A 288,358-nucleotide genomic window follows, 5' to 3' on the forward strand; every position below is an offset into this window, starting at 1 on the left:
TGCATTGTAAAGTCTATAAATAGGAACACCTTGATGCGAAGCGTACTCATTCGGAGTGAGCTGCGAAAGGGGAAAGATGTATGTACGCAGTAAAAACAATCGTCGGTAAGGTTTTAATTGTTTTAAAAGATTCCCGTCTTGTATCAACATAGCTATCTACAAACCGTCCTTATTAGGACGAATGTAAAATGGAAAAAGAATTTAATTAGAAAGTTTCTTTTATTAACTAGTATTAAGTTTGCGCTTGGTAATTCTGTACTTTTACCAGTGAATCATGAGAAAATGTTTTTCTAATCTACAAACTCGAAGGTTTTTGCAAATCCTTCCAAGAAAATCAGTGAATGTCGCAACTCTGACACTAAGCGAAAGCTACACCAAAACGAATGATGAAAAGATGGGTTGGTGATGTATATGACATAACAGGGGTGTCGTGACCACACTTCGAAGTTATTTCAAATCTTGCAAAGCATAAATTGACATAATTTCAATGATTGTTCCTTTATGAATGAAATGACAAATTTTCAGGTCAACGCGGCAATAACTTTGCAATTTATAGAACAATTTTATATTTTTAGTTATCATATATTAACTGTCATCTCTTCCAAACAACTTAACCCTCTGCTGCCAACCCCGTGGTTTTGCAGGGTTAAGGAGAATCATTGTAAAATGTCCAATACATGATTTTATGTTGTTACCTCCACTAAAAACACTTCAGAACACTCCCACCTGTCATACATGCACATTGTCTGCTTGTTGAAATCATTATATGAAATTATTGACCTGTATTCAATGCGGAGAACTCGTTAATAAAATTGTTTTGCTGAATATACTAACGAACGGGATCCCCAGGAAAATTTCGCTGAGCCCGGTGAATCGAACTTAATGCGTAAAATTTAGCCATTTGAAAGAGATACAAGCAGAATTTTAAGAATATGATCATCGCGGTTATGTCCCGGACATTACCCGCTCCTAGGTTTTTGCTAAGTGTGTTCATTTTTGTACGAAAAAGATTCCGATGGTTGTTTCGAGAGATTTTAACATTGATATTTCAAAGGAAGAAAATTGTTCATTTCATGAATGAATGTCTCAACCAGCTTAGAATCCAGCGCATCCCCTATCAACGCAGACGCCAACAATAAAGGTTCTTTTCAAAACCACCATAATTATTATAAAGAATAACTTGAAACAATCCCACATATTTCATTGAGTATCATTCGATTTGAATTACAAGTCAAACGAGTAGTCACGACACTCCGGTTATGTCCTAGACATTACCCACCCATCTTTTTTTTTTATTCTGACCAATGTAAAACAAATTTTGATCGTTTCGCAAGAAACGAAGACCCAAGTATCAATTTTAGTTTTATTAAATTCTATTAGCGGTTTTCACGACTTATTTTGGAAAACTAGCATTAAAACTTTCAATTCCATGAAAACCTTATAAACGCTTCAAGATCATATTCTAACTAGTCTACATAAAGTTTTGAAAGCTTCTTTAAGAATACGCATAAACCTGCTTTAAAACTCTTCCAAAGCAGCATACATATTTTCTAAAAGGCTTTAAAAACTGCTTTAAGAACAACATCAAATTCGTTTAGAATCAGCGATTCCGTTTTAAATAAGCTTTAAATCTTTTCTGATTTATGGTTGCTTTTGGAGGTAGCTTAAATGTAAACAAATAATATAAACGTCATCTTTGCATCTGTAAGTGAAAATCACTAGAGTGTGCATGCTAAATATTTTGATAATCAGGTTAGTAAAATCTAAAAGTTAATTTGCGAATTATAACAACTTTCTCAATCATGAAGAACATTCGCTTCAAATTTTGTCGTGAATATAGCGATAAAATTGATAATCGTATAGCTTCGCTCTCATAATAATGCTGTTCTAGCAAAAAAAGAGCCAATAGCTAAATAAATAAAAACTAATTCATCACAATTTATGTACCAAATAATTCCATCATGTTCTATACTAATCTCATAGTGTATAGATAACAGTGAGCATTGGAAATTTATTGTATGTTTCTTTGTTTAGAATAGTTTCTATAATTCGTATTTCACGACAAAAAATGTTTACAAATGGCGACTCAATATCAATCACAGCGAGCTACTCTTCACCAGTACTAGTAGACCGAATTGCTCACAATAAATTCGCTATAAAACTGCAAGTATTTGGAACTGCATTGGGGAAGGCTTGACACTCTTATAACGTATGCGGAATGAAATTTGGACAACGCTTCCCGCATTAAAACAAAAATGCCACCCTGCGCAAGGCAGGGTTGATATTTAATCCAAACATGATATACATTTTTGGAATGGGTACATCAACACCTGTCGAAAGGTGAGTCAATTGTGGTAATCGGAAGATTTGTTCCTGAGATATTGATCAATAACTGTAAAAAGTGCTCAAAAACACGAAAAATCTCAAAAATGATTCTTTAAAAAAGAAAATGAATATGATTTTCGTGTTCAGCGGACCAAAATTGACTTACACTTTTTTTCTAACATGTTTATGTTTATGTTTATATTTATTACATTCACCAACAGGCCCCTTGGCCCCAATGGTGGTTGCTTGAACTAATTACATTTTAAAATTGACAGCATTTTCACTTTTATCGTATTCCGCGTCCTGTTGAAGTCAAAGGCCGTCGCCACACTGTTAAAAATTCGTTGGAGTCCGGTAACAGCGCTCTGGCAACCATAGTTGGTTCTCCTGAACGGAACTCGCAGAAGGGAGTTATTGCGTAGAGCTCGAACGCGGGCTTGAAGATCCAGACGTCCGAGGATTGTAGGGCAATCCACTCTGGCAGAGAGTAAGTCCGAGACGAACAGGGCTCGAGAGCAGTCCCTCCGAATGCTGAGTGTATCGAGGTGCATTAGCTGGCAACGGTTTTCATAGCTCGGCAGCTGAAATCTGTTTCGCCATGGGAGATGACGAAGGGCGAAGCGTATGAACCTGCGTTGGACAGCCTCGATTCTGTCAATCCCGTTCTGGTAGTACGTATTCCAAACAGCTGAACAATATTCTAACGGACCAACGCGCAGTAAAGCGATTTAAGACAATATACGTCCCTGAAGTTTTTCGCTATTCGGAAGATGAACCCAAGCTGTCGTGATGCCTTATCCACGATGTATGACGTATGTGGCTTGAATGTTAATGCCGAATCTATGGTGACTCCGAGATCTTTGATGTGAGAGTGTCTTGGAATGCCATAGCCGAAGAAATGGTAGTTAAACTGAGTCGGTTGGCGTTTCCGCGTGAACGTAACGATTGAGCATTTGCTCGGGTTTAAAACCATTCTGTTTAGATCACACCACGTACTAAAGATGTTCAGTTCCCTCTGAAGAAGTTCGGCATCGGTTTTATCCCGTATTTGTTGAAAAATTTTCATGACGTCGGCGAACGAAAGGCGGGGTCCTTGTAATGTGAAATTGACGTCATTAAAGTAGAGGAGGAATATTACTGGACCGAGATGGCTTCCTTGTGGTATGCAACATCATGCAATAACCCCAAAATTTGTATACTAGCTTAATTTAAAAATCGTTTAAAGAAAAGTGTGGATATCTCCTTAATAATGCCAAAATCAATTTCTTTGCGCTTTTACGTAATTGGTTGGTTTTTCATTTACGACATATTTTACTGCGTGTGAAAACAGAAAAAGAATGGAAACGCTAGAAAGCACATTGTCTATTAATTACCAATTCAATACTTCTCAAATTCGTTTAATTCGTTTTATTCATTTACTTTATTGAAATCATCATTTCATCCATTTATTTAACTTGCGTTTTCCATCCTAGAACGTTGCACTGGGGTATAAATGTACCGCACGCTTTGATCGCAATTGTCGCAGGTAAAAATAAAAACAAAAGAAAAGTATAGTGCATCATTTCCTTCGTTTTTTAATTGCGTTCGCGACTTTTTTCACAAAAATTACTATAACTTTGCGACTTTTCATCCGATTTGAAAAAATGAAATGATTCTAAAAGTTGAAAAAATGGTCTAGAAACGGTATAGAATGGAATTTTGATATTTTTGTAATTATTTGGAATAGTGAAAGTTAAAAAATCGGGCTTTGGAAAATACCACAAAATGGGGTGGAAATTGAAATGCAAAAAACATTTCTGACCAGTAATACATTGGTAACACGCAACATTACTGTTGCAGCAGTTACTGTGCACAAATTATACTTGCGAGCCATTGTTTTGAAAAACTATAAAACATAAACAATACAACAATAAAAATCATTCGAATTCGAAGCGGGGTCAATGGAAAACACTTCATATATCCGAAATATATAAATAAAAATACGGTTCTTTGAACAAAATTTTGTGGTTTGAACAGTACCAAAACTTTGCGGAAGATACTAAATCAACAGCAAAAAAAGTTTTTTTTGCGGTTTTTACCCGGATTTTTAAAATAACGCGATTAAAAAACCTGAGTGTACGCTAATTTCACTCAACTTAATTTGTTTTATGAACTATATTTCAATGTTTTCTATTTCTTCATTTAATGAGCTGAACTAATTTGATTTATTTGAAGAATAGTTGAATTATTATTTCATTTTATGTTTACTCGAAGCTTTTTTGAGCGACCGAAAATAAAAATCACAAGGATAGATTATGCTTCGCAAAACCCGCTTCAAATATATTAGAATATAAAATTTCAACTATCAAAGGATATAAATTTCAAGTATAAAAATCAGACAGGGACTCTTCTATTTAAGAGTCGAATAAAAAACTTTCAGCCTAAAACCGAAAAAAAAACATTTCCAATTCTTATAAAGTAGTTTTATAGTCGACTTTTAATCTTGAACATCACGATATACGGATGCTTCTACGAACGAGTTTTTTTATTTTTAACCGGATTTTATATTGGTGGATCAACCTTGCCGAGTTTTGCGGGTGAGAACTTTTCAAGCGATTCTTATGCTGAAGGATTTCTATCCCATTTTTACGCTTGAAGTTTATTTCCGATTTTTATATTCTAATAAGCTTGAAACGGGTTTTACGAAGCATGTTCTGTCCTTGCGGCTTTCATTTTCGGTCGCTCATTTTTCCGTTTGTATGTTTAGCAAATGCCACAATAATGCCAATTATCTTGAGGGTGAAATACAAAATAAACTTATCTATTGCAAAACCCAATTTAATCCACCTAGTGAGATGTATCGTCTCTTATGTCAGTATTGTCAGATCTTTCCCTTTAATTATGCGTGTATGTAAAAAAATGATTTTTGATATTTCCCTTATTTTTCTATTGAATAGGAAACAAAAAATTGGGCGTGACTCGTTCGCTTCATTCCTTATGTCCGATGAATAAAAGAAGTTAATTTTACAAGAAATGCCAATTCATCTGTTAGCTGTCGTGTAATTCTAGCACTTTTATTGCCGTCCAACTCGCATAGTTGTCACTCGCTTCTCCTGTAACTCGTGTTAAACTATGGATGAGAATTAAAAAGAAAAAGTGAACTCTTATCATTTCAAACATAGCTTCAAATACCTCTAAAATCCAATAAATGTTCAATAAATTCCTCTGCATCAACTTAAGCAGCTTGCCAACGACGAGCACATGGAATTCCAACATACATGTACGAATATCCAACTGATCGCCTATATAGTTGACTAAGGCGAAATGTGATGACATCGATGGAAAAAAAGAATTGGAAAAGTTTTCCTCACCCTGCACACGAAAAGCACTTCGCGAGACACGCTAACGAAACCAGCTGCATCCAATGCGACTACGTCGGGGTAAAAGATTCCGGAATGCCTGCTGGAGTGTCAAGCTCGGCATCAACGAAAGAAGAAAAAAATTCAAGTGATATCAAAAATACTATTCCACTTTCCAAATAAGAGCAAGGAAAACTTTTGCTACGATAGGGCGAGATGGAAATCAAATCGAATTTGAAATTCCGATTGAAGAAACACTTGGTGATGACGATTGCGAAAAGGTGCCTTCAGATAAGTTTCCCGATCAGTTACTGAGTAATTTGAGAATACTTCTATAACATGTGTTTGCGCCTATGTCCAATTTCTTATCAACACAGTAATAGAGTTTCACTGTACCCACAACATAAGTGCCATCGGCATGCACTTTAGATCAGATTGATTCAGCGTAGTGGTAGTGAGGATATTTTGCCTTTCTGTCAGTCATATATCGTCGTCAGTATGTGTTTCCGGTCAGAAAAGGGTTTCCGGTTGAACTAATCTACAGTCATCAAAGGGTACAGCAGGACTATAAAAGCCTAGCTCACAGCAGTTCAGGCACGTTCTTACGTTTACACTTTATCGTTATTTAGTCAATACTGTTTGTTCATCAGACGTTTTCACGTTTTCACGTTCTTTACGTTTTATAGTTCTTTTCGTTTATACGTTTATACGCTTGTAAGTTACAATGTGAATACAGTTTAGTTAGTACAGTCATTCGTTATTCCGTTTGCGTTAGTCCGTCTATACATGTTACATTACAGTCTAAGTTCGGTCGCTAACCGTCCTCCGTGTCTGCCCGTCTGATATAATCCGGTACAATAAACAGTAAAAGAGTAAAACAGTAAGTCCCAGAGTTTTACTAGGCAGATAAAGAATCTTCACCGACAAACCATACAGACGCTTTGATGTGCGAAAACATTTTGGTCCTTTGAGCCGGATCGTCGGTGTAAGATTTCGAACATGTATTGGTTCCCCGCGGTCACGACGCGAAAGAAAAGAGGAGAAAAAATCGGTTTGTGCAAAAGTGATAAATCGGCCTTCATTGCCGTTCACAATCGGTTGGCGAAAAGAAGCCAGTGTTGGTGACGACGCGCGTCACTGTAAATTCCTCTGTGTATGAAAATCTGTCTCGGTGTGTTAGCTGCAGTAATCAGAAAGGCGGCGAAAAAACTATCTACGGTACACAGAAAAAACAGATCGGTGAAAAGTGACTCGAAAATGCCACCTTGAAAACTGCTGAAAAACAGTATGGCGCCGACGCCATTACATTCAAATCCTCGGCAAAGTCAAACGGTGTTCGGTTAATGCAATATTGAATCGGAACTGACAAGTGTTACTGCGAAAAAGTTTATAAATTCAGCAGCTTGTGAACCTCCACGAAAAATTGTGCCCACCTTTCTATCTAAATCAATCGTCTTGGCTACATACACAGAATCTATCTCCGCCGTACATTGAAACGTCAGTGCGGCGAACGAACGTCGGTACTGTCAAATAGTTTTTTTCTGTACCAGACACAACCAAAATTCCGCCATCGTGATAAGGCCGCGTGTGTGTTCGGACGTACCTTTTAGCAAAATCGCGATGTCGTCGGGCTACACAATTCCTGTGCGCAACGTTCTCATCGACAAGTCAATACTATACGGTGGATTACTTCGAGCTGCCCCTAAGATGGCATCAATCAGTTTTCAGCCCGAACTTGCGGCACCGTCAAATCAGCCAAGTGTCGAAATTGTACCAGCAGCTCCAGAAGGTAAGCAGAATCAGTCAGTTTCTGCTAACTCAGTAGTATCTGACACAACGCAGAAAAAACAATTGTCGGTGAATCCAGTGAAGCCGACAATATGCCACCTGTGTGATGACAGGTGCTGTCTCTACCGTTATGAGATCTTTCAGCAGCAGTCCCCGAGACAGCGACTGGAGTTTGTGAAGCAGAAGATGCTCTGTTTCAACTGCTTGAGTGGACAATACGTTACGGCAAACTGCGATCATCCACCACGATGTATCTACTGTGCTACGGCTTACCACAGCAGGCTTCATTTGGCCATCAAGCAGTAGCAGTAACTAGCAGCAGAAGTTGCGGAATCATTTTTTATTGGATTTGGAGGTAAACCGGCACTATATTATTATGGATTACTTTGCACAAGGTGTGCATTTGATTACAATAAATTCAAACTGCATAGCCTATTTTGTTCATCACACTTATGAGCCCTGTACTGCAAGTTGCTTTGAATATTTCCCTGTTGGCACCATCGATGCACTGATAGTGCAACATAAATTCAGCCTTCAGTTTCGGCTCTTGTTGAGTTTTGGTCCTGGATCACCATCAGTGTTGTTGGAACATTTCTCTTACGCAAATTTCTACTGTCGAGTGCAGTCTGACAGTCAGAATCTGTTAGCTATAATCATACACAATATTGCGCCAATGTTGTTCGGTAATCCTGCTGATTATTTTGTAAGCACAATGTTAGCAAGATGCGCATCTCAATAACGGCACATCTCAGTAACAGAAACAAATACTGCTGGAAAAACTTGAGAAGGGTAGCGACCCTTCAACGGCAACGAATTTCGGTCGTCGGTTCGTTGCTGCTTCATGACATCAAGCCTGCTCACAATAAGTCAGGCGCTCCTATGGCATTAGGGGTTACATCAAGGTCCATTCAGCGGAATGGCAATGACATTACTGCGGTGCGCGCCAGTAAGTCATTCGGGCTTGTTCACATAACAAGCACAATCTTTTCCGGACGTTCGCGGGAATGATTGCTCGGCTGTCTGCCCATCTTTGGGAGACAATTCTTCGCCGCATGCGAAGACGGATCAGGTAGCACCTTAATCCATGCACGGTGGATGAGGATTCAGTTCATTTCGTCGGCTACTCTGAAACACAGCGCACAAAGTCGTCATGAAGCACAAGTCAAAAGGTTCGCAGTAGCCAATACAATCCAGCAGTGATTTCAATGTACACATTCCAACAAATTAGGAAGTACTACAGCTTTGGTGGTATTCGTCCTCGTATATCTCGGGTGCATTTCATCGGGTTGAATTGAGCGCAATTCAACCAGGTTCGGCGTCGAACCATCACGGCTAAGAGAGCCCCTGCAGTTCGTTGCACACCAAGTGTAGCGGAGCTGGATTGAGATCCAGTATGGAAATGCACCCCCATATCACCATCGCTTACATCGCATCAACAAGTCTATTGTTGATGATTCCAACGCTGAGGAAACGTTGGAATTGAGTTCGGGGGTCGAGACCCGCCGAAGCTCGTTCGGAAGGTCACACAGCAACAGTCCAGTGAACACATTCACTGGAGCCTTCGCGAAAACAAATGTAGTACCACCAATCACAATACTATCGCACACAGCAAACCAGTCCGAGGGACAAGGCCCATCGAAATCATCGTATAAAAGTATAGCAGCAGTCCAGTGAACAATTTTGCTGGAGCATTCGCAAAAGCAATCGCAGTGCAGCAGCATATCGGAACAGCAGCATGCAATTCTTCATTGGAATCCAACTCAGCAATACAGAAATCGGCACATATCGAAGCACCGCTCTTCAACAAGAAGCACAATTCTCAGTATGCCCTGAGCGGCAATTTGAAATCAGCAATTCATCAGCAGAAGAACAACATTAGGAACGTTTTGCAGAGGCCAACTGGTCACCGTTCCGAAAATATCCAGCAAGTCGTTGCAGCAGTCAACGTCGCAGTGGGCGACCGCGGAGGCCACAAGGCCTCCGTTCCAGGGAAGTCCTTTTGTTATAACCTTTTGCCTTTAAAAAGCACCCTTTCATATATTCCAGCGTACATCAGTACGTCATCAGCTCATAGGCGGCACAAGCCCATCGAACACGTCGTCATCCAGTCGGCTGAACAGGATAACCAGAACATCGAATACAAAGCCAGTTGGCGGCTTAGAGCCGCTGATCAGATGAATGAACCATCTTCCACCATTCAGTACATCGTCAGCCAGTTGGCGGCATTAGCCCGTTAAATCATCGTTACCAACGTCAGCCTGTCAGCACCACAAGCATCTCATCAAGTTACCAATCCACCTAACACACCTGAAAATTAGAAATAACGTAATGCTGCCACTCCACCCCTCCTCCTCGTCCACTCGATGGCCACGGGCCAGTCAACATTCAGCATCAAGCACAGCATAAGGTTCATGAAATTACAGCCACACACTACAAGTGGCTTCGAGGTGCCAGCAACAAAGCAACTGGGGATGGCGCGGTTCTGGTTGAAGTGACTAGAACTGCCATCCCAACATAATCCCAAGTTAAGTATTTTTAATCGGTACCAATGCAACAGAAATTTATCCGCCTTCCCATATAGGTACTGATGCAGATTACGACACATCAGCCTACAAGAGCAAACAGCAGAACTACGTAATCACTGTCGATTTAGTACATGGAACTTCACTGCGAGGGGTGGAGGAGGCCAACGAAAGGAATCAACTGCGAGTGGATTCTTGAATCATCAAATCATCCAGATCCGTCCAGTATGAAATTCAGCGGAGTTCAACATATAGCATGCGAGGTCGTCAGCTCGCTACCGTGTGGATACGATAGGCGTCACAGCTAACATCGGCAACGTGGTCCAATGATTACAGCGTCCAGCATATAACCATCAAAATCATCAGAATCAACATAAGCAGCCACGAGTGGTGAGACCAGTGGAGTCGCTCGGGTCTTGTCTTATCGACGCCGGCTGCATAGCAGTTGACGGAGTCGAATTCAAGTCTCCCGTCCTCGACGCCCATGGTACACCACTGAACATCGAGCACCAGATCACAAGGCAGGCAACTTTAGTGTGACTTCGGTCAATTGATCACATGATCAGCATATAGAAAATAAGTACAGCATTCACATAGAAATATATTAGCAGTAAGGTTAATCGTACAAGTCAGGTTAGCAATATGTAGTGTTGAAAGTAACGTCTTTCAAGGCGGGCGGTATGTTTGCGCCTATGTCCAATTTCTTATCAACACAGTAATAGAGTTTCACTGTACCCACAACATAAGTGCCATCGGCATGCACTTTAGATCAGATTGATTCAGCGTAGTGGTAGTGAGGATATTTTGCCTTTCTGTCAGTCATATATCGTCGTCAGTATGTGTTTCCGGTCAGAAAAGGGTTTCCGGTTGAACTAATCTACAGTCATCAAAGGGTACAGCAGGACTATAAAAGCCTAGCTCACAGCAGTTCAGGCACGTTCTTACGTTTACACTTTATCGTTATTTAGTCAATACTGTTTGTTCATCAGACGTTTTCACGTTTTCACGTTCTTTACGTTTTATAGTTCTTTTCGTTTATACGTTTATACGCTTGTAAGTTACAATGTGAATACAGTTTAGTTAGTACAGTCATTCGTTATTCCGTTTGCGTTAGTCCGTCTATACATGTTACATTACAGTCTAAGTTCGGTCGCTAACCGTCCTCCGTGTCTGCCCGTCTGATATAATCCGGTACAATAAACAGTAAAAGAGTAAAACAGTAAGTCCCAGAGTTTTACTAGGCAGATAAAGAATCTTCACCGACAAACCATACAGACGCTTTGATGTGCGAAAACAACATGCATCTGATTACTGGAATTCAACTTCTATACCCAACGTCTACAGTAATCAGTTTAATTCTGCCGAGATATTATGGACAAACAAGACAGCTGTCTATTTTTCGTTTCACGAAAAATTGCCCAACTGAAAATTTCGAAGACACAGCGATAAGTGTCTAGATGTTTTCGTAAGAATTTTTAATACTATGCTTTTTACTATAAATTAGATTTTAATTATTTCATAATTAGATAGAAAAACTTTGTATCTGTTCGTTTAATCAGATTTCAGCTTAATTCAAACCATTAGGCTTATTAAGCTTCAGTTTGTCTAAATTAATAGAAATTAAAATGTGACGCGGAGATTCCGTAGCACGTAGTGGCAAGTATTAGTGAAAAATATCAAATAGTATTAGGAAAAATCAAATAGAAGTACAATTGATTCAGTAGTCCCAACAGAACGTGACACTTACGTTATCTTCCCTCGAAAGCACAGTGGCTCAAAACAGCGTTTTGAGGTACTTAATTCACTGGAGTCAAAACTGTCCATATTAGCGATTTCACATATTCTACAATGTTTGTGTGTGTAAAAGCGCCATCTTTTGGTGATATTTTTTTTTTTAAATTGATCATAGTAGCCTACAGAAAATTTAACTTTTGAACCGAAAGAGATAGCGCTTGGCTGTCTTCGACAAAGTTGTAGAGAAGAGTATTTCTATAAATTTTGCAGAAGACATGTTGTCTCTGTCACTCATAGTAATCGAGTTATGAGAAGTTCTCTATGGTGAACTCCTTCATTTCCTATTTTTACTCATAACTCATTTACATTTACTCATACACTTTTGAAAACTTTATGTTTGGCCCTCCTGAAGTCGCGTAAATGGCTCACTGAACGAGTAGGCGCTGGTGTTCAAAGATGCTTACGCTTGATTTCCTGAGTGACGCGCACTCTGTGTACTAGTGCGTCTACCGGAAGGTTAACACTGATATTGAATGATTTTCCAATGGATGATATACAATTTCATCTCGGTCCGGTTTATACCGTATGAACTTTAGTTTCAGGATATGGATAAGGAAGTAAAAGATACACATTTTCCATATAATTGCTGCATTAACCGGCTGGATATTTTCAAATATTTCAGACTGTGGTGAAGGCAGTAATTTTATGCATCATCTTTTTTGTCCTGAAGCTAACATTCATACAATAATCTGGACCGAGATGAAATTGTATGTCACCCATTGGAAAATCATTCAATATCAGTGTTAACCTTCCGGTAGACGCACTAGTACACAGAGTGCGCGTCATTCAGGAAATCAAGCGAAAGCGTCTTTGAACACCAGCGCCTACTCGTTCAGTGAGCCATTTACGCGACTTCAGGAGGGCCAGACATAAAGTTTTCAAAAGTGTATAACTTTTGAACGGGTGCTTATGGACAAACAATTTTACCTTCGTTTTGTAGGTGAAACCTTGTCCTTTTAGAATAATTGATAGTATAATTACAATTTTTGCCGATAGTGAGGTCACACGGGTTCAAAAACAGGCCAAAATTAAATCAAAATCAGCTATAAGTCTTTACACAGCATTCACAGCTATCTGGTGTCTTCGGAAAAGTTATGTGTTTTATGATGATAAAAAATACCTTAGAACATTGTTAAGGCGAAAAATCATAAATAAAAAAGCTATGAGTAAAAATAGGAGATGAAGGAGTTCACCATAGAGAACTTCTCATAACTCGATTACTATGAGTGACAGAGACAACATGTCTTCTGTAAAATTTATAGAAATACTCTTCTCTACAACTTTGTCGAAGACAGCCAAGCGCTATCTCGTTCGGTTCAAAAGTTAAATTTTCTGTAGCCTACTATGATCAATTTTAAAAAAATATCACCAAAAGATGGCGCTTTTTACACACACACACACACACACACAAACATTGTAGAATATGTGAAATTGCTAATATGGGCAGTTTTGACTCCAGTGAATAAAGTACCTCAAAACGCTGTTTTGAGCCACTGTGGAAAGCCGTGTATTGTGTTGTAACAATAATTCGTTTTCAGTTCATGATTGTTGGTCGCCAGGGCACAAAAATTCCAGTAGGCACGATTACCTGCAGCAATCAGCATACATCTTTAATTACTCTGCTGGTATTATCAGATTTGTTTCAGTACCAGGAAAAACTGAAAGTACTCCGGAGAAAATCGTTCCAGTACTTTCTTCTTCTCTTTTTTCTTCTTCTGGTAGCAAACCAGAGTAAAAAGGAGCAAGTATTTTTTGCTCCTGTTTGCTCCGGAGTAACTTCCGTGTACTGGAACAAACCTATTCTTGGCAAACACCATCATCCTTCTACCTGGAGTTGGGAGTACGGTAAAACCGGCCAAACATCCAATACCGAAAAAAAGCATAAAAATTTTTTGGTAGGAAGAACTTTTTAAAACCTAAAGCTTTCGAAACACTTTAAATCCTTTTTACTTGGTAATGTTCTTAAATAAGGTTCCATTTACAGTAAGCTCGCCTGTTTTGGAACACTTTATAAGCGGTGGAATAGAGCTCGATATAACAACCCAAAACACCAATTTTACCTGGATAACCCGACCTATAGCGAATCTAGAACTTTGATGTGCTGGAATCTTTTACTTATGTTCAACATCATCTCTATATTGGAAAAGCTGTAAATCTAAACTTCAGATCCGAAGCACTTGTTTGTCAAATCTCGAAACGCCGGTTGGATCTAGCTAGCCTGTAAGCGAGTTGGACATTCCCACTTTTCAGGCTACGATACAAAAACAAGTTGCCGAAATATATCATGGATACTGAACTAACATGTGTTAGACGATTATTTCGTTAGTAAAGTACGAATTGGCACCAAACCAAGGTGAAAATGACTGCATCGTAAATACCACTCGTTATTCTTATTTTCTTTCTAGTTACTGGTTTTATCGGTTTTTTCATTTCCAATACCGAAAGTACCGGTTTTGTAATATTCCTCGCTTTTGCAACCCTAGTCAGCATGTTTGTGCAAAAAAAATCTTCCGATGTCAGCATGTTTGTGCAAAGGCAAACAGAGATGACCAGTATTTATTCATTGATACTGTGAATAGTGACAGGTTTCTAGTGGTGATCTCACGTGACTTCTCTTTTGTCGGTTCTCATGATGAAGAGGGACAAGTCTGTCTTTGCCGAGAGATATGTTGGTAGACTTGAGCCCTTCGTAGTAACTGTGCCTAATCTCGACTCCTGCCAGCAGAAGACAAAAGATTAGTCCGTTAGATTTTAGGGAGAGGTTCTCATTTAAAATTTTCATAAATTTGATTTTTTCTTTGCGTTTTTTGAAAGGCAGAAGTATCTGTATTTAACGAGTTTATTGATCTGCGCATCAACAATGTTTCTACAGGTCATTGTTCGAAGCGACGTCCTGGCCCACATGAGACGCTCTTCGCTTGAGACGCGCGATTCAGGTAGAAACCTTTTCAGGGCATTATGCATGGTCCTAGAATGCTTCGCGTTGCACTGTACATGTGTACAGGTTTCGAGAACATATTTTACGGCTTGATCTGTAGAGGCATCGCAGACTAAGCGTGAGTTATTAAACAACCACAGAAAGCGCTGAAAGACGGTGGTCAAAATTGTTAAATTTATATTTAGTCCGCCATATTGGAATCACCATTTTTTATTTTTTTTTTATTTTGATGAATATTAATTCAAATTCGTGTTTATAAATCACGATTCTCGATTTTGGCTGATATATCACTTATTTTTTTTACTTCAGATTCGTAATCAACGATGTTCAAAACACATAATTCCATACAATTGTTACAACATCTACTAAAACTTTAAACGTTTTTATCTCAAAACAAGTTTTTTTTTAAACTGCGTGTATTCTCATTTGAAAACGGTGCAATTTAAAAACTTCATCTTTTGACCTCTCGAAAGAAATCCTTTTTAATTGGAGGAATAACCTATAAAATCTACAAATTATTTGTATTCACTATTTTAAATGAAGTCTTTAAGTCTAAAAAGGGCTAAACCGATCTCAAAGTTTGAGATCGCACCCTTACGTCAAATTTTTACCCGTTGTTAGGTCATTCATCCAATAAATTAGTTTTACCTTAGAGCCTTATCAATTGTTTTGTCTTTTAGATCGATCCTGAGGTAGCTGGCTGTACACAGTCATGAAATTCAACGACTACGTACCCTTAGACAGAACGTAACCACGGGCGCCATTTTGTTTTTTTTTTCGTGCTGAAAAAAATTGTATAAGAAGACGAAAATAAAAGGTTTTTGCACCTTAAAACTGTTTCTTTCTATGTTTGTTCATTGGCCCACAAACAATCTCAAATTTTGCTTTCCCAGAGGCCCGAGTTTCATATATCAATCGACTTAGCTCGATAAATTGGTACAATGTCTATTAATGTTATCTCAGGAATGGCTGAATCGATCTTATCAAAACTAGTTTCAAACAAAAGGGCTAACGTGACTATTCGACGCTAATATTTTGGTTTGGCAACTCACATATATCCTGCAATTTCTCTGTGAATTTCAAAGTTGTGCCATAAGATCTAGTAATTTATAATATTTGTTAATGTCCACGCCAATTTTGAGTTTTATGTAACTTTTGAGAGGACAAAACTATGTTTGGTTGCTGTTTCTCTATAAATAGTTGTTGCAGTTTAGTGTAGAGCAGAGTCACTCACGGAATCAAATCTTATATTACTTGTTACTTGGGAAAGAAATTATATGCAGTCCTGAGGAAATTTGCAAAATTTATGTATTATGAGTAAACTATAACTAATGTATGTTCAAACTCTGCTTTCCACGTGCACTTTTCGTATCTCTATTGAACTTTAAATGAAGCATATGTTCGAATATGACATTTGAAAACAAAAAATACCTGTTTTTTGATGCTATCACTGAAAATGCATATTGATTGTATTTCTATGAACTTTCATGAAAAATAACAGATCAAAGTCCAAAAATACCCACAATTTAGAATCGCGAAAAAAACTTATGGCGAAGGATTAAGTTGTCCATGTTTGGCCTATGCTGAGAACGCTTCAATTGAAGTTTCAATGGCAGTCACATTTAGTAGAGAGGCAGTGGATAATTCAGTACACGTTTCGTTTAAGTGCTCCGTGTTCTACAACTAAATTAGCGAGAAACAAATGACACTGATTTGTGCAGAAATCTCAATTTTTCATGAATAATGTGATTAAAACATATTTATTTGCAACAAATAAAGACTTCTAGTTTCATGAATGTCCATGTCTTGAAAGCAGTTTACATGTCCAGGGATACTTTCAATGGCCACTTGCTTTTCCAAGGCTTCAAATACTTATTCTGATAGCTCGAAACATTTTTTTTCCTTCTAGATATTGGTTTGTATAGGACTAACTAATACATATCTCTGGAAACGGGGCTCCGTACGAAACAATTTGCAACCTATAAGGAAGACCTAAAAGTGACCGCATTGTTATCAACTGAATGCACGGCTGCTGTGATGTCGATAATAAAATATCGCCAACATTGCCTAGACAATTCACGCTCTTTTCTATTTATTTATTTCAATGGAAATAAATACTTAGAAACATCTATCTATCTCATTCACGAATCGCATTCTCTCTCTCTGTTCAAGAGGATTGAAGGCACATGTGACTTTATTAGGGTTGCCACCTCTGGAGAGGCTTTGACCCGGTGATTTTCACTGACCTGATGGTGGATTTTCAGTGGAACTAGACAGAAATTGAAATCAAAACGATTGCTCGGCATTTTAGAGCACTTTAATCGTTTTTTATTACTACGTTAAAGTAAAGCTATAATTTAATTTGGTGTAGTATTTAACTTCCCCGACTAAGTGCCACGAATACAAAAGCATCTGCTACTCTCGCTGTGAAGGACAAATTGAACGAGCATTGCTCTCCTCCACAACTAACAAGAAAAGGCGAGCAAAGGAGGCAGGGCAGCAGCATCACATAGGAAGCACTGTGTGGCGTCGGTTATTCCGCACCAGAAGTCACAACAAAGGGGTCATCTCCCTAGCCAACAGTTACGGATCGCTGCAGGAGTAACAACACCGGAAGAAATCGTTTGATGTTGACCTAGCTACAATACCTTAATGTAGCTATCACCAGCTCCACTAACAGTGAATTGATTGGCAAAATTGCAGCAAAATAACTTTCTTACACCATTTTGAGCGATTTAGTGGGATGCAACATTTCAATTGAAGCATATAGTGAAATATTACTTTCCTTAATTTGTAGTAAATTTGAATTGTTTTTCATTTTAATTTCTTTGTGAAAGAAATCAGACATATTTGGTAAACTTATCTTCGCCTTCTTGAATCGAAGGATTAGTCGGGCAAAATAATTCTAAACCAGAGTAATAGTTAACTTAGACTTTTTAAATATTTTGTAAAGAATAAAAATTGATATTATGCGTCTTCCCACCAAACCCGGAGAAATTGATGTAAAACCCGGAGGCCCGGAGATCGTTCCCGAAAACCGGAGTCTCCGGGTCAAACCCGGAGGGGTGGCAACCCTAGACTTTATTTCAGTTTTCCATTTCCAATTACGCGTTAGAATACTAGACCAGAAAATTTTATTCTGCGCAAATATCTTTTTTTTTTTCAGAAATCGGTAACCGAACAACTTCTCTCGATTTCAAAAAAATGAAAGTTCCAGCTTTCTAATAACTAATGGAGGTCCACCAATAAAGTAGAAAAACCAGAAAAAGGGCAGCACTGCCTAATCACTCGAAAAGGATTTTGTATTCGTCCAATAGTTTTCAAAATTTTGCAGTGACATATAGTATATTTAAAAGGAAATCGAAGTTAATCGCTCAGTATGTCGTTTCTCCTGTTGGATTATGTGTTAGTAGACACAAATATCGCGAGAATACTGTAAATTGACATAGTGATTTTATCGTCACATACTAATGTATTTGCGCGAATCAAGCAACCAAAAAATACGCCCACTTAGCATCCACAGCGCCATCTGAGCTTGGCTAGTTGATGCAACGATCTTACTGATTGTGGATGGAGGAGAATTTTTCGCGGAAATGCCATGTAAATTCATACCAGAATCAAAAATATTATTTTTCATTCTGGAAGTGCGAATATATTGCACATATCCAGTTGATACGTGGATGTATTCGCGCGGGGTTATTGTATATGAATACGTGTATGATCAGACATTCTTGAAATGGATGTACAGCAGAGCTATCGCTTTTCATCTCCGGGGCTAAACATTTGTATATTTATGGATAATACAACATTTATTAATAAATTGATGCAGACAAGTTTCTTCCACATGAAAACGAAAAAATCATAACAAAAAGAATGAAAATATAGAAAGTGCATTGTATATTAATTAACAATTTTCATATAATGGGATTTTTACAAATATTTCAGAACTTTCTGAAACAATGGTTCTCAAACTCGTACAATTTGTTTTATTTTACTTTCATGTATTTTATTCTTGTTTTCCATTTTATTGTACTTAGTTTCTTTATTTCAATAATCTGACTTTTTTCAGTCTGAATGACTGAATTCATCCACTTTATTCTTTTCATTAATTTTATCCATTTCATATTTTTCATTCATTTTATTCATTTTATTCGTTTTGTTTTTCATTTTATATATTTTATCGAATATAGTCATTTTATTTTAATCTTTGTATACCTTTTATTTTTTTATTCCTTTTTATTATTGTATTCATTTTATTTATTATACTACTTACTTAGTTACTTATATATTTCATTATATTATTTGCATATATATTTCAATTTATAAATTTTATTGTTTCTTCACTTTATGAATTTTATTTGTTATGTTTAATCATTATTTTTATTTGTTTAATCCAATTTTGTAGCTTAAATCAATTTAATTAGCCGAACTAATTTGATTATGGTATTTAATTAATGTGATTTAAGAGGTTACATACCTTTTTATGCGAAAAACATCAAGAAAGTTTGAATTTACGTAAAGGCATAACGCAATGATTTCATTGCATCAAAGTTATAGTATTTTGGTAGTACATTTTCCAGTAAAATAAACAAGCACAAGACTAAAAAAATATATTATATTGTTGGCGGAGTTATAGCTTTTTCGTAGAAACTATTTTTAATTTAAGAGGTTGATGGCGATCACGATTGAAGATCAATAGATCAACTAAAATCCCAAAACTCGGAAAATTTCATTTGTAGATAATTATTCCTCGTACCTTAACGATTAGTTGAATAAAAAAATTTCCTGCATTCGGGAACCTTTTCTAAAAATCGCTGTTTATACAATTTTTAGAGTCTAAAATTGTATTAAAAATTTCTCATTCACAAAACAAAAATTTATGTGTTAAAAAAGAATCGTTAAGGTACGAGAAAAAATAATTACGATCAATGGAAAAAAATGGAAGAAAATCGGTTGAGTGGTTTTTTGGCAATCGTGATCACGGAAAAACCATTTATGGGAAAACGATATTTCGAGAAAATCAAGTTTAACATTTGAAGCTAACACTGCTCTTGGTAGGCGAAGCGCGCTTGGATGCGCTGTAATGTGCGATCTATTTCTCGGATATCTATAAAAATTTGCGAAAAAATTCCCAAAGAGTTGTAGGGGAGAGAGGGTAACAATGAAACATATTTTTTCTACAATTTAATTTTCATGATAATACATGTTATTTGTGTAATCAAAAGTGATACATAGTGCCACTATGTTGTTAACTAATACATATGTTTTTTCCAGCTGGTAAAATTCACGGGAAATAACATTTTTTGGATAATAAACAGTTGGTGATAAAATGTATCAGTGTGCCCCATGGGTAGGAACTATGAAACACGATGTCGTCTATAGCGAAATATTCTACTTATAAATTTTATTCTTTTGCTTTGACGAAGAATGATCCTAACGCTTTGAATTAAAGTTATATTGAGGCGAAAATCGTTTGTTTACGAAAGAATCCACTATATCATCGCGTAACATCGAACTACCATATATGCATATTAGCTGCAATCCTGAAACAAAAATTTGCCCAAATTTACTAATTTTGCACTATATGAGTAGTATTACTGTGGATAATCGGAACCCATTGATATTTTGAGACAGACCACAAAAACAAAAAAAAAATCACTGTTCCCCATACGCCATCGTTTCACAGTTACCCAATGAGTCTATTCAAGAAAATTGTGAAATTACACAGAACCATGAGTAGTTACCAAAAAACTGTGTTCGCGGCAAATGTTGAGCATAAAATTAGCTATAAATAGCAATAGACTAAACATTTATTCAATGAATGGTAATTCATAAAGATGGAATAATGTTTATCATTGCAAATTTACTCTGGCTATCACAAAACAAACAAATATCCATTAAAAGAGATAGAGTTATCAGATCTCTTCCAAAATATAGCAACACGTGTAAAGAATTAGAAATTGTGGAATATGAGGGAATGAGACGATTCCGATCATGCATTATGATTTTATTGCGAATGTTTCATAGTTCCTGCTGATCCACTGTTACCCTCTCTCCCCTACTTTCAGATAAAGCAGTAAAAAATTTCGAGTTTATGGAAAATAAAAAGGTATGTAACCCCTTAAGTCAATCCTAGTACACATATCATGAATTTGTTATTTTTACATTTTTTGCATCATTAATTTTATAATTTCGTTTGTTTTATTGATTCTTTTAATTTGTTCAGTTTTTTAGAGGTTTGATTCGTACAGGACCCGTAACCTACTTCGCATGAGTTCTGCAAGCTAATGAATGATCCAACAGTAATATGTGTATGAAATGTCTCATCTCACTGCTAGGTGGATTAAGTCGTTTTTTCAATTTCCGAACACTATGGGCTATACTGAATTTTATTTTCTTATTATATTTTTGATTATGATGGGCAAGCAAAACAATTGCATACATTGTTGACTACAGAATTGCATTAGAGCATGATGAATTGAAAACCGACATCGCCCAAAACTTCGAAAAAAAATTGTAATGCGTCATAAATACACTGAATAACTTATTTGATATAACTTGGTGTATACAATACGAAACATCACCACATGTTTAATACAAAGAAAGAAAGAAATCCTGCGAACTTAACCCTACCTTCAACTATCCCTGGGCTCCCCTATTATTAACTTCACCGCAGAATATTGCTACAACGCGCGGTGTGCGCCGTCGTAAAATTGAATTCGATAAAACAATTCCCTTCGAGCAAACAACCAGTCGCCTATCATGTGTTTCACTTCATCCCAACTATAATCAGTCAGTCTCTAGAAGGGAAAACTCGAGAAAAGTCCTGGTTGATATCAAAGAAGAACTCGCTAACTTTTCGAAAATGTGTAACGATCGAAAGTTAATCAACTACCATCCAAACCTATTCCTCGTTGGGAAATCTCTGCAGGAACCGATCATGGGTGAACATTTTAAAAACTCACAACAGCCCAGACCACATGAGCATCTAGTGTTTGACACTACCCTGGTTTGTGTAAGTTACTACCAATGATGATACCAACTGGTGGAATAAACTTTAACGACATTTATTGATTTTTTTTAGATTCCGATATACTGTCACATGGTGCTACATCCACCATCGGATATTGTACGCCCGAATACGCCAGAGCTGTTGGTCCGGGCAAGATTGGAGAAAGTCATGGGTGCATGGATAAACTAAATATTTGACCAATCTGTGAGAAATTTTATACTAATTTTATACTCATAGGTTATTTTCATGTCATTTGTACAGTGCATTACGTGATGTGTGATTGTCGTTATATCGTTGAAATTAGTTATCTAGTTGGGAAATATTCAAAAACACCATATTGATTTCGACCATTTCATTTCGCTTTTGGGATCATTAATATAGTCAAAATAAAAAAAAGTTTGCATCTGTTTTTTCGGCAAATAAGTTCGTATTAAAGATGCTATCATCATGCAAAGGCTTGTCTCTACACTTTGCAAACAACAGTCGCTACATTCGAATTATCAACGAAACGTTACTCGTTGCAGATACCTTCCACCGTTCTCTTTGCAACAACGGGTGTGTGTGTGGTTTCGTCACGTGGGGGTCCTCGATCTGTCCGGCACGTACATCTCTCGACTGTAGCAGTAAATTATTTTCATTGGAGAGGCAAAATTTTCCTTTTGTTATCCTTCATTAGCACCGATGATGCTTGACGTGCGTACGTGATTGTGATGCCTGAGCTTCGATGGATAATTCATTTACAGCAATATTTACTACTCGTAGCCAACGTTAGTACGAGAATGTAATACTACAAGTGCACTTGTAGATGTTTACAAACGCTCCTTACAAATGGCTAGCGAGGTAACTAGTCCTCGAAAAGATGCTTGATAACTGAGGGCAAAGGCCGACAGGTGATAATACATACACCCAAAATCTAGTGAAAAACTTTTTATTATTTTTATCGAAACTTTTCCCTTTTCATTCACGCTTTGAAAACGGCAAAACTACACACTAAATATTGAAACAAACTGTTGTTCAGCATGCGTTTTATTTGGTCGACCCATATGCTGCAAAAGATTGAACCTACGGTCTAGTCAGTGCAAGTGCTGCATTGCTCTAAAACATGGGAAATATCGAAGATACAACCGTAACATTCATCAAATCACTATCGAGAAAAGCAGAGGCATCTATGTTCAAGAATCAAAATAAATATTAGAGTTTGAAAATCTGAATGAGATGAGAAAGACTTGGCCATCAGTAATCCAAGCAATTTAATACCCCTTAGATAGGTTCCCAATCGTTTGAACAGGGTTCTAATTTTAGCAAGATTTAAAATTGAACTTTTTAACGGTTCCAGATAGAGCTTGACTGTCCTCGATGAAGTTGTAGCAGAATACATTTTAGAAAAATGCTTTATACTTTTCCTTATACGACAAATCCAAATGTAAGCTTTAGGGTGTACCACAAAAACGGTTCTATTTCTATAACTTTTGTAGCCTTTATTTTACACTAAAGTACCCTTTGGACAACTTGAATATTATTTTAAGGCGCAAAAATTTGGTTTTATACACCAACTACTAAACTTTTATCTCTTCAAAGTTATGAGGACTTTAGCACAAAAATACTTTTTCAAACAGCATTATCTTCGATTAAGGCACTTAACATTAAAGACAGTTGCTGTCATATGAAACATCATGATTTGTAGCATAAGTCGACAAAAAATGGCAAATACGATATGCGATTTTGTGATCGATCTGGTAAAATTGATCTTATTTCAAAATGCCGATCACCATTGAGTACTAGAATCCTTGTGGAATTTTTTGCTAGTGACAATTTATGGAAAATGTTTAGGAAAGTTAGATGCTCTTTCGTAGAGGCTAATTTTTTGTAAATAAATATTGTAGGGACTCTTTGGCAAAAACCGTTGATAAAGAAAATTTCCTTTGTTTATGACACATATAATTCATTAATAGTAAGACTTGTTTGATAAAATTCACGTAAAACTTTAGAAAAATAATAGATTTCGCCACATCGATACTTTAATACACGGAAGAAAAAAATCGGTTTGTCGATGTATGAAGAAAGGCAATTAAAATGAATTCTGTGAGTTGCCAATGAATCTACTTCGTTAATAGAATGAATATTATTACGAAAATTGAAGCTCTTAGCTGTTTTACATTTCATACAACTTTGAAAACATTTTTCCGAGGCCCGGAGGGCCGGGTCTCATATACCAATTGACTCAGCTCGAAAAATTGGGACAATATCTGTATGTATATGTGTGTATGTATGTACACTAATTTCATTTAATTATCTCAGCAATGGCTGAACCGATTTTAACATCTAGGTATGTGATTCAAGGAATTCGATTCTGAAAACATTTTGCGAATTATCTCAATAATAAACAAACTATTTTTCAAAAATTGACTTCATAGTGAAATTTTTTGTATAGTTCATGTATTTATTCCGTGGATTAGGCGTTGCGTTCAACCGTGAGGTAGATGTTGGAGAGTATATTAATTCACAGATCATCAAGTAATCCCCCTAGTAGTGAGATGAAAGATTTCTCATATAATTATACTCCCAGCTTTATCGAGAGCAACTGTATTTTTTAATTCCAAAATTATAGCGAAAATATAGCCTCTTTTGCAAGATTTAGATTATACAGGTTATAGCGCAAAAATTACTAGTAGCATTATTTATAATAAGGGTGTAAAGAAATAAATATATCGCATAATATACCTATAAATATAAGGTCACGGAACTAACCTTTAATTTCTTACATGCACTCCTTCCTCTCTATCACTCTCACTCACTCTCTCATTCTCTCTGTGTCTCTTTCTTCCTTCGTGTTCGTGGCAACTGCCATGACCAGAGCTGCCAGATAATTGTTTAGAAAATCGGTATCCTCGTAATAAAAAATCTGCATTTGTCCGTATTCAATGAAGAAAAGGAATTTTAGTAATTGATTTACATTTTAAAATTGAAGTATTGTGTCCTATAAATTCAAACATTAAAAAAACGAATTTTAAATGAGTACTTTAAAGTAATTTGTACATTTTTCTACTAATCAGTTTTTTATATTATTGAGCCTGAGCATGAGCATGATGACCGTACAATTCGTAGTTGCTACTCCGTGATTGAGCAGAACAAGCGAAATTGCACAGAGAATCTACGAATGGGGCCTGGGAGTAGCTATCCATTCTCAATGTGCACGTTTCGAAAGTTCTATGCTTTGCAATGTCAATAACGGCACCGGCCACGTCCTTACAGTCATCGGGGAAGGAAAGGAATGTTAGTGCAGCCAACGTTGTTATGGAGACCGTGTATACCTTTGCATCTCCACAAATCTGGATTCACCTTGATAACACTAGTTTACAAGAAAAATGAAGCTTCAAGAAAAAGTATTTTTTAGACTAAATTTGGGTCGCTGAACACGAAAACAATATTCATTTTTTTGTTCAAAGAAGCAATTTTGTGATTTTCTCAAAAAACTCGTTTTTGAGCACTTTTTGTAGTTTTTAGTCAATATTTCGTGTCAAAATCATTCAATTATTTTAGTCAATATGCAGGTTGAAAGATGCCGAGATGCCCTTTCCAAAAACATAATATGTGACGATCATATGTAAAATTTTTAGTGTTGCAAGCGACCAAAGTTTAAAAAAAGTGCATTTTTGATCATTTTTAAAAGTTACTCATTTTTAAATGATTTTTTTTTACCGAAAAAGAAATTTTTCTTTCGAACCTTTTAGAATCTAATATGACAGATTATATGTTTACGTTAATTTTAAGCTTAATATCACTAACATCGGATGGAAAATGTTGATGCTATGGCACATTGAGCGAAATGAAAATTTTATGATTTTAGCGGACCCTGCCCTGGTGCGGCGGTTTAGAGGGTGTAGCGCTGGTCTCACAAGCCAGTCGTCAAATATTCGAATCCCTATCGGGAAGGAGTCTCAGTGGGATCGTAGCACTAGCCACGTAATATTCTGTGAACTGAGAATCTGCTGTGAAGCCTGTTGAAGCAGAAGGCGAAAATTCCTTTAATTCGTAAAATATGTACTCACCACAAACAAAACAAAACTTTTCCAACGATATTTTCACATTTTAAAAAGAGCACCTATTTGTACAATTAAAAATCCAAAACCATTCCAATGCCGCAGGATGGATGGATGCAAGCTCGAGAAAACAGTACCCAACACAAACAATGACTATTAAGTATAGAAGATTATTTCAGCCGAAAGTATGATTGTGCGAAAAATAAAAAGCTACAATTTTCACTCAGTGCTTCATACCATCTACATGTTCATCCGATTTTTGTGACCATTGGCTTAAAATTTATGCAAAAAGAATATTTATTTCATTAGATTCTAAAAGAATTTTCTTCTGTCCTTCATTTATTATAAAAAAATAACTAGAAATATGCATTTTTTTAAAAAAGGTCGAACATTAGACTTTTTTTGCTTTGGTAATTGGTAATGATTGTAATCATAATAAATGTACATTTCTCGACAAACATACGATTACGGCTTAAAAGCCAAATGTCAAAATTCTCTTTGAAAGGAAATTCCGGACAAACCGTTACTGGCTAAACGCAGTTCATAGCAGTTAATGCAAGAGAAAACTTTTTTCTTTTGTTTACTATAAACATCTGTGATTGGCGGGTAACAGTTTGTCTGAAATTTACTTTCAAAGAGAATTTTGACAGTTGGCTTTTATGCCGTAATCATATGTTTGTCGAGATTTGATCTACTCATATTATCATTTTCGGAAAGGGCACATCAATACCTTTCGAACTGTTTCGATAGGATCCTATTTGAACAAGATAATTGACAAATAACTAAAATAGTGCCCAAAAACACCTTTTTGAAAGAAATGCTTCTTGAAAAAAATGGACTTGGTTTTCGTATTCAGCGATCCAAAATTAACTGAGGAAATACCTTTCTTCTTAGCTTATCGCGATAACCTTAAAATTGTTAAAATCTGTCACATTAGATTCTGAAAACATGAAAAATTATTTTTCTGTAATAAAAAATAGAGCAAAAACAAAAAAGCGGAAGCAAAAGAAAAACTTTTTTTTAAACTCGAACTTCTTTGAAAGAGAAATAGAGTATAATTTTCGTATTCAGCGACCTAAAATTAATCTAGAAAACACTTTTTCTCGTAACTTCATTTTTCTTGTAAACTAGTGTAATCTTATTTAAGACCAAAAGAGATATGTGAAAAACAGAGCAATTTTCACTCGGTGCTTAATAACATCACCAGTTTTTGTCAGATTTTCGTGATCTTTGGTTTAAAATTCACGTGAGAAGTTTGTCTGTCACATAAGATTTTAAAAGATTTTTTTTGCTGATTTATTTTTTTATGAAAAATCAACTAAAAATTAGTAATTTTACCAAACACTACTTTTTTTGACTTTGGTTGATCTTAGCCATAAATTGTTGATATTTTATCCTAACATGTTATACAATTTTGGAATGGGCACATCAATACCTTTCGAATGGTTTGTCGTTTGTGTTAATCGGAAGATTTGTTTCTGAGATATTGACCAAAAAGTGCTCAAAAACACCTTTTTCAAAAAATAACTAAAACGGTTCTTTGAAAAAGAAAATGGATATCATTTTCGTGCTCAGCGACCCAAAATTGACTTAGAAAGCACCTTTTTCTTAACTTCATGCAATTAACCCAAAATTTGTAAACTAGTGTAAGTGATACAATCTATGCAACTCTCAGAAGTGTTATCATGTGTTTATTGCTCTGGGCAGCCGGCTGCCGAAAATTTATGATGGATTTATATATTGATTTCCTTTCTCCGCGAACAATTGAATAAGGTGCCGATTTTTATGTTATCATTATTCCGCGCGTTGTTAAGCAAACTGAAGCGCATTTTAAACGGTATAAAACAAGCACTACCGAAACACCTGAAACGACTAGCTTTGTATATCTAACATGCAACCAATGACGCTAATTTTTACACTAATTACTAGAACAAGTTTGGGAGACAATAAGAACGAAAAGAAAATAACCTGTCACCTTTTACGTGAATAATCAAGCTAAAATATTTTTATACTCATGAAGAAATATAGTTAACATGACAAGTTGAAAGCATTCGATACAATGAGAGCAATTAATTCATTTGATTTCATTTAATTAATTAATGAGACTAAAAGCAAGTCAATGAATATGACAATAAAACACATGGTCGGTGTTAAGTCAGACTGGACTAGGCGACATTGCATTGATTTCGAGAAAATCGAGTTTAAAGCTTGAAGCGCAGCATCCTTAACATTATTATTTGAAATTAACTTTTGCTATAATTCTTGCTTATTGTAACATATTTCAAATCAGCTAAAAGTCGAATGTAGCTGAAGAAATTCTTTATCCAGTGCTATGATTATCTCATTTTTAAGGTTTTGCGACTTAGTCCGGTCCGACCCAACACCGACCGTATATTTTTCGTGATGATATAGCAGCTGCAAATTGGTAAATAGCTTCTGATTTTTCTCACCAAATGCCAATTCTCAACCCCTAGTATATGAATCCACAGTCATTATTTCACTCAGACAAGACCATGCGTATTCACCACGCACATTAAATGCCCCGTGGATGAGTTTCCTAGTTAGTCAAATAAACACTAAACAAACAAAGAAATTAGTTTGATCAGTCCACAGACATGTCAGCTCGATTAGCATCAACCGGCGGATACATGTTCCCTTACAATGCCATCAAATCATAGAACATTTAAAATTACATATGACAGCACATATTTATGTGCAATTCTGAGTATAATAAAATAAAACCTACTTAATTATTTGAAATAAAATAAGATATGGGAAATTAGTTGCATAACCAAGATAGTTCATTTTCAAAGATAGCACTGTTGATGAATCACCTTATAAAATAGATGATAAGGGACGCGGACGAAAATAACTGACCACCGCCTAATCAGTTTTTAGTATTATTGAATGTAAAAAGTGTTATGGATCACCTAACAACAATCAATTGATAAATAGGTTATTCTTAATGAACAGGGCTCCAGGGAGGGTCCGCCAAAACTTTTTCAATTTAAATTTAAAAAAAAATCTGTTTAAATGTGTATCGTGTGTTGAAAATTTGTATTCTGTATCAGGTCTGTAACTGCGCTTAAAAATCTGTATAATACAGATAAATCTGTATAAATGGCAGCTCTGGTCATGACTCACATATTTCTTACTATTTCTCTATCCATTTCTAAGTTGTGTGATAAGATCTTCTGCTAATCTGAAATAATTATTTATGTCCAATCATTTGTGCGATGAAATCGTGGAGGTTTGAGGGGATAAAAACTATTTTTCGTTTGCCGTTACCCTGTAAATAGTTTTTTGCATTTTAGTGTAGAAGAGATCCACTTGTGAAACCAAGTTTAATATTACATCCTACTCGGCAATATTTGCAGTCCTGAGAAAATTTGCAAAATGTTTGTATTATGAGAAAAATATAACTATTTTCAAATGTTACCTCAAGATGAAAGGGAATCCCTCCGAAACGTTGAGCATTCAATTTTGTTCGTTTGAGTCAATTAAATTCTGTTGTGTGCCTACTTCGCATGAGTTTTCCAAACTAATAAATGAATGTGTAAGAAATGTCTCATCTCACTGCTAGATGGATTTGGTTGGTTTTTATTTTCATTGGTGGTAGGTCGTGAATGGTACAAAATAAATTACGACAAAGCGAATTCGTACACTCAGGTTTTTTTTTACGCGGGGAAATGAAAACCGCTTAAATGAAAACCGCATAAATTTCAAAATCCGCGTAAATATCAAAATCCGCGTAAATGAAAACCGCGTAAATTTCGAAATCCGCGTAAATATCAAAATCCGCGTAAATGAAAACCGCGTAAATTTCAAAATCCGCGTAAATGAAATCCTCGTAAATTTCAAAATCCGCGTAAAAGAAAACCGCGTAAATTTTAAAATCCGCGTAAATTTTAAAATCCGTGTAAATGAAGACCACTTAAATTTAAGAATCCGCGTTAAAGGGAACCTCATTGATGGATACCGCGTAAATTCCAAAAACCGCGGAAATTTCAAAATCCACGTAAATGAAAACCGCCTAAATTTCAAAATCCGCGTAAATGAAAACCGCGTAAATTTCAAAATCCGCGTAAAAAACGCGTAAAAAAATACCGCGCAAAAAAAACTGCGTAAAAAAACTTGAGTGTATATTGTATGAATTGTTTGATGAAATAATCGTGAAAAAAATTTGTTATATTTGCGAACATTATTCGTATGTATTTCGAACGATTTTCGAAAACAAGCTCCTAATTTAAATAAAATCTTCATCTGAATACATGCGAACAATTTGTATATTTTACAAAAGCTGATTTTCTGAAAGGTTTTCGTAGCTGATTTATGAGTAAATTCGTTTAGTGAGTTTTTGTGCATAAATATTTTGGGGATTCTTCGAAAAGTTCGTTCATATTGCGAAAGATCCTGGTTAATCATAGAAAGACTTTCATATATTTTCAGCTACTCGTTCGAATAATGAAACCGATTTGTATTAAGCCTACGAAAGTCATTTCGTGGTTTTTACGATAAACTCGTAATCAAAATAAGAATGGAACTACGAATGATTCACCATATGTACGAATTTTAGGAAAGTTTTCTGTACGAATGCTATTCGGACAGATTTACGAATATATTCCTTATATTATTTTAAAAAATAATTAGGGGCCGTACACAAATGACGTAGCTTTTTTTCGACGATTTTTAACCCCTCCCTCCCCCTCGTAGTATTTGGTCACAAAATTCTAACCTGCCCCTCGTAAATAACGTAGCATTTATCTACCCCCTCCCCCTCGTCCCATGCAAAGCGGCCGGGGGATGAAAAAAAATTACATATGTTTTTCAATTATTTTAAATACATGTCCTTTCAAAATGTTTGACGACTTCTATCAACATTTTCATTATAACAGAAATTAGCGTGCAGAATAAGCCTGTTTCATGAAAAATATATTGTTGATAGTTTTGTTTTGAAGCAGTTCTCAGTTCACAAACCTGCAGCTGCCAATGATTCTAAGAAGCATACGTTCATCTAAATTACTAAATTTCGTTTGGTTGAATCCGAAGTAAAAATTCAGCTTCCAAACTAAGTCTACTAGTTAGCAACATTAGCTAACTAATGCAGCAAGTTAAATCCGCATACAAAATCTTTTCATATTTTTGCGAACTTGTAATTCCGCAAATCATAAAATTTACCTCATGAAAAACCGCATCAAAAGTAACTTTTTTGAGTTTAAATTTATTTCTCTTGGGAATGGAGGATCATTAAATTGTTTTCTCTAAACAATGGGTTTTAAACTTAATGCTACGTCGCACAACTTCTGGTAGGTATTTTTAAAGTAGAATGTGTATGCAAAATTTGAAAGAAATCGGTTTAGTTGTTTTTGAATGGCAGGTAACACTGCAAATCATGTTTTTTTCCAGAGACGTTGTACAAAAAGCTTCGTCACCGAGTCGTTTGTCGATATTTTTGCATAGAAAAATTACATCATGTTGTTGAAATGATTCACTATAATATATACGTAAGTTTTGATAAATTTGCTTCACGCAAAGTTCTAAAAAAAATCGCAAAAAGTGTTTTTTTAACGCTGAAACCTTAACTCCCCCCACTCTTAAGCTTCTGCACTGGGCGGGATGGGGAGGTAGTAACCAATAAAATTATTGCAAATAAAATACTTAGATCGTAAAAGAGTGTGTGTTAAAAGTAAATATTGTATTCGCGTTACTAAAAAAGTGTTCATTAGAATTAAGCTATCCTCCTAGAAGCAGCAAATTCCATTCACCAGACGTTGCTCTACCTTGCACTGATTGGAGGTGCTCTTATATTCGGTGCTGGCATATTTAAGATCCTTCATCAGTTCAGAACTCTGCTCACACCGGAAATCGTTTCCATCTAATACGAGGCGAACTAGCACCGGAAATTTATCACTTAAGCGTTTTGCTGTCAGCTCTGTAAGTTTGTTGTAACCGAGGTCTAGCTTAATGATTCGTGGTACAGTCCTTAGAACGTCCATGTCCAAATGAGTCAGTCGATTGTGGGCCAGATGAACATACTTCAAATAGGTTACGTCGCTCGTCAGCGTATTGGATATGGTTGACAGTTGATTCCCATCCAATTTCAGTAGAATTAGGTTTTTGAATTTTGTAACCGAATTGAAATCAAAATCTTGTAACTGATTGTAGGACATATCCAGAGTGATTAGTTTGTTCAAACTTGGAATTTGGTCAACACTTGTTAGTTTGTTGTGCGACAGTCTGAGAAAAATTAGTGCTGGATCCTTTCCGATTGCTTCAACTGATCGAATTTGATTGTTGGAGGCGACAAGTTTTCGCAGATTTTTTGGAATGCGAATGGTTTTAAGTCGGTTGAAACTAACATCGATGGCATCTACCGACCAATCCCTTAGAAATTGACGGAGGTCAAATTTTTGCAGTGCATTGTGGGAAACATTCAACGTTATTAAAGATGTACAGCGCGTAAACATATCGTCATCGATTTTGGAGAGCAAGTTATTTTGTAGCTCTACGACCTCCAAAGAGGATAAAGCGTTGAACAATCTAGATGGTAGGGTGGCAAGTCGGTTATTCCCCAGACTTAGAATTTTCAGCTCAGTCAATCCATCGAATACATTTTCCTGTATTTCACTGATGTCATTTTGAGTGAGGTCCAAGTTACTGATTTTTGGTGCTCCATCGAAAGCGAAGTTTCGTAATATTGCAATTTTATTCCCGGTAAGATTCACTTCTCTGATATTCCTGGCATCGGAGAACGAATCACTTTGAAGATTTTTTAGTCCACAAAAACTTGCATCCAGCACTTCAATATTGGGGAACTTTTGGAAGATCGCTGGCGGAAGCTGAACTATTGATGATGATTCGAATTTTAATACCTTCGGTGAATTCACGTCCGATGAAAATGTGGTTTTCGTGAGTGAATCAGTAGATTTCAGTTGAACATCACGAAATATACACTGATTTTCTTCTTGCACACACTTGTAGTCCCTTGCTGTTGAGAGTTTGATCATGTAGAGCAAACTAGAAAAAAATTGTAAGAAAACAGTAATTTCTTTGGAAAAATTATGTAATGAGTGCAAAAATATTTACCACAGCAAAAAAGCTACACTTTTCGTTGCTACCATTTCGTTATTTCTCCGCCGATGATGAGCTTGAACTGTTTGCGATTATCACTACTTCAACTTTTATAGGAAAGTCCGAGTAATCTGTTGCGACAATTTATGATTGTGTATTTCTAACGAACTGATGTGTTATGGGTTTGTATTGTGATGCTCTTTACTGGACTTCGGTAGAAGTTTCTGAGAATACATAGCTGTTCACTGGAAATGAAGATTTGTAAAAATAGCAACAGTTTTTCAAGAGAAGTTTATGTCTTGATTTTATTGAATTTGGATTCATACATATTATGCACTATCGAAAGTTAACATATGGCTTTGCTGTGATCATAGTGAAACATATAATAGTGCCACTATAGTTTGTGCAACAATTTCGATGTAGGGCATTGAGCTCGTTTTAATCCACCATGTAACTATTATAATAAACTATTTAAAATAAAATTTAATATTGTTTTTTAACAAAATATCTGAACACAACATTTGCAAGCTATGTCAATGATTTGCATGTTCGTTGCAGCCCAATAGAGAATCTTGTGTTTTATCCAACTAGTCAACTGAGGAAAAACTGGTTCTGGATCAACGAGGTAAGTGACAGCGCCAGGGCTTAAAATTCTCATATCCTTTTATTGAACGACGAAACTCACTGGATCCACATTCGTCTTTTTGCTGCCTCCTTCATTACTAAATACATACAACGTCGCTGTTGTGCTATCTTATGACAAACGCCATTTTGGGGTAAACTGAGTTAGATATGCCACATTACTTGTTTGAAAAATCTCTACAAAGTGGCGTTTTCAGAATTTTGAAATTCTACTTGGTTACTTAGATATAGCTAGAAACATGATAAGAAATTGTGAGTTTTTTGCTTCAAATCACTATATCTAGGGATTGGCTCAAGTTATATTGAAGTTTTAGACGGTTTTATGTGTGAAAATGTCTGAGGAACACAATGGCATAAACATTTTCGAAAGAAAATTATACGAGTTGTGAGAAAAACACAGTTTTAGTTTTGAACTGGAAATAAAATATATTTGGCAACACTGTAATCAAGAATAACTATTTTTTCTAGATTCCCTGACTCATTTCCTTTAAAATGCATTTCACCGAATGTTTATAGACCATATGAACCCAAAGATATGAATAAAAGTTAAAAAGTGATGATTTTTTTCTATGGAAAATTTTCCATGCACGATTATGACACGTCATACAAATTTTGTCATCAATACACGCCTATGACACGTGTGAGTGCGACTTTTGTTTACATTCATAGTAAAAACTCGCAACATAGTCAACCGATCTTCGTAATATTTGAGAGATTAATGCAGAACAGATAGAAGCATCAATTGTCTTCTTTGGATTGTTTATACCATTTATAAGTTTCAAGATATTCAATCTCAAACTTTAAAAATCGTTTTTCTCGAAATGTGCTAAATGGCGCTTGTCATAAGATAGCACAACAGCGACGACAAAGCAAAACAAAAAATACAGTCGGCTTCTTCTTTCGATTCTATGAAAGCGAGTAGCAGAAGCAGCGACTTTCGTTTTCCTATGACAATACGAAAATTCAATCTCGTTTTAATTTTAAATCAGCAATGAATATCAAATTTTAATTTTCATTAAATGAAATTAAAGCAATTTACATCATAGAACTGCAACTAGAATGCGGAAACAACAGAAAATATGCACACCAATAGTGCTCCAGTCGTCCAATATCATCGCTAGCTTCTAATTCCACGAAATAGAACAACGACAAGTAAATATCGTTAATGGTGTATTTTCGTTCGCCCAGCACTACGTTCAATATCGAAGGGAATAATGTCGCTCTCAATCTCAAAGCGAAAACGAGTGTGCGTAGGAAATAATGAAATTGATCTTACTCGTATGCTTTGTCCTAGGCCGTTGTCTCATTTTTGTTTTCGCAAAGTTCCGATGCTTTAGAAAGTAGCGTCGCTGTCTCGTCATTTTCGCCTGATTTTGGTAAATGAAAAAAACATTTTTCGACTCTGGACAACGCCTGAGTTGGGCGTGCAATTACTAATTTCGATCTCTTCTGCCGAACTAAATGCTTTTAGGGTAACCGTAAATTTTTTGTCCCGATTGTACGCTATACATAATAGCGAAGTTATCCGCTTGGAATACGGTGCAGTATCTACCAAGCGAATAGGATAGGTTTAATCTCATTTCGTGACAGCAAATTCTCGGCCCTCTTACAAAGAGCTGTTGTATAACAAAATAGGTATACCTCAAGTTGTGGCGCCATGCAGTCAGAACGCCATTCTTCGCAAAGAGGAATTCTCCCATGGAAGTTTTGAATGAAAAACTACAAGGTGCAGCCCTATGGGGTTGCACGAACTGTAGACGTAGGACTATACTACTTACGTTATCAGGTTATTTCATTTGTGGTAGGTGATCAAATCCGAATAAACTTATTTGAGAAGATCTGAAGAAAGAAGACAGAAAACCGTGGCCGAACTAATTTCTGGAACTAAACCTTTATAGCACAAGATCAGCTTTTAAAAATTGTAAAAACTTTTCGATTGTGTGTGGTAAAAAACCCAGACCTGTGAAGAAAAATCAAATTTTAGACAATATAATCACATTTCATGTATAGACCAAGCTTTCTAGTTTTATTTTGCCATCATTGTAACTTTCCTAAAGTACGCATACAAATGTAGCGAATGCAGTGGTCTTAATCATTTCGATATATGATTAAGACCGCTGCATTCGCTACATTTGTAAGCGTACTATAAATATACAAGAATCGAAAACAATTTTATATATGGACTGCGTTTTTGCAACAGTTTTTCGAGTGGCAGTGTATTGATTCATAAATAGGCTTTGTAGTATGTACCTATTAGCAGAATCAAAATAGGATAGGCTGAGTGGAAATGAATCACGTAAAGTGGCAATGAATCAATGAATTGATCGAACGTAAATAATAAACTTTCGTTGTGCTTTCCATCGGTCCGCATAAATTTGTTGCTAAGAAAGTTTTAGTCTTTGCGCAACGAAAGCACAGATTGCTATCATGCAGGTTACGCATGCAACCGCTAACAATTTGGTAACAAATTAGATATACCTAACTACACATTCGCCTTAAACATGGAACCCAAGCGCACAAAGCAAAATGAGTCAATGCTGATGTTGATGGGTAGAGCGAAAGAGAGAATTAGTACCACGACACTATGTTAACCGTGTTTGCAAATGGAGCTCGAATGTACAAGCGATTTTGTGTACGAATAATTGTGTTCGAGATTGTACATAAAAGTGGTAGCGAGCACAACGCAAAAGAAAGCATCGTGTTTGAACAGACAAGCTCAGTCGCGTGTTAGACGGCACTGGGTAGCGTACTTCCACAGCCAGTGTAACGGACTGGTTGGCTGTGTAAACACCCAGCGCTGTGATTTGCTCCGCCTGCCTGAGCTTGTCCGGCCAAATCCGTTCTTTAAATAGTCGAAGATGACATTATTCATAGAAGCGTAGCGGACTAGGTACACAAATCTGTCGTGCCGGACTTAGGAAGCACTAACTTCTGTGTTTAGATGCGCGATATTATGACTAGGTTGTACATTATTTAAATTTTTAATGCCATGATATAAAAAATCTTTAGGTTTATCTATTGGAATCTATTTTTGGAAGTATTTCAGAATTCAATTTGAAAATTTATCATGAGATGGCTGAATGATATGCGTTTGAAATTGGACCACTTTTCGTTACATACCATTTTTGCAGAATTTGCAAAATGCACCCCCATAATGAAATCAAAGACGTAGTCCTACGTCAAAACTACATGAGAGTGTATGATCACTGTAAACATTTACAGTGATCATACACTCTCTTGTGTTACTAGTTGCATGATCTGTAACGTTACTGTTCCAGAACCCAGTAACATTAAGACATCATGCAGAAGAAAGCACTTCTTGTTTCGGATACAAATAGAGTGGTTTAATGTTCAAGAGTGTCTCTAGAGCAGCATTAGATGGTGTCGTGAATGCATCAGTCATGGCCAACAGAAACAACCAGTCCGTTAAAAATATGTGTGAGGGAGTGACAGGCTCTGTGAGGCATAATTTAAAATAAACCGAAAGTAAAGGAAAAGAAAACATCTATCCGCGAGCTCCGTCCCAGTTGGGTACCATTGATTAACCCGTCTCCCTTGTTGTGTACTTCTTTGTCAGAGTAAACAAACAAAAGATTGTGGTACAACTGAATATGTTTATTTTGCTTGTTTCGGTTGCAGTAGATAATCAATTCCAGCCAGCGTGAATTTTATTTTATTCATTTATTTGATACGACACAGTTTTTCGATGCAAATTTCTTTGTTTTACATTTAAAAGTTGTAAAACTAGGAGACTACTAGTTTGAAACTATATTAACCCTTCAGAAGTCGCTTATGACCCACTGAACGAGCAACCGCTGGTGCCCTAAGACGATTTCGCTAGATTTTCAGAGCAGCGTGCACTCAGTCGCGCTACTGCCGGAAGGTTAAATTTGAAATTATTTCTCATATTGAAACTAAGAGGTACAATTTTTACACTAACTTAAATCTAGGAATACAGTTCAATATACAGGATAAATTAATTTAATTAAGGGGGAAATAGAGAATTGAACGATTAGGAATACGAGCTAACATTTTTAGTAATACAAAAAATTGATTTGAACAATTAAAACCAAGGAAAACGCAATCAATTCGCTTTTTGGCATGAGAGGAAGACATTAAAATGGGGACTAATTTTAATAACGGATAAGCAGCAACCGTATCAGGGACAGTGCAGAGAAGGCGGGCAACGACAGAGAACAGAAGAACATAAACTTGGGCTTTCATGGCACATGAAAGATCAACATCAATTACAGCATTGGACTGCTAAGATATCATGCACAGGGTCACTGAGCAATCCTCCTCGAGCACGAACGAGCCAGATCTCCAGACGCACTTAGCATCCAATTGTCAGTTTGGACACCGTAGATTTCCAGACGCTCTCGTAGTGTGATAAAGTAAAATTTGGACCATGGTTTTTAAGAAGAGATAGATAATGGAGATCGCGCCTCAGGATGTCACGAACTGGAACTAAGAATATCCCGGATAAAAGAGAATTTATTAACTATACGCTGCAAATGCGCATCCAACGTGTAGTGTTCGAAAATAAGTTAGGACATTTCTCAAATTTAATCCCGCAATCAACACTACTACCAACAGAATATAGCCATAGTCCACGCTCTTCATTGCCAACTGTCAAACGACCTCTGACGAGAAATACTGAAAAATAAGTTAAAGCAAAAACTTGGACATTCGTAAATGTCACTTTCTAATGCATCTTTAAGAGTCTGCCTCTTAGTTACCCGGGATGGAGTAATAAGAAGAGACCCTAATTAAGGTAATCTGGTAAAATTTTTCCGATGTAGTACGCAAAGACTTCCGTTTTCAGCCAGAAGGTACAGGAATCACGACCAAACGAAAAACCTACAATATTTCTATTATTTATTTTATTTATGTGATTTTACATCAATTAATTTGATATAATCTGAACAACGATCCTTCTCCATAAAACTGGGTTCGCGGATCCCGTTCTCCAGCCACGGTTGCGTCCGATGCCTTCCAGATCTTACTGCACCTGATCAGTCCACCTAGCTTGCTGTGCTCCGACTCATCTTGTACCTGCTAGATTTGAGCAGAACACAATTTTGGCAGGGTTGTTGTCCGGCATTCTCCAAAGTATACTTCCGATTTTGGCCACCTTCTGGATACTTGGTTGACTGTAGAGCATGGCGAGCTAGTGGTTCATCCTTCGCCTCCACACACCGTTCTTCTCCACGCTACCAAAGCACACGGCGCTCGAAGACTCCGAGTGCCTGCAGGTCCTCCTAGAGCTTGGTCCAGATTTCGTGCCCGTAGAGGACAACCGGTCTTATCAGCGTTCTGTATATGGTACATTTATTGCGTGGGTGAATGTTTTTTTGGTCGCAATTTATTTTGGAGCCCATAGTAGGCTCGACTTCCATTGATGATGCGTCTTCGAATTTCTCGACTGTTATTATTATCAGCCGTTAGCCGAGGTATATGAATTCCTCCACTACCTCGAATACATCCCCGTCGATCGTAACACTGCTTCCTAGGCGGGATCTTTCCTGTTCGGTTCCTCCTATCTGAATGTACTTTGTTTTAGACGCGTTCACCACCAATCCAACTTTTGCTGCTTCTCGTTTCAGTCGGGCGTATAGCTCAGTCATCGTTTCAAATGTTCTCCCAATAAGGTCCATGTCATCCGCAAAGCATACAAATTGGCTGGATCGTGTAAAATTCGTACCTCAGTTGTTGAACCCGGCTCTCCGCATAACACCTTCTAGTGCAATGTTAAACAACAGGCACAAAAGACCATCACCATGAGTTCACCCGATATCCTCACACAGTTTCGCACCCCCTCTATCGTAGCTTTAATTGGACTTATGAGCTGTCCGACGAAGCCGTGCTCGTCCTGAAATCGACGAACAGGTGGTGTCATTTTGATGAGTTCAGCTCCAATATCATCCTTACCAACTGCTCAATTGTTCTTGAGCTGTTGAATGGAATCTTTAACTTCCCCCAGTGTGAGAATAGGCTGGTTTCCATCGTCATCCGTACTGACTTAGTATTCTCCTCCGCTGCCTTGATCTTCTGCATCCATTTCTTCATTGCCTTTAAAGTATTCAAAGTAGTGTTATTTCCATCTTTCAGTCACTTCTCGTCGATCCGTCAGAATGCTTCCATCCTTATCCCTACACATTTCAGCTCGCGGCACGATTGCCAATTGTTCCATTTCCTTACACTCTGCTTCTTCCAGACGACGTTTTGTCTTTCTCATATAGAAAGGTTATGCAATCACTCTGAATATTGTCAACCTAATCCTGGCCCGGAGGGCCGAGTGTTATATCCCATTCGACTCAGTTCTTCGACCATTTGTGTGGTGTACATTCGAGACAAGACATTTACGATATAAAAATCAATCTACCCTAAAAGCATTTAGTTCGCGCAGATTGGAGAACGAAATTAGTAATCGTTCATCCAACTCAAACTGATTTGTGGGTTTAGGTATTATGAGGTAAAGGTATATGAAAAATTCCTAAGTGACCGGAACAACCTGTAAATCCGGAACTTGAAAATCAGATCGAGATGAAATTCAGCCAATTGAAGCATTGCATCAATCATTTTAAATTTTGAAGATGGTAGAATTTTGTGAGGAATAGGTGTTAAATTAACTCTGAACATTGGCAAGTTCTCCGGGACATCAAGACCACCCTAGGTGACCAGCGTGATCAAAGCGACTACGGGCCTGCAAATCTAAGTAATTTAATAGCAATTTTCATAAGTTTTGCATCATCTACAAATAATGGTTGGAACAGTTTATATGGGGATTTACTGTATTTCTCGTCCAGTCATTCCGGAATCAGATGTTGGATCAGAATTAAATTCAATATAAACCTATGCCTATAATTTGAGGCTAAGTTTGAGAAAATCGGTTCGGTCATCTTCGAGTAACCAATGTGCGATTGTTGATCACAAACATTAATTCGACGAAATGAGTCGAAAGGTATTAAGCTTTCGGCCCTCCGGGCCTCTGTTGCCACGTCGATTTTCACGCAGAAAGGCAAAATGGTTTATATCGGAAACTCACGTATAATCCAATTCATTTAATAATAACTCCGGAACCAATACTTCGTTCAAATAAATTCGGTAGCAATCAATATTATACTCTTTATATAAGACTATGACTGTGAGAATCGAGTCGGCAATATATGAGAAACAGGTGTGAATCTAATTTCGGAATTTGGCCATTTCCTCGAATCTTCCGGAATCCTCAACGGTTTTCAATGTGGTCAAAAAGACCATGATTTGCAAAAATCGATTCGCAGAGTAATTTCATAGCCTTTCTATACGAGAAAAGCAAAACACTTTTCTTAAAAGGACTAAAACTTTCAGTACCTTCAGAACACGTACAAATTTGCCATTTTGGACGTTTGACACTACGGCAGCTGAACAAAGGAGCATTATTGACCATGTTATATGTCTGGAGTTTCATGAAATTATTGAGCAAACTAGTATCAAATATAGAATACTATAATAAGATGTTCAAGCTCCTAACCCTCCAACAAACGCATACAATATAATGAAACTTTTACTTATAAGATGATTAAATTGATAATTGCTAGTTTATTACACTAACGCGAAAAATTGGCGTTCCCATGTTTACTTTAAGATTTACTTTCACGGCAAACAAATAAACTAGTATATTTACTGAATTTCTTATATAATACTTATATAACTCTTTTTCGAAGCCTCTTTTGGTAAGCTTGTTATTTGCCTGTAGCGTATTCTTCAATCGGTAGGCAGAAATTGAGTTTCCACCTCCGTCCGCAGCTCAGCATTCTCCATGATCAGCTGTTTAATCATTTTTCGAGATTTGTAGATCTCTTTGGTGAGACGAACGATTTTCTCCCTTAGATGATGATCCATCGAAGTGCAGCAGATAAACTTGTGCTGTTCAGGTTTGGTGCAGTTGCGATTTCCGGCGGACCACTTTACGTAAGCCCGCTCCAGCGTGGTAACGATGTTCATCAAATTGATACAGTCCCAGTCGTTGTTGTCGGTGGAAACAAGCGACAGGTAGGGGAAGTTTTGCTCCACATCCTCGATACGCATATCGATTAGCTCGTTCCCATGGAGATAGATGTTTTCCAGTGCCGGAAATGTATCGAAAACTGCTAAATCAATGAACAAAAATTTGTTGTGAGCGAGATTCAGGTTTCGAAGGGATTTTGCTGGTGCCGGAATGCCATTATCTATAATCCACAGGTGATTGTTGTTCAGTTTTATTTCCTTGAGGTTTTTCATGAAGGCGAATATTACAAAATCGATTGTTATGAGCTCATTGTATGACACATCCAGTTCAATCAAATTACGGAATTTGAAAATATTGTTAATGTTGGCTATATTATTACGTGATAGATTTAGGTGAGTCAGTTGAAAGAAGTCACCCTGATCCATTAGTATTCTGCTGACTTGATTTTCCTGTGCATTTAAAGTACGAAGATATTTGGTCACAAGAACTTCGTCCAAATAGTTTTTACCTATATCCAATATTTCCAATTTGTTTAATCCAACGAGCTGCGTCATATTGAATGTATTGATCATGTTTGTGGAAAGATTAAGTTCTCTTAACATCGAGCAAAGAATGAATTGATCATCGTTAATTTCTTTAATTTTGTTGTTCTGTAATTCCAGTACTTGAAGTTCTTCCAATCCGGAAAATAAACTCTCCGGTAACTTTTCAATCAAATTATCGTCCATGTATAGCTGCCGCAAATGACCTAGTCCGTCAAACGCATGTTCCTCCAGATATTTGATGGTATTGTTGTAAAGCGATAAAATCTCCAGTTGCAGTGCTCCATTGAAAACAAAGTTATTCAGTTTGGAAATTTTGTTGTTATACAAATGCAGCTCCTGCAGTCGTTGTGCGTTTGCAAAGGTGCCACCAAGGAGCTTCTGGATATTGCAAGCATCACTCGAAAGATACTGAATCGCAGGAAATGTTTCGAATATTTTCTTCGGTAGAACCACCATCGAACAATCGCGGAATGCAATGCTTGTATCGTTGAAATTCTGCTCACCGAAGAAGATACTGTCGGCTTCTGACTCGCTTCGAATGATCACATCGCGAAACAGACAGTCGTAGTAGTTTGCCGTCAAAGTACAGTTGAACTTTATTTCCCGCCGGCTGTCGACAATTTGTGCCAGGATACACAGTCCTATTAAGCTGCAAGTGCATGGCATGCGATAAAGGATATTTTTTCGGTTAATTATATAGTTTTACTTACACGAAATACCAAAATGATGGCGCCATTTCTCTTTCAACCGTTCTGAACAAGCACAACTTTGTTGCTCTGTTCTTAAGATTGCGGACTCGATGATGCTTTCTTATCAGTTCACTGTCATGAACATATGTTTCCACGATGATCAGTTTGAAACTGTTCGAGTGCGCTACATGTACTACAGTAACTTGGGAGTCGTTACTACTGTGCGAATTCCTTATTCCGCAATCTGCTTTATAGTATATGTTAATATAGTTTCTGGTATTCAATTTACGAATGTTAAATGGCTAAATGGATTGTCGAAGAGTGGAATAATTTGTAGGACATTATTAAAAAAAATATTTATTCGATAATAATTTATTATTAGCTAGATATAATATATATCATACAAAGATGGATACAATTAAGTCTTTCTGTGGAAAACATCATAATTGTCTAAACACTGATACAGCAATTATAAGTTACTAGCGTTTCAGAAACGTACACTACATGCTGGTATTCTCTAATCGAATCATGATAACCGTAATATGGCCAGAGGTGTCAAGCGTATGGTAGGTAATCTGGAACGAAAAATAGTAAACAATGTCAATGAGCGCATATAAATCATTATAAATTAAAACCCTATAATAAATTTGAGTAGACAATAGCGGGATATGATTGATTGAGGACAGCAAGCAAACAGCATGGATGTTCACTATTTTCGCAACACAACACAATCGAATTATTACGGACTTTTCATTGATGTTATCAAATACTAGGCTGCTTTTGTTACCCCTCATGTTGCAAGTGGATTAAAAGTAACGAAAACTGCTAGATTTGAAAAGTGTGAAGCTTTCAATTCCACTATACTATTGATAGAGGAATTATTAGGTTAGTAAAAATCATTTAAATAAACTCACGGCACTTCTGGCAGAACAATATTTTCACAAAAATCAGTATCGCTGAGGTACTCACTAATCGAATTCTTGGATGCTCCCCTTTCATTTGAGGCTAAATTTGAAATGGCCTATCGGGGGACCTATAAAATTATTTTATTTACATTATGTTGATCATTTTTGAAAATTTCTTTTCAATGAATCGTTCTGCCTCGTTTAGAGATAGGAATTAGTTAGAATTAGGAATGGCTTGTTGCGTTGATCATACTAGTTCATAAAAGATGAGAAAACCATCCGTCTAATACAATTAACAAACAGTTCAAAATGCAAGATTCTAAAAATATTTAACATATGTGGATTTTTGTAAATTGTAAACGTAATTTCAAATTTTAATTTTGAAGTATATTTTTGCTCGGGGCTTTTCGTCTCTGGTAGAACCACATTATTATAAATAATTCAATATCCTTCAAGAGTCAGTTTTTCAGCTTCTGATTTTGATGAACATTTTAGGGTTTATTTGTACATATGTGGGATAGACTTAGGTCAAATATTAGATTCCTACTTTGAGGGGAAGTGGGGTGAAAAGGGTATTGCAAATTGGAACGGAGTAGTAGGGCGATATTTTTATATTTCTCGATCTCTAGTTTAACCCATTGTAACCCAAAGTTCTCTGAATTGAGTCGGAATATGTGATAACTTCAATTCTATCAAAAACTATAATCCCATAATCTTTGATATATGGGAAACACAAAATCACCGCTTGAAATGATGTTGAAAGTGAAATATTGCATTTATAAAATTCCATGCGCTCAAACAAAAACCGATTTAATCAACCTAACAGATTGAAGTTAGCTCCCAATTAGAGGTGAGATGCACATATTTTGATTCATGTACGAATAAAGCCTCGAATAAACTGAATAAATTATAAAAAGTCAAGAAAACAAATAAAATATAAAAAATGCAAAAAATGTTATTTAATTCATGAAATGAATCACTAGAATCACTAATATAAATTAAATCAATAAAACAAATAAATCAAATTCGTTCAGCTCAAACGAAAATTGCACATTATTAAAAGTTTTAAAATGAATAGAATAAATTAAATAGTTTCATGCTAACATATTGGATGAAATGAATAAAAAGAATGATAGAAGAAAATGAATTAAATTAATAAGGTGAAGAAAGTGAATAAAATACATATATGAACTGGAAAAATAAGACAATAATAAAAAGAATCAAATAAATGAAATCAATAATATGAAAGAAATTAATAATATGAATGAAACAAAAAAAATTAAAATAATACAAAGACCAAAATAAATAATATGGTTGAAATTAACTCTATATTGTTCGAATTTTTTCTAGTGCACATAGGGTTCCAAAACCGTTTTTCCTTAAAAGTGCTGGAGTAACGGAATACGAAAACCCTGTACTAGAAACTGCTCAATTTTTACGTTCTGATCGTCAATACACATCTTCTGCAAAGTTTTCAATAGTTCATTTGGTAGTAGAAGATAGTCTAAATTGATAGGAATTATCAGTTTTTAAAAATATTTAAGGACAACGAATATATATATATATATATATATATATATATATATATATATATATATATATATATATATATATATATATATATATATATATATATATATATATATATATATATATATATATATATATATATATATATATATATATATATATATATATATATATATATATATATATATATATATATATATATATATATATATATATATATATATATATATATATATATGTTGACGATAGTCAACGGGGTAGTTTCCGATAATATAATCTCGAATAAAACGACCGTAGAGTAGGATTTCAATGTGCGAGATTATAATATTCCTGCAAATGTACATAACAGTATAAGTATTGAAAGTAATAGAGATAGGGCACGTGTGTATAAATTTAGGTTATGTGTAACTTACGTTTAGTCCCTTAGCTATTATTAATGCTTTAATTTGCACCGCGCCAACTAGTTTAGTTCATATAATTCCTGTAGTTATTAAGTAATTTAATTATATAATAAGAGGGTAATTTAGATTTAATACAATGCTTACCAATTTCCATTGGCATATTAATTTGGAATAGAAACTCGTTGTAAGACAACGTAGAGCAAATCCACTAATTGCAGAAAGGTTCTATTAGCATAATAAATTTTAATAAAAAGCAATCAACTTTACCTATAATTTCAGCACACTCACTTTTAGGCAGATTAGGTATAAGATTTTAGATGTAAGCTAAGTATACGATTTTAGATATAAGCTAGGATAAGATTTTAGATATATGCAAGATTTTAGACGACTGCTACGATCAGAACTTATTCTTTTTTTATCTAACTCACCCAAGTGACAAGTGTAAGTACCTGTCACTCCCAGTTGCCCAACGATCTCGTTTGTTAGGGTTGACTTTTGGTATGTGGACCAAGGTGCTTCATGTAGGGTGTCTTCATCAATGGTGCTAGGGTGAGTTGAGGTAAGGCGCGCGCACTTGCGTCTAGTTCAAGTGACAATATATATATATATATATATATATATATATATATATATATATATATATATATATATATATATATATATATATATATATATATATATATATATATATATATATATATATATATATATATATATATATATATATATATATATATATATATATATATATATATATATATATATATATATATATATATATATATATATAAATATATATTATATATAAATATAAAATTTTTCACCGATAACTGAAAATGTCTCGTGTAGAACTGCTCCAGTGGAATTAAATCAGAACAATTGCAATGACTTCAGTTCTACGAATGGCTCTTGTAGCTGGTAGCGCTCAAATAAAAGGTTATAGTGACAATAATTAATTTGTCTTACTTATTATATGAGAAAATAAAAAATAATAATAAACAAATAATAATAATAATAAAATTAATAAAAAGAATAAAATAAACAAAATGAAAAATAAATGATCAAATGAATAAAAAGAAAAATATGAACAGAATAAAATGAGAAAATCAAACAGAATTAAAACAGTTATAAAATTAGAATAAATTAACCTATTTTGATCAGAACAGGCTTTTCGTATTTCGTAACTCCAACACTTTTAAGAAAAAGCGGGTTTGGAAATTCACATGCGATAGAAAAAAATTGGGTATGCAAGAATTAATTTCATCCATGGTATTCATTTTGTTTTGTTTTATTATTTTATTATATCAATTTCTTTTTGGTTTTACTCCTATTATTTATTTCCATTTTTATTTCGACTAATATGTAGTCATATTTTCTTTTTTACTTTTTAACGACATTCAATTAAATAGAGATTGCTGGGAAGGGAAAGTTATGAAAATTTGGAGCCATAATACTCAAGTGAGTGAAAGGAGTCGGTTCTCACGGTAAAAAGGAACAAGTCTGTCTTTACCAGGGGGCATGTTGGTAGACTTGAGTGATTCGTAGTTATGCTGCCTGAGCTCGACTCCTGCCAACAGACGACAAAAGACAAGCCTATATGATTTTAAGACTGTTTCTAATGACTCTGCCACTTCTAGTTTTCCTGATCTGTATACTTCACATCTGCTCTCATTTGAGTACTATGGCTCTAAAGTTTCATAACTCCCTACCCAGTAATCTGCAGCTAATTAAATTAAAAAATACTTCAATAAAATGTAAAAAACATTCATTTTATTCATTTAACTTATTTGGTTCATATTTTTTTTCAATTAATAGGTATTAATAAAAATTGGTCTGATTATTAGAATGAAGAAAGTAAATAAAATGTATGAACCGAAGAAAATAATTAAAATGCACAACATGATTAATGAATAAAATAAGTTAAATGAATGATACAAATAAATGCAAATGCAAATAAACTGATCGGAATGAATCCAAGGAATGAAATGAAATGAATGAACTGCACAAAATGAGTACATAGAAGAAATTTTGGAAAAAAAATAAAAGGTTGTGTACAGGACACGACCACCGTGACATTGAAAATGTAACTTTTGTAAGAGCGTTCGTGTCTTCAGCGAAAACAAGCTACAAAGCATGCTAGGTTACTCCCAGATTCCATATGCTACAATTTCTTATACACCCTCCCCTAAACATAATTTATTATTTTCTCCCCAACAATAGCAAAATTATAGAACCTTGTACAACACCATGCTTTCTGCTATGCTTTTAAACTAACTGATTATTTCAATTCATCAATTATCTCTTGGCATTAATCGATTATAATTAGTAATTTTGCGAAAATAATCGATAAACTCAGCTTTATAATGGGGGTAGGCCCACGTCCTCCAAATGAAAAAGCTGGTTTTGCACAAAATTTGAAATTCATTTTCCAATTAAATTATCTATATTTTAATTATATACTAATTAATTTAGGTAAACGATCTGCAGGTTGAGTGTTAATTAATCGATAAATGGCAAATTTAATAAAACTAATTAATAGATTACAAAGTTTTTACCCCGCATTTAAATTTTGCCTATATTAGAATGAAACCGCGTCCAATTTAAAACTAAAACAATAAACTTAGTGCATGTTTTGCAACGTTTTATTTTATATTAGCATCACAGAGTAGAACAGGAACTAATTACATTCCTAGTACAGCGTTTTATTTCGAACAGCTTGGTTTTAAAATTCCGAACAAGTATACAGCGCCGTTCTTTTTGTTGCTTAATTTAAAACACGTTTAGAACTATGTTTTGGACGTATTGAGAGTATTCAGCACAGACACACATGAAAAATAATGTTCAGTCCAGTAACGCGTTAAAGACACGAGGTGACATTTTAAACTAAATCTAGAACTGTACCACAGTTCTGTAATCTGTGACCTACATAAAATATTACGCTGCTTAGTATGCTTCAAGGAATTTGAACGATATAGTATACTAATGCTTGCAAACCAGTGATAAAACAAATCGTTGTTTTCTCTTAGGTAGATGGCATTACTTTTAGGTTGACTACTAAAGATCGCTTTAGTTTAACCTTTCCAAAACAAAAATCAATTCTGAAACTGCTCTAACATAATTTAAAATCCCACCCACCCACAGATACCTTTAACTCACTTCCGCATTTCAGTAGACGCAAGCCCAATCAAATTTTCCCGTGCTTTAGACATACAGAAACTTGCCAGATGCTTTAGTGCTAAAAACGCTCCACGTATGTCCGAAACATAAAATGTGTGTGTGTCAATAGGATCATTACTCTACGTACATACAAACCACCAAAGATATTTGGCGTCGCATTACCCGAACGCGCACACGAACATTAAAATAAATTATTTTGTCCCAGTTCCAAAGCAAACTCAAAAGCAGCACACACACGTCGCAAGCTGCAGTATTCAAACAATAAGCCACCCTACCCGCCCACTTTGCAAATTATTGTTTATACACAACTTGAACTTATCCGTATCCTTACTGTGTGCGAACGAGTTCATTCATGCAAAGTTTGCCATGCAAAAAATTCCGTGTCCCAACTTATCGCACCGTCTAAACATAACTGTCCAGGTGCTACACGTGCGAAAAGCGAGCAACAACCAATGCAAACGGATACACGGTACGTTTTCCGAGACCTATTCATTTTTGTTTGTTTTTCAATAGTGTGCTATTGAAAAACAAAAACAATGTTCTAATAATTTTAGTTTATTCCGAATTGTTTGGTGGTAAAAAGGAAATCCGTACATAAAAAAATTTAGTTATTAGCGTTTAAAATAGTGACGCAAAAAATGTCACGTTTGATTTTAGATTTTAGAATGACACTCTGCTCCAGATAGTGCAGTAAAACATTTTCAATGTCAAAAAATCGAAGCTCATCCCATTTGGAACATGGATGAACCGGGCCGCCCAACCGTACCTATTAAGGCAGTTAAAGTCATCACACGTGAAAAGTAAGGGGGTTATAAAGGTTTCAACGCGAAATAAATTACACTTATTTACGTTTTTTTAAGACTTTGTGTGAAACGAAGTGACTAAAACTTTTATGCTTTATAATGTATCATTTCAATAACATTCTGACTTGGTGACAAAGCTTTTTGTGGAACATCTCTGGAAAAACACGATTTGTGGTGTTAACTGCTATTTAAAAACTACTTAACCGATTTATTTCAAACTTTGCATACACTTTCAACGTTTAAAATACCTAACTCCTACGTTGAGGTTTCGAAAGAAAATTTCGATTAAGGTGGTACCGTAAACATGGTATCTTTTGATGGCTATTTTCGTTTTGAGTAGTATCGTAATGTAATGTGGCTTTTTTAAAAATTTCCTTCACCGCGATATAGCGAGAAACGTGCTGCGAAATTGGGAGTTTTTTTCTTCAAATGTCTTTGTCGGAAGATTGACTCAAGTTATTCAAGTTAGTTTTTCTGTGTAAAATTATTTGAGAAACACAATGGCATAATAATTTTCAAAATAAAAATACACGAATTGTAAGAAAAATGCAGTTTAAGTTTGAAATTGAAATTATTGCATATTTGGCAATACTGTAACCAAAAATTATTCTATTTTTCTTGATTCCCTGACTCATTTTCTTCAAAATGCATCTAACCGATTGTTTCTAGACCAAATTAAGCCAAAGATACGAATGTTAATAATTGCTGATTTATTTGTATGAACAATTTTCCATGCACGATTATGACATGCCATACAAAGTTTGTACACACTTATGACACGTGTAAGTGTGACTTTGGTTTACATTTTTAGTAAAAACTCGCAATATAGTCAACCGATCTTCGTAATATTTAAGAGTTTAATACAGAATAGATAGAAGCATCAATTGTTTTCTCTGAACTGTTTAACTACCATTTAAAAGCTTCAAGATATTAAATGGCAAACTTTAAAAGTTAAATATAGGGAATTTCCGTGGACAAAATATCCCAAAATTGCGGGAAGGGATTTTTCAAGAATCGAATACTTCCATTCTAAAACTAAGGTTGTTTCCTTTAAAAACTTAAAAAATGGCAATGACAAAAACTTCATGTGGTTGAGGTCACAAATTGTCCAAATGATGCGAAAGTTCACCTCTGGGATTTTCATTATTATGAATTTACATAATAATTTGAGAAACAAGTGAAATTTCTATGAATTTCAACATTTTATTGAGAATTTTATGACAATGAAAAAAAAAACTCTGGAAATTATAGCCTACAATAATTGTTCTTGATTAGTGTATAAATATGCACAGGTTTTCACTTTTAATTCATCGTTATTTGCTAAATTATTGAAAGTTTTTAAGTGTTACGCTTTGCAGTGACCTTTTATCATAATTTTCAACTTGAAAAAAAAAATAGTTTAAATTTTGAGTCCTATAATAATTAAAATCGGTTAGTCGATAGAAATATATAGGCAATCGCTTTGAATTCCAGGATGATTGGTAATCACATCAAATTTCTGAAATTCTATATTTTTTATTGATTTTGTTGAGAAGTTTAAGCGGATTTGTTAATAAATTCTTCCAAATGTTGGCGCCTATAATAGTTGCAATCGATTGATGTGTACTATCAAATAGGCCATCACTTTGGACTCAAAATAATTTAATGAATAAGTGAAATTTCTGGAGTTTTGCGCTTTTGAATGATTTGTTTGAGAATTTTGAACGAACTTGAAAAAAGTCTTCTAAATGTTGTAGGGTTAATGTACCAATAGTCATATACTTTTGTTTAAAAATGGTGAATGGATCTATATGTTAATATTTTAAAAGAAAGCTTTCAATCCTTATTCCATAGAAAAAAGATTAAGACTGTAATTTTTACAAGTATTTTTTGCGCGAATTTCGCAAAAATATTCGAAGTCCTCTTGAATTTGACTTCGATTTTCTTCTGAAAAGTACTTTTAAATGCAAAGAACTTGGCAAGAATTTTGGCAGTTTTTTTTGGGCGCATTTCGCAATTATCACGGTTTTCATAAAATATTGCAACACGGTTTTTGCAAAAATATTGACCTACTAGTTAAGTCCATTCCGAAAATACCCATGTTGTTGAGGTGCGAGCCATAAGAAGTCTTCCCGACTCTTCTCTTCCATCTTTTGCATTTAAAAGAACTTTTTTCATTTTTGCGAAATCCGTGCAAAAAAACCTTCCAAAAATAAGTCCAAAAGTCTTTGGCTGATGGTTTTTTACGTAGCATTTGGTCACAAAATTCTAACCTCCCCCTCGTAAATAACGTAGCATTTACCTACCCCCCCCCCTCGTACCATGCAAAGCGGCCGGGCGATAAAAATATACATATGTTTTTCAATTATTTTAAATACATGTCCTTTTGAAATGTTTGACGACTTTTATCGACATTTTCATTATAACAGAAAATTGCGTGCATGACAAATATAGTGTTGGTAGTTTTGTTTTGAATTTTATATGTCAAGGGAAACATGACGAGAAGTTCTCTCAGTTCACAATCCTACAGCTGCCAATGATTCTAAGAAGCATACGTTCATTTAAATTACTAAATTTTGTTTGGTTGAATCCGAAGTGAAAATTTAATTCAGCTCCCAAACTAAGTCTACTAGTTAACAACATTAGCTAACTAATGTAGCAAGTTGAATCCGCATACAAAATCTTTTCGTATTTTTTCGAACTTGTAATTCCGCGAATCGTAAAATTTACCTCATGAAAAACCGCATCAAAAGTAACTTGTTTGAATTTAAATTTATTTCTCTTGGGAATGGAGGATCATTAAATTGTTTTCTCTAAACAATGGGTTTTAAACATAATGCTACGTCGCACAACTTCTGACCCTACCCTCCCCCTTTTTTACGCGAATTTTCCAATTACGACGTTTTTTTCGCGGATTTTCCAATCAACGCGTTTTTTTACGCGCTACGTATCCCCCGCGTAAAAAACCTGGGTGGTGCAATCGCTAATTTCAGTTCCATTGATGTCTTATGGGACTTGCAACTATAGGTACATTAGATCAACTATAGCTGCAAGGGAGCTCAAACTTAAAAGAAAATACATTTTTTCAATAGTAATGTCAAATGTCAAGGATAACAGTTTTATTATCGCATGATTTTAGTGTGATCAACCAATAAAAAATATTTGGTTATGGTTGATATCTTATATAGGAATAAATAATCCACTACTATTGGTACACCTCAACTATAGGAGCACTTTCAATTGATTGGTGTATAAAAACATAGAGGTAATAAATAAAGTCATGGTTCGTCTCCTCAGAAACCGATGCTAACTTATTGCCGGAATCGATTAGCGCCGGTTTAACGCTAAATCCCAAAACGGAAATACAATTTGTGTTTCGATTCAAAAGATTGGTCAAACGTGATTCCCCGTTTAAGCAGAAGCTCTGTTATGCCGATGAGACACAGCGAAGTCGAAACTTGTTTTCGCTTAGCAGGCCATTGCGAAAGTACTATGCTAAAGTCACGTTTTCAAATTTTTTAACCAATAACTCTAGCAAAGAGATAGTTAATCGTAGGCTTTGATCTCGTAAGCAACTTTACCTAGAGTAAGTTGAACAAATGGTATGGTCAGAGTCCCGAATTATTTGATGAACCACTTCGAATGCTTTAATCTCCTGAGAGGCTTTGTGATTGTATTTTCGTTCATTTGTCGTACCACCTCTTAGGATTTGATCTCATGAGTAACTTTGCCGAAGACACCGGCCTATTTATTGAGAAATCAGGAACTTGAAATACATTAGTTCATGAAACGATACGCTTATTATCACTGTTTAGCGGCATAATACCGCACTATTCGCTATACAACTGCGTAGGTTTTGATCTACTGAACAACTTTGCCGAAGACACAAATATACTAACAAATCAGAAACTTGAGATACATAAGGTAAAAAAAACACACGTTCACTACCGTCGCCTAGTGGCAGAATTCCAACATATTCATTCACTCTTCCAAAAACCATAATCTACTGCTCTAGTTTTGCAGAAGAGAGCAGTGTTCTAAATGATTAGGATCAAGAAATATACTGAAGGGAATCGATAACACTGTCTGTGTTGTAGAAAAAATGTCACGCGAGTGCCGGAGGGTTGAATTTTATACAAGATTGGCAAGTCGTAATCAATATATATCAATATCACCAATATTAATATCTACAAACCATTAATTACCGTACTGATGTCTGAGTATGCTGACGTTTGCACTGTTTTTTCGTAACGATTACATTTATATCACTAACCGTTATATTCAATATTCCGTGAACTTCTTCCATTTACCGTTCACTGTAGTATGTTTTAAATTTAGTACACTCTACAATTATTCGTTCACACATTTCGCGGTTTCCTTTTAAACAAGGTCTCACAGTTTGCTCACTTCAGTATCAGTATCAGCATTCGTGCATCACTCATAACTGCTTGGTTCACTTTGAACAAGATTATCTGCAGTGCTTTGTTCCTCACTAGTTTCTTCGGTGGTGGCATCTTGTTCAGACGCCGAATCACTGTGCCGTTCCTGTTCGTCACTTTCGTACGAATAATCCTCCACTGATTCGGACAAGGCTGGCGTAGGATCGGCCTGGAATGCCTGAATTGGGGTATCTCTCATTTCCGCCATCATGATGGTGTAGTTGAGGATCAAACTGTTCAGCTGTTTCCGCATATTCTCAACAAGTTGTCGCAGCTGGGAGTTGTCCTCCTCCAAGGCCGTAATTTCGCTATCGAGTCTGTTTTCGGTTTTGATGTTCATTTCGATAATGTAGCGATTGTCGACCAGATCGGTGGTATCAGAACAACATACTTTATGAACCGCTCGGGACTTGCATTCACCAGTACGGATGATCACTCCGTTTTCCAGTAGGTAGTTGCTGACGATCGATAGATGTTGACAGCCCCAGTAATTGTCATCGATTACAATGCTTCTGATATCAGGAACAATGGTGCGAATCGGCTCCATCTCCATGAAGTAAATTTTGTTTCCATTGAGCCATAAATGTTCCAGTTTGGGAAACGTCTGGAATAACTGCATGTCGATGTAGGTTAACTGGTTGTGGGATAAATCGAGGCGTACCAGTTCGTTTAGATTTAATTTTAGACTGTTTGTAATTTTGGTCATCCCAGTATTTTCGAGATCCAGCTTCCAGAGTTTAACCATTCGTGAGAATGTTGCGAAATCAATATTCCCAATGCGTGGATTATTTTCTAACACAAGTACTTGCAAACTCGGGAGGTTGGTTATGTTCGCAATATCACTGATTAAGTTTGTCTCCAAATAAAGTTCCTTTAAGTTATTCGATCCATTTCCGTCCACCAAAATAGATTTGATTTGATTGTTTCCGGCGTACATTTTCTCGATCAGCCTGGTTATTCGAAGCGATTCGACCATACTTCTGCGCACATAAAGCTCGCGAATATCATCGAAATTTCGATACAGCGAAGGTGGAACGACGGGAAACTTTGAATTTGTGAATGCAATTTTTTTGTAATCCAAACTGTTGGCCATAAAGTCCACAAATCGCACGTCAGATGTCAGAAACACGTCTTTGAACACACAGAAATCGTCCGTTTTCTTCTGATAGTTACTGTCGTATAGATCGAATCTTTCGTAGTTACAGATCATGACGTCACACGTAAACTGCGCAACAAGGACCGCGAGAACAGCCACTTGAAGGCCCTTGGCTGCCATCATCCGATGAATCGATTCCGATTTCATCCTCATCGCACTGCCGTTACAAACTAAACTGTGGTCAGTGGTGCGCTTCAACTTCGGGAATGGTCCATAGCGAGAGCTCGAAAGCTCACTTTTACTTTTATTAGGTGTAGCAACTGCCGCTAGCTAATGGGGTTCCGCGCGAGGCTTTGTTTCCTCTCCGCCCCTCATCAATACCGTGTACATGATTTGTATGGGTATGAGGTGGGACCATCATCATCATCATCATCAATTAATAGGTCCAAACAAGCTGAACCGGAGGCTCTCGTAGATATATTGTTCCCGTTGATTGGCACGTATTGTTTTGAAAAGTTGATGCTTCTCATAGGTATGCGAGCTGCTGGCTGTTTAACTATCCAAACGATTGGCTTTCGATTGATTCAGTAACTTGACTGAGCAGCGATGAGAGCATTGAGTTATGAAATTGGTTGAAGCCCGTTGAAGCTGATGATGTAAATTAGGTGCTGTACTATCACTGTGGGACAAGCGTTCAATGAAAAATGGGGATAATAAGCGGATTGGTTGGTACTAGTTTTGCTCAGTCCGACATATGGTTCATTCGTAAAACATACACGAAGTCTAAGGAGTCGAATCAACTAAAAATTTAATAGGAAGCGATGCGAAACTAAATTTGTGTAAATTGGTTCAGCCATCTCTAAAAAAGTTGTGTGATTTTAAATGACACACATACACACATACATACATACATATTCCGATCTCGACGAACTAAATCGAATGGTATATTACTTTTGGCCCTCCGGGCCTCGATTAAAACATGATTTTCATAGTGATTGTATAGCCTTTCTTTATATGAGAAAGACAAAAAAAGTTCTAAAAATTCGATTTTTCCCAATTTTATTTTTTACATTTGCCATAAAATCTTGGCGTTTTATGCATTTGGAGTCAAAAATACGATTTCGATTTTTGAAATTTTTTGGGGATATTTTAGTATTAGCTTGAATGTGAATTTCATAATTGACTGGACGGTTCAGTCTATGTTTCCGGAACCATATAACCGATCCGTACGTAATTTTATAGACGTCGACATTGCTGACTAATGGACTCAACCGTCTCCGATAAACTAATATTAGTTTGTTAATTTTGATTAGTGGCCTATTGTCCGGGCACATCCGGAACCGTATATGGTGGTCATTCTGGTCAATGAGACTTCGGTTGGCTGTCAGTGGCCTAGAAGTGCAAATGCAAGTTGTTTGACACACACTTTAGCGATTTTCTTTTCATCATCGCGTTGTCGGTTTGAATCTTTGGGGATCAATTTATAACTAACTTTAGTTATGTACAGGGCCGTCGAGAGCCGCGTCAAAGTCAAAGCCATCTAGTTCAGTATGAGTTAGTTCCTCTTCAGCCATGGGAAACTCGTGAGGCCGTGGTTTCTATTAGTCTCCGGTTGACTCATATTGCATCATCCAGGGGCGGCGAAACACTTTACGCCCGAGTGGGTAGAAAGCATAGGGTGAGGGGTCCATTAGTAAGGATTGTTTCCCTTTTCGCAATGCACACGCTTACATTACCTTCACATTAAATCACGTTCGTTTATGCAAATGGAATTGTGGTAGATCGATGTTTTCAAATGTGTGTAGTGTGAGATACATGCGTTGCGCATCTAAATTTTTTGAAATGGTTCAAAACTTCAAGTGGGTAATTACCCACTCGATTTTTTTCGAGTGGGTAGTACTACCCATACTACCCACCCTTTCCGCCGGCCCTGGCCACATTCACAGATAGCGTGCCAGACAGGTGAATTTCGACAGTTTCTTATTCCGTGGTATCCAAATCGGGTAAAATTGCCACAGCTACGAGTTTTTCAATTTTGCGTGTACTCAGGAATCAGGAAGCAGTAGCGTCTAGCTCCAATGGCACGTTCCCCACGTTGATCGGAGAATTGTTCCTTGCCATGACCCACCCCACCCACCCTTCCTCTCTTCTTTTGTTTGACAAACCGACTGTTTAAATTGACGAGTTAGTGCCTATAGAAATGGGATTCGAGCCACAGTCGAAAACCTCGTCTCAATTTCGTATACGCGTTTGATCACTGATCTGTGAGAAGATTTGTATGTATACTTGGTTTAATCCAAATTCTACCCAGATGTTGGTTGATATTACGCAAACGTCTTTTGTGGATTATATTTGCAATTGTATTTTTTTTCGAAAAATCGTGCAGAATTTGCATTTTGATTATAAATTTATTGCATCATCATTTATTACATGAAGGCAATGGAAATGCTAACTTATAGCTTATCTAGAATTTTAAATTAGTGCTTATGTTTACTACACAAAGCAATTAAAGCAGAGCATTCTGCGCCTCTGAACAATCTGCGGGTGTTACAATAGCAGGGAATAATACTTCCAACCCACGGAGGAATTTTTATTTAAATAGTGAACGGATATATTTCATTTCGCGAAACAAACACTTCTGCTTGATTGATGGTCTGGAATATAATCAGCACGCTATATCTTACATGGTGAAATTGTAGGGTGTAAACATTGGCCATAGTGGTTTGGAACACGACATTTGGCTTCTACTGTGCAGACAAAGCGAAACACGGAATGATTTATTTGCTGGTTGTAATTGAGCAGTTTTTAGCTTTTATTGTAAGCAAAATAAAAAGGTAGAAGATGCAGTTCAAAATTCTCGTTTAAAATTATTACATCAAAAATATTTCAAAAGTTCATCTCATATTGAATCTAAGAAATTCTTTTCTAATCGTAGATTTTATGTACGTTCAAATAACAAACAATGTAGGAGCCGGTTTTGATATGCTGTGAGAATATGTAGGACCCGATAACAATATAGACACAGAAAGAAATAAGAAGACGCAAATTAAACAACTGCGAGTACAGTGGGAAACCGAGTACTGCTGCTGATGGATGAACTGAACTTAACGTGCTTTAAAAATACAAAAAGGTTATCCATTTTTATTACTTGTTAATTAAGATCAGTCTACCTTCTCATCTCGCCCAGAGTAGAAACTAAAAATCGTTCCGCTGTAGACACACGGAAAAAACGACTGCAGGCGAATTGTGTTGCTATTTATTTTTGGAAATGTCCTATAAGACCAGCTACTCGGGAAGTGAAATATTTGATAAATGTGTAGATTGTGCTCAACCCGGGAGAAGTTAACGCCATGCAAATGCACCATATTGAACATTGAGAAACATTCGCGGAACAAGATGCAGCGCACCAACAAAAGCTGCCACGTTAACAACATCATCCCCGTATACACAGGCAAGGGCTCTAGAGAGATGTGCTTACACGAATTATCTCCACACGCCTCTGACATCGTGATTAACAAATTTATGTCAAGATACGGAGCAGTGGCTTTCATAAGAGCTGTAACTTCGCGTTTTCCCGGGTATCCTTTGTTCTTGTGGTGAGAATGCTTCCGTACAAACCAAATGGTACGTTTTATCAGACAATTCTGGTTATGCAACCATGGAATATTCATGCGCGAATTCTACAAAAAAACACTGCACCACGGACAGTGGCGGCGCGAGATGATTTGCCGCTAGGGGCCAAAAATTAAATTTGCCGCCCCTTGTATAATGAATTTTCAAAAGAGTGTAATTTTTTACCATCTGTTCGATTTTTTTTGAAAATTTTATATGAAACCGTCCCCTTGAAAGTTCATGCGAGCAAGTTTCTAATTTAGAGAAAAAATTAGTAATACTGCCATTTATTAACCGATTGTTATGAAAAATAGCGCATATTACTTTTAACAAAAGAACATAACAAATGACCGCGCTACTAATTTTTTAGACCCGAGAAATAGTTCTATGCTCTAAATCAGTGTCTTAAGGGTCTATTAATTTAATCGAACGTGGGTTTGTATTGTATTTGACCACACCTGCAACCTTTTCTGGATCACTTGAAAAGTACATTCTTTTTTAGTTTGCGGCACTTTGTAATTATTTATTATACTAATAACAAGGTCGCCGAATGGTGAATACTTCCCAGTGTTCGCCAGCTTCCAGCTCGTGCCTCAGCTTTGTATGTAATTGCTTGTCAAACGTCCCTAGGTGAAAGGGCGGCCAAGTGCATCTATCATAATATCAAATTTGCCTTAACAAACTATCAATCGGCATCATTGTCTTAGTGACCTAGTGACCGGATAATTCAAATCATATCTGAATGTATTTTAGATTTCCAGGTTACTCGATCTTGGACCGCCGGTTCCATAGACGTTCACCGCATGCGCATCTTCCTCAATTGTGCACAGCCAGCGAGAGTGGTGTTTGCCTCGAAATTGACGACTTCTTCCAGGTTATCTGATAAGGTTGTCATAACTTTAATTGGTATCTCTTTCGTCTTTCGGCACTACAAGCCCAGCTCACTGTAGTCTGCCGTGTTTTATCAGCCTTTCAATGTCAGCATGGTTGTATACTTGGTACTGTCTGCGCCATTCTCCATTTTCTACTGTGCTGCCGAGTATTGAACGCAGAATTCTTCCCCAAACAAGCCGAGCAGTCAATACCCTGCTTCCTTCAACATCCATGGCCGTCCAGAGCAACAAGGAGTATCAGCGATTTGAATAGAGAAAGTTTTGCGCGCATCCTCAGGCTGTGGGACTCTAGCTGACTACGTAAACCAAATTCGCAGCAGCAACATGCATTTTTCCTTCGCGGCTAACATCGTTATCATTTGTCACTAGTGTTCTAAGATATATAAATTGGTTTACCGTACCCCATCGTTTTCCACCTCAAACCCAACACAACTGTTACGTTCTCTGCCAGCCACCACGTACTTTGTCTTGTCCGCAAGTTATATTTCCTTAATATATCCAGAATTTGTCGCATTTGGTCCGTCGTCGATCGTGCTTCTCGAAGCTCGCTTTGATATTCATCAACAAAGGATTCAGCCAACAGACGCAGTCTCCTCAAAAGAACACGAGAGACTATCTTGTAGGCGGCATTGATGGTCGTTATGTCTCGGAAGACATTATGTTCGAGTTTTTAGTCCTTCTTGAAGATAGGACATATGAGGCCATTCAACCAATCCGAAGGCATTCTTTATACCACGCAGATCATCCCGATCACTTCTCACAGCTGGTCACTTTTTAGACTTTTAGAAGTTCACCCGTGATTCAGCCCTTCTCAACGGCCTTATTGTTTTTAAACTCTCGGATCCACTCATTCCTAAAAAACAATCGGTCAAATAACATACGCTACCGCACGAAACAAACCTTCGATAGAACACTTATTAGACCGGTTGTCTTATAGCCTATGCTGGACCAACGCAGCCGTTACACGTAACAGGAAAAGAAACACCTTTCCAATGGAATTAAAAGATTGAAAACACACTACCTATATACTTTTTGCGGTAGAGACATTTAAAGACAAACAAATTGTTTACAAAAAAAAGTTCAATAACTTTGTAACAGTTGATTTGATACACCCTGTGTATGGTAGGGCTGCCTGGTTTAATTCCAGTAAATTAGTCTGCATACTCACTAGACCGGCAACAATTTTGAAATTTTTCGGAACACTGCTAAGTCGAACGGTAATTGATAATGGTAATCATATGCAAAATATAATCTTTTTATGATAGCTCTAGTTCACCCACAAGAGGTTTCAAGTTTCTATAGTAATATATATGGAAATTCGGAAATAACAACTTAAATTCCAATAAAAAAAATTCACAGCAGCTCTGCATACCTCAAAACTTGCGGTCGCGTAGCTTATAACGAACTGCTTTGTTAAAGATCGCATATTGATTGGCGGTTCGCTTAAAAAGTTTTTTAACTTTGAAGACCAACCAATTTTTTTTTCGAAATTTCCTATTCTAAGCTTGTGCGAGAAAGAGAGGCACCACATAACTTTACATGATAATATCTTTTTACTGAAAAATCGTATCAATTTGCAGTCTTCGGTAATGTTACACCTTAAGCTGTATATCTGCAGATTTTAGGATGCACAAATTGATGCTGGCATTTTGTACTGAACTTATTGTTTCGATTGCCCATTTTTCATATATTTTCACATACAAACTTGAAAATTCTTGTGAGTGAACTAGAGTTTTCGAAAAAAGCTCATATTTGACAAATTGTATGTAAAGCCAATTACCGTTTGATTTAACAGTGTTTCGAAAAAAGTTAAAATTGTTGCGGGTCTAATACTCACACTACTACAAGGATATTCGGAAACTCATAGTTTTGTTCGATCACATCCGTCGTCCCGATTTCCTACCTTTTCAATTGTCAACAGATGCGAAATTAATATAAATTCAAGCTTTTCCTCCGCACTTGATTTTTATCGTGATTAATGAAACTTGAAAACTTGAACAATTACTAAAAATGAAATAGAAATTTGTTGAGTAGGAAATGCCGCCCCCTGATTTTGCCGCTAGGGGCGGTTGCCCCCTTCGCCCCCCCCCTTAGCGCCGCCACTGACCACGGAAAACTTTGTGCAACACCAGCTAAGAAAAGGACACCAACTATAATCGTAAACAGCTCACTGTTATCTTATGCCAAACCACAAACGGCTACAAAACCAATATCTACGGATCTGACAGGAACAAATATTCTCAACAACAATCACGCCCAGTGCATGTGCATGCTCCATGCCAACAACCGGCACTACCAGCATAAAAGCGAACGTGGGAGAGGACGGATGCGTTTGTCTGTGCGCTCGCATTTCTGTTTGACGCTCTATTGCTTTCTTCGAAAATACTTTAAATTGGCTTCTCACAATTTTATAGTTTATTCCGTCGTTTCAAGCAATAAAACACGTTTTTGCCTTTCTCATATAGAAAGGTTATGCAATCACTCTAAAAATCGGTAACCTAATACCGGCCCGAAGGGCCGGGAGTCATGTACCATTCGACTCAGCTCGTCGAGATCGGAAAATGTCTGTGTGTATGTATGTGTGTATGTGGAAAAAAAATGTCACCTCTGTTTCCCAGAGATGGCTGAACCGATTTGCACAAATCTGGTCTCAAATGAAAGGTGCAACCTTCCCATCAGCTGCTATTGAATTTATTGTTGATTGGACTTCTGGTTCCAGAATAACGGGTTGAAGAGTGCGACCACACAGCAAATTCCCATATAAACTGAAATGAAAAATTCTCAAAGGGGAAAATTTCCAAATCGAATTTGTACTTTTGATGCCAAATGTCTTTAAAATGCATGGAACGTCGAGATTTGATGTGGGCTCGAAAATTTTTTTTTGGTGAAAATTGACTTTTTTGGACTTTGGCACCTTTTTGCCTTTCTCATATAGAAAGGTTAGGTTTTTAGGCGTAGGTGAGAGTATCCAGTGAGGGGTTGCTACTTGAAAATTGAAACTAGTTTAAAATTTCTTAACAAGTTGAAAATTTTCGGCAAGGTTCGGACCCCCCGGATCTTCTTCCTTGATCCGACGCTGGTTTTAAGCGATGTTTGCTTGTCGACACATAGCATCTCAAGATAGTGGCTGTCGGTCCATTGTATGTATGTGCAAATCGTACTGAATATGTAATATACATTTCCACCGTTGTATTGAACATAACCAGCCATGGAATCGTAGTTTGGACAAATGAGAAAGGCACAATTGCACCACTAGGTGGATTAAAACAGGTTTTTCAATTTGTACACAAAGTAGACAACTCCCTTAAGAACGTTTGTTTTAACAAGTGTCAACTATCAAATAAAGTTTTCATTTTTATACGATTTCATCATATAACAATTTATTAAGGCGAATGATTACAAAAAAATTACTATTGCTATTTTTTGATCTTCTATGAATACCGGACGTGTTCGCCAATCTTTCGGGTAAGATCGCGGGCCCCCAAATATCATCCGGGCTCCAGGGCAATTGCCTTGGCTGCCTCCCCCTCTCATCGGGCCTGGTTATGTACAGATTATTATTTCCAGAACAGTACCTGGTGGTTTCACTATTACGTGGTGTGAATGTGTGCATGCTTGATACCTATCTACCGGGTGATTGGCCTTTTGTAGCTTTGTGAGGGTTCCCCCGAGATCGGGTAGTTAGGAATGTGATGTAATTCTAGAAGTGAGATTTAGAGTCAGATCGAGATGAAATTTATTGGCCATTTGTGGGAATGAAACATTTTTTACATTTGAGACTAAGTTTGGTCAAATCGGTCTAGCCATCTCAGAGAAACCGATGTGACAGCTATTCTGAATTTGGATACTTCCGCCGGGGCTTCCGGAACCGATGATGGTGGCCAATGTCGCCAAAGAGATTTGAATCCCAGACAAATGGAATAGGCGTGGCGAATCCGTTCGCTAAAGGTGGTTTGATGCGGTCATCACCACCAGCAGCAGCAGCTGAAGTTATTCAGCGAAAGAATGAAGAGGAGAAGTAGTAGCAACATCCGAGGCAGCAGTCAGAGCAGAGCGGGGTGAACAATACCCCGCAGAAGCCGAAAATAGTACTAAATTAGTTTCGCAAGTTTGTGAATGCGAAAAACAATGTCCATGAGAACAATGGTATGGTACAATGATATGGTTCTCGGAATTCGAAAGGCGCTAGTATCTACTGTGAAGGAGTATGACATTAGGAGGGCTGATATAGCTGAGCAAGCATTGGTGTCGGGTCAGGCAACTAACTTCCTAGCCCCCTCCGTGGCGTTGAGAACACGCCAGTTTCCGTGACTCCAAAGGGGCCAAGAACCTTGCCAGGAGCTGGCGAACCAGGTGGGCCCCAGAAGCAGACGCGCAAGGACGCTCTTACTGCCGAAGAGTAGCACGTCACTCAACAGGGAGAAAGCTGTAGTACCGTTGTAGGTCGGAAGGAGGAACACGGGAAACAGCAAAAGCGAAAGCAGGAAAGAAAAATTGAAGGAAAACCTTCGGCTCGTCAGAAGGCGTCAAAAGCCGTGCTCGTCAAAGCCAATGACGCGAAGACGTATGCAGCGCTCCTCAAAAAGGTCAGAGAGGATCCGGAGCTGAGGAGTTTGGGGGAAAACGTGGAACGAACTAGACGTACTCAAAAAGGTGAGATACTTTTCGAATTAAAGGTAGATCCCACGATTAATAACTTGACTATGCAGGAGATTATTGCCAAATCAATGGGTGAAGAGGCAAAAGTCATAGCCTTATGCCAGAAGGCGATGGTTGTGTGCAAGGACCTGGATGAGATCACGACGGAAGACGAGCTGCGAGCTGCACTAAAGCAGCAGTGCAACCTGAGCGAGGTTGAAGAAAGGGTACGGAGGACCAAACAACGATTATTCGTTTACCAGTAATCGCTGCAAACTGGAGATGGTCAAAGTTACGGTTTGATGGTCGAGATGCCCATTGAGAGCCGCCCCTCGAGTGAATGAACAACCAGAGAAATGCTTTAAATGTTTGGGCTTTGGACGTTTGGCAGGGGCTTGCATATATCCGCGTATGCTGGAAATGCGGGAAAACGGGCCATCTTGCGAGCGATGCTTTGCACTTCAGCGGACGAAAGCGACATTCAGACGAGTGGCTTAAATTCCCTGCCTTCAAGAGGGCGACTGAAGGCCAACGGTAATGCAGATAACCCACAGCACAGGAACTGTTGTGGCATTCTACAAGAGGGGCTATGTGTGACATCGCATTGATTGCAGCTCCGCATCAAGTTCCCCCTTGGTAACGGTAACTGGGTGGCGGATAGATCGGGAACAGCTGCGATACAAGTTATGAGCAGATTCCTCATTCAAGAAGTAGTAGAACGCTCATACGAACAATGAACAGTGGAGCAGTTCAGCCTAATGCTGGAGCAGTTGATCAACCGAAAGCCGGGAGTCATTGGTGGTGACTTCAACGCCTGAGCCATAGAGTGGGTGAGTAGAGTAACCAACACAAGAGGATATATTCTGCTAAAAGCTCTAGCGAAGTAAGACGTACGATTGTGCAATGAATGTTCCATTAGCACATTTTGGAGGGACCCTTCACCGACGCCGATCATGGATTGAAGAGTATGAGATAAGTACCACCAGCTGATGTGCCACTGTATCGGCCAACGGAGCCCAGCGGCAGCACGGAGAAGGATGACCAGCAAGCGAAAGTGGAAGACGAGAACTGTCAACAATGGCCTTTCCGTTGAGGCATTTCAGCAGAACGGCGGGACCGAGAACGTGGATGCGGCTGATCTAACAAGGAGGATTGTGACGGTTTGTGACGCTACAATCAGGCACGTAGCCAGAGGGGGGGCTAGGGGGCCCCCCGAAATTTTTCAAAAATGAATTTAAGAAGCAACATGTTTTTCGGTAACTCGTAAAAAAATTGTGTCTTGTTTGGTTTCAACAAATTAATGGGAGAATGGTGAGGAAGATTGCTATTTCGAACCACCGAAGACATCGATATCTACTCAGTATGCCGAGTCTGATAACACACTTCCTGTCATATTGTGTGACTCGTCGGAAAAACAAAAGAAACTGTTACTTTAATTCTTGCTGGGGTGATCCGTCGGATGATTGAATCGCAGAAGCAAGAAGTGGTGCTCCAGCCAAACGTGGAGGCTATTGACTTCCGGAATTTTTGCATAACCGAATTTCATGATGGGAAATATTTACTGAAGGTGAAAATAGAGGTTATGCTTACGAACTTCGCCTTTAACGAGTTCTACCTTGTCAGGCATTCAGTACTTATGTTATTCAACAAATTATCCCAGGAGAAACCAGTCATTTTGCAACTTGTAACACGTGGTTGATTCTCATATATATGGATGATGAGAAAATCAATGTTCGGCTACAAGATCTGATACCACTTACTTGAACCGCGGGCGAACGACCAGGAAGTTAAAGCCCCAATAAACAAACTTAACTTATTTGAACCGTGGCCATTAAAAGATTCCTGTCACATTTGGGAAAAGTGGAATTTATTATAAAGGACACATCTAGATACTAGACGGCAGGATCAGCTAGGATTTCGTCCTAGCTGACCCTGCACGTACAGAACGCCATGCGATAGTATCATTATACACGTTACATCTTTGCACATCCATAGTCTCCAATACGATTACCTGAAAAACAAACAATTGCCAAATTTGTGGCTACTGTTCATATAATATTGACGGCAAAAACTGCGTCTAGTATCTCAAAATTAACAGTCAGCATCATCATTGAGGAAGTCGATACTGGTGGCCCGTAAGGGGACAAAACAAAAATGAAATCAGATATTCACGAACATGGACATGGCAGTTACCACGATAATAATACGGAAGTGTACAAGATAGATATGAACGACCACCAAGACGTGGTTGGTTATGAAAAATATTTCTCAGTCAGTAAACAGGTCAATCGCACGAGATCTGTTGGACAACCATTAGCGTTTTATCATTTTCATTGTTTACATCGTGGAAATATATTAAAGGCTCAAGGCTTCATTTAGCTAATGCATTGAACCGACTCAAATAAATGAATTATATAATAAAATGTTAGAAGTTTCATAGAAAACTGAGTACAAAAACTGTCCCAAAATTAACATTTATCGCTAGTGATGTCATCTAACAAAACTCATTTTGTGCTAGATATTGGCCTTAATCAAGAAAGTTAGTTAAATCATACGCAAATTGTATTTCTGTAAAAGATTAGAGTACTGTACGATTAATATAAACGTCAGGCCTCTCACTCAAGCGTGCTAAACAAAAACATTTCAATTTGCTGATGAAATAGTTGTAGCCGAGACGACAGTTTTTTTTATTTTCGCATCATTTTAATGCAATAGTATTTCTATTGACACTCAATTTCATTTTATGTTGGGAATGCGGGCCGTATTGAAACACTGTTAGTCTGGAAAATCGAACAATAAGCAAGAAAAAACGTGAAAAAGTAAACAAGCCAAAAAGTGGTAAACCAGCGTTTTTCATGAGGTGTTCATCAACCCACGAAATCGTACATTACTAATTTTGTTGATATACAGAAACGTACACAGTAGCGGTAGGACTAACTGACGTGATTTTACACTTACTTTCCTTCGGATGTCAATTGATCGATTGATTCTAAACCACATATTAGTCAATCAACCATAATAAACTAAATGTTGCAACCACCAGCAGCATTTTAGTCGCTTTCGATGGTTTCTAATTAATGCTTATGTAAGTTTTAAAACGACGTGTCGATAGATTGATCAGACATCAGTAGGTTATCACGGAGAGCGACTAAAATGTTGTAACTAGTTGAGTCTATAAGTCAATAAGTTGGAATTATTGTTTCGATTTCATGTTTTCATTATATTACAGTCTAAAAAAAAATTATTGAGCTTGTTCACATTTATAGTTTCTAGTTATGTTGTCAGCAATGATGCATTTAGTAAAATTTTACGTAAATTAGATGATAGTAGTAACAGTGTTAAGTGATTTTCATTCGATTTGTGGACAATTTTCTTGAATAGATTAAATTCCGGGCAGTTACCTTTAGTTGATTAAATCATTGAAATACATAAGTCATTCCACGTCAGTTTTACAACCAAAATTTCAATTCCTTCCAAAATGTTTTCTTACATTCTTTAGCTAAAAATAATTGACACGTATTTTTTGGTTTGGCTAAATATTATATTTTTTTTCAAGTTATTAGCTTTTGAACTTTTGAAGTCTATAAAATTGAACATTTTTCAATCACTGATAACTCGGAAACGACTCGATATATGAAAAAAAATTAAATAAAAAGTTGCGTTTTCACATAAGCTTACCAAAAAAAATCACAATTTTTTTTTGTTATATAGCTTATGAAATTTGCAATTACTTGAAACAAATTGAATTTTTTTAAGGTTGGACCAAATTTTTTATTTATTATTTTCCTTAAGTATTAAAAATCATGTTAAAAAGATTGTGTAAAAATTTGGCAGTGGAATTCTTTGCGAGATATTACAATTATAAACATAAAACAAGGCAATTTTACACTAAACGCCCAGTGAAAGGCCTGTTATAACTAAAATATCTCGTAAAACACTTCGAGTTCCATTCTGAAATTTTCACATAATCTTCTTAATATAGTTATGTAATCAAAATAAATTTGATTTCGGGGGACTTTAAAAAAATATTTGCTTTTAACATTAGAATACCCCCAAAAAATCCTAAATTTGCAGAATGCGAGTCATTCCACGATTTACAACTATAATTTTAGTTCCCTCCATTTTTTTGCATTCTTTAGCTGAACATTATAGACACGATTTTTTTTACTTTGGCTGAATTTGATATTTTTTTTCAAGTTATGAGTTTTTGAACTTTATAAAATACTAGCTAATACCCATCGCGCGTTGATGCGACTTTCAACGAAATAGGAGGAAAACACAATTTGTTCCGAAGCGCCATCTTGTAGGCAAATAATCCCCACCAATAGCTCCATAAAAAATTCCTACAATGCATAAATTTTTACGGCAATTGGTTAAGCCGTTTCGGAGTCCATAAATCATATACATACAAATATCGACTTTTAATAATATAGTGATTTTTTAAAGTTTTATAAATTTAATAGAATTGGACATTTTTCATTCCCTGATAACTGAGAAACTATTTCTGGAAAAAAGCATTAAATAATAAAAGCTGCGTTTTTGGATGATCTCGGCGGATTTTTTTTTGTAATATTTGTTTTTGTTAAATAATGTATGCATTATGCAAATATTAGTAACAAACAATTTTTTTTCAGGGTAGAGCCAAAAAATCTTTTTAGCTTTTTCAAATAATTTATAATAAAATAAATAATAATTTATATTATACAAATTTCAGAAAGAAATTCGAAGTATTTTACGAGATATTTCAATTACAATAGGCCTATCACTAGGCGTTTGGTATAAAATTGCCTTGTTTTAAGTTTATAATTATAATATCTCGCAAAGTATTTTGATATCCACTCCCAAATTTTTGCACAATCATTTTAACATGATTCTTAATATTTAAAGAAAATAATAAGTAAAAAAATTGGTTCAACTTAAAAAAATTCAATTTGTTTCAAACAATTGCAAATTTCATAAGTTATATAACAAAAAGAAATTGAACTTTTTTTCAGTAAGCTCATTGAGTACACAACTTTTTTATTTAATATTTTTTTCCATATATCGAATCGTTTCCGAGTTATAAGTGATTGAAAAATGATCAATGTTATAAACTTCAAAAGTTCAAAAACTAATAATTTGAAAAAAAATCATATTCAGCTAAAATAAAAAATACGAGTCAATTATTTTTAGCTAATGAATGCAAGAAACAAAATTGGAAGGAATTCAAATTTTGGTTGTAAATCAGACGTGGAATGACCCATATATTTTGATTCTATTGATCACCAAAGATCCTCCTTCCTAACTGGGGTATGCCAAAAAATTATGTTAGCATGATGCATTAGAACTGGTAATAGTTACAGAACGCCAGATCAAGAAAATAGAAGTTGAACCATCTACAATTCGTTCGCTAAATCAGAAGATTTTGTGCAAATTTCGACATTCTCTTCGATCGAACATTTTATGGATATTTTTCTACTCATTTCGATTTAGCGTCTTCTACACCTTTTAAACGTGTAGCTTAGAACACCTTGCGTTTTCCAGCACCGTCAAGGATTGTCATATTCGGTTAGCGCATAAATACTGAGAACTCTAGAATATCCATTGTTGCAACGAGAGTAAATTGTAACTTGTAAATAAAAATAAATAATAAAAATCAAATTAAACATCAATAATTCGTTGATGTACTATAGCCTTTTTTGTGACAAAGAACATGGATTGTCTTAGATTTGGCTTTGTTTTCATCAAGAACTTTTCAAAATTTCGTTTAGTTTCTAGTGACAATATGAAGTAATTAGAACTAAAAGCTTTATACATGGGCGGGTAAAGCGTAGTTGGTAAATCGATTGCCTTGTACGCAGCTCATCATGGTTCGTTCATCAATCCCGCACATATAGGGTTAGAAATTTTTCTAAAGAAATTTTCTAACCCAAAAAGAGGCCATAACCATAAGGTTAAAACCTCTATAATCGAAATAAAAAAAGCTTTATGCAATAATTTTTAAGCCCCTCCCGAAATAAACTCCTGGCTACGGGCCTGGCTACAATGCCGCCAAAAATGGAGCCACGAAATAGATGGCGTCTAGCTTACTTGGAAGAAGACGCTTAATGCGCTACGCGCTGCTTGTCCCGTAGCCAGAAGGCGGGCTCAGGGAACAATGTCAGAGCCAGATAGAGAAAAGCGCAAGGCAGCGTTTCAGGAAGCTAGGGCATCTGTAAAACGGGAAATCAAGCATAGCAAATCAGATTGCCACAAGGTGTTGTGCCGAGAAGTAGACACAAATCCCTGGGGTGTACCAAGTCATGATGGCGAAAATTAAGGGCCCGTCCACGCCCGCCGACATGTGTCCGCGTAAGCTGAAGATAATCGTTGGGGGTCTTCTCGAAGTACGACCCATCTACCTGACCACCGACATCGTACGGCGAAGAAGAAGGAGCAAATACGGACGATTGGAAAGTAACTAACGATGAGCTCTCAGAAGCACCGAAGAGAATGAAATCACAGTAAGCCCTCGGTGCTGATGGAATACCAAATGTGGAATGAGAAGTGTCTATATGAATGCACTTCCTCGGGATGTAGAAGGTACAGAAGCAGGTGTTGATGCCATTGAAGCCACCAGGTGATTTGTCCTCGTATAGGCCTATATATTTACAGGATGCACTCAGAGAACTCTTTGAAATAATCGTTCTTAACGGGTTTACAAAATTTACGGAGGGCGAGCGCGGACTGTCAAAGATGCAGTTCGGATTCAGCAAAGGATCATCGATAGTGGATGCAATATGGACAGTGCTGGAGAGTGCAGAAAAAGGCATCTAAACGGAAGCGAAGAGGAGATCGATATTGCGCTGTGGTAATGATAGATGTGAAAAATGTATTTAACAGCGCCAGCTGGGGAGCCATCTCTGCAGCGCTGCACAGAATAACAATATATGCTGGATCCTGAAGAGCTACTTCCAGTGCAGAGCGCTGCTGTACGAGACGAACGAGAACTCCATTCTCGGTTCAACTCTTTGAAATGGGATGCACGATGGGGTCTTGACACTGCGGCTGCTCAGGAAAGTTAAAACCGTAGGTGTCACGGACGACGTGTCACTAACGTGACGTAATGGGTGAAACACTTGATGAAGTAAAGGTGTCTGTGACAGAGGCAATGGACGCGATCGATTGTATGAACGGGGTCAAGCTGCAAATAGCCCACCACAAGACGGAGGTGTTGTTGGTCAGCAACCGCAAAGCGGTTCAGCGGATGCAACGAACGCTAAAAGCGAGGCTCATGCGGCCAGAGAAGCAGCACGAGACGTCTGCTATCCGGTGTCTTGTCATAGATTCTGCGATATGGATTTCCAGCCTGGCCGTACGAGTCACGATGATCCCCATTTGCATCATCCTGGCGGAGGATATCAAGTACTACAATCGGAGAAACACTAGAAAGGTGAGGAAGATGATAAGAATCGATTCAATGGTAAGGTTACAGCATGAATCGGAGAAGGGAAAGAAAACCGATTGGCTCATACCAAACCTATGGACGTGAGTCAATAGAAAGCACGGAAAGGTGAAGACAGCTTCTGTCGGGCCACGACTAAATTCTCAAAGCGAACGCGTAGGAAGATGCTTAAAACGGGAGGACCGGTCATCAATCCGGATAATGTCATCTATAGAAGGATAAGAGACGTAAACGCGTGGAACGCGGTCAAGAGAGTAGTGACGCTTCTTACGGCGGAAATGGCGTGATGAATAGCGAGAAACGGTTTGGGGAGAGCACCGGAAAACTCTCCACCAGAGTAGGCTTGACTCATCGCTGGGGACTAGTCGAGTAAACCGCGACAAAGCACCGGGCATGGGTCGCCAGCGAATCGGACGCCATGCTCCATCCGAAGTCGTCGGACCGACCACGGCACCCTACTGGTTTAAATATAACTAAAATCACTTCCTTCCTGATACAGGTGCAGCAAATGCAATCAAATGGCGTGTTGATAGATCTGAAAGTTATGTGATAAAGGAAAACAGATCACCCACGAAAGGTTCATAGTGAAGCTCCGGCAACAAGTAGACCAACCATGCTGGTGTGGAATCGGTCCCTCCATGCATAGCGTTAGCATCATCCACAATTTCTCCGTCCCGATTCACCAATTGTCCTAGGAAACATTAAAATCCCGAGATAATGACGAGTCAGAGTGGGAAATTCAAGAAAAAATTCGAGAATCGCAACGGATGCAGACTCCTTTTATCTCTTATTGGAGTCATCGAATCCCTTGGTTACAAGCAAGCGGCATATGAATCATAAATCAAAACGACGATTAGATCCACATTCATGGTGTTTGGATTTAAGGGACTCGGACGAAGATTCAGATTCAGATGAATGTAATGGCGATAGTGGAATAAACCAATTATTATAACACCATTACCTTATTTTTCATTTAACAATGTAAATTCATCCGTCAATTCGTTTTTAGTAAACACGAACAATCAAATCTATATTGATGGCCCAGGCCCTAGCATTTCTTTCCATTGTGGAACTTGACCTTCTGTATCGACAGACTTTGGAACCAATTTCAGGGCTTATGTGCCGCTTACTTAAACTAAAAATCATTCCTGATTAGGACTCGACCATACGACGACTGGCTTATAAACTAGCCTATTACTCTCTGTAGTGTCGAACAATTCACTATACATAAAAATCAGTTCAGCTAGAAAGTCGGTGTCTTCAACGAGGTCTCTTGTCAGAGCATTTTACGATACTTTGTTGAAGATCCTAATCGAATGGATGTTTAATTCATACTGAATTACACCATGGTTATTTTTGCTGTTACATAGAGTCGGGATAAACAAGGGGTACACTTTTGGATATATTCGACATTCGACATTTGTTCGTTCAGCTCTGTGAAAAATGATACCCTTCAACTCAAAATATTGAATAGAAGTTCCCATCTTCAGTTCATTGTCACACAATTTCATAGAATACTAACCCGATAATCAATGGATTGTACTGAAATTAGTATCAATATCTATTGTTTCGGTGCTAAGGAGCAACACAGTGAAAAACGGACTGTTAAATGCAACAAACTTGTTAATATTTGATTCAGAGATCTCCTACTATTTGAGCTAATGCAGTGAATTTAGATAGCGGACGCGGTTGTAACTAAAGGAACAAAAAGGGGTAGGATGAGAAGAAGCACTGAGATGAATAATGGAACGACTACTCTAACTACCCATCAGCGGTTCTGGTTACGTAGGCACTCGTTAGGTACAGACGGCACAATTTTCATCATCAACGAGACAACAAACAAACAAACAAACATTAATTACAGTGCTGTTTTGTGTGTGATCTATGGCTCCCGGGGGAGTGCTGCAGAAAAACAGTAAAATGTTGCACCTAAATGTCGTCGGTTGCTTCTAACCTAGCGGCGTATGACATGTCATTCAGAGAAACAACATAGCGCCCGGAAACGGAGATGACCCACCAGCAGTGCCCCGGGCGATTCGGACAAGCAAAGTTAGACAAGTGAAGAAAACACGGCTCGATTCATTTTTGTAACAGGAACGTACGTTTATTTTTTCTTAAATTTAGTATGCACATAGCAGAATTTTAAGCTATAACTTTCATTCATTTCACTTCGGTTCAATGTAATATTAAATTGTGATTAAAACCAATAAGAGAACCTCGTCGTCATATTCGGAGCCTATATCATACCACTGCGTATCAGTCAGCTGTTCCAAGTGTAAATCCAACCGTTTAAAGATGGGTTTGCAACTGATCATAAATTTACAATTGTCTGCTCTCGTTTTCTAGCTTTGAAGTCGAGCGTACGTCGCACTCGGTTTGCTGCGTGCGAATAATTATCAAGCTTCCGTTTCAGTAGATAAATTGTAATAAGCGGTGTTTTGATTTAAAGTTATATCATGTACTTAACGTTTCAATTCTATATTAAATATATCTTGCACAACGAAAGCCTTGCTTCCTTTTTTCATTTTTTTACTTCGTCACTCTTTTTTTTCAAATGTTTAATAAATATATCTCTTACTGGAACCAGCAGCAGAAAAGCTAGCAAATATACGGTGTTTACAGTGTCACTGATTTCTTATACTTCTGGTGATGGTTTCATAAAAAGCTAGAACATTAAGATGCAAACAATTATTATTTTACGTGATGCCAAAACATTTAGTAATTTGTTTGTTTGATATAAAGATTTATTTATGTTTTCTTATACATTTTGAATAAGTCTAAAAAAGTAACTTAGACTGATTTCAAAGGAATAATTTGATAGAACTTTTCTTATTAACAATTATGAGAATTTTGATTCAGAGTAGGACTCCATTTGAGGGGCTATCTTTCTTTCCATTTTTTTGCTAAATAAACCAAATCACGTACTCATCATCTGCAGTCCAAATAAATTTTTGGGAAATAGTATACTAGTTAGCTCTTTCCACTGTATCCGGTTTCGTTAAAAACGCTTTTTTACTCCGACCGTTCTCAGACTCACTCTCGCCTCTAATAATACAGTTACAGTTATAAATTTTCATAAAAATAGCTTTTCTCTCATCTGGTATCACGTTCTCTCTTGCGCTTTCCCTTATCGACTAATTATTTTCGTTCAAAAACTACTGAAAAATATCACTTAATTACTTATAATTACTTATTTGCTTCTTTTTTGTTATCTTATATACACGTGTCATTGTTTTTTGTAAACATTTGCTTTTGCATCCGTTCGTGGGCTCTCTACAGTGATAATCAATCATTGTTGAATCAGTTTGCATTTTTTTTTCAATCATTGTTGCATTAGTTTGCATTTCGCGTGTAAAGCATAACATCTCAAACTTAGTTTGTGTTATTTATACAGAACTCAACACAAACGAATCTTAGCTCCGATATGGCGACGAGTCTATCGGTTTCTAATCCGGTTTGACCAAAGAAATCGGGTCTCTTCCATACTAAAAGGGTTGCAAAATACAAAAGGGACTTAAATTTACTACACAGTTTGTCTTAAAGAAAAATCAAACGTCGATTAGCTAAACTAGCGCCTGTCAAAGAAATGACGTTCATCTTTAATTACATACCTTAATTATAACAAATTACATGAATGGTAATCAATTATGTTTCTTCTTACGTCCATTGATCATTAATTTAGATCCATACTTGCTTTTAAAAATGCATCTCTGTTTTACAAGGTGTTCGTTCGGCTTTTTTCTAGGGCTTTGATAATCTTTGCATGTCTGTGACGTTCGCAAAGCAGACTCAACCTGAAGAGAAGACAGCGTATAATTGAGTAAAAGAAAACGAATGATCATCGAAATCGGGGTCTATCTCTGTTGTTAGTTTTAGTTCCTTCTAACATCGCTTTTGATTTTTCTACACTCATTGAAACAACAAAAACAGCTTATTAACAGCAAAAATACATAGAATTTGGCTAGCGGCGTACTCTATCTGATCTTTCTATCCTGGTTGCTTCAAAAATGGCACCTGGTAAATCTGGTTTGTTATATGGTAAATTGAATCAAATCTGTAGAATTCAGTCTAGAGATTGTAGTCTTTAAATCTGCTATTTTGCAATGTGAGTTCTAAAACTATACTTAATATTGTAGCCTTCGAAGACAACTTCAATTTCAACGATCTTTCTAACCCACACCACACTGTAAATATTCATTCAGGATATAAAAAATTATCCAAAATAATGTAAGGCATAGAATACCTTTAATGAAACTAAAAGCATACTCTTTATTAGATGTATTAGCGAATGATGAAACTAGTCGTTAATAAATGATGTACCAGATTAAACTGCATCAGTCTGATCCCTTATCTCGTACAGATCAACAATAGAAAAACGAACCGCTCGCAAACGACACGCAAACAAAAAATACTACCCGCGCCACTCTGCTATAGCTTGTATGAGTATACTATAGAACATCTAAGTCCCGTTACCCCCAACTCCGAGTGAAATGAGTGAAACACAAAATAAATTTCTCCCATTCCAGGAGAATACAATCGCCAAGCCAGTCTAAGACCAGATCAAGATTAAAATGGAACTTGTGATTACAGAAGTGTCACAATACAACTACACCATACGAGATAAGTAGTACAAATAAGCTTCATCTCCTTAGCAGATACACAAAGTTTCGTAGCGAAGAACGACGTGTAAGATGTCCAATATGAAAACGTCAAAACAATATCACCGTGTGTGTGAGGGCAGATCATATCAAGGAGTTAATTACAGTCGAGGAACCTTATGCGCATACCCTGGGTAGACATCCGCGTATCAGTTCTGTAACCAGACAGCACAAAACGATAAGTCGACTAAAGGAAACTCATCGTCCACAACCAACACCACCAAACAGCCTTCGATATCTGCTGATACACCACAGACAGCCGGCCAAACAATACAATCCGGACAAACAATATTCCCCTGTATCCCCAAGCCAATGTTTAACATACCTAGGGAAAAATAAACAAGAAAGAAGACAACTACACAATAGCCACTCGAAAACACAAAAAGCACCAAACATCTAACAGTGAAAATCAGAGCTACTCTAGCGATGACAACATGGACGCAAACAGTAGCGAGGGAGAAGGCGGATGGAATGATCAGCAAACGGCAGGGGAAAAACCTGACCATTGTTCACCACCATGAAAGAAAATTAATACACTCAGGTTTATTCACGCGGTTTTTGCGAGGTTTTTACGCGGATTTTTCAATTGACGCGGTATTTTTTACGCGGATTTGCTAATTAACACGGTTTTTTACGCGGATTTTTCAATTAACGCGGTTTTTGCGAACATATTCTATGTCCTTTTGGATGCAAAATACTTAGACTTTTTTCTCAAAAGTCCTTTTAAATGCAAAGAACTCAGAAGAATTCTGGCAGTTTTATTTTGCGCGGATTTCGCAATTAACACGGTTTTTGTAAAAAAAGATCATTCCGAAAACACTCATATTGACTGGGTTATAGCGAATATGGTTAGCCCGGAAGTCGCCATCTTGGGATTCAAAATGTTGTCAAACATCGACCTTTGTCTCCTACTCGTTAAGACCATTCCGAAAATATCCATATCGCATGGGTTATTGCGAATTTCGCTAAACCGGAAGTCGCCATCTTGGATTTCAACATGGCATCAAACATGAATTTTTGGCACCTACTCGTCAAAAGACCATTCCGAAAATATCCATATTGATTGGGTTATAGCGAATTTTGCTAAAACAGAAGTTGCCATCTTGGATTTTAAAATGGCGTCAATCATATATTTCTGGCACCTACTCGTCAAGACCATTCCGAAAACATCCATATTGCGGGCCATAAGGAGTCTTCCAGACCCGTCTCTCCCATCTTTCCCAAAATCTTCTAACTCTTTTGCATTCAAAAGGACTTAGAATATTTTTAGCAAAACCGTATTAATTGCGAAATACGTGTAAAAAAAAACTTCAAAAAGTCTTTTGCTGAGAGTTTTTTTACGCGGATTTTCAATTATTGCGATTTTTTACGCGTTTTTTACGCGGATTTTCCAATTAACGCGGTTTTTTTTACGCGGTACGTATCCCCCGCGTTAAAAAAAAACCTGGGTGTACAACTAGCAGAAAACAGTGTACCCAGAATAGACGACAGCAATAATATTAAATTTTTTAGTCTATTAGCTTTACCATAATTGGCATCTCGGAATAAAGTATTCTGGTTACCCGATCACCAAGAGTTTGCTGGTTTTGCATGTTTATTATGAGCATTTATTAGCACATCTTCTGTGCAATTAAACTAGAACTTTCAGCCAGGAGAACAGACCAAGTTCTAAATGATCGACGCAACGTAGTAGGTTCTCGAAAAGCTACGAAATTCATCTTTCTAGATACAGCTCGGAACTTAGTCCCTGCTCTTATCCTCAATTATTTTATCCCAGAAAGAGGCTCAGCCGTAATACCGTTAAGAAAATCCAACTGGGAGCAAGATACTCCAATTAACCAAACAGGACGATGAAACAGAATCTATTGGCTAGAATACGCAACGAAAGTTGCACAACCGGGTGCTAACGAAGCATACTTTTTCATGGTTCACAAAACCTATGTCAAATTATTTTTTAGGTCAGGGATGCGACAAAAATTGTATCTGTCCACAGCAGAAGTAATGAGAACTTTACTCCTACTGTGGCCAGAGAGTTTGTTTGCGCCAATAAATTCGCTCAGAAACGGATGATCTTAGCAGCAATATGCAGCTGTGAAAACGATGGACTGTATAAGCAAGTGTGCCTGGAGACTTTACTTTCATCTAATCTCACAAAAGTCTACTAAAGCTCTGGCGATATTGGGTAAGCTTTCACTACAATTGGGAGGTGCTACAGTGGAGCCATATGGTAAATTTTGTCGGCTAGGATATTATGATTGCTCAATTGAGAGTTGGAAAATTATCAAATTAATGTCGAAGAAAATTGAAAAAAAAAAACACTACACAGAGGGTTCAATACTTCATTCGAACACCGTTGGAGTAAGGGACATAAAATACCTTCAACACCTGGATCTACGTGTCCGGTTTCTAAGTAGACCAGCTTCTATTTTCGCGCACTTGATAACTTTACCTTTTGTTCTATACATCATACTTATTTTACAAAAAAACGTACACTGAATTTACCTCACATCACTTTGTCGTGGAGGTTGATCAAAACGCATATGATGCCTTGGTGGAAGATGGTTGGGTAAATATTATTTGGGAAAGATGCAGGATTGTGAAATGTTACAAGTGCTGTAATGATGGCCACAAAAGCACTGAATATAATAAGGATCTGATATATGTAGGTAACCACAGAGCATATCCATATGAATATGATTTTGTTGTTATGTGCTGTATCAACTGCAACAGAAAGAACAAGACTCGTGGGTTAAGCCTTGATGCCTTGTGCCTGTATTGCAGCGAGTACACAGTATATAAACAAATGGTAGGATACGGCAACATCAAGGTCAATAGCAATTACATGGGTCGGATCAGGAATTTCCGACAATCGCGTTCAATTATTTTGCGAATTTACTTGAATCAATCGATGGACCACACAGCTCCAGCTTAGATACCGCCACTCGTCTAGCGATAAGCAATTCAAACCCTGATGATGGCTTATCTCAACTGCTACGAATATACTTCCAGAATGTGTGGGGACTGCGCTCGAAGATCGACGAGCAGTGTGTGGCTACATCTGATGCAGATCAGGACATCATTGTGCTGATAGAAACATGGCTGAACAATATAAACTCGCTGTAGTTATTCGGACATACGGATGTGATATGGCTTTTCAGTCGATAATGCGATTGCGTCGATTACTGTGTGATCTTCGCCTACGTTTCGATCCCACTATTGGATCATCATCAGGGCCTGAGAAAATTTTATTTATTTAGCTAATTAATTTTTTCAACATCTCAGACTTAACGAGGGGAGTGGGCGTAGCGTATTGGTAAATCGATTGCCTTGTACGCAGCGCACCTGGGTTCGGGTCCCGACCCCGCACATAGGGTTAGAAATTTTTCCTAAGAGATTTTTCTAACCCGAAGAGGCGAATGACCTTAAGGTTAAAACCTCTATAATTGAAATAAAAAAAAAAAAAAAAAAAAAAAACTTAACGACTATCCAAAACATCTGATCAATCGGTTACTTCACCAAACATCACCTCCACAGCTATCACAGGCAACTGTAGAACCAGCTGAACAAACACTATATCGCTCTCTGCCATTCATTAATGAATTAACACCATCCATACGCAAAATACTACGTAAGAACGTGCCGAATATAAAGATATCCACCAGCAACAGCAACACGGTTAAAAGATTATACGGTAATCCAAAGGACCCTGTTCACGAAATGCAAAAGAGCAAGGTGATTTACCGAATATCTTGCTTGGACTGCCCAAGCAAATATGTGGGAATGACCGTCAACCAACTCCAAACAAGAATGTATGGCCACCAGACACAGATCAACCAACTTGAGCAGAAACTAGCAGCTGGTTACCAATACACAGACCCGGAAATACAAGAGTTAAAGGAAAAAACATGAGAGCCCCCGAGCACTGCATCACCCACCAACACCGCTTCAATCTGAAAAAACCATCTATTATAGACCACAGCTTCAAAACTTCCAATCTCCCGATCCTCGAAATGTGTCATATCACAACAACTCAACACACCGTCAACCGCCGCACAGATACCGAGGGACTGAACTCTACTTATGCCAATATACTATCGCATGTGAAAAAGTTGAGGGAAAAAAGCTCTCTCCGGACCGATCAAACTATCACTCCAACCCAAAATTCTCAAAAACAATCAGATAGGAGTACAGTCCAAACGTAGTAGTCTCATATAGGTGAACAACTGCCATTACCGTCAAATAAGTTTTAGTGATATATTCGACAAAACTGCCACTTTTTGGTACAGAAAAACCCGATTTCACACGATCTGAATGTATATTTTTCGTAAGTGCTAATATTCCACGACATCCATCCCAATCATAACATATATACACAATAACCACAGGCTATAAGCAGTTCTTCAACCCTTTCGAACCTGACATTCTCTCGTATGAAATACGAATTAGCACTTCGTCGATGTAGTCAAGTAAGATATGCTTTGAACGATGTTTAATATTTCGTATTTCTGTTTTGTTTAATGTCAACTGGTGTAAAAGTCCTTAATTAGCTAAATAAATAAAATTTTCTCAGGCCCTGATGATGATCCAATAGTGGGATCGAAACGTAGGCGAAGATCACACAGTAATCGACGCAATCGCATTATCGACTGAAAAGCCATATCACATCCGTATATTTCCAACAGTCGCTACGCACCTCTACGTTATTCGGACAAGTATACGGTATATCGCAACGATCGTGATCAAATTACTTTCGGCAACGCAATGAGTGGTGGTGTTCTGATCGCTGTCCCAAATATGAAATAAAAATTTGAAATTTGAAGTAAAAAGAATCCTACAGTTTGTCTACTGAGTGGAGTAGTTACGGCGGTCGTGTATTGGCCTACTACTTTACACGAGTCTAACTTTTCGTAGTATAGATTGTCAGATACCATTGCATCGGTTGCGCACCAGTAAGTCGAACGATGTCTAGTTACAAACATTCGTGAAATTCGCTAAGCATCATTACAACTGTCATACCACGAAAAACAGCACAGATTTACCAGTATGCCACCAATCCTGCCATATCTAACCTTGCACTAGAACTAAACAAGTAATTTATTCTGTGTATCGCTTCGCCAATAACGGATTATTCTTAGCAGCATTTGTTTGCTCCTAAATCAAATGGAATTCTGTTACAAAACCTCTACAGCTTACAGAGTAGATTGCCTTAACTTACGTAACATAGAGTCTCTTTTTATTTCATTTTTCTTTCTTTTTTTTACGATTTCCTTCTTAAATTATCTTAAATATAGCTTGTATAAAATTCGTTTCTTTATTTTATTGTTTTAATTTTATCTTTAATCGTATTGGATTTTTTTTAGTTATTAATTTATATTCCTTCCGTTGTTCTCTGTTTGCTTGGTGGTCAACTGGTTTAGTTCACCATCTCCATGTGCACAACCAAGCGGCGTGGAAAGCGGATAAAATTAATCAACAAAACTAAACTTATCTCGGTCGTACGACAAAACAAGCAACAATTCAAATTATTTCCATTTCTTTTTTTTTGGTATCATTCGATTGGGAGGGAAATATGAACTTCTTAAACCTAGGGTTGTGTCTTAGAGGCTACATATTCGAAAGTAGTGTAAGCATGCAGCTTGGAAGCCGAAACGTCCGATTTGGAACAATGTGCTAAAGTAAAGTGCGAATGAGTACCGTTGTTGCGTTTGAATATTTTGATAGATTTGTCTACGAATGTGGAAACGAAACGCGAATAATTGATAGTGCCTTCTCGTGCGATCATGCTCTCCTTTTTTTCTTGCTCTTGTTTTGTTAGACGATTTTTTCTTTGTCTCAAAAAAAAAAGTTCGTAAAAAATATATTTGTCTAAACTACGGTTTTTGCTAGTTATTTGCCTAATATTTTCACCAATTTATTTTCCCATTTCTCTACGGTAGTGCTAAATATTACACTTTCTTCTTTACAGTTTTGCTTTACTACTTGTGGTAAACCCCACGCTTTGCATTGCACTGGACTGTACATAGGTGTTTGTGTGTTTGTCTTTATTCTGCACGGCAGCGTGCCAATTCACACTAAAATAAAACGACCACTTCGACTGCGTGTGTGTGTATCTCATTCCGTTCTTAACCTCCTTTGAATATGAAAGAAATTAAATAGTTTTGTTTTCGTTCGAGTGTTTTATAGTGCTCTTGGTATATTTCTGTTTTGTCCTGTTGGTAAGCTTTGTTTACTGGTTGTGGTTTGTTTTGTCTCATTTATTGCATTCCTGTTTGTTTTGTTGAACTTTTTTTGTTTATTGCGTTGTAAGTTTTTGGAAATGAGTGCGAGAAAATAGTTGGCGCTTGGGCAGTAGGGTTCCGGGAAGCCGAGTAAAAACTTAAGCATGTAGGTTATGGGAATCTTGCAACCAATTTTTAAATCATTCCCGAATGATTTCAGTTACAGACTAATTACATCAATTGAACGAAATATAATCAAGTCCTTATTCGTGGGTTTCACTCTGAATTCTAGTTATTTTAGTGTTTTTTTCAATTTTTATATAGTTATGTATTTTAGATTCATCTAGTTTTCTTTAAAATACGTAAAAAATTACCCAGTCTTTGAATAATACTATTTTGACACATTTTTTCACTGTTCATTTTCAATCAGTTTTTTATTCCACGTTTCTAAGCTAAATTTGATCTAAAATGGTTGCCAACGTGTGGTGACTGAATATGGGAAGTGAGTGTATGCGTGATTATTGCATTTTATTTTCTCTGATGCAAATGACGGAAAAAGAATCGGGGAAAAACGTCGCAATAATTGTCTCTGGTATATTGAACGGATATCCATGGTTTTGTGAAATGATTTGTTGCTCTTAAAGTTGGATTAATGTGCATATTTTCGATGTATGTGTGTAAATGTGATCAGGTACACCTGATCAAAAGTTTCTATATAGGTGCCTGATTGAATCAAATACAAAAATAAAAAATATTCGCTGCAATTTTTTGGGCGTGAAAATGGGGCTATTTTGGCATCAATAGTTCTAGCCGAGATTCTAGTGCCATAAATGTTCATAACTATAGCTTTCAAATGCCCTTCCTAAGCATTAGAGCATCAAAACTGTCTCAATTACTTAGATTGAAGGTGGAAAATATTATGGAGCTCGTGCCCCAGTTCTGAATGAATCAGAATAGAAAATAGTGTGGCATACTCAGATTGAAAAATTGTCACGCGGAATGTCAACAAGCGAACTTGGTTGCGATTTTCATCGATTCAGATTTGTTTGCAACTTAAAAATAGGTTACCATGTAAGCTTGTCTTCTGTACACATGATCGTGCATCGAAACCATGGATTACTATCAGGTTTGATTTGGTGATGACTGTTAATTTTGATGAAAATTGCTTTCACTGATTCGTTTAGTACTTGGAAAGCTTCCCAAGTAACCATAAGCACTATTTCAAAACTCTGAACTATAAGTTAGCATTTTCACTGCTAACTAGCTGCATAAAAGTATTTTTTTAATGCTTTAGAGCAGCTGAAATGTGAAGCACTAGCACTAAATCCACATACAGAACACAGACAACATGCTAAAAAGCTTTTGATGATAAGGGCTATGAAGCTTTCATATAAAACTTTTAGTGCTAATGTAAAATGTTCTTATCGTGCTTTAAGACACCGAACAATAACAAATATACGTACGCGTTCCGGCAGTCACTAAAAATCATGTCATCCTTATAATAAGTGGCGAGGCAATACATCTAGAACCAAAATGCAAATTCTGACCGACTCTTAAAAAAATATAATCCACAATTGACGTTTACGTAATTTCAACCAAACATTTAGACTTTCAATCAAATCAGGCGTACATGTAAATCTTCTCACAAATCTGTCAGCAAATGCGTACACGCAATAGTGACGAGCTTCCAACTATTCGACTGCGGATAGAGCTCCATTTCTATAGACATGAATTCGTCATTTGAAGGGGAGGTTCTCATCCAAAATTTAAAAAAAAACATTTTTTGAAAGGTATAAGCACATAGAACAGACAAATATGCTAGAACAAACTTTCCCGAAAAACCTGTGTAAATATTTAAATGAACATACGTTGAAAATCACCATCGCATACAAGTTCGCATGCGTGAGTCACCATTCTATTCAAGTTTGCATACAAGTCCCGTATAGCGATTGCTGGCCGATCGAAGTGCCGACCAGTGGCAAGTTGCTACTTGCTGTTGTCATTTCACAGCGACAGTTTAATTTCTTACACAAGTTGAAAACTTTAATTGTATGTCAGTTTTCAGTGGTATAAGTGTCTACTATATCGGATCTTTCGATCCACGCAAGTTTCTACAGGTTCAAAGCGGCGTCCTAGCCATCATGCAACGCTCTCGGCTCGAGACGCACGCCACAGGTAGAAGCCTTGTTGCACTGTACATAGGTTTCGCGAACTTGTTTCACGGCTTGATCTGTAGAGTGTACCACTGCTGCCTCGGCTAAAATGCGTCTGCTTGTAGCGTATCTGAATAGTTAGTATTCCGGTGCTTTCCATGCAAGCCTGTCACATGCGCGTGTTTTGTGTCTTGCAAACGTGCCGAATTTGTTGAAAAAGGACGCTCTTGACAGCAAATTGATACATTTTAAATCAAATTCATGTTTATAAATCACAGAAACTTTTTTACTCGATTTTTGCTGAAATACCATTTTTTAGTGGGTCATTTTGAATTTCAAAAAACTGCCTTCAGATTCGTAATCAGTGATGTCCAAAACCCATAATTCCATTAACATTCTTCCACGAATAAATAGATTTTTCAAAATTGCGTACAATCTCATTTGAAAACACGTCAATTGGGTCATGAAGTCATCTAGCTAAATACACTGTCAAGGCAGACCGACAGTGCCAACCGAGGACGCGTTTCTATTTTCGCAAAAAAAAAAAAACAATTAAAAAATATATTGATGTTTTAAGGGTTGAACTGCCCATGATCGCATATCAGTCCCATAAAGATAGGAAATCCCATAGAAAACGGGACAACTATGCGATCATGGGCAGTGAACTTATATATTACTACCTGCAGAAAGTTTAACTTTATCGGTTTATATAATAAAAGAAGAATTTTATTCTTCATTTAATCACCTAATTTAAAAACTTTATCTTTTGTCATTTCGAAAGAAAACCTTTTTCGTTGAAGGAATGACCTACAAAATTTACAAATTCTTTGTGTTCACTATTTTCAGTGACGTTATAAAGTCGAAAAAAAGGCTCAAAAATCGATCTCAAAGTTTGAGATCGCACCATTACGTTAAATTTGAAGTTTTGTGCCCGGTCTTAGGTCATCCCTCCAATAAATATAGATTACTTTAGAGACTTATCAATAGTTTTATGTTTCAGATCGATCATGAGGCAGCAGGCTGTACGTTGTTTTGAAATTCCACGCTTACCTAAACTTAGAAAAAACATCACCACGGGCGCCATTTTGTTTTTCGTCTCGATTTTGTAAATGAAGACGAAAAAATTGAATGAGAACCTTCTCGTTAGGCGAAATTTTTATTGGCCTAAAACATGCTTAAGAACCTTAAAAATGATTTGCAAAACATGGAAGGCGACAACAATATGTAAATATTCAAATTCAAAATCAGCCGCAACGCCTTCTATGTACACGATGAGTGTACTGACAACTTTAACCGCAATTTTCTCGAAACCATAATTATGAGCAGGCCATGGAAATGTAACTCGAACAAATGATTTCTGATCGTCTTGAATTTTTCACAGCATATTTAAAATTACTTTCTCCAGCGACGTCCGCAGGATTTTATTTTTCCTCGCGTAATTTTTTTAATAAGAAATTTTGTGTCGATGTTCAACACATTCTAATTGAAATAAATTAAACTTATTAAAAGTATGCAATTTCTCCTCAAATCAAAATATCGAAAAAAATTACACGCGTCGCTTGGTATCGTTCTAAGGAATAGAAGAAATTTTGGTTTTTGGCTCTTGGTTGAAAATTACGTCCTTCCAAAAAGAACTCTCCGGTTGGAAAACGCTGCACAGCCGCCATCTTGTGATGAAATTATTTGAAAATATTATTTTCTATATATCACATTTGGTATTGTAAATCCCTTTTTAAAGGATCTTGATTCATCTCTTCTTTGCGTCAAGGGAAAAATTGCCTATTTGTTCGTGCTCTACAATAATGCAACCCCTCAAGAAGTTGGTATCAAACGAAAAAGAGAGAAAACGTGGGGTACGTTTCTGAAAGTTTATTGTTTATGCCCCTTGCTGTTTCTGTATCGACAATGAAAGGTCATTTTCAAGCACATGGCTCTATATTAACATTTGTGACAACCATAAAGGTGCTTAGTTCGATTGAGGCACATTATTTCGACTTTTTCTGCACTAAGGGGATGTACACCAATAACGTAAGGGAGTGGGGTAGGAGTTTTTTTTTTCTTACGTAACATCATAGAATGCGTACGAAAAATTGAATTATGTAAAAATATAATCTTCACCTATGAAAAAAACACATTTTTCAAACATCAAAATCACATTTCATGGTTTGCGTCACCTCCATTTTGTATGTCATTGAATCCAAACGGCAGACGCGACCGGTACAGTAGGCGTACACGCTCATGCAATACTACTCAAAATTTGAGTTCGGGGCATTCAATTTCAAAAGTAATAGAAATATGTGAAAAATTGAGTTTTAATTTGAATAGAACTAACTCATCCCTTGGGTTAAATTTTCAAAGATTTGAGTGAAAAAAAATACTCTCAAAAAATAAGCGGAGCCAGGCATCCACCTAAACTTAAAAAGGAGATTTCAAATCTAACTTCCAGTTGTGTATTTATAGTTTCTGAAATTTCTCCAAGATGCCGATCGGCATGAAATAAATGTACAGAAAGACGCTCGGAATAAATTTCCGGACATCGGAAACGCCTGGACAACGGCCTTGAGGATCAGGTTAATGGCATTTGAAATACCAAGGAATATCTTTGTAGTTTTATTAAAAACGAATAATTATTTTCTGTATTTGCCGTTTGATTAAAATGTACTCAAATTTGACATTGTTATCCCAAACTCAAAACTGAGTAAACGAGGATATCTCCAATTTTTGACTACGTGCACTTTTTATGAAATTGAGTGGTTGGCAACTCAAATTTGGGTTGTGATGAGTGAGCGTGTAGTGCATACTATTCATATATAGAAGTCAGCAAAGAGAATATGGAAAGAGATGAATAGTGTGAAGCCAGGAATACCTTGAGCAGACCAATCGTGCAATGTAAATGAACATTACTCATGCATGAGTTGGAGGAGATAAGTATTGTATATCCATCAAAAAAAATTTAAATTTTCGTCAGAATTTAGTCCAATCGTGATTGTAAGGTGCATTTTAGAGCATATGTATTAGTAAAAACAAGCTTCAGCATTATTTCATCTCTTTGTTTCGAAATGCACATCATTTGATAAACAAATTCAACGATCTTCATACTGTATGTTTTCAAAATATAATAGGAGTCATTTAAAGTGCTGTCTGTGGAAGCGGTTGCCAAAATTCTAGTGTTGAAATCATCATAAAGGGAGTGTTGCCGTTTTGACTGATTTTCACTCTTCGTCTCTCTCCCTATAGAGTTCTATGCAAATCACTTCACACACACTATCTGGGGGGTTTGTTTTCCTCCAGGTGTCATATGTAAAACTGTCAACCAATTTAAACGTTTGAAAAAGCTCGTTTTAATGGTGTTAAAATGCTCTACGTCGCTGAAAAACTTGTTCCGAACGCGTACATTACCGATTGGTCGGGTTCCATCGTGAAAATAATCCGACCGAAAAGTTATTACCGATTTGTTTTCCTCTACCTGTGACAGGTGGAGGAAAACAAATCGTTGAACACACTAATACAGTTACAGATTGTCATGTACTCTATTCTCTCTGGAAGTCAGCATGACACTCACACACGGCCATTTTTTTATTTTGCTCAAACTTTCAGTTGTGTTTTATTTGTGCGTGGTAATTGATTTGCTCTCCCGTGTAGTGTTTTGAATTGTTCAGATATGTCTAGACAAGGAGATTTGCATATGAAGTGACCACGTGCTTACGGAGATGCTCATTCATAAGAGTCTGCTAGTGACGCTCAGCGAAAAGCCAATGCAATTTGGAATGAATGCAAATCCAAATTAGAATCGTCCCAGGATTTGCAAATCATCATCACCCGAAAAATAAATGACTGTGAAGCCTTAATACTTCGGAAGCGTAGCAGATACAACTTATTTTTCAGCAATGTACGATTTTCATGCATTTGTTTCATTAAAGATTTTATCTGTACAAAATTTCCAGATTTCCAAAAAAAGGATAACAATTTGAGCTAAAAACTGTAGCATCGACCGATATGACCAATCCGTCCCGGGACGTCGTAGCCCTCGATTCTTCAGCACGATGCTCTGGTTAAACGAAACACCACAGTGCGCCAGTTTTGACACCGGTTTTCTGCAGAAGTTTCGAAAAGACGAGCTCAAAAAGTTGCCGTAATAACTACCAGAGATGCTGGGATGGATAATGCAAATGAAAAAGTAACAAAAGCATCTCAAAATTACCGCTGAATCTTAGAAGAAATTCAGAAAAAACGAAACAATGCTATTAGACAACGTTCAACCCTGCATCCCGAGAATGCTCGAACATATAGGTACAATTAAAGGAGTAGAAGGATAAAATGCTTAATGCAACGATTGATTTGGTTTTACTGACGGAGAACAGAACTGATCCAACCATATTGCACGTTGGACGATCTGTATTTGATAAGCGTTGTGAAATTTCAGGAACTAGACTATATTCACGGTTACTACCGAGAAGTTATACTACAATTGAAGGCAAACGACACGTCATAACCGCTCCAGTCAGTACTACGTGCAACAAATACAACGAATATGACCATTGAATTCACTTTTCTGTTCTATTCAGGTCAAGTTATGCAAATCATAAATAATATACTGATGGAAAAAGCATTATTTATGACTTTGGATATGTTCTATATTCCCATACACATCATACCTTTTGCGGCCACTTATTATACGCAGAATTGATTTTTGGTGACTGTTGGAACACGTACGTATATTTGTTATTGGCATATTTTGGCAAATGTTGGGTAATTTTCCAAATTGATCTGAATGCCAAACAAACAAACGGGTTTTGTGCAAAATACGCCTATATTGTGTATATATCCTGCTAAAACATGTTTGTTTGCACTTGTCTCAAGATCTTCTGAAGAATGACCCTACAAATATGGAAACTTTCGATCCGATTTTCCCCCGCACTTGAGTATCGTCAAATCCTCAAACCGGCACTTCAAGAGCAACTTACCGTATCACGGATACTCAAAAATCGCAAAAATATCATCAAAGACAATGTGTGCGCTCGAGCGAATGATGATGGGAGTTCAGTTACATTGGTAAAAACTTTTAAAATAGTGTACAAATTTGTTCTTAACATACAATTTCGCCTGACTCCTAACGTTCACGTATTCATCCCACTTCTACACATACTGCTACAAAACATTACGGTGTATCGTACACAAGAACATTGTTTTATCCGCTACTACAACTCTACACAGCATCGATCGGTGAATATACTCAGCTAGGCTTTACTCACTCACAAGAGCGTTCGCGACAGTTTTTTGGGGTTAGATATTTCCGTGGATCGCTACTCTCTCGATTGTGATTCCATTGTTTAATATATTTTGTTACTATGGTACCACGTTGGGTGACTTCTTGTTATAGTATAAATCTGACCTCGGACCGGTCGCTCGAAAAAATGCAGATCACAGAAATTGCATCACGCAAACGATAGGGTGTGTTCATTTTGTTTTATTTGCCTTCCTCCTTGGGATGTTTCGTAGTACCTATTAATCGCAGTGTCTCCTGTGTCGATGTGTTCTTGTATGTTGTTGCTTGGGTTACGCATAATCACGCATGGGTAGATGCTTTTCTTTGTGGATATTTTCTCCTACTCTAATAAATTAGCAAGCTGAATACTGCATGACGTACCTATGTAAGTCACCACCAATTAAACAGGTGAAACAAATATTTTTGAGCCGCCAAGTGACACTGCTTTACGTGCTATATGATACAATCTTCTACTATAACATTAAGAATGATACAATTCAAAGGCAGGATATGTTTTCGTGTTTCTATATAGACATGAACAACAAACACAAGATAATGGGGAGTTAAGAACAGAAATTTCTAAAGCAGAAATAGCAAAGCTGAATACCTTCCTTTTAATCCTAATCAAATAGTCACTAGTATTTATGTTTTGGCAGTGATGGTTTTCCTTTTGTTTTGTGTGATCTTTTCTGCTTTCCATTCGCTTTGCTTATGTCCTGAAAATAAGAACTAATCGATTTCGTGATAACATATCAATTAAAATACCTTAACGAACAAAAACAAATCAATGAACTACAGTCTAAAATGGCCACATTCGGTAAAACTTTGTGTATTTTACCCTGACAATAGTCTAATTTCCGACATTAACAAAATAAAATATTTAAAACAACATGATTCCTAAATCTATCGGAGAACTCTCCCCATGAATGCTGATGTGGTAAACGTGTGGTAATAAAGCCACGGGGGTGAGGTGAGATGATTCTTACAAACTAAGCAAAATACAATGAGAAATTACTGCTTATATAACAATTTTCTCTTACCGATACTAATGCCAAATACTTAAATTTTGGTTGTTCGAAAACGTTTGGAATTCATAAATGTGCAACTTTATAATCGTTAATTTATGCTGTTAAACTGGATTGCACTCTGCTCCCGTCATGGTCTCACTCGCATTCCTATATCAACTTACGTCCTGGTGTAAAATACATAGCTTTAATAGCCTAATGAGAAAACTTTTCTAGATAATGATGTGTTTATTCGGGGACGATTGCGAGACTGCGGGGGAGAGGATATTGTTGTCGATGATGATTATGATAATGATGATGATGATGATGTTGGTGGTGGTGGTGGCGGATGTCTATTCTGACCTCTTTAGTAGTGCATTTAAATGTTTGCTAGTTTAGCAAAAATCCATTCTCTATCGTAATCATCTCAACGAGATGATAGCTTTTTTCTTCCAATGCGCGCGCGTGTGTGTTTCCATGGGCGTGTTTGTGTCTGTGCGTTGAGTGTGTGACATTGCGCGATGGTACAAGCTCATTCAATCAGACGCCGATGGCATATCCCAGTTCCCTTCGGTTTATGCATGACGTTTCATATGCAGCGCCAAATGGTCCGAACGGGAAAAGCAACGATCGCAGTGCCGGCATTTGAATGGTTTCGCCCCGGTGTGCTTCCGGTAGTGGCGAGTTAGTTCATCGCTGCGGGCAAATCGCCATTCGCATCCTTCCCAGGAGCATTTGTAGGGTTTCTCGCCTGGAAAGAGAACAGAAACGAAGTGGTTTTTAGTTTTGCTGCTTTTTCAAACGTGTATTAGAGTGGGGCGAAGTGAGTAAAAAATGGCGACACGATTTTTTTAAGTTTCACGAAACTTATTTCAAAAAAACAATTTTTGATGTAAGGTTTTATATATTTTTTAATAATTAAAGCAGGAATTTTTTATGTAGTGTATTATGTTAATATTCGCCTTCACAAACTCTGAAAATCGTCTGAAGGATATGTAAGCAAATACAGTAAAGACCAGTTTTTATTAGCTCCTTGTTGAATTTTAGGCCGATAAAACGGGGAAACTTACACATATTTTTCTTTCTTTTTAATAAACCGAAGCTCTTAAAATATTCTTCTTTAGTCCCTAGATATAACCCCTCATAACCCTTTCAGATTATTTAGTTTAAGTTTCCCTTAAGGGGGTCTGACAGTGCAACGTTTAAAAAATCAAAAAAAAATATTTTTACATATTTCGAAACTCTAAAATAAGAAAAAAATGTTTCTAATGATTCTCGAATTTACTCGAATTCAACATGGTTCGTCTGCAAGAGCCCATCAAACTACCAACTATTAGTTTTCATACGAGGCTCACAAAATCGGAGGCTCACAAAATCGGAGGCTCACAAAAAGCTGGCAAAATCGGAGGTAGATAAAATCGGAGGCTGATAAAATCGGGTCTTCACTGTAATGAAAGCTGCAAGTTAGTTAAAAAAGATGGCTTTTCATGAATTGATCCTTGGTAGTAGCGGAGACCGGAGCTAGTTGGCGGTGTTGTCAGTTTTCATTTTTACCGCTCGATTTTGGTAGATCTTGCAAAGTAGAACACGGCACATGAAAGGGCAGACTGTTGGCAACATCTCTGAATTTTATGAAAATGATTGATACGTTGTCTTCATTTCTAGAGACAAAAATATGTGACGCGGGAAAGCCGCCAACTTACCCCAGCCCTGGGGAGTAAGTTGGCGGAATGGCAGAAAATAAGCAATCAAATGGAAATCAGATTGCATCAGTGGTCCTTATGGAATGTGACGATTGTCATTTCAATAAAACTGTGTATTATTCGATACTTTTTTATTGTATTTTAGTCTCAATACCCCGTCATTTTGACTTCGACGCGTACCCACTTGCCCCGTGTGCGTCACCGCCAACTTAGCCCAGCAGCATATTTAATGAAAAAGGATTTAAAAAATTACTTTTGTGTATAGATAGGTGTAATATCTATACGGAAATTGAAAGCTCTTTTCACGCACTATCGTAAAATATAATCATTCGAGGAATAGATTGAAAACCACCTTAAATAACACAAAATGTTTAAAATTATGAAAATTTACAAAGTATGCTCAAAAACACAATATCGTCCACAGATTCTACTAAACGAAATGGTTTGCAACAAAAACACATTGGATAATGCGTTTCACATTACTTGAGGTTCACGAGAGACAGTGCTTTATGTCTATTAGAAACGGAGAAAAGGGGATTCCGCCAATTTACCCCAACCGCCAACTAGCTCCGGGCTCCCCTATGTTTAGTTTGCTTTTACGGTGAACAATATAAAAGATATACCTAGTTTCGTTCTGACAATAAAATTTTGTACTTTACAAAACTTTTCTATTATTTTAAATAGTGGGTAGGGTGGTTGTAATTTATGGAAATGTGTGAGGATGGAATATATCGGTATCGGCGGCGTTGCTGTAATTTTGACCGGCGGCGGCGGTGTATCGGTGTGACGACGTTCGCTAAAATTGGTGGCTGCGTGGCGTGGGATATTTTTCGATTAGGATTGGAAGTAGAAACGACTTCCTATTCATTCATGTCAAGTTGGTTGTTGTGTTTGCGTGTTTTAAACTAATCCTAAGGATTGATGACGTAGCGGTGTCATCATCTTTCAGTATAACAAAGTAGTACAAATATTTTTAACAGACTCCAAATTGCGATTGCCAAGATAACTCAAATCACAGTTCCTAATGTTTGGAAAGCTGACCTTTAAGACTACAGACACTTTATACACTGACTTGCGGAGACAAAAACAGAAAAAAACATGCAACCATGAATGTAAACTGGAAAAACGGATGCTCCCATAAGCTTTGCATGGGCTTCCTCTTGTACTCCTCCTCTCAAACCAGCATAATCAAAGCAGCTTTGACCACATTGGCACCTATGACGGTTCATGATGCCTCCGGGGTACTCGCCAAGTTCCTAAGCAAATATCACACCTATTACCCAGCGAATTCTCTACCGATTTGACGATTTGATTTGATTTCAAATGAAAGATACAGTAATGCCATTGACTGCTGCTGAATTTCATTCGGTTCTGACTCTTAGTTCTGAAGTTATAGGTTGGTTAGTAAGCTTACACTGGAATTTCCCATATAAATCGGTACAATCGTAACACCGCAGAGGCTAAAAACTATTGAAATGGTCACCAAATTACTTCGATTCGCACATCTAGTTCACTGATTGCCAATCAAACATTCTTTGGATATATTGTCCACTATCGACGATTCCGGAACTCCCGGATTCCGGGCATATTCCACAATTTAAGTCACATCAGTTCTTCGGTGATGACTGAACCGACGTTCTCAAACCAAGTCTCAAATGAAAGGCAACATTTGCGGTTGAGTATTGTGTCGCCACTCAGCACACCCCCCCACCCTTGCCCTCACACCTCGCTCCTTCATCACACCTTGCCCTTTGGACTAGAGATGGTCGGGTTCGGGTTTTTGGACCCGAAACCCTGACCCGACCCGAACCCGACGGGTTTCGGGTCGGGTTCGGGTTCTGTAAATTTAAGCTTCTCGGGTTCGGGTCGGGTTCCGGGTTTTCAAATTTTAAATTCTCGGGTTCTGGTCGGGTCCGGGTTTATGAAATTTTGGACTTTCGGGCTCGGGTCGGGTTCGGGTTTTTCAAATTAGGAATTATCGGGGTCGGGTCGGGTTCGGGTTTTGAACAAAACAACTCATCCATTTCATGACACTGTTTGCGTCTATACACAAAACGCAGTCTTTTTTGTAGTAATGAATTATACTTCGTAATACGAATGGATGACACATATAACCGCACCAAATGTTAGCACCTCTGAATCGCTAGAATTCGTCGTATTTTCTGGTGCTCAAATATTGTATTTTTTCATTCTTGCATAAAATTCCGTCTCTTCAGATTCGCAAACTGACTGAATTATTTAATTTTTTAAACGAACATTCATGACAGATCATTCGACAATACGTGTTTAACATCTAAAATCTCTTTGCGTATTATTTTTCATGATAATTAGTAATAAACCAAGTCAACAGGAATTTATCGGAAAATATCGGTTCAACTTTCTATAATGGAATATAAATTTCGACAAGTACTTTAAAACCGATACTTAGGCCGCGGCGACTTTTTCTCTACGTAAACGGTTTTGTGGGGGTACATTCGTACCCCAGAACGAAAATCGCTCTAGTCGGGTTCGGGTTTTTCAAATCTTATAATTTCGGGCTCGGGTCGGGTTTGGGTTTTTAAATTTTCATGCGCTCGGGTTCGGGTTCGAAAAAATTGAAACCCGACCATCTCTACTTTGGACCACCCTCACATCCGCATTTCCTTCATCCACATCCGTATACCTAAATAAGATGAAGGATTTCTGACAAATCCTCCACTCACACTCTACTAGACCCCCACTCGCTCCACTTCCAAACCCATTTCACCAACATTTCAAACTATAATCATATGAAGATAACATTGAACTCATATTGATTACGTTAATTAAATTTTAGGGGAGCCCGGGGCTAGTTGGTGGTTAGGGTAAGTTGGCGGAATCCCTTTGTCTTCGTTTCTATTAGACATATAGCGCTGCCTCTCATTGTGTAGCTCAAGTTATGTCAAACCCATTATCCAATGTGTTTTCGTTAAAAAAAATATTGTTTTGTAAAAGTTGTGGGCGATATTGTGTTTTCGAGCAAACCAAGTAAATTTTTTAAATTTTAAACACTTTCTCAATTGATTTTATTTTTCGATAGTGCGTAAAAAAAGCTTTCAATATCCGTATAGATATTAAATCTATCGATGAATTAAAGTTATTTTTTAAATTGTTTTTTGTAAAATTGCGGTTAGGGTAAGTTGGCGATGACGCAAGCGGGGCAAGTTGGCGCTACTATTTACAGTGCAAATATAGTTATCAAATATTTTTATTTTTGGAATTCACTCCAAAGTAAAACTTTGTGTATCTCGTCAATGCAGGGGATATTTACTTCGGCCAATCGTCTGAAGAATTTCAAAAATATGCTTTTGAATATGGAATACGCTCCAAGGCAAAATGCCGGGGTATTGAGACTGAAATATATTGGAAATTAGCGGTTAATATACAATTTTATTCAAAAGACATTCAGCACGAACCTTTGATATAATTGAATCTTCATTTTCTGGCGTATTTATACATACCGCCCTGGCCGGGGTAAATTGGCGGGATATCCGCGTCACACATTTTTGTCTATAAAAACAAAGACAATGTAACAAACACTGTGCTAAAACTCAGGGATGGTGGCTACATCCGCATGTGCTATTTTGCAAGATCTATCTACATCTAAGCGGTAAAAAATTGAAACTGAAAACACCGCAAACTAGCCCCGGTCTCCCCTATACTTTTTTGTTTAAAGTGAGTCTGCGTCTACTTTCGTGGTAGTCGTGGGATACGTGCTGAGTGAAATAAGAATGTTATAGATATGCTATTGAACGAAACCAGCTAATGAATCATAGTTTGGATAAATAAGAAAGGCGCAATTGCACCACTAGGTGGATTAAAACAGGTTTTTTTTGCCTTTCTCATATAAAGAAAGGCTATGCAATCACTGTAAAAATCGACTTTTTAACCGAAGCCCGGAGGGCCGAGTGTCATACACCATCCGATTCAGTTCGTCGAGATCGGCAAATGTCTGTGTGTGTATGTATGTGTGTGTTATTTAAACTCACACAATTTTCTCAGAGATGGCTGAACCGATTTTCGCAAACTTAGTTTCATCTGAAAGGTATAACACTCCCATAAGCTGCTATTGAATTTTTAGTTGATCCGACTTCCGGTTCCGGAGTTACGGGTTGAAGAGTGCGGTCACACAGCAAATTCCCATTCCCCCCCCACTGGTACCACCATTATGTTCAAATGATGTAAAACATATTAAAATGTATGTGACATTACTTTAGTTTGCGGGTCTGGATCACTAATGATCAATCAAAGTTGCTTTGACCACATTGGCCACCTATGACGGTTCATGACACCCCCGGGGAACCCGCCAAGTTCCTAAGCTAATATCACTCCCATTCCCCAACGAATTCTCTACCGATTTTTACAAACTTGATTTCAAATGAAAGATACAGTAATACCATTGACTGCTGCTGAATTTTATTCGGTTCTGACTCTTGCTTCCGGAGTTACAGGGGTGTTAGTAAGGATACACTGGAATTTCCCATATAAATCGGTACAATCGTAATATCTCTGAGGCTAAAAACTATTGAAATGGTCACCAAATTACTTCTAATCGCAGATCTAGATCACTGATTGCCAATCAAACATTCTTTGAATATATTGTCCACTATCGACGATTCCGGAAGTCCGGAGTTCCGGGCATATTCTACAATTAAAGTCACATCGGTTCTTCGGTGATGACTGAACCGATTTTCTCAAACCAAGTCTCAAATGGAAGGCAAAATATGCAGTTGAGTATTCCGTCGTCGCGACTCCCCCCCCCCCCGCCTTGCCCTTACACCTCCTTCCTTCATCACTCCCTTCCCCTTGGACCACCCTCACGCCCGCATTTTCTTCATCCACCCTGTATACCGAAATAAGATGAAGGATTTCTGACGCATCTTCCACTCCCACTCTACTAACCCCCCATTCCCTCCAATTTCGCACCCATTCCACCAACATTTCAAAATATAATCACATGAAGATAACATTGAACTTATGCTGATTAAGCTAATTAAATATTATTCTTTTGCCTTTCTCGTATAGATTAGGGGCCGTTCATAAACCACGTAGACTCATAGGGGGGACGGGGTGGTCTGGCAAAAGTCTACGTTTGTCTACGAGGGGGGAGGGGGGGTCTTTTAAAATGTCTACGTAGACTTTTATTTTTTGTTATTCTCGTATTACTAATTGTAAATGATATTTAAAGAGAGTTGTATTCAAAGTATCGGTCTATTCAGTTAGGATTAAGTGGATTAATTTTTTTATTTTTTTATTTATTGATACCGGTGGTTAAAGCAGTAGTGTAATTAAAATTCTACAACAAAGAGTTTACTCGAGTTAATCAGTTTCTCTTGCAATCATTTACACTGATTTCAAAATAATTAAAGACCCGTTACATTTTACGACTTGACCCTACGCAACTCCGTGCAGACCGGTTCTACTATATTTATCTTCGAAAATATGCGGAGTTAAACTTTGATACTTTACGATAATATTCTCAGGTGATACGGCTATTTATTACATAAGAAAAATAAATATATTTTTGGGAAGATTTAAATAGCTTCGTTCCCTTAATCACATAAGGCAATTTATATTGTCTTATTATCTAAGAAATATTAAAATTTGTGCACGAAAATTGAAATTTGTGTGCATGTTTAGTTTATTATTTTAGTCTAGATGATAGTACACACCTACAGTATTATTTTGTAATTGTTTCTCATAATTTAACAATTTTGAATGCACTAATAAGGCTCAAAAAGTGTTTATCAATTCAGCCTTGTTGGTGTAGGTAGCGCTTCGGTCAAAATTTGAACTAGTTATAGCAATATATCTTTTTACACATACTTGAGTTACTAATCTTGAAAAGAAGTATTCCGCTACACAAACGTTGGAAAGCACCTTGAATTGGTATTAATTGATATGATCAATCATAGACAAAAACCAATGTAAAAACCTTTCTTTAATATTTAGAAAGCTTGAAATAAATTTGAACACTAATTTTTAATTGAACATTATAATGTGCTTCTTGCTAATTTCACATTTCCCGCGAATAAAAAAAATTAAAAGTCTACGTAGACTTTTGGCATGGGGGTGGGGGGGTTTGTAAAAGTCTACTAAGGTCTACTAGGGGGGAGGGGGGGGTTTAAAATTCTCAAATTTCAGTCTACGTGGTTTATGAACGGTCCCTTATGCAATTGCTCCAAAAACCGACCTTATAACCGAGGCCCGGAGGGCCGAGTCTCATATAACATTCGACTCAGTTCGCTGAGATCGCAAAATATCTGTGTGTATGTATGTGTGTATGTGTGTATGTATGTATGTATGTATGTATGTATGTATGTATGTATGTATGTATGTATGTATGTATGTATGTATGTATGTATGTATGTATGTATGTATGTATGTATGTATGTATGTATGTATGTATGTATGTATGTATGTATGTATGTATGTATGTATGTATGTATGTATGTATGTATGTGTGTGTATGTGCGCATTTGTTAACAAAATGTCCACATCGGTTTCTCGGAGATGGCTGAACCGATTTTTACAAACTAAGATTCAAATGAAAGGTATAATATTCTCATAGGTTGCTATTGAATTTCATTTTCAACCGACATCTTGTTCCGGATTACGAGTTGAAGAGTATGGTTACAAAACCAAAATTTGTTGATTTGTCCACATCGGTTTCTCGGAATTTTCTGAACCGATTTTGACAAACTTGACAAACCTGAATTACAGGGTGATACGTACGATCACGCAGCAAATCCCGATTCTAACGAATTCTGCGATGAATGTAAGGGACCATTCATAAATTACGTAACGTTTTTAGGGGGGGAGGGGGTACGACAAGTTGTGACATAGGGGGGAGGGGGTGTTAACTAGATCGTTACGTAACATGTTTTCATCGAAGAAAAATTTTTTTTTCTTGGAATTAGTTACGTAACAGGGGAGGGGGGGATGGAAAAATTTGTGACAATTTGTTACATAGGGGGAGGGGGGAGTCAATTTTGGGCAATTTTTGCGTTACGTAATTTATGGATGGTCCCTAAAAAGGTGAATTTTTTTCCAAAATGTAAACACAACTGTTGAATTTGTCGATCTAGGTCACCAACAGTCATTCAAAGTCTCTTTGGCCACACTGGTCACCATCGACGGATCCGGAAGCATCCAAATTCAGAATAATGGTTATATTGGTTTTTCGAAAATGGTTTGACCGATTTAATCAACTTAGTCTCAAATGAAAGGTGTTGCGTCCCCGGAAACTGATATTAAATTCCATCTCCATCCGACTTCCGGCTCCGGAGTTACGAGTTGTGGAGTGCGATCACATAGAAAACTCCGATTCAAACCGATACCGCGATGAATGCAAAAAGGTGCTCTTATATATACTTACCAAGTGTAATAAGAATGAAAGACATTTGCATAATGTTATATTGTACGAACCAGCTATTACAATATAGTTTCACAAAAAGTTTGATTACAGGTGATAAGAAAATACTCTTACTTTCGTTTGACACAAAAATATTCAGTTGAATTCGATATTTTATTGCGAATTATTGAGATCCGGAATTATTTTTGTATTGTTGAGGTTAGGTTAGTTGTTTTAGATACGGAAAATGTTTACCTAGAAATTGGATTGATCAGTGAATAACCTCGACTTTCAATACCTGCATTCTTTAATCCAGTGATTTTCGCCCACTATCGTGTTTTTTTTATCGAGATTTCAATCTTTGAATTTCATTTGAGTGTTAACTGAAACCGGAAGAACGAATTCTTAGTGCGGTATCAAGAAATTTACCAACTAGATATTTTTCAGAGGTAGACAACATATTTTCTTCATCAATATTACTTTTCATTAGAAGAAATAACATTTAATTATAATATTGGTTGAGTTTATAACATTATTTTCTTTTACATGCGTTTTGACACATGAAAATAAAAACATCATCATTGCCTTTTCGTGCCATCTTGCGGTCTACACCCAGCTTTAGATCGCAAATAGGACGGAGTTTTCGTGAAGTGGAGGGGGTGAAATGCAGCCTAGCCTTACGGAAAACGCCTATCTTCAATACCTGCACAATGCAGTGGTGATTTTATTCAACGCGTTCGGTCAAGCAGAAAAATTCGTTTTGCAGGACAGGGATTAAAATTCCCGTCTATATGAAAACTCACAATATAGAGGTAAGGCTACATGACCTATCACCACGAATCCCTTGGCATAGCGAAAAAATACTCATTTTTGAAATCTCAAAGCCAAATAAATCTCAAAGAAATAAGAACATTTTTATTGCAATGTTAAGAATGACGATGGGTTTACGTTGCTCACCCGTAAGTGAAAGAAATAAGAACGAACATCTCATTGCATGCACCAAGACAGCTTTAACGATAAATACGCTGACCTGAATAACATGAGAGAAGTAAATGATACCGAAGATGCAGTAGGCAAGTAGACAACTGTTTCCATGCCGTGAAAGAAGGTTTTTGCATGCAATAGAAATTAAGGTTCACGAGATTCAGGGGGTAATTAATAAAAAAAATTATTTATATTTTTATATCATGCAAATATATCAAAGACCCACGGTCCCGACTGCTATGAGCCATGTCAAATAAACGAATTGGAAAAAGATTTCGATTTGAATTTTGCTGAAAAATTTCAACAGAAAATAACATTTCTTGGTATATTCTTCTCGTTTGATACACAGAACGCAATATTTTGCCCACCGCAAAAAAGGAACATAGTATGACAAAATTACATAATGGCGCGGTTTTATTTAATACAGGTTAAACATTGAATCGGTTTCGAACAATAGGTTACTACGTTACTAGGTTTCAATTACGCAGTGCTCTACTTCTATAGATTTTGAAAGGGTCCGGGTATTTTAGAATGAATCGATTGAGACCAACACCTCACCGTCTGAACCGCCAAGCGGTGTGTTTGATAGAACAATTTTATTCGAAAAAAATCGGCATGTCTAAAACTTAATTATGTGATAGAACTGACTTTGTCCTTCCATTTGCAACCAAAAGTCAAATATTCTGTCAGGGGTCCAGAACAACTTTTTATTTTAAAATACTTTCTTGTGAAAACTTAGGTGCGGGTTTACATTTTTGCCACTATGTGGTACTATAGACATTCAAATATTATCAAAAGTGAGAATCCGGTGGAAATTTAATTGTCTAAAATTTTGTAGAAAACTACAAATCGATCTAAAATTGTCTGAGAAAGTTATAAAAGTTTTATCAATATTTCTAGATTCGTACGGGGCTTACTGGTTAAGAAGCCGATGGCCAAAAATATTTTCATTTGTAAAAAAAATATTTGCCTTATTTTAACAGTGTGTTCAGAAGAGCATGAGTGCCAACAAGATCCTACCTTTAAGCGGAAACCACATAATTCCAGATTCTACCATTTTATGTGTTCCAATCATATTTTATGAACAAGAAGATACACAGAAGTGTAAATAAAATTTGTACGAAATTGGTACTCTTTGCCAAGATACTTGATAATATAGCAAAGAGGAACAGGTTTTTTTCGGTTACAAATATGTCCGTTTCTTAATTTCAATTTCTTCACCCATTCTTAAGTATGATTGATGTGATATTGAATCAATCTCCTTTTCATTCAGCATCTTGTAAGATACATTTGGCTTAAAATTAAACTTTTATATTTGACGAAGCTTGATTAGATAGGGTGAAGTGCCTATTTTAGAATTTATTTATTTATTTATTCATTAAATTTTTTCGACAAGAGGAAAAGCCAAGATGGAAACATTTCATAACTTTTATATGTTTCAATCTCAGGCGTAAAAACCCCTTTAAAACATGTACAATATTCATTACAATTTATTATAATTCTTGAATTTTCCCTTAGTTTTTTTTTCAATACAACGTAAATAGTTTTGATAAACCTCAGACAGTCCGAAAACTGATTGGGAGGTCTTTTTTCGATAGGAAATGGTGCAAATGAGAGTATTGAACACGTTCTAGTAAATTTTTAAGTTAAGTTTCCTACAACGTATTTTCGTAGTGCTTTTTAAATGTATAAATCGAATTAAGACTTTTTAAATTAAACGGCAGATTATTGAAATTTTCGATAGCAGGGTATATACAACCATGTCTAATGTAATTGGTTCTTGGTGTCATTATCCTTAGATTCCTAACGTTTCGTTTATTGAAACGGTGTAGTTCACTCAACGATTGAAGATTTAGATTTTGTTTAATTAAATTGTTTTTTACTTTGAAAATAAACAAAACCGATTCATAATATTTGATCTGGTTAAAGTTCATTATGCTATTGGTAGTGTACAGATCAGTGGTTCTAACATTGGGGTCTAGGTACTGTTCCCAGAAAATAGTCCTCATAAATTTGTTTAATGTTATAGAGATTTTACTAATAACGTAATTAGGTGCATTTTCCCATATAATGCTCAAGTAACATGTGGACGTGTGCGTAAAACAGGTTCTTTTTTTCTTTAATAGGTAACATGTAACTACTCTGTCGAAGTATACCGAGAAATTTGGTTATTTTTCTGTGAATCTGCTCAATGTGCAAATTCCACTTAAGGTTTTGTTGAAGTATCAGTCCTAGGTAAGGCAGAAAGGCAACTCTTTCTAATTTCGTTTCTCCTAGCCACAAGTCAAAATCCTGAGTGGTCAGACGATCGTACTAGAGAATATAATATACTTCGTTTTTGATGCGTTGACAGTAAGTCCGTTGTCAAAGAACCACCTATGAATTAAATTCAAATCATGCTGCATATCTTGATACAAGGTTTCTACGTTATTTGAGTTGTAAACTAAGGCAGCATCATCAGCATATAGTTGAAGTTTGCCCTTCAGGGGTAGATCAAATATATCATTGATAAAAATATTGAAAAGAAGTGGTCCTAATATTGAGCCCTGTGGCACACCAAAACCGACAGCGATTTCAGAACTTATGTGGTTATCTAAGGCTACACATTGTAGTCTATTGTTTAAATAAGATTCAATCAGCATTAACGCCTTATTTCTTATGCCGTAGTTTTGCAGTTTGTTTAATAGTATTGTATGAGGAACGCAATCAAATGCTTTTGACACGTCAATAAAGATTGTAGAATAAATTTTACGTCGGTCTAGGTTCAGTTGGATTTCGTTTACTAGATTAACTGTAGCACTAGTAGTATTCGAGTTCGGCTGGAATCTGTATTGATTTTTATGGATTATGTCATGCCGACTTAAGAAGCTACATAGCCTTTGTTGAACAAGCTTTTCGAATGGTTTTGACAAAGTTGGCAGAATTGAAATGGGCTTATAGTTACCTATAAATGATTTATGACCAGTTTTGAAAATCGGAACTACTCTTGCTGATTTTAAACAATTAGGAAAGACACCATTTTCAAGTGATTGATTAATTAGACATGTTAATTTAGGAACAATCAATGTTGCAATATTTTTTAAGATTTTTGATGGAATGCCATCAAGTCCTACTGCACTTGAATTACTAAGCTCACGAACGTAGTTACTTATTTCATTAGTCGAAGCTGGTAACATTATAATGGAGCTTTGAGTTGATCTATTCAGTGTAAACTTCTGTGTTTCATTGTTAAACATCTGTTTCAAATTGTTAAACAACTCAAAAGGTATATTAGCGAAATAACTGTTAAAGGCATTGCATATTTCTGTTTTTTCGTTAAGAGTTCTTTCATTTACTGCAATTGTTGATATAGTTTTGCGAGCTACATTAGTGTTTTTACGGAATACAATTTCATTCAAAATGCTCCACACCTTCCTACTATTGCTTCGATTCTGTGCTATTTGATTTTGGTAGTAATATTTTTGCTTTTGCTTGATAAGTCTGGTTACATAGTTTTTTTGCTTTCTGCAGTTTTGACGGATTAAAGGATTATCTGGCCATTGATACATTCTTTGGTATAACTGATCCCTAAATCGGATTTCTCTTATAACTGTTTCTTCAACCCACGGTGCTTTAGAGCGATATCTGCCATGAAGACGACCTTGAAACGAGTTTTTGCCATAGTTTCTTTTATGAGTTGAACTAAACTTTTCAGGCAGACGACTGAATCTATCGATTGGGCTAAGTCAGTTGAGATATGGTTAAAATTATATTTCCTGGTATTTGAAATTTCAAAATTACTCGATGAGCGGTTATTTGAACCGAAACTGATCAACAGTGATTTGTGATCTGTAAAACTGACGTTGTCTAAACACATGCAAAATGTTTGAGAATTGATTGGTAAAAGCATGATCAATTATTGTTCCTGACGATCCAGTGCTTCGTGTAGCATAGTCATTGTTGATTTTGTTCAAGAACGTGAACCCGTTGGAATCCACCATCGACGCATATTGCCTTGAGGTTCCATTAAATAAATTGATGTTAAAATCACCTACACACAGCATATTTCCTGTACATTCCAATAGAGAGTCCAGATAATCTAAGCTGTCCTTTACACTTGCATGCGGAGGCCTATAAATTACTGCGACGCTCATTTTTGCCTCTTTCAAAAATACAACGATGGAACTACCTTCCAAAAATTCTTCATTTTTCGTCACGTCGTACTGCATTGTCTGGTGAATAAACATACAGGCGCCCCCACCTGATCTATTCGATCGTGGACAACAAACTACGTCATAGCAAGGCAATCTACACATATAAACTTCATATGGATTTAGTCGTATTTCAGTTATGCAGATGATATGAACGATAGTTTCAAACTTGGCTATATAAACCAGCAGATCTTCTAGCTTGTTTCGTATAGAGTTAATGTTTACATACAACAAGTTTATTCTAGTATTACTAAATGTATCACTTAAATGTGGATAATATATATTCAAGTTATCGCCTAACAGTACATTGCTGATAAAATCATTGCAGTCGATTGTTCCTATTGCGATTATTGAAAGTGTATAGAAAACACCGCACGGGGGGGTTTTGGGGGTTAAACCCCCCCCCCCCCAAACCAAAATTAATTGCATTGAAAAAAAAAATTGATACTGACGAATTTAATTTAATATTCCACAAAATATTTTTGGAAAAATATTCTCTGATCACTACATTGAGAACTGTGTGTAAAGCGTCACTTTCAAGCTTTTGGAAAATTGTGGGAAGGGGATCTTGTAACTTATTCCTTAGCCAAAATCCCATAGTTGTCAAATTACTTCAATGTAAAATAAAATAACTGTCTGAATTATTATGAGCTCATTTTTGGAAAGATGCTTCAAAATATAGATTATAGACAATTTTTCGAATGGGAATCTAAATTTGAATAGGTTGATTGCATATAAAACATAAGCTTGTTTACCGAAAACTTGCATACTTTTCAACATTTGCTGAAAATGTATTTTTTTAGATTGTGTTTAGACAACAATTCAATATGGTTAACAACAAGAATAACATTTCAGAAACTAGTTGAAAGCTGATGTAATTTTGTCTCTAGCAGGTCAGGATCGGTTTTATGAGCATTGGATTTTTGTTGTATTATCAACTTTATGAATAGCCTCTTAGCAGGATGCAATGAATGGCGTACTAAAATTTTGTGTGCTACGTACTGCAAGTTGTGAGGTTGACTAATGAAGAAAAGTAAAATTAATGCTCGATAGATTTTTAATGCTCACGATCACATTCATTCGAAACTGCCAAATTTCGATGTTAAGTAACATTGAAGAATTTCAAAACGTAAAACTGTTCATCTGCTGATAGAATAATTTTGACGGTTAATCCTCCTAGAAGTAATTATAAAGAAGAATTACTCTTCAAGCAAATTTGGGTCTAGACTTAATGTCTCCAGCAAAGTTTTCGAAAGTGCTATTTCAAACAACTTTGTCAAAGACATAAACATCCCACATATTCAGAGTATCGATATATAGTAGTAGAAAACCGTTACAATAAGCTATTCTGAAATTACTGTATTTGATAAATCTCTTCTGCGGTAATTAAATAATAAATTCACATTGCGTTCAAGTTGCCTTTGAAGCTTACAAAAAAATAAGGGAACTGGATTTAAAACAAATAATTCCCAGATATTAAAAGGACTCAAAAACACAAAGAGTGATTCCATTTTCAGGAGCTAGCATCAATTCGGCGCTAGCTTAGTCCGCCCACCAAGTTAGTGTCGGATTCTGATGAGATGAAGTCGAAACGCAAGTTTCAGTTCCATCCATCCATAATTTAGTTATAGGTTTTGTGTTCTCAACTCGCAATGATTGTTTCAAACAATTTTATCCGTAGCGCAGAAAAAAATAGTTTTCACCTAAATTTTTCTTCACTAAGGAGAAATATAGCATGCCCAGTCCATTTAAATCCCTATATGTTGAATTCATGTAGCCTTCACATTTTCAACAAAATTGTTTGAAATGACATTATCAAAAACTCAAAAAATCAAAAAAGGCACCATGTCTCTTAATATTTTTGAAAAATTAATTCACCATAATTACCTCTATGAGAATTAATCACTAAAATTTCTATATCAAAGCAGGCGCTGTTTTATGTTGATAACTTCCCGAAGTTGTCAAACCTTCAAAGTCAAGGATTATTATATTAGGTGATCTTGAACGTTGAAATTTTTTTAGATCATTTATCCCACTTTAAAAGATCGCAATTTTTGACTTCATTGACATATTATACAAGAAAATAATCTATAGAGGTTTGAAAACTGTTCCATGTTGATCCTTCTTGTTTGTAGACTGGAATGACGTCTGTTAGACTACTTATGTTTTTGAGTTTTCAATAATTTATCAAATCATATTAAATTTTAAGATTTTTTCAAAAAATTTGCGATTTTCATCAAAACCCCCTCCAAACCAAATTTCTGGCTACGCCACTGGCACCCAGCAGCAGCAACAGCGACAACGGAAGGTACTCGTCAGGCCTTTTTGGGAGATGAGCGCAATTTGTTGAGGTCATCAATAGAATCAATAACGTAGACATTAGCAGATTCGTTTCGCTTGCAGTAGATATTTCCATTATTGCACCACACATACTTATAACCGTGGGATCCTCGAAGGGACTTCGCTTCACGAAAGATAGATCTAGTTTCACTGGTAAGGTTCTCATTTATGAACACTTTAGTATGATTTCGTCTGTTATTTGGAGAGGACTTTGAGGCCCCGGGTAGCACCGCATTGCCAAAATCGATTTCATCAATATATATCGATTTACCCTTACGAGCACGAAGGATGTCATTTCGCACTTTGGTGTTGCTAAATTCCACTTGGATCATACCATTTCTAGCATGATGAGTTTTTTCAATGTCTGTAGCAAACAGTTGCACCCCGATGGCAGCAGCAACTTTTGTAACGATGATAGAATCCCCAAGGGATAGTTCCTTAGGTATGCCATTTACGATGATTTCGTTTTTCAAAACGCTCTGCTCCGCCAAACGTAGTCGTTTTTTCATCTCGATGATAGTGTTGTTGAGGGCCAGAATCTGACCGTCATGCTCACTAACTTTAGTCAGGTTGTCTGCTATGCTATACCCATTTTCACCATACTAAGGAGGGCGCCTCACTGATTCATTAATTACTTGGCCTACAAACAATGGAATGCGTACAAATTAGCATCAACAGCTTTGCTTCGTTATTAAGTACCAAGATAATAACATACATGCGCTGAAAACAGTGAAATTCTCGTGTTTGAGCGCAACGAAAACACGAATCGAGTGCCCCTATTGTTGCACTACCATTTGACTCAATGCGTTAAACAAAAATGGCAGACACTGCTCTAACCAACGGCTTCAAATGGGTAACGTGATAATAGAAACATAGCGATAATGGGCTCATCACCCTATTTAGTTATTTGATTTGATTTAGATTGAGATTCCTCATTGATATACAGATGAATGTTTGTTTCTTTTCTCTTTAGGTTTATATTGACAAAATGTTAAAAATAAAAAAATGGACTTTTTCCAATTTAAATTTTTAAATTTTTTTGTGAAAAATGACGCATAATTTTTTCAGTGTATATATTTTTCGAGCAGAAGTATTCATTAGCTTTGTTGAATAAAATACAGTGATCGAACAATTTTTTTTTCGAAAACGCTGCAGGTAAAAACATTCACGCCCTTTTAAAAAAAATATTCTTGAGCCAAAATAATCTTATTGACTGTGGAAAATATTTAGTCTTTCTTGCCGCTGAAACGTGCAAAGTTTCATCGGAATCTAAGAATATTAGACACGATTTTAAAGATTTTTGGAACTTTGTGGAATTCCCAGGTGTAAAAGCCGATGTTTTCAAAACGCTTACAACTTTAGTGCGAAATGAGCGTACGGAGCTATTAAGACCGCCAATTCCATCAACCCCCATTCAGCGGCTTGTGTCTGTGCAGAAGATTGCCACGCCATAGCGAAGAAAATACATGATGCGCCAATTGACAGCTATGGCTACCCATATTAATTTTCTTTAAAACAATTTTTTTTTTGCTTCTTGATCAGTTTCTTCAATAATTTCATAGGTAAGTAAAATTCCATTGTAAATTTTTAATCAACATGTAAAATTATATCTAGATTCGTTGAATAAAGCAAAAAGCAAAGGAAAAATATGATTCAACATCTATTTTCATATTCCCATTATGTGTATAAAACTAAAAGTAAAATCAAAAAACATTTTTTCCTGCGTTAATGCAAACGAAAGTCTAAGAATTATATAATTTTGATAAGTTTGCAAGAAAACCATGGCCGCATTATGTGCTGTTTTCTTTAGGCAGCAGGATGCAACCATGCATCCATAACCATATATCTTAAAACGCATTAAAAGTAGGCTTAAAATGAAGTATAATATTATGTGGGGGAGTTAACTTGATTTGAGCTTACCGCAATAAAAATCGGCGGAGAAGGCTGCCAGAATGGAGTGCGAAGCTCCGCAACGGGACGCAGCACCAACGACCGTCAGAACAAGTCCAACTTAACTCATATATGTACTGTAATTGTGCGGAGGCAGAACACTGCATTACCGTATGAAATGTTAGGTGAAAGACATTCGCGGCACGTTCTGGTCTCCCCAGCCAGCAAATACTGTCTGACAGTTTCCTAGATAAAAGTGCTTGATTCCTGTACTCATACTCGTTTCTGTACCTCAAATACCAACAAAATAGGTAGACCCTCACTGTTCTGCATTCACTTTCGGTATTATTTTCTAGCCATATTTGTGGACGGAACATGACCTAAACCAGTCAGCCCCGTGACTTACCTTACCGGAGGCCCGTGTGTTCTTACGGGGTGTTGAAGATTCTCTGACGATTTTCGGTAATAAAAGCTTCTACCCCACGGGACGAGTCTGTTGTCGCAAAATGCCTGCGAGCGTTTAGCTAACAGTTCGAGCATGCATATACAAATACGAGAAAATTTTACCCTAACTAAAGGACACGATGTGGCTGCAGATTTTTTCTTCCACCGCCGTCACCGGACGGAATGTTCCTCGGTTTTACATAACTTTCCTGGCGCTCTGCTTCTGGGAAAATGGCAAAACCCAACACGAAGAGCAAACAGTGTGCATATTTGCACAGAGTTTTTGGGGCGAAAGATGCGCGTACATACACACTTACATGCAGATTTCGATTTAGGCAGGCGGAACAAACTGAGTCCGAAAGCGAAGCGAAAACAGGAAGGAAGCAGAGAAATCAGGAAAAACCACAGCTACAGCTTCCGTTTCCTCTAATTGCCGGCGGGGCTTTGCTGCCTTTTGCTGTGTTTTGGCTGTTTGTTTTAAAGTTTTAATTGTATCATGCGAGCAAATATACATGGCACTATCTTTCAGTTCAGCTGGGGCGTGCATTCAGCCGAGCGGAGATAGCGTCAAACTTTGAACTGGATGCAAAAGTTTTACATTTGACGGCGACAAATTCTCACCACCCGAAACCACAATAATTTGATAAATATTTCAATTTGAATAACTTCCATTCGCAGCGTTCTTTGCTTCAGATAAATTTAGCTCATTTACAAATCGGTTCGCTAGTTGGGAGCTATTTGCATTCACATCAGAAACTGGAAGCGCATTTTTCAAACAGTGACTGAACCGGACAAAAGGAAGAATCATCCACTTGTGCTACCGCCAAGGCTGCAGGACCACCACATAATAAAGTTCGTTTTTCTTTCGAGGCTCCATTGAATGGCTGAGGAAGTAGCACATCCTTTCCGCACATCGCATGTGGCTGTGAGCGAGCACGGAAAACCGTAAAGTACTACTGCGAGTTCACATTACAACTCATGGGAAGTTACGGCAGTTTAGTCTTCCCAAGCGTGGAACACTAGGAAACGCTTTGGCCCCGACACCATCCCAGTGGCGATGCGAGACAAGGAAAAATGATTATAATTTATTAGAATTAAGCAAAAGCATCCCTTAAATTTGTTTGCATTAATATCAGAAGAAAAAGGAACGACAGGACACAAGATACGTCTGGGTAAAATTGATTTTGCCTTACGGATTATAACAAAGTTATAAGTTTAAAAACTATATTAAAGTTACTTAATGTGACATTATCATATCATCCGTATAGGTGGTTATGATCTACTATGACAATGCGTTGCTGTTGAGCTATCTTATGACAAACGTCATTTCGAGGTAAACTGATTTAGATCTACCACGATATGTCGTCGCTGTTGTGCTATATTATGACAAGCGCCATTTTGCACATTTCGAGAAAAACGATTTTTAAAGTTTGAGATTGAATATCTTGAAACTTATAAATACTATAAACAATTCAAAGAAAACAAATGATGCTTCTATCTATTCTGCATTAATCTCTCAAATATTTCGAAGATCGGTTGACTATGTTGTGAGTTTTTACTATAAATGTTAAAAAAAAGTCGCTCTCACACGTGCCATAGGTGTGTATTGATGACAAAATTTGTATGGCGTGTCATATTCGTGCATGGAAAATTTTCCATAGAAAAAAATCATCAATTATTAACTTTTATTCATATCTTTGGCTTCATTTGGTCTATAAGCAAACGGTGAGGTGCATTTTGAAAGAAATGAGTCAGGGAATCTAGAAAAAATAGTTATTTTTGGTTACAGTGTTGCCAAATATGCTATATTTCCAGTTTAAAATTAAGATTGCATTTTTCTCACAATTCGAGCATTTTTGTTTTGAAAATGATTATGCCATTGTGTTTCTCAGATAATTTTACATATAAAAACATCTTATACATCAAGATAATTTGAGCCAATCCTCAGACACAGTCATTTGAAGCAAAAAATTAAAAATTTCTCAGCACTTTTCTCGCTATATCTCAGTAACCAAACAGAATGTCAAAATTCTGTAAACGCCACTTTGTAGAGATTTTTTAGACAAGTAATGTGGCATATCTAACTCAGTTTACCCAAAAATGGCGTTTGTCATAAGATAGCACAACAGCGACGTCGTGATTAAAAAATTACTACAAAATAGCTTTCACACTGCTTCGGTATTGAAATATAGTGAAACACAATATTGTATTCTTTTCCTATATAAATTTGTCAAGCCCCCGCAGTGATCAGGAGTTCTCAACCTTAACTTCAAAGTTGTTTCCACCAGTAAGCTCATGCCCGAGTGCGCATTATTGTCAGGAAATTTCATGAGATCGAAATGAAAATATCGTTCTAAATAGGTGCCGGCAAAAACATCTTCGGATAATACCTTGCACTAATAGTGCATAATTCATTTTAATTGCTTGATGAAGACATAAACAGACATTTGTAACGAGAGGATTTCGTTGAGGGATTAGCGTTCATTTCAGCAATATCACTGCGCGGGATTCCGTCGGAATCCCTCGACTGACGGTGCCGGTTGGTCTTTGGTCATGGCCATTCTGGAGACAGACGCAAGAAGCGGAAGAGTAATGGAGGTTATTCGCCCGTATCAGGGCTGTCTGTTCTTCTGTCTATCGGGTCATAAATTGGTCATGCCTATCCGTGGAGTGAAGTACTGCGGGGAAGAAAAATGGTTATTTTTAATAATGAAGTTCGTAATGATGAAGGAAAAATCTCTCGATGCGGATGGTTTGCACGAGGGTGCATAGCAAGTCCTTATTTATGGTTGGACTTGAGCTTCGAAATTGGTGTACTATGTGCATTTTTAATGTTGATTATATTGATGTTACGGATTAAGAACAGTGGGCTTGGATCTGTTGTGTCTACGGTTTTTCTCAGGAGCTCTAATGTGGCAATAAAACATTAGTTGCCTACGAAGTGTAATGTAATAAGGTTATCTTTGGCCCACAGAATAAGCATTTCAGTTGTTTGTTGCTTGTAGGAAATGTAAAATCGTTCACAAAAAAACTTTTAAAGCTTTTGAAAAGGGAAATTTAAAATTTTGCAAAAAATCATGAATACGCACAGTACTGTTGCACATTACATTTTGATGATTTTTGAAGGATGGAAAACGTTTTTTTTTTTTTTTTATTCATTTCGTTTATTTGATAGGCACAAATGCGTTAGCTTGGCGGTGCCAAATGCTTTTGTTTTTACATTTTGGATATCTTAAAACTAGGAGGTTACAATGTTGAAATATTTTTTTACAAAGGAAAAGAAAGTTTACAGCTATCTTAAGACTAGAAATAAGATTCAATATACAAAAGAGGGCCAAAAGATTTTTTATGAAAAAAATTAAAACAAGGGATTCACTTTGATATACAAGAGGGGGAGTAATAGTATTTTACGAAATATTTTACGGTTATCTTAAAACTAACAATATAGTTTAGTACACAAAAGGGGGAACAAATATTTATGAGAAATTTCACAGAAATCTTAAAACTAGGGATTCAATTCTATTTACAAGATGGAGGACAAGAGTTTCAATAAAGAGTAAAAATTATAGCTATCTTAAAACTAGGAATACAGAATATTAATTTGATTTTTTTTAACTAAAACTTATGCTTGGTCAAGATATTCAGAGGGTGGCTTATTTCCGCATCAGTGTAGCAGCAGTTGTATCAAGGACAGGGGAGAGACAGGGAAAGAAGAGCAAAACTTGCAACTTTCGCTCGAACGGCGGGGGGGGGGGGAGGGGGATCAGCGTATCAAATTTGCGCCTCAGTATAGTAAGTCGTCGAGTACCGGATTGGCGGATGGTATTCTTCGGACCCGCGGGGAATCTTTCAAAAGTCATCGGACCTAGAGTCGCTCTCGCTTCAGTTTCCTTCTATGCAGGCGTAGTGGTAAGGGCGATGGCGGTTACATAGTGGCACTCTGGAGCTGATCGGTTCCATAAGGCAGGAGGAAACTCTAAAAACGAGAAATAAAAGAGAGGGGCTAAATTGGGATATTTATCGTTTTTATGAAGGTATAAATAAGGGACATATAGGGAAAATCACGAGTTGCCAGCATATCTCGGACTGGTACATTGGGTGCTCTACCTCGGGCCCGAAGGGATTCCTTTAACTGAGACCTGGCGTCACAATACCCGGCGCACACCCAGACAACGTGTTCGATGTCGTGATAGCCCTCGTCACAAGCGCACAGACTACTCTCCGCAAGCCCAATACGCCGCAAATGCGCATCCATGGTGTAGTGATTGGACATAAGTCGGGACATTACACGAATAAAATCCCGACCCACATCCATCCCCCCGAACCAAGGCTTCGTTGATACCTTTGGGATAATCGAATGTAGCCATCGTCCAAGTTCCCCATTGCTCCACGAGGTTTGCCAACTGTTGAGCGTCCTCTGACGACAAATACTAAAAAAATCGTTGAAGCAGATTGGTCTTTCGTATATGTCACCATTTAATGCGCCCACCTTTGCTAATGAGTCGGCCTTTTCATTGCCCGGGATAGAACAATGAGAGGGGACCCAAACAAAGGTAATCTGATAAGATTTTTCAGATAACGTACACAAGGACTCCTGTATCATCCCCAGAAAATACGGGAGTTGCTTTTTAGGCTTCACCGCACGAAGAGCCTCGATAGAGCTGAGGCTGTCCGAAACGATGAAGTAGTGATCTGTGGGCAGAGTGTCGATGATCCCAAGGGTGTACTGAATTGCAGCTAACTCTGCGACGTAAACTGAAGCGGGATCATTGAGCTTGAATGAAGCGGTGATAGTATTGTTGAAGATACCGAAGCCAGTGGACCCATCGAGATTTGATCCGTCAGTGTAAAACATTTTGTCGCAGTCGACTTCTCGGAATTTATTATAAAATATATTGGGGATCACCTGCGGGCGTATATGGTCCGGGATTCCACGAATCTCTTCCTTCATGGATGTGTCGAAGAATACAGTAGAATCAGAAGTATCTAGGAAACGGACACGGTTGGGATTGTACGAAGAAGGATTGATGCTCTGTGCCATGTAGTCGAAGTACAAGGACATAAAACGGGTTTGAGAATTAAGCTCGACGAGCCTCTCGAAGTTTTCAATTACCAACGGGTTCAGAATGTCGCATCGGATGAGCAATCGATATGAGAGTTCCCAAAATCGATTTTTTAGCGGAAGAACGCCCGCCAGCACTTCGAGACTCATCGTATGGGTCGAGTGCATGCAACCCAAGGCAATGCGCAAACAACGATACTGGATTCTCTCCAGTTTGATGAAGTGTATGTTCGCAGCGGAGCGGAAACAGAAACACCCGTACTCCATCACCGACAATATCGTTGTTTGGTACAACCTGATCAGGTCTCCTGGGTGAGCACCCCACCATGTTCCAGTTATTGTTCGGAGAAAATTGATCCTTTGTTGGCATTTCTGTTTCAGATACCTAATGTGACATCCCCAGGTACCTTTAGAGTCGAACCAGACCCCGAGATATTTAAATGTGAAAACCTGGTTGATCGTTGCACCCATTAATAAAAGCTGGAGTTGCGCCGGCTCACGCTTCCTAGAAAAAACAACCAACTCAGTTTTCTCCGTGGAGAACTCAATACCCAGCTGAAGAGCCCAAGCAGACAAATTGTCCAAGGTATTTTGCAATGGTCCTTGCAAGTCGGCAGCTTTGGGCCCTGTAACAGAGACCACCCCGTCGTCTGCAAGTTGCCTTAGCGTGCATGAATTGGCAAGACAATCGTCAATGTCATTCACGTAAAAATTGTAGAGCAGGGGACTTAGACATGAGCCCTGGGGAAGACCCATGTAGCTAAATCGCGATGTTGTTAAATCGCCATGCGAAAAATGCATGTGCTTTTCAGACAACAGATTTAGCAAAAAGTTATTTAAAATTGGTGAAAGACCATGCTGGTGCAGCTTCTCTGACAGAATGTTGATAGAAACTGAGTCAAAAGCCCCCTTAATATCCAAGAAGACTGATGCCATCTGCTCTTTGTTAGCATAGGCCATTTGGATTTCTGTAGAAAGCAACGCAAGGCAATCGTTCGTCCCTTTGCCTTTGCGGAAGCCAAATTGTGTATCTGACAGTAAGCCATTTGCTTCAACCCAATTGTCGAGGCGAAACATGATCATTTTCTCGAACAACTTCCGAATACAGGACAGCATTGCAATCGGCCGATACGAGTTGTGGTCGGAGGCTGGTTTTCCTGGTTTTTGGATGGCGATGACCTTCACTTGCCTCCATTCATAAGGGACAATGTTACCCTCAAGAAACTTGTTAAATAAATTCAACAAGCGCCTTTTTGCAGTGTCAGGTAGATTCTTCAGCAAGTTGAATTTGATTCTGTCTAACCCTGGGGCGTTATTGTTGCACGATAAGAGAGCAAGTGAGAACTCCACCATCGAAAACGGTGTTTCGTTCGCGGTATCGTGAGAAGACGCGGCGCGGTACGTTTTCTGTACCGGGACAGAGTCCGGACAGATCTTCTTGGCGAAAGCGAATATCCAACGGTTTGAATATTCCACGTTCTCGTTGGTACTATTATGATTACGCATACGTCGAGCCGTACCCCAAAGAGTGCTCATCGCTGTTTCTCTCGTTAACCCGTCGACGAACCGGCGCCAATAACTGCGTTTTTTGGCTTTCATTAGACTCTTCATTCGCCTTTCTAACGACGCGTACTGTTGATAGCTAGCGGGTAACCCGTCTTCCCGGAAGGCCTTATATGCAGTGGACTTTTCCGCGTACAGCTCTGAGCACTCTTTATCCCACCACAGGGTGGGAGACCGTCCATGGGTATTCGCGCTGGGTACTGGTTTAGTCTGAGCTTGATTCGCACTGTCGAGAATCAAGCCAGCCAAAAACCTGTACTCTTCCTCCGGAGGAAATTCTTGAGTGGATTCGATTTTAACGGATATCGCGGTCGCGTAACTCTTCCAATCAATGTTCCGTGTGAGGTCATACGATACATTGATTGTTTCCGATGGTCTTGAACCGTTAGCAATTGAAATCACGATAGGCAAATGATCGCTACCGTGGGGATCAGGGATCACCTTCCACATGCAATCTAACTGTAGCGATGTCGAGCAAAGCGATAAATCCAACGCGCTTGCGCGTGCTGGTGGTGTAGGAATCCGCGTCATTTCTCCCGTGTTTAAGATGGTCATGTTAAAATTATCGCAAAGATCTTGGATTAATGTTGATCTATTATCATCATGAAGACAGCCCCATACCGTACCGTGCGAGTTAAAGTCTCCCAGAACTAGCCGCGGTGCCGGTAAGGATTCCGTGATATTACAAAGCGTTCGGTGCCCTACCGAGGCTCTAGGAGGAATGTAGATGGAAGCAATGCAAAGGTCTTTACCTTTGATTAAAACTTGACAAGCGACAATTTCAATGCCTGGTGTCGAAGGGAGGTTAATTCGGTTGAAAGAATAGCACTTTTTGATCCCCAAAAGTACTCCTCCATAGGGGTTTTCTCGATCCAGACGAATTATATTAAAGTCGTGGAAGTTGAGATTTATATCGGAAGTTAACCAAGTTTCACATAATGCGAAAGCATCACATTTTAAACTATTTAGTAAAAATTTAAAGGAATCGATTTTCGGGAGGATACTTCTGCTATTCCACTGTAGAACAGTGATCGAATCGGTGACCTCGTTCGATGACTTAGCCATCGAAGGATACGATCGCTGCAAGGAGGGGCCATTTAGTAGTCAACTGCTTCAAAAATGTTTGCACTATAGGGAGAAAACGTATCAGAAGGCTTTTAAGAGGATCAGTAACATTGAAAGCTGTGAAAATTAAGTCCACTATGTCAGAAAATTTCATTAGTCCGCTACTGGACTGAGTATCTGTTTGAAAAAAGGGGACACTTGGGGTTTTGGATGTCCCTGGAAGTGGTGGGTACTCCTTGTTAGAATTAATATTTCCAAGTCCTGGAGCAAATTGCTTCGGCTTTTGTGCATCACTTCCGTTGGATTTATTGGTTGTAGATGGCGCACTCTGAGTGGACGACACCTTGGCACCCTTACGAGGCAATGTAGGGGAGGCTGGATTTCTCCTCTTCCTGGATTCCCCTGGGTTAACCAAAGATGTTCCCTCCCGTGGGTCGTCAGATTCTTGCTCAACGTTAGCCAAACCAGCATAGGGATTTTCGGACAGGACAGATGGCGAAGCATTCTTTAGCATTTCTGCATAAGAACGCCTTGAGCGTTCCTTAAGGGAGCGCTTAATTTTATCTCCGCGCTGCTTGTACGCAGGACATGATTTAAGAGCATGTGAAGGGCCCCCGCAGCAAATACACTTTTCAGTTTCTTTGTCGCAAGAGTCATCCTCATGCTCTCCTTCGCATTTGCCGCATCGTTTCTTATTTCCACAATATGTGGCTGTGTGGCCCAACTGCTTGCAATTGCTGCAGCTCATGACCCGCGGTACAAACAGGCGAACTGGTAGGCGAACCCTGTCAAGGAGGATGTAGTTGGGAAGAGAGGACCCGGCGAATGTCACCCGAAGCGAGCCTGATAGAGAGTAGGTAGTCTTACCTCCCTCGGTGTTTGCGGTATACAATTGTTTGCATTCTAAGATCTTAATCTGTTCAAGAGAGGGGTCCTTAAAGCAGCCAACCCCGTGCTCCAACAGTTCTTCGCATTTCAGGCCCGGTTCGGACACTACCCCATCGATTTCACAGGCCACACAAGGCACGTACGCTTTAAATTCCCGTGTAAAGCGCTCACAGCAAGCAATCGCGTTTGCCTGGCCGAGATCATTCACTAGAACACGTATCTTGTTTGCCCGAACACGTGTTATCTGAGCTACAGCCGGGTAATTAGCAGTAAGATCTCGAGAAAGTTTTAATATATTAACCGGTTTCTCTCCGGTCCGAAAATATACCACCCATGGCCCAGAGGAACCTTCTGGGTACTGCTTTATACGGGGAGCAATGCGAGTATTAGGGGGATCAGGGACTTCCATGATTACATCAGATGGTATTTCGCCCTCGGCCATTTAAGCACGAGGGCAGAGCGTTATATAAACGGGAATGTGTCTTATTATTTGATTACAAGGTAGAGTAAAAGTAGGGAAAAGGAAAGAAAGCAAACGAGGAAAAAAAATAAAGCAAAACTTATCTGCAAACAACGTCGATTGTTCCGCACCAGCGAAAACAATGTACTGGATTTACTGTCGGCACCAGCAGAACGGCAGCTAACGAACGAACAAAGGATGACCTTGATTCACTAAAATTTACACACCGAACACCACTGTGAAATATAACGATCCGTTCCGTTCAAAGGTTGGGAGACGTATGAAAACGTTTTTAGAGATTTGAGTAAGTTTAACTGAAAACTTGGTCAAGTCTCCACAAGTTTCCCTACATATCTTTAAATTTCATTCTAATTGACAGACGAAATTGTAATTTTTGCAGAATATGATTCATAATGTTATTTGAAAATAAAAATACATTTATTTATTATTACGCCTTCGGTATATATCGTACAGATTACACTTAATGCTATTGCTAATATCAAAAACCTGTTTTAATCCACCTAGAGGTGCAATTGTGCCTTTCTTATTTCTCCAAACTATGATTTAATAGCTGGTTCGTGCAATGTAACATTATGGAAATGTCTTTCATTCTTATTACACTTGGTAAGTATATATAAGAGCACCTTTTTGCATTCATCGTGGTATCGATTTGAATCGGAGTTTTTTATGTGATCGCACTCCACAATCCGTAACTCCGGAGCCGGAAGTCGGATGGCGATGGAATTTAATATCAGTTTCCGGGGACGCAACACCTTTCATTTGAGACTAAGTTGATCAAATCGGTCAAGCCATTTTCGAGAAATCAATATAACCGTATTCTGAATTTGAATGCTTCCGGATCCGTCGATGGTGGCCAGTGTGGCCAAAGAGACTTTGGATAACTGTTGGTGACCTAGATCTACAAATTCAACAGTTGTGTTTACATTTTGGAAAAAAAAACTACAAGGGACAGCCCTATGGAGTTGTACGGATTGCAGACGTAGGACTGCAATACGTGAAATATCTATTTTTTTATTACATTTGGATTAATAATTAATCAAACATTTCTTTCTACAGTTCACTTCATGAATCAAACCGTCTTGCTCATCAGGTCATTTAAAAAAAAGAAAAGAAAAAAAAAAAAGAAAACTGCGATGGAAAACCGAACTAATATCTGGAACTGCTTTAAAAGTTTTCTATTGTGTGCGGTAAACAACCAGACCGATGCTTAAAAATTATGTTTTAGACAATACAGTCACAGTTCTTGTATAGGATAAGCTTCATAGTTTTATTTTGCCGTTATGGTAATTTTCCTAAAGTACACATAAATGTAGCGAATGCAGTGGTCTTAATCATATATCGAAGCAAAACATATACAAGAATCGAAAATAGTTTTATGGATGGACTTAGATGCATTTTTTGCAGCGATTTTTTGAGTAACAGTGCATCCATTCATAAATAGGCTTTGTAGTACCTATGTATTGGTAGAATCAAAGTGGGATAGGTTGAGTGGAAATGAATCGCGTGGAATCAATAAATTGATGAAACGTAAATAATAAACCTTCGTTGCACTTTCTTCTATCCATTCGCGTGAATTTGTTGCTAAGAAAGTTTTCGTCTCCTTAGCCTGTCTTGGAGACGACAACGCAAAGAAAAACCGAAAGCTTTCGCTTCGCGCAACGAAAGCTCAGATTTCTATCATGCACGCAACACTTGGATATACCTACACATTCGCCTCAAACAATAAACCCAAGCGAACGGTAAACCGTGCTGGAATCAAAAAGCTGTGCCAGTACATCGTGTCCGTACACGAATGGAAGATACGCACCAAGCAAAATGAGTCAACGCTGGTGATGATGGGTGGTGCGAAAGAGATAACTAGTACCACGAAGCTAGCTTCTGCTACACTGGCTGTGGGAGCATGCAACGCAGTGCTCTGCTCTGCCTGCTGTCCAAGAGGCAACTGAGCTTGCCCGACCAAATCTGCTCTTTAAATAGTCGATGATGACGTCATTCATAGAAGCGTTGCGCGTTAGGTACATAAATGTGTCGTGCCAGACTAGGGAAGCGCAGCCTTCTGTGTGCAAATGCGTGGTATTTTAACTATGTTGAACATTATTTAAAACTTTAATGCCATGATATCAAAAATCTTTGGGTTTATCTATTGGAAACTATTCTTAGAAGTATTTCTGAGCGATATGCGCAAAAAAATTGAAAATTTACCGTAAGATGGCTGTTTTATAAGCGTTTAAAATTGGACCACTTTTCGTTACATACCATTTTTGCTGAATTTGCAAAGTGCACCCCCATATCGAAAACAAAGACGTAGTCCTACGTCAAAAATCACCTTTTTACATTCATCGCAGAATTCGTTAGAATCGGGATTTGCTGCGCGATCGTACGTATAACCCTGTAATTCAGGAACCAGAACTCGGATCCACACAAAATTCAACAGCAGCTGATGGACCTTTCATTTAAAATCAAGTTTGTCAACATCGGTTCAGAAAATTCCGAGAAACCGATGTGGACAAATCAACAAATTTTGTTTTGTAACCATACTCTTCAACTCGTAATCCGGAACAAGATGTCGGTTGAAAATGAAATTCAATAGCAACCTATGGGAATATTATACCTTTCATTTGAATCTTAGTTTGTAAAAATCGGTTCAGCCATCTCCGAGAAACCGATGTGGACATTTTGTTAACAAATCCGCACATACACACACATACATACATACATACATACATACACACATACATACATACACACAGATATTTTGCGATCTCGGCGAACTGAGTCGAATGTTATATGAGACTCGGCCCTCCGGGCCTCGGTTAGACAGTCGGTTATTGGAGCAATTGCATAACCTTTCTATATGAGAAAGGCAAAAGAATAGTATTTAATTAGCTTAATCAGCATGAGTTCAATGTTATCTTCATGTGATTATATTTTGAAATGTTGGTGGAATGGGTTTGAAAGTGGAGGGAATGGGGGGTTAGTAGAGTGGGAGTGGAGGATACGTCAGAAATCCTTCATCTTATTTCGGTATACGGGGTGGATGAAGGAAATGCGGGCGTGAGGATGGTCCAAGGGGAGGGGAGTTATGAAGAAGGGAGGTGTAAGGGCAAGGCGTGGGGGGGGGGGGAGAGGCAGTGACGCAATACTCAACTGCATATTTTGCCTTCCATTTGAGACTTGGTTTGAGAAAATCGGTTCAGTCATCACCGAAGAACCGATGAGACTTTAATTGTGGAATATGCCCGGAATTCCGGACTTCCGGAATCGTCGATTGTGGACAATATATTCAAAGAATGTTTGATTGGCAACCAGTGATCAAAATCTGCGATTAGAAGTAATTTGGTGACCATTTCAATAGTTTTTAGTCTCTGAGGTATTACGATTGTACCTATTTATTTGGGAAATTCCAGAGTATCCTTACTAACACCCCTGTAACTCCGAAAGCAAGAGTCGGAATCGAATGAAATTCAGCAACAGTCAATGGCATTACTGTATCTTTCATTTGAAATCAAGTTTGTAAAAATCGGTAGAGAATTCGTTGTGGAATGGGTGTGATATTAGCTTAGGAACTTGGCGGGTTCCCCGGGGGCGTCATGAACTGTCATAGGTGGCCAATGTGGTCAAAGCTGCTTTGATTGATCATTAGTGATCCAGACCCGCAAACTAGAGTAATGTTACATCAATTTTAATATGTTTTACACCATTTGAGCATCATGGTGGTACCAGTTTATATGGGAATTTGCTGTGTGACCGCACTCATCAACCAGTAACTCCGGAACCGGAATTCGGATCAACTAAAAATTCAATAGCAGCTTGTGGGAGCGTTATACCTTTCAGATGAAACTAAGTTTGCGAAAATCGGTTCAGCCATCTCTGAGAAAATTGTGTGAGTTTAAATGACACACACACATACACACACAGACATTTGCCGATCTCGACGAACTGAATCGAATGGTGTATGACACTCGGCCCTCCGGGCCTCTGTTAAAAAGTCGATTTTTACATGGATTGCATAGCCTTTCTTTATATGAGAAAGGCAAAAAGATTAATTGCAACCTTTTAACTAGATTTAGTGGTATGGAAGTCTTAACTAAAGCAGATTCGTTGAATTTGCTACAACTTCTGTCGACCGGATTACTCTGACCATATGCTGAACGATTCCACAGAAGTGAATGATTCTTTATACAACGAGGAACAACAGCAAATTAATCCGTGAGAGAATGTCGGGACAGTCTATATTGTTTGACAACATATCGAAAATGAATATTCTTTGCAAGAAAGTGCAGCGAGACACCAGCGTTGGTAAATCTAGCAACATGCTTATATTATTAGTGGGCGAAAGATGGATAGGGTCGTTCCAAGGCAGGTTTCTGAGAGCAAATCGTACAGCTTCTCTGAACGCGCTCCAGCCGGTTGCTTTGAACGGCATTGTATGGCGCCCATACTTGTACAACATACCCCAAGATGCTCCCGACCAGTGCGTAGTATAAAGATTTCAGTGCGTATAAATTCACAAAATCGACTGTGTTTTGCTTTAGAAAACCCAATGTTGCAGAATCCTTTGCCGTTGGTGCAGTGATGTGGTCGGTAAAACGAAGTCTTCTGTCGAATAACTCTCCCAAGTCACGGATAGAATCCTCCTTCTCGATGATACAGGCTTGAAGAATGTATTCTCAACGCCTTAGAGTTACCGAGCGTTCGAAACTTATCCCCTTACATTTATCAACGTTGATCTCAATGCCGTTCAGCAAGCACCTTTATATTGCTTATATCGTCTTGGAGCACAGCAGAGTCGAGTTCGGAAGCAATTGAATGAAAAATTTTGAGATGCATCAGGATAGAGTAGATAGAGTTTTTCAGACTTGATGCGGGCGCAGAAGTCGTTGATGAATAAGAGAAATATCAGTCACCCTAGGGGAATTTCTTGGGGCACACCGGTTGGCGTTTCGAGTGCGCTTGAGGATGTGGTGCCAATTCTAATGAAGGCTGATCGTTGTGAGAGGTAAGAATGGAGCCACCCAGGAAAACACAGTCGACAGCCACCCACGAAAACAGCATTGTTGTGAGGCACATTGTCGAATGCTTTCGACCAATTCCATTTGTATGTTTGTCCATAACACAAATCATTTGAATTGTATTGTATTGTTTATTTTGGGTTTTAACCGTTAGGTCATTGCCCAACAAATCATTTGTTTTTGTTTTTAGTTTTTTCATGCTCTTTTCTTTTTCCCATCGTATTTTTCTTTGATCAATTTTATTTATGAGGAGTAGGTAGTGATGCTACTTCTTCTTCGTCTTCTTTCTTAATTTCTAGAATCACGTGGTTGAGCCTTTGGAAATCCGCGTAAGTTTCTGGTGATTAATCTGGTAGAAACCTATACTTTCTGTCTGCCGATGCAGCATTATAGGTATATTCAGTGAGATCTCAGATTGATTTGATTCATAGCCTCTAAAAGGAGTGTCTACACTGCTCAATCCGAATCTTATTTATAAACAATGGAAAAGATAAGCAGTCAATTCTGTTTCTTGTTGTCCAAAATCAGCTTCTAATTAAGTTTCGCGTCCTTTTTAGAATTCTGTCGTAACATAACGATATAAAGTAGGGTACGAGATATTGTGTATTTTACCTGCTTGACGTACTCCATGTCCCGTCTCAAGATTGTAAATTAGCGCAGATTACAAAGTTACACTCACAGTCAAGCCTGTTTGCGTGTAGCGTTTATAGTTGCACATTATTTTGACAACCCCTAACAAAAAATTACAAATATTCGAACCCAAAAGTGGTTTATGTTTTCCGCAAAGAAAGGTTCATGTATCCCCACATGCCATAAGTAAATTAAAATTAATTTAAAGCTGGCAGGAAATATTTACCTTACGGGAAATAGCGTTGTCGCTAGTCACAAGCGTACCTAGATCAACGAATTCTTCGGCCACTTCAAACACGTCCATCAAGCACTACCTCGGAATCAACACCACTAGACCTGCCTCTCTCTTTACCTGCGACTATGTACTTTGTCTTGGCTGAAATGACGACTATCCTCACTGTCTCCCTCTTAAAATACACGAAGGCCTCTTCCACTGCTCTACGATCGATTCCAATTATAACACTTACAACCAAGGAGCATATGCGACCTTGTGATGATTGTTCCGTTTCTTTGCAACGCCAGCTCTCCTAATAGTTCCTTCAAGAGCAATATTTAACAGCAATTTTGAAAGTGCATCGCCTTGCTTCAGTCCATCTAAGGTCACAAATGAGGTTAAGATCTCATCTGCAATCCGAATACTGGATTTAGAACCATCCAACGTCGCACGTATTAGGCTAATCAGTTTCGCCAGATAACCATGTTCTGAAATAATCTGTTATAGCTCATTTCTTTTCAGTGAGTCGTACGCCGCCTTAATGAAAGATGATGGGTCTGCGAGTTGTACTCAAGGAGTTTGTCTAGGATCATCCGCAGGCTGAACATCTGATCCATCGTTGATCGGCTCCTAAACAGGATGCGCGACAGTATTTTGTTAGCCGAGTTCAGGAGAGATAACCTCCTGTAATCAAAGTACTCCTATCTGTGCCCTTTCGTGTAGATAGGGCAAATGAGTCCATCCAGCCAACTAGCAGGCCTCAACTAGGCACTAGCTAATACATGTTCAAAAATGTATTACAGCGCGGACTCGATAATCCGGAGATTCGATTATCCGTGATTCGATTATCCGGGGAAAATTATTCGATTATCCGGGTGTTTTGAAAAAAATTCAAATGTCAACTAGAATGTCTGATTATAGTGCTAATTCGATCATTGCAGTCAATAGAACTTTTTTTGGGGGGTCTAGGGTTAACCTACTCCAAAATTTTGGCCTGCCTTAAAAATAGCTCATATGTGGGTTATTCCGCGCAAGGTGGCCACAAAAAGCCAAAATTTGGAATCGACCTTCACGAAATGGAACCAACTTTGAAAAAATTGATCATCTAGAGCCAATATATAATAACCTATATTATCGTGTCGTATGAACCACCCCTTGGTGTACTCTTAATTCCGAATTTGTTATTGTGTAAAATAAAGTTTTTCATCGGGTTATATCTCTGTTGCTGTTTGCACTAGAATAAAGCAGTGAGACGATTTTTGAAGGATTTGTTCCATGAATGTAGAAAAAAATACTAGTTTTTAATGGCAGTGTTGCCAAATATGCAACTTTTTAGGTTTAAACTAAAAATAAATTTTTCTCGTAATACACATATTGGTTACTGCAGGCCTTTTTGACACATAAATATTCATTATACTTACTTTACTCGGTCGGCTTCTGGCACTCTCTTGGGATAACGATGACATGATTCTCAGGATTATATTTAGATACTTTCCAGGATTCTGATCGAAGTTTTCTTAGCATTCCAAAGGAATCTATTTCAAAATACCGATTGAATCCATATCCTTATCCATACATCTACAGTTTTTTCTCTGAATTTTGATGCAGGATTCTAGAGCAAAGCTTCTTAGAGGTCTGGTGGAATCCTCAAGATAGAGTTTTGCTGACGATTATGATTTATTCAAGATGCTGATAGAATCATGTTCCTATTTTTAATGAAATCCGATGTAAAATTCTGATGAGTATCCTACTCTGAGTTCCAGTGGACTTGGACACAATATTGCTCTTCTCCCATTATCTCCTAAAACAATTAATTCTTGCTCAGAATTCTAATGGCATCTTTAACCCCTTCACGCCCATGTTTTTGATAAATAATCGCTTTTTTAAACGACTGTAACTTTTAGTTTACATAACGTATGTTTACAACGATAAGTAATGCCAATAACTGGTTCTAATATCTTTCAGTTGAGCACTAACAGTTACAAATATTATCAGTAGAATAAAAGTTATTTTAATTATTCTTTGTGGGTTTCACTGAAGCAGTGCGGCCAGCGACAGTTTCGGTTAATGGTGAAAATGAAATTTTGGAATATTTTCGTAGTCTGGCAATATTATTGAAAACTGATAGAACTTTCTAATTTAGAATGCATTTGAAGGCATGCAATTGGACTAGATCGGAAGATAAATATTGAGCAGCTTCTAGCACTGCAAAAGAAGCACTTCTTTTGATTAAATCAGGTTTTCATATTTCATGACACCAAAAGTTTAAAGGAAAAATAGTTTTGGAACCCTATATGCGGTGGGAAAAAGTTGATCAAGAAAGGGTTAGCAAGATTCTGATAAGTGACCCGGCAGTCACTGGAGGCGATTCATGGGTAACTCAAGCAAAAATGGATGTTAGGCTATGGGACCGTTAGCGAAGACTACATGCGTAGTGATCATCTTATAATCCGATACGACATTGGTCAACTAAATCATGCTACAAGGAAAAGGACAAGAAACTTTTTGTGGACGAAGAGCGCGCCCTCTTCTAACTAGAATGAGGGTTAAAGGAAACGTTAGCTGTGATATGTGACATCACCACGCAAGTTAAACTGAAGCCAAAAAAACAACCCCATTTACTACTAACTTTATTTTTTTATAATATACGAGTAATCGAATGATTTACCCCGGAAAATCGAAATAGAGTTTGATCTGTATTGCAAAAAAAACACAACTTTCTAAAAAGTTTGTCGGGGAGGGCGAGCATAGCGTAGTTGGTAATTCGATTGCCTTGTCCGCAGTTTACCTGGGTTCGATTCCCTACCCCGCACATAGGGTTAGAGATTTTCCAAGAGTTCTCTATAACCCGAAAAGTGCGCCTCTTTACCCTAAGATTAAAGCCTCCACAATCAAAATTAAAAAAATGTCTCAGAATTCTTGCACAAATAACTATAAACAACTGATACATACCGTTAAATTGTTACCAATATAAATAATAAATGAAAACCAACTGAAAATACAAATCACACCATGAAATTCTGAAAAATCGTCTAGGGCCAAAATAAATTCAATTACATTTACCATAATAGAAAAATTTACCCTGACCATTTCATTTCCAATTTCTTTGCGAATGAAGCTTAAATCAATAAAATAACACAAAAAAGTGACTCAATTATTCGTGTGATTTGATTATCGAATGTACACTAGCGCCACTTAGTGGCAGAATTTTAAATTGAAGTAATTGTCATGTCCATGTCATTTGAAAGATTTTTTTGAAGACACAGACCTTCTAGGCCTTTAAAAAAAATGAGACGACACAAATTCAAGTGTACACCTTCACATGTACACTAGCGCCGTGTAGTAATATAATTCAAGACTAAAATATTCATCGGCTGGATTCCCTTTGGTTTGAAGAACAACTTTCCTGAAGAGAGCAAATATGAAGATAAACAGGATTTTTAGATAAAGCAACATGAATTCACCTGGGTATGTAGGAGATGGGATGGGGTGGTGGTCTGAGGCTGGTGTGATCAGAAGGGATCAGAAGTGGGTTTGATGGGAGAGGGGGTGTGATATAGAAGGGGTACTCGTTACCGCACACCCCTCGCTACGCATCTGTTAAACTCCAGACTACTTATTAAAATAAAAAAATTATATTGCCGGTATTAGGTCGACGATTTCTAGAATGATTGCATAACCTTTCTGTGTGAGAAAAGCAAAAATATGCCGAATAAACTAAGTCAAAAAATGTGAATTTCAGTGATTTTTTTCTATATTACATCAAACCTCGACGTTTCATGCGGTTTAAAGACATTAGGCTTCAAATTTGGCTTTCTTTTACTCCCCCTTTAAACATTTTTCAGTGTGGTCGATTCGGTTTTGATTACTCATTATTCATCTAGACTGGTAAATCCAAATCATTTCCCTTTTAATAGGTTTTGCATCATTTTTATATTATAGCGGTACCAGTTTATATGGAAAATTGCTGCGTGATCGCACTCTTAAACCTGTAACTCCAGAACCGCAACTCCGATCGACAAATAATTCAATAGAAGCTGATGGTAAAATTGTACTTTGAGACTAAATTTGTACAAATTGGTCTAGCCATCTCTGAGAATCCGAGGTAACTTTTAAGACAAATATACATATTCAAATACATACATACGCACACATACATTTTCCGATCTCGAGGAATTGAGAATTTTAAGACGGAGGGGCTATATTAGTCACAGGGCTATATTGTTTCTATCAACACTGTATATGCACCACAAATATTTACGTTTTAATACTAATATCATATAGACTTGAAATCTTCAAAAGAATTTTCAGATTGGATTCCTGAATCGCATAGATGTAGCTTGGAAGTTAGGTATATTTACTCAATTTACTGCAAAGATCTGGTGATACAAGTATTGTGAATCCTGACGGAAGTTACGGCCGACCACAATTATAGTAGCAAGATAAACTCACTGATAAGCAAAGTACAGACACGCACCAAAAATATTAAATGTTCAATTCACTACAATCCTAAACTAATCGATGTATCTCATTAATTTCTCAATGGTAACGCTGTGTCTCTATTTCCCCTTCTATTTCTTACATGGTAGTTGAAATGTGAAACACCGAAGCATTCATATGCACTGCCCATTAAAGCATAAGAGTCCGATATGAATTTTTGTCGAAGATGAGTTGGTCGGTGTTAAGTCAGATCGGACTAAGTCGCAAAACATAAAAAAAATGAGATAATGATGTCACTGGATAGGAAATTTCGTCAGCTACATTCGACTTTTGCCAGATTTGGAATATGTAACAATAATCAAGAATTATGACAAAAATTACTTTTCAATTATAATGTAAAGGATGCTACAATTCAAACTTTAAACTCGTTTTTCTCGAAATCAATATTTTGTCACTTAGTCCGGTCTGACTTAACACCGACCAGCTATTTGTTGGATTGTATTCTGTATTGCACAAATAAGATTATCAAGTTTGTTTAGAAAATATCGGAAAAATTACCAAAACATGATTGTCCCAGCAAACCAATGAAATTATTAATCTTAAACAGAGTTTTTAACGGCTTGATTTTTTTTCAATATGGGATTCTTAACGCTTCTGTAAGCAGTGTACTAGGATGGCAGTTATTTTTACGAAGTTAATTCCCTATGTTTTACATTTCTTTTTTTTAAACTAGGTTTAACATTAAATTAAGTTGCACACAATTTAATGATTATTGCAAATAATAAACTTAGTTTACAGCCATTTTCCAAACTGATTTAGCAACCTCATTGTTATAATCCATATTCATCACAAAATGATTCTACCCAATCTGATACGACCAGAGAGGTAGAGGTTGAAATGCTTGTACAAAAGTTTTGTTATTTTACAGAAAATAAGAACTTACAAACCTTAATAGTACTATGGTTTCACCATAAGCTATATAAGTCAATGTTACGCTTCAAAAAATTCAGAACAGAAGTAGGGCGTTTATTGTTTTTGATCGCATTCAAAACGTTCAAAATTAATTATGTTCACAGTGCAGCTTCCATCTAGAAAAATCTCTAGAGATTCCAACCATAATCCTTTATTCAAAGGGAAAGAAATTAAATTTCAAATGTAATCACTTTATTCCCACAGGTGAGCGGGGACGGTGTTGTTGAAAGCGCAGTCCTTGTGTTCGCCGGGTATAACCAGGATATCTTTGACTGGAGCACTCTCGCCGGTTACAGATTTGTACACATCTTTACACAATTTCTGTCAACATTCTTCAACGTCTCCCCCGTAGTGTACTGTGCACTGAAGTTTGTTTATGTCTGAGTGCTTGGGCACACAACCTGCGGCAGAATATTTCATTCATAGACCAAAACTATTTCCATTAAGCTCATTGTGTATTCCCGAAGGAACGAGGCTCACTGTTGGCTGGTAATCTTGCAGTCAACATATGTACTTGGCTTGCAGTACTTGTGTTTCTTGCAGTTGGGGGTTCTTACTTTCAATCTAAATTTCGACTCCACTCGTTTCCGGGGAAGTTGGCTTTGTTTGCCATCGCGTTGAAATGGGATTTTGAGACCAGCAGTGTTTAGTCGTTGTAAGTTGTGAGTAGGTTGCATGGAGTTTACTATAAATACATCGATGTACACTGTTCCCTAATGACGTGAGTTTATTTTCGAGACTTTTTAACCCTTGTGTTATAAGAACTTTGGCAAAAGTTAGCCCCACAACGTGCGTCTGAATAATATGCAAGAGAAACGGATGTGGGTGATGTGTCATATCAATAACAATATTAATCGCAATGCTCTGGAAAAAATAGTGTCGCGCTATTTTAATAATTGTACTGTTTGTTGGGAGCGAAGCAAATATATTGATACCATGTCATTGATTATAGTCTGAATAATTAACGAACGGATCTTTCCTAAAAACATGACACTGTATATCTTCACACTTATTTGTTTCCATACGTCTTGTTCATAGAAAGTTGTTGAAGGGGTTATATATGTTGAGGTCGGCCAAAAAATCGATTTTTTTAATTCTTCTATCGTAAAGCTCAGTTCTTAAGAATGTTACCTCAAATTTTTATAGAGATCGGAGCAGTGGACGCAAAGTTATAGCGTTTTTCATCTTGCTCCCTTATGGAGGTGTTGCTTATACTTGAAACTTTAACCGCGATTATCTCGAAATCATGTTTCCCAAAAGCGTCTTTGCGGTGACTACGATTGGCGGGAAAGTTTTCAACCGATATCAAAACTTTTTTTGACTTGTTCGTAATTTAACTGCCGTGTCCTTGAACGATTTCATTTTTTCGTCAAAATTTTCGTATTATTGTTATGAATTTTTTAATAATTTTTTTCAGGTGAAAATAGTGATTTTTTTTTGGAAAAATCGTCCCGTTTCCAAAAAGAAGAAATTTTTTTTAATCGATCGTTCAAGGACACCACAGGTACATATACTAATGATTTTTTTTTTAGTTTGACGGTTTCTGTTGAGCTGTTGGACCGGAATCGTAGTCACGGCAAACCTCTTTGAAAAAAACGCGTTTTGTGGATATTGCTGTAGCTTCGACAATTATTAATATTTTTTTTCTCAAGTGGATTTTGCAGGTTGGACATTGTACTACGGTAAACGTAAAACAAGTATTTCATAAAAATATGGCTACATACCTTTATAAAAATTCAAACTTTTCCCTTTTTTCCCGCATCTCAACATATACTCAACATATAACCACTTAACACTTATGTGTCCAACAAAAAAACACCTTTAACAGGCCAACGAGGCTACCCACGTACCCACAAATTGAAATGCTCATAACTATGGCTTCCTGTAACCGATTTGGACACTTTTAGATGTTTTGGATTCAGGAACTCGTCCACTTTTTGATTCTGTAAAATAGAACCGGAAGAATAGATCTGGTTTTTGGTAATCCGGATTTTCCGGAGTAATGTTCCAGTACTAGGGTATGATTTGTAAATTTTTATAATGTCCTAGCAATATAAGTATCAAAACTCTTCAAATTGTCTCGGAAGTCTGTTTTTCGTTGTTACGGGACCCTATGGCAATTTGAAAAAAAGAATTGGAATGGAATGGCCACTCACGGCCCCACGGGAACCTGCTTCAGAATGTCCATTCCGGGGTCAAATCACTAAATGGTTGCAATACCACGAGATACAGCCTACTGATGCAATTCCAAGAATTTTGATACCCATATTGCTAGTATTCCATTGTAGTTCGCAAATAGTACCCCAGCAACCTGCTTCCGGAAACCCGGATTCCCGGGAACCGAATGAAGTAATCCTATTCATTTTTACCAAGTCCAAAAGTGGATGAGTTCTTGAATCAAAAACACCCAAAAGTATCGAAATCGGTTGGATATTACCTTAGTTATGGGCATTTTAGTTTTGTGGGTACCCGGATACCCACGTCGGCCTGTTACATAGTAAAAAAATTCAGAAGCCCCTCCTCACTCCCACCCTTACTATATTAACAATATTATTAACCCAAAAGCTTAACTTAGTGCAATTCTAAGATGTCACAAAGTTTCAATTTCCAGCTATGGATAAAACATGGGAATTTCATTAATTGAAACTTAAAAAGGTACCCGGGTACCGCGTCGGACACATAACGGTTAATAAAATAAAACAATATGTATATAATAAAAACCATACAACACTAGTTAAAACTACCCTTGAGCCTATAAAAATTATACGCCTGTAAAAATTTTACAGCACATCACCGCACTGATTTCACATTTTGCAAAATAAAACATACATACACTGACTGTGGCCAAGCTAGTGTGACGATCGACAATAATTAAAGAAAGTGCAGTTATCATCACACGCGGTTCTTTTCGCTATGTTGATTGGGGATCCCCTGCCATCCCTAGCATTCGATTTTTTTAATCTCGTTTGAGCTACCTCTCTTCATTTGCATGACCGGCTCAGTTTCTCTCCACAATTCAAGGAAGGTAGTGCGTGATACAGAAGTTCTTCACCCTAAGCAATGATGAAGTTAGTTTGTGTAGTGGCATTGATTTACTGTGTATTTCCAATTTCTTCGGAAGCAGCTCGATGCGGCTACGAACAAAATCTCTTAGATGATATCAATGATTTATTGAACGAACAAATTGCATACCATCGTCTCTCTGTAAGTCGGCTTGGATATTTCGACAAGGCGGACTATGTCATCAAACACCTAAACAGTAGGATCTACCAACAAGGTCGAGGATCCGATTGTAAAAACTTGGACAAGGTCATCGTCGAAAGCAGTAAAAAACATTCAGTTGAAATAGAAGGCTTGGATAGCAGCTTAGCGCGGTTGAAGAGGCTTCTCGATCACCTGGACGCAAGGAACAACCACCATAAGCTGGAGATTGAAAAATACAGTGATCTACAGGACATTTGTGAAGAAGACAAAAATCAAATACAATTAAAACTCAACAATTTGAATCAAACAGCTATCGATCTAGAGAAAAAGATAGTTAACCAAACTGCTGTGATCAACGCACTGAAGGAAGAGAACAGAAAATTACAATCGAAAGTGAATAAAAACTCGCCAGCCATTCATGGCGAAACAGGAGTGATCACCGGTACAACTACAACTTCTACCATAACAAAAGCGGATGAAACTGTTGCTGACTTAATTATCACAACTACAATGGCAAGCTCATCGGTTGTAGTAGATCCTTCTGAGAACGTAACACCTTTCATCGATGTACGAGTTCAAGACGAGAGTTAGTGAAATTAGTAACCCTGGTTGTGAGAGTGGCAATGAATCTAACAAATCGCAATATAAAACACTCTTCATCATTTCGGAAAACAAAAAAATGTGAACAAGTAGATAGATTTTTATTTCTATTGTAAATTCGCAAAGAATTTCCCTTCTTTTATATAAAGCGTGAAAAATAATAAGGGTTGTCCTTATACCACGTCCTCCCCATGATGCTATTACTTGATAATCTGATTGAAAATCGTGTCAAATTTTTCCACAGAGCCTTAAAGCTTTCCTAAGAATTTCGTGAAAATATCTGATTTTTGCATTTGTACTGGCGTCATGTTGTGTTTAATGACTACAATACTTGTTATATACTATTTACACCCAAAACGAATCTTTGGGAGCGTAAATCCATCTGTTTTTCTCGCTTTCGAACTGTGAGCGAAAAGCTCCCAAATGATTCGTGTTCAACCAACCTCATATTTGTGCAATACAATATCGTACCCCATAGCTACACGTTGTCACAGATACAGTGCAGAGATAAGTTGAATAACACATACGAACGTATCCATGCTGTCCCACTTGTGATTGCTGCTACAATGATGAGCTACTACCTATTGAGATATCTGACGTTTAAAATACGCACACTGAGATCTCGCATTTTTATTCTGCCGCCCTCCCCTTAAGCCCAGAAGCGGTTTGTTTTCCTCCCAATTTGCAGTGTAAACCATTTGTTTTCCTCCCAATTTAGACGTCAAAACGGCACAATACCAACGCAGCTGGATAAGTCCATATAGCTCATTCGAATGGCTACTCATCTTGTGTCATTATGGCCTAGGGTGCAAGTAGGCGATTTAAAAAAATATACGTACACAGGTACATGCATACATTTATGGATATATAAGCGTGATATAATCGAAACATTACTGTATATGCCATTTTATTACTCAACGAGTGTATGTCGTCATGGTACGAGTAATAATAAGATGTTTTAGCGAATAGATGTTTATCGGCTCTAATCTAGCAATCTAATGGCCAATAGCAATCTAATGACCAATTTGGCTTTTATTGAAATGCGTTGAAAGTTCTAATTTGTCACGCATTGTAACGTCACGTTACATTGTCGGTCATAAAATAATCCTCTTCCAGTATATTCAGTTAGTGTTTATTGAATCTTCCGTGAAAGTTTGTCTACTTTCTGAATCTGTAATAAGTTTTGATGTAGGCTCTCATTTGATAAATCTATAACATATTTGTCGAATGAAGTCAAATTGTTGTAACGTCACGAAAGAATGTGTCTACTATAAATATTTCCATGATCAATATAATTGTGGAAAAGTTTTTTACATCCTTAGAACACCTATACAATGACTTGCCATTCACGAACTTGATGAGCTAAGTGTCGACGCTGAAACACTTGAAACAAAAAAATATGCTTAATTAGATTAATCAGCATTAGTCTAAAGGTGTCTTCTTGTTAACTTATTTTGGTGTAGGACAAATTTTGTTTTGTTCAATTTTCATCTAAGGCGCCTACTCATTCAGTGAGCCATGCACGCGACTTCAGAAAGGTCAGACATAAAAATTTTATCAATGTATAACTTATGAACAGGTGCTTACGAACAAACCTAATTATCATCGCGTCGAAGGCAAAATCCAGCCCTTTCAGAATAATGTATAAAATAAATGAAATCTTTTTCGAAAAACTAACAGCGATAAAAAATGTGTAAACAATACACTCTAAACTACTTCTACCCAAATTTTGGGCTATTTTCTATAGCGTTTCTTCCGTGATCCAATTTGATGTGGGACACCCTTCAATAGCGTTTTTTCCAAATCGCGTTTTTTAACTAATCAATGAATTGACTTGATTTTTTTTATGAGAATGCGCAATATGTGTAGTCGATGAACAACAGAAAACCGAATTAAAAATTTTTCTCCCTACTATTTTGAAGTAAAGTGAGCGAATTTTACGGTAAAATTTGAGATTGTTCAGTTTTCATGAAGCCATTTTCCGAAACTCGAACCTTTTTCTATTTGTTTTGGTTCATCGATGAAATACAAGTCTAAGCTTTACATATCTCATTGGATTTCATGTGTCAATCTGTTTTTTCGAGAGTTATCGTGTGCACCGCAGCGTCATTGGACGCTATCGGCGGTGGCGCGCCGGCTTCACGAATATTGACGCCTATGTAACTAAAAAAAATCTTGGCAGTACAATTCCTTTCCCAAATTTTAGGTTTCAATTGTAACATACTTCGCAGCACATATAAACAGACGTTACAGCTTGAAGGAAATTAAAAAAAAATCATCACCCACGTACTAGCGACATCTGTTGAACACATTGAACAAAATGCAATTCTCGCAACCATATCGATTTTTTTTTTCAACTGAAGCTCCAATAGTACCCACTCTGCTTTCCAAATGCAAGATAATAAATGAAAGATGAAACTATTTTTACAGTTACAAAATTTGAAATGGAATAATGATTGCAATGGGCAAATTTAAAAAATGCAGAGTAACGACTGTATTTCCATGATCCATAATAAGTTTTGCCTTTCTCATATAGAAAGGTTATGCAATCACTCTGAAAAACGTCAACCTAATCCCGGCCCGGAGGGCCGAGTGTCATATCCCATTCGACTCAGTTCGTCGAGATCGGAAAAAGTCTGTATGTGTGTGTGTATGTATGTGTGTGTGTATGTGTGTGTGTATGTGTGTGTGTGTGTGTGTATGTATGTGCGTATGTGTCAAATAATGTCACTCATTTTGCTCAGAGATGGCTGGACCGATTTGTCCAAACTTAGTCTCAAATGAAAGGTGCAACCTTCCCATCGGCTGCTATTGAATTTTGGATCGATCGGAATTCTGGTTCCGGAATTACGGGTTTCAGAGTGCGGCCACACAGAAATTTCTCATATAAACTATAGGAAAAATTAAAAACTGAATTTTTATTTTTGATGCTAAATGTGTTCAAGGTGCATGAAACGTCGAGATTTGATGCAAACTCGAAAAAAAAAAATTTGACTACGATTCACTTTTTTGGATTTTGGCACATTTTTGCCTTTCTCATATAGAAAGGTTATGCAATCACTCTGAAAAACGTCAACCTAATCCCGGCCAAATTTTTTTTTCGACTCGTTTAGGGTTTCTGGATTTTAACAGGGGCGTAGTTGATGGTTTACGGAGAGGGGTTACACCCCCCCCTCTACTGTTCGCGCCTCTCCTTTAAAAATCTCCTTAAATCACCCCTCAGACCACCACCCCATCCAGCCCTCATACCCCTCCCTTTCAACCCCATCATCTTTAAACCACCACTATATCACAAAGCATACCAATTTAAGCTGGGGAGTCGTTCGTTCATGGGACTTTCGCCTTCCTCACATACCCACCCCCGCATGACAAAATGAGTTAGCAAGCAGATAACATTGATCTAATGCTGATTAGGCTAATGAAGTATGATATTTTTTTGTTTCAAGTGTTTCACCGTCGACACGTAGCTCATCAAGTTCGTGGCTGGCATGCCATTGTGTATAAGTGCAAAGTGTACTAAGAATGTAATGGACATTTCCACGATTATGTTGAACATAAAAAGTCTCCGTGCCATAGTTTAGAGAAATGAGAAAGGCACAATTGCACCGCTAGGTGGATTAAAACAGGTTTTTTTTTCTATTTTGATTATAGAGGGCACCTTAGGGTCTTTTCTAATCTGTCGTACGGAGGTTGGGAATCGAACCCAGGTGAGCTGCGTACAAGGCAATCGACTGACCAACTTCACTATGCCCGCTTCATTGAATAAATATTCGATGAAAAAGCACTTTTGAAAACTTTGCTAAAGACATTGATTGTCAAACTAAATTTGTTCGACGAGTAAATTTTCTATAATTACTTCTAGAAAGATTGACTACCAAAAATATTTTATTTACTTTGTAATATTCCTCAAAGGTACTAAACATCCAAAGTTGACAGTTTCGAAATAATGTGATCGTGATTTTACTTTTTTTCACTATTAAAGTTCATAACTCGTATACGAAAATTTATTACACCATTCAATTCAACACTCAAATAGACAACATTATTAGCCACTAACTTAAAATATATTGAAATTTTTGTTGTTTCCAACCCTGCTTAGAGGCAATTGATATAATTAATAACACAAAAAAAGAAAATGTCCATAAAAACCGATCCTGACTTGCTAAAGCCAAACGGAATACGTTATTTTTCATCATTTCCTTCTACTTTTGAAAATATTATTGTCGTTGTTAATCACACTAAATTTTTTTCTTCCACTCCACAATTAAAAAAAAAATCTAGCGAATCTATCGAATCGTATGCAGTTTTCCGGTGAGCAAGTTTATGTTTATAAACATCAAGCTGTGCTTCTCATTTGAAGCATTGCCCCCAATCCATACTTCGGGGCATCTCTTCAAAAAATAACTCATGAAGAGCCCCCTCCCCTCCTGGCTACGCCACTGTATATAGAAATAGACACTACACCATCATGGAATTGTTTTGAAGTTGGTATTGACTATAATAGTTATTTAACAGTATGCCTTACATAATAAATGCTATATATTAGTATTACTATGTATGACGATCGACAAAAAATAAAAATATCTGTGGCTTTCTCTTTCATTTCGATTTTGCAACAATAATTAAGTGTATAGCTTGAAATGGCACTTATTTTATAAAAACAGATCACGACATCTGCACTCTCTAAAAAGACGACCTTCTGCGGGGGCCAACCGAGCAAATAGCACACTATAGTGCCAAGCTCCGATGAAGATACCTACACTGAGAAATGAAAACATGCATAGTTAGCATGCTTTTTATTCCCGTTTCTTTTATTATGCTGTGATTTTTATGCATTTTCTAGCATATACTTCTAGTAATCATTCAATGAGTGGATAGACCGAATATGTCCAATGCATAAAATTTACAGCAGAAGACACGAGAGGCCGATAGAAAAGCATGCTATCGGTGAATAAATAAAGTTCTGTGTGTACAGAGTTATGTTCAGACGCGAATAAAAGATTGGGGATTCCCTGCTGCATCAAGCATTCTTTGTTGTAATCTTGTTTTGAGCCACCGGTGTTTCATCATTTGCCTGACTGGCTCAGTTTCTATTCACAAATCAAAGCAGATAGTGCCCGTTACATTTTTTCGACTTAAGTGACGATGAAGTTAGTTTCTGTAATGGTATTAATTTACTGCTCATTTCCAATATTGTGCAATGCAGCTCGATGTAGTGGTCAATTATCAATCCTAAATGATATCAACGATTTATTGAATGATCAATTTATCAACCATCAGCTTTCCGGTTATCACCCGAACTATGTTGAAAAGACAGAATATGTCATCAAACAACTAAACAGTAGGATCTATCAGCAACGTGGAGGCTCCGATTGTAAAAACTTGGACAAGGCCATCGTTGAAAACAGTAAAAAATATTCAGTTGAAATAGAAGGCTTGGAAAGCAACTTAGCGCGGTTGAGAAGGCTTCTTGATCATCTGGATGCAAGGAACAACCTCCATAAGGTGGACATCGCCAAAGGCAGTGATCTACAGAACATTTGTGAAGAAGACAAAAATGAAATACAATTGGAGCTCAACAAGTTGAATCGCACAACTATCGATCTAGAGAAAAAGATAGTTAACCAAACGGCAGAGATCAACGCACTGAAGGAAGAGAACAAAAAATTACAGTCGAAAGTGAATAAAAACTCGCCTACCATTCATGGCGAAACAGGAATCATTGCCGGTACAACGCCGGCGACTACAAAAACTGATGAAACTGTTTCAGACACGAGTATCACAGCTACAATTCCAATCTCAACGGTTGCAATCGATTCCCCGAATAATACACCACCTTCTATAGATATACGAGCTCAAAGAGAAGAGGAAGAGTAGTAAAAAAGTGAGAATAACATGTGAATTAAGAAGATTGTTGAAATAGATTTTGCTAGCAACAAAATTTTTAGAAGACTTTTTTAAATAAAATAAAATAAAAAGGATCTTGCTCTACTGGTGTGAAATTTTGTTATCATATGGTTGAAAACCACGACATAAACTGAAATAATTTAATCTTAAATAGCCCTCTTAAGGCAGATGTCTTCCGTTTAATTCAACTGCAATAATAATGAAAATCAGTAGCATGTTCCCATCAAACAACAGATACTAGTATTTCGACTACAATGTCTTCTGCAGTGTCCATATCAGCGGCGTGCGCATGTATGTGTTGGTGGTTTACTACTACCCAATAACTCGCTAACACATACATGCGCACGCCGCTGATATGCCGCGCCGCATTATGTTGTGACAATTTGCGGCAGTGAAATATAGGGCCGATACAAATTAATACAGTGTTAACTATAGAAAAAGATCTCCTAATTACTTTTTTATTTGGTTGTTCTGTAATTTCTTCCTCTCTTTTAGTATGTATTTCATATATGCAAAAAATGCGTGGAGAGGCAGAAAACGCACGGTGGGGCAAAGCCCCCTCCCCTGTCCACCGAGGTTGATACAGCTCTGGTCGAAATTTCTAAATTAGTTATGGAATTTGTGTTTCGACGTCGTCTCATCAGAATCTGACACCAACTTAGTGACAGGACTACGCAAGTACCGGACTCACGTTAGCTCTAAAAACGGAGACACAATTTGTCTTTTTGAGCAAACCCCTAGTCAAGAATGTTTAATTGCTATGTTTACGAGTCTGTGAAATTCATTTGTGCTAAACCAGGGAGGACTCTCAAAATCATTCCGCAGAATTTTGTTCTGATTCCTTTGAGACGTTTTCTTCCTGGTAGCACTAGCACTTGCCCAAGTTGGCATTTGTTTAGAATTTTTGGTTTATCAGTGCATGTTTTGATTACTTAAATTGGTTTAGATTTTCACTGCATAGGTGGCTCTGCGATGTTGTCTTTTTTATTTCGCATCCTAGAGGTTTGGTGTCCTAAGTAAAGTTTTAGAACGTTCAAAACTATGAGTTGTCGAAGATAGGTGAACTGTTTTTATCATGTAACACATTTATAGCGATTATTATAAAATTTTACTGAATTTCGCGTTTTTGTACTTTTTTCGCTTCTATTGAGATTCCTGCGCTGGATCAAGTAAAAAAAATTACGCAATCATTTTTCAACCGATTTTGATTTTTTTGAGTTTTTTGGAAAGAAGAAATCACCTTTCCAACAGTATGCTATGTTATGTTCTTTTGTTAAAAGTACTATGCGGTTTTAGGGCAACAATATGAAAGTTACCATTATTTTGCTATTTTTTCATTAAAATTTTTAAAATAGCTCAACATTGTTTTTAGAAAACTTTAAAGAGAACACTTAATTCCGCATCCAATGACCTATTTTTGATCAAAATCGGTTGAAAAATGGCTGAGTTGTTTATTTTTTTCAAATCAGAAACCTGCTCGCATAAACTCTTAAGCGGTTAGTGAGGTATTGTCTTGCACTATAAGATGCTATAATTTTATCTTCCGTTATTTTATTCAATTTTATGGTCAAAGTTCACACACATACTTTTGAATATATACGTTTTTGGCCAAAAAATCGTTTTTTTGAAAATTTTATATGAGACCGTCCCCTTAAAAGTTCATGCGAGCAAGTTTCTAATTTGGAAAAAAATTAAATACTGCCATTTTTCAACCGATTTTGATCCTAAATAGATCGTTGAATACGGATTTAAATGTTGCCCTTAATATTTTATTAAAACAAAGATGCTTCCCATTAAAAATGTTGAGCAATTTTCTTATTTTTAATGAAATAATAGTAAAATAATGGTAACTTTTATATTGTTGTCCCAAAACCGCATAGTACTTTTAATAAAAGAACATATCGATAAGGTCATTTCTTCTTCTTTCCAAAACACTCAAAAATTTTAAAATCGGTTTAAAAATTACCACGTAAAACAATTGGTATCAAAGGTTCCGAAAAAACGTTTTTGCCTTTCTCATATAGAAAGGAGGGCTGAGTGTCATATCCCATTCGACTCGGTTCGTCGAGATCAGATGTCTGTATGTGTGTGTATGTATGTGCGTATGTGTCAAATAATGTCACTCATTTTTCTCAGAGATGGCTGAACCGATTTGCCCAAACTTAGTCTCAAATGAAAGGTGCAACCTTCCCATCGGATGATATTGAATTTTGGATCGATCGGAATTCTGGTTCCGGATTGCGAGTTTAAGAGTGCGGCCACACAGAAATTTCCCAAATGAACTATAGGAAAAATTAAAAATAGAATTTTTATTTTTGATGCTATATATCTTTAAGGTGCATACAACGTCGAGATTTGATGCAAACTCGAAAAAAAAATTTGACGAAAATTCACTTTTTTAGATTTTGGCACATTTTTGTCTATCTCATATAGAAAGGTTATGCAATCACTCTAAAAATCGTCGACCTAATCTCGGCTTTTTTACCTATAAAGGCTTAGGTAGGAGTATGTAATGAGGGGTTGCTACTTAAAAATAAAAACTAGTTTAAAATTTCTTAACAAGTTGAAAATTTTTGGCAGGGTCCGGACCCTCCGGATCTTCCTTCTTGATCCGCCGCTGGTTTCAAGCGATGCTTCAGTATCGACACATAATATCTCAAGATCTTGGCTGGCGATCCATTGTATGTTTGTGCAAATCGTACTGAATATGTAATATACATTTCCATCATTGTATTGAACATAACCAGTCATGGAATCATAGTTTGGACAAATTAGAAAGGCACAATTGCACCGCTAGGTAGATTAAAACAGGTTTTGCCTTTCGCATATAGAAAGGTTATGCAATCACTCTGAAAAACGTCAACCTAATCCCGGCCCGGAGGGCCGAGTATCATATCCCATTCGACTCAGTTCGTCGAGATCGAAAAAAGTCTGTATGTGTGTGTATGTATGTATGTGTGTGTATGTGTGTGTATGTGTGTATATGTGTGTGTATGTGTGTATGTGTGTGTATGTGTGTGTATGTATGTGCGTATGTGTCAAATAATGTCACTCATTTTTCTCTGAGATGGCTGGACCGATTTGCCCAAACTTAGTCTCAAATGAAAGGTGCAACCTTCCCATCGGCTGCTATTGAATTTTGGATCGATCGGAATTCTGGTTCCGGAATTACGGGTTTCAGAGTGCGGCCACACAGAAACTTCTCATATAAACTATAGGAAAAATTAAATATAGAATTTTTATTTTTGATGCTAAATGTGTTCAAGGTGCATGAAACGTCGAAATTTAATGCAAACTCGAAAAAAAATTTGACGACGATTCACTTTTTTGGATTTTGGCACATTTTTGCCTTTCTCATATAGAAAGGTTATGCAATCACTCTGAAAAACGTCAACCTAATCCCCGCCTGGAGGACCAAATTTTTTTTTTGACTCGCATAAGGTTTCTGGATTTTAACAGGGGCGTAGTTGATGGTTTACGGAGAGGGGTTACACCCCCCCCCTCTACTGTTCACTCCACTCCTTTAAAAATCTCCTTAAATCACCCCTCAGACCTCCACCCCATCCAGCCCTCATACCCCTCCCTTTCAACCCCATCATCTTTAAACCGCCACTATATCACAAAGCATACCAATTTAAGCTGGGGAGTCGTTCGTTCATGGGACTTTCGCCCTCCTCACATACCCACCCCCGCATGACAAAATGAGTTAGCAAGCAGATAACATTGATCTAATGCTGATTAGGCTAATGGAGTATGATATTTTTTGTTTCAAGTGTTTCACCGTCAACACGTAGCTCATCAAGTTCGTGGCTGGCAAGCCATTGTGTATAAGTGCAAAGTGTACTAAGAATGTAATGGACTTTTCCACAACTATGTTGAACATAAAAAGCCTCCATGCTATACTTTAGAGAAATGAGAAAGGCACAATTGCACCGCTAGGTGGATTAAAACAGGTTTTTTTTTGCTATTAATCAAGATTTTGAGGGTATATTAAATTGATCAAACGTAGTTTTGTGTTGTATTTGACCAAACCTATAACCTTTACTATATCACTTTAAAAGTACATTCAATTATTTTTATTTTGTAGCACCGTGTTATTGAAATTTAAATCCATTACAATTTTGTTAGCAATATCCCATCCAGATTGAAAAACGTCAAACATCGAGGAAGAATTTAGCATTGCAGTCATCAATTGAAACATTGATTGCCTCAAAAAATATTTTTTTCTCCCGTAATCCTACCTACCATTGGAGCAAATGAACCGTTGTTTAGAGATGAAATTGGAGGCGTGGTAATCATCGTGCTTTTAGCCGCGTCACCTACGACTGAAGTATAAGATGCCGTTCCATTGTAGGATGGTGCACAGTGGTACGATGTGTGACAAAACCCCAAAAATCAATATCTCGTAATTCTTTTGTAAATATTTAGTTTATTTTTTTCTCAATTTGAAAAAAATATCTCGAAATTTTACGATAATCGGATGTAAAATTACATTTCTAACATGCCGTTGAAGCAAATGATGTCGAGAATTTCTGTTCAATTCAATTCATAAGAATTGTTTGTACCCTCGAACTTCAAATGGCGATATCTCAAGAACTACACGACCGATTGGAGTAGTTTTGATTTTTTTAGAAACAAGAATGATTAAACGGACTGCTTTGTTCTCGCATAACGCGATTAAGTTTACGTTTTCGTACACGCATCTACAATATACACATTGCAGTCAGAGGGGGAGGGTCCGTAGGTTCCTCTGGGATATTGGCAAACATCTCGTCGGTCGGGTACCAGCAACAAAGGAATTTCTCGATGGCGCGTAGAAAAACTTATTTCCAACTACTATTGTGGTGTCGATGACAGGTATTCAGTCCAGAAAATGAAAACCAGTAGAAGTTTTGCCCAGAAACAAGAAATAAACAAGTACTAAATATAATTACAATATACTAGACCCTACCATTATATAAACATTCTACAAATTAGTATCTTTCTGCTCGGAGCTTTGGCGTTGCACAATAGTGGTACCAATTCGTGCCCTCCGTTGGATCCCGACGAAAATTTCGAGATATGCGAGTCTCGGTTGATGTTGCCTGAACTCACATCCATAATTATGAAAGGCACACATGGGCCTTGAAGACTCATGACTTGAGGAAATTAAAAACGAAATTGGATTAAAGAATGCATCCAGAAATACCAATGCTCACCATGTGAGGTTATCATTTCCAGTTAAATGGAAAAATTCTAAAAATTTATTGCAATACGCTTGTTGCGTTATCAGCAATCATTGCTAAAAGGCCGCTGACTTGTGCTATTTGGTGCAGTAATCAGAAAAATGTGGAAGAGAGCTGCTCTAGTTTTCGTGTAGGTTAAATGTTTTTTTCCATTTCAAAGATTGCATTTGCACCAATAAAATAAAACACAATCACTTTCAGCATTTGCTGTGGAATTGTAGAAGCCCAGACGACACTGAACCTACACTGTTTACCTACAGCAAAACCTGGATTATGTATACTGAATTCCATCAAGGTGAAAACGAAGGACTTCATCAATCCCACTTCCAGTTCATCAACGGAGAAAGTGATACAGTTCGAAAACTCACAACTGGACTACTTTCCGCCAGTTTTGTTCAATAAATTTCCCGAGCTAGAAACCTTACTAGCATCAAATATTGGGTTAAAAAAGCTCTGGAACGATACTTTCGCCCATTCCACTAATCTAAAGCACCTGGATATCTCATCTAATTTCGTTTCCGCACTGCCGGAAAACGTTTTCGGAACATGTCACAACTTAGAAGTGATAAACGTTGCGGAAAACAGGCTTCATCTCTTCAAAAGCATCGAATTGATCGGATGTAAACAACTACGTCATCTGAATGTGTCATCTAATCAGTTGATCTACATAAACTGGGATCCGCTGAGTGATCTACGCCAGCTAGAGCAGCTTGATTTGGGGAATAATTTGATCACTGAGTTGATTATTCCAAAATATCTACGGAGGCTCGTGGCCAGTAATAACCACATCCATGAATTAAGCACTGATCGGGATGCTTTTATTTTCATGCTGGAATATTTGGATGCATCAAGAAACCGGTTGAGCAATATTGATAAACTTTCACATCTCGCGAAGCTGACCTACATCGACCTTTCGTACAATCGGTTGTTGAGTGTGGATTTCGCTCTGTTTAAAAGCATGCGCTTGCTGCGCGAACTTCGTCTGGCACATAACAATATATTTGCGGTAACAACCTCTGAGCTAAAGCCGATTTCGCTCGAATTGGTCGATTTATCCTACAATGAGCTCGCACACTTAGCAGCTAATGATAGCGCTGGAATTGGATCAACGGTGAAACTTCTGTTGAACAATAACTATTTGATGAGTTTCGAGGTTACCGATGGGTCGTTGAACTTCCCGAATTTGCGTGAGATTTCGTTGAATGGTAATGACTGGACTTGTAAAGATATTGACCGTATAATGATAGGTCTAAAAGCAAAAAATGTGAATGTAATTCCTGATCACCAGCAATGTGCGCCTTACCAGATTAGTAGAAATTATTTATGTTGCCGTGATGTAGGTGTATCTTACGACGAACTAATACTGATGAAATCGGAGGATCATGTCACTGCGCGTGTCGTTCAGAAAACTGTCCCAACAGTGACAGGTTCTGCATCAGAAGTAATTCCTGTAATTCACAAATCTTCGAAAGATAGTCTAATGGCTACGGAGTCTCAACTGATACAAATCAAACGTGAAAAAGAAGATCTCCAGGCGTTGTTGGAAAAGGTGCAGCAAGAAGCCAGATTGTTCAGTGAAAAGCTTAAGCGCTGTCTGTCGGCCATCAACCAACGCACGGGACAGTCTGTTATTATTGACTAAATCATGGCTTACTGAATTATAGGTTTAAATAAAATGAGAGAGTAACATACCTTTTTTATTTTCATAAAATCGAAAAATTGTTTTTGGTATCTATCTGAAAGTAGAGAACTCCTTGAGAATATTTTCCCAAATTTTCAAAGAAATCTGCGATAGAATTTAAAGCGCTTTGAAGCGCGCCTCGCTTGCCAATAGTAGTGGCGACTTGAAACTTTAAACTCGATTTTCTTTAATTGTTGTTTTTCCAAGAATAGCTTTTCTGCGATCACGATTGTCGAAAAACTATTCAAGGAATCTTTTTCGTTTTTTGCTTAATTGTTCGTAATTGTTTTTCTCCTACCTTAAATATTTCATACTAAATAAATAAATTTATATTTCGCAGGCACAAATTTTTAAAAAGATTGTGACTATAACAGACATTAACTTTCCTTAGCTAATCATCTCCACACTAGACAAAAAAGTATATATATATATACATATAGTTTGTTCAGTTACTTATCAGTTTTAAGCTACAATAGGTGAACTTGGCTTTATACCTACTACACTATCATCAATGTGATGTGATATTCGTTATAAAATATTTTTATTAGAGTAGACAATGAATAAAAGAGTATAATTTCACGAATTAATTCTTTTGATGAAATAAAATTTCAGATGTCTTAAAATTTTTTGGAGCGTTTTAGTTAAAGGAATTTTGCATTGGAATCACATTTAGAATCATATTATGACGAATAATAGTTATTTGGAAAAATCTCTTCCTTGTCCAAACTGATTTTTTTTCAGTGCATTTTTATCGAAAAAAATGAAAGTCATAATCATCTCAGAATCCATTTTGCCAGCTGCTAGTTGCCTGATATATGCAAAAAGTATCAGTAACGAATTTGGTATATATTCATAACAAACTTGAATGAAGACTGGAAGATCGGAAAACTGGAAGATTGGAAGACTACAAGACTGGAATACTGGAAGACTGTAAAACTGGAAAACTGAAAGATAAGAAGACTGGAAGACTTGAAGACTGCAGTTCATTTGTTCCTCTCAAGACTGATAAATTTTATAAAATAATTGACAATCTTCTAAAATTTCTTTTATGTCTGGTGGAGCAGCAGCACAATACAAAAATAAAAAAAACTTTGCAAGCTTGCACACCAAAAATATCTTAATTTCATCGTTGAAGTAATTCCTAACTTACCACAATCTAACAAACCTTAATTGACGAAATGTTATATTGCTCTGTTAAATTTTACATGAAAGATGAGCTTTTCGTGCGCAGTGCCTTGAAAATTTTGTTGTTGCAGCATCCCATGGAAAAGGACCCTGTGATGCTATTAATGGCACTCTCAAGCGAATGGCAAAAAGAGCCAGTCTTCCTCGCGACTATGGAAATACCATAACAAGTCCCCGAGAGTTATATAACTGGGCAGTTGAACAAACTGATAAAAATATTTGAAAATGAATTTTCTGCTACATTTTCACAGAACAGTGAAATAGCGTAATAACGCCAAAACAATATCTGGAACTCAAAAATTCCACAGTTTTGTGCCTATTCCTGGGGGCAAAGTAGAGATGAACAGATATTCTAATTCAGAAGATGAACCAAAAATATTTTACTTGTAATGAAATAATACAAAATAGCATGCATGAAGATAGTTTTAAGACAAATGTAACATATGAAAATGAATAAATAATTATGTAAAATTCAATACAAAATGTGGTGGTGGTTATTTCCTTTATTTCTTTCTCTGATTCTTCCTCACCACTAAACAAGAAAACAAAAAAGTAGTAATGGAATATTTGTTTAACGCCATAAACTCTTTTCAATGGGATTCTTGATTAAGGGGTACTTTTTAGTGATAAAAATGTCAAGAAAGTTTGAATTTACGTAAAAGAATAAAGCAATGATTTCATTACATCAAACTTAAAATATTTTGATAGTACATTTTTCAGTAGAATAAACAAGCATAAGTTTATAAAAATAAATTGATAATTGTTGGATTTATGGCTTTTTCCCCGAAACCCGTTTTTATTTAACCCATTATAACCCAGGGGTTTCAAAAAGTGAGCCAAATGCAGGATATCTTTAATTTCACAAAAAATGTATCCAAGATTATGGGAAAAATAAAATCACCACTTAAAATAGTTTCGAGAATGAAAATATCTCGTGCAAAAAATTTCGTACGCTTAAATAAAAACAACAAATTTTAAGTTGTTTGACATATTTCTTCGGATTTTCTGATAGACAACACTTCTTTTACACCTGTAGGAACGTTTTGTCACATAATGGAATTATTAGCACGAATTCCAACAATAAAATTCAATTAAATCTATTGCTTACTTTTCAGCCGCCATTTTCCCCAACTATACACGGTTCAAAAATGTAAACAAAATAATAAAAAATGGCAGTTGTCTTGTTTCACAATGAAATATGAGGTACAATAATCCCATTAGTGCAATAATAAAGCAGTTAGATGCCAAAATTCTGCAGTAAGTACGCGTTAAACGATGGATACTTCTGCGTATTAAATTTCATACGCTAGGATATAATGGGTTAAGAGGTTTGCGGTGATCACGATTGGAGATCAATAGAACATCTAGAATCCTAAAACTCAAAAATTTCCATTAGAATACGAGTATCCTCGTACCTTAACGATTAGTTGAATAAATCATAATTTTTTTTAAAAATCGCTGTTTTAAGCCCTAAAAATTGTATTAAAAATTCTTATCCTTCAAGGATAAGAATTTTTTAATACAATTTACAATACAAAAATTTATAAATAAAAAAGGAATCGTTAAAGTACGAGAAAAATTAATTACAATCGATTGAAAAAAATAAGAAAATTGATTGAGTAGTTTTTCGGCAATCGTAATCACGGAATAGCCATTTTCAGTAAAGCAACATTTCGAGATAATCGAGTTTAAAATTTCAAATTACCACTGTTCTTGGTATACGAAGCGCGCTTGGAAGAGCTGTAATTTTCGGTCCATTTCTCGGATCTTTATAAAAATTTGAGAAAACATTTTCAAGGTGTTGTACTTTCAGATAAAGTAATAAAACAATTTCGATTTCATGAAAAATGAAAAGGTAGTTAATCCCTTGATAAAAATATGCTTAGTTGCTAAATTAGACAATATCTTCTCACAAACTGAGTTTTATTGGATTCTGAAATGATTATGACTTTTATTGGTTTAGTTTTCGATAAAAATACACTGAAGAAAAAAATTCAGTTTGGGAAAGAAAAAGTTTTTTTCAAATAACTTTTTTTCCTTAAAAGTGCTCAGCTTGAATTTTTGACGGTAGTTAGGGACCATAATTATCTATCTTGCAACAAAATTTAATCAAAATCAAAAATGGGTTTTTCGTAAAAAAAATTTTTTAAAATCGATTTTTTTCAGTGGAGGAGTCAGAGAGGAATTTTTTCAATATTTTTATTCTAAAATTTGACTAATTTTGTGAAAACCACTCCTACAACATTTTTTTTGTAGGATTTGTCATTTTTAGACTATAGCCATTTGAAAAAAAGGTAAAAAAAAGTTTGGCCCTTTTCAAAAGACAGTTTAGATCATTTTTGGAAAAACAAAATATGCAAAGTGGCTTTTTGTGACAAAGTATTCATGTACAGAAAGTTTCATTAGAATCTGAGAGGGTGCTGCCAACTTTGAATATGATTTGGCGCGAAATTCGTCTTATATATTAAAATTACAGTTTGTTTGTTTACTAGTATGAAATTCAAAAAAGACGTTTGAAGTTAATATTAGTTTACTTCTTTACTGATAGTTTCTCCTTTAAATTGTTTTTTTTGTTGTTTTATGGCTTTTGGTGACGAAAATCTAAATTATTAAAAAATGGGTGTGTTCTGGTATTTAAATTTTTAAAATAATTTGTTGTTTTTGTAATAAATGTCATAACTTTTTTCAGTGTTGCACTATTATATTATTATATTATTATATTATTATATTATTATATTATTATATTATTATATTATTATATTATTATATTATTATATTATTATATTATTATATTATTATATTATTATATTATTATATTATTATATTATTATCATTTTTATTGGTTCTTAAGATCGAAGCAAACATTTTGATAGCCAATTTATGCGCAGTCCATCGACTGTAGGTCGAGTAATTAATAAAACTGTGAAGCAGGTTCAGAATAGACACTTTACGCTATATCGAAAAATGGTTGCATGGAATCATGTACTAAAAAAACTTATTTTTGGAATGAATAAATTTGTGACAAGTGACTTCATAGTCAACAATAAGCGCTGCCTTATTCTGAATAAAATTAACCCACTACATACTTCGTTAAAAATATAATTATTTCTCAGAATTCTAAGTAATAGGATTATCTTCCAGATTCTCACTATTAATTCGCATTATGGATGTAGTACAATCTATTAACGAAAATGAACACAAGACTTGCGTGATTTGGCTCAAACTAGGTGCACGAATGCACCAAAGGGGTACTCGTTTACTTTTGCTCTACTCTACAGTGCCCACGTCTAACGAAGCCAACACGATTGAAAATTAGCACCAGGTTTCTCTCAAACCCACCTTGATTCAATTTTAGGTCATATTGGCTCACCGCTGCACAGATGAAATTGGTGCCACTAACTCCGGTAAAAGTTTATGTGCGAGAAGGTCATTTCAGAGAAGATGATCCGTTTAGTGAAGCTTTAAATCAGTGTAACGGAAGCTTTCCTTGCTCGTTACAGCATCAATTTTCGCTTCGTCCTTTTTTATTAAAATGTGCAATGAATTATGATTATCCATTAAAAGAGCTATAAATATTATGGACCTCGCTGCACTGACTCTGTCAGCAGGCGAGAAGGCTGCTTTTACTCGCCCTTTTCAGCAATATATACCTACAGCAGACATTGGATATGCTCAGGTTCAGGGCCAGTGCCATCAAGCTCTGCAAGTGCAGTGCAGGATGCGGTCCAGTAAAAACGAACTCCTTAATGGGCGGATGCAAGAGAAAAGTTTCATTAAGCTGTAGCGGATAGAATTTTTAGTCTATTAATCTTTGGCAGGGATCTACAGTTTCCACTATTGAGTTTCGCCATCACTGCTTTACACGCAGAACAAATTGGTTCAAGTGTGAACTTTTGCTCTTTGCAAACTGATTAACGATGTTTTCGCCGTAAACTGTAAATCGTTTACTTACCTGGATTCTACCGGCAAAGAAATGTATTAGGTTTACCTGTAAAGATAAAAGAAAAGTTGGAATATTAGCAATCAGTTTTAATGTATAATTTATAAACAAGATCATAAAAATGTAATTGATCGATGGAATCGAGCATGAATATCAGCTCGTGATTAATATACTATGAATCAGGAACCATGGAGCAACATTAGATCCATGATTACTATTACGAGTTTTGTGCACTAATTCTCGTGAAATTCTCGAGACCAACGGTTGAATTGCTTACACATAAACAAGGTTATGGAAGTGAAAACTATTAAGAATATTTATAAATTCGTGAACTTAATCACGCACATGGTCAAGTGGCAGTTCAGGCAGCAAAAATTCGTCCATGAATATTCTGTGTTCAGTGCTATTGTAACTCATTTTTTGCTTTTTTGAAATATTTCTCATGCATGGGTGGTGATAGGAATGAATTAGATCATGGATGTAAATGGATCAATCAATAATATTCTGAGTTTTGTGAAATTATTTACGAGAATGTATTAGGATTGTTTTGATTTTGGTAAATAATTCGCAGCCATGAATACTAGACACTTTCTCAAAACACTATTTTATTGGAGCAATTGGAAAAAAATTACTAACCAATCAATTAAATTTAAAATTTTAGCTTGCAGTTAAAAATGGCTGAAATTTTATTTTAAATAGTTTACTAGTATAATATTTACCTCGGATGAGTTTCATAAAAATCTGCCATATGCTTTTGAGCAACTTAATTGGATGGAGCGAAAACTATCCATATTTGCGAATAGCCAGGTTCTACAATCTTTGTGTGTCTAAAAAGCGCTCAAAAACAATTTTTCTTGACAAAAATTGACTTTTTTGGACTTTGGCATATTTTTTCCTTTCGCATATAGAAAGGTTATGCAATCATTCTAAAAATAGTCAACCTAATCCCGGTTTTTGGACCTATAAAGGCTTAGGTAGGAGTATGTCATGAGGGGGTTAATTCAAAGCTGAAAAGAGGTATTCTACATCACTTAAAAAAACTTGTAAAATGTATTACACTACAAAAATATGAAATAAAGTAACTGTCTGAACTGAACTGAACTGATGTCATGAGGGGTTGCTACTTTAAAATTAAAACTAGTTTAAAATTTCTTAACAAGTTGAAAATTTTCGGCAGGGTCCGGACCCTCCGGATCTTCCTTCTTGATCCGCCGCTGGTTTCAAGCGATGTTTCATTGTCGACACATGATATCTTGGCTGGCGATGCATTGTATGTATGTGCAAATCGTACTGAATATGTAATATACATTTCCATCATTGTATTGAACATAACCAGCCATGGAATCGTAGTTTGGACAAATGAGAAAGGCACAATTGCACCACTAGGTAGATTAAAATAGGTTTTATTTTAATTTTGCAGCACCGTGTTATTAATGCTTTATTGATGATTTAAACCGGACTTATCGAACATGGCTAGACTTGCACAGTCAAATACATGCAATTCCCCTAATTATTATTTAAGTATTTATCTAGAAAAACCTATCAGTAATGTCTTGTGGGCCGGCGCAGCTCTCGGCGGCCTTGATGACGAAAGCAAAAAGCTAACAATTATAGGCTTAATGTTAATTTGGTCCACGTTTTTTTTATCCCATTTAACATCTCGAAACCAGTTTATGTTCAAAATAAGATACAGAAAACGAATTAATAGAGATACATCGCACTGTTCATTGATTCAACATTGGCGCTCCTTCCGAAATGGTCTTGGTCTTGTAAACATTTCCTAAACCCTTCCGGGCAGGCACTAGAAATATCCTGTTTATCCTACCTTATAAATTGTAATGACTTTTTCCCCATTGCCCAAAATAAACGAACTCTGTTTGGTTAATTGATGTATGCCAAAGCGAACAACTGTAATTAAAACCTCTTCCTGAAGTGTAATTGAAATGTTTCACGGCGAATTTGTTGCGTTGGATGATAAGAACTAGCTCCTATCCGCTTGCTACTATCGTCTACACCATGCTTTGCGAACGCAAAACTGGAATTTAATGTTTGGTCTTTTAGTTCAAATTGAAGGATACAAACTTGGGAAAACATAATTTAAATATAGCAATATATTTGCTATTAGTAAATTCACTTGAAGAATTACAATTTAAAAATCGCGAATTCCTCCATCGAAGGAAACTGCGGTTCCTTGAAGGCGTGCCACGGATTTGCACAACCGGAAAGTTTGGTGAAGAGCGAAACAGTTACCAAAACACTGTTGTATCTAACGGCACAAGGATGGAATGGTATGAAAGCATTCTTGAATTTTGCTTTCGGGCAAAATTTTCTTCTAATGAAAAATCTAAAATATTCAGTCTCGCTTTTGTTATGAATTCATTTCATTTTCTTCGCCCGCGCGGGAGTGCTACTGCTTCTTCGGTGTGGGTATTCGCGACCGCCCCCATTCACATCGTATTTTCTCTCCTGAGTACCGTGAATCACTGACTGACTGACTGCAACTACCTTTGAACATTTTCCAGCACCCGTTTCCACCCACTGTAAGTATTTTCTGTTTCGCTGCTGCGTCAGTTTTCTTCAAAGTTATTTAATTTATGACGGCATAATTACTGCAGAAAATCATGTTCATCCATTCCACGGTTTCTGTGGCCGGCTCTTCCATGGCCGTCGACTGTTTCTGACATCCAACAAAATACTTGCTAAATGTTCCCCATACCTTAGCATTTACTACACTGTGATGGTGACTCGAAATCCAAGTAAGGCAGTTTAGCTCTCCTCCTGGACTTAGAGGTCAGACTATCGTATCCGGTATTCATACACGCACCCGACCCAAACTGTCATTCGTATTGCCTGCGGTTTAGAAGGTACGAATAATGATCTCACTACATCGAAACATGTTTGGCGAAATATCCCTGCCTGGGGTTTTGAAATGGCATTACTGCGTTTAAATTTTTCCGAGGTCAAATTGTTTGCGGTTTTTTGCGCATCCGACCGCCCGGCATCTTGTTACCGTCCATTTACCGAAGAAAGATGGCATGCGGCACAACAAGGATGAAGGCATGCTGGTTGGCAGGAAGTCTGGACCAGCAGCGTGCCGACTGTATTTGGTACATTTTCTCGGTGCCTTTATTGGGAAAAGTAGCAAAGTTCATGTTTGTTCTTTCTCCGCCAATTTATGGTACACATTTCCCGTGAAGGGCAACTACCGGTACATAAAATATGATTTTAATAAGCTCTAGTTAGCGGAAGGAATGCGAGCAGTGGTCGGCAAAACGTACAGACAGAACTCAGAACAGTGCCGCCTTGTGTTCTGGGAGTCTGCGTTTGTAGGATGATTTGAGCGTACTGGTACAGCAAAGTTATTTTGGCAAGAATTTACAATTTTTGCTGCACGGAGTTCCGTTTATGCTTTCATTCAAATACTAGGGATATTACTGTACTGTACTCCGACCTACCTACCTACCGTTGCAGAGAAATGTTGTGTCAAATTCTTCTTCGCAGTCGTAGCACGCGTAGACATTAAATCCAAAAGTATCTGGGGACACATTTTGGGTCCTCAGGAATGATTTATGCCTCAGAGTGCTGGAAATTTATTTATGCAAATGTTTTGTATTGCATTTGAATTACTTTTATAAATATGAGAACAAACAAGTTGAATTGTCTCACTCTTATACATGTGCTTCGGTATCAATAATCTAAAATTTATCGAGTTCTCGTTTTTGTGATTCTATTTACACCAATTGTTATACAATGATAGGTTTTTAACGATTCTAAACTATTGTCGGTGTTGTGCTATCTTATGACAAACGCCATTTTGGGGTCAACTGAGTTAGATATGCCACATCACTTTACAAAGTGAATTTCGACATTCTGCTTACTGAGATATAGCGAATAAAGTGCTAAGAAATTTTTAATGTTTTGCTTCAAATGACTGTGTCTAACGATTGGCTCAAATTATCTTGATGTAAAGGATGTTTTCATGTGTAAAAATATCTGAGAAACACAATGGAATAATCATTTTTAACACAAAAATACACAAATTGTGAGAAAAGTGCAGTTTAAGTTTTAAATTGGAAATATGGCATATAACTATTTTTTCTAGATTCCATGGTTCATTTCCTTCAAAATGCAACTCCCGGATTGATTATAGACCAAGTTATACCAACGATATGAATAAAAATTGATGATATTTTTCTATAGAAAATTTTCCATGCACGATTATGACACGCCATACAAATTTTCTTATCAATATGCACTAGAGTGACCCAAAGTTATATGAAAAAAATCCCGGAATTTTGCCCTTGCACCTGAGAATGATAGTTTGGGTGGCCAATAAGCTTCCCTGAAAATTTCAGCTCATTTGGTACACTCGAAGTGGTTCCGCAAACGGCTCAAAGTTTGTATGGGAAAAATTGACCAATTGAGTTAAAAGTTTAAATTGATGTTATTAAAAGTTGAAATTCATGTAATTATGTACCTCATGCAAATCGTGCGTTCATCACAAGCCGCTTTTTTCACTTTCGGCAGAGCCACCCCAACTACAACTCATGACACGCTCAACTTTAGGCGCTTATAACCTTGTCAGTTTTTGTTAGTTTAAGATGGAATCTTCACGAGTCGATTTATTGTTACAAGAAGGTTCTTAATTTTTCTAACAAAAAACATTGATCGATTACAGCGCCACCTAGATCTGCAAATGTGACACTTGTGCGTTTCTCCATACATTTGATCAATCTTTCCCATACAAACTTTGAGCCATTTGCGGAACCACTTCCAGTGTACCAAATGAGCTGAAATTTTTAGGGAAGCTTATTAGCCGCGCAAGCTATCATATTCAGATGCAAGATTTTTATTGCGAGACTTAAGGTATTTTGGGCCAGGATAATGTTCATTGCCCTGCGTACATACAACCCACCAAAAATATTTGGCGCACACAAGCATAAAAAGAAATTTGTCTCAGTTCCAAAGAAAACTCACAAGTAACCCACACATGACGCACCCTATAGTTTTCAAACCAAAACCAACCCACTTTGCAAATTATCCGAAGAAATTGTTTCAATTATCTATCGCCTAAACGCAATGGCGACGGAAGCGGAACGGCAACGGAAAGCGGCTGTCAATTATAATTTTGAATACATGCAAGTCAGTGCGGTTGTCCGTAATGATGGCGGAACGGTCAACGCGGCGTTGTACTAAAAGAACAAAACCGCGTTTTTTTTTGAAAAAAATCAAAAATAGCGGCAGTCGAAAACGCGGTAAACAGACTGTTTTAACTCAAATTCACCGGATTCCATATTCAGTGGAATCTAACGTATTGTATTGCGGATATTTAAGTTGGGCAGATAGTGAACTGCTATTAAGCTATTTTTTGTTTCGTTCGATTTTACAGGTTTTAACCTTAGGGTCATTCGTCTTTTTTGGGGTGGAAAACAGCTTTTTTCTAAAAATCTCCAATCATATATGCGCGTTTGGGAATCGAACCCAAGTAAGCAATTTTCGTGTGCCGTACTAATGGACCAGATGAAATTCAAAGATGACGGCATGAAAAACATGAACGAAATTCACTGTTGAAACTGTATGCATTAGAAAAGATCTCTGTTACTTTTTGTTATTTTAACGAACACTTTTGTGAATTAGTGCATACAAAAGATAATAAAAAGCTGGGAAAGATAAGAAACGATTGTTTCACAAAAATAAAATATAGTTAGTTCGTTCTAGCATATCTGGTACAACGTCAATACACTTTGGATTTTGTGTACTGTTGATTTAACGACGTCTACCACACGAACCATTATACAGATGCCACTAGTGTAACAACGTATTTTAATTTAAACAATTAGGACAACTGGCGCATAATTTGTTCTGTTTGGCACGTCGGTTCGTCTGTGGGCATACTACGGACCCGTGGTTATTTTATCTATTAGACAGCTACGTTTCTTGTTACTCTAGTTTTGTTCACAGTTTACGTTCTGACGAACGCGAAAAATCATTTGGATGCACAGACCAACTTCGTAAGCCACTTTGCCATCAAGTGTACAAAGCAAGCGTTAGCCAGGATAAACCAATTGACATTGATTGAAAAGGAGAAACCCGCTACCGGATACGATACGTAAACTATTTATCTGCAGTATATCAAAGATACCGGTTCATGGTTGGGTCTTTGGTAGAAAGTTTTGAATATAATCAAACCTGCGATTCTAATGTTCTCAGGATTCGGTTACAGGTTTGGTCAAAAGATCTGAAGTCGGTGCGTTGGATCCTTTCGAATCGATGGCGTTCTTCATTGTTCGTTTCTTTATTGGCGTTCTTCATTATTTTAATCAGTTTAGTTTCGGATTCCCTAAACGCAGCAAAGAAGTTGTATGATCAGCTATTTTGAAAAATGCGATGTGAATGTTTATGTTCTTCATGCAAATTGTTCTACCGAATTCCGACATGGCTACATTCATTCAAACATAATTTATATTTTTATCCAAATCTACATTGCGACCCCGCAGTAGATGAAGCGATTGCAATCAAATCAGCAGATATCTAATCTATTACCTAATAAAAAATATTATACACAAACTTTAACCCATATAGTCCAACGATTCCACATATTGTTTGGATGATACCCTGAACAGGTCGTTAGGTTCTTAAACCATACGATGTTTATTAGGGTTCCTCCTTCAGTGAAAGCATCAAGGACAGTCTAACAAAAATATTTCACATGATTAAACCAGGTTTATATTATTCGAACATGCAACGATTAAACCAATTTTTGTATTAGAATCCGTGAACAAGGTTGTCGCATTGTAGTATCGGTAGTCCTGTGCCATTATTTACTACATCTTTGCTGTATTAATCAAGGAATCGAGTGGACCGACCACTATTGGTAAAGCAGACACTGCACTGCGACGAGCTTTGTAAAAGGAAAGTCGCTTTGGTTTGGTCCTTCTTCTTCTTCTCAATCTGTTTGTGACTGTATAAAGTCACTTTTGTGGATTGGTTGCATCGACCATATGTCATGGTTTGGTCCAAATTTGTCAACAAAGAAATGTCAAGCGCTAACCGCGCTCTAACCGCTGATGTTCATTGCGTTTTGAATACGCGGCAATGGTCGCGGTTTTTTTTAGTACAAATCGCGACAATTCCGCGTACCGTTGCCGTTCCGCTTCCGTCGCCATTGCGTTTGGGCCTTTATTCTTTCTAAAACTAAATTACATATCTATAATTGTAATTGATACCAACTACAGTTTCTGAAAGAATAAATATTTAAATATGAAATACAAAAATACGTAGAAATACAGAAATTTCGCATTAAAAAAAATTTTTCTATCCCAAAATTTAAATACAAAAATCGTTAGAAATTGATATCTGCTACATTTCCTGGAAGCACAAAATTTTGAACTCTTAAAAGTTACAATAATTTGGGAAAATAAAGAGATTTCATTTAATCAACAAATATTTCAATTCAATGCGGTGTGATATAAAATTTGATGCATCTAATCGATTGGCTACAAACTGCATTTTCCTGTAGATGACTGTGATTTTCTCTGTAATTTTTAGAATGAATGCAATGACCGATTTTGTCATCCCCATTATGTATTTAAGTCTGACGAAATCTAAACTTATTGGTTTCAGATTGTTTAAGACTATCGAAGGTATGAAATAAAACCCTAGAATACTCTTCGGAATCAGCCTATTACCGCATCAGTTTGAAAAAAAACAATAGAAACTTTTTAAATACTTTAAGAACATCGACATTTTAAATTCTTAACACAATTACGCAAAGGCTTTCGCTTTAATTCTATCGTGTAACATTGGGGAATTCAATCAGAAGACTTTTTCTTAAATGTGGCTGACAAAATCGGTTCAAAAAGCTGACAAAATCTGTTACAGAAAAATTCGGCAGCGGACAAACACGGAGACTAATAAAATAGGATCTTCACTGTAGTCAGTACTTTGCATCGCTCTGAAAAAAAAACAGCGCTAATAATTCTTTACGAAGTAAATGCACTGAACAGCCTATAAGCGACTCGGTAGAACAACGAACAATGACAAAATGAAGATCCTGGATGATGTTTCCACCAAGCAAACACGAGGAAAGTTTACTGCGCGACGATGTATAACAAACTGAATCACTTAATGCGTTTGAACAAGTATATTTAGAGCTAAAATAGAACCGAGATTCAGCTAGTTTCTGATTGGCTCACTAAACAATATCTCTAGAGCGCATGATGACGATGATGATATTGAGGTATTCACCCAGGGTTGCCACTATTTTTCGAAGAAAATCTGGCATTTCAACTAAAAATATCTGGCATAATCTGTCACTAGACACCCGATCAGAACATCATAACAGAAAACTATCAAATTTATATCTCATGTTGATATTTATTACTCTCTGTGTTATCTTTATGATATACCGATCAGGAATGCAAGAAAACTTATATCAAGATTATATCTTCTGGTGCTATCATTGGATTAATAATATGATATTAATGTACGCATACAACGATGATGTGACAGTAAGTTATATATTCTTTCACAATTATCTTTGAATGCTAACGGTTACATAAATGACAGTCTATTTACTTATACACTGAAGTCTCTTTTTATGCGTCGTAATTCAACTTTTTAAAGCGCATTTTCGAAGCTTTTGATTTTTTTATTAGGATTTTCAAAATTCCGCGTTTTGAGTATAGACAAGTTTTAGATGTAATTGGTCGGAGAACTTGTCAGTGAGGTGTTTGATTGACTTACTTGGTCGCAGTTGGATTAAGAGATGATATTTCCTATTTTCTGAGACACTCTTCGGACACATAACTTCGAGTAGGAGGCGTATGATTTAAATATTAAAGACATTATCATAAAAAGCTTTGAAAACGTGAAGTTATCAAAGAGCTTTTCTATAAAGATTATAATTTTCCTATAAAACTTATTTCGAAGAATATGCAGGAAGTATCAAGCAGTCCAAATGAAATAAAGAAACGCGAATTGAAATCAAATTGTACTGGTTTCTTTAGTCTTCCCCATATCAAAAATGCCAATAACAAATCCCCAAAAGAGACTTATTTTGAAACCTCAAAACTCATTTGTTGCTTTGAATCTATGCAGAATCCTAAATAAGATTTGTTGTATTCTTCGTAAAATAATTTACGTAAAATATCCGCTCAATATTATCATGTCGCATCGACATTATTTCTAAAAACCATGCAAAACACGTTAACGTACAAGAGAAGCGCCAAAGCGCTCTATTTAGAATCTAAAAATAGCCCCTCTTTCCTAATCTGAAAAGATATTATAAAGCTATTCAGTCTATCGTCATACAGGCAGCTGTATTAGTGAGTGAAACTGAATAAAAACAAAGCGTATGACACAAGGAAAATAAACAGCACTTAGGCTTGGGCAAGGTTCAATGTGTGCGTTCTAGAAACGTCTTCTGCATCTATAATCGTTTTGCCCTTGACGGATGCGTGGAATATTATGCTAACATTAAACCTCAGTCGAAAACAACGTCGTTGGTTCATGCAGGAAACTTCCCCATCAAACTCAGAATACCCAGGTTCAAAGCAGCAATATCGACAAATAATAATATGCGTGACATATACTCATAATAACAATCAGCTAGCAGGTATGAAATCATTTGACAATGCTTATAAAAGCTTTTGCTGCGTGAAGCTTTTTGCTCCAAAGCAAAAAGCGCCCTAATGTATGCTTTATTTTTCTCGATTTCTATTTTTAGACGTGCACGCTAAAATCATTGACATTATACAATAAGTAATACAAGCTATGTTGGGGTCAATTATGCTATCTCAAGTTGTTATGATCGTGTTATATTGCTATTGCTAGAATTTTTTGTTAGAATTTTTGTTATTTTAACACCTAACGGTTTCAACTTTATAACAAAATTTGATAGAAAAATTTTCGTAACAAAATATCAGCATGAGTTATAATTGTGTTATTTCCTTCTGGTCGGGCAACGACCTCAAAGTCATCGAAATTTGGTGTACATTTTGGTCTTCATAACAAGTAGAATTAAGAATATCTGGAAAAATCTGGAAAAATTTGGTAAAATGTCTGCCTTAAACAAATGTCTGATCAATTGGAAAAAATCTGGAAGATTCCAGCTAAATCTGGAACATTGGCAACGCTGCATTCACCAAAACGAACACGCCACACCAACTGTTTACCAAACGCCGCTCTAAGATTGCCAACAAGTTTTTTGGGTAACTAGTACTTGTGTTTGCTATTTGCAACAGTAATAAGCCTCCCGTTTTGGTCTAAACACAAGGACAATTTTTAAAACAGAAACAGAATTTTTTTATTGATAAGTACAGCTCATTAAAGCAATTTTATCAATTCTGTAATCTAAAAAGAATTTTTGAAGTTTACTAAACGTGATTAATTTGGCACCACTTGCATCTTTTATACTCAAACAGCACAAAACGTTGCATAACGCAGGGCTAACTTTTGGAACGACTTGTTTACTCATTCAGCCCTTCGTTATGAAAATTTTCAACATTATGACAGAATGGCTAAGCGCGGTGTTTCATGAAGCGCGGCCGTTCCTTTCGATTAGGAAAGGCCGCGTGGACTTTTGGGGAAATGCGCTAATACTGCTACTGATTGAACAACGCATGCTTCTTGGTGTCGCACAGTGGCTGGAGGCTGGCCAAAACCTCAAAAATTTATTTTTGAAATATTGATATTTTATATTTTTCCCAAATTTCTCATGTAATGTAATGTATAATGTATATTGTATATTCAAAATTTTATAGTCATTGGATAAGAACACGATTTTTTAAATTCAGTTTAAACGTAGCAAAGTCCGGATTTTTTAATGATTTTCATTTACGAAACCACCATTGCTCTGTTCACTTCAAATGCATGTCGCCCTTTTGATTTTGGTCCGATTTTAGCACAACTAGTCTCATAGTGTAGAAGAACGAAAGAAGTTGGTTAGTGAATAAAATACATTTGGTAAATTTGCTTGGAACTATGACTTTTTAATTTAAATATGTTTGAGGTGGTCAGATCAAAAATACTTTTTTCACTAATGTATTATGTACAAATTTCGGAAACATTTCGGAACGGTCACATAGTATACATTCTATGGGAAATAACCTCTACTTTTCGAATATCATGGTCTCGTTCTGCGCCTAGGTGCGCAAAAAGGTTTAAGGAGATTTTGAAGCTTTGTTGCTGATATGGAGGCGCGTGGTGTTTTGTGCAAAATAGTTAGACAATCTACAGTAAACCAACACGTTATACAATGGATTTAAAGTAGTGTTCTTCATGTTTTATGATATTGCTGACATTGGTGAACAGTAACGGAAAATCTATCATGAAAACGGAATCATAGTTATAAGAAAGGTTCAATGACACTGTATGGAAAAATGCATTTAATATTTTACGACTTTTGACTTCAAAAATGAGCTCAGCACCTCAAAATTAGCTTAAATTGTGATTTTCAGCCAATTTAGGTAACATTTGAGGTTTTGTCCGACTTTTGTTTGCAGACCCGCCACTGTGTGTCGTGCGCGTGAAAAGGAAATCCATATTTCAAAATCGTCCAATGCTGGTTCTTTGTTGGACCAACGTTGGGCGACGCTCAGCAGACCGTTCAGCAGGCGCCCATTACTGGACTTGTGTTGGATGGTTTTTGAAACAAATTTTTGGGCTTCCCAGTGGTATCAAGCGTGTTGCTCCTCTTAGATGATTCCCAATGTATTGTTGTTGTATACAAACTAGTGGTGCGTAATCTCAAACTCAGTGGTTATTTCTGTCTGAATTTACCAAAATCAGTATTAAGTTAACTGAAGTTTCACACAGAGAATTTAGTTTTATGCGTCTTGATTATTAGACCAAACATAAGTATATTATTCCAAATTAATCGAACACTATTCTTTAAAATAAGTTGGCTAAATAACTTATTACCCGCCTTACTTTCACTTTAGAGAATATAAAGTAATCGATATTCGTCCACAAGCCAAACATTAACACATGTACCATAAGTCAAAAATTGATGCATGTACCTTAGATACTGTTTTTCACCAAATAACAAATATATTTCATGAAGAAAAAAACATTTGTTTTGATTCGATTATCCGAAGCGAAATTTTTCTGCACCCTACTGATAATCTTCATAATACCGTTAATGCCGAATTGTTAGGTGGTAAAAAGACGGAAGTCCATGCATAAATAACTGAGAGAGATATTAGCGATCAAAATAGTGACGCAAAAACATGGCATCGTTTGATTTAGATTTTAGAATGACATCCCCCTCAGGTAGTTCAGTAAGACATTTTCAATGTCGAAAATCTTTCAGTGAAATGCAGAAATACGTAGCTATTGAATTTGTTCTAACATGGGATATTTTTTTTAAGACATTTGAGGGTGACAATATTTTCTCTTCCAAAATCCACTTAATATGTGAAAGAATGACCCATGTACTCTAATCTATATAATATTTGGATGAAAACTATTTTTTCACTAGGAAGAAAATGGTCATTACCACTTTTCCATAGATTAAGTATTAAATATGCGTTTCGATTTCGTCTCATTAGTATCCGACAATAATTTAGAAACGGTCTAAGCTTGCGGATTTCCACTATCTCCGGTGAACGGTGCTCCAAAAACGAAAACACAAATCGTCAAAAAATATTAAATATGTTTTTCATCGAACCTGCCTTGCACCCTCTCTGACCCTTAAGAAAACCGATTTGTTTTCATCTGTCATGTTTTCAGAACCATATTAGCTTCATATCTTGTGATGTGTTCTCAGATATTTATTCAGAAATATCCAGTGACACCCGAGTATGTTGCATGCGACAAAAATTAAAACATTATAGTATTTTGGTCTTTTGATATGAAAATAATTTCGCCGATGACTATATATCCCAGGAGTATGGATCATAATCAAAGCATTGGTATATCAAATTTAAACAGTCTACGCAAATGTAAGTTTTTAGATTTTCTGTTTCACATTTATAGTATAGATTTACAAAATACTGGTAGGGGAGCCCGGGGTTAGTTGGCGGTTGGGGTAAGTTGGCGGAAGCCTCTTTTCTCCGTTTCTATTAAACATAAAGCATTTCCTCTCGTTGTGTACTTCAAGTAATGTGAAACACATTATCCGATGTGTTTTTGTTGCAAAACATTTTTTTTTGTTGAAATTGTGGGCGATATTGTGTTTTCGAGCATACCAAGTATATTTTCTAAATTTTAAATACTTTGCGGTATTTAGGGTGATTTTCAATCTATTTACCGAATGATTATATTTTTCGATAGCGCATGAAAAGAGCTTTCAATATCCGTATAGATATTACATCTATCCACAAACAAAAGTTATTTTTTAAATAGTTTTTAATAAAATATGCGGTTGGGGTAAGTTGGCGGTGTTGCACGCGGGGCAAGTTGGCGGTACTATTTACAGTGCAAAAAAGTCATCAAAAAATTTTATTTCTGGAATTCACTCCAAAGTAAGAAATTCTTTTTCTTGTGTATCTTGCCAATGTAGAAGACATTTATTCCGGCCAATTGCACGAAAAATTTCGAAAATTTGCTTTTGAATAGGGAGTAAGCGTCAAAGTCAAAATGCTGGGGTATTGAAACTGAAATATAATAGCAAATGTCGGTTAATATACAGTTTTCTCGAAAAGACATTCAGCACGATCCAAAAGGACCCTTGAGGTAATTGAATCTCCATTTGATTGCTTAGTTTTTGGCATATCCTCACATACCGCCAACTTACCCCGGGGCCGGGGTAAGCTGGCGGGTTTTCCGCGTCACATATTTTTGTCTCTAAAAAGGAGACAATGCATCAAACACTTTCAAAAAAATCAAAGATGTTGCCAACAGTCTGCTCTTTCATGCCCCGTGTTCTATTTTGCAAGATCTACCTACATCAAAGCGGTAAAAATTGATAACTGAAAACACCGCCAACTAGCCCCGGTCTCCCCTAATATAACAAATACAAAACAATTTATACGTATATTGATTTGGGAACACTCTAACCCATGAATTGGACTTGTCTCAACGATTTGCGGAAAACTTCGTTCCATGTCGCACCAGCATATACCTCTCTGCAATGCAACCATTTGCACGAGCTGATGGGGAAATTGTTCCGCCGCACTACATTTCCTGCTCCGGCGAAAAAAAAATACATACATCTTAGAAACCCATCATTGACTTGAAGAGCAGCCCAAAGGAGTGAGTGTGAGAAAATTGTGCTCGACATTCCTACCCGGCCCAAAAGAACTCGAAAAACGGCAACGATAAAGCAATGCACTGCAAAGTCTGTCAACGTGTCGAAAGCTAATCCGGACTCACCGAGAGGCAGTCATCCTTTTAATGGAGAACCAGTTCACACGCAAGGCTTTTGTAAAAGAACCTACCCTAGCTTGGAGTGTGGATTTGGCACTGAATTGCGTTGGAGGCTTTTAGTGCCGAAAAGGGAAATGGCATTGCTTTGATAAGACAGCAGCATCTGGTTGGGGAAAACAGGAATTAAAACGACTGCCAGTAGAATGCGGCGGGATTTACCCACATACACAGAAAGGTTGTTGAACCGAGCGGAACAAGTTTCCTCCACGCCAATAAACGCGGTACACATCCGCACCAGAAACCGCACTTAGTTGGCTGAAGACCAAGTATTTCGTTGGACAAGTACTAAAAAGTTGAAACCGCAATGAGAATGTGTGTTTAGTTGGGTGAAAAATATATTTATTAACGAAGAAATTGAGCGTCAATGATGCAGAGAATTGAAATTGTTATGCTAGTAGTGCAAGGTAAAAGATGCTTCTTTATAGGGGACAGACAATTTGAATCGGAGTTTTCGTATTTGGGCAGGGAGATACAGTAAGCACCTGATCAGGAAATCACAAATAAAACTTTATCAAATCTTTTTATAGTGTTGTGTTATTTCAACTGTAACGGTCCCTTTTATAACAATTTTCAAAGAGAAATTGCATTTGGTTTTAATATTATTAATTCTTATTGATCGAAAACAAATTACAATCTGATTCGTAAAACCCATGAAGTAGCTGTTGAAATATATTTGCAAAATAAATATCATATAAAAGAAAACTTATAAGATTGACAATTCACTACTATCCGCACACCGTAAACGCCATCCTAAAACCTGTCAAAACAACAGTTAAGTACTTTTTTATGATAAATTTGCTTTCCGTGAAGAGGAGTTCAATTTATCTTTTCGGTTTCCAATTTTATTTACAAGATTTGTGCTTGTGAGCAGCTATGGGAGACCGGAACAATTTGGCAATATTTTTGAATATAATTTATCTTTTATATTATATGTTTGATTGAATATTAGAAGGGTTTTATAGACTCCTGAATGTGACGCGGATATCCCAGCAACTTATTGTAACTAAGCTGGCGCACACGTCCGGAAAAAATACTTTAAACGTCCTAATCGAAAGTGTAGTCTTTTTAAAGATTTTATAAACGAATTGTCCCCAGCCAACAGCGCTGTTGTCGCGTTGGAATAGCTAGACCAACATGTATGGTGAATAGTTTTTTGTGGCGTGGTCCTGTCGCTTCGTGTGTGTATAACTAAATTCCTATCGCACTATCGAAAAAAGTCATTCCTGGAGTAGTTGAAACTTACCTTAAATATCACAAATATTTTACTTGCACCCGAAAACCAAATATTGCTCACAGTAGCTCAATAAAAAATTTATTCCGATATAAGCACATTGGAGATCGTTTTTCATAACTTGAAATATATAGTGGGCAAACGCGCCAACTGCCTAATAAAAGAGAGGCGTTCCACCAACTTACGCCTACCTCGTAGTAGTCCCGGCTTCCCCAACATTAAGCATCCCGAAGTATGCGGTAGTACTCCGTTGAAACATGCAGAAAATCTTTGTTTCCTCCAGAACATCCCAAACACGCAGGAAAGCAGAAGTAGGATAATAACACCACTCTATGCCGGTAAAGGATCCCCGTGTCTAAAAGCCCTTCCAGTTGAATAAATTTTCTTTTCTCCACATAAAATTTTTCGTGTCATTGCCACTAATCTAGTGACTGATTCTTTTGCTCGGTTTCGTTCCGGTTTCCTTCGGTAGGTCGATTTTTACTTCAGCTGCTTTGCTTCGGCGGAACACGCAGCACAGTGATCACTCTTCATACGAAAGTTGGACAGAACTACAAAAGTTGACAAAATTTCACTTAGGCTATTTTTGGGATGCTGAATCCACGTTTGATGTTTTGTTATTATTTTTTAAAATTCTTAATATTTTGACATGTAGAGTGGTTCAAAAATTCAATGTTTGGAAATGCTCTATATATCCGATAACCCATTTTCAAAAAAGATGGAACTTTTCAACAGCATCTTCGTTTTTTATTATTGACGCCCATAAACTGCACTAGAACTCCTAGACAATCAAATACCACCAAGTGTTTCAGTTATACTTTGCATGAAAATCGCCTTTTTTCATCCTCGAATCAATAACAATCAAGAATAAATATCTGGAAAGTACGTTTCGTTTTTTCTGTCCACAATCAATATTCTGGAAAACTTTAATCATCCCCTATATAAACATGATCAAATGTTAAATTATGAAAAATCAAAAAAGATCTTTGAATGTGTTTGTCCAGCTCAGCAACACTGTGCGCAGTGGCAGAGGCTGTCCTCAGGAAGATGTTGCTAATTGTGGAAATAAGGCATGAGGAAGGCTCATTTTCACTGAGGCAGTTATTATCCCTAGTCACGAGATCTGTCGAACCTAGGTGGACAGCAAAATAGAAGCGCGATAAGTCCCGGTGTAGTCGAACCGAGAGAATAATACCCATGGAGGCAATTAGGGGCCGCTTTTGGGTGCCTGAAAATGATAATAATTGAGAAAATTTGATTTCAAGGATGAATAGAAGGTACGAGCCGGTAATGGCATAAATGACTTGTGCCTTTAGATGATAAATATGTTCTACGGTGCTACCGTTGTAGAATGATAATGTCTACTCTAGCTTGATGGTTTTTGACAATGGATGAAAATTTATTTTATAAATAGAACTACAGTGTCATTTCAGTATATTATATAATGAAAATAATGTGTAGATTTTGAGCATCGATATCTTTTTCTCTAATAATACTCTTCTAACTGTAATAAAGCTTATTTCGACAATTTTTGTATACATTTATTGGAAACCAAACAGGCGTGATGTACTTTTACACGTACCAAGCGCGATTAAAGCCAGTCGCTAGGGTACGTGTGCAAGTTTCAAAATGTTCCCGCAAAGTTGAAAACACTAGGCTGAGATGCCATCCACATTTGAGAACAGTCGGCTCCAATGTTTGCTGGTGCACGCCTCTCAACTAGCTGACCGGGACAGCGTGTCGTTTTCAATACATATAAACAGTTGCTGTGTTCGCATACAGTGCGAAGTGCAGTGTTTGAATATGCCTTGCTACTGCTGCTGTTCTTTCCAACCCGGCGTCCGATGGGAAAATGAGCTCACCCAAACAATACTGTCATTTAAAAAGTCAGCCTGAAAAACGGAGACACTAATTGTGTTCCTGATCAAACCGAATCGATAAATCTAAACACTTGGTTCGGCTTAGCAAGCCAGTGCAAGATCCACTTTGCTATATTTCTCCATAAGGAGAAAATTTGAGCGAAAACCAATTTTTCTTAACTTATTAGAAAATTAAAATTAAATCAGTTATGGAATTTGTGCTTCGACTTTGTCTCATCAGAATCCGACACTAACTTGGTGATAGGACTAAGCTAACGCCGGATTAACACTAGCTCTAAAAACGGATACACCAATTGCGTTCCTGAGGCTGCAAAGGGTAGCTTATAGGACAATTACCTTACTTTTTGTATAGTTAGACCAAAGCAGTTACAGTTTTTGAATTCGTTAGTGTTTTTCTTCGACTCGAAGGGAGTAATTAAGTTTTACGTTTAATGCATTTTTTCTGTTGGGTAAATTAACGATAAGGAAAAGTTACACATCCCACCTCTGAATTGAATTATTGGAGGCGATGGACACAAAATATCGTCAAAACTACTCAAACCATGTCACTGCTGAAATGTTGACGTAAACTTCTACTCCTACGGTTTTCCCAGACAAGAAAGTAGGAGACATCGTCCACTCTGGACACTGTGCAAAACTTTTCGGTGTCACGCATCTAACTTTTCTTTCTCAGACTTGTTCCATGAATTTCTTCCTGTATGCTAGTTCCTGACAAAGCTTGTGGCCCTGACTATGACGGTAACCGAAAACAATCGAGTTCTAGAAACTTTTGTGTGAAATTATCCAATCTTGTCACATAAACGGCAAAACCCATCCCATTTTTGTCGTATCCAATGCCAATCAGTGGGACGACCAGAGTCTGAGAGCTGTTTTTATTACAGCTTGGAGAACACATCGGTAAGTGTAGGTGGGGCAATATCGGTTAAAATTTGTGCACATATGTCAAATCAAGCACAGCAAAACATGTGCCGTTGATTGATTTGAATAATCAACGGTATAAGATGAGATTCGACGTCAGAGGGCAAGAAAAGCTTAGCTAATATTTTGGTAAGGGGTACTTAAATCCGTCAGTAAAAATTTACCACATTTCGTGTGCGTTAATTGAATAGTAAGTTAACTAACTTAGCACATCAAAAAGCATTTTCAGCGTCAATAAATCGAGCCAAACTAACCGGAAAGATCTTGAGAGAAAATTGAGGAAGACAAGTAGGAATGCGCCATCCTCAATTGGCACTAGAGAGGTTAAATTTGCCTCGGAACAAGGTATAGTTTTAACGCGCCACATATTTCTCATCTAAAAAGTCATAAAAATATATTTAAATATATGGCTTTTTCCATCAATAAAATAGTTATCTACAATCACACGTTTAAAAGCAGTATGCAGTATGCGTTATTACCGGGATGATCCTTATCGAACTTACTGTAGCTGGGGATATCGAGTCTTATCAACGGCAGGAAACAAGAGGTGTGAGGAGAATGGCGAGAGCTGGCTCGATGACCAAGTGGCGGAAGAGTGGCCCGTATTGGGATACCGCAGGGAACGGAAGATGGACACACCAACTAATTCCTAGATCCACTGCCGGAGTTTAGTTCGCATCGATGCACCGGTAACGGGTTGTCATACCGGGAAGCCCGGAAGTAGGCTATATCAACTGCCGGGCATTAGATCGAGTCGGTTACGTGGAAACGTCAGCTGTGGGTCATCGTGGTCCCAGCGAACCAGAAGCTAAGTGCAAAGTACGAAAAAGTTCAATCAGCCTTCCAATGAAGTAATGTTTTGACGCAGTCCAATGTGGAAAGTCAGAATAAAGAGAAGAGGGACGAAAGAGAGCCCCACCAGTACACTACAGGCCAGGCGTCTGAAGTTTTTTAAATCTTAGTATCGTACCTTCCAGTAGTGATGAGTGCCAGAGCTCCTTTAAGAACGGGCGTAGATAGTACTCAGGAACTAACTCTGTGGCTATGAGAAATGCTGTGACTAAAAAACGCCAATCTCGAAGCTGCAGCATTCGTACAATTTGACCTGCTAACCTCAGGTCACGAATTGCAATTATTTGCCAAAGCACCTGCAGTTAATAGTGTTATGTGCTGCAGTGGCAACCTTCAGAACTTTAGGAGTGAGTTGATACCGGATTTGGTTTGTGGCAAATCGCACAAGTATCTCGGATTCCAGAAGTTTTCCGGGATTCGCCATTCCGACATTAAGCTTAAGCTTATTTAGCTTAGCTTAGCTTAGTTGACCGCCAGTGAGTTTTTTGTAATTGATCGAAGTCTGTTGAAATTGCATATTGAACCAATTGAATGATACTTGGGAGTAGCACATTATATTCATCGTGCAACTTAAAGAGGCTAAGATTATAGTATGATCAATAATGTAGATGGTCACGCCCATGCTGATCAATTTTGGGATGGGAAGGAATGTTCCACACTTGTGACTATTATGACTGAGAAAATCTTTCATCAAAGTTTAAATCAAAGTTTTTAGATGTGCGACCCTCAGTAGCAGTACGAATGCCTTTTTCATTTTGATTATAGAGGTTTTAACCTTAAGGTCATTCGCCTCTTCGGGTTTGAAAAATCTATTAAGAAAAATCTAACCCTATGTGCGGGGTTGGGTTTCGAACCCAATTCGAAGGCAATCCAGTTACCAACTACGCTATGACCGTCCCCAATATGCATGCCGTTCGAATACGCATTTTAACAAAAATTCTTCCGCGTGGCGTTACATGAAACGATAAAGCCATAGATTTTGCAAAAAGTACGCGCGAGACGCAGACTTCGAGATACGCAAGGCACCTGGCTATAAGAAAATATAATTGAGGTATCTATTAGTCTGTTTTTGTGACCAGAAATAAGTTATACAAACTCCGAACAGCGGGCTATCTGGAGTGAATTATTAACAAAAACGCTGTGCTTGATTGTCCGGTCGATAGACATTTGCACGTGACAAGTAGTTATGTTGTATGAAAGTAGTCTCGAAAACATTTATTGAGGGTAGTAGACAAACTGAAGCTACAACAAAAAACTCGATTTTATTTGTGATTTGAGTGATTTGATCGGCCTAAAATGAGCAATAATTATACCGAAAGCATTACTTTGTATGACGGATACATTACAGCTTCACGCGCGCGTCGTTTGTTCCCCTTCCTTGTCAGCGTACGATCCACAGATCCTGCCCGAAGCGAAACTGAGTCAGGCTCCAACCCGAACTGACATCGTTTGGGCTGGAATCCAGCCCAGGCCCGGATGCAAGCAAAAACGCATAAGATGGCTCGTACCTCGGTTGGGACTGCGGGGAGGTAAGGGATAGGAGTTCTGTATCAGAGGTGAATGGCGACATAGTTTGGTCCCATGGTACACAATAATACACAAGGTTGGCAAACCTTCCGACTTTAATATTGAGCTCCCAGATAAATTAATGATCGAGTGAACTGCAGCTTGTAGTTTTTTCAGGATGCGTGGAATTAGGACAGTTTCAGCTTCATCAAATGGAGCTAACCCCAGTCTATCTTCTGATCTTGCTTTGTTTTATATCCAGTCCACAAACAGTATTGTATCGCGTTTTCCCCAGTTGTGAAGTAAAGTTAGTCTGCTAAAAGAAACAAAAGTGCTATAAGATACAATACAATACAACCAGTGATGTGCCAAATCGGCTTTTTAAAATTTTGGGGGAAAAACCCAAGGTTTTTTCCCGGTTACAACGGTTTTTTCATGGGAAGATTGGGTTTTTTGTAAATTTTTGATATTTTAATAACTGAACATTTATGTATTGTTTTTCAATTTTTTTTATTTATGAGCATTATTGTCGTTGAGTTTTGTTTAAATCTGACAATTCTGATACGTTTTGGTCCATTTAATCATTGTCTAAAATGATTTTCTCTAACAATATCTTCGAAACAAAAAACAAACTATATTCTAAACATACGGCAACGATTATTCCGTTATTTTGTACCTTTTATAATCACAAATTTAAATTATAAATGACACAACTTCCATCTGTTCAAACGATCCCTCGTATATTAATGGTTTTAATCAACTTTAAATGAACTGATCCATTTTTTTAATCGTGAATATTTTTGTCCAATAATTCAATTAAAAAATACGAGAATTTTGCTGTTAACTATTTAATTTCGACTATTTTCCTAAAAACGTTCGATAAAAGTCAGATGTACCCTTCTAGGAAATTTTGTTCTCGTTCGAGATGTCACAATATCGGACCATAAAATTACCAGCAATTATGCATTTTACACAACATTTGGAGCGTTACTTCTCATTTCGATACATATATTTTGCTGATCAAAATTACCCCGAAAACAACGAATTAAAATATCCAACAATGTAATTCAATTTTTACAGTAAAATACCCAACAATTTGAACATTTGCAATCTATGTGTACCAATACTTGTTTGAAAAATGCAAACTGTTATATCTACTTAAGTTGAAGAAAGTTATTCGAAAAACTTTAGAAAAAATGATCAATGTTCCACCGTTTTACGGTAGGATAAAAGTTACTTGGACACGTTTATTCTGATTTTCACTAGTCAGAGTAACAATGACTATTGATCACTTCATAAAATTTATCTATCTATCTATCTATCTAGTTTGTATGTATATGATTTATAGACTCCCAAACGGCTTAACCGATTTCCGTGAAAATTTATACACAGTAGGCATTTATTATGGAGCGTGTTTGTGCACTATTGGTTGGGGATTATCTGCCCGCCAGATGACGTTTTCAATATGCATTTTGTTTTCTTTCTATTTCGTTGAAAATCGCAGTAACGCGCGATGGGTATTAGCTAGTATTATATAAAACGAGCTAGAATATTTGGCTGCGGGCGAAATGAGACACCGAAAATAAAAGTCATGAAAATAGAACATGCTTCGTAAAACCCGTTTTAAATATATTAGAATGTAAAAATAGGATATAAAGTTTAAGAGTCGATTAAAAAAACCTTCAGTATAAGGATCTCAAAAAATATATTCGATTCTTACCAAGGACATTTTTAATTCGAGTTTTAACCTTGAAGGTAACGTTATACGAATTATCCAGCGAGAGAATAATACTGGAGGTTCATCTTTGCCTACTTTTTCGCGTGAGAATTTTCTAATTCTAAATCTTATGCTGAAGCCCCCCTGTTCGATTTGCACGCATGATTTTAATTTTCGATTTATGCATTCTAAAATATTTTTAATGGGTTTCGCAAAGCATTCTTACAATTTTTATTTTCGGTCGTTCGAATATAAATGCTAGATTTTTAAAAACGTTTAATGTACCTCATAAAATCGATAAAACTAAAAAACCCGTGTTTCGGTCGGGTTAAAATGATTTGGGAAAAAACCCGGATAAAACCCAAAAATAAAAACTCGGGACGGTGCAATTTTCCCCAGCGGTACATCACTGAATACAATACAATAAATACGATACAACTTCGATCAACTTTAAGAAAACTCGTGTTAGACTCAGACAGCCCACCAAGGAAAAGCATACGCCGCAGCAACTACTCAAAACTCATCTACTACAGCTAACTCCAACAAGCAGCACCCGACACTTACAGGGTGCTCCAGCTGGATGTATCATTTTTCTATATCGAACAACTCCGCCATTTTCAGCCGATTTTCACAAACAAACAAGTCTTTTTTATCATATTTTATGCCAGATTTACAATACAACGTCGATTAAATGACCGCCCCCATTTGATATACAAAAAGCAGCTCTTTTGCGAGCATTTGGCATGACATTGGACAGCATTTCTGGCTTAATCGCAGCAAGTTCAGCTCGTATATTAGCTTTGAGTTCGTCAAGGTTCTTAAGTTTGCTAGAATGAACTTTACTTTTCATGTAACCCCACAGAAAAAAGTTAAATCCGAAGAACGAGGAGGCCATTCTAAATCATCATTTTTTTAGACAAAGCGTCCTGGGAATTTGCTTCGCAAGAACTTGATTGTAGCGGCTGCGGTGTGACAAGGTGCTCCTTCTTGTTGTAAATAGAAGTTTTTCAGACCTTTTTTCTGCAAGTGCGCAAAAATACAACGGTAGCGTGCGCCGTCGATGGTCTCTCCCTCTTTGAAAAACGAACGCTACGATTTCAGTGCGTTCTTTTGGTGTAAATCGACTCAGAGCTAAAATGGCATTAAATGACGTTTCAGAATTGTGTTTATAAGTCAAAATCGGCTGGAAAATGACGGAGTTGTTCATTATTGAAATAGGATACATCCAGATGGCGCACCCTGCACCGATAAACCAAAAACAACGACCCAATTAACCAATAATGAGGGGACAACGTCCACGAGCACTGCTCCCACCCCAATAGCTAGCATCACCATAAAAAAAGCAAATATCGATGAAGACGGATTTATAGCAGAGACCCTTAAGAACCTCTGACCGTGAACAGTAAGAAAGCAGTACCGATGATGACATGGACATGAACGATAACGCGAGAGAAGGCAGACTGAATGACCCCCAAGCTGCGATGGATAAGGCAACTAATGCTTCACCGCCAAGAAAAAGAATCTCAACACGCAGCAGCAAACTGCGTCAACAAGTTCTTGCAGACAGACGTTCCTATTATTTCTGGTTTTTACTTATTGTAATAACTTTTCAGAATGAATTCAGAATTATTTGCACGGCTCAGTTGTGTTAACTGTGTCAAAGAAATATTTAAAATAGGGAGCCAAACTGACCTAAAATATCTTGAGTGAAAATTCAGGAATAAGTTCTAGACAAGCAGGAATACGCTATCTTCAGTCGGCACTGGAGAGGTTTACATTGCCGTGGGACAAGTCATATGTAGGCCAATCCAAAAAAATCTACTGAGATATTTCTTTAAAACTCGTCCGTCATCCCACCTGGATGCTCAATATACCCCACGGGGATTCCGAATAATTCCGGAACCGGTCAACAGATTTAAACGCTAACGGAACACAGAAACTGGACTCAATTCGAGATCTTTTGAAGCTTCCATCCACATCGGTCCAAAATTGACGAGACGTGAAAAAATAAAAGTAAAATTTTCAGAAAAATTATAGCCTGGTATTGTAAAGGTTAAAGATACTGTTACTGTAATGCTCAAAAGAAGACTTCTTCTACTACCACTACTACGAAAACTCTAGCCACGCCACAGATCAATTAGAAGTTTATTTGTGGCAGGACGAATTTACGGTCCCAGACCCTTTTCAATGATTGATATAATTTATCATATTATAATATGCGTTCATACCCCAGCAATGGACCGTACCCTTCCATCTCCATCCGAAGGACGTTACAGTGCGCATAATTCATGAGGAAAACCAAACTTTTATCGAGTGGTTAGGTAAAATTTTCCCCCGGACAACCGTAATTTAATCCAGTCCGTAAAGCTGGTCCTTTTACGTCCAGTGAAAAATCCATTAATGATCCTTCTGTATCTGAAATGATAGAACCTACCCTGCGTGTCCCAGTCCGCTTTACAATGGAAGAACAGCAGCAAAATATGTAATTTGAAATGAATTCTCTTGTGGGAGTAGTATCATTGTGCAGGCACACGCTCCACACTGTAGACATCGCTTGACCCATTGTTTTCGAGATGAATTTGCGCCATTCAGCATCGACACCGAAGCTAATCCGCACAAAAGATGGACTCATGAGTACCATCCTTTCCTATCCAGTGCGCGCCCAGAAAAGTTACATTTCCAGGCCAGCCCGTTTCCTTTTCCCATGTAGCATCGAATAACAGCAAGTGTCTCCGTTCTCACTCACAGTCGGATCCATTCGCAAACAAGTAGTAATACTGATGCTGCAACACGTTCCACGTAAAATATGCTCCAATTCACACCTCCGACTTCCACGCATCCCTCAAATGCGTCGCTTTATTCGTAGCTAAGATAATTTCAGTTTGGAAAATAAATATTGGATCTCATACTTCACTATGCACGTTTCTGAAATGCACGCTGAGCTTGTTCGCACTGCACAACTGCATTTTCTTTGTCCTCTAGCTAGTTCTAGATATACTCCGAGCCCAATCTGAACACTGATTTTTGCTACCAGGAAGGCGGTGAAATATGTCTATCTTTGCAAGTGGTCCCATTACGATCGTTAATCTTCTACGTTTTAAACATCTGCTTTAAATGGCTTCGGTTTGCATCAAGGTTTATAATTTTTCGATTCTCATTCGTCCCTAATACAAACCGTAGTGGTGCAGCTACGACTAACCAGACACTTCAGCAAAGCTTTAAAGTCAATCTTCCAGTCATCCGCATGCAAAGGGACCATACTACGGTTCAGTGTATTTATGTATTTGTACAATGAACCAGAATTGGTCTTAAACAGTTGAATCCTTGCACGGATCCATCCCGAGCTCAGAGCAGCAGCTGCAGCTGCAATTCCAAGCAAGCATAAGACGGAAGCGCATCACGCTCGGTACACAGTTTTATAATATTTATGAAGTCTCGTGATAATAACTATATCATATTTATGAAATAATGTTTCCTTGTAGGTACCAGTTCGGGCGCTGTTTTGCATTCTCCTCCCAGTGAGCACGCTCCGGGGCTGGCTTGGCTGGTGTTATCATGTGTACACGGGACACTCTTGCAGACGTCCCAGCGTCATTGCAGCTCTACCAACGGTGCAAACCATCCGCCACCCACCAGCAGCCCTGGAAAACGGGGTGCGGCAAATCGCTGCTGCAATAGAATAATAGAAATTGCTGTCATCTGAGAACCCAACCGTCTCGGCCCGAGCTTCAAGCCGATTTATGGATGACGATGTATGGATCACATGATCCGAATACGTAAGAGTACACTATATAGCCTCCATCATGCTTCATGATCCATGACTAGTCGCTATTACGGAGTCGTGCTTGATATGTGCAACGGAACCGACCGACCATAGACGACGGATGAGCGGAATATTGATGATGCCCTCCAGGAGGAATATTAGCAATCCCGGGAGGATTTGTTTCTCTCTGGATCAGCTCTCAAGATGAGACGGGTTGTGTGTTTGGTTGACAAATTTGAAGAGAAACTCAAGAAGCGAAGTGTGTTGGCTGGAAGACTGTTTACCTATTCAATGTAAAACTAGTCATTTTCTGACAAATGAGTATCGTTTGATGGGTACACTGATAAACCATTCTAAGATTTTGATTAATGAATATATGGAAACTGTGGTGGTGAAAACGTTTTTCATATTTGTGGGGAAAGGTTTTTATGGTTATAGGAATATAAGAATTAATTAGGGGTCTGTAAAATGAATTCAATTGATAGGATAATTTAGAATATTTTTGCCTTATTCCAATGATCACCCATTTGAAGCCATTGTACAGAGAAGTATCTGATTTAAAAAATTTCAAACAGGTCACCCAAATTAGGCGAAATTACAAGTTCGATGAAAGATATAATTTTTCAGTACACCCAAAACGCGAACCGTATGAATTACATGCGAATAAGCATGATTCTAATGAGAATTTTGCATTGTAACTGGTATAATGCATATAAAGCGATATTGGTCCGGGACAAAAATGCATTAAGACGATTACACCACAGAAACTTACACAAACCCACAGTTGGGAATGTATTAGTGAATTCAACGATATCAGAGTATTAGTATTGAAATGACTCCGCACTAATACACATGTAAAAGACATCTCCACTAGGATACATGTGCGCTCTGAAAATACTAATACACGCTCAAGGAACAGTTTCCATTTCGCCTTTCTACTGATCACATGCTGCATATTGGAGAGAACAATTTATAGCATCATCAAATTGGTGGGGTGTGGGTGATGATTTTGTTTTGATAATATGTTGAGCTTTCGGCGTTCTCTAAACCCTAAATTTACCAGCGATATGCGACTTCTAGCCACTAGATAGGTTAATAAATAATGATTAATGATTATTTAAGCGCACTATACGCAGGAGAAAGTTAGCTATATGGGATCATTGGGTTTACAAGTTAATTCAACATTTGTCGGATAGAAGCCGTCCGCCAATCATTTCTGGCATTCCTCATATTAACAGTACTTTCAGGTGATATCATATCAGTATTTCGCAGTAAAAATATCTAAGTTTAAAGTATCATAAACTATAAGGGCAGTGATGACATGGTTTTGCACTTTTGAGCAGCAGTGGCAGTTACTCATTTCAGTTTGTATTATTTCCCGAACATGCGAATCCAGCGCACATCATCGCACTGGGCAACGATCATCGCAAATTAAACTGAGCACAAATCATTTTCTTCCACTCTTCTCTGAAGCACAGAATGAGAGAGCGATGATTTTACTTCAAACACCATTCGCTATGGGAAAATAACGCGTATATCACACACTCTCGTGAACGTAAACTGTTCACGCGTTTAGTGTGGTTGGAATTGAGCTGTTCGCAGACAAAAAAGCGTAACTGTGTATGAAGACAGAAGTTCTTACAAACACCACAGAGGTATTCATGTACACTGCTGGTCAATAAAATAGGTGTGAGATAAAAGTACATGAAATTCTGAGTTTTCTCTAAAAATATGTTCATATTCAAATATTTTATAGTTAGGCACAGTCGTAAATATGAAAAAGAATACTTTTATTTGTAAATTAAATGTTATGCTTTTTTGTAACTCTTTCTTCTCCATGAAATCCAAAAAAGTACCTGGTCAATGAAATAGGTGTATTGTAATCCATTGCATTAAAATTTTTCAAATCCAATGATTTTAAGACTTCAACATTTTTAACAACTAGTAACCTGTGTAAACTCACTTATTCAACCAAATTTTATCCATTTGTCTTGGCATTGAGTCATTCAAACGCTGATAAATTTCCGTTGGTATAGGGTAGCATTCCTTTTAAGCTACTTCCCTCAAACGATCCTTATTTGTGAAATTTCGATCGAATAACTTCTTTTTAAGTACATTACGTAAATTTTCTACGGGATTGATGACAGGAAATTGGCATGGTCCGAAATTATAGTCACTTTATTATCCCGAAGTCATTCCTTTACATACTTCGATGTGTGTTTTTGGTCAATATCTTGCTGAAACTGTCATGTAAAGGCACATTATCTTTGGCATAGGACTGCATGACATCCTTTAGGATGTCCATCCTTTAGCCTTGCATTCGAATCTTGCCATTATAGTGGCGTTGCAAAGATTAGGACCTGCGCCATTCCACGAAAAGCAAGCCCCAAACCTCATTATTCTCGCCTCCGTGCTTTACCATATTTAGCGTGTTGCAGATCAAACTGTTTGCACTTTGGACGTTTAACGTTTCGCTGTGCATCGGAGGAAAACAGGTTTACCTTTGATTCGTCCCTCCGAAGCATATGTCGCAATTTTTTGATTCCTTCTGAACCAGGCCCATTAACGCTGTTGAAAAGCAAATTGCATTTTTCTTTAAAGGCTTTGGCTTCGAAATAGTGGAACCTTCTTAGCAATTCTTTCTGGAGGTTTGAAATTTTACGGCCTACAGCGAACTGTTCTCGGACCTACCACTTTTCCAATTTGTGCTGAATTGGTCTTGGATGACGCGAAAGGATCAGATTTAGCTAAAATTGCAATACGAAGGTCAGCTGCTGTAGACGTCTTCTTGGGTTGTTTGCATGTTTCCTTTTTTCAAAGGTTTAAAGGCATTTGTAACGAAGTTTTCGGCACGCCGCAGTGTATTCGCGATTTATTTATACGTCTTAACTTCTTGAACAACATTTTTTAGCAAAACTCGTTCCACTTGAGTGCAGTGAGATGCTCGACCCATTCTATAACAAATCTTTGACTTATTCAACATTTAAGTACATTTACTAACACGCTGAATTCAAACTTCACCAAATAAAACGTATAATGGAATTATGCAAAATAATAACACGTTAATATATTTCACACACCTATTATATTGACCAGGCGAGAAAGCCTGCGGTAGTCTTGTTTTGCATCTTGACAAAGATTGCAAATATAATCAGCGCCAACAACCCACTAGTAACTTGACAGATCCCAAGGCTTCTGTGTGCGGTAGGTGTGATAGAGACTGCTGCAACTTGGTATGCGTAATTGAGAGAAAAACAAAATAATCTATCACACACCTATTTTATTGGCCAGCAGTGTATAGAATACACCACCTTTTTTGGAGATTCAGCAAGCAAAACCAACTAATACTTTTACATGCGGTCAGATAATATGGTAGCGTGTATTCTCAATCAATTTATTTCATCATGAATCAAGCTGTGTTGGTATAATGCAGTAACTATGATTGGTCTACAATGCGAAGAAGGCATGATTCTAATTCGGAATATGCACGAAAGGATGTAATGCCTTTTTTGCATTGGGAAATTGTTTTGGGTGTAGTAGTTAGCATTGCAAAATCAAATTCAAATGGGCATAGCGAAAAAAAATGCCGGATTTTACCGAACTAGTCAGCAATGAACACAGATTGTTTGTGTTTTTTTCCGATCCGAAAGGTTATCATTTTTAAATTTTTTAAACAATTGCTATATGAAATAAAAAGGTGTTCTGAAATTCTTTTTTGGTCAAAAACACAGCAAAGTAGTCATTAACGTTTATTAAGATACATATTTGAACAGCCATTTCCTGAGGACCCCTTTCAAATTATTTTTTTGCGGAGTCAAAATAATTTTTTTTGATTAAGGAATTGTCAAAAATATGGGATTTTGAGGTCAAAATTACCTACACCCAGATTTTTTTTTACGCGGGAGATACGCACCGCGTAAAAAATAGCGTAAAAAACGGCGTTAATTGGAAAATCCGCGTAAAAACCGCGTTAATTGGAAAATCCGCGTAAAAAACCCGCGTTAATTCGAAAATCCGCGCAAAAAAAAAACTCTCAGCAAAAGACTATTTTTTGGAAGTTTTTTTTGCGCGGATTTCGTAATTACCACGGTTTTTGCAAAAAATATTCTAAGTCCTTTTGAATTCAAAAGACTTAGAAGATTTTCGAAAAGATGGAAGAGACGGGTCTGGAAGACAACAACATGGGTATTTTCGGAATGGTCTTGAAGAGTAGATTCCAGAAATTGATTTTTGACGCCACTTTGAAATCAAAGATGGCGACTTCCGGTTTAGCGAAATTCGCTATAACCCAATCAATATGTGCATTTTTGGAATGGTCTTGAAGAGTAGGTGCCAGAAATTGATTTTTGACGTAATTTTGAAATCAAAGATGGCGACTTCCGGTTTAGCGAAATTCGCGATATCGTTCTGAAATTTTCAGTGTTTCTAAAATTGCTTACTCCAGCGACGTCTGTAGGGTTTCATGCTTTTTAATTCATTTTTTTAATAAGCAATTTTGTATCGATTTTTAAATCAAAGATGGCGACTTCCGGTTTAGCGTAATTCGCTATAAAACAAACAACATGGGTATTTTCGGAATAATCTTGAGGAGTAGGTGCCAGAAATTGATTTTTGACGTCATTTTGAAATCAAAGATGGCGACTTCCGGTTTAGCAAAATTCGCTATAACCCAATCAATATGGATATTTTTGGAATGATCTTTGACGCCATTTTGAAATCAAAGGTGGCGACTTCCAGTTTAGCGAAATTCGCTATAACTCAATCAATATGTACGGTTTTTGTTTTAGTGTTTCGGATTCTCCTCGTCAGTAACTAGCACCAACTGGGTGTCTAGTTAGACGATGTATCTAAGCTAGTACCCAAATTAGCACTAGTTAGACACTAAAATCCAAAAAGTCACACGTCTTGCGTGAACACTAAACAACTGGCTTAGTTACTGACGAGGAGAATCCGAAACACTAAAACAAAAACCGTACGTTATGTAAGGTATGTGTCCTTATGCACAAAAAATTTGGTATCGTCCAAAATTTTCCCATTTGGGAATTTGCATCAATCAATATGGATATTTTTGGAATGGTCTTGACGAGTAGGTACCAGAAATAAATAAATCTGCACCTTCCCCGCAAAGGTTTTCCATAAAAATTGATTTTTGGCGCCATTTTCAAATCCCAAATGGCGGCTACCGGTTTCGCGAGATTCTCTACAACTCAATAAACATGAGTATTTTCGGAATGGTTTTGACGAGTAGCAGACAAACCTCGATGTTTGCCGTCATTTTAAAATTCTAGATGGCGACTTCCGGTTTACCGAAATTCTCACATGAAAAAATTGGGCAATCATCTAAATCACCCTCAAATATAAGATCTAATCATAAACCAGCAAAATGCAAAATATTTTTATGTGTTCATCCAGGAAAGTGCGGTGAGAATGGAAGAGAGAGAAGAAAGAGACGTATGTGGTGTGAGTTGGAAGTTTGAATTTATTCAAATAGAACATATTGCTTAAATTTAAGTAAATTCAACTGTTTAATTAAAATTATTTGTACTTCAACTTCAACTTCCAAAAATACCAATATTGATTGGGTTATAGCGAATTTCGCGAAATCGGAAATCGCCACCTTGGATTTAAAAATGGCGTCAAAAATCAATTTTTGGAACCCGCTCGTTAAGATCATTCCTAAAACACTCATATTGACTGGTTTATAGTAAATGTGGCTAACCCGAAACTCGCCATCTTGTAATCCAAAATGGCGTCAAACATCGATCTTTGTCTACTACTCGTCAAGACCATTCCGAAAATACCCATATTGATTGGGTATTATATAGCGAATTCCGCTAAACCGGAAGTCGCGACCTTGGATTTCAAAATGGCGCCAAACATAAATTTCTGGTACCTACTCTTCAAGACCATTCCGACAATACCCATTTGCATGGGTTGTAGGGAATTTCCGCTAAACCGCATCTTGGATTTCAAAATGGCGTCAAACATAGATTTCTAGCACCTACTTGTCAATAACATTCCTAAAATACCCATATTAATTCGGTTAGAGCAAATTTCGCTAAACCGGAAGTCGCCATCTTTGATTTGAAAATGGCGTCAAAAATCAATTTCTGGCACCTACTCTTCAAGTTCATTCCGAAAACACCCATATTGATTGGGTTATAGCGAATTTCGCTAAACCGGAAGTCGCCCTCTTTGATTTGAAAGTGGTGTCAAAAATCAATTTCTGGCACCTACTCTTCAAGTCCATTCCGAAAATACCCATATTGATTGGGTTATTGCGAATTTCACTGAACCGGAAGTCGCCATCTTGGATTTCAAAATGACGCCAAAAATCAATTTCTGGCACCTACTCTTCAAGTCCATTCCGAAAATACCCATATTGATTGGGTTATTGCGAATTTCACTGAACCGGAAGTCGCCATCTTGGATTTCAAAATGACGCCAAAAATCAATTTTTGGCACCTACTCTTCAAGTCCATTCCTAAAATACCCATATTGATTGAGTTATAGCGAATTTCGCTAAACCGGAAGTCGCCATCTTTGATTTCAAAATGATGTCAAAAATCAATTTCTGGAACCTACTCTTCAAGACCATTCCGAAAATACCCATATTGTAAGGGGGGGCAGGCCATAAGGAATCTTCCAGACCCGTCTCTTCCATCTTTCCGAAAATCTTCTAAGTCTTTTGCATTCAAAAGCATTTATTTTTTGCAAAAACCGTGTTAATGGCGAAATACGCGCAAAATAAAAACTGCCAAAATTTTTCTAAGTTCTTTGCATTTAAAAGGACTTAGAATTTTTTTAAGAAAAAAGTCTAAGTCTTTTGCATTCAAAAGGATTTAGAATATTTTTGCAAAAACCGCGTTAATTGGAAAATCCGCGTAAAAAAACCTCGTATAAAAATCGCGCAAAAAACCGCGTGAAAAAACCTGGGTGTGTTAACCCACCTTTTCCGCATTTTTTGAGAAATGAAAATTACTAAGGTTTGAAAAGAGGTATGAATAGATATTTTCTGAATGCCACCTCAAAAGTTAACATATTTAATATATTTTCCTCCATATTTTCCTATAGTACCAATTTAAAATAAAGGGTTCTAAATTTGTCCCAATGATGTGAATTTGGCATCTGAGCTTACTTTGACATTTGTCACACTATGAAAGGGGGAGAGGATTTTTAGAATTCAAAAATGAGTGATTTTTTGCAATGCCCTAGTGACCGCGTGAGAGGCACGGCCCATGCACAAAGCACGGCTCCACGCGCCCCCTTCTGAAATTATTCACAGCACGACTTTCAAACCTAAGGATTACATTTTCGGATAGTTTAGCTATCGATTGAAGGAAAAAAAATAAAATTGAAAATAGAGTGCCTATCTTTACCAGCCAGTTATATAGGTAATAGCAGATTTCATGTTGATGTTATATTTAAGGTATAATTTTAAAATTTGTTTTATCTTGTTCAAAAGCTTAACTAAGACCTCACGTTTCTTTAAATAATGAGAAAAGATAAGGAAAATATCGACTTAATCCTCCTAGCACTGAGATGGGATATTTGTTCACATATCACTGTTGGATCCTTCATTACTGGAGGAAATAAATCGATGCAGAACTCAATCGAAGTAGACACCCAACTAAAGGTGGGATGAATATAATTTCGAGTCTGGAAACCTCAAACAAACTAAATAAATTAAAAAATAAGAAACAAATAATTAAAAAAAAAACAAATTGAAATAAATGGATAAACAAAATGAATGAACAGGATTAATAAGATTAATAAAGTGAATAAAAAGATTAAAATGAATGAAATGCATAAAATGAAAAGAAAAAAAAATATTAAAACGAATGAACGACTAAAATAAACCAAGCGAATAAAATAAATAAAATGAACAAAAATAATAATGAGATGAACAAAATGAATTAAATAAATAAAATTAAAAAGAATGAGCTAAATCAAATAAACCAAATAAATAAAATATTCAAGATAAATAAAATAATTAAATAAGCGAAATAAATAAAATAAGTAAAACAAAAGCAAAATAAACAAATTAAATATAACTGAATAAAAAGGTTGAAAAAATAAGTAGACTGATGATTAAAATGAAAAATTGAATAATTTTAAAATAGTTATAAAATTAATAGAATAAAAAAATTGCGTCAGATTATCGATTTGGATGAAATGAATAAAATGAATAACTGAATAAACTGAATAAAATGCATAATATGAAAACAGTGAATAAATAAATAAACTGATCAGAACGAATCTAAATAATGACACGAATAAAATAGATAAAAGGAACAAAATGATTAAAAAATACTAGATGAAAAAAAAAATTAAATGACGTGTTCATGTATTTAGAATTAGTCAAATATTCAAAACGAATAAAATTCTAAAAAAAACGAATAAAATCCATGAAATGAATAAACTGAAAAATGAGCATATGGAATTAAATTTAAGACAAATTTGGTTTAAGGGGGTCTTCTACTCGCGAGGCCTAAAATTAAGCAGTTTTTTGGGAATAAATTGTAAAGCATCTACTTAATGGATATTGAAGCTTGTTTTATTTTGAAGGTACATGTTTTGACTTTTTATGTTTATTACCTTCACCAACAAGCCCCTTGGCCCCAATGGTGGTTGCTTAAACTAATTACATTTTAAAATTGACAACATTTTCGCTTTTATAGCATTCCGCGTCCGGTTGAAGTCGAAGGCCGTCGCCACACTGTTAAAAATTCGTTGGAGTCCGGTTACAGCGCTCTGGCAACCATAGTTGGTTCTCCTGAACGGAACTCGCAGAAGGGAGTTATTACGTAGAGCTCGAACGCGGGCTTGAAGATCCAGACGTCCGAGGATTGTAGGGCAATCCACTCTGGCAGAGAGTAAGTCCGAGACGAACAGGGCTCGAGAGCAGTCCCTCCGAATGCTGAGTGTATCGAGGTGTATAAGCTGGCAACGGTTTTCATAGCTCGGCAGCTGAAATCTGTTTCGCCATGGGAGATGACGAAGGGCGAAGTGTATGAACCTGCGCTGGACAGCCTCGATTCTGTCAATCCCGTTCTGGTAGTACGGATTCCAAACAGCAGAAAAATATTCTAACGTTGAGCGGACCAACGCGCATTAAAGCGATTTAAGACAATATACGTCTCTGAAGTTTTTCGCTATTCGGAAGATGAACCCAAGCTGTCGTGATCCACGATGTATGACGTATGTGGTTTGAATGTTAATGCCGAATCCATGATGACTCCGAGATCTTTGATGTGAGAGTGTCTTGGAATGCTCGAGCCGAAGAAATGGTAGTTAAACTGAGTCGGTTGGCGTTTCCGCGTGAACGTAACGATTGAGCATTTGCTCGGGTTTAAAACCATTCTGTTTTGATCACACCACGTGCTAAAGCTGTCCAGATCCCTCTGAAGAAGCTCGGCATCGGTTTTATCCCGTATTTGTTGAAAAAATTTCATGTCGTCGGCGAAAGAAAGGCGGGGTCCTTGTAATGTGAAATTGACGTCATTAAAGTAGAGGAGGAATATTACTGGACCGAGATGGCTTCCTTGTGGTATGCCGGATGTAGCGAAGAATGGTGCAGATAGACAGTCCTTAATGCTGATTTGGAGTTGCCTTCCATCGAGGTAGGAACGAAACCAGCGCAGAAGTTGTCCATGAATGCCGAGTTTGTCCAGCTTCGCTATTGCAATATCATGGTTGATTTTGTCGAAGGCCGCAGATAGATCCATATAAATAGCATCGGTTTGCAATCCGTCAGCGAATCCATCCATTACATATGTTGTGAACGGGAGCAGGTTTGTCGTTGTCGATCGTTTAGGCATGAAACCGTGTTGGTCATCTGCAATGTAGTGTTTGCAGTGAAAGAAAATAGGATCTAACACAACCAGCTCGAACAGTTTTGATACAGCACTTAAACACGAGATTCCCCGATAATTGTCAATGTTCGATTTGTTTCCTTTTTTATGAACTGGAAACATGTGCGCTGCTTTCCAGCAGGAAGGGAATGTACCAGTAGTGAGTGATAGCTCGAAGACTCGCCGAAGTGGTTCAAGAAGCCCGCTGATGCACTTTTTGACAAAAATCGAGGGAACGCCATCTGGACCTGGGGAACAAGATGCTTTCAGTTTGGCATTTGCTGCAAGAATGGCAGCATTATCGACACAAATTCGGTTGATGGTTCGTCCTAGAGAAGGAGTTAAATTAGCGGCGGCAGCGACTTGTTGTGGTGGCAAGCGCTCGTTGGAAAAAACGCTTGAAAATTTGTCGGAGAACAGTTGGCAAATTTCCTTAGTGTCGGTGCCTAAAACTCCATTAAACGACATACAAGATGGCAAACCGGATTCCTTTCGTTGCTCGTTAACATACTTCCAGAACGACTTGGGCTTGGATTTCAGTTGACGCTCGACGTTTCGCTGGTGTCTAAAAAAGGCGCGTCTGCTTTGTTGTTTGTATTCGTGGTTGAGTTGAAAGTAGTGATTTCGTAATGCAAGTGTCTTATGCTTCGAGAATTTTTTAAATGCAGCTCGTTTGGCAGATTTTAAACGTCTTAGGACGGTTGATTGCCAGGGAGGGTGTTCATCGGTACTAATTGTTCGTTTTGGTACATGGCGGTCGATAAGGTAGTTAAGAATACTAGAAAACGTCATCGCTGCTTCGTTCGCGTCGTCATTGTTAATATTTTCGTCCCAGTTTATATCCAACAGCGTGCTAACGATGCTGTCGTAGTCAGCGCTTTTAAAATCGTAGACGATAGAGCTTGAGACGTCTTCAAAATTCGCTCCTAATTTTACTTTTGAAGATGAAAAGAAAAATCTCTCGCGACCCTGAAACTTCATTGGAGACATTGATGTTGCAACTGCATGGGTTCTGCTTAAGTAAAGTTTTGGAAAATTCGGTTATATATTATAATTTGTAAAATTTATGTAACGATTTGTGAAAATTTCCAAAATTTTCATCATTTTTTTACCTATGAGGGGCATAAAAATGAACCGATTGGACATTTTGCAAATCCCTCTCGGAAAAATACAGCGATATTTTCTGAACAATTGGAGAAAAATTATTGAAATCGGATCAGTACTACTATGAAAACTCTTACTTAACCGCTTAAAAAACACTTTTTTCGGGAAAACGCGTTTTATGATAAAGTACCTTCATTTTGTGGTGTATTCTCATATACATATAGATTGAATTCAAACAAAGAAAAAAAATCGATTTTCTGAATCCGTGAGATATGAAGACCCCCTTAAATAAAGTAAATGACTAAAGCGAATTGTGCGAATTTGAGAACCAGAATTTCAGAAAGTTCTGAAATTTTTACGAAAGTTTCATTATTTTAAGAATGGCTAATTGATATAAAATCCACGTTCTAGTGTTCCATTTCGTTTTCTTGTCGACGTCGTTTAAGATTATCTTGTTTTTCTTATTTATTTATGGTACATAAGTTTTTGGGGAACTGAAATTTTTAGTTTCTTTTAAAACTCTTAGATGTAGTTTTGGTAACAGATTTCTATAAAAAGATCGGAAATAATAAACTGGCTCACATGTAGTTTTAAGCCCCTTAATCAGAGATCTACTGAGAGAAAATGTGATTCGTCAATGAGACAGGTTGATATTTTAAAGTATTGTCGATAGCACATAAGATGTGCACTCAGTCGATTACAATGCAATCTCTTTCCAATTTTCCTTATAGGTAGCGAATTGTTTCGTTTAGAATTTTCGTTCAGGAGAACCGGAATTATGACTCCTATTCAAACCAGTACCATGAAAAAGAAGTGGTTCAAACCATCAGAATAAGTATTCAAATTATTGGTAAAGCAAGTGGCAATTAAAAGTAACTCTGGACATATAAACTTTTTTGGAGGCATGGACCTTGAAATTACAAGACTTAAATTTTAGCAAATAAATATGTATTAGTCTAATTTAGTTAGTCAAACTGTCTCTTCAAACTCTGATTGTAATGCTCGCTAATTTACTTGTATAATACGAAGCTCTCAGACGAAGCGATTGCTGAAATATCCACCGGCTCTCTAATAATTGTGACTGCCAATGATACTTCAATGCATATGGCAAATAACGGAAACTGAAACTATTGCTATAAGATGGAACAAATATTATACTTGCATCCCATATGGAGAGTTTAGGGCGTCTTTGGGCGACTTTTTTCCCGGTTCTAATTTATGGATATGTTTGAAATTTAATTTGTTATTTTTCACAAAAGTTCTTAGCAATATAATAAACATGCATGTTCAATGTGACAAAAGGAATTTTCTTTGAAATCGCGTAAATAAGAAAAAAAATGCATGTTCAATAATAAAATCACGAAACAACATATTTGAACATATGCTCCATTCAAAATTCAATAGAGATGCGAAACGTTAAAAACGCATGAGAAAAGTCTCTTTTCGTCTCCAAACATACGTTATTATCCAGTTAATGCTTTTCTGATATACCCAATGATTTCCTTAATTATAGTGGATATAAACGTTCAGTACTAAATTTAATCAATGATTGATATAGTTTTATATTGTTGGTCACCTTCTCATAGTGCAACGTTTCGTAGGAAAATCACTTCATCTTCAGGAGAAAACAGGGAGTAAATTAGTTATAGTTTGCTAATAACACAAATATGTCACAACTACAAATATTTTCTTTGGCGAGAAGGATGTAATATTAAATTGCTCCTTTCTAAACTTACACAGCGCACATCAAATTACATTGGACATTAATTAATATTTTAGAATAGTATAACATCTTATGACAAAAAGCAAGACAGTTGTGTGTTGTGACAGTTGCCACGGACATAAAGAGCGGGTGGGTTGGAATGAGGGAATGTGTGAGGAATTATAGCTGTTGGTTAGTGCCGTTACATTATTTTTTATATTATGTGATATTTTGATTCCATACATCCTTACCATAAATGCTGTAACTTTTTTACGTTATGACCATTGTAATCTAAGCCCTGCCAAGAAGTCCATTTTTCACTAAGAGTTTGGGATTCCAAAATACAGGTATATTCGTTGAATCCACGAGTATAATATTAGCATGAATTACATGAGAAATATTTTATCTCACTGCTACATAGATGGATTACTTGGTTATATCTGTATTTATATACCATCCAACATCCATCTCACGGCTGAACGTAACACTTAATCCAAGGGGCAAACACATCACCTCTGGAAAAAATATGAACTTACACATTATTTTGTCTCTGGAGTGAGCTTTAATTACGCAGATGTGTTTTTTAAACCACGATATTCGAAATCGGTTTAATTTTACCCCTAAAAGTTCAGTAAAGTAACATTCTTTTTGCAACGGTTGTAAAATGGTAAGTAAAAAATGAATATATAATATGTTTAATATAACCACCCTTCGTGACGGGTTTTGGACAATCCACTGCTTGTTAGAAAGGCACTTATAAAAGCTTTCTAACTGTATGCACGTAGCAAAACTTTCTTTGTTTGAAAGTTATATGCTTACTACAACATGTCGTGTTTTGACAAAATCTCCCATATTTCAGAAAGCAAAAAAACATATGCAAAAATAAAAAAAGCGTCATATTGTCACGTTAGGCTTTTCGTTTGATACTAGTTTCGTTAAGATCGGTTCAGCCATTGCGGAGATAATTCTATGATATTACGTTAAATACGTACTTCAGGCACTTTAGGCACTCTTCTAGGCGTTTGGCATAAGTACACTAAGCATAACGGACGTTAGGCATTTTATACGTTAGACATAATGGACGATAGGCATAATGGACGTTTGGCTTAATCGACGTTAGGCATAAATTATCATGTATCACTTAGAGGGACTAATTTTTCTGCTGTGCTCAAACACGATTGACATTTTATTCTACAGAAAAGACTTGAAGAAATTTTTGCTCATATGGGCGACCGAAAATAATAGTTTCAAGGACAGAATATGTTTCGTTAAACCCGATTCAAATATATTAAAAATAGGATATAAATTTCAGGTATAAAATTCGGACAAGAGGTTTTCATTCCCAACTCCTTTGCAAGAGTTGGGAATGAAAACCTTTAGTATAAAAACTGGAAAAACATCCGATTTTTACAAAGTAGGTTTTTTTAGCTTATGAAAGAAAGTATGTCGCATTTTATCATTCATTCAACGAAAATATTAATATTACTGTTTCTATATCGATTATCTCCTTTATTATTCAGTTCAATCATTATATTCTTGGGGCCATCTAAGATAGAACTACGGACTTCTGATACAAAGCACAGATTTTTTCGTGTACTGTACGAGTTACCGAAACAACTAAGCGTTCGCCGTAAACGTAACAACCGTAGCCTAACTCTGATACTGAAACATTGCAAGTTTCCATAGGTTCCAAAACTTAGTTTTTGTTTTTTATTTTGTTTTATTTTTCAATATTTGAATACAGTGGTATTGGTAATACATCTAATAGGCTTGAGATGTACTTGATCCACTTGCATTACCTTTAGACTTGAATGAAAATCATAGCCATTAGTCGAGATTTAAGAAGGCATACAGGTTATTCACGGAAACAAACGAGCGTAAAGTTTAAATAACCACATTAAAGAAATCCTTGCGATTACTTTCATATTTTTGTATATTATACCTATCGTCCATTATGCCTAACGTACATTATGTCAATCGTCTATTATGCCTAACGTATTTATGCTCACCCGTCCCATTTTGCCGAGCTGAGCCGATTGGTATACGAAACTTGCCCTTCCAGACCTTGCAAAGTTTTAAAAGTTTGAGCGAGATCTAAGCATTTCTTTTGCAAGAAATGTAAAATGTCAAAAACTCAAAAATAACTTCATATCTATTAGTCGCACTAGAAAAAATCGCTCTGATGATCGAAAGTAAATTAACCTTTAATTTAGTATTAAGATATTTCAGATAACACTATAACCAAAATTATATAGATTTTACTAAACGAATTTCAATGGTAAAAATCTTTTATTGTAACTCGAAAATTTTAATTTTTGGAGACTATTTTTGGATTCAGCTTAGATTGAAAATCACAAGCAGTTTGTTGAGTTCAAAAATACTGCAATCTAGTGTTACAGTAGGTTTCCTCTGCAGCAGTTTAGAATAATTCTTCTATGTCGAACGACTCGTCCAGATTTAATTACATAATGTAGCCCCTGTTTCGAACTGCAACTGATCGTCATCATCCGGGCTCTGCGGCGACAATTCTATTATCATTTTGCCTCTTCCTAGAACCAGAACCAGGTAAATGTTGACGACGCCAACGAAATTATGTTCCGAGAACCCGGGCAAACTTGTGTGATGAATGTTGGCAATGTCGGGACAATCTAACTTCGGTTCCATGAACAACGTTGGGTAAAATTCGCTACAAAAAAGTTCGAAGAGTTTTGGGATTATCAATGTCGATTGTGTGAAGAGAGTGATAATTAACTTTTCGTTACTTTTTTCCCCTTCTTGAACCTCGCTCGTCTGAGCTTGTACAATAAATACGTGTTTTAATTAATTTGACCAGTCAAAAACACTTTTTCTACTCGGAACAGATGTGCACAATGTTTTAATAAAGCTATATATAATTATTTGAGACTTTATAAATCTATTGGTATTATAATATAGTATTAATATGCCAATCCTGTATGATGCATATGAAAACTCAAACCTCTCGTAAAGTTTCTTTTCGAAATTTCTGCCAACAACGAACAATGATTACATGACAAATTGTGCAGTGAATTCCCCATTCGTCCCTCGAGATAGTATTTGATTTTTTTATACGTGATAAATTCTTTCAGTGCAGTGCTCAATGAAACGCTGTGACTGCCTCCAATAGGTTGGGTTGGAGTTTTTTAGATACATTTTGCGAAAGGGGTAAAATAATAAAACCATCTAACTGTAAGAAATCAAGTTATTGTAATAGAATTCTCTGGAGAATCGAATATCCATAGATAGAGGTTGGGAATAACATTTTTATCGCCAACCTTCTGAGAAACAAGTGAAGCATTACTTTTTTAAAAATGATCTCTACAACACCAACTATATGATACTTATTGGAGTGTTGCTAAGCTGGATTTCCAGTTGAGTAAGTACCACATATCAGCAGTTCATTTATCATACTCCAAAATACAGTCAAAATATTCGTGGCCGACAACAATGATCCACAAGCGATGTTCTTGGTGAAACAGTTATTCCAAACATCGTTTCTCGAATAGTCTAAAGTATACGAAATGTACTGTGCGTCTGTAATTAAAAACAGCAGAATTCATTCACTTTAGACAGCAAATATGTTTATAATCATGGTTATTAAACGAGGAAGCCATTTTCAGAATGCTGGATAAATGTCCTAAAATTGAATAAATCGAAGCAAGCCGTATTAACGTTACCCAAGCTAAACAAAACCATGAAAACCAACGATCCTAAAGACATTAATTGACGTTTCATGGAACTGACACTATTTTTCGTTAACATTCCAATTTCGAGCACATTAGCTTAGATCCATTTCGCTGTGAATTTGCCTGTTTCGCCATTATCCAATCACTTTCACCTGCATGTCGTTCCCGGATTTGTGTGATGGCAATCGCTGCAACACGACAACCTTTCACTCTTCAACAATAGACAACATCATCACTATTATCCGAAGCCAAATATTTTCTCTCTATCTCTCTGCATCATCATCGAATTGGCATCGAGGGCATCAATCCTTTCCGAGTGTAATCAATCAGTGATGCATGAATAATTGATTGCACAGGCAATGAAACGCCATAAACCTTCGTGTAGCTTTCCAAACGGCCTCCGTTGATCCGCCAAAATTTCCAAGCGATGAAGAAAGAACATTTGACGTTGTGTCAAAAGCTGTGACACTACTTATGCTCAACGTGAAACTCTAGATTACGCTGGAAGAGCAACCCTTAACAGTCGATGGCATTTAAAAAATACATGAACGAGTTGAGAAGGAAATCGGGAGTGCAATCAAGCGCAAGAAAAGCATCGTACCGCGACTGATTTTCCACCACCGAACCGAACCGAACCCGGAGTACGGATCGATGTTCCATTACTCAAAAAGTGCTTATGTTGCAGTAAATTGTATACGCTTGAAGGCATTGAGCGAAAGCTTTTCCGGGAACATCCATATCGCCGTTCAGGAAGCACGGAAAAGCTCCCCAGCGACGACGAACGGTTGAAAAATGCCGAAGGAGTGGAAACTCTGCTTGCAGTAAATATTGTTGAATTTTTCAATGAAAGTATACAAACAGTTCCAGCGGAGGGTAAACTTTCGATGTCTGTCTCTGTCCTATCTGGGAACCAACGTCACCTTATCGTATAGGAGCGTGTTTTTTGCGCAGTGCTTAGGAAGAAACACTTCATCTCCTTTGGCAGCCGTCATATGACATGCATCAGAGAAGTTCCTTTCCCATTTGGCCATAGTTGTCGACTGTCGATGCCATCGTTGGCAATTGAATTTTGAGCGATGCTTTCGGCATCGGCTCTTTACTTGTTTGCTGAATGCAAGATGCTTGGTATTCGAAAGCGAGTAAGTACACAATGTACATTTTTTGCATAATAGCGTTTCTATTCAATCAGGATGTAGATTGAATTCCATTCTCGAGGAACATGCCAGGGCAAAATATGTCCTCACAGAGATGGTACTGAAGAATGCGATAAAATTTGTTACCATTAGAAGCACTCTATTTACTGTTTATTGTCCACAAATGGCTTGAGGTCACTCCGGACCTTTTGCTCGCCATATTGAAGGATGTGCAAAAACATACTTCTATATTTGTACATTGTGATCCAACAGACGTTGCAATATGAGCATATCTTACCTGTATGCGTTCGCTGGTGCGCCTTCAGATGCGAGCTCTTGGTGTAGACTTTCTTGCATCCGAGGAATTGACACTTGTGTATCCGTCGTTTCGAGTCCGGACTGTGATCGTGTTGCCGTTGGTGATGTTTCGAGCTGGTCACTAGGATGGGAAAAAATCGTATATTACAACCAAAGTAAAAAATAAAGCTATACGATGTACTACCTGATGAAAATGGTGCACTCGACGACGACGTCGAACTCCGCTGAGTGATGGCAGCTTGCAACTGAGGACTGACCTGTATCACTCGCGTTAACCCAACACCACCTTTACTACTGGACGTCGTCAATCGGACGATCGCATTCCGTGGTATGTGCGTTCCTGTCGATACCCTCAGAATACCCTGATGATCTAGCAGTGCAATCTCTGGTTCGGTTTTAACAGTCGCTGCTAACGTGGTACTGCCCTTACTGCCTATACTAAGATGTGATTCCGGTGAGGAGGGAGGTGTTAACGTTGGTAACAGGTCGGAGGTCGTTGCTCGTGCCACTAGCCTTAGCTCGATCGCATTCTGTGGATGGTGGTGATGATGGTGGTGCACGGAGATTTTACCAAACTTTTCACTCTGCTCGTCGTAACTGTCGGAATTGTTACCATCGTCGTCGTCTGGATCGAGGCGCTCTTTTTTCACCACCACTGCACAGCTCAGCGTTGAGCTGCTGTCCCACGATCCGGAACAGGGTGACGAAGATGAGGAGGAGGAGGATGACGAGCTCGAGTGTGAGTCTGAATTTCTATCATTTAGGTTTAGCTCTTCTATACAGTAGGAATCTACTTCTACTTTCCAGCCCGCTATCGGCCCGGGCGCAGCGAACAGGTCCCATGGTGTGTCCAAATCTGCTGGTAGCTTTTTGTAAGTCTGCAGTTTTGGCTCATCCTTCAGGTATCGTTCCATTTCGTAGCAAGTCTGAAAAAGGAGAGAGAAAAAAAAGGTTTTAATGTATGTCAAAGTTAAACGAAAGGATTGATGAATATGTAAATCAGGAGTAGAAATAGTTGCTCGATTTTGTCGGTGTGCTGAATCAAATTGCATTACAAAAAACTCCGCCAAAGTCAACCCATTCAACCGATCGTTTTCAAACTTTCGGGAAATAAAATAAAACATATAATTTAACTTTTTCCATGCTCTATTCACTTTTATCGCCATATCCAAATGTACGTACCTCCTAACTCTTAAATTGGCCGATTTTTTTTTATTTTGATTATAGATGTTTTAACTTTAAGGTTGTTCGCCTTTTCATTCGGGCTATAAAATCTCCTTTAAAAATATCTAATGCCATGTGCGGGGTTGGGAATCGAGCCCAGGTGAACTGCGTACAAAGCAATCGATTTACAAACTACGGTATCTCCGCACTTCTTTGTATGTTTTTTTTTGTTGAAGTGCATTTTTCCTCATTTCTGCTTCCGATTTCATTTCCTTAGAATGCTTCCGTAATGTCTGCTTTCTCAATTGGCCGTAATTTTGATTCGTTTGGGGAATTAAGATCATTGGGCACGAAATTGACCTTCTTAGCCTTGTGCCATTTCAGAACATCTTTCGAGTAATGGCACTAGGTTAAATCCGGTCAAGATTGGACTTGCCATTAACGTTTAGAAGATAACAATACATGAGAGGAAGAGGTTCTAGAGACGACAATGTGAACCTCCCACGAAATCGAGATGGTCCACGAATTCGTGTATTTGGGATCACTGGTAACCGCCGACAATGATACCAGCAGAGAAATTCAGAGACGGATCTTGGCGGGAAATCGTGCCTACTTTAGACTCCGGAGGACGCTCCGGTCGAACAAAATTCGCCGCCGCACGAAGTTGATTATCTGCAAGACGCTGGTTAGACCGGTGGTCCTCTACGGACACAAGACCTGGACTATGCTCGTGGAGGACCAACGCATCCTTGGAATTTTCGAACGAAAGGTGTTGCATACCATCTATGGTGGCGTGCAGATGGAATACGGAACGTGGCGCAGGCGAATGAACTATGAGTTGCATCAGCTGCTGGAAGAACCGTCCATCGTGCATACCGCAAAAATAGGACGTTTGTGGTGGGCTGAACACGTCGTAAGAATGTCAGACGACGACCCGGTGAAAATGATTCTTGTGGGCGACCCTACAGGAACAAGAAGACGGGGCGCACAGCGAGCACGATGGATCGACCAGATATAGGACGACCTGCGGACCCTTCGAAGACTGCGAGGCTGGCGACAAACAGCAATGGACCGAGTGGAGTGGAGACGGCTTCTGCATACAGCAAGAGACAACAAGGCTCTAGCCTGAACGGTAAGGTAAGTAAGTAAATCCGGTCAGATAAGCGCAGAACCATCATGAGACTTCAGAAGTGAAAGTATATGCATATGCATATTTATTTGTTGTATCTGTATCCATCAGACCCCTTGGCCCAAATGGTGGTTGCTTAAACTAATAACATTTCAGGATAGCAAATATTTTCGCTTTTATCGAACTCCTCGTGAGTTTAAAGTACGAAGCCGTCGCCACACTTTAGAAATCGCGGTATCAGCCCCCTGGCGACCATGGATGGTTCTCCTGAAGCGTAATCGCAAAAGAGAGTTTTTGCGTAGAGCTCGAACGCGGGCTTGAATATCCAGGCGTCCGACCGAGGATTATAAGGCAATCCACCCTGGTAGATATTAAGTTCGAGACGAACAGGGCTCGGGAGTAGTCCCTCCGGATGCCTAGAGTGTCGAGCTGTATAAACTAACAATGGTTTTCGTAGCTCGGCAGTTGAAATCTGTTTTGCCAAGCAAGATGTCGGAGTGTCACAGATTTTTTTCTGTTTTGGTTATCACAGATGGTAACAAGATTTTTTTTGACTGAAACAAGGATTTTAATGTTGCATCCCTGTACGTTGGTGCGGTCAAGGAGCACTTCTTTTTCTTTTGAATGTCGTGTCCTACTTCTTTACATTTGTTCTGCAAGTTAGATATAGAACGATTTAAAGGTATATGTAAAGGAATACACAAAATAACTGATTTCTTTTTTTCGTGAAAACCGGGCTAGTGTAGCATCTTGAAATTTAACATTTCCGTAGAATAAAATAGGATTTTATATGTTTTGACATGTAAGTTATGATATGATGTATGGCATGTGATGTATGGAATGATAATGAGAATATTGTTAGGTGCACTTCTTTACTGAAAATTAGGTAGGTCGTTTTATTTAGTGCAAACCGACGAAAAAGGTTCCGCTGCGGCGGTTAAAAAGAGTAATTTCATAACCGAAGATGTCATAAACGAAAACTAGCAGTTAGACAGATATAGTAGAGAAAAAAACGCGAAACTTTATCATTTCATTCATAGCTGTACTGCTGCGAGTCGAAAATTTTCTTCTCTTTTAAGTTTGGTGCTATATGATGCAGCAAACTATCCTGGCTTCTATAAACCCTTTTTATGCATCAAGTAATGGATATATTTATTCACCTTCCAGCTTCTCTAGAGAAATAAAAGTTTTTCGATGTGAAATCTCTTCAGCATGAGAAGGTGTTATGTTTCTTGAAGCATTGATTTTTTTGGAAGCAAGGAAACATGTGTCATCACTTTCGAAGATTCTTTTAACAAGCGATAAAGTTAGATTATCCACGGAAAGCATAAGAAAAATTCCATAAAAATTGTTTTAGCCAGTTTTGTCGTCCTACGTTATTGGTAATTTTTTAACCTTTTTGTTGAATTGGCATCGCAGCGAAGATCCTTCCATCGAATGAAAAATGATCATTCTCTTTCCATAGCTTCCAAATTATTTACCGACATTTCTCCACCGCCATTTCCTCGTACAGTGATGGACTTAAATCTTGACGACATTTGACTTTTGCCCCATTTCCGATAACATTCGCTTATGTATACACTCAGCAGAGGCGGATAAATCTGCGAACTTCTTAATTACAAAATACTTCACAATTCACCTCGTTACCTCTGATCGTAAGCTCACACCCACACTGTGGTGCCGGCAGTTGGCAAGCACTTTTCCGACAGGGCTTCTCACGCATGGTGCGTCTTAATTTCATCGTCCCGGAAAATCCGACTGACGACTGGTTGGGTTGGGTTGGGTTGGGTTGGGCGGCGGGGAATGTTCTTTGTTTCGCCACGCAATATTAAAACGGATGCGAGTCAAATGATAAAGCTCGACTGGCAGATTAGCACCATTTAAATGCTTGCCTTTTGGAACCTTGGCTGTTGGCCTATATTCAAATTAATATTCAGCGAGAAAATCCGCCCGCATGGTTGGTACGGTTTTTGGCATTTATTTCAATGCCGAGCGAAGGCGTTGCTCCGTGTAACTGAAGATTTGTGTTTTGTGAGCTAGGAGAAAATGAGGCAACAGCGTCTGTCTGTCTGCCTGGCAAGCTTTCATAAATATGGAAAAAACGATGATTTTTTTATTTCTGGCTTTTGTCGTGAGTCACAATTTGTCAGTTACTTCACAGTCGATAAAATGAAAAACCCCATTTTCCCTTAACACGATTTCTTATAACAATGTGCCAAAAGAACAGCTTTGCTTGCACTCAGTTTTATTACAGTTATGTGAAATGCGCCAAGGTGTTTAATGAAATTATGCGGTAATCCTTACAAGAGTGAGCTTATGGATTGTAATTCTGATGCTTTTGTTTTATTTAAAAATGGGTGAGCCGCAAACTTTGAATGTGTGGGAGGCTGCTTCGGCAATTTGGATTATTGTCGGATTGTAGCACATTGTGCTCTTATTGCGTTTCATTTTTGAGAATGAAAAATTACTCAGAACAGTGATTGGGTTCCATAAACCTACATATCCATTGCGAAACAATACAAGAAATCTAAAATACGCCAGTTACATTTCAGCATTTGTAATTATTAACTTGTAGTCCAATCTTGATGGTTGAGAAATCGATGTAATTCCACTCAATACCTAATTGATAATAATATATTGACACCACCCAAAACTCGCTAGAGCTACCACCATCATTTAGCGGAACAATTTATGTATTTTAATTTTTTTTAAAGGTTTTAACCTTCGGGTCATTCGCCTTTTTGTCGGGTCAGCGAAATCTTTTTTAGAAAAATCTCTATCCCTATGTGCGGGGTTGGGAATTGAACCCAGGTGATCTGCGTACAAGGTAATCAATTTACCAACTACGCTATCTCCACCCCCTAGCGGAACAAGTTAGTTTCCCAAAGGACAGGAATGGCGATCTTGAAGATCAAAAACCTATTTTAATCCACCTAGCGGTGCAATTGTGCCTTTCTCAATCACGAATCACGAGAATGTGTGCGTTGTATATATTCATTAAAAGCTTTTAAATGCATATATTACATTTTATTATTAAAATTTTGAAAAAGAAGAAACAGCCATGGTAATATTAAACTGAAAAACCTGTTTTAATCCACCTAGAGGTGCAATTGTGCCTTTGTCATTTCTCCAAACTATGATTTAATAGCTGGTTCGTACAATATAGCATTATGGAAATGTCTTTCATTCTTATTACACTTGGTAAGTATATATAAGAGCACCTTTTTGCATTCATCGAGGTATCGGTTTGAATCGGAGTTTTCTATGTGATCGCACTCCACAACCCGTAACTCCGGAGCCGGAAGTCGGATGAAGATGGAATTTAATATCAGTTTCCGGGGACGCAACACCTTTCATTTGAGACTAAGTTGATCAAATCGGTCTATCCATTTTCGAGAAACCAATATAACCGTTATTCTGAATTTGGATGCTTCCGGATCCGTCAATGGTGGCCAGTGTGGCCAAAGAGAATTTGAATGACTGTTGGTGACCTAGATCTACAAATTCAACAGTTGTGTTTACATTTTGGAAAAAAAATTCACCTTTTTACATTCATCGCAGAATTCGTTAGAATCGGGATTTGCTGCGTGATCGTACGTATCACCCTGTAAATCAGGAACCAGAACTCGGATCCACACAAAATTCAACAGCAGCTGATGGACCGAGCGAGCTTCATTTAAAATCAAGTTTGCCAAATCGGTTCAGAAAATTCCGAGAAACCGATGTGGACAAATCAACAAATTTTGTTTTGTAACCATACTCTTCAACTCGTAATCCGCAACAAGATGTCGGTTGAAAATGAAAATCAATAGCAACCTATGGGAATATTATACCTTTCATCTGAATCTTAGTTTGTAAAAATCCGTTCAGCCATTTCCGAGAAACCGATGTGGACATTTTGTTAACAAATCTGCACATACACACATACATGCATACATACATACACACATACATACACACAGATATTTTGCGATCTCGGCGAACTGAGTCGAATGTTATATGAGCCTCGGCCCTCCGTGCCACTGTTAGAAAGTCGGTTTTTGGAGCAATTGCATAAACTTTCTATTGGCGATTCTACATTGAAACCGCTCGCAGATAGCGCTGGAAGGAAAGTGTTGCTGATTTTATTCTGTTCTGTCATAGTGCATATATTTTCTGTAAACATTGGTAAAAAATGACTTTTAAACACCAAATTACCTATCAATTTGTTGATAATTGTTTATGAAAATGAAGGAAAACCATCATTTTATAAGATGATGAGTAAACATCTTGCGAAAAGAATGTAAAACATAGTGGTTTCTAATATTATTCGCAGAGCTATATGCGCGCTGTTTCGAAATGTAATTTGTTGAGCACAGTAGCCGCCGCAACAGCATTTCCCATTCGTCCTAAGTTAAGCTAAACCTTCATGAGATGGTGTAAATTCATGAAACTCTCCAGATCAGGCGAGGAAAGAATATATCCGGCTAATAGGAAAGTGTCAGCTTTGTATCATGCACAGCCAATCCTTCTCTCCGATAGTCTTCACTGAATCTCCTACGTAGTTCAAAATATGAAGGAGTTTGACATTGGTACTGATTGGGTCTCGGTTTCGAGTTGGAACTTTATTTATGGAACGATTTTTTATAACCACAATAATACCCCGATTACATTTCGAAGAAATGTATGAGTCAAATAGTTGCAAATGGCTGTAATTTCAGAATAATTGCAAATAAAACTAAATTTCTTACTCGTTTCATTCACATTTTGGCTGTGGTAAGCTTTTTCCGAGAAGATAATGAAGATTTTGTTGTAAGCTACGACTCACTTACGGGTGAAAAAAAGCAAACTGTACACTTTGCCAGTTCATGAGCTGAATCATAGGTGTCGCATGACTAATTTTGGTTTTGCCGCAAATCGCCAATATGAGAAAGGCAAAAGAATAATATTTAATTAGCTTAATCAGCATAAGCTCAATGTTATCTTCATGTGATTATATTTTGAAATGTTGGTGGAATGGGTTGGAAAGTGAAGGGAATGGGTAGAGTGGGAGTGGAGGATGCGTCAGAAATCCTTCATCTTATTTCGGTATACAGGGTGGATGAAGGAAATGCTGGCGTAAGGGTGGTCCAAGGGGAGGGGAGTGATGAAAGAGGGAGGTGCCCGGGGAAGGCGGGGGGAGGGGCGGCGACGCAATACTCAACTGCATATTTTGCCTTCCATTTGAGACTTGGTTTGAGAAAATCGGTTCAGTCATCACCGAAGAACCGATGTGACTATAATTGTAGAATATGCCCGGAATTCCGGACTTCCGGAATCGTCGATAGTGGACAATATAGTCAAAGAATGTTTGATTGGCAATCAGTTATCTAGATCTGCGATTAGAAGTAATTTGGAGACCATTTTACTAGTTTTTAGCCTCTGAGGTATTACGATTGTACCGATTTATATGGGAAATTCCAGTGTATCCTTACTAATACCCCTGTAACTCCGGAAGCAAGAGTCAGAACCGAATGAAATTCATCAGCAGTCAATGGTATTACTGTATCTTTCATTTGAAATCAAGTTTGTAAAAATCGGTAGAGAATTCGTTGGGGAATGGGTGTGATATTAGCTTAGGAACTTGGCGGGTTCCCCGGGGGCGTCATGAACCGTCATAGGTGGCCAATGTGGTCAATGCTGCTTTGATTGATCATTAGTGATCCAGACCCGCAAACTAGAGTAATGTTACAACAATTTTAATATGTTTTACATCATTTGAACATCATGGTGGTACCAGTTTATATGGGAATTTGATGTGTGATCGCACTCTTCAACCCGTAACTCCGGAACCGGAAGTCGGATCAACTAAAAATTCAATAGCAGCTTATGGGAGCGTTATACCTTTCAGATGAAACTAAGTTTGCGAAAATCGGTTCAGCCATCTCTGAGAAAATTGTGTGAGTTTAAATGACACACACACACATACACACACACATACACACACATACATACATACACACACACAGACATTTGCCGATCTCGACGAACTGAATCGAATGGTGTATGACACTCGGCCCTCCGGGCCTCGGTTGAAAAGTCGATTTTTACAGTGATTGCATAGCCTTTCTTTATATGAGAAAGGCAAAAATCGTTCGATAATGTGTAACATAATGGTCTGGTGTTTCAGCTACATAGATAAAATTTTAAGATGCATCTCATGAAGATCCTCACAAATAATCTTTCATATAGAGTTTCAGGTGTCTGTGCAAAACGTTCGCCATTGAGTATGCAGTACCCGAAGAGGTAATCGGAGGTATATATTATTGGACGAACGTTCATATTTATCGCACTGATAAGCTCGGGGCAGTCAATTCGATCGTGCAAAATATCCGAAATCATCATAGCACGCGATAGATACCGCCGCAATTGCAAAGTATCGAGTCCAATAAGCAAACCACAACTTTCGTTACTAGTTGGAGTTGAAGGAAAGCTGCGTTATCAGTATTCCGGATTCTGTGGTATAACTTGAGGTCATCAGCGAAAGAGAACCACAGAGAACAGATATATAAGCTAGAGAAAACTTTCTCGAAAAACCTGTGTAAACATTTAAATGAAAATACGTTGAAAATCACCATCGCATACAGGTTCGCATGCGTGAATCACCATTGTATCTAAGTTTATCACATAAGTGCCGTATAGCAATTGCTGGCCGATCGTAGCGCCGGCCAGTGCCAAGTTGCTACTTGCTGTTGCCATTTCAAAGCGACAGTTTTATTTCTTACACAAGTTGAAAACTTTACTTGTATGTCAGTTCTCAGTGAGACAACCATGGCCCTTCTAAGCAAAAGTTGACGCCGTTGAAATACAGGAGAAAAATCAATGGACCGAGGTGGCTGCCTTGTGGAAAACCAGATGAAGCAAATAACTCTTCGGATACACAATCACCTATCTTGACTGCTAGACGACGATTACTGAGATACGATTGCATCCAACGGAGAATATTAGTACCAAAGCTAAGTCTACCCAATTTTACCACTGCAATAGCGTGATAAATCTTGTCAAAAGCTGCTGAAAGGTCCATGTAGATAACATCAGTTTGAAGGCCGTCAGACATGGCATATGTCACATAGGTTGTGAACGATAAAAGATTCGTAGATGTTGAACGTTTCGGCATAAATAGGAGTTTGCAGTGGCTGAAATGGGTTCTAACACAACCACGGTAGTTGTTGACTTCTTTTTTATCACCTTTATTATGAACTGGAAACATGAAGGAGGATTTCCAGAGGTCGGGAAATACTCCGGTTCTTAGCGACAATTGAAACAGATGACGAAGAGGTTCAATTAGACCGATGGAGCATTTTTTAAGAATAATAGTTGGTATACCATCTGGGTCTGCCGAGGTTAATGCCTTCATTTTACCAATCGCCAGTTGTACCATATTATTGTCGATATCGATAGAGTTCAAAGACTGGTATGATTGAGGTACATAGAGTGCCACGCATAAAACCTGGGTCGGTGACAGTTTCTCGTTTGAGAAAACACTCGCGAACTTTTCAGAGAATAGTTGACAAATCTCTTGTGATCTACACTCTCCATAGCCCATCGTTGAAGGCAGCCCGAATTTTTTTCTTTGCTCGTTTACATGCTTCCAGAATGTTTACGGTTCGGACTTTAACTTACGTTGAACTTTTCGCGAGTAATCGGGATGGAAACGCATCGATGTCTTTTTATAGACTTGGTTAACATGCACATAATGTTTTCGCAGCACGTAGCCTCTATATTTGGAATATTTCCTCAGAGCGGCTCTTTTAGTTGATTTTAATCGTCTCAACTCGACAGTTTCTTTTGGGTATGTAGCGATCGATAGCATAGCACAAACCATTGGGAAAGGTCTGAACTGCAACATTGACATCATCATTGTCGCGAATTTCGTTCCAGTGGATATTTGACAGGAGGCCGGCATTATAGTCGGCTCTTCTAAAATTATAGTTGACGGTGTCAGAAATGTTGCAGTCATACTTCACACGAATTACTTCAAGTACAATAAGCAGGGGAGGGTAGTGTCTAAAAGTCTTCAGCAGGGGGAACGGTGCATCTGTAATTTTTGGCGCGCAGTCAGATTTGCTCGAAAATCAGATGCCGAGGATTCTGTTGTTCTCGTTCACCACATTATTTGTTTGGCGCAGCAGATTTAGACTGTAACAGTCAAGTAAACTGGTGATACCAGCATGGAAAGATGACAGCTGGGGATCTGCGAACATAAAGAAGCAGAGCGCCATTTTAATCCGGAGAAGTTGAAATCATCAACAATAACAATCTCGTCAAGCGGGCTTGCTTGATTCACACCCAGACCTGCTCGACACAGACTCCCAAAAAATCCTCAATTATTTGTGCTTTTAATCAACGATAGACAGCCACAAGTACCCGGCCGCCGGTAGCTTTAAGACTGTTGTGTGAGCTGCGATCTGTACGGAAAACATCGCAGTTGGCACCAAATGCTTGCACTGACAGAGGGTTTTCGCTATGCCACGTCTCTGTGGGGGCGATTATATCGAAACATTCATCCGAACTTGCTACCAAATAGTCGTCGATGCCTGTATTCATACCACCGGCATTCTGGTAATATATTTGTAGGTTTTAATGTCGCGGATGACTGGAAGCAAGGATCTGATCAGTGCTTGCATAAACAAAATCAGGATCGTACTTGCCGATGGTATCAATTTGGAAGACCTCTTCACCACTCCTACACACAGGACCGGGACGACTGGCGAACGCTGGCTGCAATGGCTCCACTGTGGCAGGGGGATCAAGGGCTATTATAGTGCTAGCTGCACTGCGTCTCGGTAGCATCTCCACCAAGAGTTCGGGGCGATCGCACAGCATTCAGAGATCGTATATAACTTGAAGAATGGTATTTGGCACTAAGAGACTTCATCGCTTAGACTCTAACACGTGTCACTTAAAGTATGGTTGAAGTCGTACAAGGTTCTTTGCATTACTATACTCACAAGCTAATGTTGTAATAGACACCATTCTTCGGGGTTTCCCGAAAAGGTTTGTAAATCACGGTGGCAACCTGCTGCTGCGAAGGTCCCTTGGAAGAATTGTGCTCTGCATCGGGATCGTAACGCGGTGCATCGAGAGAGCGGCGTCCAACACTGCGTATAGAACTCGGAGTAGATATTGATCGTGTCGGCTTCTGGGCTCGACGATTCATAGGTAAAGGGTTGAGGAGCCGAAACGGTGCTGGTCGTTCAGTTCGACAGAATGGTACACCCTTCGTTGCTAGTGCACTTTGTTTGGCGAGCAACTATTTCAGGGTCAACCTGATTTCCTACCAGTTGTTGGCCCGATCACTCGATCCAATCGTTCACCTTTTCAACACTGCTGCGATAACTTCCCCCGACTGTGTACAATCTCCTTATCGTTCGGGATGTTCAACGTTCTTTGAGAAATTGTCTCTCTAATGTCTTTCGATCTTCGAATAATTTCTGTTCTGTCGCCTGCTCTTGTTTGATGCGAAGTTTCTGTAACTCACCAACTAGTTGTAATCGTCGCACACGAATCGCTTGATCTTGAGCGATATACTGCATCTGCATCGCCAGTCTAGATAAGAATCTCCGTGTTCGCTTTTGCACGAAGCGTTCTTTACACTACTTGTAGTCCGGCATCTATCGCATCTCCAAGCTGCTATCCGTATCGCTTTGAAGGAAACTTTCTCGTCGTCCGCGCTTGGCACACATTATCTACGATATGTCCAGATGAGGGTTTTTAGCATTGGTGTCACCCATATTGCTGTTTAGCGTATCTAGGGTTCTCTGATAATTAAAAATACTGAACAATATCGGTTGACTCTCGTAGAGCTCCCTTCGAGTCGGTTAATTTTTATCATTTTCGGCACAGTTTGCTGCCTCCCGGTTATCTAAAGTATTAATAACGGTGCAGTTTAATGATTATACAAAGTTAAGTGGCTTATAAAAGCATATTTTCGACTGACGCGAGTGGTGATAGTTTGTGAAAATCAAATTTCGGCAAATGAAAAAATAAATCTTTTACTCGCATTACGGGTCGACAATTCCCGATGCAAGGACAATAAAAGTGTACAGAAAACATCTAGAAACACAGTGTACATTCTAAAAATAGTGAAAAATGGTTTTTCAGAGAAAAAAATTCGATCCGAAAGTGAAAAAATACGGCAATAAGAAAAATTGGCTTATTGAAATAATTGTCGTTTCACCGGCAACTAGCGACTACCAGGTGTCGCCCTAAAATTCTTTGCCTGAAAAACAGGTGGTAAACCAGCCGGTCGGTGCTCAGCTGTTTTCGTCCGCGTCCCTTGTCCGCTATTTTGTATTGGGTGTTTCAACGGCGGTGCTATCTTTGAAAATGAGCCGCCTTGGATATTTAACTGTTTTTTGCTGTCTTATTTTATTGCAAATGAGTAGAGGTTTTGATTCTTTTATATTCGGGATTGCAGATATTTTGTCGCATGTAAATTTTGGGTGTTCGTTGGTGTGATGGCACTGTAAGGGAACACGTATCTGCCGGTCAGCAAACTTTTCTTTGGACTGAGCAAATTAATTTCTATGTTTGTTTAGGGTTTGTTTTACCAACGGGGAAACTGATCCACAGAGTATTCAATGTGCATAAGGAAAACACATGGCTTTGTTTCAGTGGAATGATGACTTCAGTCATGTATGAGGTTTGAGAATTAACAATTCGCGAGAGGGATCGGGGACCGGTTGGCAATCACCTCCAGTTATGTCATCACGAAGAATAAGTGTTTTGCTGTCATGTTCATTGGTTAGCTTTCAATTCTATCTCATTCCTCTACGTGAGTCTAGGTCTATTGATGATATTTGGTCCTTAGACCGGTGACGACTGGGTTCTGTCGGCCTTCTGCCGATAGTGCGAACGGATCTAGTCGAGAAGACAATACCATAAAAATGAATAGTTGTTCGGAGGTCGGCTCTAATGGGACTTTGATTTGACAAGTATCGATGATCGTGGGTCAATATGTATTCAATACGCCGCGTCTGTTTTAATGAATCTAATTTCAAGTTTCGTTATTGGTGCCAAGCCCGTGCATCAGGTCAACGATCCTCTGTATTTCCTTTGTATTCAATGTTCGATATAATCGTAATTTCACAAACAATCCGATATGGTAAACAGGAAATACTTTTGTTGATTTATAATATCTCGAGCTATCAGAACTCTTTGTCTATATAACGTGTTATCACTCGGTAGTTTGCAACCCAAGAATATATCGTAGAGAAGGAATAGCGAAATTAGTCTAAATAATGTCGCAATAAATAGTGATCCGGCGTATTACGCAGATAAGCTTAGCTTTTCTAGGCAATACTCCCACGATCGGCTGTGTGGAGTTGAAATTGCTTTAGTTTAGAAAACATAGAATACTCTCGGTAGCCGGCTACTCAGAGTTATCGCCGGGTAAAATCAGCACTGACACAATAGAAACCACTAAATTGTGATTGAATATTATTAAAAAATATAAGCAGTGCTCCTTATAGCCGGCTATCTGGAGTTCAAGTTGCTTATTTTGCTAATTGTATTAGTACAACAAGTGGTAAATTTCCCAAATTCCCGGCAGCCGGCAGCCCAGAGCAATTATTACATGATAACGCTATTGGCACACTTACTAACAACTCTCCCCTTCCCGTGATACATGTGGAGATGCAGAGGATTCCTCGGTCTCTAGTAGCAACATGTATCGGACTAACATTCCTTCCTTCCCCAGAAGATCTGCATTCGGGCGTGGCCGGCGTCGGTATTGATCAGCATGCAGGGATCAGAATAGATTGTACAATGTGGCTCATCATGTTATTCCCAAGCATGTTGTTTTAATGAACATTTTGCAACCTAATTTGGTTTTGCAACTACGGGCGATCTCTTATGCTTATGCTTATGCTAATTAAAAATACTGAACAATATCGGGAATTCTGAAAGCAGAGAGTGTTTCTTTCGTGATCAACTTCTGGTGAAATAAATTAGTTTCAATTAATTGAACCTGCCTTAACCTCAAAATGCTTACATTTTTACATTTCTTATAAAAGAAATGTATAGAATTCGCTCAAACTTTCAAGAATTTTTCCTAGGCCCGGAGGGCCGAGTCTTATATACCAATCGACTCAGCTCGACGATTTGGGACAATGTCTGTGTGTGTGTCTGTGTGTGTGTATGTAACGGACAAATTCTCATTCGGCAATGGCTGAACCGATCTTATCCAAACCAATTTTAAATGAAAGAACTAAAAAACAGTATGGACGCTATTAATTTGTTTTTGATTCTGATGTTTAGTTTCCAAGATATGAATGTTTGAATGTGTAAAAATGGCGCTTTTTGCAGTTTTTTTAAATTATCTGCCGAAATTGACAACATAGATTGACAATTTATATGTTTTTAGACAGCTTCAACGAATACCTTTTGAACAAGCTATAGATTGTTGAAATCGGACTATTATCAAAAGAGATATTTAACATTAAATGCGGACGAAAGATTTTTATCATTTCCCATTGCCAGAAATATGACCAAAAACATGTAATCTATTACTAACGCCAAAACGGCTTATTTTAGGTCAATAGTATGTTCGGAGAATTTAATGGAGGTAATATGCCCTTTCTTTTGGTATTGTGCTTTTGCTGATTAATCCCCCTATGAGTGAGATATTTTCACAAATTTTCTTGGAAGTGATTATATCGAAAAGATGTCTTCAGCAAATTTGTAGCTCTTACTTTTGCGAATAACTTTACTAAAGACTTTAAATATCTATTTTGAATACTTTAAAAGTTATGGCTTGTTGTTTGTTGATTACTCTTTGTCGCCTATTTATTGTTCAATATAGTAATAATCCATTGAAATAAGCCAAACATTATTTCGATAAAACGAATTTTGTATTTCATTTTTCTATCTGCAATCGCTAGAAATAATCACCGAACACTTCCAAGTTGTCTGGAAGGAACTTGATAACTTATCAGTGCAAAAATGTTTATTTGCGCAAACCTTCTGACTGCAATTTTTCTAACTTATAACCATCGGATCGATCTGAAACATATCGGAAAATGAAAAGCGAAAAAAATAACTCCAAGCAACGGCGTAGCCAAGAGAAGGTTTTGGGGTTTAACACCGAACAACACCCTCCCCCTCCGCCCCCCCCCCCCCCACCTTACTACACCCAAAAAAAATATTGGATTGAAGTTGAAAATTTATTGATGCAGACTGATTTAATTCAATATTACAATAACAATTATCTGATCCGTAGATTGATAACCTGTTGTTGTAAACATCATGAGGAATTTTGATAAATTGTCGGAAAGGGGTCCTGATATGTAACTGATCTATTGGTCTTGATTTCACAGTTGTCTAATTGCATCAATATCAAATTCCTGCCTGAAAACATTCCAATAGAAAATTCCAGAGTTCTGTAATCAATCATAATCCTCAGATTTCTTTTCAAATTGAGCTCGCTTTTGTAGAGATGTACTGTAATAAGGGTCTTTATTTAATAGGAAGCGAAGTTAAAATTGATGTTTTTGCCTTTCTCATTCCCTCTAAAATTCGTCAATCTAATCCCGACCCGGAGGGCCGAGTGTCATATGCCAATCGACTGAGTTCGTCGAGATCGAAAAATGTCTGTGTGTGTATGTATGTGTGTATGTAGAAAAAATTGTGACCTCTGTTTCTCAGAGAGGGCTGGACCGATTTGCACAAAGTTAGTCTCAAATGAAAGGTGCAACCTTCCCATCGGGTGCTATTGATTTTTTTTTATTGATTGGACTTCCGGTTCTGGAGTTACGAGTTGAAGAGTGCAATCACACAGCAAATTCCCATATAAACTGAAATGAAAAATTTTCAAAATCAAATTTGTATTTTTGATGCCAAATGACTTTAAAATGCATGAAACATTGAGATGTTTGACAAAAATTGACTACTTTGAACTTTGGTACATTTTTACCTTTCTCATATAGAAAGGTTATGCAATCACTGCAAAAATCGGCCCCGAGGGAGTATGCAGTGAGGGGTTGCTACTTTAAAATTAAAACTAGTTTAAAATTCCTTAACAAGTTGAAAATTTTCGGCAGGACCTGGATCTCCCGGATCTTTCTCTATGATCCGCCACTGGTTTCAAGCGATGTTTCAGTATCACATAGCATCTCAAGATCGTGGCTGTCGATCTATTGTATGTATGTGCAAATCGTACTGAACATGTAATATTCATTTCCACCATTGTATTGAACATAACCAGGAATCGTAGTCTGGACAAATGAGACAAGCACAATTGCACCACTAGGTGGATTAAAACAGGTTTTTATTTTGGAAATGTGTCGAGTTGAGATGAAAACGTAATATGATTAATAACGAGGATAACACTTTCCGAATGTAGAGAGAAATTTATGAAAAATTACGATTTCCATTCGACTCTAGCAGGTCCTGATCGATTTTGATGAGCATTTGATTTTTATTGTATGACCAATTATATGTAAAGGTCAAATGTTTAAAAACAGTAATTTAAGGTCAAGATAGCATCATTTTGAAACCGCCAATTTCGGAGGTTTAGTATCTTTGATGAGTTGCCCGCTTTAGTCAATGTCCCCATTTTGTCAGCCTAAAATACACCATGAGACTGATAAAAATGGGTCTTTATTGTATGTATTATTCGCTGTGTTTCACATTAATAGGTACATTTCTTTTTTGGAGATTTTTTTATTGCATCGAACTACAACAATTTTTAGGTAGTTTTCAAGGGGTTATTCTATAGACTTCATCCAAAATTTGGCGAACCTATTCCAATTCGTATACCAATTAATTGGTATACTTAAGGGTTTATATGTTGCAGATAGAGAAAATACTGAAATTTTCAGCTTTTTTTCCTACACAATATTACGAAAGCTTATTAAACAATTTTTCCTAATAAGTTTGTGAAAATTATAAACTATTTGAAATTTTTTAATAGTTTTATTTTTTATTTAACCGTGATTTTTTAATAAATAGTGACCATCGCTTCACAACGTAGTCTATTTTTCATGGCTTGCGGTGAACACAATCTCTCGAGTTGCTGAACTGAAAATTATGGAATAGAAATTAATTTTTAGTATTCTTTACAGACCCGCTGGTACCCTAAGACGATTTCGCTAGATTTTCAGAGCACTGTGCACCCATTGCATTAACGCAAAGGACGGAAGGTTATCGAAAAGTTTTGTGAAAATGAAAATTCCAGTAATGATGATGATTTTTCCAAACGGTTCGTTTTCGTGAGGTTTTTATTTGTTCTTTGGCATTAGGATTAGCGATAATAATTCAAATCAAGGATACTACTGGGAAGTCACCTTTAGAAAAATTCGATTTTTTCGCTTTCCCATTGATTTGGTTTGAGATTTCTAGCGCTGATGTTGTTCTATGCTGATTTGAGCGATTTTCTGAGTCCTGCCACTATCCCATGTAGTATGTGTTATCAAAAACATCGCGAAGCATCAAGTTCTAAATGTTCTCAAACGATATAATATCCGAAGAGAGTGATAAGAGTTATAAGAAATGTCTCATCACACTGTTGGGTAGATTAAAAACGTTTTTAGTGTGAATCTTCTTTTGCCCTCAATACTATATTGTCTTTGCTCGTGAATCAATTCTAACACCTATCAAGTTCATGATTAGATTTTAATTGAATATGTAGTACAGTGAAGACCCGTTTTTATTAGCCCCTTGGTGAATTTTAGGTAGATAAAACTGGGATAAAGATAATCAGGACATATATTTTTCTTTCCTATTAAAACCCCGAAGCTCTTTTTCTGATTATTTAGGTTGAATTTCCCTTAAGGTGGTCTAACAGTGTAAAATATGCGACAAAAAATAAAAAAATTATTTTTACATATTTCGGATCTCTAAGATAAAAAATGTGCTCAAGAAAGGATTAACTCAAATTTAACTTGGTTCGTCTGCTAGAGCCCATCAATTTGGTAAAAAAGCTAATATAATCGGGGGTATATAAAATCAGAAGCTGATAAAATCACAGGCCGATAAAAACGGCTCTTCACTGTATGTATAATCGGAATACTTACTATTAATGGTAATTTGATTATATCCAAGTGTGGTTCAATCCAGTAGGCATGGTTAATTTGTCCTAATCGCGATTGGGGTAAGAACTTTCAATTTTTCCTATTTTCTTCTCTTCTTTTTTCGCTTCCATTATTTTAGCTTCTGTCATGTTTATTTTCCCGCAACATCATCGATTGATGTTCGCGATAACAGATACCTTGATGCTTTTTTTGAACACGATGGACAAATTTCCTACATCTCAAGAAAAACTGCAACCCTACTACCTACTTAGTGTGAGGAGAAGTCAGAGGAGATCCTAGGGAACACATTTCATCCTAATAGACTGGGATGCAGTTTTTATACTAATGATATCCTGGGCCCATTTTTCTTTTAGACTGCGATACTGAAGCCAACGTCAACATAACTTACACGCAATATTGAAACATGGTTGCTTCTACGCCTAATTTGAAAGATCCTTTGTTCACATAAAATGGGGTCATACGGCCACTGCAACCATCGATTTTTTGAAGACGATGCAAGATAGACGAATCCCATCGAAAAATGGTAATGTCAATAGACTGTTTCGTTCTTGACTTTCTTGAAATATTTTATGATGATACGTTAAGCTTCTCATCTAGCAACTGATGAGCTAGAGGCCAACATTGAACACGCTATTCAAAAATTTTCTCCAGTTGTCCTCGAAAAATTTACCAAAATTAACCAAGATTGAACAAACCGTATGGAATTTTGTAAACGTAGTCGCGGTGGCAAATTTTAAATTATTTCGAAACATTAAATTGTAAGCCATATGCTAAAGAAATAAACAAACAAAAAACGATGTCAACATATTTTGTGCATTTTAGCACAATTTAAAAAAAATTTAAAAAATGCTCTGCAATTTTTTTTTTTTTAGACATTCATACAATTTTTAGGATTCCAAAATTGAACAACCTAGGTTTCTTTAGGGTGACGCAAGTTCTGAATAGACATGGGGTTTGAGGCCATATCGGCCATGTACATAATTCATATTGACTTTTCCCTCCTAACGAAGAGACGGACATATAGTCATATCGATTAACGAAACAAATAAACACGACAAATCAACACGATGGAAAAAAGAGCTTCAAGGCCCTAGGCATTCTTTGCATACAACAAAAACTACAACGGAAGGCGATTATTAAAAATAGCCTTGCTGAATAGATATCGAAGCAAAAAGGACAAGCCTTCCGTCGGGAAACTTTTTCCTCCGACATCCTTTCTTCACTTGAATTTCGTCCGGTCCGCTGACAAGGGTACTGACATCGCTGACAGCGAGTAAAATTAATTGCATTTTTATTAGGAACAACCTCCAACCAATAATGTCCAAAGTTAAGGAGGTCACTTGATGACAATAATATGCTCTGCTTTCAAACTTCTCTAATATGCGTTCCAAGTGAGCGGAAAGGTGTGAAGACTGTCATTGTACAGAACCATTGGAAATTTACTAACTGGAGGGAAATTTACTTGCTTTGGCTGGTTCATGTGGAACCATGAGTTTTAATATTATGCAACAATTAATCATTCTCGGCTGAAGCACACTGACTGATCGCAATGCATAAATCACGTTAAACACGTTTACTTCTTTCTCCGCGTCTACAAGAACATATTGTCTGTTAAGAAAAAAAAGAATAACAATAGGGGGCCGCGAAAAATTTCCAGTTCAAATTAAAATTATGAGCAGAATAATAATCACCATAACCGAATGGTTTCCTCTCTATTTTCCTTCCATTTTTTTCGCCGTCCATCAAGTTTCTGTCTTCTTCCTCCCACCGTTAGTATAGTCTGCGTGCAAACTCTAAGGTTGTCGTTCCTTTCCTTACTCTTCCTGTTTTCCTACATTGGCATTATCCTAACTAATGGTTTCCTCGGAAACGTTCCTACTTTGTTCCCGCTCCGCTTGGTACGTGAGGTTCGACACACTAGTTCCAATTCTCGCTCCCAATCCCTGCCATCGCCGAGCCAAAGCGCTCCCATCATCGTGGATGCTGCTAAGCCGGCGGGAAACAGAGAGGGAAGCGCATCGTTGCTCGTTCCAAAGTATCATTTCATCACGAGCGAAGGGCTAGACGTCTCGCGGTCGTTCTGCGCGCCCGGAAACCCCAGTCGAACCGCACTGGAACGAACGAAGTGAAACTGTCAGATGTATCATTTCGAAAGTGCACTTGAAATGCAGCTAGCGTATGCCGCAAACGTAACGAGCTGCATTAGAAAAATGGCATCTCTGATGCTGTATGGTGCGGGTGGGGGGGCTCGGTTGGCTTTGGCATTCAGAAGGCGAAGATAGGTACAAACTGCACGTGAATATGAGATACTGCCTAGGTAGACTACGTTGAGATCATGCGGAAGATGCCAACTTATAAGCGCTGGTAGTTTCTTGATTGGGAAGTGAAAGCTACGTGAATGTGGCTTATTTACTCCGGGAGCAGATTGCAGTAATTAGTGAAAGATAATGTAAAAGCAATAACCTTTAGCTAGTGGAATGTTTGCTGTTCTCGTAAATATTTTCGTTACTTGAAAAATAGGAAAATTTGGAGTTTTATGATATTTTGTCCAAAAAATCCCCTATTCTTAATAATCATTCTGTTCTATAAATCGAACGGAACCATTGCGATCTTTGTTAGAATACGAGAAGTTGGGGTTCTCGGACATTTTGTCATTCATGTTAAATTTGACCATTTTATCGTCTATGTATTAGACCGTAGGGGTAATTCAGACCCCTCGATTTCTCATAAAATCGTAAGACATTCTGACTGTCCTATATATTCGTGGAGGCACCATTTTGAAACAATAATTTTGACAGTTTTTTTAGAAAGATGGTACACCGTGTTTCATTTTTTTGTCATCCTTAAAACATAAATCATTATTGTGGCATAATAGTGATTAAAGTAACAAATAGAAATATAGTATTTTGGAAAGATTGAGGCTCCTATTTAATGGAATAATTTTTGTTTAGTTGAAAACACAAATATTTTCAAGACACTTTTGTGTCAGTTGTTTCCGAGCCTTTCAACGGAGCAGACCGATTTGCTTCACAGTGGTGTTCGGTGTGTTTATTCAGTGAGTGAAGGCCAGCCTTTGTGCGTTGTTTGCAGCCGTTCTGCTGGTACCGGTAGCTAATCCAGTACATTGTTCTCGCTGGAGCAGAACAATCAACGTTACTACAGATAAGTTTTGTTAGCTTTTTCATTCCCTTCGTGTGCTTTTTTTCTTTCCCTTTCTCATTTCTACTGTAATCTTATGAAAAAATACATCTATATATTCCCGTTTATATAACGCTCTGCCCTCGTGTTTAAATGGCCGAGGGCGAAATACCATCTGATGTCATCATGGAAGTCCCTGATCCCCCTAACACTCGCATTGCTCCCCGTATAAAGCAGTACCCACAAGGTTCCTCTTGGCCATGAGTGGTATATTTTCGGACCGGAGAGAAACCGGTTAATATATTAAAGTTTTCTCGGGATCTGACCGCTAACTACATGGCTGTAACTCAGATAACACGTGTTCGGGCAAACAAGATACGTGTTGTAGTGAATGATCTCGACCAGGCAAACGCGATTGCTTGCTGTGAGCGCTTTACGCGGGAATTTGAAGCGTACGTGCCTTGTATCGCCGTAGAAATCGATGGGGTTGTGTCCGAACTGGACCAGAAATGCGAAGAACTTTTGGAGCACGGAGTTGGCTGCTTTAAGGACCCCTCACTTCAACAGATTAAGATCTTGGAATCCAAACAATTGTATACCGCTAACACCGAGGGAGGTAATACTACCTACTCTCCATCAGGCTCGCTTCGGGTGACCTTCGCCGGGTCTTCTCTTTCCAACTACATCCTCCTAGACAAAGTTCGCCTACCTGTTCGCCTGTTTGTACCGCGGGTCATGAGCTGCAGCAATTGCAAGCAGTTGGGCCATACAGCCACCTATTGTGGAAATAAGAAACGATGCGGCAAGTGCGTGGGACAGCATGAGGATGACTCTTGCGTCAAAGAAACTGAAAAGTGTATTTGCTGTGGGGGCCCTTCGCATGCTCTTGAATCATGCCCTGCGGACAAGCAGCGCGGGGATAAAATTAAGCCCTTCAGGAACGCTCGAGGAGTTCTTATGCAGAAATGCTAAAGAATGCTTCGCCATCTGTCCTGTCCGAAAATCCCTTTGCTCGTTTGTCTGGTGTTGAGCAAGAATCTGATGATCCTCAAGAGGGAACATCTCTCGTTAACCCAGGGGAGTCCAGGAAGAGGAAAAATCTTACCTCCCCTAGACTACCTCGTAAAGGCCCCAAGATGTCCTCCTCTGAGAGTGTGCCAACAACATCTAATATCTGCACTAAAGCCGAAGCAATCTGCTCCCGGATTTAAAAATTTTAAATCAAACAAGGAGTACCCATCACTTCCAGGGACACCAGAAACCCCAAGTGTCCCTCTTTTTCAAACAGACACTCAGTCCAGTAATGGACTAATGAAACTTTCTGACATCGTGGACTTAATTTTCACAGCTTTCAATGTTACTGATCCTCTTAAAAGCCTTCTGATACGTTTTCTCCCTATAGTGCAAACATTTTTGAAGCAGTTGACTACTAAATGGTTCCTCCTTGCAGCGATCGTATCCTTCGATGGCTAAGTCATTGAACGAGGTCACCGATTCGAACACTGTTCTACAGTGGAACAGCAGAAGTATCCTCCCGAAAATCGATGATAATAGATCAACATTATTCCAAGATCTTTGCGACAATTTCAACATGACCATCTTAAACACGGGAGAAATGACGCGGATTCCCACACCACCAGCACGCGCGAGCGCGTTGGATTTATCGCTTTGCTCGACATCGCTACAGTTAGATTGCATGTGGAAGGTGATCCCTAATCCCCACGGTAGCGATCATTTGCCTATCGTGATTTCAATTGCTAACGGTTCAAGACCATCAGAAACAATCAATGTATCGTATGAACTAACACGGAATATTGATTGGAAGAGTTACGCGACCGCGATATCCGTTAAAATCGAATCCACTCAAGAACTTCCTCCGGAGGAAGAGTACAGGTTTTGGCTGGCTTGATTCTCGACAGCGCGAATCAAGCTCAGACTAAACCAGTACCCGGCGCGAATATCCATGGACGGTCTCCCACACTGTGGTGGGATAAAGAGTGCTCAGAGCTGTACGCGGAAAAGTCCACTACATATAAGGCCTTCCGGGAAGACGGGTTACCCGCTAGCTACCAACAGTACGCGTCGTTAGAAAGGCAAATGAAGAGTCTAATGATAGCCAAAAAACGCAGTTATTGGCGTCGGTTCGTTGACGGGTTGACGAGAGAAACAGCGATGAGCACTCTTTGGGGTACGGCTCGACGTATGCGTAACCATAATAGTACCAACGATAACGTGGAATATTCAAACCGCTGGATATTCGCTTTCGTCAAGAAGATCTCTCCGGACTCTGTCCCGGTACAGACAACGTACCGTTCCGCGTCTCCTATCGATACCGCGAACGAAACATCGTTTTCGATTGTGGAATTCTGACTTGCTCTCTTGTCATGCAACAAAAACGCCCCAGGGTTAGAGAGAATCAAATTCAACTTGCTGAAGAATCTGCCTGACACTGAAAAAAGGCGCTTGTTGAATTTATTTAACAATTTTCTTGAGGGTAACATTGTCCCTCATGACTGGAGGCAAGTGAAGATCATCGCCATCCAAAAACCAGGAAAACCAGCCTCCGACCACAACTCGTATCGACCGATTGCAATGCTGTCCTGTATTCGGAAGTTGTTCGAGAAAATGATCCTGTTTCGCCTCGACAATTGGGTTGTAGCAAATGGCTTACTGTCAGATACACAATTTGACTTCCGCAAAGGCAAAGGGACGAACGACTGCCTTGCGTTGCTTTCTACAGAAATCCAAATGGCCTATGCTAACAAAAAGCAGATGGCATCAGTCTTCTTGGATACTAAGGGGGCTTTTGACTCAGTTTCTATCAACATTCTGTCAGAGAAGCTGCACCAGCATGGTCTTTCACCTATTTTGACTTTTTGTTAAACCTGTTGTCTGAAAAGCACATGCACTTTTCGCATGGCGATTCAACAACATCGCCATTTAGCTACATGGGTCTTCCCCAGGGCTCATGTCTAAGTCCCCTACTCTACAACTTTTACGTGAATGACATTGATGATTGTCTTGTCAATTCATGCACTCTAAGGCAACTTGCAGACGACGGGGTGAACTCTGTTACAGGACCCAAAGCTGTCGACTTGTAAAGACCATTACAAGATACCTTGGACAATTTGTCTGCTTGGGCTCTTCAGCTGGGTATCGAGTTCTCCATGGAGAAAACTGAATTGGTTGTTTTTTTTTCTAGGAAGCGTGAGCCGGCGCAGCTCCAGCTTCTATTAATGGGTGTAACGATCAATCAGGTCTTCACATTTAAATATCTCGGGATCTGGTTCGACTCTAAAGGTGCCTGGGGATGTCACATCAGGTATCTGAAACAGAAATGCCAACAAAGGATCAATTTTCTCCGGACAATAACTGGAACATGGTGGGGTGCCCACCCAGGAGACCTGATCAGGTTACACCAAACAATTTTTCAGTATTTGTTATCAGAGGACACTCGACAGTTGGCAAAACTCGTGGAGCAATGGTGAACTTGGACGATGGTTCCACTCTATTGTCCCGAAGGTATCAACGAAGCCTTGGTTCAGGGGGATGGATGTGGGTCGGGATTTCATACGTGTAATGTCCTGGCTTATGTCCAACCACTACACATTGGATGCGCATTTGCGGCGTATTGGGCTCACAGAGAGTAGTCGGTGCGCTTGTGACGAGGGCTATCACGACATCGAGCACGTTGTCTGGGTATGCGCCGGGTATTGTGACGGCAGGTCTCAGTTAAAGGATTCCCTTCGGGCCCGAGGTAGACCACCCAATGGCCCAGTTCATGATATGCTGGCAAATCGCGATTTCCCCTATATGTCCCTTATTTACATCTTTATTAAAACGATAAACATCCCAATTTAGTCTTTCTCTCTTATTTCTCGTTTCCAGATGCCCCTGTCCTTCCTTGTAGACCCGACCAATGCCAGAGTGCCACTCTGCGACCGCCATCGCCCTGCATAGAAGGAAGCTGAAGCGAAAGCGACTCGATGGTCTTATAACTTTCCCGCGGGTCTGAATACCATCCACCAACCCGGTACTCGGCGACCTACTGACAAGGCACTGTGTCGCTGATCTCCCGTTTGCCCGAAAATTACAAGTTCCACTCTTCTCTCCATGTCACCATATACGCCTTCTTTTGCCCCCACTCGTGTATATAGAACTGTATTTCTAGTCTTAAGATAGCTGTAGAATTCTTCCTCTCAATATAAAAAAATATCTGAACATTGTAACCTCCTAGTTTTAAGTATTTAAAATGTAAAAAACAAAATAATTTGGCACCGCCAAGCAAACGCATTTGTGCCTATCAAATAAACGAACTGAATAAAAATAGACACTTTGTGCGAAATTAGCGTACGGGGCTATTCGGACAGCCCATTCCATCAACCACCGTTCAGCGGCATGCGTCGGCAATTGCCATGCCACACAGTGGCCGGTCTTCGAATAAAAGTCGGACGAAACCTAAAAGGTTGCCCAATCTGGCTGAAAATTACATATTAAGGTAATTTTGGGGTGCTGAGCTCATTTTTAATGTCAAAAGTTATAAAAGATGAAAAAAAATTTCCCATGCAGTGCTATGGAACTTTTCTTATAAACATAGTATCATTTTCATGAAAAATCTTTTTTTTACTGATTAGATATAACTGAAACTAAATATAGGAACATAATAATTGGATAAAACTTCTTTCAATCTCTACAAAAAGTGTTTGTTTACGTGTTATTTAATTGTTATTTTGCACTAATCACCATGCTCCTCCATGACAACAAACATTTAAAAATATCGATTTTAAACCCCTCCGAGCAAAAAAGGACAAAACGAGATGTTGAAATTCGAAAACTAGAGATGATTTCCCATAGAATGTATAGTAAGTGACCATTACTAACTGTTTCACCTGATTGTACAGAATACATTTGTGAAAAAAGAATTTGCTATCAACCCACTTAAAATATATTTGTAATAATATTACATTGCATTAATAAAATTTGGCAAACATGTTGAAACTATCAACAATTCTTTAAATACCCTTTAAAATGAAACTAGTTGTGCTCAAATCGGATTAAAATTGAAAGAGTAACAGGTTTTTAACTTATGTAAATTGCTATTAAAATCTAATTATCATTCAGTTCTCACAAATTGGAGAATAAATACATAAGAAACCCAGGAAAAATAAAAAATATCAATATTTGAAACATAGGCTTTGTCCGGTCTCCGGCCACTGTGCGGGGGTCTAAAACGAGCATGTATATTAGACTGGTTCAATTTTTGACTTTTAGCTCCACCAGGCTTTTCTGATTTCTTTCATGGTCCTTAGTAATTGTGCAAATTTTGGTACCGATTGGTTGTGTCTACGGACCCTCCAAAAATTTCTAAGTTTATATGACAGTTTGTATGGAAAATCGGTTAACATTGATAATAAATTCTTAAAAAATCACCCCATCATTCAATTAATCAGAACACTGTATATTTATAAAGGTATTCTTCTACTGAACACATTCGGGGAACATTGCAAGTTTATGAAAATTCGTTGAGAAAAGTTATTAACTAAAGAACCAGCATGACTTCAAAACAAGTGGATTTTATTAGTAACCATAGCAACCCTGTTTGAATAGCTACATCGTTATACCAGTGTAAACTAGACTTGCCACCCACCGCTCGCTTATGGCGGATACAGCTATTCAAACAGAGTTGCTATGATTAATAATAAAATCCACTTGTTTTGAAGTCATGCTGCTTCTTTAGTTAATAACTTTTCTCAGCGAATTTTCATAAACTTTTAATGTTCCACGAATGTGTTCAGTAGAAGATTACCTTTAGAAATGTATAGTGTTCTGATTAATTGATTGATAAGGTGATTTTTTAAGATTTTTTTTCAATGTTAACCGATTTTCCATACAAACTTCCATATAAACTTTGAAATTTTTAGAGGGTCCGTAGACACAACCAATCGGTACCAAAATTTGCACAATTACTAAGGACCATGAAAGGAATCTGAAAAGCCTGGTGGAGCTAAAAGTCAAAAATTGAACCAGTCTAATGTATATATCAATTTTGTACATTGTACGGCCGATCTTGGATGTTTAGGATTTCGATTCTGATGATAATACTGAGCATGCGACAATGTGATCCATCGATGAAACTAACCCTAAAGTTTTGTAACATTCATGAAAACTTACATATTTTTTATATTTTATTTTATATGATATTGATACTTTGACTAAAATCAAGCTCATTGGGTATATTACCGTTAAAGTTGTAAATAAATGTTAATGAATAATTCATAATAATGAACAACAAATTATTTGTTAAGGCATCTATTTTAGAGATCTCAGCTTTAAACTGGTTCGGCTAATTAATTTTCGATACTTATGAAAATTCGCTGTGTTGCGGATAGATTAAGTATTAGTCTACGGATGTTACGTTCGCGACGCCTTGTTTGATTCGGAAATTTGTCAGAGTTCATGGAAAATTCTCTCTCACATCAGGTAGTTTCATTTTTGATGACAAAACGAGTATAATCATTGTGCTGAATAATATAAGATGAAATTATTGTAGAATTTTATTTATGATTTTATATCATCATGATCAAATATTTATCCCATTTTTTATGGGGTTTCCTATCTTTATGGGACTGATTTGTGATCATAGGCAGTATAACCCCATTAAGTACGAAAAAGTGGACTTTTTAGATGTTCGCGCAATACTCGATGACTATACGCTGAATCTACGTTTTAGGTACGATTTTAAAACAACGGGTTTCTGATTCATTATAAGCAACAATTCAAATTATTTTAGCACTATACAGTTGTACGGATGGACAACACCAGCTGATATTTGATAAGGTTAAGTCAATATGGGAGTTGGATTTCTCACCAGTTACGGTTATTAAATTTGACATTTGCTTTCAGAATCAGCTTTCTGTAGGTAATTATAATTGGAAACTGCAATTTTAATTCCGTTAATGAAAAACCCCTGTCGCAGGAACCGACTATACTACACATTCTGCTTTCTCGTCATTCTGTCGAGTCTGCTATGTAGAGCTCTGTCCAGTAACGATGCAGAGCGTAAAAACCACAGAAAAATCGAAGCTTCCCCAGTCATTGATAGTGTTGGATCAATAAATGAAAAAAAAAAAATCGGAACTCCAAACTAAAATTTATTTACTTCGGTTCCAAGCGGCCATCGGTGATGCTTCCCTACATTTGGCTCTCAAGTTTTCATATTGGGAAAGACTCCCCTGACCCTAGCAGAACGGCAATGTACAGGGTGCACTTGCTTACAACATACACATATATTCGTACAGAATGTTTCCGCCACAAGTGTCATCCGCGATTTCTGGCTTACGCTGACAGCAACGTCTATTGGGCCTTTGTTCATTGTTAAATTGATTCAGTGATGGTGGGTGCACGAAGCCAAAGCGATTGCTAGAATGGATTCCAATCAGCGGCAGTCTGTATTCAAATGTCATTCAAACCGTAGTACACTAGAGGATCCTCTTCCATCATGTCACTCTTTGGAAATTCATTCCTAAACCATAAACAATGAATCATACTGTTGCAGTGCAACTAGTACTACGCGATGTACCTACGAGAACAATGGTCCTTCTTTTGTCTGCATGATTTACAAGGGAAGGAAATTAATTAAGAAACTGTGATCCCTCGGGGCGGTTTTGACTTGTAGTGTAATGAATCAGAAATCTGTTTGCACCAGGGTTGTTGTGGTAATAAATCTTGCGGTCGGTGTCAATCGCTTTTGCACGGAAATCTGATGCAAAAAAAGTTTAACCATCAAAGTTGTTGATTTTTTGGGTTTTGACTAGTTGATATTTGGGTACATAATAAGAATCGGGCACTGTTGACAAGGCTGTCGAAGTTTGAGACGTTTGTTTCAGCCTGGGCACAAACAACAGGTATTCAACTGATACACTGTGTCAAGGAGATTTAAGACATCACGATATTTTTCAATTTCCAAAAATGTTAGAGATCTTTCGTTCTAATTCTAATCAAATCAATTTATTTCAACATATTACACAACATTTCAACGATAAAATCCGAATTTATTTAATAAATATAAGAATTATATCGATTTTTAACTTTCGACATGTCAAAATCATTTAAGACAGTCACCAACTTTTTTCTCAAAATCCTCCATTTTCAAATCAACCGACAATTTTGCGACTCCTCAGTACTTGATTGGGTTTCCATTCTCATTAATGACTGCGTAAACTCTATTTGGCATATGTACTATTTATCAGGTTTTTAATCACATCTGCTTCAACAGAATTCCATGCTTCTGTAATCGCACTTTTAAGCTCATTCACGGCAGCGTAACGTTTGTTGTTAGCATAGATTCGACGTACGAGGATTCCCCACAGATTTTCTATTGGGTTGCAGTCAGGAGAACGAGCTGGCCATGGAAGTACATCGATTTTTTTGTCCTTCAACCATCTCATGGTTTCGGTACTTTTGTGAATTGACGCATTATTTTGTTGGAAAGTGAACTTTAGGCGTGAATACCGCCATTTAAATGGAAGCAAACATGTTTCAAGGACATTTATATAATCTTTGCTGTTCATTTTGCTGGAAGTAAACGCCAAGTTCAGTTTTCCGCGACTGCAAAATGCGCCCCATACCATGCAACTTCCTCCTCCAAAATAACGCGTAGAAAAATGTACCTCTTCCTTTCGTAGATCACGCCAATACGAATTAAATCCATCAGGACCATCAAGGTTGAATTTTTTTTCGTCGCTAAAGATAACCTGTCGCAAAAAATGTATTATTACTTTCGATGACAGACATATATCTATTATATTGCAACTATGTTTTCCCAATTTAGAAACTTACCAAGTTCCAGTCGCGGCTCATGTTAGCTCTTGCAAATTCAAGCCTTGCCATTTTATGCTCTTGTTTCAGACAAGGTGCACGCATCATTTTCGAGCGGCAAATATTTGGATTTTTCACCAACACCTGTCGAATAGTCTCCCGAGATGAGATACGTTTAAATCCAGCTCAGCCTTAATTTGACTAAGCGATTTTGTTGAATTGGATGCCGTGTTGACTATTTTCCTTTTATCTCGGCTTGTTAGTTTGCTTTTGATGGTTTTCGGGTACTTTTTACCGTAATTTTCTGGATCCTCCAGAAAATTCCTGACCACACACCGCGATCTACCAACCTCCTTCGAAATCTGATTGATACTCATATTTATGCGCCTATATGCCAGTATGGTGGCCTTTTCCTCTTGCGAAAGGTACTTTCCCCGCGGCATAACTTTAAAATGACGTTAGAAACTAGCTAAAACAGAATAAAGTCAACAACTAATTAACTGTCTTAAAGGAACTTGACACTTGATAGTTTTACTGTATCGATTTTGTTGGCTATTTTCGGCAAATTTGAGACTAAGAGAAACGAAAGCAATGAAAATGAAAGACGGATAGGTATTCTAGAGCGAATCAGTTATAAACTTAGAACGGAAAACTAGAACTAGGCAGGCTCATATGGGCATGATCGAAAGGAAATGTGAAGAATTTTTTGCCTTCTGCATAGTAGGAGTTGGGCGTTCCACCCAAGTCTACCGCATGGTCTATGGTAGAACATAACTCATCATCATGTTTTACCGCCGACTTGGGTGGAACGCCCAACTCCTACTATGCAGAAGGCAAAAAATTCTTCACATTTCCTTTCGATCATGCCCATATGAGCCTGCCTAGTTCTAGTTTTCCGTTCTAAGTTTATAACTGATTCGCTCTAGAATACCTATCCGTCTTTCATTTTCATTGCTTTCGTTTCTCTTAGTCTCAAATTTGCCGAAAATAGCCAACAAAATCGATACAGTAGAACCTTGCGGCAATTAAAAACATAGTTACTTGATAGTTTTGTTTACATTCGCTGAGCTGATAGCACTGTCCCAATTTGCTAGTGCGGCCAGTAAAACAATTATGTTTACTGATTTCTTACTATGGATATAGAAAAAAATGAAAATAATACTTATGGCATTACATTTAGTATCAAATACAAGGGGTGTCTTAAATCAACTTGACGCAGTGTATTACTGTTAGCTCGTTAAATATAATATAACATAGAATATAATATAACATTTTAAAATAAGGACTAATTTTGATTGCATTCATGTTTTAAATTGTATACGGACAAAGGGTGAACTTATGTTGAAATAAACCGGAAGTCAGTACTTCACTCCCAAATTCAATTTTATGTGTATACAGGGTGTTTGGTTCATGGTTAAGAATCTCTCGGGTGGTGATAGACTGCCATATTTGGAGAAAAAAAATGTTCTACACATACCATCAAATCTCAACCGTTACAGAGTTATTGAACTTTTTGTGTAAAAAACTTATTTGTCTTAAAATACCTCTAACTTTAAAAGTATACTTTGTATTTTAAATGTTTTAGTTCCATTCGAAAGGCGAGAACATTTCGCATTGAGTCATGCCCTCATATGTTTCAGTTAATGAGTTTAAGTAGCCTTTTCAAAGTAATTTATTGAAAATTAAACAATTTTAAACGGTTTTTCGTTCATTTATTGAAAATCCTAATAGTTAACCTCATCATTTTAATAATTCAGATTGTTAGTCTTGATGAGCTGCTTAATTCGTTCTTTGACATGATACACTTACCTTTTCTTATTTTCACGATTTTTGGTTATTCCACTCGGATATTTTTATCTCATTTTCACTAGTACCACCTCTAATTGAAAAATTATGGCACTTATTTTACTTTTTTTCTTTTTATTCGAAAACCAGAAAAATTCTACAGTGAAAAATGTATTAATACCTTTCAGTTAAGTGAATTTAGCATGCTTTTAAAAGTAAATTAGTTTAAAGTTAGTGCTGTTATTAGCATTTTCGTTAATTTTCTTTAAATAGTAAATAATAAACATCACCATTATTGTCATGAAAATAATGCATCTTAGCAAGTTCTACAGTTCTTTCTTTGACTCCATTCAATTATCTCTTTTGGTTTCGACGCAAAATCGTTTCTATCACATCGTTTCATATGCAAAAATAACGATTTCGAACCCACTACATTTGTGGCGAGGTCACGCTGTGTTAACTATTAAATAGCAGCAAAATGAAAAGAGATATAGACAAAGTGTAAAATAAAAAGTTATAGAGAACATTAAGGGGCATCAAATGAATAATAGTAACGATAAATTTTGTTGATTAATAATTAGAATAATTAAAAAACTCTCCAAAAAACACAAATTTTGAGTTATTTCGTTAGTAAGAAATCATTTAGTACACTTAACTAAAAGATATTTGTACATACACTGATAGGAAATTTTCTCAGCTTTCCAATTAAATCTTGTAAATAACGATATAAAGCATATTTTTTAGATTAGAGTCTTTTAAGCACTTGCAAGTCGGTTACAGGAAAAGTATAGTAATGAAATTACAAAGAAATGAGAAGAGATAAAAATATGACGTCCAAGAACAAATTATGAATTGTCCTAAAACCCAACTTTTGGATAATGGATATTGCTATAATCATACTTCATTATTTCGAGAAAATTAGCAAAAACATCCTCAAAAACACAAACTTTTAACTACTTTACAGCTAAAAGGTAATTAAAACTAATTACTTAAAAGATTTGAGAACACCATTGAATAGGAAATTTTCTCACCTTTCGAATGGAACTGAAATATTTAAAATACAAAGTATACTTTTAACGTTAGAGGTATTTTAAGACAAATAAGTTTTTTACACAAAATGTTCAATAACTCTGTAACGGTTGAGATTTGATGGTATGTGTAGAACCATTTTTTTCTCCAAATATGGTAGTCTATCACCCCCCGAGAGATTCTTAACCATGAACCAAACACCCTGTATATTGAAAACTTCAATATATGCACATAAAATTCTTCGCATTTACTTCTCTTATTGTGTATTTATACTTAATTCTTCAGTTCGATGTAATTTATTAATAATATCATAAAACTACAAGAAAATTTTGTCACATTTTTTTTTCTTGATTTGAACTGAAAAAAAGTTTTAGTTATTCTATCATCGAACGGGTATCAGTATCTTAAAGGGTGATATAATTGTAGAGCACGAAACAATAGGCATATTCCGGGAACATTTCGTGACCGAATAAAAATATGATTCACCACCACCAAAATATTTTTTTCACCTAAGTTCATAAAAAATGGCGGCTGTGCATGCTTCATGCGCGTTTTTAGAAAAAGTTCTACGGCCAGTAATATATCTATCTCATTTCATGACATAGAGCCAAAAACTAAAGGGGTTTCAAGAAAAACGGCGTTCAAATTTCAAGTGCACTATTTAATTTGAACATATCGAAATTGCTGACATTTTCTGATTTTTGGGATATTATTTTCAACATCGTAAAGCACATTTCATACCAATAAAAATCGATCTCGATTGTGGATTTTATAGGAAGAACCACCCTTACTCAAACAGCGGCGGAAATGCTCCATTATACTACTCATGACACGAAAGAAGAAAATGCATTGGGTGAAATCGCTTAGAAGATAAACCAACTGGACCAGACAAGACAGTTGGCCATTGTGAATACAAATCACTTCACATTCGAGTATATAACTACACACAAACATGCATACCGGCGAGGAATGGTAGCTTTCTGGTCGTATCTACGCCTGAACGGATGCTCGAAGAAATGAAAACAAATGGATCCGTAATTAATGTTTACTTCATTAACACTTTCCGGGAAAAAATCTCGTACATGCGCTGAATTTAATTACTATAAATTCATCTCAATGAGCTGCTCGGAAAACGAATAATTAAGGTGGATTATAGCAGACATGGATCTTCGGCCTGAGACGGTGAATGGCATATGCGGGGATTCATCTGCGAATTTTACTGTCACCTGGAAAATATAGTTCGATTTTCTATTTAGAATCTTTTCCACAGGATAATCCTGTCTATGTTAGAGGTAATAGGTACGAGTATATATATTTTGCTATGAATGTCCTTGGTTTTATTGGTATTATTTTATGTCAGAAATATGATCCGGAAAAAACAGTAAACTTAAGTAAATAAAATTTACATTAACCGGTAGTGTCCGATAGAGTATCTGAGTACTTTTTCATCATTACCATTAAATTTTAGCGTTCTTTTCTCAACTAGAAACTGATATAACATGGTATCTTAGAATATCACCAAGCATAGTTTTTGAGAGAATAAAATTAATAATACAGTGAGCGGAGCCAAGGCAAGCACCTCCGGATTTTTTGACTCCGTAACAGGCCAACTAGGTATATCGGAACACTATTTACGAACCAAACCGGGGGTTCGTAAATTAAATAAGTTTGTAAAAAATGTGTTCGATATTTGTTATTTAGTTGGTAAAAAAGAGCTTGATATTTTGGATTTAGTTCGTAAAAAAAGTTCCCCTCACATTTTGCTAAAAACTCGTTGGATGGACAAAATTTTCGTTAACTGTTACAATATTGGTATTTTTGTCGAAAAAAGATGTTTGGCGCCATTTTTAAATCCAAGTTGGCGATTTCCGATTGAGTAATTTTTTTGATAACCCTAACAATGGATATTTTTGGAACGAGCTTAACGAGTAGTCAAAATTGCGACTTCCAGTTGAGTGAATTTTTTTTATAAGAGTACTTTTAAAATGGGCTTGACGAGTACTCGTCAACTTCATTCCGAAAATACCCATGTTTTTGAAGTTATCGAGGATTTATTTAAATCGGCAGTCGCAGCACATAGGAGTATTTGACCGAAAAAACTGGCCGAAAGTTTTGATTGAGGCAAGATTAGTTCACAAAAACCAGTAAAGTTGATAAATGTGACTACAGCCTTTCATTTGAGTATTAACAGTTACAAGATTCAAGCAACAAGATAATTGCAATTAGTCTCATTGAATTCCGAAGGAGCAGTGCTGCCAGGGACAGTTTACGTCGGCGACAGAAAATAAAAATTTCATATATCTTCGTTATGTGGCAATACTATTAAAACTGATAAAACATCAATTTAGACTGTCTTTGGCTACGTTTTCCATGCAATTGGACTGTTGTAAATATTCTAGGAGAATTGCATTGACCATTGGAAGGTAAAAATTGGGCAGCTTCTAGTAGTTCGAGGAAAGCACCTATCTTTATGAAAAACCATTTTTCGTGCTTCTCCACCCCACCGTTTTGAGAAAAAAAACATAGTTTTGAAAGCTTGTATGTATGTATGTAGGAATGTATGTATCATACTAGAGGAAAGTTGGGCATGAAAGGGTTAAAAATCCTTTGCTTTTAATACAGAGGGCTATATTCTGAAGAATATGAGTTTTATAAAACTTAGATTCAAAGAAAAAAAAACCCCGATTTTTTCTCTTTTCAAAATTGAAAAAGTTCATGTTCCCAATTCGTACCAGTGAAAACTCTTACCCTCTGTTTAAGTTTAATCCAAAAACTTGCGCATAATTGCGGCATTTTAAATGTGAGTTATTTGAATAATTAGATATTTTTGACATTTTTCGTCGTTTTACTAAGTTGCCCGTGCGAAGATCAAATTTTTGGAAGGATTTTTTTAGAAAGTAATTGGCTAGATTCAGGATTAGTTATCTGAGAAACAAAATGATGCTTTTATTAAACCAGAGCGCTCCAAAGTTCTTTGTCACTAGCTGATTCATTTCGAAACACAGTTGAAGCAAAATATGTAGTTCCATTCTGCACGAAAAGAAAACGGTTCATTACTGTACAAAGAGAATGGCTTCAGAAAAAATAGTTCAATCACCTACTGGTAGCTTCCATCGCACGCTGGGCGCACTGTTAAACGTGTGTAGCAAAAAATCAAAATCTTAGAGAAACTGTTTTTGTTGCTGAATGACGAATGCAGTTTAGATCGGTTAACGTAGTGTAGGTAAACCAGTTGATTCCAAAACTATGAAAGTTGCGCCAGCCGTTGAAATCGTTATACTTTGAAATTTGAGACTTGTAACAAAATTATGAAACACTCCCGAAGTAGGTCTGTCCATATTTGGTGAGGCGAATTTGATTAGAAGACCAAAAGAGATAACGCAAACAATAATCAAGGATGTTACTATGTTTTAATTGCCGCAAGGTTCTACTGAATAGATTTTGTTGGCTGTTTTCGGCAAATTTGAGACTAAGAGAAACGAAAGCAATGAAATTGAAAGACGGATAGGTATTCTAGCGCGAATCAGTTATAAACTTAGAACGGAAAACTAGAACTAGGCAGGCTCATATGGGCACGATCGAAAGGAAATGTGAAGAATTCTTTGCCTTCTGCTTAGTAGGAGTTGGGTATTGCACCCAAGTCTACCGCATGGTCTATGGTAGAACATAACTCATCATCATGTTTTACTGCCGACGCCGGCAAAAAATTCCTCACAAATCCTCGCCTAGAACGACCATGCGATCATTCTTCTCCCTTTCTGCTAGCACCAAGCCATGACGTATGCATTCAATCGACACCAAGGCCGGCGGTAAAACATGATGATGAGTTATGTTCTACCATAGACCATGCGGTAGACTTGGGTGCAATGCCCAACTCCTATTAAGGAGAAGGCAAAGAATTCTTCACATTTCCTTTCGATCATGCCCATATGAGCCTGCCTAGAACTAGGCTAGTTTTCCGTTCTAAGTTTATAACTGATTCGCTCTAGAATACCTATCCCTCTTTCAATTTCATTGCTTTCGTTTCTCTTAGTCTCAAATTTGCCGAAAATAGCCAACAAAATCGATACAATAATCAAAAATGCCTTTCCTGGTTCTTACATCGCAAAATCTGTCAAACTTACTTGTTGTCAACCGAAATCCTCAATATTGAAAATTGCAATACACTCATCTTTTGGAAATACACTATGTATAAAATTAAATTTTTAGATAATAGATAAGACAAGTCTTTAATTGGCGAGCTTTTTTTGCACTTGTATATGAACACAAAGATTACTAAATCATTGAATTTAGGGTTGGATGTTAGTCGAAACTTCAGTCGTGTGATGTCTAGACTCATATCCAACCATTATACGTTGAATGCGCATCTCCACCGTATTGGGATCGCAGATGATAATCAATGTGCTTGCGGAGAGGGTTACGAAGACATTGAACATGTTGTTTGGTCTTGCACTGATTATCGTGAAGCCAGATCCCAATTAATAGACTCCTTACGAGCTAGAAGAAAACCACCCTATGTTCCTGTTCGTGATATCCTCGCTTTACGAGATCTTACATACATGGGCCATATTTATCATTTCCTGAAGGCAATCAATATTCAAATATAATTATCCCCACAATGTTTCTAGTTTTTTTCTTGCTACCCACAAACAATTTAGATATCTTCGCAGTTAGTTAAGTTAGATAAAACGATATAAATAAAGAAAAAAAATAAACAAAGATTACAGAAAAACTATCAATAGGTTTACAATGAAATTCAAGAAAATAGAGTATAAATAAAAATATTCAAAATGATGATTATCCTCAGTGTTAGCATTAGAATGTGAATTTTTATTATAATGTGATAGCCTTAAGAACTTTTGTAACATGTTATGTAAAAAAAACCCCGGCATAAAAAAGTTTTTGCAAATGCCGTGTCAAATAAACGTTTTATGAAAAAAAAAAATCATTGAATTTAAATATAATATTAGTTGAATATTACTTTCTACTGCATACAAGAAAATTTATGTAAACCGAAAATAACATTCTTGAATCACAAAATGGCTTCAGACATGCATTCCCGTCATCTACTCGTCAACCTCATTTCCGAAAATGCTCAGGTTGTTAAGGTTGTAGATCATTTCTTTAAACCAGAAGTCGACATCTTGGATTTAAAAATGGTTTCAGACATCGATTTACGTCATCTACTCGTAAACCCCATTACGAAAATACCCATGTCGAGGTTTTAAAGAATTTAGGCAAACCGGAAGTTGCCATCTTGGATTTTAAATCTGCTTCAGAAACCGATTTCCGTCATCTACTCGTCAGCCCCATTTCCGAAAATGTCCATGTTACTGAGGAAATAGAGAATTTATCTAAACCGAATTTCGCCATTATGAATTTCAAAATGGCTTCAGACATTGCTTACCGTCATCTTCTCGTTCACTCCATTTTCGAGAATACCCACATTGTTGAAGTTATAGAGATTTTGAAAGTTTTGGATTCAGGAGTTCATCCACTTTTAGAATATGTCCCAATTCCATCAATATCCCCATTTTGCCAGCCTAAAACACACCAAGGGACTGAGACACTGATATTCACTGTATTTTTAAAATAAATTCGGTGCATTTTTTTTGAGAAAACACATTTTAGTCCTGCGCCAAATTTACTTAAGATGGCAAATTACCGCTCTCAATAAATCTGACAAAACAATCTCATTTGCTTCTCTGTGGTTTTTGGATTTTTAAAAACCATCCTTAATCAAAATTGAGGTTTTATGGTCGTTTTATAGCTTCTCTTAAAAAACTAAAAACTTAGATTGCACTTGTAGCATGCTATAAAACTTCAATTGCTACTTGTCCATATAAGAAGTAATTTAAAAGAGCTAAAGAGCAATCTACCTTTTGATAACTGATTCAAGAGTGTCACAAAACCTCTGTTACGAGGGGTAGAGATTAAAGTAGTACGCAGACAAGGCGACAGGGCACACGTCACAAAAAATATTCACTATGGATTTTGTTCTAGCTGTTCCAACGCGGCTACAGCAACAGCACTTACTAATTATTTGCTAACAAGTCAGTTATGGTTTATCAGAGGGTGTTGAAAGCACCGCATTAGATCCAATTATAAGCCTCAGTGGCGCTTATTTTTCAAATCACTACCATGAAAATCGTAGCGTATATCTCAATTCATCCATACTGAGCAGAGTCGGAAAATGTTTTTTTTTTTTTCATTTGCCAAAATCAGGTGAAACTGACGAAAGAACGAAGCTTCTTTCCATACCACTAGCACTTTGAGAAATCGAAAATGAGACAATGGGCTAAGACAAAGCAAGCATGTAGCAGAGCGTTTTCATTATTCTCTCTGCACGCTCGTTTTCGCTTTGAGATTCAGAATGATATTGGTAACTTCGATATTGAACTTACTGCTGGGGAAACGAAAATACACTAACAATGATATTTATTTGTCGATGCTCGATTCTGTAGATTTGCGAGCTAATTATGGTATTGTAAGACAGAAGCCCGATCGGTGTGCATATTTCTCATTTTAACTATGTTCTAGTTGCATTATTAGATGCACATTGCATTAATTTCATTTAATGAATGAGAATCGCAAATTACTGAGCATCCATCAAAACGAAATTGAAATTTCGGATTGTCATAGGAAAACGAAAGTCGCTGCTGCTCCTACTCGTTTTCGTAGAATCGAGAGAGGAGGGAACATCGCCTTTATTGTTTTAATTTTTCAAGCATTTACCGACGACAGAGGCAAGGAAAGGACGAAGATGAATTCTCTGAATTTCGTCGTTCATTGAATGGGTATGAGAATTTTAGGCTCTGATACTGAGGAACTAAGAAAAAATCACAATGTTGAAAATAATGCAATTTGCGCTAAATGCGTAGAATTAGCTATTTTTATTTTCTTGGGAAGTTATTAAGCTCTTACATTTCGTTGATTCAAGAAAGATTATCATCATTATTATTTATCAAGGTTTTAACCACGACGGTCATTCACCTAGACGGATTCAGGAACGATTACGCTCACTGACGCTTTTTAATAAAGTTTGATGGTTTGTTCAATCCATTATTGTTACTAATTTTGGCATATGCCGCTGGCATTCAGATTTTTTCTCCTTCATTAACAAATATATAATGCTGCATACTGACAGTGATAAAACGTCACTTTGGAGTTACCTGAACAATTCCCGACAAATAGATGAAATAAAAAATAGATAGATGGATTTAACGACGCAAAATTAGGGCAAATAAGTTTGTATTCCCCGAAGCTTCTCTGCCGAATTCTACCAATGCGGTTCACGCGTGATAACAGCTGTAATTGTCACTCAATATTCGCATCCCTTGGAGACCAGCACCAGCCGTACCGCAAGTAATCACACATTCGGATTACCATCCCTGCTACGGGATGGTGTGAATCTCTTGTCGGGCATAAAAACACGCTCCGCATGCATGCTGCTGTAGTTACCCGTCAGCCGCAAGTTCTGTCTGTGCTCATACGATACACTGCCTATCCTCCTACATGGTGCGAAATGTTACCGGAAAACTGGCCCTAATGTTTACTTCGCTTCAAACACACGAGAACTTTTTGCATGCTGGGATCCGGTACGATTCATCAGGATGCGAAACCACAGGGCAATTTGTTTTGCCAGAGCTAACTTTTTATCCCTGCGGTGGGCGACAAAAAAGCTCGTAATCTGCGGCATCAGCTATAGTAGTGCTGGTACGTATAGCGAAAGGGGGTCACTGCGGCCAGTTTCCGTTGGCTTGAATGACACTTTTCCAATGGACCAAAGTATTTGTCCAGAAAGGGCGCCTGTTGTTGCGACACCCTTTTTGTATGCGCAGGCTGTCGAAAGCGTACATGTATCATCATCATAATCCACGTCCAATGGAGCAACAAGTTAGTTACGCTATAATTCGGAGGTATCTAAAAATTTCACAACTCTGATTCATAATGATAGTTTAAAGTACTGCTGATGTTATGCAACAAAAAATAATTATATTTTTGGAACAGAGTGAAAAAATAAACTATTTTAAACCGGTTGCTACACAAATAAGAACCAAGAAGAAATTGATGATATTCCTATATCTACGCACTGCGCCAAAGGTGATTTATTGGCGAAAGATCCAAATTTTACTCGTAACATGGTAGAATGTACCACCTTCGCAGATTTTGAAAGTTTGGCTCATTAGCTTACAGCGCGATCATTTTACTCATTTCCATGCCGGGGAACTGGCTCATCAACACTGCCGTCAATCACAGCCAGTCAGACATTAACGGTTGAAGTAAGTTCTCCTATCGCTTCTAAAGATAGCATTCTTTCGTCAAACAGGAGTCAATTACCGTCTATTTTGCAATCCATTAGCAGCAGCCAAAAGCCGGTTGATCTGATGGCTACGGAACGAGGATGGGAGAAAAGAAGAGATAGGGAAAACGTTTGCACTCCACCGTTGCACAAAGAAATCCGCTATACTAGAATAATTATCACAGTAGATTGCACAGTGGTCCCAAAGTGCAAAAAGCGGGCTTTTTTGACGTTAAAACTATTTTAGCAATGTTATGGCTTTGAGAACATTTCTTGCAAATAAAACCTTTTTATTTTTGTGTTGTCAAATTGGTGTTTAACGCCTCTAATAGTGAGTTACTACATTTATTTTCTTCAATATTTCATAGACAACAAATATTTTCTTCAGTGCAAAGTTGTAGAAAAGCACGCTACAAACATTTCATATGGACACATAAATTTTGTGAAAAATCACTCCAGTTTTTTCAACATAAGCTTTTTTCTGATGATTTAAACGATTTCTGATGTTCAAGAAAAATCTGAAGAATGCTAAAATGGATAACATTGTAAAAAACGCTATATCGCTATCGCTTGTGTTTATTGAGCTTTTCATGTTTTTTGATGAGCGATTTTCTCATTTTCCAATGTCAACTCAAATGTGCATAAATGGGCAACAATCCGGTAACCATATGAAAGCACAAGAAAAATGCTCTATAAAAATACACTGAAAAAAAAAAATTTGGACGAGGAAAAGTTTTTTGCAAATAACTTTTCTTTCTTGAAAGTGCCCAACTTGAATTTTTGATGGTAGGTAGGGAACATAATTATCTATTTTGGAACAAAATTTGATCCAAATCAAAGATGGGTTTTTTTTAGTAAATCAACTTTAAATTTTTTAAATTGATTTTTTTCAGTGTAGAAGTCGATGAAGAATTTTTTCAATATTTTTATTCAAAAATTTGACTAATTCTGTGAAAATTACTTAAATAACATTTTTTATAGGATTTGTATTTTTAGACTATAGCCATTTGAAAACAATTGGTATAAAAAGTTTGACCCTTTTCAAAAGACAGTCTAGATCATTTTTGGAAAAACAAAGTATGCAAAGTGGCTTTTTGTGACGAAGTCTTCATGTACAGAAAGTTTCATTAAAATCTGAGAGGGTGCTGCCAACTCTGAATACGATTTAGCGCGAAATTCGTCTAATAATGAAATTTGACGGCAGACCTCGACACCTACCTGTCGGCTCTTTAAGCAGGCTAGGTCAACCGCCGAAGACTACAACGAGTAGATCGCGGCGAAGCAAACAGCTAAATTGCTTCTGGTATAGTGAAAAAAACTGGGAGCTTATTGGTTCACGAAACAGATATCGGTACCGAGAGAAATTTCGCCACATTCTGTAGTCCTTGACTCACGGCGAATATGGACTGGAGAGTGTGCGAGAAGTATCCACATAGCGATTACCAGGCGATTCGCCACCGCATTGGCCAATGGAACCCTGCTGCAACACGGAGAAGGACAACCGGCAAGCTAATCTGGAAGACGACAGTCTTTAACAAAAACCTCTTTGTTGAGTCACTTCGGCGAACAGCGGAACCAAGTACGAGCCATGCAATAGACGGCGTGCAGCTTACTGGTTAAATGAGTAACTCAGTACGCTACACGCTGCTTGTCAGGGAAGTTACTGGGATATCCAGCCTCGTATAGACCCATGCCGCAGCACTGCATAGAAGAATGGGCCAGATCCTGAAGAGCCACTTTCAGAGTAGAGTACTGCTGTACGAGTCGAACAAAGGACAGAAGGCAATGCGAGTCGCAGCGGACGTTCCTCAGGGCTCCATTATCTGTCCAACTCTTTGGAACGGGATGTAGGATGGGGTTTTAACACTGCGGCTTCCCGGGAATGTGAAAATCGTGGGTTTCGTGAACGACGTGTCACTAACGGTGATGAGTGAGACACTTGAAGAAATGGAGGTGTCGACTACGGAGACAATAGATGCGATCGAGAGTTGGATGAACGGGGTTAATCTGCAAATAGCCGATGTGTTGTTGGTCAGCAACTGCAAGGAGGTTCAGCGAATACAGATCACCGCCCAAGGGCATGTGTTTGCATAGAAGCGTGCACTGAAGCAATTGGGAGTGATTAGCGACATTTTGCATCACCTTAGGCGGAGGATAACAAGTGCTACAATCAATGAAACGTCAGAAACATGAGGAAAAATGATGAAAATCGATATGATGGTGACGTGGCAGCAGGAATGGGACAATAAGGAGAGAGGAAAGTGGACCTACCGGCTCATCCAAACCTGTCGACGTGGCTCAATAGAAAGCACGGAGAGATTACTTGAAACAGCTCCTACCGAGCCACGGCTGCTTCAGGAAGTATCGTAAAGACGTGGAATGCAGTAAACAGAGTTATGATGTAGATCATGACCGTCTTACGGCGGAAACGGCGTGATGCACATCGAGCAACGGTTTCGGGAGAGCAATCACTGCCAATCATTCTCCGCAGGAATAAGCTAGTTCTACCGCCGAGGACTAGTAGTAAACTGCCACAGAGCATCAAGTCGAAACGTCAGCGAACCGAACGCCACACTCCATCCGGAATCGCTAGACCGACCACGGCACTCCACCGGTTATTCCGATAGAAATATATCGAAAACCAAATAAGAACCGGTATTTGCAGAACTTCTTTCGCCAGGGAACGCTTCGTCAGCGTAAGCCAAATTCACTGCTGGGGACTAGACTGAGTAGACCGCGACGAGACACCACCAGTCGCAGATCATCGGGGCACCAGTGAACCGGATGCCCTATTTCACCGGAATCGCCGAACTGACCTCGGCATCCAGCTGATTGGTTTCGGAAGAACTTCTCTCGCTGGGGAACTCTCTTTCGGAGTAGGTCAGGTCCATCGTCGAGGACTAGACCGAATAGTTCACGAACAAGTCGGAAGCTTAAAGATAGGGTAACCATATCAGACGAGTAAAAAAACAGGACAGTCGAAAGAGTACTGCTTCCCCCCGTTACCTCTCAATCGACATTGCCTTCTCCGCATGTGTTCGGCAGTGAAAAGGTTCCGGGGTCAGACAGGCAGAGCTTCGACAGTAAAAAAGTTCTGGGAGTCTGGGAGGAAGAGCGCTGCCATTAAGTCTTTCGTCGAAATTCGATCACCAAGAACTTTTTCGGATTTACACAAAGGCAGTTCTTGCTACACCACCATCAGCAAACGTTTCATGCTGAGATGGTCTGTGCAGGACCAGCGAGGAGTTTTCAGTACTAATAACACCACATTGACGTAAATCAGAAACATCAGCGATCCCAAGTAGCTTCCCTGCGCTATGTCTGGCAATCCCCAATGACAACCATTATTTTTGAGGAGTGAGGTAAGCGTGCAGCAGACTGCGGGGAAGAAAAAGGACAGCGAACAACTTTGTTTACCCACTGAAATCAAAGCAAACATATGGAGAGAACTGATAAACAATGTTGTTAGCTGTCGTTTCTAAAACCAAAATGGCTGATCGGATTTTTTGAGGATCGTATCACCTGAGAATAAAAACTCCTTGATGGGTATGTTGGAGCTGATATTGTTTCGTTAGAGGTTTGTGTACATGGTTTCTCGTAGTGTGTCTTCTTGTTTAACAACGATAGGGCATACATGAGTTTGTCCTTTGACATTTGGTCAGGCTTTTTGCTTTGAATTGAAAATTCAGATATGAAGGAATAGGTTCCGTCACTCGCATTCCCACGAAACTAATACCTTTGAAATATCTAGAAAAAATTTCTTCAGGCTTCAAACTTAAAGGATTCCACCGTTACGTATTCCGACATGATGGTTGTAATAAATTTATTAATAGTACCCAGGTGTAGATCGTGCAGGCGAATATCAATCTTATCATTGTCAATATAAACGGGTATCTTGGTACTAACATTATCATGCCCAACGACGTATTGCATATTGTCTTTCATAGCGTAGCTTTCCGTTATGACCAATGTTTTAAACGTTATCAGTAACGAGTGTGGTGGGCTTCTATAACGACAACTTCCGTTAGTCTAAACTGCATTTGCAAATTTGCTGTTGAGTTTCGAACATCTCGAAATGAATGATTGGCTTGGGACGACTTTTATTTTTCGATTGCTTTGCATGTTTATAGTACTAGCACAGTACATATAGACAGCAGACTACACGTAGAAACGTTCGTTTGATTCACTGCACTGTTAACAAGCAGAGCGACTGAATAGGTACTGGTATCGACCCTATAGTAATTCCATGATCCTTAGCTCGAGAGAGCGCTCAATGAAATTATTCCACTATAGTTGCTATTGTTCTTTTTATTGGATGGATTTCCTGAAAGACGAAAAAAGTCACTAGCAAGAGAACTCAAGTAGAAGCAGAAACACCAAAACATCGATGTATCTTTTCAGAGGTACCAAAGGGAATTCTTCGGGTCCCGGATTGAAAGACGATTGAGGCCGAAATGAAGCGCTGGTAACGATTGTTTCATCGATGTTGACGAGGCACTCTTGAGAGATTAAAAGAAACCATCGGAAGGTACAAGTGGCAGATTGGACTATATTAAGTTTTGTTTGTCGCATTCCGATTGAGAATGAGTATACGTTGCAGTTATGGTTCCAGTCGGTCGTAACTGCGATCTGGAGCATAGTGAAAAGCGAAGACTCAATAAATAGAAATACATTAGGTTTACAGGAGAAAAACAAGGACAAATAAAGCATTTTCCTCGACTTCCCAGGACACCAGGACAGTCCTGGAAAAACCAGAACGTATGGTCACCCTACTCAAATGGCATAAGGGAACCGCAGGGCTCAGTAAATTAGACAGTCCAAAGCTCTCCGCCCAGATTGTCTTCCCCGAGCAACACCGTTTGTTGCCTAGCAGTTTCTGCAACATAATTCGTTGAAAAGAAGTGAACATAAACATAAAGGTTGTTTTTGAACATTTTAATGCTCTCTAAAAAAACATATTCATGCATACATATCTCGACAAACATATGATTACGGATTGAAGGCCAACTATCAAAATTCTCTTTGAAAATAAATTCTGGATAAACCGTTACTCACCAATGCCAGATGTTGGTAGTAAACAAAAGAGAAAAGGTTTCTCTTTCATTATGTGCTGTGAACTGTGTTTGGTCAGTAACGGTTTGCCCGGAATTTCCTTTCAAAGAGAATGTTGACAGCTTTTAAGCCTTAATCATGTTTGTCGAGATATATTGTACACATGCAAAAAAAAATCGTACATCCCGAAAAAATCGTACTACGCCTCTGGTTGCATTGAAGATTGACTTCATCAAAAAAAAACACTTGAAACTTTTTTTGATGGAGACCAAAAGTAAGAGAAGTCTGAAGTCCTAACACTTCAAACATGTCTAACATGACTTCAGATTCTCACTCCCATTGATCACAAACAGAAACTTTGTTATCTAAACGAACACATGTTTGACTTATTTTAAGAGGCTTCCTCTTAATGTTATAAACTGTAACAGGAAATCTGGCACACTTTGTTTCACGAAATCGACTTCTGGCAAAAATATTTATTTTGCGTCAAATGGCTGACGTTTCGAAGGATTATCCTTAAATCTTCAGGGCAAAAACGACTACAAATGTTTTCTTGGTCAAGTGGGGTATAACATTCAGATTATTTCTCCAAATGGCTGTTCTCCGCGTATATCAAATCATATTAAACATTCGTCGGCCATTTGACGCAAAATAAATATTTTTGCCAGAAATACGTGACCAAAAAGCCATCTTTCATTTCGGTATGTAAGCTTTCTAGAATACCGTAAACCGGGGTGTCATTGATTACTTTTCTTTAACAATTTTTTATCAAGTTTAATATTTTTAAACCATGTACTGATGTATGGAGAACAAGATTGGATGATTTTACCTAAAATTGTCCGCTTACAGCTATTTTTCCAAAAAAGATTTCAGTCCGTTTTCGTATTCCGGGGTGACTTTGATAACCTGTATGTTCACCCACATTAAGTCTTTGATGTTAATGATTTTCATTCAAATGTTTGTTAAAACTAATTTTGGAAAGATACTCAGTGTTAAATAGATGTTAATTGGTATTATACAAAGTATTAAAATGTACTGTAAAATTCGGGTAACCAAAATTCGTATAATTTGTGTCCAACTAGAATAAAAGATTCTGAAAACGTTTAAAATTGCTAAAATTGGTTTATTTCATTGCTTTATCATTGTACAAAAAGTTTAATCCATTTTAACACGTTAGAATATTGAACGATAAAAAAATGCTGCGAATTTTAGCTTAAAATAATTTTAAGTAATTGCCAACTAGTTTCACAAAAAATGCATTTAAAATAAACAAACTCTTAAAACTAAATTTGGAACATCCTAATCTAAAGGAAAATAAAAACTCGCTTGTAATTGATTACTCTTGCTCAAACCTGAGATTTATTTTTTTTTATAAAAAATAGAGACTTTACGAAGCTTCGTAAAAATGAAGTAGTCAAATTTCGGTTTTTTGTAGTTTTTGTACCCAAAAACCGAACAATATATTCAAAAAGTATAACAAATCAGTATTTTATAAGTTTAAAGAAAAAATCATTTTAAATTAAAATGATTCGGTAGACTATTCTGGTTTAATAGGTGATCTACGAAAAAAGTTTCGAGTGATCAGTCACCCCGATGATCAAAGTCACCCCTGTTTACTGTACTCATTTCATATATATTCGAAAAAAAAATAAAAATATTGCGCACAAAATTGCAAGAAAGGTATTTGAATGCGCTTGCAATTAAGTTCGAAAGATTAAAGAGCTGGAGGTGTCGGGCCATTAGGTCGTAAGCCGTTAAGACGAACACTGTTAGACAGAGCGAATGGGCCATAAGGCCGAAAGGCATTAGGTAATGGGTCATTAGACTGAATGGGTCATTAGACCGAATGGGTCATAAGGCTAAATAGTTATTAGGCCGTGTACCATAAGAATTAATACATCTGAGCTAGTTTGACTCTGAGAACGAAAGTAATATTTGAATTAATTCGACCTAACTTAAGGCCCGTATAATCAGTATAACCCACTTCGTGCCATGACGTATTATAATGCTTATAACATGATTGATGCGTTTTTAAAGAAAAATCAATTGGGTATTTTTCCTTTTTTTACCCTCGCTTGATGCTTAAGCCCGGTCTAATGCACAGGTAAACCTGACCTAAGAGTTGTTGACCTTGGAAATTAGTCTCAATAAAAAAACATAAATAGCTCTATAAATACAAGCGATAGTGACATAGCGTCTTTCACAAAGAAACAACAGAAATTGTTTGAAGCTTATGTAGAAGAAAACTGTTTTCGAATGGTTTTTAACAAATAACGCCATACATCTTGAAAACCATAACAACCACAAAGCCGGTGTCTCCTCTACAACTTAGCCGAAGAGAATATTTTTCCAACTGGAATATTGAATAAAATATATTTGGTAAGTCACTATTAGGGCGATTAATCATAGATTCGATGAGACAGAAAGAAGAGGAGTTTTGTTCCAAGAAACTTCCTTAAAGACATCATATTGCTAAAATCAATAGTTCTAGCACAACAAAAAGCTCCCTTTTACGCACTTTGGGACCACAGTGGCTTAAAGCTTGAGGATTGAGGAAAGCGAAAAATAATTTTCTCTACTACATTTGGGAAATCAATAATATGTTTCCACCTGCTTCCGATGTCGTACCGGCTTCGAAACCGTAAAATTAGCTCCTGTTTGCTTCGGATCCTCTGCATCCGTTCACAGTCTGTTGTTGTGCCCTGGCTTGTTTGCAATCTACGATATTTGATATTTATTATTTGCCGAACCTGCCTGCCTGCCGCTAAAAGCTAGCAGTTTGTACGGTGCGGTAATAAATGGAAGAGCTGTGGGTGGCAGGTGCTTTTACACCGGTTTTCGGGAAGACTAATCACTGAAAAGGCGGCATCCCAACCCGACCGGCATACCGTGACGGAGACGGTGGGTTGGTTCGAGGTAAAAGGATTACAAAGCAGCAGCCAGCAGCAATGGCAGCAGATGGGATGTATTGAATCATAATATTTACTTTTTGTTTCCAATTACGACATTTGTGACCCTACGGTGATGGGTCGCCCCATTTCCACAACCATGGCCAGGAAAAAGCGGTCCTGTTTTCTTGCGCTTCCATGTATGAAGCGGAAGCGTAGGCGATTGTGTAAGTGTGGGACGAGGGGAGCTAATTGTCAAACAGTTGGCAGCTTCGATGGGAAAAATCTATATATGCTAATGTGCTTAAAGTTAAACAGCTGGAAACTGAGCCTGTTTGCCTGTTTTCATCGATATTGATCGTTCAGAACACGACACAGATGCTGGCTTTTAAATTTCTATGTGAAAGTATTTAGGTTTGTCAACAGTTAGGTTGTAGGATAGATCGTGGGTTTGGGGAGCATTAAGTGGCCAATATAATAATTTTTCAAACAAACTACAGTTAGACCCATTTAAGTTGATATTTAGCCCTTCGGCAGTAGCGTCATCATCTACATTTAGGTGACCGCCTGTATCTTTAAGACTATTTCTTAATACTTGCTGCGCTGTTCGAATGTGGCCAAATAACGATAGAGTCACTCTGAAAGTTTCGTAAAGGGCGTGTGTCAAGTATTCTTATAATATCCCTCATAATGAGAGGTATCATCCCTATACGTATATGGGGGTTTTAATATAAGCATTGTCATATTCGACGCAGTGTTTCACATTCGCAATGATTTTTTCTACTTATGTTATGAACATATCCAGTACACAATTACGTACGTGATGGAGTTGTTTATAGGTCACTTCTGAAAGACTAAACTTGATGTTAACCTTTAGTAACGCTTCACTTTGGGAACTATAGGTCTAATACGAGTTTTTATGAATTCAATCAATATAGTGAGCTATTTTATACTGCGGCTCCATCATTTCACTACGCAGCCAATTTTTAAGTGGATGAACAACGGTAGATGGAAGAGCAAATCTTTGCTTCGGTTCTGTGCGACTTGTGAAGGTAGGTGTGCTTCGCTCAGTGAGCTTCGATCGTGTGTATTTCAAAACTTTCTGACAAATCACCGATATACTTTGTTAATCTGTACAATTATGTGGCATGGATGTGAGTAGAAAAGATTATCGACATGTTTAGGATAAAAAATGATGAATTAATCACCAATTATATCAAGTTTACAAACTTGACATCGGAAAGCTGATAAATCATGGAAGACTACAGAGTATGTGCAGTAGAGTGACAAGAAAAAAAATGAATCCTATCGCCCAACCCGTGGGTTGATTCCTAGTTCCATCAGGAGTACTTGCTCTAAATTTGAAGCAAATCGGACAAGTCTAGTTACCGGACCAACGTGTTTGAAGTTTGTATGGGATTTTTCGACAATTTACATGGAGAAAACTCACCAGATCACATTTTCGCCATTAGGGGGCACTGTATGCATCAGATTATCACTGCAAGTGTAAATAAATTAATTTTCTATAACACTAATTTAAATAATTTAATTGTCTACCACATTGTCGAAGACAGTAAGTCAATCCGGCTTTGCTAGAAAAAGTTATTAAACTTTTAACGAAGTGGTGTCTGAGGCAGTTTTGTAGGGGGCTAGCAGCGCATAGTTGTGTTTCAGTACTCGATTCCCACGAAGTATACATTTTCGTGAATTAATTTTCGGCTAAACACGATAATATTATAATTAAAAGAATTTTAGTACATAATACGAGTCATGTTTTGGTTGATAAATTTTAGTTCCACCTGTTACCGCGTATAGGGCCCCAACATTAACTTTTCAGTGAAGAGAGATAGAAATTACGTGTCTTCTACAAAGTTGTAGAACCAGCATTTTGCAGTATTTCTCCTGAACATGTCGACATTCTATCTCTCTTTATTGAAAAGTTAGTGTTGGCGTTCTCTAAATTTTCTTACCCAAACACAGAATTTTCGTATTATGCACGTAAATTCCTCGAACCATACTATTGAGTTAAACCTAACCATTATTTCACAAAAATGTATAATTCATGAGAATTGAGTACTAAAGACGAATTTCGCGCCAACTCGAACAAATGTTGTCAGATTTAAATGAAAATTTCTGTACATGAAGACTTTGTCACAAAAAGCCACTTTGCATACTTTGTTATTCCAAAAATGATCCAGACTGTCTTTTGAAAATGGTCAAACTTTTTTCACAAATTTTTTTCAAATGGCTGTAGTCCGAAAATGACAAATCCTACAAAAAAAATTGTAGAAATGATTTTCACAAAATTAGCCTAATTTTTGAATAAAAATATTGAAGCAATTCTTCATCGACTCTTACACAGAAAAAATCGATTTTAAAAATATAAAGTCGGTTTACTAAAAATCCTATCTTTGATTTGGATAAAATTTTGTTCCACGATAGGTAATTATGTTCCTTAACTACCGTCAAAAATTCAAGTTGGGGGAAAAAATTTATTTGAAAAAAACTTTTCCTTGCCCAAACTGAATTTTTTCAGTGTATTTGTATCGAAAACTAAACCAATGAAAGTCATAATCATTGCATAATCCAATTTTCCAACTACTAGTTGCCTAAAACATGCAAAAAGTATCAGTAACCAATTTGGTATGTATTTATAACAAACTTGAATATGAACTTTCAAATGACCACAATAATTAATTAACACTAATAGGCTTCCACTTTTACATTTTTTCAATTAATAGCACGATGACGAAGTCGACCGATAAATCGACACACAATGACCTTCACTGCGAGCCGTGTCCAACAACCCCGCCATTAAGCTGTGGAATAATGTTTGAAAACACGGCCCACAGTAAAACTCAATGCACAGCGACCCGCAAGTCGGCCACGCGCGCGCTCACAGACCAGTGGTCGTTTGTTTGAGCAGGTGCGGAGTATGGAAAAACTCCACACATAAAATAGGTCCATTAGCTCTCTCGGTCTCCTTGATACATTACTATCGAGGCGTAATGCAATAACCATCTTAAAACAATTGTCTGTCAGAGGTTCTTTAGCACTGATGCATGCAATATGCTTGATGATGTTTGCAATACCGCCAAACCCCTCAACCTAGCGAGCAATACAAGGTAGGCCTTTTTTAAAACAAAAAATGAGAATAACTCAAGAACTGTTCGTTATATAAAAAAAAGTTGTATTTCTATGATGGCAACAAGTTTGTGGAACTGAAACGTTTTAAAATCTTTTTTTTTTTCGAGAGTTGTCCTACTGGAGTTGTAGAGCTAGGTTCTCGGAAAGGCTCCCCGTCAGAATCAAACACTACAATTGCAGACGAGACGTGCAACATTGCCTACTAAAACACTGCTTAAGGCTAATTGCAGCGGGCCGTTAGTTTGAATGTGATATTCATTGTACGGTCAGATATGTGCGGGCGTAGAGATTTTGCGGTCGCGTGTATCATCGCGAAGGGCTAGAGCATTTGTACGCTAAAGTGCTTAATCGTGTGTGCGTTTGTTTGTTGCATGTGCTAACGTTTATGTAACTTCGCGTGTATAAATTCGATTTTATAACCGTGTGCTTTTCGCATATTAGCGTATGTTCTTGGATGATCGCGCGCGAACCGTGAATCTGATACTTAATAGTCGGTTCACGGTTTAGATGCTGGAAGAAAGTAAGATCTTCCATATCACTGAAGTTTCCGGTCATGTCGCCATGGAGCGTGTTGTCCAGTGGATATGGGAGCTTTCTTTTTTAATTGGTTTAATTGAAGATAGAAACTTCCGGAAGTTACCGATTCATGATCGTGACTAATTTTGTGAAAATCACTTCTACAACATTTTTTGTATGAATTGTCATTTTTAGACTATAGCCATTTGAAAAAAAATTGGTAAAAAAGTTTGACCCTTTTCAAAAGACAGTCTTGAACATTTTTGGAACAATAAAGTATGCAAAGTGGCATTTTGTAACAAAATCTTCATGTACAGAAAGTGAATGAAAACGCTCGAAACCGAAACAGTTCAGTCTATCTTTCCGGAACCATATAACCGATTCGTACGAAAATTTATAGACATCTATGGTGATTTATACCTTTCATTTGAGACTAAGTTTGTGAAGATCGTCCCAACCATTTACGGAACTGCCTATGATGGTCCATGCGGTCGACGAGACTTCGGTTGGCCGTCAGTGAGCTAGAACTGCTAATGCAAGTTGTTTGACACATAGATATATTCATTTTAGCGAAATTTTTACTTTTTTGCCTTCAACGAGGTATTATTTTGAATCGGAATTTTCTATGTGGCCGCATGCCACAATCCGCAACACCGGAACCGTAAGCCGGATAAGAATTAAATTTAATAGCAGTTTAAGGGTAGTAAAAGCTTTCATTTAAGTCTCGGTCTAGCCATCTCCGAGAAACCGATGTAATTGGTATTCATAGTTTGGATACTTCCGCCTGGGCCGCCGGATCCAGCGATGGGGGCCAATGTGGCCAAAGAGACTTTGAATGACTGTTCACCTAGGACTACAAATCCAATCAGTTGCGGTCGCATTTTTGAAAACGCTTTTAATCCACCTAAAAGTGTGATGAGACATTTCTTATAACTCTTATCACTTTCTTCGGATATTATATCGCTTGAGAACATTTAGAACTTGATGCTTCGCGATATTTTTGATAACACATACTACATGGGATAGTGGCAGGACTCAGAGAATCGCTCAAATCAGCATAGGACAACATCAGTGCTAGAAATATCAATTCCTCAATCAATGCATTGTGATGGGAAAACTGAATTTTCCTAAAGGGGTTATATATTGTACTGAGCCAAAAAAAAATCGAACTTTTTTGGAATCGATTTGAAGTTTATACTTTACTCAAATTTCCAACGCGACTGAGAACTAAGAAATCAACGCTTTTCCTTGACAAAAAGCGATACTAGCAGTGACACCATTCAAAGAAAATCAACAGTGAATATTTCCAGACTTGGTTTTATTTCCTATTTAAGAACTATTGTTTTTTACATCCTAGATTGCATGATTCAGTGATCAAAACCCAAAACTTCATGAAGTATTCGAAATTATTAAATTAAAATTTGTGTTTGCTATTGAAATTGACAAAATGATAGTATATATAGTATATAGTCCCTTTGGCGATTGTTTACTTTTTCGGTCCCACCTATCAGCATTGAAGTATCGCCCTTACGTTTTTTTTTACAATACCAATTTTACAATTGGTGGGGGTTTGGTGAAAATCGATCTTACTGTACAAACGGCTTAATTCCGAAACCGTATTTTTTTAATTTTTAAAATTATGCAGAATTAATTTTTCAGAAAATAGTAACAGAGTTCGTGTCTTTAGCGAATTTGTTGAGACTTTATTGTAGTCATGAATATTAACCTGAGAAAATTTACCATAAATACTTCTTGGACGATATACCGTCAACATTATTTTATCAAATGATGCGCTGTTTAACGTTTGTAAAACTCATCGAAGATACTAAACCTCCGAAATTGGCGGTTTCAAAATGATGCTATCTTAACCTTAAATTACTGTTTTTGAACATTTGACCTATACATATAATTGGTCATACAACAAAAATCAAATGCTCATCAAAATCGATCAGAACCTGCTAGAGTCGAATGGAAATCGTCATATTTCATAAATTTCTCTCTACATTCGGAAAGTGTTATCCTCGTTATTAATCATATTACGTTTTCGTCTCAACTCGACGCATTCCCAAAATAAAAACCTGTTTTAATCTACTTAGTGGTGCAATTGTGCTTTTCTCATTTGTCCAGACTACGATTCCATGGCTGGTTATGTTCAATACAATGGTGGAAATGAATATTACATGTTCAGTACGATTTGCACATACGTACAATGGATCGACAGCCACGATCTTGAGATACTATGTGATACTGAAACATCGCTTGAAACCAGCGGCGGATCATGAAGAAAGATCCGGGAGGTCCGGGTCCTGCCGAAAATTTCCAACTTGTTAAGAAATTTTAAACTAGTTGTAATTTTAAAGTAGCAACCCCTCACTGCACTCCCTCCGGGCCGGTATGATTGACGATTTTTAGAGTGATTGCATAACTCAATGTTTCATGCATTTTAATGTCATTTGGCATCAAAAATACAAATTTGATTTTGAAAATTTTTCATTTCAGTTTATATGGAAATTTGCTGTGTGATTGCACTCTTCAACTCGTAACTCCGGAACCGGAACTCCAATCAATAAAAAATTCAATTGCAGCCTTTCATTTGAGACTAACTTTGTGCAAATCGATACAGCCATCTCTGATTAACAGAGATCACATTTTTTCCACATACACACATACACACACATACATACACACACAGACATTTTCCGATCTCGACGAACTGAGTCGATTGGCATATGACACTTGGCCCTCCCGGTCGGGATTAGATTGACGAATTTTAGAGTGAATGAGAAAGGCAAAAACATTTTTAGCAAATGTTGAAATTTAGGCATTTTTTGGCGAGCAGTTCTATGTTTCATAGACATTAAATCAATTTTAACTTCACTTCCTATTAAATAAAGACCATTATTACAGTACATCTCTACAAAAACGAGCTCAATTGAAAATAAATCTGAGGATTATGATTGATTACAGAACTCTGGAATTTTCTATTGGAATGTTTTCAGGCAGGAATTTGATACTGATGCTATTAGACAACTGTGAAATCAAGACCAATAGATCAGTTACATATCAGGACCCCATTCCGACAATTTATCAAAAGTCCTAATGATGTTAACAACAACAGGTTATCAATCTACGGATCAGATAATTGTTATTGTAATATTGAATTAAATCAGTCTGCATCAATAAATTTTCAACTTCAATCCAATATTTTTTTTGGGTGTTGTGGGGGGGGGGGGGTTGTATGGTATTAAACCCCAAAACCTCTTGGCTACGCCGTTGCTTGGAGTTATTTTTTTCGCTTTTCATTTTCCGATATGTTTCAGATCGATCCGATGGTTATAAGTTAGAAAAATTGCAGTCAGAAGGTTCGCACAAATGAACATTTTTGTACTGATAAGTTATCAAGTTCATTCCAGACAACTTGGAAGTGTTCGGTGATTATTTCTAGCGGTTGTAGATAGTAAAATGAAATACAAAATTTGTTTTATCGAAATAATGTTTAGCTTATTTCAATGGATTATTACTATATTGAACAATAAATGGGCGACAAATAGTAATCAACAAACAACAAGCCATAACTTTTAAAGTATTCAAAATAGGTATTTAAAGTCTTTAGTAAAGTTATTCGCAAAAGTAAGAGCTACAAATTTGCTGAAGACATCATTTCGATATAATCACTTCCATGAAAATTTGTGAAAATATCTCACTCATAGGGGGATTAATCAGCAAAAGCACAATTCCAAAAGAAAGGGCATATTACCTCCATTAAATTCTCCGAAGATACTATTGACCTAAAATAAGCCGTTTTAGCGTTAATAGTAGATTATATGTTTTTGGTCATATTTCTGGCAATGGGAAATGATAAAAATCTTTCGTCCGCATTTAATGTTAAATATCTCTTTTGATAATAGTCCAATTTCAACAATCTATAGCTTGTTCGAAAGGTATTCGTTAAAGCTGTCTAAAAATATATAAATTGTTAATCTACATTGTCGATTTCGGCAGATAATTTAAAAAAACTGCAAAGAACGCCATTTTTACGCATTCAAACATTCATATCTTGGAAACTAAACATCAGAATCAAAAACAAATTAATAGCGTTCATACTGTTTTTTAGTTCTTTTATTTAAAATTGGTTTGGATAAGATCGGTTCAGCCATTGCTGAGAAACACGAATGAGAATTTGTCCGTTACATACACACACACACAGACACACACACACACAGACATTGTCCCAAATCGTCGAGCTGAGTCGATTGGTATATAAGACTCGGCCCTCCGGGCCTCGGAAAAAATCTTGAAAGTTTGAGCGAATTCTATACATTTCTTTTAAAAGAAATGTAAAAACATTCGCAGTATCCGTTGAAATCGGGATTTTCTGCGTGATTGTACTCATCATCCTTTAATTCCGGAACTAGAAGTCAAACCCACACAAAATTCAAGAGCAGCTGATAAAAACGTTGTACCTTTCATTTAAGACTAAGTTTGTGATAATCGGTTCAGAAAATGCCGAGAAACTGATGTGGACAAATTATAACAAGATGTTCTATGTAATCGTACTCTTCAACTCGTATCTCCGGAACCAAATGTCGGATCAAAATAAAATTCAATAGCAGCCGATGGGAACGTTGTATTTGCGACTAAGTTTGTGAAAATCGGTTCAGCCATCTCTGAGAAACCGATGTGGACATTTTGTTGACATGCCTGCACATACACACATACATACACACACAGACATTTTCCGATCTCGACGAACTGAGTCGAATGGTATATGAAACTCGGTCCTACGGGCCTCAGTTAGAAAGTCGGTTTTTGGAGCAATTGCATTACCTTTCTATATGAGAAAGGCAAAAAACTCATTCCACTAATATTGTTTTTGCCAAACAAATTTGATAATGTATATTGTTTCAAATGAAACAAGAAAAACTTGATGGAACAAAAATTTTACGTATACCCTAAACAGTTCGTTTGATTCAAATAACACATAAATTTAAAAAAACAATCAGGGATTTTACCAGCTTTATCGTGGCTTCATCTCGCAGCAAATGCCATCCACCATGTAATATCTCAGCAGATGCCACCGGTGCTTTGATCTACAATCATCGGAGGAAGTTCGTACCACAGACATCGTTAGAATATTTTTTTTTGGCAACGCATTAAAATTTCCATCATGCACAACCTCCGCGAAAATGTAATCGTTCTCCACATTGTCATTTAGATGGTATTTTTCCTCGTCGGATTCTTCTACCGCAGAACTGTTAATCCTGCGGCTGCTAAAGTAAAGGTGTAAATTACAACGCAATAAATAACGAATGACACACACGCACGTGCCACCCTTTGTTCTGTGCTACCGGAATCAATAAACACTGACGCACCCCGCACAACAAGGGACGCTAGGCATCAGTGCTGCGAGTCAGAATTCGATGACTGCCGAGATGAAGAAACTCGCGCGCGGGTGTCACCCGGTCGCACCGGCAATAAATCAAATTCTGAGCTCTCATTTCATCCATCGAGCTGCGAGAAGAGGAATATATTTTGTGCCCTTCCAAACACTTCGAACCGTAAATATTCCGCGCTAGCCTCGTTGTACGACCTATAGAACTTCGTTGGGTGGATTATCTACCTGTTTTTCATCCATTTTATGCTCTCAAGTGGCACGAATTCGCTCCATCACCGAACGGTTTATAAATAAGTCAATCTGTCGAGCTGGGCCGCACACCCACCGTTGGAACAGATTGGAGCCAAGGAAGGCATCCTGAATAGGTCGATTAGTGAAAGAGGATTAAGATTTTCCTCCTGCTGGTATAAGACCCCCCCCCCCCCTAGCTCCCACTGTGCTCAGGTAAGCTCTGATCGTTACAGGGAATATTTTTATATAGGCTTGGGAATGTCCCTGTGGAAAAAGTGGTGCGTCACCGGAGGGACTAATACCTTTTTCTTATCGTTACGCTCTTCACTTCAGCCAAGTTACACGACAGAGCGTTCCGGGAATTCAAACTAACGATTGTGGTACCTCTAGCTCGCGACATGATGCTGCATCTACGTTCCGACCTAGTCTAGTTGAGGATAAGCAGAAAGCTGTGCGATATTGCGATGCGATGAATAACAACCGTTCTGATTCCGGTAGCATTCATTGGTGAAGCTGTTTTTGCGACTCGGTTACATTAGAGCTTTTCGATTACATCGATAGTCATTCCAAGCTATAGCAGACGCTATCACCATAGCCCATTTTATCCCTCAGCCTGATCAACGATATTCTAGTAGTATTAAAGAGTTCTTTAAATGTTGGAACTTGTTGCTAGGGAATTATCTTTACTAAATTAATTGGCTTGGAGTTCTCAAGAGGATTTCCTTAACGGTGCTATCTTATTAAAATTGTAGATCGCAAGAATAAATACTGCTGAGTTTGTATCGTAACTATAGGGATACCAATAATTACAAACAACTTTTTCGGGGGAAGGGAGGACGATATGTTTCTTCCCGTGCCCGTTGTTGTAGAAGGGGCCCGGACATTGAACAGAAATAATGATTTTGAAAAGTATTCTTTCAATAACAATTTATTTGAAAATGCATTTAGAGTTTGATTATTGGAATTATTTAATTAGGATTGCTTGCCTATATTCTAAATTGCAGCATGTTGGAAAACAAATATTTTCTCAATTAGATAACAAGTATTTCAAGGTATAAACAATGTTGGTGATTTGTTGAAAAATCATGAGATTTTTTAGATTTCGTAAGAATTTTGCAAATGGGATAAAAAAAATTTCTCTAAAGGTAAGTAATTTCGATTGTAGATTATGACGACGTCGTAATTGGTTTTATGGACGATAACAAAATTAAAGTGTTGCAACTTGTTTTTGTGAATTGTGTATATTTGTTTTTTCATCGGTTTGTTCAATTGATTTCATTAATTTTTTTCATAAAAAATCATTTTGAATTTTTTCATATTTTTCATTAAACCTCTTTTAGTATTTTCTCCATCCGTACTTTTTCGATATTATACATTATCCCTAGGAATCCAATTTTTTACAAAAAATGATCATATTTTATATTTTTCCGTTTAAGTGTTTTTTTGTTATTTTGCTGTAAATTTTTCTATTCTTCATGTTCTGAAATTTTGACAGCGCTGGTGGTTGAGTGGTGCCACTCATACCAGTTGGCAGCCGAGGTCGTTGAGATTGTTCTGAGGTGAAAAAAAATCTGTGGTGACGTCTTCCTTCGAAAGGGAAGTAAACTCGTTGGTCCCCGGTCTATGAGTTTGATGGATCGATATTTAATCCAGATAGTAGAGTCACCTCTATGGCGTCGGTAATGAAGAAGTAGAATCTAACTCCTATACTTACTAACAAGCATCCTCCTCCCGTGATACTTGTGGTGTGCGCAGTAGTATATACGGCCTTTAGCAAAAGAAAGTATCGGAATAAAACTCCTTCCGCGATCTACGTTTGGGCCTGGCCAGCGCCAGTATTGATCAATAAGCACTTTAGGATTACTAGGAGTTACACATTGAAAGATGTTTCGCTATTACCAATTATCCACTGATTCCCTGTTTTCGTTTTTTTCTCTAATCTATTCCGTCCAATTGTTTCTGTTTATTTCTACTTCTATTATTATATTTCAATGACTCAGTTCTAAATTAGATAATTAAACAAAAATTGTCCAATTTTTTATTTTTCAAAGCTAAGAAATTTATTTATTTAACGATCGTTTTTCATCATTTGTTCTATTTTGACATATTTTCCACATTTTTCCTGTTTTTCTGTTATCATCATCAATTGGGTATCTAATACATTTTATACTATTGATATTTCTACGTTTAACTCAATGGATCCATTACGACCATTTTTATGTTTGTTTACTTTTGTGTAGCTTTATTTTTATTTTTTGTTATATTAATTTTTCTTCCTTTTGTCGTTTTCCCTGTTTTCCATACTTATAATATTTTATTTATCACTTTGTCGTGCACCCGTTTTTCATTATTTTAAATAATTTTTTCTATTTCTGCAATTTTAATCTATTTTTTTAATTTATTTCGTATAATTTGATTGTTTCATTTGTTGAATTTGTTTTATGTTGCAATTTATTCCATTTTTTATGAGCATTCAAATTTTAAATTGTCTTAATTGTGTTCATTTTCTGTCATTTCTCTGCTTTGGATTTTGTAATTTTGGATATTGGTAGGTTTTGAACTATTTGCATGTTATTAATTTATGGCCATTATTTTAAATGTCAAATGTCAAAGTTCTTCTTGGTTTTTTAATTTATTGCGTTTATATTTTGCTACTGCAATTTGCCCAAGGTTGTGTTTGTGAGTTTTTCAATCATACTGTACCAAATATATAAAAAAATCAGTTATCCCCGAAACCGACGAAAGTCTGCTACAAATGAGATGCTGTATTTTCAGAGGCTGGCAATGTCGTAGCGCACCGACTTGGCAATTAAAAATATGATTTTTTAGTAAAGCTATATTTGAAAGGTTTTACGATCAAAATTTAGTTTGACGCATTTCTTTGCACGATATTCAACAAAATCTGAAAAACTCCTAATTTTTCTGCGTGCAAAAAGATGCCTCTTTTTTGAATATGACATTTGCTCTTCAGTTATGAAGGTTGGACGACACCTTCATAACTGAAGAGCAAATGGACAAGCAAGAGGAGCGACACAGCGAAATTATGCTCACGTATCGCTTGAATCCGAACTACTTGCACCCCGAGTTAGCGAAATCTCTAAAAGCAGCCACCAGAGTAATGCCAACCGGAAGGGAAAAGTGGCATATATTTTCAAGCCATTGAAGCTGTCGAAGTTCACACAGAAATATCTGATTCCACAGGCTTTATGTACCTGTGGTTCGAAAAGTGATATTTTCATTGCAACCGAGACCTCCAACCGTGGTGAAATTTACGGGAAAGAGTTTATGAAAAAAACATTTGCAACCTTTCATGAACATGATCGTTCTATGCTATTTTGCCCGGGTTTTGAATCCTACCATTACAGAAAAAGGACATCTTCTGGTACGCCGCCAACAACATTCAGGTGGCGCACAAGGACAAGAACCCTCCCTACACACTAGGGCACGGCCCAATCAAGGACTATTAGTCCATCGTCAAGCGGAACCTGAACAAGACCTATAACTGTTAAAGTGGCGAACAAAGTGGACGTGTTAGCTGTATAGAATTTAATGACAGTAGTTAAAAGACTCAACTGAAGGCTTAACTGAATATTTTTCTGTATTTTATGCTAATTGAACTTAAAAAATGCTTTTTTGATAAAAAAATTTAATCAGTTTACATTCATTCTTGTTTGACCATAGTTTAATAATAGACTGCGCTGGTAGATGAATGGTAAGCGTGACTTCCGCTTAGCCCAGTAGGTCTGGGTTCGATCCCAGCCGAGCTCGGTGACATTTTCTGAGGTGAAAACCCTGTGTCACGACTTCCTTCACAAGGAAAGTAGAGCCGCTGGTGTCCATGTCGTCGCTGTTGTGCTATCTTACGACAAACGCCATTTTGGGGTAAACTGAGTTAGATATGCCACATTACTCTCCAAATGCCAATCTCTCCAAATTGGCGTTTTCAGAATTTAGAAATTCTACTTGGTTACTTAGATATAGCTAGAAGCATGATGAGAAATTGTGAGTTTTTTGCTTCAAATCACTATATCTAGGGATTGGCTCATGTTGTATTGAAGTTTTAGACGGTTTTATGTGTGAAAATGTCTGAGGAACACAATGGCATAAACATTTTCGAAAGTAAATTATACGAGTTGTGAGAAAAACACAGTTTTAGTTTTGAACTGGAAATAAAAGATATTTGGCAACACTGTAATCAAGAATAACAATTTTTTCTAGATTCCCTTACTCATTTCCTTTAAAATGTATTTCACCGAATGTTTATAGACCATATGAACCCAAAGATATGAATAAAAGTTAAAAAGTGATGATTTTACATACAAATGTTGTCATCAATACACGCCTATGACACGTGTGAGTGCGACTTTTGTTTACATTCATAGTAAAAACTCGCAATATAGTCGACCGATCGTCGTAATATTTGAGAGATTAATGCAGAATAGATAGAAGCATCAATTGTCTTCTTTGGATTGTTTATACCATTTATAAGTTTCAAAATATTCAATCTCAAACTTTAAAAATCATTTTTCTCGAAATGTGCTAAATGGCGCTTGTCATAAGATAGCACAACAGCGACGATGTGTTAATGACCCGATATCTGGTTGTGGATACACCTCTGTGGCGTCGGTGATAGGCACTCAGTGCGGACAGAGACCGATAGAAAATAAACGAAATAAAATTGAAATAAAAAATCATTTGAATTTACAGCACTCAGTGTATTCTACTACAGCTCGGCCACAAAAATTTATATGTACTATACTTAAAAGCAGAGAACTATCTTTTTAATAGACTTCGAGCTTAACCGTGTTCGAAGAATGTACAATGATGGAGGGGGCCCTTATGCTGAAATTATTTGGAAAACTATCCATCGTTCGCAGAGTTAGTTTGCACAAATTACAAATGCTGTAGAGTCTAGCAGCTTATCTCTTTATCACCAGACGAGGGCAGTGAATTAGTCAACAAGATTTTAAGATTTTTGCTATGATATCTCGTTTACAATAGATGCTATATCGTCGCTGTTGTGCTATCTTATGACAAGCGCCATTTTGCACATTTCGAGAAAAACGATTTTTAAAGTTTGAGATTGAGTACCTTGAAACTTATAAATGGTATAAATAATTCAAAGAAGACAAATGATGCTTCTATCTATGCTGCATTAATCTCTCGAATATTACGAGAATCGGTTTACTACATTGCGAGTTTTCTTTAAAAATGTTAACAAAAGTCGGTTTCACACGTGTCATAGGTGTGTATTGATGACAAAATTTGTATGGCGTGTCATAATCGTGCATGGAAAATTTTCCATAGAAAAAAATCTTAACTTTTATTCATATCTTTGGCTTCATTTGGTCTATAAACAATCGGTGAGATGCATTTTGAAGGAAATGAGTCAGGGAATCTAGAAAAAATAGTTATTTTTGGTTACAGTGTTGCCAAATATGCTATATTTCCGATTTAAAACTTAAATTGCTTTTTTTCTCACAGTTCGTGCATTTTTGTTTCGAAAATGATTATGCCATTGTGTTTATCAGATAGTTTTACATATAAAAACATCTCATACATAAAGATAATTTGAACCAACCCCCAGACACAGTCATTTTAAGCAAAAAATTAGAAATTTCTCAGCACGTTTCTCGCTATATCTCAGTAACCAAGCAGAATGTCAAAATTCTGTAAACGCCACTTTGTAGAGATTTTTTAGACAAGTAATGTGGCATATCTAACTCAGTTTACCCCAAAATGGCGTTTGTCATAAGATAGCACAACAGCGACGATATATTGAAAATCCGGCATCTAATAATATAAAATACACTCGTCGACGCATCAGAAGACATATATTTTAAAGTGAAATTTAACGTGGTGTAAAGTTAACAAAGTAAAACTTAATCAATGTGACGCTAATAGCTGTCAGCCACAGGAAACCTAAACTAACATGATTTGTGTACATGAATGCCACGAATAGCAGTCGCTCTCAACCAGAACAATTTGAAGTTTTCCTATCCGAGTCCTTGATTGGAAATCGATTTAACTGAACATTGCTTGCACCCCTTCCTGGACAGGCAGTGGCCACACCAACAAAGTATGCATAAGTGGCGCTTGAATAGTTTCAATTAATACACATCTACATAATTGCAGTTTTCGATTCCATTGTATGCATTCGTCCTGTCTCAGGTGTAAAGGAAGCTGCCTCCTTGTTCTAAAGCGTCACCCGGAAAATCATCATGTATTTCATCAACTTCCTACATCGCTCCGGTGAATATACACAGTAGGTACATAGCACAATCTTGAATATAGAGGAATTTTTCACATAAATGCAAATATCATTCGGTGTTGGTGTAGGTCGGAAGGCACATCTTTGAATAGTTTGATTATCTGTTTTAATGTATTCGTTTAAGTATCATTATCTTCACTTTCCATTTGATCCACAGCTGGCTAGTTTTATCCGAGGGAAATGAATGTAGAGGAATATTCGGAATTGCGTTTTGCATTCCCTGTGCTGGTGTTATGCTGTATGATTCGATAGGAATATTACATTGTGGGCCAGTAGATCATTGATATGCTCCCAAAGAAGCCGGCATTTTGAGCGAGCGTAGGCGAACTGATGCAATCAGAACATAGCTGAGTCGGAAAATGCTACCGGCATGTAACCTTTATCAAGACACAGCTGCTATACCATGTACTGTTGAAGAAGAACCGCAATCAGAGAATCTGAGAAGGGTTTTCTGCATAGTTAAATGGAATAAGTGAACTGAAACCATATCGTTTACAGAAGGATTTACCACCTTAGGGACTATGTAGCTTGCAGGCGGAGAGTACGCATTCTGATTAGGTTGTAATTATTAATTGTCTGTTTACATACTGGAAGCTTGACGTGAGACCGTTGTTGAGCATCGTGGTTAGGATAGTTTTCTTGGCTGCACTATGTCGAAATAATACTGTGGCCAACTTTTATTACGGTTTTCAATCGTTGGATTAGATTGACACCGAATTGTTTTACGTATATTATAGCTATAAAAGAATCGTGTAGAAATCGTTCCAATCATCAAGAGACCTTCCGAGGAAGAGAGGAATGAAGAGAGTGAAACATATGTGTATATGAATTATTGCGTGAATGTGTGTTTGAATAAAAGTATTTATCACGGTTTTTGCATATTGGCATATGATAGGGTGATGAGCCTATTTTGGCACCATTAGGGAGAGGGTCGCACTATTTTTTGAACAACTTTAAAAGAAGCCATATTATCTATAACCTTTCTCAGAATAAAGTATCAGTGTACTGTTTCTTAAACATCTATATAATGCTTATTTAGCAGAATTGCCTCAATTTTCAGCATAAATAAAAATAAATGTTCCATTCTATGAATCTATTCCCACCTCAACGATCCAAATATCGCCTCATGGGTGTGCCAATTTCCACCTCATCGAAAAACAATCTAGTTGAAACGCAATGCCTCATATTCCATTTGCGTCGATTCTAACTAGGTATCCAGATTATGGACGCCACCGTGTGATTTGTAAAACGAATCATTCTGCTTTTTTCAGCCGATTAAAACAAACGTAAACATCACGCACATCAATGAAACTCATCAGCTGTTAGTAGAAGAGCGCCCAGAATTGCGCACGCAGAAAAAACCATTCGAAGGTTAGCAACTGGAATGACAAGTTTCACATCACACATTGCTTTCTCCCGATCCGAATTGTATGTGCAGATGAAAATAAAATATCTGCAATCAACAATTAGTTGAATAACTTGAAATAATTGATTACTTATACCTGAAATTACATTATATTATATTTACAATTTCATGTTTTGGTTTGGCCGCACTGGTGATTCTTTTCTGTATGATGGATACAAAAATTTGGTTTTGATTGTGGTAGTGTATCAGCAAAACATGTCAATAATAGGAACCCCCGTATTTAGTTTTATCCTATTATAACACTAGGCCTATTCTAGTGTTTGATGAGTGATTTTAAAGTGAAATTATCGTAAAAAGGTTCTCCAGCTAAAATAAAGGTATGTATCAGTGCAATGTTTAGTATATTTGTACCGGAATAACGAGATATGAGGCGGTAAATGCTGGCTCGTAAGTGTTTATTTTGCTAAGCGCCGTTGCATCCAGTTTCGGGTCACTACGTGAGTGAGGCGGATTAGTAGATATTTCAATAAGGTGATTTTGTTTTAATTAAAAGTTGGATTTAGAGGATAGTTCTAAATACATATGTGCACAACAAATAAAGAATATAACTTGAGCTTATTTTTTCTCACCTGTTTTAGCCAAATCGATAGTGTCATTATCTCATATGCTTGGTTCGAAACCAAGGGGTACGAAATAGGGTCACAATAGGCTCTACTGCCATAGTAGGCACATCACCCTACGTTTTTGAAATAGGAGGACATGGTCCAATTCCGACCGCCCACTGTCTGAAAATAACCCACACTATAAAATCGTATGCAATTAAACATCACTTTCATGTTCATTTTCATATTAAAAAGTAAAATAATTGATTTTACTTTGAATCCAAGTATTAAAAAGTAAAATAATTGGTTTTACTAAAAATCCATTAAAACGTATTTCAAGTTGTGTATCAAATTAAATACGAACGTGAATATGACAGACTTTTGCATTGAATGTCATGTTACTGAATCGTAAAGTATAAAGTTTCTACTTGACTACAACATAAAAAACAAGTAGTGTATTTCTATATAAGTCATTCCACGCAAAGTGATCAAGGCACGTGTAAACGCCTTTCATGAATTTGAACCAAATTTGCAAGAATTTTTCATCTAGGGCCAATATAAAAAACCCAATTTTTGTGTCAATTGAAACACCCGAGGGGTGATGGGCCATGGGAGCACCCCCCATTTCGACAAATCGCCAAAACTCTTTATTTTCTTTTGATCATATTTCCGGTTCTATTTACTCTAGAATCAAACCGTAAGATGACTTTTGAAGAAAATTGTTCACGGAGTCTAGAAAAAATATTACTTTTGGCGGAAGTGCTGGAAACTATGCGACTATTTCAGTTAAATATTAAAAGTTAATTTTATTCTCAATACATAAAGGGACTCGGGGCTATTAAGACCGTGGGGGTAATTCGGACCCCCTCGACTTCTCAAAAAGTCGCAATACTTTCGGGCTGTCGGACATATTCGTGGAACCGCTAACAACATTAATTTTGAGAGCTGAATTTAATTCTTTGCTTTTTTGTAGAAAGGAGATACAACGTGTTTCATGCCATCCTCAAAACAAAAATCATTATATTATTACATTATAAATATATTAGATCACAATATGATCTATCTGTAATCTACAATAGCCGCAAATTAAATTACCCAATTTCAAGCTACTATCCATGTGACAATTTCGCCCCTTATTTACCTCAAACGACAATCTACAGCAAATGGTAATTTCGCACCAGAATAAATGCTTCTGTTACAATCAGCTGTGCTCTGTTCTGCCCGAGTTCTTTCCCTTCTTTCATCAGAACCAATTTGTCCTAAAATGTTTAGCGCCACGATTATCGTTCAACCAAATCGTTTTTGGAATTAAGATCGAATCAAAATGTGAGCACCCGTGACGATTCAAGTCCAGTCCCGCGCTCAAATTCGCGGACCAGGATAGAGTGAAACATTCAGCTGCCGTTTGATAAATGGCACATAATCACTGCGAGTCGTAGTGGAATCCAAGCGAGCGTCGATATAATTGAATAATGAATTTTAAATCGAACGATAAGGGGTTTGCGAAGGTACGGCAAGGAGCAGACTCTTGACCGTTTGGTACAGTTGCGTCGGCGAAGCGAGAGAGGTAGTGATATTAGACGGAATGAAACATTGACTTCAAAATTCTATTGAATGTCGATAAGTGAAATGAAAGTGAAAATTTAATTGAATCGGTGTTCATTTCATTGTACAGTCGATTTTTCCGATGATTTAAAGTCCTTTGATGATTACGATAATCCGCTGGTACTAGAGCTGATTGCACATGTTCGTTTGTGAGGGGACTGAAATGTCTTACCCGTGGCCATAAAGTATACCTAACTGTACTAAGGCATGTTAAATTTATTGCTTCTTTTCTACAAGTGGCGCGTTTATAGATTGTGTCGCATCACTTTTCACTGGGAATAAGGAGCGGTATTGATTGTATCTTATTTTTTTGCAATTTGTTGAATGGAGCCATAAATTTTGATACATGTATAACAGCATGATATGAAGGATAAGCATATAAAATAAAAATACTGTATAATGTATATTATGTACCTACACTTCATTGAGTCTGATTTCCCAGGAGAACATACTTCAGAATAAAAATGATTTCAATAAATTGAACCGTTTGATAGCCATAATCAGCTTCAAATTATCATTTTCATGTTTTCGAAAATAAACTGTTCTATTGAAGTTTTATAGGCCGCTACATTTACCAAAAATGCACAATTAAAGCAGAAAAGTATAGTCCTTAATTTACAACAAACACGTATTTCAATAGGTAGGGTAATAGACAAAAGTCTTAATTTTTAATTAACTTGATTATAGTATCCACATTGCAATTGAAATGAGAATATGTATTCGAGTATAAAGATTGAACAGTTGTAAACTATTAACATTTACTGATAGTAAATTTAAACCATCTAATCAAATTGTAATTTTGTAATTTGAGATCTTTTCAATAGTCCCAATAAAGGTTTTGTTTGTTATTTTGTCTGTATTTCAGCAAGAAAATTCAACACACTCGTCTCACTGTTGTCAATACATAATGGTCAAAACAATTTTATCGAATGTATTATCATGAGAATATTTCTTCACAAAAAACCAACCTGAGCATGCTGAGATTGAATTTGGCTTTTCGGAAATTGGAAAGAAAATGATGAAAAATTACGTGTTTTGTATGTCAGGGTACGTCAGAATTAGTTTTTGTGAAAATTTGAATATTTTTCGTAGTATTGGACCCTAAAAAAATTGCAAGTAAGTCAAGCTAGTGGCTGTTTATGGTGCAATTCGACTTTGTAACGAAGGTGCTTGAAAACTAAAAAAAAATGGCGCCACCCGAAAAGCAACGTCGCGAATTGATCTTGCGCCTGGAAAATCATCAACTCTCTCATCGGCACAGCGAAAAACAACTCGGAATCGTGCAACAAACGGTGAGTCGTGTGATTAAACGTTACTACCAAACTCTGAGCATCGAACGGAAGGAAAAATGCGCTCAGAGTGGTTGTTCTAATAGTGATCAGGATCACAAGCGTAGCCCAATGGTTCGGTCAGAGATGTGGCCAAAAAGAATCTATCCAAGTATTTCGTTCAGAGAGCCAAGAACCGGGAGGGATTGCATATGTAAAAAGTCCAGAACTCTCCAAATCGTGACAAACGGCAAAATACGGTGGGAAAATCACGGACCCGGAAACTATACAGCCAGATGCTGACGAACCAGCACAAATTTGATGTTTCAAAGGAAGTAAGGAAGCAGAAGCTTGCAAAGTTCGTCAATAAATACATGATTTGGCAAGCGATCTGCTCATGTGGCAAACGGAGTACGCCGTTCGTGATTACCGGGACTGTAAACGAGGAGATATACATCAAAGAGTATCTACAGAAGCGCCTGCTTTCTCTGTTGAAGCAATACGAGTGCCCAATGATCTTCTGACCGGATATAGCTTCGTTGCACTACTTAAATGTTGTACAGGAGAGGTACGAAGCCAACGGGGTCACTTTATACTGGGCAATTATGAAGCGGGCACTATGGAAGCATCCCAAGGAGGTCAAATCTAAGGAAGACACGAAGATGGGTTTTCGTACGGAAGAAGCTGCAGCCAGATATGGTAACTTCGAGGAAGTTTTAAATATTGAACAGCGCATCTTTTGATCTGGAGAAGTTTTCTACAGAAAACATCGAAAATAATGTTCTCTAATGGAAATAATAATGTTCTTTGTAATATTTTTTTCAACAACTTTGCTAAAGACACAACATCTTTAACAAAATTGATTTGAAGAGTTCTTTATACATAACACGGTGCTACAGTAATTTTGTACTTTTTAAGTGACCTAGTATAGGTCGCAGATCTTGCCAAATGCAACACAAAACAATGTTTAAAATATGTTGTGCGCCCTCAAAATTTTGATTGATGGCAAAAAAAAACTATTTTTCAGGACATTCGGCATTAAAAAAATTTCTGCCTATAAATAGCCACAAATTTCACTCACATCGATACACATATAATAAGTATATAATTGATTATGTAAGGTCTAATACAAGAATGTAGATTTAGCGAAAAGAGTTGTACAATTTTGTCACATTGTATAGTAATATGATAAGTGGAATTCCCAGAAGTAACACGTTGTAAAAGTTGAGGAGTTTTAAGGGTGTAGAATACCGTTGGAAAGGTAATTTTTTCTTCTTCTAAAGCACAAATGACCGCGTAGAAAATTTTTTCGTGCTGAAAATTTAAAAAAATGGTTTTTTTTTGCTATAAATGAAGATTTTGAGGGTATATCAAATTGTATAAACGTGGTTTTGTGTTGTATTTGACGAGATCTACAACCTTCAACAGACCGCTTTAAAAGCACAGCACCGCCGTGTAATTAATGCTAGGGGCCATAATTACTCTAGTAGAAGCGCTGATTGATGTTGTAAAACTCCTTTGATGATACTTAACCTCAAAAATCGACAGTTTTCAAAATATTTCGGTTTTAAACAGTTATTTCAGTGTTCATCACATTAAAAGTGCATAACTTCAGAACGAGAGTTTATAAATGTAATCTAATTATGCCACTCAGTTCAGTCTTCTAATTTACCTTATAAATAGCCACGATCTTGGCTAGATCTGTCCTAGAAGTCAGTCTCACTCATACACATATAATTAGTATATAATTGATTATGTAGGGTCTAATATTAGAATGTAAATTTAGAAAAAAGGAGTTGTACAATTTTGTCATATTATATAGTGTTACGATAAGTGGAATTCCCAGAAGTAACACGTTGTAAAAGTTAAAGGGTTTTAATATTCAAGCAATTCACCGATATTTACTGTACTCTTATATTATAGTGGTGCGGCTTACTCTCTTATGTTTAGGTCAAGGATGGTATTTGCGAAGCATTTTTGGTTTTTACCTGAAAATAGAAAAAAAAACAATATAAGTTTTTTGTAGTACGATAAACAGCACAATGTATTTTGCACAGAGCGTTTAATAAACATTACGAAAATATAACTATCTCACTTTTGAGTATATTTAAACATAATTTTTCATGCTAAAATATTCTTATATAATCTTTAAGCGATCATAATCAGGAATCAGTAGCGACTGGCTCAAATCTTTAAGTGACCGTATAAGACAAATGTATTTGTTTTTAATTCGTTTATTTGACACCGCTCATAGTGGTAACTTAACAGAGCCGTGGATTTTTGATATGTTTACAAAATTTAAAATATGTAAATGGAAACAAATATAATTGATTATCCGTTGGATCTGCTCGCCTACTGCGTCACACAAAGTCGCCTGGGGGTGGAGATAGCGTAGTTGGTAAATCGATTGTCTTGTACGCAGCTCACCTGGGTTTAATTCCCAACCCCGCACATAGGGTTAGAGATTTTTCTAAAGAGATATCTCTAACACGACAAAGAGGCGAATGACCCTAAGGTTAAAATTAATCAAGAATTAAAAAAAATAAACAATGTCGCCTAGCTGGACAGAACCTCAAAGTTTTATTTTGCATTTTTCATGATTTAATATTTTTCTCTGTTTGTAAACAGGTTGAATAGAGTTTTCTCAAAACATTCAGTCTTGAGGACAGACCTTCAAAATTGAAATCATTTTTTTGCCTTTCTCAATAGAAAGGTATTGCAATTGCTCTGAAAACCGACTTTTTAACGGAGGCCCGGAGGGCCGAGTGACATATACCATTCGATTCAGTTCGTCGAGTTCGGCAAATGTCTGTGTGTGTATGTATGTGTGTATGTATGTATGTGTGTGTATGTGTGTGTGTATGTGACCAAAAATGTCACTCATTTTTCTCAGAGATGGCTGAACCGATTTTGACAAACTTAGTCTCAAATGAAAGGTGCAACGTTCCCATAGGCTGCTATTGAATTTCTAATGGATCCGACTTCCGGTTCCGGAATTACAGGGTGATAAGTACGAACACGCAGAAAATGTCGATTTTAATAAATTCTGCAATGAATGTATAAAGGTGAAAAATTTTCCAAAATATGACCACAACTGCTTCGATTTGTAGTATTAGGTCACTAACATCCATTCAAAGTCTATTTGGCCACATTGGCCACCATCCTCGGTTCCGGAAGCCCCGGCGGAAGTATCTAAATTCAGAATAACAGTCACATCGGTTTCTCGGAGATGGCTAGACCGATTCGACTAAACTTGGCCTCAAATGAAAGGTATTGCGTCCCCGTAAATGGATATTTAATTTCATCCCGATCCGACTTCCGGTTCCGGAGTTACAGGTTGTGGCGTGCGATCACATAGCAAATTGTGATTCAAACCGATACTCCGATGAAAGCAAAAAAGGTAAAAATTTCGCTATAATATCTCTCAAACAACTTAAATTTGCTGTTCTAGGTCACCGACGGCCAACCAAACTTTCGTTGACTACATTGACCACCATTGACGGTTCCGGAAGTACCCAGGAAAAGCGGCCATCTTTCAAAATTTACGAACTCGCATCAGTTTCCCGGAAATGGTTAGGCCGATTTTCACAAACTTGGTCACAAATGATAGCTATAATATCCCCACAGATGTTTATAAAATTTCGTACGGATCGCTTATATGGGTCCGGAAATATAGACTAAATCGTCCGGTCACATATGAAATTCCCATATAAGCCGGAACTCAAATTTTTTCTCAAAGGGGGGACCCCATGAAATTTCAGAAATCGAATTCGTATTTTTGATGCCAAACATCTTTAAAATGCATGAAACGTCGAGATTTTATGTTATCTCGAAAATTTTTTTTTATAAAAATCGACTTTTTGGGACTTTGCCGATTTTGCACCTTTTTTCAGTTCAATATTACCGTGGCTGTTTTTTCTTTTTCAAAATTTTAGAACTCGAATAATGATTTATTTTCCTGTATATAGTTGTCATGTGATGTATAATAATAAAATGTAATATATGCATTTAAAAGCTTTTAATGAATATAAACAACGCACACATTCTCGTGATTCATGATTGAGAAAGGCACAATTGCACCGCTAGGTGGATTAAAATAGGTTTTTCTTTTTTATTTCGACTATGCTAGTCACATTTTCTTTTTTACACTTTAACGACATTCAATTAGCTAGAGATTACTGGGTAGGGAAAGTTATAAAAATTGAAGCCATAGTACTCAAGTGAGAGCAAGGATGTGAAGTATATAGATCGGAAAACTAGAAGTGGCAGGGTCCTTAGATCAGGTTTAATATCTTACGGGCGTAACTTTTGTCTTCTTCTGATGAGGGTCGAGCTTAGGCAGAATAACTACGAATTACTCGAGTTCACCAGCATGTCTCCTGGCATAGACAGACTAAGCCCGTAAGATATTAAGCCGGTTCGGTTTTCTTCTTTTTATTTTTTCCACTACGAATAAGTTACAGCATATATACATTCGCGTTCAACTGGCACGATCCCGTAAGTAGGACACAGAAAACAGGAAAATCAGTAAGGTTGTTCATTATTTCTACATATGTGCAATCGAACTGATTCCGAAGAAACTTATCCGGGATCCAGAAGTGGTAAATATTCTCTAATACAACATGAACGGATATGTCGTATTGCGTTTTATTTTATATATTATTGGTGGATCCAGAGTAGGGTTCGTGGAGGTTTAGACTTAAACTTGTTGGATGTTGTAAATGTTTGAATTTACAATAAGTTTTAAATTCAAGCTTTTGAATTGTTTGGCACTATTTCCCAGGTGGACAATGCAAAAAAAAAGTACACGATTAACGTACTACGCATTGTACAAGGTTCATTTTAAAAACGAAATGCAGATCCTTCCCCCAATTTTTCTTGTGGAGCCGCCCCTGACTGCAACAGAAATGATTTGTAACCAATCCCGATAGTACTTGTCCTGGGCCCGCAAGTGTTCATATGAGTCCTAAGATACCAGAGAAAACGTTCACGATTCCACATAAACAAATAATAACAACAAGTGACTGTACTGATGTTTCATGAAAAACTGACAGGAATTCGGAAAAGCCATTGTTTTGTTGACCTTTGTTCAAAAGATCCCCAACAAAAAGTTATATATTGCGGGCTGTAAAATTGTAAAATCTTTAATTATAGGAAATGTACAAACGAGTACATGAGACAAAAAACGCGTTTGTTCTCCAGTCCGGTTTGACATGGATTTTCTGTCACCCGGTTGATGGTGACCAGGCCGAGAAGGAATTTGAAACGTTCAACTTTTTCATTCAATTAAGAACGATTGCACTATGTCGCACACATTCACACAAGCACACGGGACATACACTTGTATACTACGTGATGGCGGGTGTGACCATGCTCTCACTAGGCAGCAACATTGTTTCCGGTTTCCACGATAAGCGCCGCACGAGGCAGTAGACGCCCGGATGGATAAAAATGCTTGCTTCGTGGCGGAAAACCGGACTCCGGAAAACAGATGCATGACACACAATTGAATAAGTACGTGTGCGAAATGAATTTTAAATTACGTCAACGTGACACATTGCTTAAATTATTAAATTAACAGGCAGGGAATTACTCACTCTTCATTATGCTGGTGCGGCATCTGCAGCAGAGAGTAAGAGTGTAAAATGCGCTTTCCAGCTTATCGTAGCTAAATATTTAGAAATGACCGATGAATAGTAAATCCGCTTTAGAATGTTTGCCTTTTGTTTCAAAAGAATTCCCAAACTATTCTTAGCGCATAGGTTAATTGCAGGACTAGTGCTGCATTTGTACTGATAGTAAGCTCCTTTACTCAGTGGGGCTCAAAGACACGATGACTGACTTCTGGCAATATCACTTGCAATGCCACTCCAGGCCAGGACCAACTATGGAAAAAACGATAAGGTAGTTTTTTAAGGCGCGTATTATATCGATACCCCCAACACAAGTGCATGCCAAAGATGAGCGCGAGCAGAGATTCTTTCTGATGTGGTTATGCGAACATGTGTAGCAATCTGCTGTTTATAATGAGGAATTCATTATTTAGTGGCAGTCATTTGATGTGCTCAGGGTCAACATATTTCTTTTTTCTTCTTACAGTAGGAACATTGTCACTATATTTTCGCATTTCTATTATCGATAACAATACTAGATAATAACAAGAATTAGGCAAAGGCAGCAGCCTAAAAACGAAGTCTTCAGCAATCTGCAGAAGATTCATTTTGATATCACAGCCTGTATGGCACCTAACCAAATATAAACCCAGTAGCCAAGAATTTTTTTCTGTGTTGCACCAGCACATAATTCCCCCCACCGAGAACATTTGAATGCACAATCTACTGCGGTTGGGACATAGTTAATGTCCAATGAACGCTTGAGATGCTTTTAAAGCATATTGAGCGACACAAGGCAGTCTGTAGAGCAGCATCTTCTGGGTTATTAACGTAGGACTCTTTGCTTTCGATATGGGGGTGCACTAGAATGCCAAGAAAAAATCACCGGTCGACTCCTTAGTAGATTCCTAGTCCCACCAGAAATGTCGCACGTTACAAAGTTATAAAACTTGCATAGAGAACACCAACTCTAACTTTCCAACAAATAAAATTAGGTGTCTTCTACAAAGTTGTAGAACAGGCATTAATAATAAATACAGTACAGGTAGGACGAAATTAGCATTGAGTGAAAAATTCCTGGGATACAATATCTGTTCAGAAACTAACATCCATCGTTGACAGTTTCCCAAAACGATTGAAGGCATGTGTAAAATAGAGATAGTCGGGTTTTTTCGAACCAGAACCCAACCCGAATTCGAGAGCTTCATAATTGAAAAACTCGAACCTGACTCAAGCCCGAAATTACACAATTTGAAAAACCCGAACCCGACCCGAGCTCGAACATTTTAAAATTGAAAAACCTGAACCCGGGCCGAGCCCGAGAATTTCAAAATTTGAAAACCTGAACCCGATTCGAACCAAAAAAATTAAAATTTAAGAAACCCGGTCTGAACCTTACTTGTTAATATGGAAAATCAACCAAAGTGCCCGAAAATTTTTAATTTTGGATCGTAGCTGGATCTTAGTGGCACTTGTATACCGTCACCATATGAGTGCCATCGTTGTTCATGATACTATGAAACAAGCAGTTTGTACCAGGACTGGGCTGCTGCATGATCTGAATTCCTTCATGAATCGCAAAAAATACTGTGAGGTTTCAAGTTAAAAACGTGTTTTATAACGTATGTTATGAACGCCGTCAGTACATCTAGCGACCATACCTTATAATTAAAATTTATCTCGGTGGAGATTTAACGTGTTCTTAATTTGCTCTCAACCTCTTTGGTAACTTTAGTTAAGCCGAGGACAGCCAGAAACCTGGTGGAAAGGTTTCAGTTGGAGGACTCGGTGCCTGGGGAGATGTTAGTTCAAATGCAAAGTTTTTCGGCACTTATAACATTGATTTATCTTATTTTAAGTTTTTTTGTATTCAAAGTGGAATCTATAGTAGTATTGTTTCGTGTTCTGTTTGATTACCCAAGTGATGTGACCTGATATTGTGCCTATGAGATACTCGAGTTGCTGGGATTATCGATAATTAACGCTACATTATTAGGGTGACTATATTAGGCGAGCTAAACCTAGGACAGTTGCGGAAAGATCAACCCCCGCCAATGCATCTCAGATGGACGTTACATTCCGCTCCAACGCTTGGAAGTTTTCCTTAGAATTTCGGCTGCTCAAAAAACTTTGCCAGAATATCGGTAGCTCAGCATCAACCGTTTTGGGCATAACATTAGATAAAATACAGCAGAGAATTTTTATTGCTGATGTTCAAAAATAAGACTCACTTTATTGGATTCATCAATATGTTTTTAACGAAACTTATATCCGTCCACACTTCAAAAACACACTCTAAGATTATAATCAAGCAAAATATTCTGTATTTCGTGGTCAACTGTTCTTTAGCAAAACTGTGAACAGCTGATCGGAAAGTAGGCGATTAGTGTGGCAGGTGTCGAATCAGGCGTTTTTTCTGAACTCCTAGGACACCAGGACAGTCAACTAAAAACCAAGACGGGTCCTGTTAAACTGAGACGTCTGGTCACTCGATGACCATTGACGATTTATCGTCGATAATAAAAGTGTCAAAATTCCTTGTTTCAAGTTTTGTGTCATGTTATGCTGTCTTGTGACAGGCAGGGATGCCAGGTGCACAGATTTATCTGTGTTTCACAGATTTTCAATATGCTGCACAGATGGCAAAAACTGCACAGATTTCCACAGTTTTCTTCTAGAATGCACAGATTAGCACAGATTTCTCAATTTTTTACCTTGTGTTTAATTTTTTACTCGCACAAAAACCAACAAAAAAAGGTCACCACATCTTGTTTTCAGCCAAAATTGTACGTTTTCTGTGACACAGATAGATACAGATTTTTAAATGGGCCGCGCACAGATTTTTTAAAATATCACATGGCATTCCTGGTGACAGGCGCCGTTAGGCAAATTGCGAGAAGGGCGAGATTGAATGTCTTGAGTCTTGTGGATTGTGAGGGTAGTTTAGACACTACGGTGGACGCTTTTGTCTGTTATGTGTGGATCCCTCGGGTGTTGCGGGGATCGCTTGACTGTATTGAGAGTTTTTGCTGAATGTGTGAACGGGCGTACCACTCACGCATACCATGGGTGTGCGCTGGTGGCAGGGTTTGTGTGACGGCATCGTGGTGCATGGAAAGTTTTCTGTACATAGAAGCAGGGATGCCATTATGCCAGATTTGTCTGGCACAGCCAGAGTATTTTGCAGTTTCCAGACAGGAGGACAAACCTCTCATTCTGCCGGATTTTAGAATTGTAGAGGTGGTTGCACACACATTTTGGAGGCTTGGGCATATTTTCCCAAATTTAACGAAAATGGATTGATAAATTTTGGTGACTTTGAGGTCGCTGCTAGGTGGCAAATTTTGCCATATTTTTAGTTGATCTCCCGGATGTTCTTTAAAAGGTAGTGGCAGCCCTGCATAGAAAGTGTTAATTGTTGTGTTTTATTTGTATCGACTTCGTTTGGTTTGGGGGTGGTTGGTGAGATGCGTTTCAGAGGGGATTGGTCTGGGAATCTGGAGGAACGGTTTTTGGTTGTGGTGTTGCCGAGTATGCAACGTGTCCAGTTTTGGGGCTAAACTAGATTTTTATCGCAATTCGTGTGTTGTTGCTTGCAGGTCATTATGTCATTGTGTTCCTCCGATATTCTTATATAGAGAAACATTTCTAGTTGCAATGTAGCTTGGGCCAATCTCAGGATCAAGTGGTTTGGAGCGGGAAACTCAAAGTGTCTCATCACGTTTCTCGCTGTGTCTCAGTGGCCATGCCGAGTTTCACTTATGTTTTTGCACGTACTTCCTTATCATAACTAGTAGTTCGCATAATAATAAATTATTCGCGCGGAAGCCACTGCTTAGAATCGGCATTCTATTCACACATCCATCTGCCGTGGAAGTAACACGGTTGCTCATTATTTTCTTATTATTTTTGCGTTCCAGTATTAGTAAAAGTCCCCCTCTTAATACGAAACCATTATTTGTGATCAATTCTAGCTATAGTACCTGACTTGAGAAATGAATTAATTTTACACGAATATATGTTATATAGTGTATGGCATTTTATTAGGACGAACTACGAGAATTCGCCGCGCGATTGAAAATTAAACGATATCGATTAAAATATAAGCAATGCTACTTATAGTCGGTTAGCTCTTGTTGCTTATTTCGCCAATCATATTAATACAACAAGGCATAAATTTCCCAGATTCTCGGCGGCCGGCTGCCGAGAGCCGTTTTATATGACAATGCTGTCACCTCGGTTGGTTTATTATCATCAACGCAATTCGTCTAGAGATTTCATAATGTCGCGCGCGGATATTGATAGCAAAAGAGTCGGCATGTTACAAATTCGTTTATGGAGAAAGCATATAATTAACACGTTTTGATCACGATAATCACACTAAGATACCAGAATAGTAAGATTCAATGATGTATTGACAATTCCATTACAATGGATATCTCGAGCCAGTAAAGACAATTTCATGACATTCTATTTTATTGTTCTAGAATTGATGAGCTTTGCCGGTCCCCTATCTTTTACAAATATTGCTCAATTAAATATAAGCAACACTCCCGACGGCCGGCTGTCCGGAGTTTGAATTGCATATTTCACACCGAGTTTCCAAATAATAAAACAAACGATAAATCTTTAAAAAATTCTCGGCAGCCGGCTGCCCAGAGAAATTAACACATGATAACATTTACGATAGTTGCGTAGATCATATCACTTATCAAGGTGAATCCCGATTTATGTAACTATTTATCCCATCCCACTAACAAAACCACCTTCCCGTGGCAACCGTGGAGATGCAGAGGTATACACGGTCTCCATAACAACGGTTGTTACACTAACATTCCTTCCCTTTCTCGATGACTGTAAGGACGTGGCCGGCGCCGTTATTGACAATTCAAAATGTTGAACTCTCGAAACGTGCACATTGAGAATGGATAGCTACTCCCAGGCCCCATTCGTTGGTTCTCTGTGCAATTTCGCTTGTTCTGGTCAATCACGGAGTAGCAATTACGAATTGTGCGGTAATCATGCTCATGCTCATGCTCAAGCTCAAAGTGGAATCTATAGTAGTAGCCAATATCTAGCATTTGAGATTTGTTAAATGTGGCAATCACTAGCGATAAAGTGCTCATTTTAGAAGAGTTTTTGTGCTTAATTTTCTCTGAAACGTTTTTATTATATAATCCGTTTATTCAATCCAGTTCAATGTGTTAGCTAAACGAAGCTGTGGGTCTTTTATATATTTCTATTATGTGAACAATAAAAATGATAAAACGTTTATGGTTGTCCAACAGATCTCGTGCGAGCGACTAACGATTGGATACCTGTTTTCTAGGTTGGAAAATAACCTAGCTAACCTAATTTCCTAACCAACAGCATCTTGGTGGTCGTTCATTTCTATCGCGTACACTTCCGTGTCATCAGCGTGGTTGCTGCCATGTTCATCTTCGCGAGAATCGTATTTTATCTTTGTTTCATACCCTTACGTGTCACAAATGTAGACTTCTTCAATGATGGAGCTGGCTGTTAATTTTGAGATACATGACGCAGCGTTTGCCGTCAATATGGCCTGAACAGCAGCCACAAATTTGGCAATTGTTTGTGGTTCAGGTATTGGAGACTATGGATATTGGATATGCAAAGATATCATTGCACTACTATTGCATTATGTTTTTTACGCGCAGCGTCAGGTAGGAGGTAATGTGTCGGTCCACCTAGATTCTCACCACAAAAACACCATTTGAAATAGGGGAATTACTTCCTAGATTTATAATAAATTCCATTTCTTTTTTAATCCTCAAAAAGGCAAGAGGTCTTAGAGGTTCATCTAGTTACAGTTCTCTAGTTTCAATGCATTAGTAATTTGAAATACAAATGGTCGAACGTTTCCGGCCTTTCGATTCTCTCACTGGAAACGACAAAAACGAGGTTTTTGATTTTATTAGGACATGGGAGCGATGCTTCTTGAAGACACAATTTTAGCTTGCCTTTTTGAGGGTTAATGGTTTCGGTACAAGTAAGTGGTATCAGTTCTGAAGCCGAGTATTGATTTTCCCGTGCCTAGGAAAATCATATAGGATCTTAATTATAGTGGTGTCACAAAAACCACATGCTACGAGTTGTTATGCAAAATAACTGGTTTCGCCTGGGCTAATTTGTTGAACGCTATCAGCACTGAATATCTGACATGGTAGAACACGATAAAGGCGACTTCAGTCAGCATAACCTCCAATTTCACCTTCAGCAAATGTTTCACATCACTAATGCTTTCTTATGCGAAAAGGCTATTAAAAACCTTCGTATTTGGTTGGAGCACCACTTCTTGTTTCTACGCCTCACTCATCTCGACAGATAATCAGTTTCTTTTGTCTTTCCGACAAGAACTGTTTTTGTTACACTCGGCATACTGAGTAGATATCGTGACTGGTGTCTTTGGTGGTTCGAAATAGCAATTTTCCTTAACATTCTCTCATAAATTTGTTCAAACCATACAAGAAACAATTTTGTTAAGAGTCACCGATAAATATGTTTTTTCTTAAATTTATTTTTGAAAATTTTCGGAGCTCTCTGGCTTTAACCACCTAGGTCTTCCCCCCTCTGGATATGTGCCTGAAAATACTGAAAGCTTTCATATGTACCGAAAATTAATTGTTGTTTATAACCGAACCAGTTTAAAGCTGAGTTCTCTAAAATAAACACACGAACAAAATTTTCGTTGTTCATTATTGTGAATTTTTCATCAACATTTAGTTGAAATTGGGGTGTTCCCCATTAGGCATAAATACGTTAGGCATACGGACGTTTGGCATACGTACGATAGGCATAATGGACGTTAGGCATAAATACGTTAGGCATAATGGACGTTAGGCATAATGGACGATTGGCAGAATGGACGTTAGGCATAAATGATCACTTCAAGAAAAAAAATTTATAGCGGTGATGGCCTAGAATGAAAAGAGCGTAAATTTTTGAACTTTTTAGATGTGGTAGAATTACTCTGGAAGCTTGTCAAACTCGATCAATATTTCATTCTACTGTATATACTTGAATAAATCTGAACTCAAATAAAAGAAGCAAACCGATTGCGTGGTATGCGGGAATTCAGCTTGCGTTAATTTCTCTACGTAAAACCTATGATTTGCAAATGACCAAAAGAGAAATTTTCTTTAGACTGATATGAACACTTAAGAAGACTACAAGTAATAGTTGAAATACTAGTATCTGAATGATGTTGAAAAGCAATTGATTTTCTTTATTATTAATATAGTGGAATTAAACGGAAGACATTTGTCTTAAAAAGATTAAGTGTGTTATTCCGCCAAATCGCTCAAAAAGTTTTGAATTTTGTAAAAAAAATTGTAATTCATCTTGTTTTTTCAATCTTTGATAGTACTCCTAACGAACTGTCTTTCGCATTTTCAAATAAAATTTGCAGAAAACCCTCCAAAAAAATCACGAACTTAGCTCATTTTATCGCCACAACTTTGTATATAACCCCTTAATGTATGAATAACGCACATCAACTTGGATTAGCTCTTACATACATGTATGGTGCAATTGTCCAAGAAGAAAATATGTGCTCTTGAAGAACAGCTCATGAAAGGAAGAATGACGCATTTCACTATTTATTCAACGAATATAAGAGTATTGATGCTTCAATATTGATCATCTCCATACTATTAAGTTCAATTATTATAGTCTAGAGGCCATCAAAATAGAACTACGGAAACTGTCTGATACGAGGGAGAGTTTATTTGTGTACTGTGACGAGGTACCGAAACGAAAAAGGTATCGTCACAAACGTAAAATCTGTAGCATAAGGCTGACGCTGTGTAAAACATTGCAAGTTTCCATAGACTCCAAAACTTAATGTTTTTTCATTATTTGGCTTTTTTAAATATTTGCACCCAACTGTATTGGTTAAACATATAATAGGCTTGAAATATGCTTGTTCCAAACTGATCACATAACCCTAGAACGTTGCACTTGCGTTTTCCATCCTAGAACGTTGCACCGGGGTACAAATATACCACACGCGTTTGACCGCAATTTTCGCAGGTAAAAATGCGAAATGTATAAAACATCATTTTTTTGTTTTTTAATTGAGAAAGCAGCTGTGTAAGTGAAAGTACGGAATTTATTTAATCAATGGTACATAAATTAGTCTGAACAAAATGAAAAGTGAAAAAATCACGGTTTTGGTTTTTTTAACAAAAATTACAACTTTGCGAATTTTCAACCGATTTAAGAAAAATCGAATAATTCTAAAAGTTGAAAGAATGGTCTTGAAAGAAAATGAAATGAAATCTCGATATTTTTGAAAAAGTGCAATTATTTTGAAGAGTGAAAGTTTAAAAATCGGGTTTGGAAAAATACCACGAAATGGGGTGGAAATTGAAATGAAAAAAAAAAAATTCTGACCAGTAATACATTTGTAACACGCAATGTTACTGTTACAGCAGTTATTGTGCACAAATTATACTTGCGAGCCATTGCTTTGAAAAACTATAAAAAATAAACAATAAAAATCAGCAAAAATGAAACAATTTTTTGTTCCGCTTCACAATTAAATTAAATTAATTAAATAAATGATTAAAAGGATTATATAATACTAATTGTTACTTACGTAGTAAAACAACCAGTATTTAAACTGATATTGTCACGAATCACATTTCCACTGAGAGCAAGAAACCTGACGAACCACTAATGGCAACCGTACACTGGGGTACAAATGTATCTCACGCTAACTTTGATACCTGGTTCCACGAAGGTTATAAGCAAGCTGGCTATACCATCTTCTCCTACTCTTACTAGGAACTCTCAATTGAATTATGGTTAGGGTCCCAGGTCGGTAAATGCCGAATTCTCGTTTTCACACGGCTCCAAAGAAGGCATGGGGTACATTTGTACCCCAGTGCAACATTCTAGGGTTAAGGGGTTATATACAAAGTTGTGGCGAAAAAGTGAGCTAAGTTCGTGATTATTAAAAGTGTTTTGTGCAAGTTTTATTTGAAAAAAGCGAAAAACAGATCGTTGGTAGTACTATCGAAGATAAAAAAAACCAAGTTGAATATAAAAAAATATTCAAGGTTGTCGGAGTTATGGCCCCGAGGCTTGTTTTTTTTGGCAGAAGTTTGCGGTGAACGCTCTCCAAGCCAAACCGCTCAACTGAAATCCAAAAAATAAAAAGATTATTGAAGAAAAATGTATTATGGTGTATTTGAACGGATCGGTTTCCTAATAGAAAATTTTTTTCTTGCAAAAAAAAACATGTTGACCAAAAAATTAAGTTTTTTGGTGTTACAAATTTTAAACAAATATTCATTGCGAAGTATCAAATTTTTTTTATGAAAAAGGAACCGTTCAAGTACACGAGAATGTAAATACAAACAATTTAAAATTATGAAGATCGGATGAATAATTTTTGAGATATCACGTTCACCGCAACGGTACTTTTCAAAAAAATTCATTCCGAGATAATTGTGTTTAAAGTTTTGTGATAACTCCATTCGTGGAAGAACCAACCCGCTGAAAATCGCTGTAATTTGACATCTAGTGCTCCGATCTGGATAAAATTTCGCAGAGACACTTTCAAAAGCATGTACTTTCAGAATATTAAATAAAAAATTTTCTGATTTTTTTGAGTTTCAACTTTATATATAACCCCTTAAATCAAGCAATACTTTCTTCATCTCGTCCACGGAAAAAATAGAAAAAACTCTACGCATGGTATTTTTCATTTTGGAATCTCTCGTTAAACCCGAAAAACAATTGTAGGATTGATATCTCTATAATAACGAAAGCCTTACTATTACTTTTATTATTGTCAATTATGCCTAACGTCCATTATGCTTAACGTATATTATGCCAATCGTTCACTATGCCTAACGTCCATTATGCCTAATGTACTTATGCCTAACGTATTTATGCCAAACGTCGCAGACCCTTGAAATTGTAATGGTAATATACTCAAAAGGTTTGAAATGGATTTAGCTTAAGTAGACTGCCCAAAGGCTATTCTACTAAGGAATGTTAGTTAGATACTCGCTGTTGCCAGAGATCGAGACTACCTCTGCATCTCTACGAGAATCACGGGATAGGAGTTGTGTTAGTAGGAGATGGATCAGACCAGAATGTGCCTTGGTAGACAATATGATATGAGCAATATGCACGTAAGTAGATTTAAATTGTCTAAAAAGTTAATTGTGCAACTTAAACACCGAACAGCCGACTGTCGGGAGTGTTGCCTTTATTTAATGCAATTGAGAATTGTTCGAATAATTCGAACAAACAAAAAAAACAATTGAGAATTGTTTGAACAAACCACCAAATTTCCCAATAGGTTTGAAATGGGTTTTGACAAAAAACTGTTCACTTAAATGATAATGTCTCAAGCCATCCAGCAAATGGTGCAGCATAACATACATTTTGCTAACCTGAATAAAACGGGCATATGTTAAAGTTTCTATAATTAAAAAGATATGTGGTCTCTTGTCATTTATGCCTATCGTTCATTATATGACTAACGTACATTATACCAATCGCCCTTCGTCAACCATCGTACTTTATGCTTAACGTCGCCCACCCATTACATACACAATAAGTGAAGTTATGACTTACCCAATAATCGCGAATATTTTTCCTCTCCCTGTAGTGCAATTTGAAAAGGAAAAATTTTATAAAGTAGCATCAGTATGACATTGAATAATGCGAATGAATGAATGAAAATAGCGTCAACAGTCGAACTTTGTTGGACTTTTCATCGATTCACATTAGTTTACATACAACTTTAATATGCGTTGCTATGTTATACCTCAAATTCTTGAACAATTTCTGAAACGAATTCCTTTGGACGGATCGAAACACAAAAGACGAATAAGTGGAAAAGCCCGTGAGGAGAGCTAAAACCGTGGCTGAACGAGCTAAGCTACGGGTTGGGATGCTGAAGAAGATTCTTCAATCCAAGCCAGGAGAACTGAATTTAGTGATTCTAAATAACTAAACGGTCTGTGGATAATTTAATCAGCAAATTGAAGGAAACTTAAAGGCATGCGATGTTAATCAGCTATATTCTGAAACTTTGCGAAAATATTCTATGATCATAATTCCAACGATTGAAACCAACACAAAATGATTGACTGATGAGGAGACCCCTTAAACTATTTTTTTTTTTTCAATTTGTTTATTTGATAAGGCACGTATGCGTTAGCTTAAAGGTGCCATTTTTGCATTGTTTTACATTTTGAATTTCTTAAAACTAGGGGGTTACACATTTCAATATTATTTTGTTTTATATAATGAAACTAAAAAAAAAAAACTTTACAGCTAACTTATACATATAAAAGAGGGTATAATATAATATTCGTAAGATTTGGGGGACGGGTCATTTTGTGTGTTCTTTGTATAGTAATTCACTTTATGATTTTTAGAAGGGAGATTGTAGGAGAAATTAATTATTAACTAAGCGGAACATTTTACAAGTTTATTAACTAGAAATAACTAGAAAGAGTGGTTCAAGATTAAGGGGAATTAATTAGGGCTATTTTAAAGTAGTGGTACTGTTGGGCATTTCCTAACGAGATTAAATATTGATCAACTAAAACTAAGCACTTAAGTTTTGGGAATATATTCAAGGGGAGAAGGGGATGAAGTCATACATCTGTGTATCAGAGACATGGGAGGGAGAGCGGACAAGGCTGAAGGGAGGGGGGGGGGGTGAGATATAAACTTTCAGTTTCCGGCATCAGGAATTAACGGCCAGGATTACAGATTCGAACGGATTGATCAACTAACACTAGAAGATAGGAGGGCACATAAGTTTTGGGAAGATATTCAAGGGGAGAAGGGGTGAAGTCATACATCTGTGTATCAGAGACATGGGAGAGAGGGTGGACAAGGCTGAACGGAGGGGGGGGGGGATATAAACTTTCAGTTTCCGGTATCAGGAATCAACGACCAGGATTACAGATTCGAACGGATGTATCAAGTATTGGGACGCCGGGCGGTTTTCCTCGAGCCGGCAGGGGTTCCTCCAGACGATTTCGTAGTACGGCTCAGATACGGATGGGGAACACACCGCGCTGCGTGTGTGATGTTGTACTGTAGATCTCGTGTTGTTGGTTCATTCGACAGATGTTTTGTCTCGTCTTGGAGTCGTATCAAATCATCGTTGGGGTACGGTAGGCGGAAGAGGGCACTTCTGGGAATAATAAGAGAAAAGATAGGGGCATTTAAATTTGGATATTGATGGTTTTGACGAACGTGTATATAAGGGACATGTAGAGAATATCGCGGCTTGCTAGTACATCTCGAACCGGGACATTGGGTGATCTTCCTCGGGCCCGAAGGGAATCGAATAGTTGAGATCTGGCAGAACAGTACTCGGCGCATGCCCAGACAACATGTTCGATTTCGTGATAACCGTTGCCACAAGCGCAGATACCGCTATCCACGAGCCCAATACGCCGGAGATGTGCGTCCAGCGTGTAGTGATTGGACATGAGCCGAGACATCACGCGAATGAAATCCCGACCCACATCCATCCCTCTGAACCAAGGTTTCGTCGATACCTTAGGGATTATCGAATGTAGCCACCTTCTCAGTTCACCATTGCTCCATGAAGTTTGCCAACTTTCGAGGGTTCTCTGATGAGTGATACTGAAAAATTCGCTGAAGCTAATTGGTCTTTCATATATGTCACCTTGTAAAGCGCCCGCCTTAGCTAAAGAGTCCGCTTCTTCATTACCTGGAATGGAGCAATGCGAGGGAACCCAAACTAAGGTAATCTTGTACGATCTTACAGACAAAGCACGCAGGCGCTCCCAGATTTTCCCCAGAAAATATGGAATGTGCTTTCTAGGTTTCATTGAACGGAGAGCCTCGATTGAGCTGAGGCTATCCGAGACAATAAAGTAATGATCGGTGGGCAAAGTATCAATGATCCCAAGGGTATACTGAATAGCAGCAAGTTCTGCGACGTAAACTGAAGCAGGATCATTGAGTTTGAATGAGGCGGTGAGGTTTTGATTGAATATACCGAAGCCAGTGGAGCCGTCGAGGCTTGACCCGTCGGTGTAAAACATCTTGTTGCAGTCGACTTCTCGAAATTTACTATGAAAGATGCTTGGGATCACTTGCGGACGTATGTGATCCGGGATTCCACGAATCTCGTCTTTCATGGATGTGTCGAAGAATACAGTTGAATCAGAAGCATGAAAGAGATTGACACGGTTGGGATAGTATGAAGAAGGATTGATATTTTGTGCCATGTAATCGAAGTACATGGACATAAATCGGGTTTGAGAATTGAGCTCGACAAGCCTTTCGAAATTTGCAATTACTAACGGGTTCAAGATATCGCATCGGATGAGCAATCGATATGAGAGTTCCCAAAATCGATTTTTCAGCGGAAGGACGCCCGCCAGCACTTCGAGACTCATCGTATGGGTCGAGTGCATGCAACCCAAAGCAATACGCAAACAACAATATTGGATTCGCTCTAGTTTGATGAAATGTATGTTCGCAGCGGAGCGGAAACAGAAACTCCCGTACTCCATCACCGACAATATTGTTGTTTGGTACAGCCTGATCAGGTCTCCTGGGTGGGCACCCCACCATGTTCCGGTTATTGTACGGAGAAAGTTGATCCTTTGCTGGCACTTCTGTTTCAGATACCTAATGTGACATCCCCAGGTTCCTTTAGAGTCGAACCAGACCCCGAGATATTTGAAAGTTGAAACCTGAGCAATAGTTTGACCCATTAATTGAAGCTGTAGTTGCGCTGGTTCACGCTTCCTTGAAAATACGACTAGCTCAGTTTTCTCCGTGGAGAACTCGATACCTAGCTGGAGGGCCCAAGCAGACAAATTGTCCAAGGTATCTTGCAATGGTCCTTGCAGATCGACGGCTTTGGGACCTGTAATAGAGACCACACCGTCATCTGCAAGCTGCCTTAGCGTGCAGGAATTGACAAGACATTCGTCAATGTCATTCACGTAAAAGTTATAGAGAAGGGGGCTTAGACATGAGCCCTGGGGAAGACCCATGTAGCTAATTCGTGATGTCGATAAATCACCATGCGAAAAATGCATATGTTTTTCAGACAGCAAGTTTAGCAAAAAGTTGTTTAGAGTCGGTGAAAGACCATGCTGGTGCAGCTTCTCAGAAAGAATTTTGATAGAAACTGAATCAAAAGCCCCCTTTATATCTAGGAAAACTGATGCCATCTGCTCTTTGCTAGCATAAGCCATTTGAATTTCTGTTGAGAGCAACGCAAGACAATCGTTCGTCCCTTTGCCTTTGCGGAAACCAAATTGTGTATCTGACAGTAAGCCATTTGCTTCAACCCAATTATCGAGGCGAAACAAGATCATTTTCTCGAACAACTTTCGGATACAAGACAGCATCGCAATCGGTCGATACGAGTTGTGGTCGGAGGCCGGTTTTCCTGGTTTTTGAATGGCGATGACCTTCACTTGCCTCCAGTCATGAGGGACAATATTACCCTCAAGAAACTTATTAAATAAATTCAACAAGCGTCTCTTGGCAGAGTCTGGCAGATTCTTTAACAAGTTGAATTTGATTCTGTCTGGCCCTGGGGCTTTATTGTTACATGATAAGAGAGCAAGTGAGAACTCCACCATCGAAAACGGTGTTTCGTTCGCGTTATTGTGAGGGGACGCGGCGCGGTAGATCTTCTGTGCCGGGGCGGAATCCGGACAAACCTTCTTGGCAAAATCGAATATCCAACGGTTTGAATATTCCACGCTCTCATTAGTACTGTTTCGGTTTCGTAAGCGTCGGGCCGTACTCCAAAGAGTGCTCATCGATGTTTCTCTCGTTAGTCCGTCGACGAACCGGCGCCAGTAGCTACGTTTTTTGGCTTTTATCAAACTCTTCATGCGCGTTTCCGCCATCGCGTACTGTCGGTAGCTAGCTGGCAGCCCGTCGTCCCGGAAGGTCTTATACGCAGCGGCCTTCTCCGCGTACACGTCTGAGCACTCTTTGTCCCACCATGGATTGGGAGGACGCCCGCGTGAATTCGCGTCTGGTACGCGTTTAGTCTGAGCTTGAATCGCGGTATCGAGAATCAAGCCAGCCAGGAACCCGTACTCTTCCTCCGGAGGAAGCTCTTGTGTCGATTCTACTTTTTCGGATATCGCGGACGCGTAGCTCTTCCAATCAATATTTCGTGTGAGGTCATACGAAACATTGATTGTATTCGGTGGCCCTGAACCGTTAGCAATATTAATTACGATTGGCAGATGGTCGCTGCCGTGGGGATCAGAGACTACCTTCCACATGCAATCTAACCGCAGCGATGTCGAGCAGAGGGACAGGTCTAAGGCGCTCGGACGCGCTGGAGGGGCAGGAATCCGTGTCATTTCACCCGTATTCAAAATGGTCACATTGAAGTTGTCGCAAAGCTCATGGAGTAGGGTAGATCGATTATCGTCATGAAGGCAACCCCATGCCGTGCCGTGGGAGTTGAAGTCACCTAAAACTAGCCTCGGTGCGGGGAGGAGTTCCGCAATATCGCAAAGCCGTCGGTGGCTAACTGAGGCTCTAGGGGGGATGTAGGTGGAAGCAATGCAAAGGTCTTTGCCTTTAATTCTGGTTTGGCAAGCGACAACTTCAATGCCTGGTGTCGAGGGGAGGTCGATCCGATTGAAAGAATAGCACTTTTTGATCCCCAAAAGTACTCCTCCGTAAGAGTCTTCTCGATCCAAGCGAATAATATTAAAATCGTGGAAGTGTAGGGTTATTTCTGAAGTGAGCCATGTCTCGCATAGGGCAAATGCATCGCATTTCAAATTATTTAGTAAGATTTTAAACGAATCGATTTTCGGGATAATGCTTCTGCAATTCCACTGTAGAACAGTGATTAAATCCTTGACCTCGTTCGATGAATTAGCCATCGAAGGATACAATCGCTGAAAGAAGGGGCCATTTCGCAGTGAACTGCATCAAAAATGTTTTTACTGCGGGGAGAAAGCTTATCAAGATACTTTTAAGGGGGTCAGAAATGTTTAACGCTGTAAGAATACGGTCCACAATGTCAGAGAAATTTATTAAGCCAGCACTGTTTTCTTTCTCTGGCTGAGATATGGGAACACTTGGGGTTTTTGATGTTCCTGGAAGTGCTGGGAACTCCTTTTCTGAGCTCAGGTTACTGAGACCGGGAGCGACTTGCTTCGGTTTTGCACCAGTACTTCCTTGAGTAGTTATTTTAGGGGGACCATGAAGAGACACCTTCTGGCCTTTACGACGAAGCTTGGAAGAGGAAATGTTCTTCCTTTTTCTACTACTTCTAGGCACAGCAGAAGATGTTCCCTCCTGGGGTTCATCACAGTCGCCTTCGTCAGTAGACAAGTTGGTATAGATGTTCGTAGAGACAGGTGGCGTAGCTATCTTAAGCATTTCTGCAAAAGATCGCTTAGAGCGTCCCTGAAGGGAACGCTTAAGATTCTCCTCGCGCTGTTTGTACGCGGGACATGAAGGGAGATCATGTGGGTTTCCCCCACAGTAGAGACACTTTTCGACATCTCTACCACAGGAATCATCCGCATGATTCCCACCGCATTTCCCACAGCGGACTTTATTGCTACAATGGGAGGCTGTGTGTCCCAATTGTTTGCAATTAGTACAGTTCATGACCCGCGGCACAAAGAGGCGAACAGGTAGACGAACCTTGTCAAAGAGGAGGTAATTGGGCAGGGCAGAGCCGGCGAAGGTCACCCGATAAGAGTCTGAGTTGACGTATATTTTCTTGCCGTCAGCTGCGACTGATGCTGAATGCAAACGTTTGCATTCCAGTATCTTCACTGGCTTAAGCATGGGGTCTTTGAAACAGCCAGTCCCATATTTTAGCAGGTCCTCGCAATTCAGACTCGAATCGGAGACGACCCCACTGACTTCAACCCTGCTAGCTGGAATATAAACCCGGTACTCCTTCGTAAAGGGCTCGTAGCCAGCAATATCGTTTGCCTGAGTAGAACTGTTAACCACCACCCGAAGCTTATCAGGGCGAATTTTCGATATTTCTGTCACGGCCGAATAC

General features: G+C 37.4%; 3 protein-coding genes across 5 annotated transcripts; 1 reads left to right on the forward strand and 2 right to left on the reverse strand.

Annotated features, from left to right (window-relative positions):
* Positions 1-31,433: 31,433 nt before the first annotated feature.
* On the reverse strand, positions 31,434-54,831 carry LOC131687954 (uncharacterized). Its single transcript, XM_058972055.1, has 7 exons — positions 53,950-54,831; positions 42,719-42,941; positions 41,250-42,657; positions 39,402-39,542; positions 39,261-39,342; positions 32,844-32,910; positions 31,434-32,774 (listed from the first exon to the last, which is right to left on the reverse strand). Exons 1-7 carry the CDS (start codon positions 54,674-54,676, stop codon positions 31,499-31,501), a joined length of 3,924 nt encoding a protein of 1,307 aa, XP_058828038.1. The 5' UTR covers positions 54,677-54,831; the 3' UTR covers positions 31,434-31,498.
* Positions 43,116-196,859, reverse strand: LOC131693382 (Krueppel-like factor luna). Of its 3 annotated transcripts, XR_009306233.1 has the most exons (4): positions 196,121-196,859; positions 195,917-196,057; positions 90,496-91,643; positions 43,116-43,272 (listed from the first exon to the last, which is right to left on the reverse strand). XR_009306233.1 is itself a non-coding variant. In XM_058981150.1 (3 exons), the coding sequence occupies exons 1-3, from the start codon at positions 196,848-196,850 to the stop codon at positions 91,468-91,470; spliced, it is 1,047 nt and encodes a 348-aa protein (XP_058837133.1). In that variant the 5' UTR covers positions 196,851-196,859; the 3' UTR covers positions 88,424-91,467. The 3 variants fall into 3 exon arrangements, 2 of the variants coding, with proteins under 2 accessions (XP_058837133.1, XP_058837134.1); XM_058981150.1 differs by lacking the exon at positions 43,116-43,272 and having other exon boundaries at positions 88,424-91,643; XM_058981151.1 differs by lacking the exons at positions 43,116-43,272; positions 90,496-91,643 and adding an exon at positions 193,237-193,467.
* LOC131693381 (phospholipase A2 inhibitor beta-like) lies at positions 145,175-146,763 on the forward strand. Its single transcript, XM_058981149.1, has 2 exons — positions 145,175-145,208; positions 145,280-146,763. Exons 1-2 carry the CDS (start codon positions 145,180-145,182, stop codon positions 146,718-146,720), a joined length of 1,470 nt encoding a protein of 489 aa, XP_058837132.1. The 5' UTR covers positions 145,175-145,179; the 3' UTR covers positions 146,721-146,763.
* Positions 196,860-288,358: the final 91,499 nt, after the last annotated feature.

This window comes from Topomyia yanbarensis, chromosome 3 (assembly GCF_030247195.1).
Source record: "Topomyia yanbarensis strain Yona2022 chromosome 3, ASM3024719v1, whole genome shotgun sequence".
NCBI classification, from domain to species: Eukaryota; Metazoa; Arthropoda; class Insecta; order Diptera; family Culicidae; genus Topomyia; species Topomyia yanbarensis.

What these genes read in the sequence shown, in the direction of transcription:
- LOC131687954 (XM_058972055.1), bottom strand. Translation starts at nt 54,676, where the DNA reads ATGGTTAAACTCTGGAAGCTGGATCTCGAAAATACTGGGATGACCAAA. An exon ending in CCATCATTTTGGTATTTCGT is followed by an intron (nt 42,658 to 42,718) that starts GTAAGTAAAACT and finishes ATGCACTTGCAG; the next exon opens with CTTAATAGGACTGTGTATCC. An exon ending in ATGCTGAGCTGCGGACGGAG is followed by an intron (nt 39,543 to 41,249) that starts GTGGAAACTCAA and finishes AATACTTTAAAG; the next exon opens with GCAATGAAGAAATGGATGCA.
- LOC131693382 (XM_058981150.1), bottom strand. Translation starts at nt 196,850, where the DNA reads ATGGAACGATACCTGAAGGATGAGCCAAAACTGCAGACTTACAAAAAG. An exon ending in GAGTGCACCATTTTCATCAG is followed by an intron (nt 196,058 to 196,120) that starts GTAGTACATCGT and finishes TTCCCATCCTAG; the next exon opens with TGACCAGCTCGAAACATCAC. An exon ending in GCACCAGCGAACGCATACAG is followed by an intron (nt 91,644 to 195,916) that starts GTAAGATATGCT and finishes TTCTCTTTCCAG; the next exon opens with GCGAGAAACCCTACAAATGC.
- LOC131693381 (XM_058981149.1), top strand. Translation starts at nt 145,180, where the DNA reads ATGTGGAAGAGAGCTGCTCTAGTTTTCGT. An exon ending in AGAGCTGCTCTAGTTTTCGT is followed by an intron (nt 145,209 to 145,279) that starts GTAGGTTAAATG and finishes AATCACTTTCAG; the next exon opens with CATTTGCTGTGGAATTGTAG.